Below are 257,557 nucleotides of genomic sequence, written 5' to 3'. Positions count from 1 at the left end.
CACCTGTCGGGATGCCCAGCTCCTTAGACCCGCGGCCGAAGCCTCTGACAACCTCCCCGCTGCAGTAGTAGGGCAGCGCGCTCATGATGCCGGGCCGCGCCGTCCTCTTCTTCCCCGCCGGCTCAGCTAAGGGGAGCTCCCGCTTCAGTTCCCCCGGGTGAGCCGTCCGTACACGGAGCCCGTCCGTAGAGGGCAGAGGGAGAACTAGAGCGGCCGTTCCCCCACCTGCCGAGGAGCCTGGACCGGCGCCGAGCCGGCTACTACACGCGAGTCGCTGGGACATCTCAAGGCTCAGCGTAGGACAGGGGTGTTTACAAACAGACGACGTCGTGAAGGAGCGGCTGACGTTCTGAGAAGCTTCCAGATCCCCCTGCGGCTCTCCTGCGGTGCGGTGATCTTGCAGCGCGTACGTCAGTGGATAGAGGCGGCTGCTGGGTTTCGCTCACGTGATCAGCCCTCCCCGCTGAATTCTGGGTCTCGGTGACGTCACGCGGCGTGTTCCGATAGGACGATTTCGCAACCATAGAAATTTCCGCATAATTGTGTCCCTTAAAGGGCCAGCGTGCCGGCAGAGGGGCGGGGAGGGAAAGAAAAACTCCTTGTTGCCCCTAGCAACCATTCACACAACATAGCAGCTTGTATTTGATTAAGAATTTAAACTGGGCTGTGATTGGCTGTGACGAAGAATTGGGCTTTTAGGGTACAAAGCAGAAAATCGTGCAAAAACGTTAAAAAAAAGAAAACGCATCCAAACTCGCACCAATGGCGTGTATATTGTCACACTTTTTACGGTTTTGATGTCACATTGAGGACAATCCGCGTGATTTTCTGCTACGTCAAACTGCGTACTTTTCCACGCGAACTCCACTTTAAAAAAAAACGCATCAAAATAGGTTTTTGCTGTGTTTTTATTGGCGCAGATTCGCACACAGAATTTGCCCTGTCAATAGGCAAAATGTGGAATTCCAATGCGAAAGTGAAGTGAGCGAAACTAATGCTGACCTCAGGATAAGTCACCCACCGCAGACTGGGCACCGGGAGGTCGTCAGATGATGACGTGCTGCTACGGACGTCCGGGAGTGTCACAGCTCCGTCCATAGCGCAGTGGCCCGGCTTGGTATTGCAGCTCTGCCATTAACCTAATGGGATAACGCTGCAGTACCCAGAATGATCGCAACAAATAACACGGGTTTCTGAGTAAGAACAGCCATCGTATTCGCAACACCGAAGAGGCCGCAGTGCGCCCAAGCATTGTAGCCCCCTCATGATCAGCAAGGGTCCCGGACTCCTGGCGATTAGATGATGATGGTCGATCCTAAAGATTGGACATCAGGTTTTTAAAGCTCGGTAACCACTTAAGGGTATGTTGATACGTAGCGGAAATACGTGCTCTCGGCCCTTCATTCACTGGGCACCTGGCGGACTCAAGCGAGCGCAGTGCCACTAGTCAGGTGGAACCACAATGCAGTACTCGGGCGCTGCTCCAAATACTCCGCAGTACTCGGGCGCTGCTCCAAATACTCCGCAGTACTCGGGCGCTGCTCCAAATACTCCGCAGTACTCGGGCGCTGCTCCAAATACTCCGCAGTACTCGGGCGCTGCTCCAAATACTCCGCAGTACTCGGGCGCTGCTCCAAATACTCCGCAGTACTCGGGCGCTGCTCCAAATACTCCGCAGTACTCGGGCGCTGCTCCAAATACTCCGCAGTACTCGGGCGCTGCTCCAAATACTCCGCAGTACTCGGGCGCTGCTCCAAATACTCCGCAGTACTCGGGCGCTGCTCCAAATACTCCGCAGTACTCGGGCGCTGCTCCAAATACTCCGCAGTACTCAGTGTGAACATTGGAGAGGCTGCAGATCTCGCCCTTCAGTCACATGATAGTCGGGGGTCACCGGTCAGAGATTGATGGACTATTTTTTAAAATCTGGATAATCTCTTTAAAAGCATGGATTCTAAAATCAACACTAATTATATTTTTACTAAAAGTAGATATAATAAAAGATGACATGATATAAAGGAGCCCGCGGCCATCAGTCTACTCTGTAACCCGGCATTCTTTATACCAAATACAACACAACGCACTTATTGTTATTACATAACAGTCCTCGTTTTAAAAAAAGTTAATCCCTGACAGTTTTTTTTTTATACTTTAGAATTTCCAGGACCCTTCCAGAACAGAGGGCACATCTCCCGGGTGACACGTCCTTAATTTACCCTTTCCAATCCAATTTTGGATTCAGGGTTTCCTAAAAGGCTTTCTCTTTTTGCTGTTGTACAACGGTGGCATCTGCTGGTTAAAGCCACTGTGTGTGCACCAGAGAGGCTCCATCAGCGGAGTGGCTGGCAATAGATGGTAAGAATACTCTGTCGGACATCTTCTGACAGTGGAGATGTACAAGCTTCAATCAGAATGCAGGAAGACGTCAGACAGTGGGTTGGAAAGGGTTAATATTCATGTTTCCAATTAATGGGAAACAGGCCTTCTGCGCACGGTCGGGTCGAATCCTGCAGCCCCTGTGCTGGCCAGTGACCCTGCGTACATCTCCATATTCTTCCTCCTGCGGTGCAGAGAATGCCGCACCAGCGATGACAGCGATGTGGGTCGGATGGCTTCCATTGACTGCAATGGAAACCGTCCGTGCAAGTCCCGCATGAAAATAAAGCATGCTGCGATTCTTCCTCCGTGAGTGGAAATCGCAAGTGATTTCCGCTTGTGTGCGAGGAAAAATCATTTTACATTGCATGCTGTGTATGGACATTGCCACGGAATCTGCGGCCAGACGCCTGCTGTGGATCCCGCAGCAAAAACCTGCCTGAGTGTATTGGGCCTTAATGATGCGTTTGGCCGGTGTCACATGGGCGTATTTGCGCAGCTAATACGCAGAGAATAAAACCCATTGATTTAATTGGATCTGTTCACATATATGTATTTTTTCAGTGCATTTCAGTTGCGCAACCCCCCCCCCCCCCACCATGCTCTATTTTCCTGCACATTTGCGCACCAAAATATCTCTCAGCAGTCAATGGGGGTGCGCACAATATCTGATAGATACATGAAACACTGCGGAATTGTGCAGGAAAAAGAACACATCTGGAGCTCAAACTAATTAGCCATTTTAATCGTTGCATACTTTTTTGCCGAGTGGAAACGCACATGGCAAAAAGAACAAAATCCGCCAATGCGAGCGCGAAAAAGCATCATTCATTCTGCAAAAACGCTCCACTCATACTTGCACAAATACGCAGGGTCCCGTGTTTTCGCAGAGAAAAAGCAGTCAAAATCTACACTGTCTATTTTGAGACAGCCCTGCCCATTTTCGCCACATGTAAACATACCCCAGCGATAATAGTGACACCCCCCTGATCGGCCCCTGAAGTAATAATGACATCCCACAGCGGCCCCCTGTAAAATAGTGACATCGCACAGCGGCCCCCTGTAAAATAGTGACATCGCACAGCGGCCCCCTGTAAAATAGTGACATCCCACAGCGGCCCCCAGTAAAATAGTGACATCCCACAGCGGCCCTCAGTATAATAATGACATCCCACAGCGGCCCCCAGTATAATAATGACATCCCACAGCGGCCCCCAGTATAATAATGACATCCCACAGCGGCCCCCAGTATAATAATGACATCCCACAGCGGCCCCCAGTATAATAATGACATCCCACAGCGGCCCCCAGTATAATAATGACATCCCACAGCGGCCCCCAGTATAATAATGACATCCCACAGCGGCCCCCAGTATAATAATGACATCCCACAGCGGCCCCCAGTATAATAATGACATCCCACAGCGGCCCCCAGTATAATAATGACATCCCACAGCGGCCCCCAGTATAATAATGACATCCCACAGCGGCCCCCAGTATAATAATGACATCCCACAGCGGCCCCCAGTATAATAATGACATCCCACAGCGGCCCCCAGTATAATAGTGGCATCCCACAGCGGCCCCCAGTTATTGTGCCCCCCTACAGCGCCCCCCAGCAGTGACAGTGCCCCTCTGAGACCCATATACTCAACTACTCTACCTCGTGGAAGCGCCGCTTCTCCCCTGCGTGGCACGCTGCTAGAAGCGATGATCCCAGGTGCACACTGACGTCAGTGTGCTGCCGGAAGCCTCCTTCCTCTGCTCTCGCGGAACCTAAGTGGAGACGTCAAGGGAGGGAGTAGGAGGATCCCGGCTGCACACTGACGTTACAGTGTGCGCTGAGATCAGCGCTGCTAGCAGCGCAGTGAGTGAATACCAGCAGGGGAGCCGCAGCCCTTGCCAGTATTCACTAATGTGGTGAGTGGCTGATGGCGGCACGTGCCAGTAGAGAGGGCTCTGCATGCTGCCTCTGGCACGCGTGCCACAGGTTCACCACCACTGCCATAGATAAACTGTTTGTACAATGTCAACGGCCAAGTTTGTTGCCTGTGTCTACAGAGATGTAACCTGCTAGGTATCTGGACCAGTTGTACTCGCTGGGCTTGGGAAGAGTTGTAACTGCAGGCAATTTGCCTCTTTAGCAGAAGACCTGCTGGTTGGGAATTGTCGGTCTTCCAGCTTCCTCTTTGTGCCATTCCAAGGAGTGAGAACTTGTGGCCTGATACCGCTCAAGCTCCTGAGGGCCCCATGACTGAGTTACTACATTTTTGCTATTGCCATTGTAGTGCACTTTTTTTAGTCTTTTTTTTTTTTTCAAAAATGGAGGGAACACTCTTTGGTTTTCAGGGCACAACTGAATAAATTCCAGGCCCCATTGCACACTTGTGCAGAAAAAAAAAATTGACTCCCCAAAATGAATTACCCACATCCTTTTTTGGCGTTCCCTAAATCTTAGATAAAAGTAATAATGTAAAGCTGTGTGGTAGGTCTCAAAACAGGGTTAACTACAGAGGCCTGATTGGGATGGACACATGGGGCAAGAAAACCGGGTATCCCTCCTCCCATGCTTGCTGCAAACCCAACACGTTTTTTTCTGGGGGGGAGGGGGGGCCGGAGTATTTCTTGACCTCTGTGGCAGGGATGGGGTTAAAAAGTGTCGCTCTGTGTGCCTTTGCACCTCCTTAGACTTGTAAGCTTGTTGAGGAGTGGCGGACTAACACAGAAGGTCCGTGAAGGATGATCGCGTCAGAGGACAAATCCGGAGGCCTCTGTTAGGGCTTATTCAGACAGGCGTATATTGGCCAGGTTTTCATGCCCAACCGATACACGCTGTTCCTCTCTGTAAGGGGAGGAGGCGGGCCTGGCCAGGAGCAGTGCACTGAGCTCCCGCCCCCTCTCCGCCACTCACTACAGCAAACCTTCCCAGCAGCGTGGTGCAGTGTCTCCAGCTCAGCACTCCCTGTGAGCCTCTGCTGCTCACACAAAACACACCCCTCCTTCACACTGCAACCTGCACCCATTTATGCACCTCACCTGTCTGGGCCAGGTGGAACTGAGTACTGGAGTGAGAGATGGACCGGGTTTACCTCACAGATGCTAGTAGTCTCTGCGATATGTACCGTCCGTCCCACACTTAACCTCTCACTCTACTACAGGGGTTAAGTCTATACCTGCCTGAGGCTGCATTCACATGAACATATATCGGCTCGGTTTTCACGCCGAGCCGATATACGTCGTCCTCATGTGCAGGGGGGGAGGATGGAAGAGCCAGGAGCAGGAACTGAGTTCCTGCCCCCTCTCTGCCTCCTCTCCGCCCCTCTGCACTATTTGCAATGGGGCGGGGCTAATTCTCGAAACTTAGCCCCACCCCCAGACCGCCTCTCACCATTGCAAATAGTGCAGAGGGGCGGAGAGGAGGCAGAGAGGGGGGCGGGAGCTCAGTTCCTGCTCCTGGCTCTTCCATCCTCCCCCCTGCACATGAGGACAACGTATATCGGCTCGGCGTGCAAACCCAGCCGATATACGTTCGTCTGAATGCAGTCTGAAATACAGTAAACACTGCAGATTTTCTACATGCCATTCCACTGCCTAAAATCTGCAGCATTTACATCCTGCGTGGCCGTACCCTAAAACTGTTTTTTTGCAACTCCGTAAGGAGAATATGAGTCATTTATAGCAGAGATTACACAGGCCAGATGACCCTCTAAAACCAATTTGGAGACCATAAAACGTTCACATCAGTGAACTAATTCAATATTTACTCCTCTGCTCATTCTGTTCCAGTATGTTTAAGTGCAAAATAATCACACCACTTCTGTGCCTTTTCATATGTACCGGTATGTGTGTGTATATCTAATCTATCTACCTATCTATCTATGTATCTATGCAATATTCTTCGGATCTATTCCATTAAGCCTGAGGAAGAACCCTGAGTAGGTTGGAAAGCTCACTATAACATCATGTCTACAAGATTAATTTCTTTCTTTCACAGAGAACAGTCACATTTTGCAACTCCCTGTCATATAATGTTTTTCCACTAGGTGGCAGCAAAAATAGCAAAATGAAGCAGCAACTGAGCTGCTTTCCCCAAAACCCTTCATACCATCATGTGGATTAACATGAAGTTTGCAGCAGATTTCATTACAGTTGGTGCACCTTGGGGGATTTCTGTTTGGACTTCAGGATAGATCGGGCATGCTGTGGATGTTATTTATGGCAGCATGCCCTCATATCCATGCCACATTTTTTAAGACCTCTTTCAAACGGGCATCAGCGATATCGCCACTACAAAATTGCTGCGTTTTCGCAGCTTTGTACGCATGATTTCGTAGCGTCAGTGATGCAATTTTCTTATGCGATAAAATTCCAAAATGTTTCTGTGAGAAAATTAATAGGAGTGTCTAATGTTAAAAATGTATCGCATCTCACGAAAATCGCAAGTTCCTGCTATGCAATGCGAAAACAAGGAGGCTCCATCGGGAAACATGGACTCCAAAAAATCATGGCAGAAAGATAGGGAAAGCCGCGATTTTTTTCTAGCGACATAGATAATGTGAAGGAATCCATTGGAAAGCAAGGGCTTCACATACATGCGTTTTGTAGCGCTGTCACATTGCTGAAAACTCGCACGATTTTGTAGCCCATGTGAAAGCAGCCTAAGGCCTTAGTCAGACGGGCGTTTTTTTCGCGCGATTTGCGCATGCGTCCGGCGATTTTATAAAACCATTGCTTTGCAATGGTATCGGACACCTGACCGCTTTTTATGCGCTTGTCCGATAAATTATAGAACAGAAATCGCAGATCGCACCTATCTGCGATCTGCGATTCCTGTTCTCTTCTCTATATGTTCTCAATGGGGCCGGCGGCAGCAGCGCCGACCCCATTGAGAACATATAGTGGACAAATCATTCTTCTCTGCCACAGCTGTAACAGCTGTGACAGAGAAGAACGATGTTTGCCCATTGAATTCAATGGAGCTGGCAATACAGCAGGTTCCATTGAAAGCAATGGGCTGCCGGCGTGCGCAGGATGAATTGTCGGGAATGGCTTAAATATATAAGCCCTTCCCTGCAATTCATCCAGAAATGTGTAAAAATAAAAAATATATATATATACTCACCTTGTCCTGGCAGACAGAGTCCAGCCGCAGCCGGCGGCAGTTCTCCTGAACTGCTCTCTGTAGTATTCAGCAGCCGGGGATTTAAAATCCCTGCCTGCTGAGTGAACTGCCTCTGATTGGTCACAGCCTGTGTGAGTGAGAGGCAGCTCTCACTCACACCCATTCATGAATTCATTTATATATATTTAAGCCCTTCCCGACAATTCATCGTGAGATCGCCGGCAGCCCATTGCTTTCAATGGAGCCGGCTGTATTGCCGACTCCATTGAATTCAATGCGCTGGACAGCTCCGGCCCGTTTCTATTGAAACGCGGCTAGGAGCAGTTTTTTCGGGCGATTTTTCGGCCCCGGTCATGCGATCCGCAAATCGCGGCAAAAAACGCCCGTGTGAATAAGGCCTAAAACACACTTTAGTGCTACCCACAGCTGCTGGCACATGTTCATTGTCAAAGAACCCTAAATCCGTCTTCACATGGGCATAAACGTATTTATGCGCACATTTGCGCTGCGTATTTGCACTAAGGGTAATGCGTTTTTACTCTACTTTTTGCTTGAGCATACCCTGCGTATTTGCGCAAAAAAAAAAAAAACAAGCACGCATGCTCCCATTAATTTCAATGGATACCTAAATTTAATTTAATGTTTGCTAGTTTCATGCACAATACGCACGGAAACTAAACAGGCTGCATATTTTTTTGCGCAGACGAAATGCACACACAAAATACTCTAATGGGTTCTATTCACTACACATTGCACACGCAAATTTTGTATAACATACGAGGTTATTCAGATGCCTGATTTTTCACATGCAGCATGTCCCATTTTCACGGACGAGAGTTGGACATACAGTGTATTAGGTGGGGGAGCACAACACGGGATACAATGAGTTGCCATGGCAACTGGAGACCTAATCAGAATCTCCAAGTGCGCCACGGAAGCTAGCCTACTAGATCCTGCATCCAGCAGGATCTGGCAGGAGAACTGTCAAAGGCATACTACACTGCACTAATCGAGTAGTGCACTGTAGTATACCAGAGATCAAATGATCCTATCTTAAAGTCTCCTTGAGGAACAAAAAACTGTGCAAAACAAGCAAAAGAAAAAAAGTTAAATAAAGTCCGAAGCGGTTTTACCTCCAAAAATAATAAATGGTACTATACTCACCCAAGCCGGGCCCCCACGACTCTAGTGCTACTCCTCCATTCACCCCGACAGTTCTGTTTATGAGCTGCAGAGTCACAGGCTGCTGAAGCTAATCCTAGACCTCAGTGGTCAGCCGCTGTAGCCTGTAAGCACAGCGCCAGTAGGAAGAACGGAGAGGCAGCAGGACAGTCTCTCTTAAAAACACAAAACCTGTTTTTTTATGAAAAAAATCTATATGTACATTGCCACATTCGTAATGACTCAGACTACAAAGAGAGCGCCAAGCAAGTCCCGCCATGTGTGCGCCGCTGGGAAATAAGCCTATACTGCGACACATTTACTACTGATAACTCACAAGAAGGCTGTCGAGAATGCTTTACGCCACATTTACTATGTGTTTAAGACACTGTAGGACACTTTTGATACCACATGATACGTGAATCACGGCCCGATATCGCACTCGCTCATGTGCGGGTAGCCTTAGGCTGTCTTCACACTTATAAGAAAATCGTGTGATTTTTGGGCAACGCGAGAGTGTGTGAAAACGCAGAATTATGAAACCCATGCTTTTCTATGACTTCATCCCCATTTGCGTTGTTTTCTCTCATACGATGTTGCGAGATTCGAAAATCGCCGCCTGCCCTATCTGTTTGCGATTTTAGTTCCCTAGTTTCCCTATGGGGCCTCCATTTTGTTGCATCACAACAACAATTTGCGCTGTTCTTGCGATGCGATTTTAACATTGGAAACTCAGATTGTCTATCACATAAGAAAACTGCAAGCGGCAGCGATGCGCAATGTTTTGCAGGAAAAAGCATCACTGACGCTCAGACATCGCATGGGCACATATTGCCGCGATTTTCTCATGGTGATATCGCGCTTGCCAGTGTGAAGGAGCCCTCTCTAAGGCTCTATAAGGCCAAATTCACATGTGCATATGCGTATTTGCGCACACATGAGCGTAGCATTTTTACGGAAAAATTCCTTTCTGCGTGTGCATTGGCATATTTTACTTTTGTGCGCCCGGAAAACATTTTCTTCTGTGCGGCAGATGCACCAATTGGCCAATTCATTCATTTACGCAGTGTATGACTCGTCTCCTAGCATTTGCGCACTCCCTATTGACTTCTATGGGAACCTTGGCACAAAAAAGTAGAGCATGCTGCATTTTTTTTCCATGACCGAAATGCACGCGCAAAATACGTACATTTGAACAAACCCATTGAAATCAATGAGTTCTATTCTCTGCATTGTGCCCTTTAATTTTGCGCCTGCCGATATGTCCGTGTGAATCTGGCCTTAGACAGAATTAATAAATCTGCCCAGTGTTTACTGACTACACAAGAGAATGTCTACAAGCAACATGAGGTTAGTCAGGCAGAGGGTTATTGTGCTCTCCATATCAGACCTCCTAGACTAAATAGGACTAGATTAGGGGAGTTCTACGGAGCGGCCGTCCTTTATGCGTATTGACTCCCAGGAATGCAGACCTACACCAGGGCTATGTCCCTTCACGGGAATGCATCCCAAGCATCTCAGGTAGGCAAGGAGGACGACAAACTGGTTTCTAACAGCCAAGTATTAAATAACCTTCTTGACGTCTGCAGGTAGATTGGGTATCCTAAGGAATTCCTGAAGATTTTGTCTGCGGAGCTGCATGAATGAGGATTTTTGTGCACAGGAGGAATTTTTGACCAATTTCTTATACTAGTCAAGAGATTGAGATAGGAACATTAGCCTCTGTTATTTGTGCGCTGTCGCCCTGATAGCTCTAGGAATGTCAGTCATATAGGAGGAGTGACAAAGAAATAAAATAGACTCTCTGCTGTGCACAAAAACCCATAGACTAGCAATATGTTTGTGAGGAAGAATCAAAGTCATACAAATATAGAAATATACAAATTTATAACTCTTTTTTTTTTAATTGTCAAGTTTTAGAGTTTTTTTGAACTTTTAAGATGGCACTCCAACATAAAACACTTTTCCATTACTGCACCCATCGACTGCTTGTCTGCCCCACACTGGACATCTCTTATGTATATTGGTCTCACTTCCATGCATAGCAGCCACCTTTTCGATACTTATCAGGCACCATCTTGATTTTTATATTTCCTCCTGCTCTTTCTTCCCCTATGCTGTGGTAGCAGACCATTGGAGCATCAGCACAGTATGATATGAACAGCTATATAGAGCCAGTACCATCTCTGCCTGCTGGGAGGGCAGTGTAATTATCATTACTTTCTGCAGTCACCTAAATAAGCTAAAGACCATAATTATACACTCAGGGGAGATAAACTGTGATCTTCATGAAAACTGTGAGAAGGGCCTCCAATCATCAGCAGTAACTATGGTAGGAGTGCAGTCCATGTAGGAGGTTCTGATGGCTGAAAAAGTGACTTCTTGAAAGAGCACAAAGCCAAGTAAATCAGAGGTGATAACAATGAGATCACATGACCCGCCTGAAGAGAACTCAAGGAATTTTCAGACAGAAAAGAATAACTAAACAAGATGACACACAGTGATTTAGATATATTAAAGCATTATGTATTTCGCATTGAATGAAATACAAAATCAGCAGAGTGGCCCTTTATTATTTATAAAAATAATATTTTTAGAAATCTTTTAAAACTTTTTTTTAACTTTCTTTTTAGTCTACTAGGGGTCTTGAACTTGTGATCATTTGATTGCTTATACCATATAGTTCAACATTTCTGTACTGGAATATATATAGTACGAACAGGGCTTAATAGGCATCCATACATGGCAACCCTAGGAATTTTCACTTGGCGTGGGCTCCCTTGACAACCCATTGGCACCGCACGTTTGCATTGTGAAGGGATTGAACATTAATTAATATTCTGCTTTTACTGTGCTCCTCATTTTCTTCCACATGCCCATATTGTATATTCATTTTAAAACTGAGAGCTTTACTAGGCAAAATGCACCAGAATTCCATCACAGATTGTGCAAAAAAGTATAACATGTACAGGACCATAGTTTATGGCTAATGGTTCCGGGTGCAGAAGTTCAACCACCCTTCATGGCTGCCAGCCATAGTTCACAAAGGATTTACTGTTGCATCATTGGGTCTCTTAAGTAACCCATTGATACAGCACTTTCAGCCAGGGTTCATTGGGGGACATATACCTAACCCTCTTTCCTCCCAAAAAGAAAAAAAAAAATTGTATATATGTAATTGGGACACTGTGTAAAATGAAAATAAGAGAATACGATGATTTGGAAGTCTCATATTAGCCTATTTTATTTATGAGTGCAGCTTTTTCTATGCAATCCTGTACACAGGTAAACAAATACAACAAGATTTGGTTGTGTAGTGAAATTAGGAAGTCGTGATGCCAGTGCCCGAGTTAAAGGAACTTCGGTAAAAAATAAAACTTACACATGTAAGTAAACTGCAGGCACATGATTTACTATTGAACATGGCAGTCTGAAAGAATCTTGAACAGTGGAACATGTGTATACATAATTTAACACTTGATATATGGACAAATAAGCCCTAGGGAGGCAGCACCTGAAATAAGGGAAAGCTATGGAGAGACTAACTGGGAACGAAACGGTAAAATGCCAGCCTGAAACACGAGCTAAAATTCTCCAGGACTCACTCAGCTGGACCGTAGGAAGGTTCTCTGGACTCCACAGTGTGTGATACTGTGTCTTTTCGGGCTGTTGGAGGAAAGGCACGTCTTGGAAGGATTTCTGGCTTTGAAGACCAATGCAGGCTTCTCTCAGAGTAGTGGGTGAATAATCAACTGTACAAGGGGCTCTTTGAAGATATCAGCAGGCTTCTCCAGTGACAAGACAGGAAAATGCCAGCTGGAATGATAGCTTCACTTGCACTTCTCTGGCTGCGGACCTCTTCCTCCCCTTCCTACTAACTCTCTCTGTAGCACTTTCCCGCCTTCAACACTTTTATATTTCTATGCTGCGACACAGATGAGGGCAAGGGGCATTTCCCTAGTCTCCTCCAACCAGGATTGTCATTTGAACTCAGCTGCAGTTAGCGCCACCCCTCAACCAATCCGAGTGCTCCTTTCTTGTGCTGGGTCAGGTGTACCAATGGCAGTGGAAGATCCTGTTTGATGCATACTAACAGTTTTCACAGGTCCTCAAATGATTGTATTACAGTGAATTGAAGGCTCAATTAATCCATGAAGAAATTCCTGTCGATTGCCATCTTCTGACCTTAGTAACGTTTTCTTTTTCTCCGATGGCCCAGTATGAGGACTTATTTTTGTGGGACAACCCGAAGTTTCTGTTACTCGCTAAGGCACTACTCGTTCGAGTAATGTGCTTTAGATGAGCATCTCCCTGCTTGTCCCTGAAGATTCGGGGGCCGCCGCGAAGCGGGGAGCTGCGGGGGAGAGCGGGGAGGAACGGAGGGGAGATCTCTCTGTCCCTCTCTCCCGCCCGCTCTCCCCTGCTCCTCGCCGCAACTCACCTCTCAGCTGCAGCGGCTCCCGAATCTTCAGGGACTAGCAGGGAGATACTCGTCTAAAGCACATTACTAGAGATGAGCGAACGTACTCGTTTCGAGTACTTACGCACCCGAGTACCGCCATTTTCGAGTACTTCAGTACTCGCGCGCAAAGATTCGGGGGGCGCCGGGGGGCGGGGAGAGGCGTGGCGGTGCGGGGGGGTAGCAGCGGGGAACAGGGGGGAGCCCTCTCTCTCTCCCTCTCCCTCCCACTGCTACCCCCCGTGCCGCCACGGCGCCCCCCGAATCTTTTCACCCGAGTACTGATGTACTCGAAAATGGCGGTACTCGGGTGCGTAAGTACTCGATACGAGTACGTTCGCTCATCTCTACACATTACTCGAGCGAGTAGTGCCTTAGCGAGTATACTCGCTCATCCCTAGTTACTACCATTTAGGGCTACGTATGACTTTTTGATCACTTTTTGTTCAATTTTTCTTGTGGGTAGGAGGACCAAAAAAAATGCAGTTCTGGCATTGTATATTTTTTTCCAACGGCTTTCACAATGCAGCATAAACAATGTAATATTTTAATACATTTGGCTTTTGCACACAGCAATATTAACTATGTCAAATTTGTTTTGAAGCTAAAACTGAAAAGAGGTTTTTAATATTTTTTTAAGTTTCTTAAATTTTGTAATAATTAAAGGGGTTTTCCTAGAGTCCAATATTGATGATAGGTCATCAATATCTGATCGGTGAAGGTCAGTCGCTTGGGATCTCCGGTGGAATTTTGGCACTAAATCAGTGGTACGTTAGGTGTTATAAAGTTAGAAATTGATCTAATTTGTGCCAAAATTTTGCCGCAAAATCTGGTGCACACTTCCCTAACGAATAGGTGGTATAAAGTTAGACTAGACAGCAGGGGCGTAGCTAAAGGCTCGTGGGCCTGGGTGCAAAAGTTTATCTTGGAGCCCCCTAACTTCTCTTAACCCCTTAATGCAGAGGTGTAACCTAAAGCTCCTGGGTCCCAATTCCAAACCTGTAATGGGACCCCCAACTCTAATGCTTTATTCATAGTACTGGGCTCCCTATATGGAGAAGAGAGGCCTTATGGGCCCCCTAAGGCTCCTGGGCCCGGGTGCAAACGCATCCCCTATAGTTAAGCCAGTGCTAGACAGTCTAAAGATGCACCAGATTTACCATCCAGCAGAGTTACTGTCATAAATCTTGAGTATTTTAAAACAGTTTAGCGTTTGCACCATCCTTCAGCACTCAGTACTTACAGAGAGAGAAATAACCGACTATTAAAATAGTTGTCTTTTATTTACCCAAAAATATTGAATAAAATAAAAATGTAAAGAAACCAGCTTGGTGAGTTCAGTATAAACTAAGGAAGGGTCCTGAAGCCGTTACTGAAAATGTGCCCTTTGTTAATAAGTAACAGACGGACAATATGTTGTTTATTCAGTGGAGCTACGCCTAGCATCTGTGTTCCTTCAGACAACAGCGCTCAGTCACTTAGATGGATATCACCGTGCTTCAAAAAATTAAAGTAGCCTTTAAAATTTTAAGGGTTCGTTCACCCGGCTGGGTCTGGTACAGAAAATCCATCCAGCAGCAAATCTACAGATCATGCAGATTTCCAGTTGCGGAAGAGTTAAAGAACAAAGTTTATTGACCTTCTCCATCTGCTCCCCACTCCTGTGCAGAGGCTTACCTGTAATAAGAGACCATTGCCGGCCTCTCCTGCCCTCTAGTGATGACGTCTCAAAGCGTTGGAGCGTGATTAGCTACATGACACATCATTACTGAAGGGGACATAGACCCGTATCCATGTGCTGTTTGATGTAGGTTACGCCAAAGGTTTCTCGGGCGCAGCTTGCACACAGCCATGTGAATCCGGGCTAAGTCATAACGTGCTACCATCCTGTGCTGAACGCATCAGACTTCATGGGCATAGTCACATACATTCTTTCCTATATGATAGCCCATCAGCGTTACGGTAAGGCCGTATTCACACTACCATGTGTACGCAGTTGTTTAGCTGCGTCCAAAAATCGGGCAAAAATCTGGACCATCTGAAGCATTGGATTCTAATGTATTCAGTCAGATGAGTGGTTTTTAATCACGTAAAAAAATCGCGCCGCCAAAATTAGAACATCGACGGACGTTTTCAGTCTCCGATTTTATACCCTGTGTCCAAAGATAGCTCTTGCCCTATCACACGAGCACATAAACGGCACTTTACGGCCGACCGATATACATGACCATCTGAGGCATTGTTTTCCAATGCATTCGTTAACATGGGCGAATATACGGCGCGTAAAAACGCCGGACTGTAAAAAATAGAACATACGTGACCAAAATACGGCGGTGGCGAATATACTGTGGGTAAAAACATAGTTCTGGAACTCTCTTTTGCATGATATACGCAGCGACTCCCATAGACTTCTATGGGAGCAGGAGAAAAAAAAAAGAGGGGGGGGGGGGGAGGGGCATTTTAGTAGCGTCCAACGCTGCGAAAAGCTTACAGGTGCCTCTATATAGGCATTAGAAGGTATCCCGAGGGTTTTCTGGGGTGCAACGTTTTTTTTGTGTGCTAAAAACGACACTCCTGGTCGTGTGAATGGGTGAGAAAACGCTGGCTGTGATTGCGGGAAAAAAATCCTTTCAGGCGAATATACGGTGCGGAAGAGAAAACGTAAAACCGCATCCGCTTGTGTGAAAGAGCCCTAAGGGTGTGCTTGATGGCAGAACCTCATGGCAGAGTCCCATAAATTAGTGTGTTTATGCAACAAGCACTGCCTTTTTTGCACGCGTCTATTACTGTATTTTTTGCACACACATGCCTTGTGTATTTGCGCGCGCCATAAAAAACACACACATGATCCCATTGATTTCAATGGGCAATTAAGTTTAATTAGTTTAATATGTGCGGTTTTTGTTTGCAATACGCAAAAGATGCAGGTGACCAAACCCGCTGACATCGATGGGTTCTATTCGCTGCGTACTGTGTGCGCAGAATTTGGCATGCGTAATAGACAGTGCCAATGCGTTTGTGTGAATAAGCCCTTATTTGCATTCGCACTCTTTTTCAGTACCTGCGTGCATACATGAACTTATACACTTGTTTTCTAATGTGGTTTACAAAGTGTGATGCAGTGATACTGATAGCAGCCCACAGGACGTAGCTCTGCTTCCAGTGAACAGTATGGCGGTCACATCATTTCCTTGCTCACATAGTACTAATCACATTAAAATCACTGGGGAATGTACTATATCATCAGACCACGCGGTTGATGTGGGGCCCTGGCGATACTGAGCGATAGCCTAGACTGGCTGCATCCTTTATTTAACCCCTTAATGAGTGCCCATACGCCATTTGACAGCTGCCATTAAGGTGCTTTATTCTGATGCCCTGTTTTTTTATGGCACTGCATCAGAAGCCTGGCATGGGCCCCCCGAGCCAGAGAGAGCAGGTGCACGGCTGTCAGATGACAGATTGGCACCTGCTCTAACAGCATGGACTGAAGAAACCTTCCATCCTCGCTGTTTAATACCATGTATATCCTGTGGTCAGTGTCACCATGGCATGCAAAACACTGACAGAGGGAGGGGGCTCCCTCTTACCCATTGGACCCATGCAATGTGATTGTGGAGTCCCGGGTCTGCCAGCTACGATGGCCTATGAAGCCCAGCCTCTGGGCTCTTTCACATGAGCATAGGCATTTTTATGTTTTATCATCCACACTGTTTATTGGCATGATTGGACGTTCTTCCGCGATCGCTGCCAGCATTTTCTCACCCGTTCGCACGACCATGAGCATCATCTTTAGCGAACAAATACGTTGCACCCCGGAAAACCCTCACTCTGCAGAAATCCTCGGGATGCCTTCTAACGCCCATATAGAGGCACCTGCGTTGGACGCTGTTAAAATACCTTCTCCTACCTATCTTTGTCCAGCTCCCATAGGAGTCTATAGGATCTGCCGGCGTATATCGGGCAAAAGATAGTTCCAGAACTATCTTTATGAGCAGCGTATATGCGTCGGCACGTATTTCGGTTGCATAGGTTCCTTTTTCTCCGTTCAACGTTTTTTTCGTGCCGTATATTCGCCCGTGTGAATTGATGCATTGTAAACTAACGGCTCAGATGGTCGCGTATATCAGCCGGGCGTAAAAACGTTGTGTAACTGAAGCCTTAGGTTAAGCTTTACAGGCTTTCTAGTGCACTACTATACTGAAGTGATAAAAGATGCTGATATTCAAGTCCCCCAGTGGGACAAAAGTAAAAAGTGGACAAAAGGTGTAGTAAAAAAAATTGTAATAAAAATAATAAAAACTAATAATAGAAACCTTAAAAACCCGATCTTTCCCCCTTTACTATGTAAAAAAAAAAAAAAAAAAAATTAAATTAAACATGTGCTATTTAGAGATGAGCGAACACCAAAATGTTCGGGTGTTCGTTATTCGGAACGAACTTCCCGTGATGCTCGAGGGTTCGTTTCGAACAACGAACCCCATTGAAGTCAATGGGCGACCAGAACATTTTTGTATTTCGCCGATGCTCGCTAAGGTTTTCATGTGTGAAAATCTGGGCAATTCAAGAAAGTGATGGGAATGACACAGTGACGGATAGGGCAGGCGAGGGGCTACATGTTGGGCTGCATCTCAAGTTCACAGGTCCCACTATTAAGCCACAATACCGGCAAGAGTGGGCCCCCCCCCCTCCCAACAACTTTTACTTCTGAAAAGCCCTCATTAGCATGGCATACCTTTGCTAAGCACCACACTACCTCCAACAAAGCACAATCACTGCCTGCATGACACTCCACTGACACTTCTCCTGGGTTACATGCTGACCAACCGCCCCCCCTCCCCCCCACAGCGCACACCAAAGTGTCCCTGGGCAGCCTTCAGCTGCCCTCATGCCACACCACGCTCATGTCTATTTAGAATTGCGTCTGCCATGACGAGGGACCGCAGGCACACACTGCAGAGGTTGGCACTGCTAGGCAGCGACCCTCTTTAAAAGTGGCGGAGCGATAGCCCACAATGCTGTACAGAAGCAATGAGAAATAGAATCCTGTGCCACCGCCATCAGGAGCTGCACACGTGGGCATAGCAATGGGGAACCTATGTGCCACACACTATTCATTCTGTCAAGGTGTCTGCATGCCCCAGTCAGACCGGGCTTTTTAATTCATAGACACAGGCAGGTACAACTCCCTATTGTGAAGTCCCTGTCGACCCACAGCATGGGTGGCTCCCTGGAACCCACCGGTGGTACACAGAAATATCCCATTGCATTGCCCAACACAGCTGAGGTAGTAATGTCGTGCTTAATGCAGGTGGGCTTCGGCCCACACTGCATGCCCCAGTCAGACTGGGGTTCTTTACAAGTGGACAGATGTAGTAAAAACTCCGTGTGCACCTACAGCATGGGTGGGTGCCAGGAAGCCACCGGCGGTACATAGAAATATCCCATTGCATTGCCCAACACAGCTGAGGTAGTAATGTTGTGCTTAACCCTTTCCAATCCAATTTGTATATGGTTTTCCTAGGGGGCTTACTCTTTTTCTGCCGTTATACAACGGCGCTATATGCTGGCTAAAGCCAGTACTGCATGAGCTGACACGTAGGATAGGCTCCGACAGCAGAGAGGCTGGCAATATACAGTAAGAGAACCCCGACGGACGTCTACCAACAACGGAGCTGTACAGCCTTAAACCCTAATGTCTTCACAGGTCACACAGTGGACTGGAAAGGGTTAATGCAGGTGGGTTTCGGCCCACACTGCATGCCCCAGTCAGACTGGGTTTCTTTATAAGTGGAAACAGATGCATTTATAATTCCCTGTGGACCCACTGCCTGGGTGGGTGCCAGGAAGCCACCGGCGGTACATAGAAATATCCCATTGCATTGCCCAACACAGCTGAGGTAGTAATGTCGTGCGTAATACAGGTGGGCTTCGGCCCACACTGCATGCCCCAGTCAGACTGGGGTTCTTTAGAAGTGTACAGATGTATTAAAAACTCCGTGTGCACCTACAGCATGGGTGGCTCCCTGGAACCCACCGGCGGTACACAAAAATATCCCATTGCATTGCCCAACACAGCTGAGGTAGTAATGTCGTGCTTAATGCAGGTGGGCTTCGGCCCACACTGCATGCCCCAGTCAGACTGGGGTTCTTTACAAGTGGACACATGTAGGTTAAACTCCCTGTGGACCCACTGCCTGGGTGGGTGCCAGGAAGCCACCGGCGGTACATAGAAATATCCCATTGCATTGCCCAACACAGCTGAGGTAGTAATGTCGTGCGTAATACAGGTGGGCTTCGGCCCACACTGCATGCCCCAGTCAGACTGGGGTTCTTTAGAAGTGTACAGATGTATTAAAAACTCCGTGTGCACCTACAGCATGGGTGGCTCCCTGGAACCCACCGGCGGTACATAAAAATATCCCATTGCATTGCCCAACACAGCTGAGGTAACGTCAGCTGTAATGCAGGTGGGCTAAAAATTAATTTGATTACACTGTAGGCGAGGGCCCACAAAAATTGCTGTATCAACAGTACTAATGTACATCCCAAAAATTGGCCATGGCCAGCCAAGAGGGCAGGTGAAACACATTAATCGCTTTGGTTAATGTGGCTTAAGTGGTAACTAGGCCTGGAGGCAGCCCAGTGTAACGAAAAATTGGTTCAAGTTAAAGTTCCAATGCTTTTAAGCGCATTGAAACTTTTAAAAATTGTTCTGAAAAATTATTTGACTGAGCCTTGTGGCCCTAAGAAAAATTGCCCGTTCAGCGTGATTACGTGAGGTTTCAGGAGGAGGAGCAGGAGGAGGAGGAGGAATATTAGACACAGATTGATGAAGCAGAAATGTCCCCGTTTTGGATGGTGAGAGAGAACGTAGCTTCCATCCGCGGGTGCAGCCTACGTATTGCTTACGTATCGCTGCTGTCCGCTGGTGGAGAACTGAAGTCTGGGGAAATCCAGCCTTTGTTCATCTTGATGAGTGTTAGCCTGTCGGCACTGTCGGTTGACAAGCGGCTACGCTTATCTGTGATGATTCCCCCAGCCGCACTAAACACCCTTTCCGACAAGACGCTAGCCGCAGGACAAGCAAGCACCTCCAGGGCATACAGCGCGAGTTCAGGCCACGTGTCCAGCTTCGACACCCAGTAGTTGTAGGGGGCAGAGGCGTCACCAAGGATGGTCGTGCGATCCGCTACGTACTCCCTCACCATCCTTTTACAGTGCTCCCGCCGACTCAGCCGTGACTGGGGAGCGGTGACAGTCTTGGTGGGGAGCCATAAAGCTGGCCAGGCCCTTAAAGACTGTTGCACTGCCTGGGATGTACATGCTGCTCGATCTACGCACATCCCCTGCTACCTTGCCCTCGGTACTGCGCCTTCTGCCACTAGCGCTGTCGGCTGGGAATTTTACCATCAGCTTGTCCGCAAGGGTCCTGTGGTATAGCAACACTCTCGAACCCCTTTCCTCTTCGGGAATCAGAGTGGGCAGGTTCTCCTTATACCGTGGATCGAGCAGTGTGTACACCCAGTAATCCGTCGTGGCCAGAATGCGTGCAACGCGAGGGTCACGAGAAAGGCATCCTAACATGAAGTCAGCCATGTGTGCCAGGGTACCAGTACGCAACACATGGCTGTCCTCACTAGGAAGATCACTTTCAGGATCCTCCTCCTCCTCCTCCTCCTCCTCAGGCCATACACGCTGAAAGGATGACAGGCAATCAGCCGGTGTACCGTCAGCAGCGGCCCAAGCTGTCTCTTCCCCCTCCTCCTCATCCTCCTCATGCTCCTCCTCCTCCTCCTGTACGCGCTGAGAAATAGACAGGAGGGTGCCCTGACTATCCAGCGGCATACTGTCTTCCCCCGCCCCCGTTTCCGAGCGCAAAGCAGCTGCCTTTATGGTTTGCAGGGAATTTCTCAAGATGCATAGCAGAGGAATGGTGACGCTAATGATTGCAGCATCGCCGCTCACCACCTGGGTAGACTCCTCAAAATTACCAAGGACATGGCAGATGTCTGCCAACCAGGCCCACTCTTCTGAAAGGAATTGAGGAGGCTGACTCCCACTGCGCCGCCCATGTTGGAGTTGGTATTCGACTATAGCTCTCCGTTGTTCATAGAGCCTGGCCAACATGTGGAGCGTAGAGTTCCACCGTGTGGGCACGTCGCACAGCAGTCGGTGCACTGGCAGCTTAAAGTGATGTTGCAGGGTGCGCAGGGTGGCAGCGTCCGTGTGGGACTTGCGGAAATGTGCGCAGAGCCGGCGCGCCTTTACGAGCAGGTCTGACAAGCGTGGGTAGCTTTTCAGAAAGCGCTGAACCACCAAATTAAAGACGTGGGCCAGGCATGGCACGTGCGTGAGGCTGCCGAGCTGCAGAGCCGCCACCAGGTTACGGCCGTTGTCACACACGACCATGCCCGGTTGGAGGCTCAGCGGCGCAAGCCAGCGGTCGGTCTGCTGTGTCAGACCCTGCAGCAGTTCGTGGGCCGTGTGCCTCTTATCGCCTAAGCTGAGTAGTTTCAGCACGGCCTGCTGACGCTTGCCCACCGCTGTGCTGCCACACCGCGCGACACCGACTGCTGGCGACATGCTGCTGCTAACACATCTTGATTGCGAGACAGAGGAGGAGGAGGAGGAGGAGGAGGGTGCTTTAGTGGAGGAAGCATACACCTCCGCAGATACCAGCACCGAGCTGGGGCCCGCAATTCTGGGGGTGGGTAGGACGTGAGCGGTCCCAGGCTCTGACTCGGTCCCAGCCTCCACTAAATTCACCCAATGTGCCGTCAGGGAGATGTAGTGGCCCTGCCCGCCTGTGCTTGTCCACGTGTCCGTAGTTAAGTGGACCGTGGCAGTAACCGCGTTGGTGAGGGCGCGTACAATGTTGCGGGAGACGTGGTCGTGCAGGGCTGGGACGGCACATCGGGAAAAGTAGTGGCGACTGGGAACTGAGTAGCGCGGGGCCGCCGCCTCCATGATACTTTTGAAGGACTCCGTTTCCACAACCCTATACGGCAGCATCTCAAGGCTGATGAATTTTGCGATGCGGACGGTTAACGTTTGAGCATGCGGGTGCGTGGCGGCGTACTTGCGCTTGCGCTCGAACACTTGCGCAAGCGACGGCTGGACGGTGCGCTGAACTACACTGCTGGATGGGGCCGAGGACAGCGGAGATGAGGGTGTGGGTGCAGGCCATGAGGCGGTAGTGCCTGTGTCCTGAGAGGGGGGTTGCATCTCAGTGGCAGGTTGGGGCACAGGGGGAGAGGCAGGGGTGCAAACCGGAGGCGCTGAACGGCCTTCGTCCCACCTTGTGGGGTGCTTGGCCATCATATGCCTGCGCATGGTGGTGGTGGTGAGGCTGTTGGTGTTGGCTCCCCGGCTGAGCTTTGCGCAACAAAGGTTGCACACCACTGTTCGTCGGTCGTCAGGCGTCTCGGTGAAAAACTGCCAGACCTTAGAGCACCTCGGCCTCTGCAGGGTGGCATGGCGCGAGGGGGCGCTTTGGGAAACACTTGGTGGATTATTCGGTCTGGCCCTGCCTCTACCCCTGGCCCTGGCCACCGCACTGCCTCTTGCAACCTGCCCTGCTGATGCCCTTGACTCCCCCTCTGAAGACCTGTCCTCCTGAGTAAGCGTTGCACACCAGGTGGGGTCAGTCACCTCATCGTCCTGCTGCTCTTCCTCCGAATCCTCTGTGCGCTGCTCCCTCGGACTTACTGCCCTTACTACTACCTCACTGCAAGACAACTGTGTCTGATCGTCATCGTCCTCCTCACCCACAGAAAGTTGTTGAGACAGTTGGCGGAAGTCCCCAGCCTCATCCCCCGGACCCCGGGAACTTTCGAATGGTTGGGCATCAGTGACTATAAACTCCTCTGGTGGGAGAGGAACCGCTGCTGCCCAATCTGAGCAGGGGCCCGAGAACAGTTCCTGGGAGTGTTCCCGCTCCTGAGCAGGTGTCATTGTAGTGGAGTGAGGAGGCTGGGAGGAAGGAGGAGCAGCAGACAGAGGATTCGGATTTGCAGCAGTGGACGGCGCAGAACTGCGTGTTGACGATAGGTTGCTCGAAGCACTTTCTGCCATCCAGGACAGGACCTGCTCACACTGCTCATTTTCTAATAACCGTCTCCCGCGTGGACCCATTAATTGGGCGATGAATGTGGGGACGCCAGAAACGTGCCTCTCTCCTAATCGCGCAGCAGTCGGCTGCGACACACCGGGATCAGGAGCTCGGCCTGTGCCCACACCCTGACTTGGCCCTCCGCGTCCTCGGCCGCGTCCACGTCCTCTAGGCCTACCCCTACCCCTCAGCATGCTGTATTACCAGTGATTTGATTTCACAGGCAGGAAATAAATTGGCGCAAGACTGCAGGCCAAATATAATTTTTGCACTTTTTGGAAAACGAACGGCCCCACTGCCTTTAGTGAATGAATAATCGAAGTTTAATAACTGTGCTGTGTCCCTGCTAATGTGTCACAGAACGTGAGGGTAGCAGAGTTATTATAACTCTGGCAGAGCAGGTATTTTTTTTCCCAATTAAGGAAAGCAAATGGCGAAGCCAGCAGTAAAGCGTAGCTGGGTGCGTATGATTTAGCAATGTTTTTCACGCAGCTCACACGTGTCCACAGGCGTTAGGACGGACAGAGGCTGGACAAATAGATTTGTTTTCAGTTTTTTCCCACCAAAAGGCAGCACTGCGTATATTCAATGAACATGAGAAGTTTAATAACTGCGCTGTGTCCCTGCTTATGTGTCACAGAACGTGAGGGTAGCAGAGTTATTATAACTCTGGCAGAGCAGGTATTTTTTTTCCCAATTAAGGAAAGCAAATGGCGAAGCCAGCAGTAAAGCGTAGCTGGGTGCGTATGATTTAGCAATGTTTTTCACGCAGCTCACACGTGTCCACAGGCGTTAGGACGGACAGAGGCTGGACAAATAGATTTGTTTTCAGTTTTTTCCCACCAAAAGGCAGCACTGCGTATATTCAATGAACATGAGAAGTTTAATAACTGTGCTGTGTCCCTGCTTATGTGTCACAGAACGTGAGGGTAGCAGAGTTATTATAACTCTGGCAGAGCAGGTATTTTTTTTCCCAATTAAGGAAAGCAAATGGCGAAGCCAGCAGTAAAGCGTAGCTGGGTGCGTATGATTTAGCAATGTTTTTCACGCAGCTCACACGTGTCCACAGGCGTTAGGACGGACAGAGGCAGGACAAATAGAATTATTTTCACTTGTTTTACAAGCAAAAGGCAGCACTGCGTATATTCAATGAATAATAACTGTGTTGTGGCCCTGCCTATACAATTCTTTCCCTGCAGTATCAATGGAGGGTGGAATGCTCTGCAGAGGCGATTTTGAGAAGCCCAAAAAAAATGCAGCACAGCTAACAGCAGCCTGAACAGAACTGCACACGGATAAATATGGCCCTAGAAAGGACCGTTGAGGTTCTTGAAGGCTACACTCACTCCTAACACTCTCCCTGCCTATGCAGCACTTCTGTCCCTAATGCCAGGTGCAACGCTCTGCAAGGCCGATTTTGAGGAAAAAAAAAAATGCCACTGCTAACAGCAGCCAACACACAGCTATCAGTGGCCCTAATAAGGACCTTTGGGGGGTCTTGAAGCCTACACTAACTACCAATTCTTTCCCTACAGCAGCTCCGGTACAAACAGCACTGTCCCTCATCTAACTCACCAGGCATCTGAAGCGAGCCGCGGGAGGGGCCGACTTTTATATTAGGCGAACACCTGATCTTCCCAGCCACTCACAGCAGGGGGGTGGTATAGGGCTTGAACGTCACAGGGGGAAGTTGTAATGCCTTCCCTGTCTTTCAATTGGCCAGAAAAGCGCGCAAACGTCTCAGGGAAGTAAGTGAAAGTAACCAGAACACCGCATGGTGTTCGTTACGAATAACGAACATCCCGAACACCCTAATATTCGCACGAATATCAAGCTCGGACGAACGCGTTCGCTCATCTCTAGTGCTATTGCTTCGTTCATAATGATCCAGAGTGCACGTCATGAAAAAAAAAAATACAAAAGACATGGTGAAAGTAGCTCATTTTGCCTATATCGTGTTACAAAAAAATGGAACAGAAAGTGATCAAAACGTTGTGTGGATGAACAAATGGTACCATTCAAAAGTACAACTCTTCCTATAAAAAAAAACTAAATAAATTTGGTATTGAGATATTAGTACTGGCCTACAGAATTAATTTAACATTATTTAGTGCACGGTGAACACCATTAAAAATACAAAAACATGCCAGAATTGCAAATTTTGGTAGTCTTGCCTGTAGAAAAAGACACGGATTACTTACCGGTAGTCCCATTTCCAGGAGTCATCACGACGGCCCCATTTACATATGGAGGTTGACTTCTGACCTCAGTAGGGACAGGAAGAGAGTTTAAAAGCACCTCCCTTTCCACCATGCTTCAGTGACTTACAAATTATTACGGTGGACAAAGTTTACCTTTATTCGGTCATATTTACATTGAAAGAACATAAATTATTCTAGAAGAGAGGGAACTATGGGCCGTCGTGATGACTCTTGGAAATGGGACTACCGGTAAGTAATCCGTATCTTTCCAGGTCGTCATCCCGACGGCCCCATTTACATATGGAGTATACCAAATTATACGTGGCTTTAGGGCGGGACTACTGCCTGAAGGACTTTTCGTCCATAGCCCAGGTCTGTGTCCGACTGGACGTTAACCCTATAGTGTCTGATAAACGTGTGTATGCTAGACCAGGTGGCTGCTTTGCAAATCTGCTCGGCAGACGCCTGGCCTTTTTCTGCCCAAGAGGAGGAGAGTGAGGGTGTGGAGTGGGCTCTAATTTTTTCCGGGGGATCGAGGCCCCTGGCTTTATATGCCTCTTGGATGGCAGTCTTGATCCACCTCGCAATGGTGCCCTTAGATGCCGTCTTTCCTTTTGCTGGCCTCTGAAATTGGATAAAGAGGTTATTGTTTTTACGGAAAGAGCGGGTAGCCTCTAAATACGCTAGAACAGCTCTTCTAACATCTAGGCTATGAAATTCTCATTCTTTTTTATTGCGGGGATTTTGACAGAAGGAGGGCAGAGTGATCGTCTGTTCCCTATGGAATTTTGACACTACCTTCGGTAGGAAGGCAGGGTCCAGTTTGAAGGTAATTCTGTCATCTTGTATTACCATGTATGGTTCAATACAGTATAAGGCTTGTAATTCCCCTATTCTCCGAGCCGAAGTTATGGCGACTAAAAGGGTAACTTTTAGCCTGAGTAGTCTCAGGGAAAGTTGGGAGAGGGGTTCAAAGGGGGGTTGGCAAAAACTATTTAGGACTATATTTAGGTCCCAGGTAGGGAAGGTTTCTCTAATAAAGGGTCGAAGTCTTTCTGCCCCTTTGAGAAATCTACACACCCAGCGGTGCTCCGCCAAAGGGAAGTCTAGGTAAGACCCTAGTGCTGCTGTCTGAACCTTAGGGGTTCTAGGGCTAAGGCCTTTCTCTAGGCTTGCCTGTAAAAATTCCAGGATTGCGGGTATGTCAATCCCTGGGATTTTCCCTGGATCTATTTTGCAGAAGTCTGTGAACTTCCTCCATATCCTATCATAGATGGCTGTAGTGATAGGTTTACGGCTTTTTGTCAGGGTGGTAATTACATTATGCGAGAGTCCCTTCCCACGCAGTATCATGCTTTCAGCATCCATGCTGCTAGATTCAATTTTCCGACCCCCGGGTATGTTAGCGGGTCCTGTAGCAGATCATCTTCCACGGCTGGTAGTAGAAGTGGACCCCGAATAGTCAAGGCTTTTAGCAGGGGATACCAGGGTCTTTTGTCCCACATAGGGGCAACTAGGATGACTGACACCCGGCTGGTTTGGATTTTCCTGAGGGTGTGGGGGATCAGTGGGAAAGGGGGAAAGGCGTAGGCTAGGTCCATGTCCCAGCTTTGGGACAGGGCATCTACCCCGCACGGATTGTCTCTTGGATTCAGCGAGTAAAAGTCTTGGCACTTTGAATTTTTCCTTGTGGCGAACAGGTCTATCTGCGGTTCTCCCCACTGGCAGCTTAGTTGGTCGAAGACGCGCTGGTTCAGCCCCCATTCTCCTGGAAGGATGCTCTGTCTGCTCAGGAAGTCGGCAACGACGTTTGTGGACCCTTTTAGATGGATCGCTCAGAGAGACAGCACGTTGGATTCCGCCCAGTGGAGTATCTTTATCGCCAGTTGTTGCAGGTGTGGGTGTCGCGTTCCCCCCTGGTGACGAACAAACGACAGAGCTGTCATATTAATCGGTCAGAATTTTAATATGCCTTCCTCTTACAAGGGGTTCTGCTGCCTGTAGGGCCTCCCAGATTGCCCTTAATTCTTTGTAATTTGATGAACGCTTAGCTACTTGGGAGTCCCAGATTCCCTGTAGATTTAGGTTGGCTACTTGCGCTCCCCATCCTGTTTTGCTGGCATCTGTTGTGATGGGTACAGTAGGTTCTTGCGACCAGGAGGTACCTTTGCTTAGTTTCCTCTGCAAGGTCCACCAGCGTAGGGACTCTTTGACTCGGACGGACAGGCTCACCTTCTTATCCAGGGAGGTCTGCCGTTTGTCCCACTTGGCAAGGATGAACCCTTGTAGTTGTCGAGTATGGGCTTGTGCCCATGGTACTATCTGTATGCAGGCTGTTAGAATGCCCAGCACCTTCATTGTTTCTCTGACAGAAACCGTCGTAGCCTGACAGAGGGAGGTTACTCTTTGGATGAGGTCTTCCTTCCTAGATGATGGAAGCCGAGATTCCTGGATGTGGGAGTCTAGTAATACACCCAGGTATACCTTCTGTGTACCTGGGTTCAGGTCGGATTTCTGTTCGTTGACTATCCACCCCAAACTGTTTAGGGTAGACAAGACCATAGTTAGGTCTATACGTATAGTCTTTTCTGTCCTCGACACTAACAAGAAATCATCCAGATATGGGAATATACGGATTTGGTTCCATCTGAAATAGGCTACCATCTCTATTATTATCTTTGTGAAAACCCGAGGAGCGATGGAGATTCCGAATGGAAGGGCCGTAAACTGATAATGCCGGATCCTGTCACCCTCCCGCAGAGCGAATCTCAAGTACTTGTGATGGACTGCAGCTATTGGGACGTAGTAGTATGCATCTTTGAGATCTATAATGCACATTACACTATCCCGGTCTATTAGTGAGACGATAGACCTCACTGTTTCCATCTTGAATTTTTTATATGAAATAAATTTATTTAGGGCCCTAAGATTAAAGATAGTCCTAATGGAACAGTTTGATTTTTGATTAGAAATAGTCCCCTTTCATGATCAGGGACTTGTGCAATGACCCCTAAGTCTTTGAGTTCCTGTACACCTTTTATGAGATTCCCTTGTTCTTGTAGGGACCCAGGGGAGGTTATGAGGAATCTCCTAGGGGGTAGAGAGTGGAACTCAATTCGGTACCCTGTCTCAATTATTTGGAGTACCCAGGGATTAGATGTTATCCCCTGCCACTGACTTAGATAGCCTGCTAATCTACCCCCTGTTCATTCAGGAGAGGGTTGAGTTTCCTTACCCCGACCTCCCTTGGGGTACGACCATCTTCCAGTCTTCCCTTTCCCTTTAATTTCAGGAGGTGGTTGGCGTGTCCTCCTCGGAAAGGATGGTTTCCTGTAAGGCTGTCTGTCGGGAAGGGTCTTGCTCTTGTCGCCGACTTTCTCCAGGATCTTGTCCAGGAGGGGCCCAAACATGTATTCCCCTTGGAAGGGGATGGCGCAGAGCTTGTTTTTTGATGTCACATCTGCGTCCCATGTCTTCAGCCATAATGCCCTTCTTGCTGAATTGCTAAGGACTCTGGTTTTTGCACCATATCTCACTGTCTCCGCTGATGCATCGGCCAGAAAAGCGGTAGCCATTTTTAGGAGGGGAAGACAACCGGCTAACTCCTCTCTAGGGGCCCGATCTTTGATGGAGGCTTCCAGCCTGTTTAGCCATAGGACCATTGATCTGGCCATGGAAGTCGAGGCTATGTTGGTCTCGATGGTAAAGGATGTTGCCTCCCAGGCCTTCCTCATTAACCCGTCAATTTTCTTATCCATCGGATTAGACAATTGTGAGGTATCTTCAAATGGCAAGAGGGTTTTCTTGGCCACCTTTGCGATTTGTATGTCGACCTTTGGGGTCTCCCTGTATAGGCGGACGTCCTCAGTAGCGAACGCAAGCCGGCTTCAGGTTTCCCTCGATACCGCTATTCTTTTTTCTGGCTCCTACCATTCATCGGCAAATACCTGTTGCAGGGTCTGGTTGACTGGGAACATGGTCTTTCTCCTTGACCGGAGGCCGCCGAACATTTCATCTTGGATTGTCCTAGGCGGGTGATCCTCTTCTATCTGCATTGTCTCCCTCACCGCCTTGATGAGGTGCGCAATGTCGTTTGAGGAAAAATAATACTTTTTCTCATCCTCTATAAGTACTGGCGGTTCCTCTAGCTCTCCTTCAGACAGGAGCTCCAGGGATTCACCGGAAATTGAGCTCGCCGATTCGGTTTGTCTTGGCCTTTTAGGGACCCGTGACGGACCCGGCTGAGCCTGGGGAAGGGACGCCATAGAGGCCTGTAATTCTTCCCTCATCATGCAGCGGATGTCAGATTTAAAGGCTGCTTTTTCCTCTGCTAATATTTTTCCCGCGCATTCCTCGCATAGGGGTTTTTTGTAATTCTCCTCAAGCTTTTTGCTGCAGAGGACACATTTTTTTGATTTTTTTCTGGGGTCCCCCTTACTCTTCGGACCTTCCTTATCCATCTAACCCATACAACAATGGGGGAGAGGGGAGAGTAAAAGGGGAACATATATGCATCCAATCCAGTACAAGCGGTAATTTGCGCATTCCATTTTTTGGCATATAGCCTACTCACGGCTTGTAGGGTATCTGTTTCTCCCTCTCGTGCTGAGCTGTCGCGGGTAGACATGCTGTTTGGCACTTCTAGTGAGTCAGCAGGATACCTCCATGGAGTAGAGCCTGCTTTATATGGGAGAAATTTTTTAATTTGGCGCCATTTACGGGTTCTCGCCGGTAGCCACGCCCCCTATGTCGAGCGCGTGACGTCACCGCTATGCGCACCGAGGATCCAGGAGGCCACCGCTGCTGTTCCTCTGCCAGGAGGACGAACATGCGGACCGCGCGAGGGAGACCTGCGCTGCTGAGGCGACTTACGGCTCCGTCGGCGGCGCAGGTCGGGGATGCAGGGACTCAGCAGTATGCGGCCCTGACCTCTACCCCTCCAGGGGGATCGCACAGCGTGCGGTGAGTATTTCTCTTTTCCTCCACAGATCTTGCTTGGAGTTCTTGCTCATCTGTCCCACCGTAGGGACAGGAAGACACTGAAGCATGGTGGAAAGGGAGGTGCTTTTAAACTCTCTTCCTGTCCCTACTGAGGTCAGAGGGCAACCTCCATATGTAAATGGGGCCGTCGGGATGACGCCCTGGAAAAATGACATAAAAAGCAATCAAAATGTTATATGTGCCCAAAAATTTAGATAAATGAAGACTTTAATTCACACGAGCGTATATCGGACACCGTTTTCACGGCCGGCATACACTGCCATCTGATGCATTGTATTCGAATGCATCAGATCAGACGGGCGTATTCCCGTGGCGTAAAAGCGCCCAGCTGGCCGATGTAGCGCCGGGCGCTTTTACGCCAGGCAGGAAAGATAGTCTTAGAACTATCTTTATGGTCGAAATACGGTGGCTGCATAGACTTCCCATGGGAGTCAGTGACAGTGGCCGGAGCAGAGAGGTGGGAAAGAGTTTAGCAGCGTGACTGCTAAACTCCTTCCCCCTTCTTTCCTCCTCTTCTCCCCTTGCCGGCTGTTTGCAATGGGAGGGAGCGGGATAGAGCTAGTTGCTAAGCTCCAACCACATCCCATTGCTGACAAGGGGCGGAGAGGGGCAGGAACTTAGCACACTAGCTCCTGCCCATTCCGCCTCCTCACCCATGTGAAAGAGTCCTAAAAATTATGCCATTAAAATATATAACTTGTCCTGCCAAAAACAAGCCCTCATATGGCTTCTGTCACGTCCGTGCAGCACACGAGCACCCCGCTCAGCACGGACGCAGGGTGACATTCACAACTACTGCAGCTGATAACACTATGCACTTTAGAACAGTGCACACCACAACAGGAGTACGTAAACCAGTATGTAAAGCCCATGCGGCACAAGACTATTACGCTCAGCACGGTGTCAGATAATGTACACACTGCTGGAAAAAGAAGCACACCACTCCAGGGAAAAAGAAGAAGCCTGGCCCTAACCTAGCAGGGAGGTGAAGGGTCCCTGCCTAAAAGCGGAGTCATCGCCTCGATAAAGGCGGCCCCATGGTCTTCCTCCTGGGTGCCCTGAGTGTCCCTATAGGAGCCCCTGGAGAGATGAGCAGACACAGCAACACAATACAAAAATTAAAACAGAAATACAACTGAAAAGGAAACCGCGGCACTTATCTGGCCATGTGCGCAAACACTGGAAAAGATACTGTTCACACACAACACATATACAGGTATGCAGGACCAACAGACCCTAGAGTTAAGGGATACTAGCTTCCTCTTGCAGAGGGGCTGGTGTATATATATATATGCATCAGACCTGCAGGGATTGGCTCGCAGGTGGAACTCCACACCCAGCCAGCCCAATTATCCCTCACCTGTGAAGGTGTGCTCCTGGAACTCTGTAGAACAACAGATCCCAGCAGTACAACATGACAGCTATGTTGATGGAAAAATGTAAAAGTTTAGGCTCCTGGAATACGACGATGGAAAAAATTTAAAAATTAGTTGGTCGTTAAGGAGCAAACAGGCTTCATCACCAAGGGGTTAAAAGTGTGCACGGACCCCTCTCTTTAACAGACCTACAGTAACAGTAAATGTAGCACGTTGGAGATTCTCAAGGAGGTTGGCGCATGAGAGGAGTATTGGAGAGGCTCCAGCTAGACTGTGCTGCTCTAATTAGTACTCGCTGCACCAGGACTATGAGCAGCATATAGAGTATATTCACTGTTCTGGGAAAAGTCTTCATGAACTTAACTATTTCTTCTTGTGATTACTAGAATTTTTGAGAAAATCAAGTTTCCAAAAAAATTAGTTTCCTTCATTTTCTTCTGCACATTTTTGAGATCTTGACTCTTTTAATGTGCTGAACTTCGAAAGCCGCGTAACAAACTTCATTTTACAACATGATGAATTTACTGCAGTGGAAAAGTTACATCACATATAAAGAACAATTTTGTACCAGGGACTAAATCCTTCTTTCCTTAACCCCTTCAAGACCAGCCATTTTCGTTTTCATTTTTTTCATCTCTGCATTGTAAGAGCCATAAACGTTTTAATTTTTCCATCGACCAAGCCAATCGAGGACCGGCTTATTGGGGGACAAGCTGTATTTTATAAAAGCCACCAGATAATGTATCATATAATGTATTGAAGAAACTCACTACTTTGAAGAAAAACTTTTTGAAAAAAAAAATTTGCTTTTTGTCACCATATTCGGAGACCTAGAATTTTTTTTGTTTTTTGATGGATTGCGCTGTGGGAGAGTTCGTTGTTTATAGCGCAAGCTGACATTTTCACTGGCACCATTTTGGGGTGCAGACAACTTTTTAACCACTTTTTATTCAATTTTTGGGAGACGGAGGGAAGCTCTGGCATTGTGTGTTTTTTATGGCATTCATTGTGTTGAATAAATGATGTCCACAGGCAGATTTGATTTGCGGAATCCGTTCGGGTCACCCAGTTGGGAGATTCGCAAATCAAGACGCCCATAGGGAAGCATGGGCGTTAGCAAATTAATTAAAGCATGCTGATGTGGTTTGCGGACCTTTTGGTCCGGAAAATAAGTCGCAGCATGCTCCATTTCAGTGCGGTTCCCGCACAGCTGACACTCGGACGGGCCGCGGATCCTGCGGGAAAGCAGGAGTTTTTACAAAACAAATCTGTAATGCGCATGTCCGACGGCGAGCCGTGTGGACCATCCGCGTACAGACAACCTGGAAGTACAGAGGTCCGCCTGCCCCCACAGGTACGCAGGGTCCTCGGCCACAGGCAGGGTCAGATTTCGCCCGTGGACATACGTCTATACTATGCTGTGTAACTGAGAAGATATCTCCCTTGTTGAGGCACAGCTACGCTCCGTACTGCCGAGTATAGGTGTGCCTATGGCATTGTAAATAAGCCCTCAATCTGTCCGATCCCTCCCTAGTAAGGCCGCCTGCGCATAAGCAGATTTGCATTGCAGAATCCGCGTTCGGCGTTTACACCATGGCTCCGCAAAAAATTCTGTTTGCTACATGCTATGGAAAATCGCTTCTTCGTGCACACTCGCGGAATCGCATTGTGATTTCTGCAAGCGGAGGAAAAATCACAGCATGTTCTACTGTAGTGTGGATTAAAGTCAATGGAAGCCATCCAACCTGCGGCCTGTTCGCGATTGAAATTGCAGAAAGGCCGCTGATTCAACATCATCGCCTAACAGCGGCACGGGAAAAAAAAAACATTTAGAAAAAAAATCAGTACTGCGCATGTCCAATGGCGGCTCGCTGCAGCCATCCGCAGTTTAGATACGGGTACAGAAAATACAGGTACACGTGGGAGCCGGCTGCTGTCAGGGTCGGATTCCTCTGCGGGCTCCTGCATGCACCGCGGAATCCGAGCTGTTCGCGTGCAGCCGGCCTTATACTCTACAACTCCTAACACCAAACACATAGTGTAAGAACATGAAGGAGCAACTGTGTATAACTTGTCAGCCCCTTACAGAAGATTCCTGTCTAACGAGTCCAGCTTGTCACACGTGTCACATACTGTGTCATACATGTCACCGCCCTGTGTGCCCCATAACCTTTTGTGTAGAACAAGTTTCTGTCCCACTCCTCCCCCCTAGGGAACAACTGATGTCGAGGGAAATTCCAGATCAGCCATTGGCAGAAGAAGAAGTTTAAGAAATTCCTTTTATTATAAAAATATTACAAATATGGAACATGAGGGCAATGACCAACGTCAGTTTTGCTGACACTTTCCGATGCGAACAGCACCCTTAGGCTAGGTTCACACGGGGCAGATTCGCTGCGGGCTTTCAGTGCGGACCCTCTGCACCGCATTTACAGTAGCAGCAAAGTGGATAAGATTTTAAAAATCTCACCCACAAGTGGCCACGGGTTTTTCCACACAAAACCCGTGCAGAACTTGACATCCGGTGCGGAATTCAATTTCACAGCATGTCAATTTTATCGCCGTTTCCGGAATTCAACTATCCTCAATGAGGGGGAGAATTCTGCACAGGAATACGCGATAAAACCGGCACCATTTGGTTTGGAGGCTGATCTGCTGCAGAATGCCTGCTGTGGACATTCTGCTGAACATCTGCCCTGGGTGAACGAAGCCTTAAAGGGGTTGTCCCGCGAAAGCAAGTGGGGTTATACACTTCTGTATGGCTATATTAATGCACTTTGTAATGTACATCATGCATTAATTATGAGCCATACAGAAGTTATTCACTTACCTGTTCCGTTGCTAGCGTCCTCGTCTCCATGGTGCCGTCTAATTTCAGCGTCTAATCGCCCGATTAGACGCGCTTGCGCAGTCCGGTCTTCTCCCTTCCGAATGGGGCCGCTCGTGCCAGAGAGCTGCTCCTTGTAGCTCCGCCCCGTCACGTGTGCCGATTCCAGCCAATCAGGAGGCTGGAATCGGCAATGGAGCTCACAGAGCCCACGGTGCACCATGGGAGAAGACCAGCGGTGCATCGTGGGTGAAGATCCCAGCGGCCATCTTACTAAGGTAAGTAAGAAGTCGCCGGAGCGCGGGGATTCGGGTAAGTACTGGACTTTTTTTTTTTTTAATAACATGCATCGGGTTTGTCTCGCGCCGAATGGGGGGGCTATTGAAAAAAAAAAAAACCGTTTCGGCGCGGGACAACCCCTTTAAGACGGATTCACACAATTTTGGGCGTTTTTCTGCATGCTGCTACAGTTTTTACTGTACTGTTTGTGAGTGCAGTCAAAAACCCGCTACTTAGTTTCATACGTTCTCTTTCCCTGTGCTGCCCTTTTTTTTCCATTTTAGTTTTTTTCTCCCGCCTTTAAAAAAATCATAGCTCTTTTATTTATCCATCGACATCGCTGTATGAGGGCTTGTTTTTTATGGGACGAGTTGTATTTTTCAACTGTACTATTTAATATACTGTATAAAGTACTAAAAAAACTTTAAATAAAATACCAAAGGGGAGTGAAATGGAAAAAAAACTAAATTCCGCCAAATTTGGCTGTTTTTTGTTTCTACAGCATACACAGTGCAACAAAAATGACCTAATAACTTTATTCTATGGGTCAGTCTGATTACTACAATACCAAATTTATATTATTTATTTATTTTGCTGTACCACTTTTATTATTTTTTCAAAGATATTATTTTTTTTATATTATTTTCTGCCGCCGTCTTCTGACAGCCATATCTTTTATTATTTTTCCATCAGCATACTTTTGCGAGGGTTTTTTTTTTTTGGGGGGGGGGCCGTCCTGCAGTTTCTTTTGGAGTACATGCGATCTTTTGATTGCTTTTATAAGACTTTTTCTTGGAGACGGAGTGACCAAAAAAGCGCAATTCTGGCGTTTTTTTTTTTTCTGACGACGCTCACCTTGTAAGGTAAATAATGCATTACTTTGATAGATCGGACTTTTTCGGACGCAGTGATACCAAATATGTTTTTCTGTTTTATTATTTAGATTCTTTTATTATAAATAAGGCAAAACATTGTTTTTTTTTAAACTTCTGTTACCTGTTATTTTTTTTTAAGAATTAGTAAAACATTTATAAACTTATTTTAACTTTTTTTTATTCCCCGCAGGGGAGAAGAACTTGCGATGCTTTGATCGCTCCTGCAGTATGATGTAACGCCATAGCATTACATTATACCACTATCTGACAGGCAATCTATCAAGCCACAACACAGGCATGCCTTGGTAGCATTTCAAAGGGCCCCAGCTGCCCAACCCGTAATCTTTACGCTTGCGGCAGTGCGGGACCCCCAAACATTGGTCGGGGCATTTAAATGCCGCTGTTAGAAATAACAGCGGCATTTAAAGGGATAACAGCTCCGATAAGTGGTGCTGCTTATCGGAGCTGTTGGGGGCGGGTATCACCTGTAAACACAGCCGAGTACCCGCAGTGTATGGAGCGAGATCGACCCACGATCCCCATCCATACACACCCCGAACCTGCAGGATGTAACTGTCCGCCCTGTAGTGTTAAGGGGTTAAAGACAACATGCTGGAGCAGAATTCACTGTAAAGGAGAGCAGTGATGAAGTTCATGTTTCTGACAGGGATGTCGGCCAAAGACATTCATAGTCACATGGTGCAAACATTAGGCAACAAGTGCCCTTTGTACTCCACAGTGGAAAAATTGGGTTGCCAAATTTAAAACTGGCCACTTCATTACCACCAATGAAGATCGTTCCAGGAGAGACCTCCAGGGGTGAGCGTTCCAGAAACCAGAGACGCCATTCATGACATGATTCTGGAAAAATCTCTGCTAAGACAATTGGCGAGACTCTGAGCTCTTCCAAAGTATGAGTTAGTGTCATAATTCATGCTCATCTGGACATGAGGACGTTGTCTGCCAGGTGGGTCCTGAAATGTTTGTCAGCAGATGAAAAATGTGCCCGAGCGCAAGCATCCCGGGGAATTCTGCAATTTCGGCAGGATGCTGACGCTTTCCTGTCTCGACTGGTGAGGACTGATGAGACGTGGATTTTTATGCATGTTCCTGAGTTAAAAGAGCAGTCAAAAAATTGAGACACAAATGGATTTTAAAAGTGAGGGCTCCTTCACACGGGCTTGGTTTTAGCGCAGTATAGGCACAAAAAACAATCGTGGCTATACTGCGCTAAAAATCATGTGAACGGGCAATTTTTCATGCGCAGAAGGCCGAGCTTCATGCGTGTGAAAATCGGCCATTCACTGGAGCAGTGTGTTGCTTAAAAAAGTGCAGGTGCTTCAGGAGGCGAGAGAGATGAAGCCCCGCAAGGCTTCTGGATTTCCCCATAAAAGGGAGAGAGAAAGCGGGTCTATGGGAGATCAACCCATAGCCCCACTCTCTCTCTCTCTCTGCTATGGGTTAATCCCCCATAGTCCCACTCTCTCTCCCTGCTATGGGGATCCCCGGGGGATATCCCCATAGTGCAAAGAGAGGGGGTGGGGCTACAGGGGATCCCAGAGGAATATCCCCATAGCAAAGAGAGGTAGCAGGGCTAGAGCAGTGTTTCCCAATTCCAGTCCTCAGGGACCACTAATAGGTCATGTTTTCTGGATTTCCTCAGTATTGCACAGGTGATGTAATTATTGTCGGCACCTCAGACATTGCCACAGGTGTTCTTACTATAGGATATCCTGAAAACATGACCTATTGGTGGTTCCTGAGGACTGGAGTTGGGGACCTTTGGGCTAGAGGGATTCTCCCAGAGATTCCCCCATATCAAGTTGAGAGGGGGTGGGGCTAGAGAGTGATTCCCTCTAGCCTCGCCCCCACTCTTGGAGCAGCCCTCTAATCCTGCCCCCTCTCTCTTCCCACTATGGGGAAATCCCTTGGGGAAGCCAATGCTAGGGAGAGAGGTGGAGGGAGCCTCCCACGGCTGGGGAATTGCCCAGCAATGGGGTTGGAGGATTTCCCTGCTGCTTTTGGTCGAAGATAAGAACTTAACGACAGTAGAATGTAGACCTTTTTTAGAACGCTGTGAGCAGTTGTTTTTGCAAGGCCTAATTATTGAGCACATTTATGCACTGTTTTATTTGGGTTGCGGATGTAACTTCTAATGTCTACATCTGACTCCTCACTAAAGGATGGTCCTCCTGAACGCTGTTTGTTCAGTAGGTTTCCCATATCTTTCAACTGTCTTCCAACAACAAATGTTTGTTAAACACGTTGGTACATCGCACAAGTCATAAATTCAGATTTGACTAGCCACAATGCACTTTTCTTTAAACCACTACCATCTTGTGTACTCTCGTTGCCATGGAAACACACTTATAGTAACACACTGCGGGTTATTTACTTAGACTGCCGTTTTAAGTAAAGACAGGGCAGTCTACAAGGAATAAATGCATTAAGAGATGGAGGCCTCTTAAGAGATTTATCTTGTCAGTCGGCACATCATACACCCGACAAACACCTACTCAAGCTAGGAGCTGGAATATTTTATAGCAATAATCTACGCCATTTCCTGATGTAGATTATAGTAAACATGACGGACCACACACGGCCACGTTGGAAAATGTCTTGTACGATACCTCCCAGTTATATGCTCTACATGTCTCACTACTCCAGAAAATTAGGAGACAAGGACTAAGGATGGGGTAATATCCAAGATGTAACAACAGTGGTGAGGACATGATTCATGTGTTTTGGAGGTGCCCCAGGTCAGATATTGGGAGGATAAAAGGCAAAAATATGTTTAAGTAGTATTAAGTTTTTGAAGTAAATTCCTTTGTATATAAGTAGAAGTCTGAGTCATGACTGACTCCTAGGGTGATGTCAAATCGTGACATTTTCTTGTTTTTGTGGGGTGGTTTGCCATTGCGTTCCCCAGTCATCTTTACCGCCCAGCAAAGGAAGGATGGAAGGCTGAGTCAACCTTGAGCCAAGTGGGGATTGAACACACAACCTTCAGGTCATGAGCGAGAGCTTAGGACTGCATTTCTGCCTCCTTAACATTCTGCGCGACACGTGGCTCTAAGTAGTAGGTAGGGATCTTGTTATTCCAGATTTCTGAGCAGTTAAGAATATTTTACTTATGGCATAATATTTTAGCTAGAAGTACTGCTTCAAATTAGAAGAAGAGGTGACCCACACCATCTATACCAGCTAGGGTCCAGAATAGCGAAATATATACTGCGATTCAATATGGAAAGAATTGCACGTATATCACAAAGGTGACTGGAAAAATGTAATAAGTACCATTTTTTTATACTACTCTGCAAAACAATGGCAATGGGAGGGAGAGGGAGTTTATGAAATAATGCCAGAGGGAGGGGGAGTGAGTTAAGCAGTGGGTAGTGCTAATAAAGAATGTCAGATGGGAGTCAAAAGATAGGTCAAGACTAGAGATGAGCGAGCGTACTCGGCCACGCCCCTTTTTCGCCCGAGCACCGCGATTTTCGAGTACTTCTGTACTCGGGCGAAAAGATTCGGGGGGCGCCGTGGGTGAGTGGGGGGTTGCAGCGGGGAATGGGGGGGAAAGGGAGAGAGAGAGGGCTCCCCCCTGTTCCCCGCTGCTACCCCCCGCGCCGCCACACCTCCCCCCGCCCCCCGGCGCCCCCCAAATCTTTTCACCCGAGTACTGAAGTACTCGAAAATCGCGGTGCTCGATCGAGTAAATACTTGAAACGAGTATACTCGCTCATCTCTAGTCAAGACCTATCTTTATGTGCAGCAGCAAATTTTAGTCGCTGTCTTCAATAGGAACAGAGTGAGCTGGGATGGGGTGTAATTGGATTAAATATACAGGTTGTTTCCCTATCTATACTACAATAATTTTGTAATTTCTGCTTAAAATTAGAAATAAAATATTTGGGGTACATATAATTAAAGGATGTCTGTTACTCATTTATCTTCCTTCAATGAATCCTATCCATAAATAAGGTATCTTCTCAGCATGGCCCCCACGTCACATGCGCAGTGACTTGTCTTCCTATGTGCATCCGGTTTGATGACAGAACACGCATGCGGGTATCGCAAAAGGGCGATGCATGCGCAGCATATTGTACGCACGGTGTCTCCAGTTCAAGATTTCTGGAGACATCAATCAATTGATAATGGGCGGAATCAGCGCAAGCGGAGGGCTGTAAGCCAGGACTAGTGCAGGTAACTGAACCAGCCATTGGATAGTTTAGTCCTAATTTGCATATTATGCGGACTGAAAAAAAGGTGATATTTGGAGCTGCTGAGAATTAGAGGAAAGGTATAGTTAGAGTGGTCTACATTGCTCCATTTTGTTAAGAATGTGTAGATGTTGGTAAAACAGGTCCCAGACTGTTTAGAAAGTTAGGCCAGTTTCACATCTGTGTTGGAAAATATGGTCGGAGGTTGCATAACAGATCAGGCTCAAATCCGGGCAGCTGGGTGGAAAGCGGACGGACCCGATTATAGTCAATGGGGTTCTACCGGCGCTTTTCGGTTCCATCCAGAGATAGAACCATTCGACTGAGCGGAGCAGGACAGTGGAAGATGTGAAACCACCTTTAGGGCTCGTTCACATGGGTGTCAAAATCGCAAAAAATTGCAAAGACGATTTTCCATGAACTAGTCCTGAGCCTCATTGGTGTGAAAGTTGCCCGGTCACATGATTGGGAGCGGAGTGTTGCTGAAAAAAGGCACTGCTGAGAGAGACAGATTTTTATTTCGTCCCAGCACAAAATCTTCAACTCACTACATACACCCATCTGACATTCTTTATCAGCACTACTCGCCGCTTAACTCACTCCCCCTCCCTTCGGCATTGTTTCACTAACTCCCTCTCCCTCCCATTGCCATTGTTTAGCAGCAGTACCCGCCACTTAACTCACTCCCCCTCCCTCTGGCATTGTTTCACAAACTCCCTCCCATTGCCATTGTTTAGCAGCAGTACCCACTGCTTAACTCACTCCCCCTCCCTCTGGCATTGTTTTTACAAGCTCTCACTCCCTCCCATTGCTATTGTTTAGCAGCAGTACCCGCCACTTAACTCACTCCCCCTCCCTCTGGCATTGTTTTTACAAGCTCTCACTCCCTCCCATTGCTATTGTTTAGCAGCAGTACCCGCCACTTAACTCACTCCCCCTCCCTCTGGCATTGTTTCACAAACTCCCACTCCCTCCCATTGCCATTGTTTATCAGTTAGCTAAATAATGACAATGTTTACCTAATACCACTAATCTCACTCCCCCTCCCCCTTCACATACACTTCTATAGCACTCTTTGTCAGCTAGTTACATTTTTCAGTCAAAAGATAGGTCAAGACTAGAGATGAGCGAATATACTCGTTTCGAGTAATTACTCGATCGAGCACTGCGATTTTCGAGTACTTCCATACTCGGGTGAAAAGATTCGGGGGGCGCCGGGGGGCGGCAGGAGGCGTGGCGGAGCGGGGGGTAGCAGCGGGGAACAGGGGGGAGCCCTCTCTCTCTCCCTCCCCCCCCCCACACTCCCCGCTGCAACCCCCCACTCACCCACGGCACCCCCTGAATCTTTTCACCCGAGTACGGAAGTACTCGAAAATTGCGGCACTCGGGCAAAAAAGGGGCGTGGCCGAGTAGGTTCGCTCATCTTTAGTCAAGACCTATCTTTTTGCGCAGCAGGAAATTTCAGTCCCTGAGTTCAGCCGCCGATGTCCTATATTTTTAGGTACGATTTTTTTTGTTTGGCTTAAAATCGTTCAGCCGAAAGTTTTCATAGAAAACCATTGGCTTTATTAGTCACAATTTATTTTTGCACGTGTAACTTAGCTGCGCAAAATTGTCCGTATGTAAAACTATTAGCCCTGGCAATCACTAGGCTAGGGCTAGGGGCAAGGCGATAAAGTGAACCCCGGCCTTTGTCAGCATTACAATCCTCTGTACATTGATCGTGGCGCAGAAGGAGTTATGAGATTGGAGTTTTCTCTGATTCCATCCACCAGTGCTGGAGGGCAGCAGCCCTCCGGCGGGTAATCTCAATGGAAACCGCTTCCGTGCCCCACAAATCACTGCCACGTATATGTATGTCGGAATGCGGGATGGGGTTATTGTGTCACTCCAGCACAATCCTATTCCGGGGCATAGGATGAGCTTCAGTGCCAGCCAGAAAAGCTGAGAGCAGCGCTGCAGCCCCCTTGCTGTGATGATGGGTAGGGATCTCCGGGATCTAAAGGTTCCCAGACACTTTAAAGTTGAAAAAAATGGATGATCTCAATAAAAATGATCACTTATTGGGTAAAATTTATCAACAATTGTTAGTTTGAACCAACCAGCGAAAAACTGCCATCTTCGTCCAATAGTCGAGCGAAAAAAATCTGTCACTGTCATTGGTCGATGTCAATGAACATGTATGGCCAATGTAACTCCTTAACGATGCAGCTTTTTTTTTTTCACTTTCGTTTTTTTCCCCCCAGTTTTAAAAAATCTTTTAAAAAAACTCTTATTTACCCAGCAACATCACTGTCTGAGGGCTTATTCACACTGGCGTATGTCGGTCGGGTTTTCACGCCCGGCCGATATACGCTGCCCCTCTCTGCAAGTGGAGGAAGCAGGACGGGCTGGGAGCAGTGCACTGAGCTCCTGCCCCCTCTCCGCCCCTCACCACTGTTTGCAATGGGAGGGCCGGGATGGGGGCGGAGCTAAGTCCAGCACCCTCCCTTTGCAAACAGTGACAAGGGGCAGAGAGATGGCTGAGAGGGGGCAGGAGCTCAGTACACTACTCCTGGCCTGTCCTGCCTCCTCCACTTGCAGAGAGAGGCAGCGTATATCGTCCGGGCGTGAAAACCCAACCGATACAGGCCCGTCTGAATACGCGCTGAGGGCATGTTCTGCAGGACAAATTGTATTTTTCAATTGCACTATTTATTGTATCATATAGAATCCTAGAACGGTAGAGTTAGAAGGGACCTCCAGGGTCATTGGGTCCAACCCCCTGCTCAGTGCAGGATCACTAAATCATCCCAGAGAGATATTTGTCCAGCCTTTGTTTGAACACTTCCATTGAAGGAGATCTCACCACCTCCTGTGGTAAGCTGTTCCACTCATTGATCGCCCTCACTGTCTGAAATATTTTTCTAATATCTAATTTGTGTCTCCTGCCTTTCAGTTTCATCCCATTGCTGCTAGTCTTTCCTTGTACAAATGAGAATAGCGCTGACCCCCCTGCACTGTGACAGCCCTTCAGATATTTGTAGACCGCTATTAAATCTCCTCTCAGCCTTCTTTTTTGCCAGATCCTTTAACTATTCCTCATAGGACATGATTTGCAGACCGCTCACCATCTTGGTAGCTCTTCTCTGAACTTGCTCCAGTTTGTCTATGTCTTTTTTAAAGTGGTGTACCCAGAACTGGACACAGAATTCCAGATGAGGTCTGACTAAGGAGGAGTAGAGGGGGATAATTACCTCATGTGATCTAGACTCTATGCTTCTCTTAATACATCCCAGAATTGTGTTTGCCTTTTTGGCTGCTGCATCACATTGTTGACTCATGTTCAGTCTATGATCTATTAGTATACCCAAGTCTTTTTCACATGTGCTGCTGCTTAGCCCAGTTCCTCCCATTCTGTATGTGCTTTTTTCATTTTTCTTGCCCAGATGTAGTACTTTGCATTGCTCCTTGTTAAATACCATTCTGTTAGTCGCCACCCACTCTTAACCCTGTCCAATCCAATTTGTATCCTGGTTTTCCTAGGGGGCTTAGTCTTTTTCTGCCATTATGCAACAGCGCTATATGTTGGCTAAGGCCAGTACTGCATGAGGGGGGCAGAACCTTTTCATTTTTTCATCGACATAGTTGTGCGAGGGCTACATTTTTGGCGGGCTGTCCTGTAGTTCCATTGTTCCCATACTGGAGTACGTAGGACTTTTTGACCACTTTTTATTACATTTTTCGTAATTCTGACAACGTTCACTGTTAAATGATGCACTACTTTGATAGATCCGACTTTTATGGACACAGCGATGCCAAATGTGTTTTAGGATTTTTTAAATTTAGATTTCCAAAGGCTCCCGGCTGCCATGGCAACCAAACGCCACCCCGTGATCTCATCGCGGGGGGGCTGTTTGCATCTCCTTAGTTCTCATGGGGCATTTAAATGCCGCTATCAGAATTGACTGACCAGCGGCGCTGCGCTCACTAGAGGGCGCCGGGTGAAGCCGTGCGCTGATAGCACATAGAGCTGCCAGGTGAGGGGGAGCGCTGCCGCTGCTGAAATCAGCTTCGGTTATGCGGCGTATTTTGACTTTTTTGCGGAATGGCTGCAGATTTAGTTGCAACATTTTGCACTGTAAACGTGTGCTTTGGGTATTTTTACAACAGCCCAAAAAATTGCGCAAATAATTAAAAGGCTAATTAGCCTAATGCAATTCAGATGTCTACCCCCCCCCCCACCCCCGTGTCTTGCGCAGCGTTTCACCTTTACCTTTGCAGATTTGCGCACCTGCCATAACTTCTACGGGGGAACCCTTAGTGCGCAACTACGCAGGAAAATAGAGCAATTCTAACGTTTTTTTGCGCTCATGAGAAAGAACCAATTAAAATCAATTCTATTCACTGTGTTTTGCGTGTGCAGATTTTGCGCGCACGGACATGTTCGCGTGGACAATCTTAATAACCCTGCGGCGATACCGGTCCTGTATAAAAGGGTCCTTAGAGAAGCGGTGCGGCCATCTTTGTTTGTGCAGGACCACCAGAGGGTCCCACACTGCCTGAATACAACATATTACATCATGGCTCATTGTAAGGACACTTGCTTACAAGACAATTCCTTGCACAGAGTAGCGCTACCAGTATCGTCCACGTGGGGCGCTGTGCATCTTGCGTTCCTTACAGCTACACAATAAAGTGTAGAATGGCAAACACCCCGGGAGGACGCCGCAGTGATCCCACCCTGGCAGCGCGCTGCATCCCCCCACAGTGCGTGGCTCTTGTCCCGGGCTGCAGGCAAGGTGAGCTGCTGCCAGGAGGTGGCGCCCGTGGGGCGGCGCCAGCAGGAGGGGAGGAGGGCGGCGGCGGGTGGGGAACGCGTCTTCTCATGTGTTGTCCGTGGAGCCCAGCAGTAACAGCCCGCGGCCGGCGATGTCCTGGACGTGTGTGGCGGCGCCGACAGGTAAGCCGGGCGGGCATGGCGGGGGTGAGGGTGCCGGCAGAGGAGGATGGCTGCCACCTCTGTATGGGGGCATTGTGGTAACTGGTCCTAGTATGGGTGGCTGCTGGGAGAAGCTCGGCTGCCGCGGAGCACCAGTAGGGCAGCCTGCAGGGCTCTAGGGGGTCTGTGGGGGGCAGTAGGACTTATGGCCAACATGGAAGCACGAAAATACGGAGCGCCAAACCTCGCAGGCGCCCAAGGGAAACCATCGAATTTAACGGGTTCCATCAGTTATACCAGGAAGAAATGGCGCCGCGCACTGCAGGGTCACAGATGGAAGCAACGACGGAAACCTACGTGTGAACGGAGCCGTGCTGGCGCGGTAATGCGGCTTCCGTGTAAGTTGCGCAGTCACACGTTCAAGGCGATGGGTGCATGCAAAAAAAGTGCAGTCGGGACGTACATTTGCGCTTCCTTCAGTGGTTTTTTTTTCTTACGTGCAAGGAAAAAAAAAGGATGAATATAAAATCACGTAGATGCGCGGCTCGTAATGACGCCACAGACGTACCTTTAAACCACAGACGTACCTTTAAACCGGCCTGTTTTCCATTCCCTGAAATCATCCGTGTTCGTGTGGCGAAGGACTTGTAGTCGCGGCACGGGCAGCTGGTGTGTCGGATTACACGTTACACGCGTGCCGCTGTATGACGCTCAAACCGTCCACTTTTGCGTGTGCTATTGTAAGCGTGTTCAAGCGCTATTCTGTTGCTATGACTACGGCCAGCTTCACATCGGCGTTGGAGGTTCTGCCACGGATCCAGCTCAAATACCGGAAGAGAAAGCGCTGCGTGCGGCAGATGGATGGACCCCCTTATGGTCGGTGGGGTCCGTCCGGCGCTGTTTGGTCCGTCCAGAGAGGGGACCTTTCGCCAAGGGATCCCCAAGTAGAGCATGAAAGCGGAGCCCCCCGCGCAGGTATGATGGCACCCTAAGGCCGGGCTCACACGGCTGACTGCCAGCGGAATGTGGGCAGCGGGTGCTTAGCCGCGGAATGCCAACCAGCCCTGACTGGTACATTCACCACCATGTACTAACCTAATAGCCGGGAGGCGGATGGAGACCTTCACCTGTAGTCCTCTGTGGTGGTCTACCCCAAGGAGTTAGAAAAGCAACATATAGGGGCAGCCCGATGAGCCCCCTAGTTTCAGAGAGGTGCCCTCAACTTTGGAGGGGGCTTTCAGCAGTGCAGGTGAGTGATCCGCTCTTGGCTCTGCGTTCTACCTGCCTTTAATGGAAGGAAGCGTATCCCCCCCCCCCCCTGCTGTAAAGGAGCCCTCTGCAGCCCCCCTTCCACAACGCAGGAAGCACAACCGCCGGCCTGAAGTACCTCCAGCTCTGAAAGTGTTAGTTTCCTTATCGCTGCTGAGCAGGATGTGTCCGGCAGGAAACCTCAGGGTGATGTTAGTAAATAAGACCAGCTACAATGTATCAGTGGGACCCCAACACAAGGAATAGTTCAAGGGGCGGAGCGCCGGTCCCTCCACCCGCCCGCCTCTGGTCAGGCTTTGACTCCTGTTGACAGTTGCTTGGTTTCTAGTTCTTCTTAAGACGAAGTGACTCTGACAAGTAAGCAGTTTATTTCCCTGTTGGCGGCCGCTTCTACATGGGACTGTTCGCTGTCTTCAGCGATGATCGCCCCGTGCAGCGGTACCTTTTTCCTTTTCTTAGAACATCTTACAGATTTTCTCATCTTAAGGCACTGGAAGTGTTGGCAGACGGCTGCTGAGGAAGCAGCGCTGTCTGGAGGTGTGAGCCCTTCATCACTCACAAGATAGCTGTAAGACAAATATTGGAAGTAGTCGCTGTTTGCACACTTCAAGGAGAGCAGGAAACTGGGAGGTGATTGACAATTGTAATGTATGGAGGGAACAAGTGAGGAGCCCTCCTGACTGCTCTGATGGCTGCATGTGAAGGAGATGAGCAGAGCAAGAGGTGCAGTTCATTGCATAAGACCAGGTGAAGGTTACCTTCCTAAGTTCGTATAGGAAAATGTTTCTGAAGCCACATCCTTTTGGCTTTCACAAGAATGCTGATCATTAGGATCAGTTTTTGCTACTTGGACTTCACTTGGGAGTCGTTGCATAGCAACTAGCTACACAACTTTTCCTTCGGCTCGTCTTAAGGTTGTATCATGTGTAATATTGTTTCGTTTTTTATATCCTCCTTCCCTAACGAGCTGCCGTAGATTTCTGTAGGGTTAGAATGAGGCTGTGGAGTCAGTAGAAATGGCTTACAAGAAAATGTGTCATTCAATGCAGAATCTGTTGCATATTTTATTTCATAGGAGTTGTAGGCTGGGTTCATACGGGGCCGAAATCCGCCGAATGACCGCACGGAAATACAGCGAGATGTCCGCGGCAGAAATGCAACTTCAAAAACCCACGCTGTTCGTCACGGGTTTTGAAGCGACTTCACCGCCTGCATTCTGCTGCAGCCATCTCTCTCCATAGAAGGGAGATAAGCTGTAGCAGGAATGGTGATACAATTGACATGCTGCGGCTTTGAGTTCCATGCGGCAGGTCCGTTTCAGTGCGGCTTCACCGCAGCATGTGGACCAGATTTTTGCATATTTTGTCCACTTTTGCTGCTTTATCCCGGGATAAAAAGTACCGTCAGTATTTCCGTGTCTGCACAGAAATTTCCCAGCAATTCCGCCCCTTGTGAACTCAGCCAGCGCAGGGAAGTTCGGAAGTGTCCTATAAATATGTTGTATTCATCTAACCCGTATTTGTTAACTAGCATGTGGAGTGTGGGATGTAGCCGGATTGTTTCATCAGAATGCTGATGGAAAGCCCGATGTATCTCCTAAAAACATGAGTCGTATATGAAGGAGGCGGGGAACATTGAGGAGTCTGAGGCTTAGCTTCCCGACTCCATGGCCCCTATTTAAGGCTAGCAACCTCCCCCATAGTAATTCTCTAGTTTAACCCCTTGAGTGGCAGGTTTCCTATCACCCTGTCGTGCCCACCAGGGCAGGTTTTTTAAAATGGTCTAATCATTGAATTTCAACTAATTTTGCAGTTGCGTCTCAAGAGCCATAACTTTTTCATTTTTCCATTGACATGGCCATATGAGGGCTTGTTTTTTGCGGGACAAGTTGTGATTTTTTAAACAGGGGGAAGGAAAAAAAGAAATGGGGAAAAAAGAAAAAAAGGGGCCATGTCATTAAGGGGTTAAATAATGTATTAACTTCCTTCTCTGGGTCATTACGACGCATGGATACCACATGTGTGATTGTATTTTTGATTTTTTACAAAGTAAAGGGAGACAAGTGTTTTTTTTATTTTTTTAATAATTTTTTTACTTTTTTTTTTAATTTTTTTAATTTTTTTTAAATTTTTTTTTGTCCCTATAGGGGACTTCCACAGGGACCCATCAGGACCCCTGATCACATTCCGGGGGTCCGATGGTGACAGCCCTTTACATGCTGCAGTGACAGCCCTTTACATGCTGCAGTCACATAGACTGCAGCATGTAAGGGGTTAACACAGCAGAGATCGGAGGTTTTCTCTGATCTCTGCTGTTAGAGCTAGTACCTAGCTGTCCTCTGACAGCTAACAACCAGCTCTGCCTGCCACAGAGACCATCGGCTTGCTTCTGACAAGCCGATGGTCTCTATGGCAACCTGTAAACAAAGCAGGAGATATTGCCGGCATATCGGCATGTCGGCAATATCTTCTGCTGGTTTTTCAAAGCCCTTGCTTTGTTTTCTGTGGGTCTGTGCAGGCAGAGCACACTGTCACAGCTTGTGGCATTGTGCTCTGCAGCTCCCATAGTGATACATAGCCCGGAAATCTTCCGGGCAGTATCGCTATGAGCAGTGGAGCTCGGCCCCGGAAATTTTCCGGGCGTGCCACTCAAGGGGTTAAAAGAGAGTGTAACAGTTGTGTGTGTGTGTGTGTAAGTGTGTGTGTGTGTAAGTGTAAGTGTAACAGTTGGGCTGGGTTCCCACGGGGCAGATTCCCGACAGAAATCCCGTGGTTTGGCCGCAGCGAAAAACCGGGACAACCACTGCTTCAAAACTCGCGGCGGTTTTGAAGCGGCCCGGCTGCTCACTCTTCCGCTGCGGCCGGCGCTCCCATAGAGGAGAACGCGGCCGCAACGGGGGAAAATAAATGTACATGCTGTGGTCGGCAAATCCGCGCCGCAACAGTGGCTTCTGTCGGCTTAGCCGCAGCGGATTTGCCGTCCCGTGTGGACGAGATTTCTGAGAAATCTCGTCCACATGGCTAACTAATCCCGGGATTAGCGGCCGCATGCGGATTTGCCGCGGCGAAATTCCGCACAAAATTTCCACAGCAAATCCGCCCCGTGTGAACCCAGCCTTAGTGTGTGTAACAGTGAGCGTGTGTAACAGTGAGTGCGTGTGACAGTTTTTTAACCTGCAAATAGACCTGAGAGATCTGCTATGAGCACATGCATGTTCTTGAGGTGGCTGTTATCTTGTATCTAAGGCCACCTTAAAGGTGCAGTGACACGGAGCGCCAACTTGTAGCAATACTCCTAGCGGTTGACTTCAGTGTTTCCCTATTTTGACAACGTCCTCCGCAGCTTCTCCCCGCGGGGCTCGTGAGTCATAATGTTGCGATTTTACAATGATACCTGGCGTGACTTGATGTTCCCATGGAGCTTTATGTAACACATGGCGGTTCCATTTCTGAAGAGTGGAGAGCGAAAAGAACAATCATATCCTGAAGCAATGATGACTGATAGCAGGGCAAAGTATAAGCTGAGCAGTAGAGGTGGATGAGATAACCGTGAGGTTCAGTGAGGTCGCGATCCCTGATCAGTGGGAAACATCGTATCATTTCTGCGTGCACACCGTGCGCTGTTTTCCTGTCCCATTGACATTGGGTGTTCTGTACTGAGGGACCCGCAAAGATAGAGCATGTCGCGATTTTACTTCCCGCACTGCGTTGCGGGGAAAAAAAAGCTCGCATATATGACTCCATTCGCAACGCATAAATCTCTCGCAGGATTTTTCTCAGCCGTGTGAAAGCGACCTTAGGCTAATTTTTCTACAGGCGAGTGCGATATCAAGCCGTGAAACTCCTGATATCGCGCTCACTAACATGCGATTTCTCTGCGAATGCGAGGCGTTATTCTATCAAAACCACTTTGCATCACTTTGGGGAGGTAGCGATCCGCCGCAGCTGATCTACCAATGTTTCCAATGGGGAAACCTCGCGTCCCACGCCCAAAAATGGAACATGCCGCGTTTTTCTGTTCCCGCATCACTCATATGGAAGACCCCATTCAAAGGAAGCCCCCCACTCACACAGCAGCGCTGCAAAGCATCACTTGTTTTTGGCCGCAGCTCCCTGTGTCTCACAGCGGGGTTCAGCATATTTCATCATTGATATCGCTGAACAGCGCCACGATCGAGCGCATGTCTGCTAGGCTCCATTGAAAACGATGGGAGCATTATACTGCAATTAGTGTGGCTGCAACGGCCGGGTCGGATCCGGCTGCGAGAATTCTAGCCGCGGGACCCAACCCGAGCGCCTGCAGAGAGCAGCACGTACTCACCCGCGCCCCGCACCTCCGTCTCTTTCATGTGCCGGCGCATGCGCAGAGCGGAGTCGGGGGCCGGGGAGTGATGTTTCTGTGCGGGGCTCCGCACAGAAATAGAACATGCTGCGGTTTGTTTGCCGTGCGAGATTTCATGCGGACAAACCGCGGCCGTCTGCATAGGATTGCGTTTGCTAACGCAATCCTATGGCAGCTTCCAAGGGCGTAAATTCCCGTTGCAGAATTTCCACCCGTCTGCAGGCGACCTAAGGCATATTGTCCACAGGCGAGTCGGATTCTGTGCATGGGGAAATCCCGCACGGTATCCAGCCCTGCCCGCAGCGAGTGACCCCTGCGTACCTGTATTTTCCCGGCAGCGACGTCCGCGCGGACCTCTCCACTTCCGGGCTCGCTGTACTGTGCGTGGTCCTCACGGTCTGATATGTGCAGTGCAGTTTTTTGTTTTTCTTTAAACCCCCTGCTTTCCCGTGGATCCGCGGCACTTCTGCAGTGTCAGCTGCGGGTGTGCCGCGTATCGGATGGCTTCCATTGACTTCAATGTAATCGTTTCTGCGGAAACTGCACAAAAATGGAGCATACCGCGATTTCTTTTCCGGACGCTTTAATTAATTTGCGGACGCCCCTGTTTCCCTTTGGGTGGCTTGATTTGCCAATCTCCTATGGGGATTCTGCAAATCAAACCCACCGGTGGTCATTGGGTCTAATACTTCTACACAATCGTGTCTGTTGCCGATCGCTGTGACCTGGTTCCCCTTTGACATCGCACAGAATGAAGTACTCGCTGGTATCTGCCACTTTTTCCCAACATGCTGCCGTACGGAATATTCTGCTTTGTACATGGCGAGCGCTGTGCAGCATCAGATATAGAGGCGTGTAGTAATAAAGATCACCTCTTATAATGCGATTAGGTAATCTGACCTCCAGGTGTCTGTATTGCCTGCCGTCTGTTTAGTACGAGCCTCCTCCTATCTGCCATGTTTAGCTGCTTCTCGCCGCTGCGCTGTCTTTATTTTTCCTCTGATTTCCTCCAGCCGCCCGTCCTTGCATCCTCTTTGTAATGAAGGAAATTCGGTCATCCCTGTCAGTTCTCTGCCCCATTGTTATGAAGGAAATGACCGCCAGTAACTTGTCTGAAATGCTTGTGCAGCAAGACCTACCCCAGTCCTGTGCTGCAGCGCCCCCTGAGGCGGTGTTCAGACGGTGCGGCCTATACATCACTGGGAAAGCTGCACTTGTTTCTACCGGGATTTTCAAAGTAGCTGCTGTGAAAACTGCATCGAAAACCACATGCTTTTTTTTTTCCTGTGGTACAGTCTTGAGCGCACCATCCACATCCACCCTAACACAAGCCGGTCCGATGTATGATGTGAATGAATGGGACCTGGGTAGGTGAAGCCCATGGCGATTTCCAGTAAAACCGTATGCGCCTATATTATACATTGGGTTAGGCCTCAAGGCAGGTCTAAAGTTGTATCTCTAACACGAGCCTTTTAAAGGCCCATTTACACGTAACACTTATAACACACACTCGTTTGAGCTACAATCGTTACATCTAAACGCGAGCCATTGCGCACTTTTCGTTCAGTTTTTGTTGTTCGCTCAGTTTCAGCCTGGATCGCCGGCCCGTTCACTTCTCCTTATATTTGAATGCTCCCCATTCCGTGTTTAGTGTAGAATGTGAAGATCTGAACGAGAAGTGAACAGTTCTCGGCGATGATCTCTGCAAACGAATTAGCGGTGACGTCACGCGCTCGTTCAGATGAGAATTGTCCCGTATTGTAAAGGGGCTATAAACGTATCGCACATGCGATTTTACTGCTAACAGCCATTGTTTTCAGAAGCACATCAAAACAATGGGCTGCACGAGCAGTGTGGTCGAAAGCTGCACTGCAAAACCCTGGCAGAGACTGAGAGGGCAACTGCACACAAGTCAATCATTGCCCGATTTCGCGCTCACCAACATGCATTTTTCCTGCTTGTGCGAGGCGTTTTTGTTTCAAAGCGTCCCCACATCACTTCGGGGATGCAGGGGTCGTGTAATCTGTCCCATCGTTTTTAATAGGAGACATCACATCGTGGTCAATCGGGCCTGCAGCAGCATCGCATGCCGAGTGCCAACAATGGGCGATGCAACAGAACGTACAAAGACATGCTGCGATTTGTTTAGCAACGCGCAAATCCTGCGCAATTTTCCTGCCCGTGTGAAGCCGGCCTCGCTCTTTAGAAAAAAAAAAAACTTTACAAGTTGTTGTTTTTTTTTTTTTGTTTGTTTTTTTTTACCCTTCTAATAAACTGAAAACGCATTAACCGAACTGTAGTCCTATCATGTAGTAAATCGTGTCGCAATCAAGTCTTGGAATCGCTTACATAAGTGAGAACATGAAATGACACATCTGCGATACGAAGGCCAAAACTAACAGTGCCAGTAAGAGGCTAACTAAGGAGAGCGGGGTTCCGCAGGGCCACCCATGAATCACCGTGTGGCCGGCAGTCGCTCCATAAGAACATGACTCAGATTGTGTAAAGTGGGATTGCCAAGAGTTGTGAAATGAGACAAATTATAACTTGTAGCATTTTGCTGTATTATTATGCCACCTGAGTTGTCACTTAGACGTGTCTAACACGCCACCGTTGTGCCATTGCTGGGGTGCGGGACAGTACTTTTAGGCTGGGTTCACACGGGGCGGATTTGCTGTGGAAATTCCGTCCGGAATTTCACCGCAGCAATTCCGCCTGCGGCCGCTGATCTCAGGATTGGCCAGCCATGTGGATGAGATTTCTCAGAAATCTCGTCCACACGGTACGGACAATCCACTGCGGTTAACCCGGCCGAAACCGCGGCTGCGGCGCGGCTTTGCCGACCGCAGCATGTCCATTCTTTTTCCTTTCCGCTGTGGCCATGCTCCACTCTATGGGAGCGCCGGCTGCAACGGAAGAGCGAGCGGCCGGGCCTCTTCAAAGCCGCCACGGGTTTTTCCGCGGCACTTCTCCCGGCGGAAATCTTGCGGTTTTTGCTGCGGCCAAACCGCGAGATTTCCGGCGGGAATCCACCCCGTGGGAACCCAGCCTTACACTTTCTTTGCAGAAGTCCTTGTAGCTGGTCCCATCTGTTCGCCCTACTCCTCTAATCGGCATCGGCAGAATAATTCTGATGCTTTTTTGGGCGTCCCGTCTTCGGACCACGATGTTGTAAAGGATTTTTGCAGACGGTATGATCTATAAACTGGCAGGTTCGGTCTCCCATAGGGACATAATACTACACCCATAGAAGTTCACGGACCCTTGCTGTACCTCTGATTCTCCACTCTCTTGTGGCGGCACCGACAGGTTGCGCTCCATTAGGCTGTACTATGCAGGAGAGTATGTCACATACTGCCCGCCGGAGCACCAAGGTCTCTCTATTACAATCCTCCTACAGTGCTGACTGTATATAGTATATAGTGTGCTGCGACTGCTGCTGCTTCTTCACATTGCAGGCTTTCTCCACCTCTCGGAGTGGCTCTCACGTGGAGTGCGGACAGCCTGACAACAGGACTGCTTAGTCCACAGCTGAGAATGGCTTTTCCTGCTGTGCCGCCTGGCGCTGGAGCCGTACGGCGTTCTCCCTTCTTCTGCGTCTCTTATTCTCCTGGAACAAGTTGGGGGTGTTTGACTGAATTTCTGCTCCACCTACAAGATACAATTACAGCAAACTCCTCTCTCTTGTATAGCGAGCGCCTCTGGCAATGTTTCCTCTCCAGCCGGCTACATGGCTTTATGAGCCGCTTCTGTTCAGCAAACATGGCAGGGGAAAGAAAAGAGAACTTCAGCCTCCCCATCTAGGAGGGCTTCCCCAATATCTAATGTAGGGCGACACATTGACCCCGGTGTAGTACTGTGGAGTCCATACAAGATAGCCGTCCAGTCACTAATATCTCCCACCACACGAAGACCACCCTCATATATTCGTTTCTTCCAGCGTTTAGTGCTGCGTTCTCAACGCTAAGGTTGGGTTCACACAGTACCAATCCGTCGCAGCAAACCCAGGCGGAACCTGCAATGCCGCACGGAATTGACAGCTGCAGCATGTCAATTTTTTTGTTTTTTTTCTGTTGTGGCCTCACTCCTCTCTATGGAGAGAGAAAGTCGCAACGGAATGCCAGCCTCCGAATGCTGCGGATTTTGAAGCTGCGTCTCTCTTGTGGAAATCTCGCAGCTTTTCCGTGCAGCCAAGCCGCAGGATTTCTGTCCCATGGGAGCCCCAGCCTCAGCGCTCTCAGACGCTGCCACTGATTTTAATGGGGCTTTTGAGATAATTAACTAAAAAAACAGCATTTTTCAAGCGCTGTTTGCTCTATTTTCATGCTTTTCTGCGTTTTAACCCTTTGCAAGCCAATTTTGGATTTAGGGTTTCCTAGGGGGCTTTCTCTTTCTGCCATTATTCAATGGCGCCACCTGCTGGCTAGAGCCAGTACTGCGGTATGTGACATGCTGAAGAGACCCCCGACAACAGAGCGGCTAGTAATCTACAGTAAGAATACCCTGCCGGACGTCTTCCGACATCAGAGCTGTACAGCCTTCAATCAGAATGTCTTTAGACGTCAGACAGTGGATTGGAAAGTGTTAAAATGCAATGCCCATTGAAATGATTGGGGTGCGTTTTCAGCAGCATAGAGGAATGTGATTACCGCGTTTTCGACTGCGTTTTTTTTCAGCTCTGGCACCATCAGCTTGCTTGGCTTTGTTGTGAAGATGCAGTCAAACCCGCATGTCAGCGCAGCTGAAAAAGCAGTAAACGCTGTGTATTTACACGCACATATGTGAGAGTGGCCTTATAGTACTTCTATACGGGACGATTATCGCTCAGAGCCCCTCGCTCCCGCAGGGATTTGATCAGTAATCGCTCCATGTAAACACATGCAGAAAACTGAGCAATCCACCGCCGAGTGTAAACAGCAGTCGTTCAGAAGAGCTGTCTGCTTACCGTACGTGGAGGCGGGAGGGGGGAGAACGTTTGCCGGCCCGCTCCTCCTCCATTCCGGATGGCTACTAGTACAACTGACCAAGACCTTAGCACAGGGCCATGAGTGTATGTAGACGGCACCGCAGCCTATCTGCATGGGTCTTACGGCACGCTCCAGAAGCTAAAACCCATTGCAGTCTTTATGCCACATACCCCACTACAGCACAATCTGCACGCTGGCGTGTATAGGGACTCCAGCCCCAGTATCAAGCGCCTATAGTACCACTTTAGGGAGCGGATGCAGTCCTCAGCCTGCAGTCCAGTCCATGGCACCAAATGGCCTTAGCCCAACCCTGGAGTAAGCAGTGCTTTCCTCTTGAAGTTATTATTCCTAGTTTGTCATGTTTTTATTATTTTTGACTTGGACCTGTATTGTAAGATTTGTTCTTTTTAGAATTAAGACTGTTTTTTCCCCCTACATTTTGAGGAATCTGCAAACCTGTTGAAAAGCAGCGCCGCTGGTCAATGTAAAGCCTTGAGGAGCACAGACGTTTGCATCTGGATAAATATTAAGTTTCTCGGTAACCTTACACTCTACAGAAAGCACATATTCAGCGAGTGCTAAAACAACTTTTCCTTGCCGACATAAAGTCCTGCTTTCATAGCCGGAGCTGCTGGCTGGCGGCGTGTCCTCCAACACATAATGGTCGACTTCTGTGCAGCTGTTCGGGGCTGGGAACGCATCACACACATTTACGCTTCCACTGAATGTATTTTTGGAGTTATTAATCGTTCATATAGAAATGTTCACATTTATTTGCAGCTACATTGTAGTTGTGTGCAGAGGGAAAACACTTTCTAGACGTACTCGATGAGAGAATTTTTTGACCCTGCAATTTACTAAGGCCTGCTACTCTATTCTCTGTGATTTACTCATAGAGTTTGACAACTAATTTACTATCTTTTTTTTCTTTTTTTTTCTGGGACGTTTGGTCTGACCTACTTCAGTCGGAGTGCATGCCTACATTCCTTATTGCACCAATGGAGCGAGGTTTCCTTATTGAAAACTGTAGGAGCAACTCCGCACTCTGCCGTAGTGGCGGTCAGCCAGGGTGGAGGTTCGCTTACTCCCCGAAGTGCTACGAGGCTTTTTTGAAATGCAAACGCCTCGCATCCACGACGAAATCACATGTTGGCAAGCGCAAAATATTACACTAGCCTGTGTGAAGTTGGCCTGAGGTATAATTAAAGAGCTGTCAAAAAGAGGCTGAAACGGTGATGTTTGGGCCTTTTGGGGTACTTCTACACAGGACGGCTGTCGGGGGCTTCAGCGACGATCTCTCCTCTACTTTCACACAGGAATGGTGATTGCTCGGTGAATGGAGGCGGAGGCGGCTGGAGATTGCTCCGGCCATGCCTCCATTCACAGTAAACAGGCTGTGCATAGATGAACTGCCTGTTTACATGGGCTGACCGTTGTTTGATATTATAATTTTTTTTGTTTTAATGCCTACAGAAGCTGAACGATGAATAAATTATTCAGATTTCCACGATCCAGTAAGAAGCTGAACGATTAGTGTTCAGTGTAAAAGGGCCCTTCTGTAACCTGCATTCTGTAAATAGCAGTAAAGATGGCCATCTCCACGGGCCCTCATGTTTGTCCGTTCAACGTATAAAGGCCACCTGTGGACAGCCCTGGCAATGTCATTGTGGAAGGGCCGCGGATCGGACGGCTTCCATTGACTTCAATGGAAGCCATCCCTGCTGCGATTTATTTAATTTTTTTTGCTGCTCTGTGAGCAGAAAATCGCATTTTATTTCTGCTTGTGTGGAGGAAAAGAGGTTTCCAATAGCATGTTATGGGCGGTATTGGAATCTGGAGGTGGACGCCTGCTCTGGATCCCACAATGCACATCTGCCCGCGTGCAGTTGGCCAAAGACTGTGAAGGGTGGTTGATTTCTTTTGACATTACCAGCAGTGCAGCTCTGTTAAACTAACCCTACTCCTTAAAACCAGGACATCATTGATCGTTTAATTAGCATATTTAGGGTATAAATTCGGTCTTTGTAGTCTCATTAAATGGGGATCTTTTATCCTATTTACAGGACAAGATCTTCACAGTCTCCATACTTGCACTGTACTGTATTACTATTAGAATCTTGTTGCCATTTGTGGCCCGATCTGTCGCCACTGCATTCTATCAGTGTCGTACACGAAGCATCCACTGAACATCTAGCAGCTGTTCTTATCGCCCCGCTCCCGACGCACACGCTGCATGCATCTCCTGACGAACCATCCCTCTCGGCCTACAAGCGTGGCTCATGTCTTGTGGAGAGGTGACCTGAGCAGCTTGTCTACGGTTACTGCTGGGTGTGGGAAAACCTCTGCGTATGTTTGCCGGTACTAGGAGGGTAGGGGCGCCTGTGGAGATTGTTGTACCTGGAGGGGATTTTGCAGATATGGGGAGAGGGGGTGGGAGTCTGTAGATGGGATTGTAATAAATGATCCTATCCTCGCCTCTGCCAGGTCCCTGCATGTCCAAAACTAACCAAAAAACTGTAGAAAGCTAGAACTGCGCGAGATTTAAAAAAAAATCCAATACTACAAAAAATTTTTTTTTTTTCACAATTGTCTAATTTCTTTTTTTCTCTTTTAGGATGCATAGGGTTCACATTGCCAATCCCCACAAAACCACACTTGGCCTCTGACAAATTGGTATTCTGAACGACACCTTCCACTTGACAGGAAGTGTTGTTGGTTTTTTTTTTTTTTCTTGCATTTTTGAATTTATCAAGATAGTCTGAAATGCTGAGAAGAAAATTGCGCCATTGTAAATTCGGCCGAATAGGCTTGTTGCTGTTTATCGCACTGGCTGCAGCCACCCTCAGCGTGGTGAAGAACCACAACAAAACTCCCGATTTTGCTAGCAGAAACTTAGAAATTGTGGGGGAGAACCCCGGTAGCAATGTGAACTGTACGAAGATCCTCCGAGGGGACATCGAGGCGATCCTGGGTGCCAAATTAGATACCATCACTGTGAAAAACAAAAGGAAGCAGCAACACCTGACTGAAAATGACATCATCAATATGACCAAAGACTGCAACTCTTTTACCAGAGACCGCAAGTATGTTTTATATCCACTTAGCCATGAAGAGCACGAATTCCCCATTGCCTATTCAATCGTAGTTCACCATAAAATCGATATGCTGGAAAGACTTCTGCGTACAATATACATGCCTCAGAATTATTACTGCATCCATGTGGACAAGAAATCTTCCGACTCTTTTATGGCTGCGGTAAAAGGAATCGCCGCTTGTTTCGAGAATGTCTTCCTAGCCTCCCAACTGGAGAATGTAGTTTATGCATCGTGGAGCCGCGTGCAGGCCGACCTCAACTGCATGAAAGATCTTTATCGTGCGACTGCCCCTTGGAAATATTTAATTAACCTATGTGGCATGGATTTCCCCATAAAAACCAACCAAGAAATGGTACAGATGTTAAAAGCCTTGAAAGGGGAAAACAGCCTAGAGACGGAGAAGATGCCACCACAGAAGGAAGTCCGGTGGAAAAAGCACTATGAGATAGTTGGAAATGGCATCCAGAAAACGGACATTGACAAGGAGCCGGTACCATTTCAAGTCCCGGTGTTTTCCGGCAGCGCCTATTTTGTTCTCAGCAGGTCATTTGTTGGCCACGTCTTGGAAGATGCCAAAATCAGAACGTTTCTCGAGTGGTCCAAGGACGCTTTTAGTCCAGACGAATTTGTATGGGCCACTCTACAAAGACTTCCCGAAATACCGGGATCTGTCCCCGCCAATAGTAAATATGATGTGTCTGACATGAACTCCATAGCTAGGTTTGTGAAGTGGCAGTACTTGGAGGGAGATGTTGCTAAAGGAGCGCCATATCCACCGTGTAGTGGAACTCATGTCCGCTCAGTGTGTGTGTTTGGTGCCGGTGACTTGAAGTTCATGTTGGGGAAGCATCACTTGTTCGCTAATAAATTCGATGTCAATGTAGACTCTACTGCCATTCAGTGCCTCGAGGAACATCTTCGGCACAAAGCCTTGCATCCGGAAATACATCAATGATTTTTGTTTCCACTCGCACAGTATTTGTATCACCGATGTGGCAAATTTTTGTATATGGAGCCTCTTTAGAGGAACTGTACAGCATAATGTTCTACGTGAGCTACAGCTGGGAAGCTACGTAAAGTTATTTTAACTCCGTAGGAGTTGTGCAATAAGTACCCGGCTGCTTTATCACTTGTGTGTCAACATTAAAAGTGCCTACTTTTGGAAATACATCATAACTTTTATTGTGCTGCCATGCAGCTGGCTTGGCACCGCTGTCAGGTGGCATTGTGAAACGGAGTATTCATGCCATGCATATTTTTGTTATTGGCCTAAGAAACAATTTCCTGGTGTTTTTTCTTTTTTGTTTTTTGTTAATAATGGTAAAAACCCTTTAAAGTAGTTCAAATCCGAGTAAGACTGTCTCCATGGAGAGGGGAGATTATTCCTCAGTGCCATGACCTACGTAGTATCACTTCCCTGGGGGTACTCTTGCACTCTTCTGGTCATTTACAGCCTAAGGAGTTTAAGTTTCGACTGGTGACGACTATCAGAAGTCAAGAAGTTTTTTTGGTAACTTTTTACTATTTCAGACAAAATATTGAGAAGGACCATGGTGACGAGTTGTTGCACTTTTTTTGAATGTGATGGGTTATAAGTAGAGATGAGCGAGCACGCTCGTTTAAGGCTGATGCTCGAATGAGCATCGGTCTTCTCGAGTAACTGATTACTTGTCCGAGCAAATGCGGGGAGGGGGTGGCGGGGGGGAGAGAGCTCTCTCTCTTTCTCTCTCTCTCTCTCTCTCCCTGCTGCCCCCCCCCCCCCCTTCATTTGCTCTGACCAGTAATCAGTTACTCGAGAAGACCGATGCTCACTCCAGCATCAGCCTTAAACGAGCGTGCTCGCTCATCTCTACTTATAATATACTATTTAATGTATTTTTCCATAAAATCGCAATTCTTCATTTTTACTCGAAGCAGATCATGAAAATATTAGACTTTGAGAACTTCTATGTAAAAAAAAAAAAATGTAAATTTACCATTTGTTTAACTTATTTTAAAAATAAAAATGGTTTTTAAGATCGATCCTTTTTTTTTTTTTTCAGCTACAGTTCATGTTATAGATTAGCATGACGAGTTTCTTTCCTTGGGCCTTCTGTATGCCTGTCCATTGTTTGTATGAATTAGAGCATTTATTTTTTTACATTGATGATAAAATTAGATTTTTATTTTTTTTCTGAAGTGCCTCAAATGGAAGCACACTGTAGATGTTGTATACAGATTATATTGATTTGGATAATAAAGCAATGAGCTGCTGTGTAAATTGACAGGGTTGTCCTGGTTTTATTCCTTACCAGTGCTGTATTGCGCTAGGCTCATATGAGCGGATTTGAATTCCGTATTATGTGCGCATATGATTTATGGAAATTTAGTATCGAATGTGAATATATATTCATGCTGGGTTCACACCGGGCAGATTTGCCGCGGAAGTTTGCTGGGATTTGCCAGCCATGTGGACGAGACTTGTCAAAAATCCCAACCGCAAGATTTCCACCAAGACTACGACCCGTGTGAGCTCGGCCCTAAAAGAGTCTGACAGATGGATTAAAAACTTGAAAAAATACAAAAAAAAAACTATGACCCAGGTTTGAGAAACAGACAAAACAACTCCAAGGCCCTTGCAGTAAACTTAGAAGGGTACTCCCATCTCAGAAAACCAATTCCAGTACGTTTGAATCCCAAAACGATACTCGCCCATGTTTATTCCTAGAATGCTCCGTTCTCCAGGTACTGCAGATATTGATTCCTCTGCCCTCTGGTTGGTTGTTGCTCCTTACCAGACAAACAGACCAGCTCTTCTATGGAAAGAAATGGAGCACAACGGTAGCTGGTGGCCGGGCCGAAAACTAGTGCGCATCGTTTCTAAAATCCCGGCCATCAGATTTAAATGAGTGTGCAAGCACCGGCCTCTTCTACATTCCTTTTCCATAGAAGAAGTGGTCTGTTTCCCTGACAACAGCTCATATACATATAATAAGCAGAGTTCTATTCCAGGCGGGCCAGTAGAAAATACATGACGTATGAACTGCATACTAATGACGACCATGGTGCTCCTGAAGACACATGGCAAACAAAACCTATATATCATAGTCCTTGAATCAATAAGGCCTGATTCCAGTATACCAATATATAAAGGTGATTTATTTTTTATTTTTTTCCTTTTGGGCTGAGATCGAAAAACCGCGGCATGTCCTATTTTGGGGTTCAAAAATTGCCCACTATTTCCTATGGCAGCAAATTAAAAAATGCTTTGTACCCGCGTGCTTTACACTTTCAATGACCTGCCTTGCACTCGTTTGTGTAAATACAGCCTAAGTGTTGCGGTGAGCTTCAACAATGTGCACTATGGTAACTGTGTACAACACTTTCCAATGCCAGAAATACATTTGTCCATTCATTGGCTTGTTCTGCTTCAGAGTTAGGGGTATTTCCATCCATAGTATATGGATTCTGCCTCAAAAGACTCACACCTACCTATAGGACTGAAGTCCTCCACCCTTGCCCTACTTGATGAAGCACCCCCCCCCCCCCCCCACGTGTCCGTAAAATTGGTGAATGTATAGGTGGCAGCACATGTGCACAGCTTTCTACATCCGGTTGTCTTTGTAGCAGTTTCTGCCTAGCCGTTTCTCAATTCGCTGTCCGCTTACAGGATCCACAGGATTTGAAGATTGGTGTGGGACTTGCGTCCAACCTTTATTTAGGGCATGTTCACACGGGACGGGTTTGCTGTGGCATTTCTGCAACGGATCCACAAATGAAAGTGCACATCAACAGCCTCACCGGATGGTGCAGTTTTTGATGTGGAAGTGGATTTCGCAGCCTATCCGCTGCTAAACTTGGCAAGCTGCCGATTTAATCCTGCACTGCGTGCCCAGCTGTTATTTGAACTTATTTTGCAGGGAGTGGGAAAGATTTTGAAAATCTAATCCACTTTGCTGCTGTAATTGCCATGCACTTTCTATGTGGAGGGTCCGCTTAGAAAATCCGTGACAAATCCACCCCCTGCGAACATGCCCTTATTGAAAATCCATGCACTATACCATAAGCCTAAGATGGGTTACGACAACAGACACAATATTTATAATTCTAAAGTTTACTAATAAAAATCAGTTGTCTCCGAAAATTTTAATTTGTAAGCCCAATTTTTTATTTATTTTTTTTGTGTCAAGAGTAGAGATGAGCGAACCTACCCGTTAAGGGCGATTTCGCAATCGAGCGTCGCTATTTTCGAGTACCTGGCTACTCGGGTGAAAAGATTCGGGGGGTGGCGTGGTGGAGCGGGGGGTAGCAGTGGGGAACAGCGGGAGATCTCTCTCCCCCACACTCCCCTCTGCAACCCCCCGCTCACCCCCGGCGCCCTCCGAATCTCTTAACCCGAGTAGTCAGGTACTCGAAAATAGCGATCCTTGATTGCGAAATCGCCCTTAACGAGTATGTTCAGTCATCTCTGCTCTAGAGTTCTGCTGCATCAACATAGACTTAAAAAGCAATGTTCTCCCATGCGAGCTTACTGCAGTCTGTTATTCAATGGTCACTGGACTTGCAACATACGTTGTATACATCAATAATGCAGACTGATAAAATACATTTTGTAATGTATTTAATCCTAGAATGTGGTTTTCTCCACTGACCATGTTCCATTCCTCTTTCCTTCTTCCCTGCTTCTGAATTGTTCACATATTAACATATAATGAAATGCTGCTAAGATCTGTCCTGAGGGTCAACGGCTCACTGACAGATCAGATTACATGCTTCCCATAGAAGTTTATGGAGAGAAGAAACTGAAGGGCAGACACAGACATGCAGCTGTAATCAATCCTGTTTTACTGCCTCAGCTACTGGAGTCACATCTTCACTGCTGAGTATGCTCTGTATGGGAGCCTTCATAGCAGCTAGTCTTCACCCACCAGCTCAAGGAAGGCTGATAATTAGAGATGTAGCCTGCAGGATAGTAAATTGGTTAAAAAAAAAAAAAAACATGCGGTATACATGCCATATGCTGATCAGAGATGCTCACAACAGCCTATTCTAAAAAGCTCACCTTCAAGGTATGCAAGTAAGTGATGGGCAAGTATCAGTAAGTAGCACTGTGGAGGCATTATTCCATCAGTTGTTTGCATGGCGCTCTCCATTGGGGGTGGGGAACCCCCTTCCTCAGGACTTAAGTTCCAAGAGCCAGGTCCTAAATTTTATGTGCTCAAGAGCGGTGGGAATCCTAGTAGTAGAAGCCCCACTGATCAGATAGTTATCCTCTTCTTGTGGATAGAGGATAAAAGGGGTTGTTACACAAAATGAGTACAACTCTTAGGCTGGGTTCACACGTGGCGGATTTACCACGTTTATACTGCTGTTTTTCAGCACAGACCTGCCGCATGTACAATCGGCTGCGTTTGCCGTGCAAGCCAAAGTTAATGAGTTCTCACAAAGCAGTATTTTGCTGCAGATGCAGCATGTCTTTTTTTTTTTTTGACGTTTCTGCGGCAGTTTTTGGTCCATAGGCCTCAATGGAAGTAGCATTAACCGTGGCTGATTCCACATGTGCTTGACGCGGAAAGTACTGTGGCTCCGCTGCAGATTTTGTGTGACGGAAGGCAATAAAGGTGATTGTGAAGCAGGAAATGGTAGCATGGCCATTTTAGTTCATAAGAAGTAGGCGCTGAGCGCCATTTGCGGTGGATACAGCGTCGGAGCAGTCAGTCAGCATCCAAACTTGCTTCTTTGTGGCACAAGGTAGTAGCCACATCAGAGCAATTACATATTATGCGCTCTGCATAGCGGTGTACTGCTTTATGCTGGCTGTCCACGGGCGATTTGTCATAGTGTGATCCGCAGCGATAAATCGCATGGCACTCTTTCTATGGAATAAATATGGAAAGCACAGCCCAATGTACACGAGCGAAAAATCGCTCTCTATTTTCCACTCACGTCTAAAACTCGTGGCATGCCGCGATTCTCTGCAATAAACCTATCCTTAAGATAGAACCATCGCAGAAAATCGCTTGTGATATTCCGTCCCGTCCATGGACACTCAGCCTTATACTTCCCTTTTGGTTAATGTTGCCTTAAATAATGCCTAAATACACACCACTGTTTTGATGGACTTGTGATGTGCAAGCTTTGCTTGACTTTCGTGCGCGCCCCATGGGCTGGGCCCCCGTCCAGGCATGCACGCATGCCCCCCGTGGGCTCATCTCTACTGCTGACTACACTGGACAACAAAAATGCACAAAATATTAAACTACTCTAATTTTGGGTTGAGAAACTCAAATATGACATTTGATTTTGTTTATTAGCTCTGGTTTTTAAGATATACTAATCTCAAATCAAAATACTAAAGATATGCTTGAAGTTCTTTCTTTCTCAAAATAACTTAACTACCCTAATTTTGGGTCGAGGAAGATGAACATGACCTCATATTTTGTTTCGTAGGCCTAACTTTTTGGTTTTATACAGTAGATACACTAACTACAAATAAAAGGGCTTAATCACGGGAACGGATTCTCTTTGCTAGTCGCTTGCACTCCTTTTTTAGGTATCTCTTGCCACTGTCCAACAGTAGTCTGCGAGCAGAGAAGCTTCCATTGTTCCTGATATATTCCTTCCATTTTTGATACATCCTGATGGAATCACTCTCCATGTTTGTCACCCATGCCACCGCGGTTGGCAGGGCTACATCTCAGAGCCAAGAGCTAACTCAATGTTTTTAATGTCCTTTTTGAGTCCTCCATAAAGAAATAATCAAGAAATACCTATTTTCAAGTCAGAAAGATTTTCACTGTTGACCAGTGCTATCAATGTTGGAGCACCGCTCGTCTGACCTCCAGGATGCTACACACATAAGCACAGTGAAGATTATCTTTAGGCCTCATGGATGCGTATTCGAGATGTCATGAATATGGTAATGGATTTCATACACAGTCTGTAAAACTAGAGTGGCTATGCCATTCTGTATATGGGTGAGTCCTCAATGTTTTCAGTGCTACTATGAGAAAACTCAGTCTGTGATACAGTACCACCCCCAGAACATGAGCATAAGAGGATTCAAAGGGAGACGAGCTGTGCCGAATGGGAATATAAGAACACCTTTATTGGGCTACGCGTTAGAGCTAAACCGGTTCCTTCATTACGCCAATTACGGAGGCAGGTAAATGAAGTGTCTAATGTCATGGTGACCTCCACCAAGCACCTGTGTCAACTGATACAGAAAGAGCTCCTAAGCATTAACATGTGATGATATAATAAATAATGTTAATTACTGCTTGATAAGAAATGCAATGTTGAAAACTTTCAAGCGTCCTGACAAAGGAGCTGGTTCGGCTATATAAGGCATACCCAATAAAGGTGACCTAATTATATAGCTTTCCTCCTTCTGCACGGCAGCGCCATTTGTCTCCCTTTGAACTCTCTTGTCCTGAAGTTCCCGGCCCTAATTCCAGTGTTCTGCTGGGAGCAGAGCTGCAACTGTCAAAGTGACCAATCTTGTTTCACTTTCACATCAGCCCTCCGAGGTGAGTGCATTAACTGCTATCAATATCACCGGATATGCATAGATATCTGCACTGTTTTTGTTCCTGTAGCATCCACACGGAACAAGGCCCAATTTAATTTTCCAAACTTCACATCTCTTGCCCAGTCGGGTTTTCAGGCTCTCCATAGTATTACACAGGTGATATAATTATTGTCCGTGTCTCACCCATTGCCACAACTGTTCTCTCTGTAGCGGGGGTGTCCAAACTTTTAGCGTCAGGCCCACACTGAAAGAAGAAGAGTTGGCCTGGGCCACACAATAAATGCACAAGCACCAATGAAACGCGTCGGAATTCCGCATATAGATTTTGCCCATTGGCAGGGCTAAATCCACATGTGCCTCCAACAGCAGAAACCTCGGCAGAAGGCCACGGATTGTGCTGCAGTTTTTAGAGGCCGAGTTCATACAGCTGAAAATTCTGCCGTGTGAACATACCTTTAAGGTTCAAATAATCAATTAATAACCACCTGAGACACGGCGGCAGGCCGCAGTGGACTGATGACTTCTCAAATAATGCATCTGAGGTGGTTGACCCATCATCTGCACTGCGCCGCCTGTCATTAACTCACAGACTTACAGTACTGCTACTGAGCACTGACCTAGCTATAGCCCGAGAGAGAATTGGAGAGGGGGCAAGAAGAAGCTGAGCTAACAATGGCGCTGGGGTGCTCACCGCTGCTTCGATGAGTATGCCCCAACGCCTGCAGGCCGGCAGTATGTCACGTGATCACCAAAAGAGGCAGGACTACTAAGTGCTTGACCAATTAGGGAGTTTGGTGGCTTAGACTCAGCCAGCATGGCTCTCTATTGGCTTTCCTTTCCACATTGACTCTTCTACAACGCGGAGCAGCACCAGCAGTGGCTGAACTTTATGTGCCCCCTGAGCTTCTCTCCATTACGTGCAAGTGTATCCGTACTCTGCTACTTTACAGTCACAAGTAGTAGTATTTGAGCACGGGGAGCTGGTTAGCTTTGCCCCGGAGAGGGGATGGCCAAGACAGGTGAGTATACATTATTTCTTTATTTTAACTGATGCCCAGTCCATAAGTTTTTATATTGAAGCCACACACCATACCTTTAAGCCCAGGGGGCTACACAGCAACTGTGGCCACAACACAGGTTATACGGCCAAACATTAGTGTATCCCTGTGACCTTGCATTCTAATAGAACTCTGTTTGGATTTTCTGCAATCTGCTTGTCACAGCCGAAATCACCATGTCGCCTTAGGCCTCATGTCCACGGGTACGCACAGTTTCCAAGTGTGGAATCCCACAGCAGTTTCCACCGATGCCCGCAGCCATGAGGCCTAAAAAGACATTTTCTTACCTGTCCGGCTGCTGTGCGGATCTTCTCCGTCAGGGACGCATCTTTTTTCTTCTGCACGGTGCGTCTGGGGGTCCTGCGCTTTTTAAAAAACTTCTGCTTTCCCGCAGATCCACGGCGCGGACACAGTGTCAGCTGTGTCTGTGCCACGGATCAGACGGCTTCCATTGACTTCAATGGAAGCTGTCCGTTCAGGAATCTGCAGAAAATGGAGCATGCTGTCTTTTTTTTCCTGTGAGTGCGGTCCACACGCCGGGAAAAAATGACATCTGCAGGTATTTAATTACGTGCGGATGCCCAATATTTCCCTATGGGCAAATTGATCTTCCTATGGCATGAGCGGAAGACAAGTGCAGATCTGCAAAATGAATAATGCCCGTGGACATGAGGCCTTATAGTTTTAAAACCACGCTCTATGACAATACGACTCTCGCCCTGGCTGTAGGTGAGGTATAGTCTCATTAGAGCTCCACCATATCGTCCTCCTTATTAATGGGAATATACCATTTTGAAGTGCAGTTTGCAGTGTCCACATTCATTGCACACTATGTGATCGGCATCTTAGACCGTCTCAGTACTCAGCCTCAGTAAAATGTTAAAAGGTACCTTTGACAAGCAAGCAAAGCTTTAGAACAAGTGATCCATGTAATGAGGTGCATAGCAGTGCGTCCATTGTGGAAACCAGATACTTACATTAGACTGAAAGAGCAATACAAAACACTAAAGGCTTGGAGGAGGGGGCCAGTCTAATTCCAAAAGTTTGCTGAAGTTGAGGAGTTTATTTATTGGCACCTGTTATTACCGGAGAACTGGCTCTGCTCCCAGATTGCCTAATGAAGAAAAACAACATGCAAAAAAAAATAATGGGCAGTTTTACACTCAGGCTTTTGTAACAGTTTTTGATTACCTTTTCTTTTTTAAGCCAAAGCAGCAAAGAATTCAAAAAAAGTGGGAAATATAAAGGAAGAACTTGTACTTACCTACCTGTAAGAACCTACCTGCTGGATCCACTTCTGGCTTTGGCTCAAGAAACCGAATCCAAAGCCGTGTTTTTTTATTTTTAATTAAAACCCCCCCGCATGTAATTACCCTAAGGCCTCATGTCCATGGGCACGCACAGATCCTGAGTGCAGAATCCTGCAGCGGTTTCCTACCATGGCCACAGACATGAGGCAAAAAATACATTTAACCCTTTCCAATCCACTGTCTGACGTCTAAAGACATTCTGATTGAATGCCGTACAGCTCCGATGTCGGAAGACATCCGGCAGGGTATTCTTACTGTATATTACTGGCTGCTCTGTTGTCGTGGGCCTCTCCGGCATGTCCTACACTGCAGTACTGGCTCTAGCCAGCAGATTGCACCATTGTATAATGGCAGAAAGAGAAAGCCCGCTAGGAAACCCTGAATCCAAAATTGGATTGCAAAGGGTTAATCGCCTGTCCAGATGCGACGTGGGTCACTGCTGGATCTTCTTTCTTCTGCATGGCGAATACGCCATGCCTTTTTTCTTTTTTTAAATCTTCTGCTTTCCCGCGGATCCGCGGCAGGTCCACAGTGTCTGTGCCGCGGACTGGACGGCTTTATTGACTGCAACTGAAGTTGTCCCTGCGGGATCCACAGAAAAATGTAGCATGCTGTAAATAAAAATGAGATCCGCAGGTATTTAAATACCTGCGGATGCCCAGTGATAGTCTATGGGCATATTGAACTGCGGATCATCCGGATTTAATGTCTGCACCGCAGGCCGCTTTCATGCAGATTTCTGGAAATCTCATCCACATGGCATATACTCTTTACACTGGAAAATCAGCAGCATACATGTGCCATGTGGCCGCATGCTAACAGTTCACAGCCCCTGTGTCAAGCTTATTAACCCCTTGAGTGGCATGCCCGGAAATTTTCCGGGACGAGCTCCACTGCCGATAGTGATATAGCCCGGAAGATTTCCGGGCTATGTATCACTATGGGAGCTGCAGAGCACAATGCCACAAGCTGTGGCATTGTGCTCTGCCTGCACTGTCCCACAGAGAACAAAACAAGGACATTGAAAAACAAGCAGAAGATATTGTCGATATGCCGGCAATCTCCTGCTTCTCAGTCCTGCTTTGTTTACAGGTTGCTATAGAGACCATCAGCTTGTCAGAAGCAAGCCGAGGGTCTTTGTGGCAGGGAGAGCTGGTGCTTGGCTGTCAGAGGACAGCCAGGCACCAGCTCTTACAGCAGAGATCAGAGAAAACCTCTGATCTCTGCTGTGTTAACCCTTTACATGCTGCAGTCTATGTGACTGCAGCATGTAAAGGGCTGTCACCATCGGACTCCCGGAATGTGATCAGGGGGTCCTGATGGGTCCCTGTGGAATTCCCCTAAAGAGACAAAAATAAAATAAAAAAAAAAGGTTAAAAAACAAAAGTTAAACAATTATAAAAAAATAAAAACACTTGTCTCTCTTTACTTTGTAAAAAAATTAAAAATAAAATTACACATGTGGTATCCGTGCGTCGTAATGACCCAGAGAAGGAAGTTAATACATTATTTAACCCCTTAATGACATTTCTTTTTTTCCTCCCCCCGTTTAAAAAATCATAACTCCTTTATTTATTCATCGACGCCGCTGTATGAGGGCTTGTTTTTTGCGGGACAAGTTGTATTTTTGAATGACGCTATTTAGTATACCGTATAATGTACTGAAAAACTTTTACAAAATTCTAAGTGGAGTAAAATGAAAGAAAAACGACATTCCGCCATCTTTCAGTGCGTTTTGTTTCTACGGCACACAAACTGCAACAAAAATGACCTGATAACTTTATTCTATGGGTCAGTGCGATTACTACGATACCAAACTTGTATAGTTTTTTTTGTTTGCTATAGTACTTGCATTTTTCTCAAAGACATTTAATTTTTTAAAATTATTTTCTGCTGCATCTTCTGCGCGCAATAACTTTTTTATTTTTCTGTCAACATAGTTGAGCAAGGGCTCATTTTTTGCGGGACGTCCTGTCGTTTACGTTGGTACTAATCCGGAATACAAACAACTTTTTGTTCGCTTTTTATTGCATTTTTGTCTGGGAAACAGGGTGACTAAATAAGTGCATTTGTGGCGTTCTTTATTTTTTTTCAGACTACATTCACCGTGCGGGGTAAATAATGCACTACTTTGATAGATCGGACATTTATGGACGCGACAATACCAAATGTGTATTTTTCTTTTAGGATTTAGATTTTTTTATTATAGATATGGCAAAAGGAGGGTGATTAAAAAAAAAAGGAATAAAAGTTTAAAAGTGGGAAAAAGTCATGAAAAAGAAAAATAACTATTATAATTGGGTATTGGCATAATCGTCCTGGTCCGTAGAATTACTGTAATACATTATTTGTACTGCTCAGAGAATGCAGTGAAAAATAAAAATAAAAAACATGCCAGAATTACAGATTTTGTTAATTTTGCCACTAGAAAAAATGGAATAAAAAGTGATCAAAATTTTAGATGTTCCAAATAAATAGATAAATGAAGACTGGAGTTCATCCCGCGAAAAACAAGGTCTTCTAGGGCTCTGGCAATGGAAAAAAAAATTAATACGGCTTTTGGAATGTGGCGACACAAAAGCAAACCTTTAAAAAAAAATGCTTAAAATGTACAAAAATAGCGAAACATAAAACTGTATAAACTTGGTATCGCCAGAATCGTGCTGACTCGGAGAATAACGTTATCACACTATTTATTCTGCACGCTGAACGCCATAAAAATGAAATCCAAAAAACAAATGACAGAATTTCTTTTTTTCCCCCAATCTGCCTACAAACGTTTTTACAAAAGTTATGCAATACATTATATATACCCAAAAATGATGCCATCAAAAAGTACAACTTGCCCCGCAAAAAACAAGCCCTCATATGGCCTGGTCAATAGGAAAAGGAAAAAGGTATGGCTCTTGGAACGCAACCTCAAAATTAGTTGAAATTTAATGATTAGACCATTTAAAAAACCTGCCCTGGTGGGCACGACAGGGTGGTAGGAAACCCGCCACTTAAGGGGTTAATGGTCCATTTGACCTTCCAGGGTCTTAATATGGGTTGGAAAATGTACTAAATCAGCACTAATGGTTTGTTATAAGCTTAAAGGAATTGTCCAGGTTTTGAAAAACATTTTTGCTTTCTTCTAAAAATAAAACAGGGTCACACCTGTCCATAGGTATTGCGGCTCAGCATTATTCTACTTCAATGGTGTTGGGTTGCAATACCCGGCACAACTCCTGGACCAGGTGTGCTGCTGGAAGAAATGGTTTTGTAATCCTTGAAACCCCCCAGAGACTGATCTACATGACATTGTCTAACAGCTGGGTGAAGATAGTTTGCCTTTATACGGTTAAATATCCTTAATGATACATACTTTCTGCAAGTCACATAGCCTCGTGATTTCCCATAAAACCCTTCAGCAGTTCCACTTCATTTCTGCCTTGAGATTTTTTGGCTGCCTGTTTGAAGGTTGATGTCTGTTATGAATCAGTCCATTTATTATTTCGTTCACTTAGTGCCAACATATTGTGCATTGAATGTCATCACTCGCATCCTCCCTGTTACATTCCCGTTGCCTCTATCACTGTTGCTGAGGTGTGTGAGGAAACCTGCACCAACATAGGGAGAACATATCAACTCAATGGTGATGTTCCTTCGGTCATAGTTCGCTCTGGAGCCTAGTGTTGCAAGGCAATAGTGCTAACTAGAGATGAGCGAGCGTACTCGTCCGAGCTTGATACTCGTTCGAGTATTAGGGTGTTCGAGATGCTCGTTACTCGAGACGAGTACCACGCGATGTTCGGGTTACTTTCACTTTCATCTCTGAGACGTTAGCGCGCTTTTCTGGCCAATAGAAAGACAGGGAAGGCATTACAACTTCCCCCTGCGACGTTCAAGCCCTATACCACCCCCCTGTAGTGAGTGGCTGGGAAGATCAGGTGTCACCCGAGTATAAAAATCGGCCCCTCCCGCGGCTCGCCACAGATGCATTCTGACATAGTTCAGGGAAAGTGCTGTTGATGCCGGAGCTGCTATAGGGAGAGCGTTAGGAGTGATTTTAGGCTTCAAGAACCCCAACGGTCCTTCTTAGGCCATAGTTCTCTTCTCTATATGCGCTCAATGGGGCCGGCGGCAGCAGCGCCGACCCCATTGAGAACATATAGAAGACAAATCATTCTTCTCTGCCACAGCTGTAACAGCTGTGGCAGAGAAGAACGATGTTTGCCCATTGAATTCAATGGAGCCGGCAATACAGCAGGTTCCACTGAAAGCAATGGGCTGCCGGCGTGCGCGGGATGAATTGTCGGGAAGGGCTTAAATATATAAGCCCTTCCCTGCAATTCATCCAGAAATGTGTTAAAATAAAAAAAAAAATATATATATACTTACCTTGTCCCGGCAGACGGAGTTCAGCCGCGGCGGCCGGCAGTGGGTGTGAAGGGGGTGTGAGTCAGACTCAGCGCTGAGCCAATCAGGGGGCAGGTCTGACTCACAACCCCTTCACACCCACTGTAGGCCGGCCGCGCTGAACTCCGTCTGCCGGGACAAAGTAAGTATATACCGGCGTATAAGGCGACGGGGCGTATAAGACGACCCCCCAACTGTCACCTTATACGCCGGGAATACAGCGGAGCAAAAAATAAAAATCATTACTCACTTCCCCCGGCGTTCTGCGGCGCTGCTGCAGGCTGTCGCTCCCTCCTGGTCCCTGGCAGAGCATTGCTTTCTGGACGCAGGGCTTGAAATCCCCTCCTGCAGGAGGCAGGAGAAGATCAGCAGGGAGAAGACGCGGTAAGAAGACTGATGGGGAGGAATACGTAAGTATGGAATTTTTTGTTTTCTAATGAAAGAACCCCTTTAATGCAGGCATATTCCCAGGATAAGTACATTGTAATCCAGTGTTAAGATGCGTTTAGATGGAACAATAATTATCGTTCCAGAAAATTGTTCAAGCCAACAATAGTCAGCCAACAACCGTTCGGTTTAAATCCGAGCCACTGACTGACTGACAAACGGGAATCGTGAACTTATCATTCAGCTTCAGCCAGCATAAAAAAATTTGTTGGCTCCTCGTTGCGTTTAAACACTCCCTGTCCAGTATTTCACATATGCAAATAAGGAAGATGGAACAATACCTCTGCAGCGCCTCTCATCAGCCAAGCCAGAAACCTACTGTACACTGATGAGGGGCAATCGCCCCGAAACAGCTGTCTGGGTATGGCTATCTGGCTTGGTTTCCTATTCCTAATCATTGTTAAAGAGTCGTATATTGATTTGATTTGATTGCTCCATCTTCCTTATTTGCATAAATTACCCACAGAAGCATGCAATGCCTCATAAGTCTCCTCACTCACCTCTCAAGTGTCTTCTCATACCCCTTTTGGATGCTCTCCTAGGGGAGAGACGATGGCCTTCCATCCCTGTCCTCGTCCCCAACACACTCACCCCTAGGGGTCTCTACACACTTTTTGGGTGCTCTCCTTAAGAAGAGACGACACCCCTGTTTCACAACAAGATGATGTCACCAGCTTATTTGCTTGGGCAAACGAGTATCATGAGGTTCTCGTTTGGTGTAAAAGTTCATTAGAGCCAAAGGGAGGAACGAGTCCACAAGGACAAAAAGCAGAAGCTCTTTGTTTATATTTTCCATCCCTTTTGAACTCACTCATAGCTTAGGTTTACAGGCAATGTGTCATCAGAAAATGACTTATTGTAAAAATCGTTTATATGTTAAACATAATTTTAAGAGTTTTTGGCGATTTTTATTTTTTTTCCAAAAATGTTATTATGATCTATATTGCAGTTTTCACACTGACCAACAAACCTAAAAAAGTCTAACACTTCCAGTTCTGCAGAGAAAGCTTTGCCATAGTTCTCTGATTATCATCACAGTCAGGATTACCATGAAAGGTGACATCTGTATATAAAGTAGATCAGAGGCGTATCTTGAAGTTTCTGGGCCCCAATGCAAAACCTGTAAAAGGGCCCCCAACTATAATGCTTTATTCATAGCACTGGGCTCCATATATGGATTAGAGATGTCTTATGGGCCGCCTAAGGTTCTTGGGCCCTGGTGCAACCGCATCCCCTGCACCCTCTATAGTTACACCCCTAAAGTAGATAACACAGGATTCATCATTCACAATCGGTGATGGTCACAGCTGGTCTATGTCTCTTCCATGCACACTGACCTCTGTACAAGTCACAGAACATGCCTAGATCAGTCGCCCATAGAAGCTGAGTTGGGAATGCATCCTTAGAGAAAAATAGGGCTCCTACAAGCGTAATATATGGAAAAATAGAACATGCTGCGATCTTTTTTTCACAAGCGTAACATACACATTAAATATATGCAAGTGTGAGAGGAACAATGAAAAGCAATGCACTTTCGTTGGTGCCATTTCATGCGTATTATACACATTTCACACGTCGTATGCAACGAAAACTAATATATCCACCCAGTACCCCTAAAAGAACCCAGCGGGGGTCTCCATGCTAAAATAATATATACCAGCGCTAAGTAACTGAGTAATGAAATGTAAGTAAAGTGAAATGTTGTCTACAAAGTGACGTTGTTTTCCTTAGATCGACCCTTGATATTGGAAACGGGCCTGAAAAGTGCTGCCAAGGGTTCGATGACTGAGATCAGAATGATCAGGGAAACAGGGCAGGCAGCAGGAAGATGCAAAAGTAAAATAAAAAAAAAACGTTATTCCTCCATAAAAAATCCCAAGTAGCCACGTTTCGATTGAATGTCGGTTTTTCTCAGAAAGACTTTCTTGACAAAGACCGACATTCGGTCGAAACGTGGCTGCGTGGGATTTTTTTATGCGGGACTAAAGTTTTTTATTTTACTTTTGCATCTTCTTGCTGCTATACTTTGTGCTACTTGGAGAAGTGACTTGTGGGTTTGCAGTCCGAACCCAATTACTGTATAGCGTGCATACGATGTGGATTCTAATCTCCTCACCTGTGGTTATTCGTAACATATGCTGCTGAACATCTTTTGTTTATTGAGGAACCAGGATCGGCTTGATGATGATCGACCAGTCTTTATTCTTCACAAACTGAAGCATATGGCCAATTTTAGTTGCACAGTTTGGAGATGAGAAGTTCGGGTCTGCACTAATGAGAACTCCACCCACTCTCAAAAGTTTCAGTCTAGGTTTTCGAGTTTTTCTGAAAAATGCTAGCAGATGACTGTTAAGACTAATTTCATACTGGCCACTGACGTCTTACATCCTGCGCTGGTAGAGCTGCTTAGAAAACCGTGGTGGCGTTACAAAGGAAGCTGAGTGAGCAAAGAGGAACTGCAACTGCTTTCTTCTGCGAAATGACTCCCCTGTGCTGCTGGAGAAGCTTGCAGTCAGTGAACTCCTTCATTTCTACTTGGAGCACCTTCTCTTTCATTTTAGTATATCTATCTATCTATCTATCTATCTATCTATCTATCTATATATATATACACACACACACATTTTTTTTCTTCCACCTCAATTGTTTGTCAGGTCGAAATTGAAAAGTACAATGCCATAAAACTACCAATGAGTCACAGAAATAATAACTGGTCTGGAACTGCTTTCCATAGAAGTAGTCAAACTTCTAAGAAGTTGACGTAAGCCACTTCAACTGTCTGTAATAAATCAGATAAGGTGTGTTTCTGCCAACTCACCACCCCGAAATCCAAGTGAAAGTGTTTTAAATTGTGCACGATGCTACTCACAGGCTGATGCCTGCAGCTCACAGGGGTGAGTCCCTCACATTCCTTGCTTACCGGAGGATAAGATATATGACTTAGCATTAATAGTGCAAGCCAATCTAATGACGAATTGTACTCACACCTGTAAAAGAACAAGAAGGGTATACATGATATCATAAGCAGCTCAGATATATGTCCTAACCCTGCGTTTTGCACTTTTTGTGTCTTGAGGGACCTTTCACATGGAACGGAATAGACCGAAAGCTGCCATAAATTCCACGCCAGAATCTGCCGATTTGGTTGCAAATGAAAATGGCTTAAAACCTGCCTGCAATTCCACATCACGATCTGCGGTTAGACCTGTGGATTTGGTGGGCGATTGTGAAGGTGTGGATTTGGCTGCATCCTACGGTGTAATTCTGTCCCATCTGAGAGGTCCCTTGGTGTTATTATGGAAATACCTGTATTACAGAATGGAATGTACAGAAATGTTTAACGTTTAAAGGGGCTTCACATGAACGGATTCCAATTGCAGAATCGGCTGCAAAATGCGGGCATTGAAAAGCATGAGCTTTCAATTTTTCCTCAACACTCACGGATACAAATTGCGCTCCTGATAGAAATAATCACAGCATGCTCTATTTTGCCGCAGACGGCCTCTTTTGACTTCAATGGAGGCCGTCAAACCCGCAGCCTATATGGAATTAACATTGCGTATAGACTGCCGGTCCCTGCATCATCACCTAGCAACAGCGGGAAATATAAACCTTGGGGAAAAAACTGTACTGAACATGACCGACGGCGAGCCATCATGGTAATCCGCAATACTGAAAAATCAGGTACTCATGGTCACTGGCCGGGCTCACAGCTGGCATCCGCTTCTAGCCTCCTACATGGGGAATCCAACCTGTTCGTGTGAGCCCAGCCTTAAGTAAAAAAAATGCAATAAATATAATTAAGTACAAATCACATTTACAAGCCTGGCAGCTGAGCGGAGAGCGGGCGGACCCCATTCTAGTCAATGGGGTCCGTCCAGTGCTGTTCGGTTCCATCCAGAGATGGGGATTCCACTTTCTTGTTCCTCAAAGGGAGAAGGAAAGCAGAGTCCCCAACACAGCTGTGAAACCCCCCTTATTTGCTTATTTCATGATAAAGAATAGAGTTCTACAGTATTGTATTCATTCTACAGGACATTTAAAAAAAAATGTGGGAGGTAGGTTCAATTCAAAAATGTTTTCACTGCATGCTATAAAAACGTTGATGCATACCGCTAGAACAGGAGGCAATATGATATACCTCCACTGCAAAATTATATATTATGGAGGTAGAGTTGTAGAAAAGTGCATTGTAACTGTCGTTCTGTCCCATCATTTACTATATGTTTTTTGGTGTGTGAATGGCAAGAGAATACAAGTCTACTGGTGGGTGTCCTGTTGTAGCAGCGTAGTCTTGTTTTTAAGGGTGGGGGGGATAGCAATAAGAAATCTATGCCTCAACAGTATGGCATAAACCTGGTGTGAACCCAATGTAAAAGAGTATGATTCATGCAGTTCTATAGTCGGGGGAGGGAGCCTATTTCTGTGCAGTGGTCTGTGGTTTGCTGGAGCCTTTTTAATTATGTGCTACTATGAGGAGGAGTAATTACAGAGAGGCCTAGAAAGACGTGAAGTTACATTATTTTTAGCTATAGCTAATTACAATAATATGAGGAATGATTAATGTGTGCAATGTAACAACGTCTTGTGTGTCTTTCCATCATAGAAGGAAGGATATATGTTATGGGTAAAGCTTCACATCATTAGGACTTAGACTCATGTCATGGCTTAATGCCATTAGGTTTCCATTGGCCAACAAGCAAAATCACGTAGTCTGCTACACTAGTCTACTAGGTCAATGCAAGCAAATTAGGACTTGGCAGTGACTATAAGGTACAATCTTTATATGACTTTGTGCTCATACAATAATTAATCACCTGTAAATATAGATTATCAAGTTGTTAATAATATTAGTTATCTGCTAATTTGGCATATCTGTTTCTGCTAAAGATGTCTTACATCCAATTACCACTGTGGGGGTTGTTAAGATCTTCTACATTCCTGAATAGCACTTCTCAGTGATGTCTTCTCTTCTGCCATACTGTTGAGTGCAGTGGCCCAGCGGGTCCTACAGAACACTCACAGCAACACCTGTCCTGTCACACCTGTAAATATGCCGTCCTGGGACATAGAAGGTGCCGTCCATAGGAGAGACCCTGTTTCTCCCCTAAGCCTAGAGCTTAGTCCTGATGTCAGCTGGTACCCTATTGGCTGATAGCCAGCTTCAAACTCACTTGGAGTCCAAGGGCGGGAAAGCAGCAACACTAGTCCCTATGCAAAGTGGGAGGAGTAGAGAAGGTGTTGGAAGGAGAAGAGGAGATAAAAGGAGGAGTCAGTGAGCAGTTAGGCAGACGCAGCCAGGAGTGAAAGAGGAGAGGTTGTAGTCGGGCGTTGGAGGAGAGAGGAGGTACTCGGGCCAGAGAGAAAGCAGTTATCAACACGTTCTTCCCAAGGCTGAGCCAAGTCTCATTCCGCTCTCTTGGTGATCCACAGCAGAGAGGATGAGGATCTTTCCGAGGTCGGTCTTCCACTTAACCCGTTTAGGACCAGCCACAGTAAATTTACGGCGGCTGGTCCTGGGCTTAGAGCACCGCCGATAGTAAAATTACGGCGGTGCTCTAAGTCTCCTGCCTCTGCAATCAGTCAGAGGCAGGAACGGGTTATCAGCTGTTAGTGACAGCTGATAACCCGGAGCAGAAGGCAGGAGGGGCTGTTAACCCTTCCTGCCTTCTGCTTCCCCGATTTACAGTGCTCAATGAGCACTGTATGGGGAAAGTGAAAGTAAGATGTTCTTTCACTACAGGAGCCCCGGGGGTTATGTGACCTCCCGGGATTCTCTGCTACTGCAGAGCTGGAGGGTCAGACTTAGACCCTGGCAGTTCTGCAGGTGACTAATGTCACCACAGGGGTTGCTTTCACCTGTAACTAGGGCTCCTATGGACGCCCTAGCTACAGTGGGAAAGTGTCAAATAAAGGAAAAAAAAAATGTGAATGTTCCCCAGAGGTCTTATATGACGTCATGGGGGACATATATAGTTAAAAAAAAAAAAAACACAATTACATACATAAGTAAAACAAAACAACAGAATAAAACAACAATACATACAAAAGAAAGAGAATAACATAAAGCAGACGCCAACAAAAACCGTCGCCGTATGCGCCTATAAACCAAAACCATACATACTATATATCAAAACGTCCGAAACAAATAGAGGAACCAATTTCCATACTTTATTTTAATGTAAATATGAAAATAATTTTTTTTTAAATTATAAATGTTAAAAAAACGATTTTTTTTTTAGCTTTTTACCCCCAATAAAACTAAAAAACGGGAAAAAAGTCAGTGAAAAAGATATAAAAAAATAGGCCTATGTATCACGGAAAAAAAAACGCAGCAAAAATAATTTTAGTAGCTAAAGGAAAAAAAATGGAGCAGTAAAACCGCCACATGGGTAAAATCCCTAAAAAGTGTCTGGTCCTTAAGGTACAAAACAGCTTGGTCCTTAAGGGGTTAAACAGTGAGGCTAAAACTACCCGGTGAACTCAAAGCCAGGATTAGCCTAGTGACCACCTTACACTCTGCTTCATCTATACGTTGTTAAACCTTAATCATTCCTTCAGCTAGAGCAACTAGTGGGGAAATTGTCCTACAAATCAGTTTCAGAGAATGGAAAGGAGAGAGCGTTGAAGTCAGTTCTTATTCAAGTCAATATTGCTGTATTCTTGATCGTGTTCAATTCACTGCATACTGCTGTATCTACCTGTACTATTACCAAGTGCTGCATTAGAGATTCTGTATTGTTAACTGTTACAAACATCAGCTTAGTAAATCTGAGTACTCCCATATTACTACCATAAGCTAGTGGACTCATCTTAATTATTTAATCGGCATTTCATTCTGAGGGTCCTGCTTGGAGTACTGGCGTCACGCGTGACAAAACAGGCCCTCATGTTAAGCGTACCACGGTACTTTCTTTGGGCCACTGCACAACCCCCGAGCAGGGCACCCTTAGCGCCACTGTCGGGAGGGACCACATAGCCACCCATGACAACCCTTCTGCAAACCCTGTGGTCTCCCTCACTTTGGCGTACTCGGCTCTGCCGTTGCATTGAGTAATTTGACAAGGACTCTTATAAAGCATAAAAATACATTTTCTTGTACCCCATGGGTGCTAGCAACTTTTTGGACTGTGAATTTAGGTGCAGCGGATTCATTAATTTGGGTGAATTTTGCACCCGTTACATGATTTGACTGTATTCTGCATGTGCTGTTCAGAATTTTCTTCTTCTACTAAATTCGGACTTAGCTGAAAAAAAAAGAGATGTTAGGGGTGTAAGGCCTCACTCACACAGGTGTTTTTACCTGACTATTTTGCTACGATAAAACGTCGGCTGAAAATCATGACCATGTTAAGCATTGGAGAAAATAATGTATGGAAAACAGCACAACCAGTGACCACATAGACACAACCTGGCCTCAGGTGCATGATCCTGTGGGGGATCCGGACCCAGGGATCCACAGAAGTAGTTCGACAAGTAGTGAAGAGATGGATCAGCACTCCAGGGTTGTCTTCATAATAAAAATATCTTTATTCCTCAGTATATCTTAAAAACTGCGACGTTTCGATCCATCCTGCTTGAAAAAGATCCAGGACAGATCGAAACATCGTAGTTGTTAAGATATACTGAGGAATAAAGATATTTTCATTATGAAGACAACCCTGGAGTTCTGATCCATCTCTTCACTACATGTGAAGCATTGGATTCCAATGCATTCATTCATATGGGTGCTTTTTGGCCGCGTGAAAAAAAAATCGCATCGTCAAAACGATTTCATAGAATCATAGAATCCTAGAATGGTAGAGTAGGAAGGGACCTCCAGGGTCATCGGGTCCAACCCCCTGTTCAGTGCAGGATTCCCTAAATCATCCCAGACAGATGTCTGTCCAGCCTTTGTTTGAAGACTTTCATTGAAGTAGAACTCACCACCTCCTGTGGCAACCAGTTTCACTCATTGATCACCCTCACAGTCTAATATCTATTTTGTGTCTCCTCCCTTTCAGTTTCATCCCATTGCTTCTAGTCTTTCCTTGTGCAAATAAGAATAGGGCTGATCCCTCCGCACTGTGACAGCCCTTCAGATATTTGTAGACAGCTATTAAGTCTCCTCTCTGCCTTCTTTTTTGCAAGCTAAACATTCCCAGATCCTTTACCCATTCATCATAGGACATGATTTTCAGACCGCTTACCATCTTGGTCTTGACCTATCTTTTGACGAAAAATGCTGAAGGCTCCAATAGACTCCAATGGGAGCTGAAAAAAGGGGAAGGGAGCTTACCTGTGTCCGGCGCTCGGGAAAGAAGACAGCTGGCTCCATTTAAGCATTGGAAGTCATTCCGAGGATTTCTGCCGACCAACGAAATTCCGCGATGCAGCGTATTTTTCACGCGATACGCCAATTTGAATGAATGAGAAAATGCTAATTAATCTCAGGACTCAATCATGGCTATTCTTCCATGATGCGATTTTCTGCCACAATGCGGCCGGCGTAAAAATGCATCACCCGTGTGATTGAGGCCTAAGAGATGCTTGGTTATGGGACTAGAAACCTAATGAGTCTGGCATTTTGGCACACAATGCTCACTAATCACTATGTACACTGCAAAAAGAAGGTAGAAACAATTGAAAGCAATTCCTACTGGAAGATGCAGCAGAACTGCAGCCCCACCCCCACCCCCCAGTCGTATGTGAGACCTCAATTAAATGCCCCAGACTGTGGCATAATATATGTCACATTGATATACTATATGCTGCTCTGCAACCAGCAAGCGTTGTGCACTTGTCCTTTTCTAATCAATAGGGCTCATACATTCATGGCCCCCACATTTTTTCAGGGGCCCCTTTACCAGAATACCAACCGGGCCTACCCGTCACACCCTGCCAAAATGTTGTTATGGGCTGTTATCATTCAGCTTGTAATTTTCTCTTCTGTGCACCAGATTTGTGTATATATTGGTCTGACATGTTAATAGCCTCAATAGAAAATAAAATGTAATTATTTACAAATCTGAAAAAAAAATGAATTTTGTTTCGCAATTAATTTGATAATATTATTAGTTAACTATTTTATACGCCGGTTCTTGCTGAAAATTCTGACAACTAAACACACAAGAATAGATAGAACCCATTGTCACCAATGGGTGGGACCCCTAAAACGTAACCTTTATTGATTTATTTAATGATTAAAATGCCCTATATTTGGGACCAACACGAAAAGACCGCAAACAAATATACGTCTCCAATTTAGGCTACAAGCCAGTATTAAAGAAATGTCCAGAAATACACAATGGAACCGCCCAGGGCCAAGCGGTCCTGTGTATTTGGATTAGTATTTAAGTGATAAACGTGTCAATTTAAGTCACTATAGAGCGTGACCGGACTAATACCCATCAGTGATAGTTCTCTATCTATGATGCTGCGATAGAAGTATGCCGGTTGTCACATAGATAGAGATTAGAGATGAGCGAGCGTACTCGGAAAAGCACTACTCGCTCGAGTAATTTGCTTTATCCGAGTATCGCTGTGCTCGTCCCTGAAGATTCGGGTGCCAGCACGGAGCGGGGAGCTGCAGGGGAGAGCGGGGAGGAACGGAGGGGAGATCTTTCTCTCCCTCTCTCCCGCCCGCTCTCCCCTGCTCCCCGCTGCGACTCACCTGTCAGCCGCAGCGGCACCCGAATCTTCAGGGACGAGCACAGCGATACTCGGATAAAGCACATTACTCGAGCGAGTAGTGCTTTTCCAAGTACGCTCGCTCATCTCTAATAGAGAACTGATATACTGGTAAAGATGTGTATACTCTTAGCACAACGGCTGTTGTACACGTAGCTCTGTTCTGTGAATATATTGTTTTATATAACAAGTTCTACGCGTTTCGTCATGTATGACTCATCAGGAACCAAAATTGGTTTCAGAAACAGGACATGAGAAATGGACACCAAAAATGGTTCAATATAGCCTATGAGATGCCCACACGGGGCGAACCTCTACTGCTCTGTACTATGGCTAGCTATCTAGGTATAGGTGGGGTTAATCTCTGATAGAATAGCGTATTTGTTGGTGGAATCTCCAGCACGCAAAATATAGGCACTGACCTATCTTTTGGGCGTATTACGCTGGCAAACATGGCAAATCACATGAAAATGGCCATGTTTCCAGCATACAAAATTGCCTGTTATGTCCCCATAGCGCCCTAGGGTGCCGTGAAGATAAGGAGCAGCCTGAGTTTCCTAAAGCTTTTTGAGGGACATTAGATAGGTCAGTGGATTCAGGGGCATATTGGATTTAAATGGGTTACAGCTGGGCCAGACTGGCCCACTGGAGTGACGGTGACTCCCAGGTGGGCCCCAGAGCTACCAAGTGGGTCCTCTTAGCCTCCCACCCTCAGCAGCGCAGTGAGTGATATTGACTGAAAGTTTTGTTTTTAACTTCATGAGTGCTGGAAGAAATCTTCTGTTTTGGACCTGCAGTCCTTACCAGTGTGGTGTCTGAGACCCGAATCACACGCTGAGGCAATGGTGGGGATGGTTGGCACTTGTCACGGTGCCTCTACCAAACTCCTCCTCAGAGGTGCGCATGCAACCTCAGCCAAGACACCACTAAGCCTCTTCCAGGCAATGCTGTGACAGCGGTTACCTGAATAAATGCTGTGGTGGGCTTGAATAAAGATGTCACAGGTGACGCCATCGTTCCTTACTCCGCAGGATATCCAATGGGAAAAGTAAGAAAGTCCACACACAGATAGTTGATAACTTCAGTCACTGGGAATGGTCAGAGACTGGAATTTTACTTTAGGAGGTTATAACCTCACATACCAGTGCAGGAGGAACAGGTTAAAGATGTCAGGGAGGAGAACACAAGATGAAACCGGGGCTACAGTCTAAGTTATCTGTATGACTCCACTCCTGGAAAACACACACTCCGGGACACAGGATTACAGCGGGCCTACAGTCTAGATTATCCATATGACCCAGCTCCTGGACATGCATACCGGAGGAGGGCAAATCACTCCACTGACACTCACTTGCAGACAGGTGTCTGAACACTACACGGAGGGCTCCTTCTCTCTCTCTCTCTCCTAGGATAGGGGTCCTAGGGTTAAGTCATCCGGAAACCTCTCTTCCTCTTCCATTCTTCAGCACATGAGGGTTGAAGGTACCCCCTTGCAGCCGGCACTCTCGCTCCACATACTACCATTGAAGAAAATGGAACTCTCTACAACTACATCAAACACTCCTATTCATACCTTCCATACCCACATGACAGGACAATTGGTTACAATTTCCAGACAAATCCCCGACATTCACAGACATTAACTTCTTGCATGCTGCAGTTCTGCAATACAGACAACTAAAGACAAGACAATCTGCACAGAGCATATGCATTAAAGACATGACATGTATGACAGTTATGCAGGGGCCAGTTATGTGTACTTCAGGCCACTATACCAGCGCAACAGCAGGCCTGTCTTCTTCTTCCATGGGCCCCAACTCCTAAATGTATCCTTGGCTAATTCCCTCTTCTCGCTGCACGCTTCCTCCTGCTGTCGCTGCTTCAATGTGCAGGTACAACATATCATAGTTGCCAATAAGTTGGCACTATACGAATTTTTTTTTAACGTAAATTACATTTTTTCTTAACAATTGCTTTCATTCGTCCTATTCTGAGACCTGAAACTTTTTAATTTTTTCATAATTCGTTTTTTATGGGATGAGCTGCAGTTTCTATTAGCACTATTTTGGGAAATGTACATCATTTTGAACACTTCTGTTCAAATTTTTTGAAAACCAGGATACCAATAAAAAATTGCAATTCTTGAATTCTGTCCTTTTTGTTTTTACAGCTTTCACCATGCGCGATTAAAATTGTGATATTTTAATAGTTCATGTACACGGTGATACCAAATATGTGGAGGTTTTTAATTGTTTAGATTTTTAATGGGAAAGGTTTCTTTTCAACTTTTGATATTTTGTAAACACTTTTTAAAATCCTTCATTACACTTGTTTTTGTTGTTTTAGTTTAGGGAACCTAAACTTGTGATAATTTGATTGCTTTCTATATATACTGCCATACTTCAGTATGGCAGTATATAATGATTTTTGATGTTGCCTATCAAACCCTTTGGTAGGTTTTGGGCTGCTAGGCTAGCCAATTGACAATCCCCAATCACATTGCAAGGGTGTCGATGGGGCTCCAGAGGAGTTCCTCCCCCCCACCTGCTGACTGTTTTGATGTGCATTCAGCTTTGACCTTGGCATCTAAGCAGTTAATTGCAGAGCTCAGCACTAACTCTGATCTTAGCAGTTACAGCAGCTGTCAGAAACAGCTGAAAGCCTTCAGGTATGGACAAAACGTGACTCCCGAGCTCGCTCCATACATCCTTCACCCTTCAGGACCGCAAGACATAAAATTACATTTGGCTGCCGTAAAGTAGTTAAACAATTAATATGTACCTCAAAACTGTCTATTCTGTATGTAAATAAAATCAACAGTAACGCCACACGTCAATTTCACAATTCCACTGGTGGGCCATAGACATGCAAGTCCAACTCCGCGTCACGGAGTAGAGAATGGATGATGAAGCAATAGGAAGAGATTAGAGGGTATTGTACAGGGGGGTCTTTTTGGAGTTACTGCACCAGCATGTATAAATATACAGTATAGACAATGATGTAGACAGATGAGTTGTATGAAATTCATGAAATAAAGAAGTGTTGATACTTGGTTAACGTCTCCATAGATGGTTCCTCTATCAACCAGATGTCTCATAGCATGGCTGAGCTTTAGAAATGCATCAGCAATATACACTGATGTAGATATTAGCAGAACTGAACAAAAGGTTACTTTTAACCACAATTACGGTAAAGATCTCACTTTTACAGCACTGCAAGCTGATTCTTCAAATAGTCTTTCCTGGTATTAGTATTAGAAGCAGAAGTCAATTAACAAGGTTAGTTAAGTCAAGGATTTCTCTGTCAGATTGAGAATTTGGATAAAAAGCTGACTAAGACCCAATTCTTCTCTTTCTGACTCGCAGGAGCCATCGAGACTTCTTTACGGTAGTTGGCAGAATTCATGTGGCTTCTGCTATTCTTGAGTGTTAGATGATATCTGCTTCTTCCAGTCTTGGAAATGGAGAAACAATACTGGTAGTCCGGTGCCGCTCTCCAATGAATTTCAACAGGCAGCGCTGTAGTGTCCCAGCAGGTACTACAAAACACACACAGCACACTGTCCTGTCTTACCTGTCTGTATGCCATCCTTGGATACAGAAGGTGCCATCTGTGGGAGAGACTCTGTATCTCCCCCTTCTGCTCTAAGCATTGAGCCCATCCCTGATGTCATCTGGCTCATCATTGGCTGGCAGTCAGGTTTAATCTTACCAGTGCAGAGCACAAGGGCAAGGAAGCAGCTCTATTAGTCCCTATGCAGGAGAAAGTGCGGGAAGGAAAGAGAGAGGTAATAAATAGTAAAAGAGAGAGCAGTTAGAGAGTCGTCGTCAGAGTCAGGAAGGAGAAGGACGTCAGACAGTGATATAGAGGAGTGCAGCAAGTTTTGCCCCAAGGTCGAACGCGGTTAACACTCATTCCCTTGGCATCCCACAGCAGAGGAAGAGAAGCATCTCTCCGAGATCCACTTCTACAAAAATAGTGAGTCATAACTTTCCGGTAAAGTCAAACCGTGATCAGTCTTCTAGTTACTTATTCTTCTGCTTCAGTTATTCTTCAGTTTATGTAAATCAATTCTTCAGTCAAATTTACTAGTGGGGAAATTGTCTAGTCCATTAATCTACAGTAAATATAAGAGAGAGAGCGTTGACGTTCAAGTGTCATGATTACAATTGTACTTTGCTTGCTTACTACACCTGTATTCATGCTCAACTGCATTTTCATCAAGTACTGTAATCCACTGTGTTCATTGCAAATAACTCCAGTTAGTAAATCTTCTCACTCTCGGATTACTAGATTACTGGACCTGTCTCCGTTATTTCTGTGGCATATCATTCATAGAGACTATTAGAGTGTGGCGTCACCGTGACAAGGACTAGGCCTCCAGCTATACGGACAGTATACACTGGGGACTAACAGGAGCTTACAGCAGGACATTTAGAGGGACTTTGGTGCTGCTGTTGTGATCTCTCTCTCTTGTTTCCGAACTCACGAAAAGCAGCGCATTTTTTCCGTCATTCATTAGCGTTGTTTCAAGGCTGTTACAGCTTGGGACTTCAGAGCGAAAAAGTCATCCACTCACATGATTTTCGTGCAATTTTTTTTTGCACAGCTACCTTCTGTGTGATTTTGACATCCGTGTAAATGAGCCCTAATGTAGTTCAAATATGGACCCCAAGAGGCAGTAATAGCAGAAATTCTGTCAGCATTTGATAAAGTGCTACATGCTTATCTAATAACATTGAGGGATACAATTGGGAAATATCTAGCAAATAATTATACATAATTGATTTTTAAAAAGGCTGAACTTGTATGACTTGTGTCTGTTTTCAACCAATGTAGTTTAAATAGAAGCTATTTAAAAAAAAACAACAAAACATTAGAAGTAAAACAATAGAGTTATAAGCTAAATGTCAGTACATGCCTGGGGACACAGTGGTAGCCAGTGGGGTAGGTTGCACAGCAATAAATGATGCTCTAATCATTACCTTGGCTAAACAAAGTATTTGACTCTAGAATTAAGTTGAGGTAAAAGGATGTCTACACAGCAAGGAAGAAGAATTGAAAATGGACCAGGGAAAAAAGAAAGATCTATTTATCACGTTTCTTAAAGGAGATGTCTCGAGGAAGCAGTTAAATTTTTTTTTTGCCCAGTCCCCCCCATTAAGTACACATTACTAAGCCCCCCTGTAAATGACATTTCTAGCTGGTTTGTACTTACCGTTCCAGCGTTTCAGCAACTTATAAAGTTTTCTCAAGATGGCCGCCGCCTCTTTCCCCGTCGCTCGCTGCAGCCCGACGTGCGCGCTCCCGAGACGCCGCCAGCTGTGTCTCCATGGCAACCGGACGCATCGCAGCCGCCGACCAGACGCCCCGCAGCCGCCGACCAGACGCCCACCGCCAGGCAGCAGGTAAGGCGCTAGCCCCCGGCTCCCCAGCGCTAGACCCTCAGCCCAGGTGAAGGCCCCGGAGCCCAGCGCTAGGTTCCGGAGCCCAGCGCTAGGTTCCGGAGCCCAGCGCTAGTTCCCCCGGCCTAGCGGCAGCCCCCCCCGGCCTAGCGGCAGCCCCCCCGGCCTAGCGGCAGCCCCCCCCGGCCTAGCGGCAGCCCCCCCGGCCTAGCGGCAGCCCCCCCCGGCCTAGCGGCAGCCCCCCCGGCCTAGCGGCAGCCCCCCCGGCCTAGCGGCAGCCCCCCCCGGCCTAGCGACAGCCCCCCCATCGCAGCGGCAGCCCCCCCGGCCTAGCGACAGCCCCCCCGGCGCAGCGGCAGCCCCCCCATCGCAGCGACAGCCCCCCCCCCCCGGCGCAGCGCTAGTTCCCCCGGCGCAGCGCTAGTTCCCCCCCGACCCATCACTTACCTGGGACGCTTCTCGGGGCGGCTGGGCTTCTCCGCTGGGCAGCTCCAGTTTCTGCACCTTCCTCTAACAGAGGAAGGTGCAGAATGGCCGCTGCAGCGCGCTCCCGAGCAGTGACAGCTCGTCTGCGCATGCGCAGAAGAGCTGTAGCGGGGAGCACACTGAAGCGGCTCGTGCTGAATAGAGAAGACCGGACTGCGCAAGCGCGTCTAAAAAAGCAAGCTGCCAGCGAATTTAGACGGAACCATGGAGACGAGGACGCTAGCAACGGAGCAGGTAAGTGGAATAACTTCTGTATGGCTCATATTTAATGCACAATGTACATTACAAAGTGCATTAATATGGCCATACGGAAGTGTATAACCCCACTTGGTTTCGCGAGACCACCCCTTTAAGGTGAATTTACACTGCAAAGATGATCTTTCAAAAGATGGCTTTTGAGCGATCAGTTTGCATAAACTACTACTTGGTACTAATGCCAATTAGTAGCATGTGAGCTGCTGGGAGCTGTATTTAGGGAACAGACCACACGCTGTTCCCTGATTACATTGCCTTTGATCTGCCAGGGGGCTGACAGCTGAGAACAGCTGATACAATGCAATCAGCTGTAATCGGCTCTCCCCGGGCAGAACACAGCATGCGGTCCTGCTTATCAGATGTTCTACCGAACTATGGTTTTCAAGCAGAATTGAAATTCATCGTTCGACAGAAAACTGGAACATGGGCACATTTACACAGAACGATTATCGCTCAAAAGCTGGCTTTTGAGAGATAATCTGTGTCTAAATGGACCTTTACTCATTATACAATATGTGTACAAGTGTATATCCATCTTTGAATACCCTTTTGTTTTAAAATATAAAAAAGGTAAAAACTTTGTGCCTCGCATCCTCTGCTACTACTAGTCATGTGAGGGGAAAACTAACGGCTTACAGCCTACTGTTTATACAGCAAGTTCAATACTAAACTGTATGTATTAAGGAAGATCTGTCAGTTTAAGGCTACATTTACACAGGTGAGTGCGAGAAACTCGGGCAATATCACACTATTAAAGCCGCGATTTTCACTGTGAGTGCAATGCTTTTTACGAGAAAATTGCATCATGGTACACACACGTGAAAATCACACGTTTCAATAAGAAAAATGCAAAAAGTGCATCACACTCACATGAAGCTCACATACCAAATAATAGGTGAGCATTCTGCAGAATCGCAGAAAGTTAGAACATTCTGTGACTTTTCTATCTCACAGCTTGCTGCGAGAGACAAATCACGTATGTAAATAGACCCATTGCAAATAATGGGTTGTATGTCCATGTGAGTTGTGTGTCTCACAACACACAAAACTCGTATGGGAAAATAGTCTGTGTAAATACGGCCTAAAGAGGACCTGTCTTGTCCTCTGGCAAGTGGAAAATGCAGAATACCTTTATAGCTGCCTTACTGTTGATTCCTTCAGCGTCTTTATATTGATTTTATACAACTTCTTCCAATTCATCCGCAATAGTTCTGGTTCATTTTGGAGTCTACTGTTAAGTGGACAGTCTCTACCACCCCATTGTCAATCAGTGTCAAGTCAGCCATTGACACTAGGCATTCAAAAGCACCCACTTGATAGTGGATCAGTGTAATAAGGCTGGTGGGATGCTAAATGGCAGCACTTGGCTTCACCTTTTAGCAGGTTAATTAACATTGTGAAATCACAGATGCAACTAGGCACTCACCATTAGATGATAGGGCAAAGGGTGATGATAAGCCGATAAGTAGAATGAGGATGATTAATACAGTAAAACTGACATGAGACTGGAAGAGATGCTATTGAACTGAAATAACCAGAGAAATGCTGGCCCTATCACTGTCTCTCTCTAAATCCCTCCTTATTCCTTCCTAACACTGTCCCTCAACACCAGGTACTGCTGTCCCTAAACAGACCCAATTTTCCTTACAGATGACCCTGTCTAAAACACTATCTCCGAGAACAGAACAATAAGGTCCACATAAGAGGCTAAAAAAGCAACTGATGAAATGGCCCTAAGCGGACAGAAACAAACAATGAAGATTAGAGAAACCAGAAACTAGGAAACACAGGTTGAATTAAAAACCCAAGGAACAAACCTGCGGAGACTGGCCAAACCTGAATTAAAATTAGGTACTCGAAACTAGAACAAGGAATACTAGATAGAACACATGTCATCACCAAAATAAGCTGCAGTACACTGGACAGACCAAAAGGATTCAGACTCTCCTCTCTGTAATGAGCCTGAGCAGTGTAGTCAGCTGACCCCCTCCAACAGATACGGTATGAGAATTGTAAAATAACTGCCCCAACAAGAAGTCAGGAGATAACAATGCAGTAGGATTTCTCATACTAATCATAAAATTACCCCCTTCAGGGAGGGCATGATAGGCTCTTATTAATCTGTCAGCATGGATATTTCTGATTCACAAGATTTCTTCTCTCATCTCTTTCTTTATGCACCTTGCACAGTCAGTAAGACTGCGCGTGCAAAAAAATAAGACCTGCTCTATTTTCCTGCTTACTTGCACACCAAAGGGTCCCATAGACGTCTATGGGAGGTACACTAATGCGCATACACAATGCAAGAACATGGGCAAAATGCTGAGCCAAACTGCGGGGAAATGAACACATCTGGACCTCATTAGGCTAAATGGCCTTTTAAATCAGGATGGGCGGCGTCATGCGTATAAGAACAAGATCTGCATGCGCGAAAAAAGGACAATTCTATGCGCTAAGCAACCTTGTTCACTACGCAAATACACTGAGGCGAGCGTATTTGTGCATACAAAGCATTCTGTCACACAGCAGATGCATCTCGGTCATGCAGAGAATGCTTTGTGGAATTGTACCATTACACTATCATTTAGTCTTCCGTGAGTTTAATCTGACTGTTGGTGGGCTGAAATGGTTAAAGTAGATGTTTGGAAAATGAAGAAAATCTAGCTTTGGAAGAAGAAGTCCACAACTCTGAGGAAGTCTTTTTCAAAAAGTTATTATGAAGTCAGAACTAATCTTTTCTGATAACCCCCGAAGGGAAAAAATGATGCTTGCGCACTACAGCGGGCCGCCAGATATATTTCTTTCCAAGTATGTTCTTAGATTGTAGGCAGCAAACCGTGCAAAATGGGGAGAACATAAAAAGTCCACTAGTGCTGCAACACAATAATGCTAACCCCAAACCACTGTGCTGAGGTCCCGTCTAGGTCTCATTCAAGGCAAGTGGCCCTAAAAATAAAATGCTCTGTAAGGTTACACTCTTTTCGACCATGACTCCACCTAGTATCTGAAATCTATTCGCATGTACTTCTTCCTGTTCCTTTGCACTTTTCTATTCTAAACATTAGAACAGATTGAAAGCCCGGCTGCCTTTTTTTATTTGTCCTGACTGTAATCACCGGTACACATTGTAATTTGTTATATGGCTATTTTTACTGTCACATTGTTTTTCACGAGGTCATTGTACCCTGTTCGTTTTACAGTGAAGTATTGACTATTCCATTTATTACTCTCTATCTTCATAATATAATCCTATGCAGTATATATGCACACTTTACAGCTGTGTAAGTTCTGGCATACAATTTAGTCTTATGCCAGTTCCTTTGAACCACCCTTATGTTAGAATAAAAGTGAATTCAATCTATTAACTTGCAATGCCACCCTACTGTATATCTATTGAAATGGAACCTGTCAGGTACTCTATGCTACCCTTGCTGAGGGCATTGTAAGGTAGTGACAGGTATGCTGATTCCTGCGGTCTGTCACTTGTGGAGCAATGTTATATAGTTTCCTTACATTGTCTAGCAGCAGCTTGACAGGGGTCCTGCTTGCACAGCGCCCCGCTTGAGGTCCGGCATATGCATGAGGAGTGGCTATTACCCTGCATACTGACGGCATGTGTCTGCTACTACCTTGTGCTGCCCTCAGTGGCGACAGCGTAAAGTACCTGACAGGTTCCCTTTAATAGGTTTATCTCACAGGCACATACCCTTGTTGGTAATAGATCATAATGGAACTGTTTTCACTTTTTACAGAACATAAGGGTGCAAATCCACAGCAGTATCTGGAATAAAATATGTGGCATCTAATGTGAAACCAAGCTTAACCTATTTTCGTAGTGTAATTGTTACGTTCATCCTGACTGCGAATGGAAACCTGGGGTCCCTTAGTACGAAGGCAGCCAGAACAGATATGTAAGTTTGCTATACTGGTGCCTAGATGCAGGACATACAGAAATTAGAGGGAATGAACAGAGCGGGGCACTCTGAACCCTTCAGACTGAATCTACCTCATAGCGGATCACTTGTCTCGAAAGGGATGACCCCACTTCTTCTACAAGGACAGGTCGGGAGTCCGAGGGGAACGAGAGTACTGACAACCAAGGAACAAACAAAGACTGACAATTACTGAAAGACAAGAACAGAATACCAGAAAAACAGAGAACAAACCCAAACACAGGAGCACTGAGCAGGATAACTGCACAGGGAACACTGAAATAACCAGCAACTCCCAGCCAGGAAGAGCTGGATTATATAGGGAAGAAGAAGAAGCTGACTGGTTGACAGAATTGTCAATCACCGGCCACACCTCACTAACAGCTGCAGGACTAATTAACCTGAACTAGTAAGCACAGGAGATGTCAACCCTCACTAGTCAGGATAGAACCCACAGAAACAAAGGTGTGCTGGCGAAGACTTGACCATATGCTGGCTGTAACGTGACAGCAATAATATGCCATATGGAACAGGTAGGTCGAGAAGCTAAGTTAGTACCATTCCTGTACTAGCCGTGCTATTATGGTATGCGCATGGTGTGGGCACAAGAGCTGTGACTGTGCCACTAGCAGTGAGTATGAGCTGTAACATACATAACTCTTATCCTGAGGGAGGGTGATCCCTCTATAAGCCTAACAATATCCCTATGACACAACCATGATGAGTTGCCATGGTAGCTAGGATTCTAACAAAGGCCCTATGGTTCACCAGGTATGTGCACTTATTAGGGCCTAATAGGCTGCCTGTTAGTGAAATACTGAAGGACACAATATACTGCAATGCAAACGTATCGCAGAGTATTCACTAAGCAATTAAAAATATCATAGGGTCAACTCCAATAGTAGAACTTAAAAAATAATAATACAATAAAGTTTACAGAAAAATGAAAAAAATCATAAGTTAAAAACAAACCCTTTATTCCATACAAAAATTTAAAAAAGGGAAAAATGCTAATGCATTTTTTGACCCACATTGTGAACACAAAAAAAATACCTATACACAAATTCCAGATCCCCCCTCCTAAAAAGGAATGTAACTTAATCAATAAAGACTAGAGATGAGCGAACGTGTTCTTCCGAGCTTGATATTCGTGCGAATATTAGGGTGTTCGGGATGTTCGTTATTCGTAACGAACACCATGCGGTGTTCTGGTTATTTTCACTTCCTTCCCTGAGACGTTAGCGCGCTTTTCTGGCCAATTGAAAGACAGGGAAGGCATTACAACTTCCCCCTGTGACGTTCAAGCCCTATACCACCCCCCTGCTGTGAGTGGTTGGGAAGATCAGGTGTCACCCGAACATAAAAGTCGGCCCCTCCCGCGGTTCGCCTCAGATGCGGTGTGAGTTAGATGAGGGACAGTGCTGTTTGTACCGGAGCTGCTGTAGGGAAAGAATTGGTAGTTAGTGTAGGCTTCAAGACCCCCCAAAGGTCCTTATTAGGGCCACTGATAGCTGTGTGTTGGCTGCTGTTAGCAGTGGCAAATTTTTTTTTCTCAAAATCGCCTCTGCAGACCGTTGCACCTGGCATTAGGGACAGAAGTGCTGCATAGGCAGGGAGAGTGTTAGGAGTGAGTGTAGCCTTCAAGAACCTCAACGGTCCTTTCTAGGGCCATATTTATCCGTGTGCAGTACTGTCCAGGCTGCTGTTAGCTGTGCTGCATTTTTTTTTCCTTCTCAAAATCGCCTCTGCAGACCATTGCACCCTCCATTGATACTGCAGGGAAAGAATTGTGTAGGCAGGGCCACAACACAGTTATTATTCATTGAATATACGCAGTGCTGCCTTTTGGTGCCAAAAAACTGAAAACAAATCTATTTGTCCAGCCTCTGTCCGTCCTAAGGGCTGTGGACACGTGTGAGCTGCGTGAACAACATTGCTAAATCAGACGCACCCAGCTACGCTTTACTGCTGGCTTCGCCATTTGCTTTCCTTAATTGGGAAAAAAATACCTGCTCTCCAAGAGTTATAATAACTCTGCTACCCTCACGTTCTGTGACACATAAGCAGGGACACAGCACAGTTATTAAACTTCTCATGTTCATTGAATATACGCAGTGCTGCCTTTTGGTGGAAAAAAACTGAAAACAAATCTATTTGTCCAGCCTCTGTCCGTCCTAAGGGCGGTGGAGACGTGTGAGCTGCGTGAACAACATTGCTAAATCAGACGCACCCAGCTACGCTTTACTGCTGGCTTCGCCATTTGCTTTCCTTAATTGGGAAAAAAATACCTGCTCTGCCAGAGTTAATAACTCTGCTACCCTCACGTTCTGTGACACATTAGCAGGGACACAGCACAGTTATTAAACTTAGATAATTCATTCACTAGAGGCAGTGGGGCCTTTCGTTTTCCAAAAAGGGCAAAAATTATATTTGGCCTGCAGTCTTGCGCCAATTTATTTCCTGCCTGTGAAATCAAATCACTGGTAATACAGCATGCTGAGGGGTAGGGGTAGGCCTAGAGGACGTGGACGCGGCCGAGGACGCGGAGGGCCAAGTCAGGGTGTGGGCACAGCCCGAGCTCCTGATCCTGGTGTGTCGCAGCCGACTGCTGCGCGATTAGGAGAGAGGCACGTTTCTGGCGTCCCCACATTCATCGCCCAATTAATGGGTCCACGCGGGAGACGGTTATTAGAAAATGAGCAGTGTGAGCAGGTCCTGTCCTGGATGGCAGAAAGTGCTTCGAGCAACCTATCGTCTACCCGCAGTTCTGCGCCGTCCACTGCTGCCAATCCGAATCCTCTGTCTGCTGCTCCTCCTTCCTCCCAGCCTCCTCACTCCACTACAATAACACCTGCTCAGGAGCGGGAACACTCCCAGGAACTGTTCTCGGGCCCCTGCTTAGATTGGGCAGCAGCGGTTCCTCTCCCACCAGAGGAGTTTATCGTCACTGATGCCCAACCATTCGAAAGTTCCCGGGGTCCGGGGGAAGAGGCTGGGGACTTCCGCCAACTGTCTCAACAACTTTCTGTGGGTGAGGAGGACGATGACGATCAGACACAGTTGTTTTGCAGTGAGGTAGTAGTAAGGGCAGTAAGTCCGAGGGAGCAGCGCACAGAGGATTCGGAGGAAGAGCAGCAGGACGATGAGGTGACTGACCCCACCTGGTGTGCAACGCTTACTCAGGAGGACAGGTCTTCAGAGGGGGAGTCAAGGGCATCAGCAGGGCAGGTTGCAAGAGGCAGTGCGGTGGCCAGGGGTAGAGGCAGGGCCAGACCGAATAATCCACCAAGTGTTTCCCAAAGCGCCCCCTCGCGCCATGCCACCCTGCAGAGGCCGAGGTGCTCTAAGGTCTGGCAGTTTTTCACAGAGACGCCTGACGACCGACGAACAGTGGTGTGCAACCTTTGTTGCGCAAAGCTCAGCCGGGGAGCCAACACCAACAGCCTCACCACCACCACCATGCGCAGACATATGATGGCCAAGCACCCCACAAGGTGGGACGAAGGCCGTTCACCGCCTCCGGTTTGCACCCCTGCCTCTCCCCCTGTGCCCCAACCTGCCACTGAGATGCAACCCCCCTCTCAGGACACAGGCACTACCGCCTCATGGCCTGCACCCACACCCTCATCTCCGCTGTCCTCGGCCCCATCCAGCAATGTAGTTCAGCGCACCGTTCAGCCGTCGCTTGCGCAAGTGTTCGAGTACGCCGCCACGCACCCGCCACGCACCCGCACGCTCAAACGTTAACCGTCCGCATAGCAAAATTCATCAGCCTTGAGATGCTGCCGTATAGGGTTGTGGAAACTGAGTCCTTCAAAAGTATCATGGAGGCGGCGGCCCCGCGCTACTCAGTTCCCAGTCGCCACTACTTTTCCCGATGTGCCGTCCCAGCCCTGCACGACCACGTCTCCCGCAACATTGTGCGCGCCCTCACCAACGCGGTTACTGCCACGGTCCACTTAACTACGGACACGTGGACAAGCACAGGCGGGCAGGGCCACTACATCTCCCTGACGGCACATTGGGTGAATTTAGTGGAGGCTGGGACAGAGTCAGAGCCTGGGACCGCTCACGTCCTACCCACCCCCAGAATTGCGGGCCCCAGCTCGGTGCTGGTATCTGCGGAGGTGTATGCTTCCTCCACTAAAGCACCCTCCTCCTCCTCCTCCTCCTCCTCTGTCTCGCAATCAAGATGTGTTAGCAGCAGCATGTCGCCAGCAGTCGGTGTCGCGCGGTGTGGCAGCACAGCGGTGGGCAAGCGTCAGCAGGCCGTGCTGAAACTACTCAGCTTAGGCGATAAGAGGCACACGGCCCACGAACTGCTGCAGGGTCTGACAGAGCAGACCGACCGCTGGCTTGCGCCGCTGAGCCTCCAACCGGGCATGGTCGTGTGTGACAACGGCCGTAACCTGGTGGCGGCTCTGCAGCTCGGCAGCCTCACGCACGTGCCATGCCTGGCCCACGTCTTTAATTTGGTGGTTCAGCGGTTTCTGAAAAGCTACCCACGCTTGTCAGACCTGCTCGTAAAGGCGCGCCGGCTCTGCGCACATTTCCGCAAGTCCCACACGGACGCTGCCACCCTGCGCACCCTGCAACATCACTTTAAGCTGCCAGTGCACCGACTGCTGTGCGACGTGCCCACACGGTGGAACTCTACGCTCCACATGTTGGCCAGGCTCTATGAACAACGTAGAGCTATAGTCGAATACCAACTCCAACATGGGCGGCGCAGTGGGAGTCAGCCTCCTCAATTCCTTTCAGAAGAGTGGGCCTGGTTGGCAGACATCTGCCATGTCCTTGGTAATTTTGAGGAGTCTACCCAGGTGGTGAGCGGCGATGCTACAATCATTAGCGTCACCATTCCTCTGCTATGCATCTTGAGAAATTCCCTGCAAACCATAAAGGCAGCTGCTTTGCGCTCGGAAACGGGGGCGGGGGAAGACAGTATGCCGCTGGATAGTCAGGGCACCCTCCTGTCTATTTCTCAGCGCGTACAGGAGGAGGAGGAGGAGCATGAGGAGGATGAGGAGGAGGGGGAAGAGACAGCTTGGCCCGCTGCTGACGGTACACCGGCTGATTGCCTGTCATCCTTTCAGCGTGTATGGCCTGAGGAGGAGGAGGAGGAGGAGGAGGAGGATCCTGATAGTGATCTTCCTAGTGAAGACAGCCATGTGTTGCGTACAGGTAACCTGGCACACATGGCTGACTTCATGTTAGGATGCCTTTCTCGTGACCCTCGCGTTGCACGCATTCTGGCCACGACGGATTACTGGGTGTACACACTGCTCGATCCACGGTATAAGGAGAACCTGCCCACTCTGATTCCCGAAGAGGAAAGGGGTTCGAGAGTGTTGCTATACCACAGGACCCTTGCGGACAAGCTGATGGTAAAATTCCCAGCCGACAGCGCTAGTGGCAGAAGGCGCAGTACCGAGGGCAAGGTAGCAGGGGATGTGCGTAGATCGAGCAGCATGTACATCCCAGGCAGTGCAACAGTCTTTAAGGGCCTGGACAGCTTTATGGCTCCCCACCAAGACTGTGTCACCGCTCCCCAGTCACGGCTGAGTCGGCGGGAGCACTGTAAAAGGATGGTGAGGGAGTACGTAGCGGATCGCACGACCATCCTTGGTGACGCCTCTGCCCCCTACAACTACTGGGTGTCAAAGCTGGACACGTGGCCTGAACTAGCGCTGTATGCCCTGGAGGTGCTTGCTTGTCCTGCGGCTAGCGTCTTGTCGGAGAGGGTGTTTAGTGCGGCTGGGGGAATCATCACAGATAAGCGTAGCCGCTTGTCAACCGACAGTGCCGACAGGCTAACACTCATCAAGATGAACAAAGGCTGGATTTCCCCAGACTTCTGTTCTCCACCAGCGGACAGCAGCGATACGTAAGCAATACGTAGGCTGCACCCGCGGATGGAAGCTACGTTCTCTCTCACCATCCAAAACGGGGACATTTCTGCTTCATCAATCTGTGTCTAATATTCCTCCTCCTCCTCCTCCTGCTCCTCCTCCTGAAACCTCACGTAATCACGCTGAACGGGCAATTTTTCTTAGGGCCACAAGGCTCACTCAAATAATTTTTTAGAACAATTTTTATAAGTTTCAATGCGCTTAAAAGCATTGGAACTTTAACTTGAACCAATTTTTCGTTACACTGGGCTGCCTCCAGGCCTAGTTACCACTTAAGCCACATTAACCAAAGCGATTAATGGGTTTCACCTGCCCTCTTGGCTGGCCATGGCCAATTTTTGGGATGTACATTAGTACTGTTGATACAGCAATTTTTGTGGGCCCTCGCCTACAGTGTAATCAAATTAATTTTTAGCCCACCTGCATTACAGCTGACGTTACCTCAGCTGTGTTGGGCAATGCAATGGGATATTTTTATGTACCGCCGGTGGGTTCCAGGGAGCCACCCATGCTGTAGGTGCACACTGAGTTTTTAATACATCTGTACACTTCTAAAGAACCCGTCTGACTGGGCCATGCAGTGTGGGCCGAAGCCCACCTGTATTACGCACGACATTACTACCTCAGCTGTGTTGGGCAATGCAATGGGATATTTCTATGTACCGCCGGTGGCTTCCTGGCACCCACCCAGGCAGTGGGTCCACAGGGAGTTTAACCTACATGTGTCCACTTGTAAAGAACCCCAGTCTGACTGGGGCATGCAGTGTGGGCCGAAACCCACCTGCATTAACCCTTTCCAGTCCACTGTGTGACCTGTGAAGACATTAGGGTTTAAGGCTGTACAGCTCCGTTGTTGGTAGACGTCCGTCGGGGTTCTCTTACTGTATATTGCCAGCCTCTCTGCTGTCGGAGCCTATCCTACGTGTCAGCTCATGCAGTACTGGCTTTAGCCAGCATATAGCGCCGTTGTATAACAGCAGAAAAAGAGTAAGCCCCCTAGGAAAACCATATACAAATTGGATTGGAAAGGGTTAAGCACAGCATTACTACCTCAGCTGTGTTGGGCAATGCAATGGGATATTTCTATGTACCGCCGGTGGCTTCCTGGCACCCACCCATGCTGTAGGTGCACACGGAGTTTTTACTACATCTGTACACTTATAAAGAACCCCAGTCAGACTGGGGCATGCAGTGTGGGCCGAAGCCCACCTGCATTAAGCACGACATTACTACCTCAGCTGTGTTGGGCAATGCAATGGGATATTTCTGTGTACCGCCGGTGGGTTCCAGGGAGCCACCCATGCTGTGGGTCGACAGGGACTTCACAATAGGGAGTTGTACCTGCCTGTGTCTATGAATTAAAAAGCCCGGTCTGACTGGGGCATGCAGACACCTTGACAGAATGAATAGTGTGTGGCACATAGGTTCCCCATTGCTATGCCCACGTGTGCAGCTCCTGATGGCGGTGGCACAGGATTCTATTTCTCATTGCTTCTGTACAGCATTGTGGGCTATCGCTCCGCCACTTTTAAAGAGGGTCGCTGCCTAGCCGTGCCAACCTCTGCAGTGTGTGCCTGCGGTCCCTCGTCATGGCAGACGCAATTCTAAATAGACATGAGCGTGGTGTGGCATGAGGGCAGCTGAAGGCTGCCCAGGGACACTTTGGTGTGCGCTGTGGGGGGGGGGGAGGGGGGGCGGTTGGGCAGCATGTAACCCAGGAGAAGTGGCAGTGGAGTGTCATCCAGGCAGTGATTGTGCTTTGTTGTAGCTAGTGTGGTGCTTAGCAAAGGTATGCCATGCTAATGAGGGCTTTTCAGAAGTAAAAGTTGTTGGGAGGGGGGGGGGGCCCACTCTTGCCGGTATTGTGGCTTAATAGTGGGACCTGTGAACTTGAGATGCAGCCCAACATGTAGCCCCTCGCCTGCCCTATCCGTTGCTGTGTCGTTCCCATCACTTTCTTGAATTGCCCAGATTTTCACACATGAAAACCTTAGCGAGCATCGGCGAAATACAAAAATGCTCTGGTCGCCCATTGACTTCAATGGGGTTCGTTGTTCGAAACGAACCCTCGAGCATCACGGGAAGTTCGTTCCGAATAACGAACACCCGAACATTTTGGTGTTCGCTCATCTCTAATAAAGACTGATGAATACTACAATTTGTCATCCAAAATAATATGCATCAAACAGTTACCGTATATACTTGAGTATTAGCCGACCCGAGTATAAGCCGAGTCAATAAGTTTTACCACAAAAAACTGGTAAAACTTATTGACTCGAGTATAAGCCGAGCTATACTCAAGTATATAATAGGTAAAAAAAACAACACAATACTCACCTCTCAGCCGGTGTCTGTGTCCTCGGCGCGATGTTCTCAGGCTCGGTTTTAAATTCCACCTGTCAGCGTTGTGTAACTAAGCGCTGTGATTGGATTGAGCGCCAGCCAATTACAGCCAGGGCTCGATGTCATTCACTGAATGGCTGTGAATGATCGAACACCAGCTGTGATTGGCTGGTGCTCGATCCAATCACAGCGCTTAGTTACACAGTGCTGACAACGGGGGGAAATTCAAAACCGAGCCAGGGAGATGACAGCGGGGAGAAGTGTAAAGCAGTTTGCCGCACTGCCGGGAACACAGACGCCGGCTGAGAGGTGAGTATTGCGTTTTTTGTTTTTATTTACCTCACTCGAGTATAAGCTGAGGGGGGCTTTTTCAGCAATTTTTTGTGTGGAAAAACTCGGCTTATACTCTAGTATATACGGTATGTCAAAAATGAAAAAAGGGAATATAAAATTAAATTATGTCTTTCAGAACCCTGGCTGTGGAGCCATCTATCAAGTAGGAATTGTCCAGAGCAGAGAACCCCTTTTAAGAGTCTTCGTGTTAATTACTATCAAATACCAAATCATACTGGTAAATATAATATATAGAGAAGAGTTACATTTCTTTTTCGGAATCTGTAAATAAAGATTCTTGGTAACAAGATCTTGTAAGTAGAGAATATTAGATCTGAAGAAATAATATCTACTTGATCAAACCCAAAGCCTAGTTGTTTGTAATAATTATGGCGTTGAGGAAATCTTTCATTGTACTGCACAGTATTGTATTACTGGAAATGTTCATTAACAATATATTTTTGAACTTGTTTTTGAAAAGCATTACAGAGTCTCGTCCCCACACCTCTTGAATTTCCCTTATAGACATAATGAAAGGAAAAAGGTCTTTGTCATACGACATTGCATGTTACCGTGCTTTTATTGGCATGGCGGTGGATCCTCTCCACCATAGATTAGCACAAGCCAAAATGTTGGGTGGAATCTAAGGGAATCTTCTTAGTGCCAAGAAAGGCCTATGCTACGGTTCTTACAGTAGTCTCGGATTGGTAGGGAAATTCTAGAAATAATCTGAGATAAAATAGGAGTTGGTTTAAAAGTAATGCCGGCAAAGCAACCATAGTTTGAAAACTTTGCCATGGTTGTAACCGAAGAAAACTCCAACCAGAGACTTAAAGGGGTTGTCTGGGGAAATAGTGTTACACAAAAGCTTCCAGCAGTAAAATCACAGCATGCATCACCCTTCCGCGCTCCCCCACCTCTGCCATTTCACAAATTCTCTGGTCCCAGCTGAACTTCACTTCCGTGATGACGGCCCTGCACTGGGTCATATAAGTGCTACAGCTATTCAACAGCTGAAGGAAGTTGCTGATTGGCTGCAGGAGCCATGTGGCCCTTTTGTCATGGACATCATCGCTGGCTCCCTACACCCTGAAGTGAAGACTAGCGAGGACCAGAGAGCTAGTGAGATGGTAGCTACAGATCTACGTTCCATCAATGGGTGTCCAAACCAAACCACAGACCAACCGTGAACAACATATGGCATCCCAACTGAAATCCCTAATGTGTGGCCACCATATAGGCCATCACAGATGGTTGTGAGAATTAAAATATGATGCTATATTATATATATCACTCTGGCTACATAACAGGTCCTTCAGCACCATGTTTTAGAGTATGTCTTGGGGTTAGGTTCGAATCCCGAAAAACAGAATGGAACTTTGTGATGGAAGCAGAAACTTTCATTTCCTCAACGGAGGCATATAAGGTCTCTATTTAAGCAGCTTTACGTTGGTTTTTGAAATTTGTGCCGGACGAATGACATAGGTTGGGGATTCAGATGGAACATCGGTACATAGCTAAAAATGTGGTGTGAATGCGCCCTAACCAAGCAAACAGTATTAGATACCATACTAGTTCTCACATGGCCCCATGTGTACAGTGTAATGTTTTAATTACTTTTGCTTTGACTCCTATCATTTATTTATAGCTTTGAGGGTGTCCCAATATATGATACTCAAAGTTTCACAGATTGTTACCATCAGTTATACATTTCTTAGTTAAACCTCTGATACTTTCGGCATTCACTTTATTAGACCTAAATGTATTTCAGCAGACATAGGAGTCAACCAATTTACCAAAACATGAAAAAAACACACAAAACTTTTTTTTTCATTTTTTTCAAGGACATCTCTTTAATAAAACATTGACAATGAATTACGCAGTGATGATACCATAGGATACATACAACCATAACATGACCCCTAATGTGATAAATATATGTGGCATGTCATGAACACTGGTTAAACCCATATACCGAGGATTGGGAACAGTATTTTGTATTCTACTATGTAGCCAGCTTTTATTTTCTTATATGGTGTTAAAAAACATATAATTCATAGGAGGAAAACAAATCTGCAACATGGACTGAAAGGACTACATGAAAACACAAATACTCTTTAAAAAAGAGGTTTTTTTTTAGCCTCATTGACACTCATTTTGATCAGTATTTTTCATCATTATTTGTAAGCCAGAACCAGTAGTCAAGCATAGACAGAACTAAACACAATACAAATATTTGTATGTACAGTACTGCATTCTTTTGGACCCAGTCCTGGTTTTGGCTTATGAACACTGAAGCTAAATATTGACCAAAATACCCTAGTATGATATGCACAGACCCTGCACGGAGGCACGCTATGTTCTTGTGGTTCTCTATTACAGACTCATTGGTGCTTGGGGTGTAGCCGTATGGTGCCTATATGTAGTGCTCTGTTATGGAGATATTCTCCTTTAGAAGTAACTCCTCTAAAGTATTTATATGCAGTCTAACCCAAAAAATTTCTACATGAATTCAGGGGTATATGGAGACTCAATAGGGGCCCCTAGAGTTCTATGGATGCTATATGAGGCTATGTACAACTAAAAGAGCAGAAGGAACTACAGTAACTTACATGAGTCTGGAATGTAACTTTAAAGAGTAGCTACACTTTTAGAAAACTTTTGACATGTCATATAGATATGTCAAAAATATTGATCAATGGGGATCCCACTGCTGAGATCCTGCTGATCGATACAATGCGGGGGCTGCAGTGCTCACTTGAGAGCATTGCCACTTTGGCTGTCTTTTGGCTCCTTTCCGGAAGCTGAAGATGGCCTCATAGAGTTGTATAGTGCTTTTCATAAACATCTATGTGGGCTGTCTTCAATTGCCAGAAGCAACCTAAATGAGTGAAGATAGCCATAGGGTCACAGATCCCCTCATTGTAGCCATCAGCAGGGGTCTCAGTAATAGGGTCCCCACTGATCAATACTGTTGACATGTGAGTTATCTGAAAGTGTAGCTACTCTTTAAAATGACTTGTATATTAACTTTAAAATATAGTTATGTTACTGAGTACCTGCACTATAATCCTAGAGAAATAGGTCAATGGCAATTTCCTAATAGACTCATATTTTTGGAATCTCGGTCCTGGCAACTTGGAATAATTGCATTAACACAGCAGGGAAGTCAGAATGTACAAACAATTCCAATGATGTATTTAAAAGGTCATTTTCAGAACTTCATTCTTTTTTGCATTATATTAGCTACCCATTACCATCTATTGTAAACAACTGAAACATCCTACTTTGTGAGTTGAGGAATATTTAAACAGCGTACATATGGTCTGACAGCTCTACTGACACATGAAACCAATGGCGATATTATTTACAGAAAAAGTGGTTATTTCAGGCCTCTTGTTAGTTTTGGTTAGCGACGGTTACATCTTAATAAAGTAAATTGCGATATGTCACATTTGATAATCTTAGATGTTACATGGTAATCGCACATAGTTATTTTGTATGCGGTACCGTTGTTCTGACCACTAAATCTTTAATCAAGGACAAAACTTTGCATTGCTTCTTTTGATGATGATTATTGAAAACTGGATGAAGAACTGATAAGCATTGTGCTACATACTGTAGAGTCTTTATTCAATTAAGACCATTAAATGTTGATGGATTACGATCTCAAATAACTTTACTGCACTTGTATCTGTTTGTTTCCAGACTAATCTTCCATGGAATTTTAATAAAAGTTGACTCTAGTAGATTTTGCTGGATGCCGCCCAGTAGACTTTAAAGGGAATGTATGAGATTAGAAGAAAATGGCTGTCTACAACCAGAAACAGTGACCCCCAAATGTATTTTACTGAGCTGCAATACCACAAACAGCCCATGGTCAAGAGTGGTGCTGTTTCTGAATGGAAATATATATATATATATTATTTTTTTTTCATACAAACCCTTGAAGACATAAATGTAGATGGATGTATGGAAAACAAATATCTGCGAGATCCCACCACATACATAAAGATTTAACCCTTTCCAATCCAATTTGTATCCTGGTTTTCCTAGGGGGCTTACTCTTTTTCTACCGTTATACAACAGCTTATCTGCTGGCAAAAGCCAGTACTGCATGAGGTGACACGTTGGATAGGCTCCGACAGCAGACAGGCTGGCAATATACAGTAAGAGAACCCCGACGGACGTCTTCCAACATCGGAGCTCTACAGCCTTAAATCGTAATGTCTTCAGACGTCAGACAGTGGATTGGAAAGGGTTAAAGCCCCCATAATTATTAGATTTTAGTTGTCAGGACTTGATGATTTTGGTGGCTGTTGAATGTGCATTGGGGGGGTCAACTTTTCCCTGGCAGATGGAGAATGGAGGATGGGGCGCATTGAGTTTCAACATCTGATCCTTTTGGTTCCCCTTTGAGCAACACTATTGAAGGTGTAGGGGGGGCAGATTCTCAAGAATGCTTGCTCATCTATCTTTAAGAAACCTCCATTACTGAGGCATATGTACACAGGGCTCTCCCTATCATATCTTAGGGCGCCTACCCACTTGTGTTGCCGATTTTCGCGCGTGAAAAACGCGGCGTTTACGCGCGTTTTTTTGCGCGTTTTTTGCAGCCCTCCATTGACAATCATGGGTGCATTAAGAGAAAAATAAGGAGACATATGCAACTGACAGTTCCTATGTGAAAAAACCCCACAAAACGGAAAAAAAACCCCAGATGGACAAGAACACATTCTATACTAATTGCTCTTGAGAAAAAACGCAAAACATCACAGGAAAAAAAATCGCAAGTGGGTAGGCACCCTTATGTAGACAATTTTCTCTTTCAGCTGTTGCTACTGTGAATAGCACTGAATTAGGCACTACATTTGACTATGAGAGCCCTATAATACAGTCTGATAGGGTGCTTTACACAGGAGGACTGTCAGCACCCAATAGTCATAGAGTGATTGCCGGTGGAGCTCATCAGAGATCTATTATAGCCATCCCCCTCCATTCACAGTGAACAGGCAGTTATTGAAAAGTGAATGTAGACTGCCTGTTTACACTTACTCTCTACTAGAGTTGAGCGAACGCACACTGCCGAGCTTGATGCTTGTTAGAGTATTAGCGTACTCGATGGTGCTTGGTACTCGAACGAGCATCACGCCATGTTCGACCCTGCCCTAATTTTTGGCCCCTCCCCGCCGCAATGCAGCGCGCGCGTCAATGGCACATTTTTTGGCTGGCAGAGAGAGAGAGAGAGAGACAGAGAGCGAACCAAGAAAAAAAAAAAAAAAAAATCAGGACCCGGCATCCCACATACAAAAATGCTCGAGTCTCCCATTGTAGTCAATGGGGTTCGTTACTCCAGTAGAGCTCTCGAATTTTACGAAAAGCTCGACTTGAATAATGCGGACCCGAGCATTTGGGTGCTCGCTCATCTCTACTCTCTAGTTATGAAACAAGGTGACTAATGATAATGAGCGATTTCTTGATCCTATTGGATCCTGCATTTACACAGAACGACTATTTCTGAAAATCTCTTGTTTGAGCTATTTTTTGGCCAATAGTTAGCCCATGTGAGGACACCCTTGTTTAGTCCAAGAAAACCTCTGCAATAGCTGGTAATGTCATTTTTCAGTGCCAACTATGCATAATCTCAAGGGTTTGTATAAATATGACATTTTGCAGAGCTAATAAAAGGGTCATTCAACTCTTTATGTAAACCATTACGGCACGGAGGTCTATAAATACTTGATGTATTGCAAGCATATAGATACATGATGTTCATAGGATCATTTGGTGTCGTAACATACTGAAAACTCAGACTAGCCTATGTATTACGAATGAACTTGCTGGCACGGGACCTCATGTTTTATTTATACAGCTGGATAAAATTGGTACTCTGAAAGGCAGAAAACAGCGATTCGTCTGAGGTCATGGATTAAAGGGTTGGTCCATTGGTCATGGATCTATCATCAGCTCTTGCCCAATGTCTCAACTAATTTAACCACACATGTAAATATAATATAGCTTGTTATTGGAGAATATTACTTACATTAAAAAATATAAGTATTCACCGAGACAAATATTTTTCTCTAACGAAGACTTCCACAGTTGTTTTTCTGTCAATTCATGCGAATGCCAACAGAAAAATGTCAATATGAATGCAGAAGCGTACGGAGTGGAGCGAGTGCATAACTGATTGAATGGAATTTGCTGTACATATCTAGTTGGTAACTGTAGATCTGACGGTTCATAGTATGGAAATAAGTAGGCACTCCATGAGCTGCCATATTGTACGTCTATGGGACAATGCATTCTCTTCTAGAAGCAACATGTCTAGTGGAGAATCATGTTGTACAATGGAATGCAGAAAAATAGGTCCCCGAGTCAAGAGGCCTGTCCAGCACTCCTCTCTTCCTCCTAAATATTTCTCCCAAAAATGTAGGTTTTGTCAAATTTTTGTCAAAATGGATATGGGTAAAGAATGTTTTGGATGCTTTGTCAACATGACACAGAAAGAAGAAGATGCTGGTTACTATTTCAAAATGTACATTTCATGAGTATACTGCTCTCTTCCTTAGAAGTAAAACATCAATTTCACTGTATACAAATACCAGAGAAGCGGGAATGGCAGAGAACCATCTTATTCTAAAGTAAAGTGCCAATGGTTAGATAGGAATACTGCTCCGTTATATCATTTTTCATAGGATTCGGCAGGTGATATAGGATATCCTGAAAACATGACCTGTTGGGGGGCCCTGAGGACTGTTGATCTAGGTGATCTGTAACTAAGCGAGCGAGTAAGTCTCAAACATTTACATAAAATGGGATGAGTGCATCACTTATAACTAGGTGATCCTTAGCTACAGAGACTAATGGGTTCTGGGAATAATTGTCTGCTGTATAACAAACCACCAAAGTTCCATGGTTTTAGATCTCTTCGAAGGAAGCAAAATGTGATTGTTCGCAGCAAGAGAAACCAAGTAACCTAGTAGATATGATACCTTTTACATGATATTATTGCGAGCTTTCGAACCTCTCTGGGTCCTTTCTCAGGCATATTGTAGTAGATCTGATGAAGTATATATATATATATATATATATATATATATATATATATATATACATACTAATGACAAGGTGCAGACATGGATGTGATTAATTTGCACTTGAAAAGGATACTACAACAGGATGAGTAGAGAAATAAAAACATACTTAAATAGTCCACTGATAAAGATTTGAAGGTTTTATGGTCCATGAATTAGTGTTAGGGGGTCACCAGGCCTGCAGTGTTATCTGTGCTGTAGATGTCTCATACTTCCCAAGTAAAATGGACACTAGTAAATGATGTTTGTGTATTCTCTCCTGGAGTGTTTGTTCCATATGATCAATCTGAGTACACATCAGCAGACCAAACTTAGCTCATTAGTTTCAGCAACAGAAGTTCTGAACTGAACCTTTGTCACTGAATTCTCTTAAGAAAAACCTGGAAGAAATAGCTCAGCATGCAGTGCTATTTCGTCGTGTAAAATTCTGACCAGCTGGAAGCTGAATGGACCCCATTATGGTCAGTGGGTCCATTCGGTTTCGTTCAGCCGGAGGGTGCCATTTCCTGCTCCAATAATGGAACAGGAAAACATGACCCTTAAGGTAATTTTTAAAACTGCATAGTGCAAGCAGTATTAGTCTCCTGTCGGAATGTAGCCCATCTGCAACTAACACATAGAGATCGCAGCATTTGTCCTATACAAAGAATTCAAAAAGTTTCGTCACAAAACTATGCAACATTTCAGCTCACATTGAGCCTTTTACAAGCTGAAACATCGCATGGATTGTTGAATAAACTTTTTGAATTCTTTGCATATAATAATTGTTGCAGTTTCTATCTTATGGTTTTGCGTCATCAATATAGAGAAGACAACTTTGGCAATCCAACAGATACATCACAAGCACCCAAAGCCATTCAGTGAACAGGGGTGTAGCGCATCGGAGATCTATTATAGCCACCCACCTCCATTCTCAGTGAACAGGCAGTCATTCAAAAATGAATGACTGCCTGCTTATACTCAGCAAGAACTCGCTCTCTAGTCATGAAACAAGGCGACTGGTGATAATGAGCGATTTCTTGTTCAGTACCCTGTAGGGTCCATTTACCCGGAACAACTATGGCTGAAAATCTCTTGTTTGAGCGTTTTTTTTTTTGTTTTTGTTTTTGGTTCGTTAAGAACAGCCTTACAGAAACTTGATTTACTCACATGATTTTGAAATTGCCTTGCTACCTTCTGCGTGCCACTAACAAAGCTTTCCAAGCATGTTTTACCCATATCAATTTTGAACATTGAAAAGTAGAAGAATGAGATTAGCGCTCCAATGTGAGGTGGAGAAAATGGCAGGGTGAAGAGAAGTAGAAAGAGAAGGAAAGGGAAATCCAATTGGACTCACCCCAGACGTACCGGACCCTGTGTAAGGTCACGGTGCGTCTAATGATCCTGGAAGGCAGTAATATCCACGGTCAGAGCTATGATGTCATCAAGGGATCCTGATCGCTCGTCAAAATGACATCCCAATGGGGGAGAGCATCGCAGGGTGACTCTAGGTAAAATGTATACCAGAGGCAGCAAAGGCAGTAGACAACAAATTAGAAAAAAAAACCCGTGCTCCAGTAATTGGATAGGTGAAATGGGAAGGCAGAAGGAACTTACTTAGCAGGGGTGTCAGTGCAAATGACACCCCTGAAAATCCAGGTCAGCTCGTAGAAATGAATCTTGTCCAAGTTATGACATTATAAATGTTCTTTATTCACAGGGTGCAACGCGTTTTGGCTGAAACATCAGCCTATATCAAGCACTGACACCCCTGCTAAGTAAGTTCCTTCTGCCTTCCCATTTCACCTATCCGATTACTGGAGCACGGGGTTTTTTTCTAATTTGTTGTCTACTAATTTTGAACATTGAGAAGGACTAGAATCCACCTGGTTCTGGATAAAGAGCTGCTCTTGGATCTGTTGTAAAAGCTTACACTGTATCATTAATAGCATGATATATTGTGAGCCTCTCTCCATATACCAAATTCATAAGAGGAAAACGTGGGATTTGACCTGTTGCATAACATACTGCATTACCGATTGTGCTGCTTTTCCTCTTTTCCTTGTAGAATATATTCAAAAACACCCATTAATGAGGATATTAATTCAAGAAAAAAATAATGTAGGCTGCTGTGAGTAAGAGTGCTTTCACACCTGCAATGGGGATTCCGCTTTTCTGCTCCATTGGGGAGCAGGAAAGGGGAATCTCCGCGGCCGAATGGTTCAGTCTCTGGATGGAACTGAACAGCACTGGGCTGACCCCATTGACTATAATGGAGTTCGCCCAGTTTCTGCCCTGTTTTGGGACGTTAGAAAGTGCTTTTTCTTCCAGTATTTGCAGCCAGATCTGCAACGGAACCTCCGACCGGTGATGTGAAACCACCCCAAATGATCAACAAGAAAAACAGTACATTGACAATGTTTATCTTTTAACCTTTTCCTTAAGCACCTATCTTATGTACAGTATTGCGTTTCTCCCAGTGAATGAAATAATTGTTGAGTAATTCGGAACAAAGCAATACAATGTATACATTTATTCTTTATGCATATATGATATTGTGACTTCTCAGCATGCAGACTGTGTTCATGGCTTTGTGTGTGCACAAACATATACCATTACGGGTAAAGTGTCGCTAGCGTCTTACAAAATACGGAGCTATATGTATGCACTGCTTACAGATCCCTTCAATATACTGGAAGTATAGGATTCACTAGTTACTATGGTGCCCAGGGCTGGATGTAGGGATGTACGAGCTATGAGTTCGCACACAACGCATCTGCTGCTTCCGCGGCGTCATTGATAGCCTGACATCCGAAGCCGGCGACAATCGGGGATCTTGAAATTAATTTTAATGTAGGATTATTTACACATTGCATAGCATTACCATTAGTTGATGTGGACTGTTGACTGTATGTTGGTATTATGTGAGTACTGTATGGTAGTATTGTCAGGTAGGGCTACTTAAGCACAGTTGGGTATATTATGTTTGCAGCATATGCTGTTGGCAGTACTGTTAGCTATTACGTTAGTAACTGTATATTGTTTTGACCAGCATATGGTACTATTAATTGGGCGTATAGTCTGCCCGCATGATTATCTAGTATGGCTCTTGTAGGGCACATTGGTATTGCTGGTTAGAGGTCAATTTTATATCTTGACTATTTGTGCATGCTGGGATCTTGCCATTGCTTAGTAAACTTTCTTAACTGTAACTTTTCACACTGCTAGTCCTAAATAGATGCCACATAAGTTGAAAGTTGCATCAAGATCCCACAACCCTGAAAGCAAAACATGACTTTTACCACCAAAAATTAAATGTTTCACCATAGCAAATACTGAATCAGACACTTTGTTTTCTTCTAGGCTGCCAGTCTCATGAAATACTACACTTTCAATCCAAGCAGAATGACTCAACTTGTTCTGATCCGGATGCCATTTTAGATTAAAGAGATTTCCTTATTGCGTTCTATTATTAAATTACACTTTTAAAAAATAAAGTACATAAGATATCTTGGCCTATACACCCACAAAATAACACAAGAATTATCCATCGAGATGCTCAGCTCCTTTGTTCCATAGTGTTATACGTTGTCTCCATTTTTCTTCTCGAATCTTAAGAAAGACACAAAAAGTCATGGTTAGTGCACCGTCTCATGTGTATATCCTATACAGGTAACACAATACAGCAGTGCATGCAAGATAATAGAGGTCAAGCTGGCAACAAAATGTGTACAGGCACAGAAGAGCTGAGCTTGCCATTTAACACAACTCATACAATATCTCATATGTGGTTGTCTGGGAGTGAAGGGTACTTTATGGACTATGCACACAGGAAATGGTTAAACAGGTTTTCCCATTACTTAAAATTGCTTCACAACCTCTCTGTACTTCCTGGTTGCTCCTGACCAGAACATGTGACTGCTGCAGCCAATCACTGGCTATAGTAGGTCACTACTGTGGCCAGTGATTGGCTGCTGTAGTCACATGTTCTGGTCAGGAGCAACCAGGAAGTACAGAGAGGTTGTGAAGCAATTTTAAGTCATGGAAACCCCTTTTAAGTTGCAATTTTAGCTGTGCTATATCAGTACTTGAAATGTGAATATGTCTCCATTATTTTAGCTGCTGTTTGGTGCTGCTGTTAAGTCATGTTATTGCTTCGGTATATAGGTATTAGCATATGGTATTTATTGAACATAATGTATGTGTAGCTTCGGTGGTCACATTTTAGTGTTTCCTGGAAATGGAATCTATAAAAATAATGTCGGTACATTTTTATTCGGCCAGGTTAAGTAATGTGTGGCCTGAATCATTGGCTGACAAGGCTGAATTAAGTATTTTCACTTTACTTAAGAACCCCTACAACTATCCTATGCCTTGGATAAAACAGAATGATCTTACTGTTCAGGCCCATGTACATGCAAAGACAATCTTTTAAACAATTGAAAGGTTGACAGTTTTAGCTATCATTTTGCATAAAGTGTTAATGGACACTAATGTCCATTAACACTTTATCATCTTCATTTGCATGAGCTGTTTGCAGAACTCAGAAGTGGTCTGAGCTCTGCACACAACTCCTTTGTTCTCACACGGGCTGTTGGCTGAATACAATGTAATTATAGAATCATAGAATGGTAGAGTTGAAAAGGACCTCCAGGGTCATCTGGTCCAACCCCCTGCTCAGTGCTAATCTCCGACTCCCGTGGAGAACACAGCATGCGGTCCCTGTTATCTCTCTCCAGCTGAATGATGGAATTTAAGCTCACCTTAAAATCATTGTTCAGCCGAAGAGTGAACAATGGCATGGTTTACACGCAGCGATTATCACTCATATGCCATTTGAACAAATTTTGAGCGATAATCGTTGTAAATGGGCCTTTAGTCTGCTAGAGAGTAGAGATGAGCGAGCATACTCGCTAAGGCACATTACTCGAGCGCGTAGTGTCTTAGCCGAGTATCTCCCCGCTCGTCTCTAAAGATTCGGGGGCTGACGGGGGGCGGGGAGCGTCGGGGGAGAGCGGGGAGGAACCGGGGGGAGATCTCTCTCTCCCTCTCTCCCCCCTGCTCCCCCGCAGCAACTCACCTCTCACCGGCACCGGCCCCCGAATCTTTAGATACGAGCGGGGAGATACTCGGCTAAGGCACTACGCGCTCGAGTAATGTGCCTTAGCGAGTATACTCGCTCAGCTCTACTAGAGAGCCCTTAACTGGGTACCATGGAACCTGAGTTGGGAAACATTGCCCCAGATACTATTAGCAGCCTACCAAACCTATAGGACTCTAGGACATGGCCAGCAGCCCTTTGTTCCATTGTTTGGGCTATATCACATGATTTCCCTATTTATACTGATTTGGAGGGCACTAGAGAAGCTGGGTAGGACAATTACTGCTTGTAAAAGGCCTGTCTGATGCTAGTCTATTCATAATGACCACACTCATTGTATATTTGAAACATCTGTAGAGATTTATTAAAGTAAGAAAATTGTATTTTAACTATTAGGCCACTGTAAGCAAGATGTAAAATTAAAAACGACAGGTTTTCTGTGTATCAATTCCTAAAACGACAGTATAGTTTTTACTGCTCATCCAGTCATCTACAAGTTTGGGTCTCTCTTATACGCAGCTTTGACACCAGGGGTGCACAAGCAATTCAGTTCTGATGCCTGCATTGTCATACTGAACCACTCCCAAAGGGGGCAAAAATACTTAAAGGGATATTTTCATTTCAGACTTTTATGGCATATTAACAGACTGTTGTAACTGTCTGATATTAAATCTTGTTAGTTGTATAGCGCCAACTTATTCCACAGCACTTTCAAGTAATGTATTTATTATCCCCCACCAAGCTGGGTACTCATTTTACCGACCTCGGAAGGATGGAAGGCTGAGTCTACCTTGAGCCGGCTACATGAACCATGCAGGGATTGAACTCCCAACCTTCAGGTCATGAGTGGGAGCTTAGGACTGCATTTCTGCTGCCTTAGCACTCTGCACTACACGTTTAGCAAGTTCGACTTCCAAAATTCCCACCTGCTCCTAATTAGGAAGGGGCACAGCAAATAGCCCATGGGCTGTAGGGCATGCTTTACACCCTTTCACAAATACTGAAATACCTTCATGTTATTGTTTATGCCTTATCTTTTATGTTGTAGCGTTCTGCAAAGCGGGGGTCTGTTATGTAATAGGGGATTGTGTAGGTGTCTGTAGTAGAATGTTTCTCTGCATGGCAAGACATATGACCATATCTAAGAAGACTCTTACTCCTGATCCAGAGAAGACATTTCCGGCTCCATGTGCAAACATCCAGCTCTGGTTGCGGTAAAAAAAAATTGGCAAGGCATATGATTCACTTACAGTAATATTTAGGGAATGATTGCTCATGCACTCTTTAATGTGAACATGAAAACTAAACATTAAGTTTGCTTTACACAGTCACAATAGTATGCAAGAAGAAGCAGGCAAACCAAGGTAGTGCTTCTTAAAACCAAAGTGGGGAATGATATAGTACATGTCAATCACTATGATACATTGTGTCAGGACAAGCATGTAGAACGAGTAGGAAACTGTACAGTGATGAGATACACTTGTTTATAGATGTGGTTGTGACTCACATATACTGGATATGATATGTGGTTTGATGAGCTTAAGTTCCGTTAGTCTTATGAGATGATAATGGTTTAATATGCTTAATATATACAGAATTGTAAAAAAGTCCCTCATTAGAAGGACTGTGACCTTTAAACCATGACAAATAAGACAAAAGAACCCGTGCAAAAACACATCAGAAATCTTTTAAATAAATGCTACATTTATTTAAGGAACCAATTAAGACTGTTTAGCATCAGTATCACCCAAAATGAACTGCTCAGATAAAATACATGTTCAGTCACAATCTCAAAAATTGCTTTACACCTTAAGAAAATACCTATAGGTGCCATTAACTCACTTGTAAGGGGGGGGGGGGGGGGGCAGTCCTTATGGGTTCAACCCTTTGCAATCCAATTTTGGATTCAGGGTTTCCTAGGGGGTTTTCTCTTTCTGACATTCTACAATGGCACCATCTGCTGGCTAGAGCCAGTACTGTGGTATTGGACATGCTGGAGAGGCCCCCAACAACAGAGCTGCCAGTAATATACAGTAAGAATACCCAACATCGGAAGCTGTACAGCCTTTAATCAGAATGTCTTTAGATGTCAGACAGTGGATTGGAAAGGGTTAAAGCCTGAGTGCGTGACCTGGACCCCATTCGAACATGGCAGAGGCGATGACACAGACACAGCAGGGTTTGCCAGAACGAATATTTGCTAAAGCTACCCATACACATCAGATAGATGTCAGTTGAACTAGTCAACTAAGGCCCAATATTTACGGGTGGAGCGGATTCCGCATGCTGGAGCACGCAGCGGAATATAACCCTGCCTGCGGCCGAGGACACAGCGCTACGTGTCCGGGTCTTCTGTGGAACTGTCTGGGCCTTCTATTTTCTGGTCTGCGGATGCGCTGCATGCGCAGTACATTTTTTGATGAACTCCTGCTTTCCGAAGGAATCCACGGCCCGTCCGCAATTCAACTGCGGATGGGCCGCAGATCGGACTGCTTCCATCGACTTCAATGGAAGCCATCCGTGCAGGATTCCCACTGAAATGGAGCATGCTGTGATTTGTTTTCCAGACCAAAAGGTACGCAAAACAAATCTGCATGCTTTAATTCATGTGCAGACGACCCATGCTTCCCTATGGGCGGCTTGATTTGTGGATCCACAAATCAGATCCGCCCATGGCCTAAGTGAACTAGCCAACTTTCTTTCCCAATCCCTCGCCATATTCATGCACATTTGGCCCAGATACCGAGGAGAGAAGACTGCTGTCAGACACTTCTGGCAGTGGCTTTGCTCCTGAGAACATTGGGGTCACTCGGTTTAAAGTCAGATACCTGATCCTTATCTTTCGCAGCTTGCCTAATTCTCCCATAGTCTCAGTAGCTCACGGTGGCCTAACTAGAGTAGTGGATCACTTGTATGTGCCCTACTTGTTTCTGGGTTGTGTGCTTAAAGGGGTTGTCCCGCGCCGAAACGGTTTTGTTTTTTTTCAATAGCCCCCCCCCCCCCGTTCGGCGCGAGACAAACCCGATGCAGGGATCAAAAAAAAAAAACAGATAGTACTTACCCGAATCCCCGCGGTCCGGCGTCTTCATACTTACCTTGTGAAGATGGCCGCCGGGATCTTCACCCTTGGTGGACCGCAGGGCTTCTGTGCGGTCCATTGCCGATTCCAGCCTCCTGATTGGCTGGAATCAGCACACGTGACAGGGCGGAGCTACAAGGAGCCGCTCTCCGGCACGAGCGGCCCCATTCAGCAAAGGAGAAGACCGGACTGCGCAAGCGCGTCTAATCGGGCGATTAGACGCTGAAGATTAGACGGCACCATGGAGACGGGGACGCCAGCAACGGAACAGGTAAGTGAATAACTTCTGTATGGCTCATAATTAATGCACGATGTATATTACAAAGTGCATTAATATGGCCATACAGAAGTGCTTACCCCCACTTTGTTTCGCGGGACAACCCCTTTAATAGTGAGGGCTACTCTCCCCTTTTACTCTACATGCAAGATCCTCTAAGCAAACTCCTCATATAACACGCCCCTAGTTACATCAATCTTTCTGTGTCCATAAGTGTGACCAAATACCCAGCCAGGATAATCACTCAACACCTTAATGGTATGGCACATAATTATCATTGTCAGTAGTGTATATAGAAATATACATTCTCCGGCTGACATTCTCTGAATAAAGTGCATATGAGAGCAGCAAAGACAACCTCAGCACTGCAATGTTGTACCTGTGCAATACATAACATAATAGAACTTGCGAACCATAACTCTACACAATTCAAGGATTTAGTGATTGGTGGTTGGACATGTTGACTGTGCACATCAGATTCCAACCCCTTTCATAAAGAATTGCTGTTAGGTTGCTTTTTAGCACTGCTCCATTACGTCAGAGTTGGCATTTGTGACTACAGCTTAGTTACATTGACAACAGGGAGTCTGAGGTAGTCTTAGACACACCCCCTGTTGCATCATAGCTTCAGGCTGCTGCTCTCTCCACCCCCTGCAGCTCTGCCTCTTTTGATTGGCTGTTGTGCTATAATACAAGTATATCACAAGGTCACCAAGACATAAAGGGGAGGTTGGAGAGTCATTTTAATATTAATGTACCAGCAATAATTGCGACCAAATGTTTCCTTTAATTGAATGTTAGTCTTGAACATGTCATTGTTCAAGAATGTTACGTCTCTTTTCAATCATTTCTATGATACTCTTAATAGTATCATTAAGTATCAAAAGCAAACTAATTAGTGTAAAATTCTATACTTACTTTACATATAATGAAATCCAAGTAGTCAGAAGACTCATTTCCATAGAAAGCTTGGCGATCAGCCATTTTTTTTATGTTAGAGATACTTTTTGCTAGCAATGGTTTCTGTGTAACGACCTTCCCATAAATCATGTTATTATTCAGCTCCTGTATGAATATGAAATAATGAGCTCTTATTTTAGTTGAGACTAGATAGGTTTGGAAGCCGATTTGGGATATTTTGACTCCCTGAATGTTTTTCTTAGACATAGGCATTTTGGCAGGCCAGTCATTCATGGAAAGATTTATCGCTCTTTCAATTATCTCCATTGGGATGTAATGACTCTGACTGTTTGGTGGAATCCCAAAACCTTCTGAATGGATCTGTTCTGTACCTCTTTCTAGGCTGGCATATTTCAATAAGTTTGTTTTCTCATCTCATTTCCTAATTATGATTTAATATGCCTGTAGATAATGAGTGACTATCGCAGGACATTAAATATACAGCAAAGTTCAGACTGAAACGGAATGTGACTGACTGAAATTATTGGAGAGCTTTTTAATGAGTGATTAAATTTATTGGGGCAGTTACTTTTTCACATACAGGTTCTGAAGAACTGTGTTCCTGAGGGATTACTCACACGAGAGTATATTGGCCGCCATTTTCACGGACGGTCAATATACGCTGCGACCTGATGCATTGGATTCCAATGCAACCGATCACCCAGACGTATTTCTGCGTTGTAAAAGTGCCCTGTCGGCAAATATAGCGCGGGCCAGCAAAGAAAGCCCTGGAACTATATTTGTGCCTGAAATATGTCGGCCTCTCTATAGGCTCTTATGGGAGCCAATGACAATGGCCCGGAGAAGAGAGGTGGGAGGGAGTTTAGCAGCATGACTGCTAAACTCCCTCCCCCTTCTCTCCTACTCTCTCCTCCCCTTCGGCTGTTTGCAATAGGACAGGACAGCTAAGCTCAACCCCACCCATTGCCGGCTGCGGGCAAGGGGCAGGTGCTTAGCTCCGCCGCCATCCCACCCACTTCCATTGCAAACAGCCAGAGGGAAGGAGAGAGGAGGTAAACTGGCGAGGGGGAGGGAAGAGGAGGCAACGGCATTGCCGCCTCGGTGTATATGCATTGGGACCAGTGCCATCTGAACACAGCAGGCGCATGTGAAAACGTCAACAGCTGTGTGAAAGAGTCCTAAGGCAGTAACTTTTTCACATACAGGTTCCTTGAACATATGTAGCAATAATTAGCTGTTGTTATGGTGGTTATTTGAGATGAGCGAACGTACTCGGTAAGGGCGATTTCGCAATCGAGCACCGCGATTTTCGAGTACTTCACTACTCGGGTGAAAAGTACTCGGGGGCGCTGTGGGGCGGGGGGTTGCAGAGGGGAGTGGGGGTAGCAGCGGGGAACAGGGGGGAGCCCTCTCTCTCTCTCTCTCTCCCTCCCACTCCTCGCTACAACCCCCCGCTCACCCACAGCGCCCCCGAGTACTTTTCACCCGAGTAGTGAAGTACTCAAAAATCGCGGTGCTCGATTGCGAAATCGCCCTTACCGAGTACGTTTGCTCATCTCTAGTGGTTATGCATTCATAAGTATTAAGAGTGAACTTATGATTTATTATGATCTAACTTGTAGCTAACCTTCCAGGAAACATAATTCATTCTGCGTGCAATAATTACCTTTAATTGACTGGTGTTACTATATAATCATATACAGCTGTAGCAAGTTTAATTTGACACTTTACATAGTAAATAAACTGTGGCACTGAACTTTTTCTTGCCACAGCTTTTGGCTTTGTCAATGGCTTTTGTGTTTAGATAACTTTTTGCAGCAAGTCATCAGTTTTGGGTTACATTTTGCTACCTCTGGACATGCACAGTCATTGTGTAACTGATAAAAAGAGGCCTGGCTGGTTAACAAATAATAAAGATCATATACTAAAGGGCTCTTTACCACGAGCAGATATACTGCGTTGGTGTTTTAACGTTTTCACGCTTGCTCCGTATAAGCACCTAAATGGGCGTTTTTCTGCGATCACGGCCAGCGTTTTCTCGTCCATGCACACGACCGCGAGCCTCATTTTTAGCGAAAAAATACGCTGCACCCCGGAAAACCTTCGCTCTGCCAGAATCCTCGGGATGCCTTCCAGTGCCTATATAGAGGCACCTGTAAGCTTTTCACAACATTGGATGCTGCAAAAATGCCTCCCCTCCCTTCTCTTTCCCTGCTCCCATAGGAGTCTATGGGACCCGCTGGCGTATATTGGCCAAAACATAGTTACAGAACCATGTTTTGGCTGAGCGTATATGCGCCGGCTGCGTAAATGTTCTTTTTTTTTACGCTGCCGGTGTATTTACGCACCGTATAATCACCCATGTGAATGAATGCATTGTGAACCAATGTTTCACATGGGTAGTGTATGTACGCCCAGGCGTGAAAGCGTGCCGTATATGTACCCGCGGGAATAAAGCCTAAGGCTGCATTCACACGAACGTATATCGGCTTGGTTTTCTCGCCGAGCTGATAAACATTGTCCTTATCTGCAGGGGGGAAAGATGGAAGAGCAAGGAGCAGGAACTGAGCTCCCGCCCCCTCTCTGTCTCCTCTCCACCCCCTCTCTGCCCCTCTGCACTATTTGCAATGAAAGGAGGCGGGGTGGGGGCAGGGCTAAATGTCACAGATTAGCCCTGCCCCATCCCGCCTCTCCCCATTGCAAATAGTGCAGAGGGGCGGAGAGGAGGCAGAGGGGGCAGGAACTCAGAGCACTGCTCCTGGCTCTTCCAGCTTCCTTCCCCTGCAGAGAGAGACGACGTATATCGGCTGGGCGTGAAAAACCCAGCCGATATACGTTCGTCTGAATCCAGCCTAAGGCTTTATAAAAAAAAACTACACTACATGCTCTATTTTCCTGCAAATCTGTATAGGAATAGAGCACATATTGAACTAATTCCACTAATTGGCCATTTCAATGAATAGGAGCATGGTTGTGTGGTTTTTTTTTCTGCGCATGCAAAAACACACGATTTGCACACGCAAAAAGTACAGTAAAATACGCCACATCCATTGCACAAATATACGGCGAAAATGCGCAAGTAAATATGCTTACTCCCATGTGACCCTGGCTGAAGTCTACTTTGGGTGTCAGTAAAACAATATCATGGGCCCTGACTATTATCCTTCCATATCTAGTGATTTATATCTTATACAGCATGTCCATGTCTTGTTGATATGCTGTTTGTAGATCATGTGGAATTTATAACAGCTTTGGATTTTGTCTACTATGTATCTTTTGATGATATATTGTATGTTTTCGTATATTTTTTCAGATGCTTTTATCTGTATTACGTTAAATGAACTACATATGAGCCGATATATACGTTCGTGTGAATCCAGCCTAAAAGGGTGAAAATCAGAGGTCACTCTGATATCCACCTTTAAGGGCTCTTTCCCACGAGCGTATACCAGCCCGCTGTTTTCACGGCCGGCCAATAAACGCTCCGATCTGATGCATTGGATTCTAAGCAAACAAACGATCAGATCTTCAAGTCCCTCTGTGGACCGAATAATTGTGGTAAAAAAAGTAATGTTTTCATGTAAAAATAAAAAATATGGAGAAAAGAAAAAAAAACACAAAATATCGGTTTTCCCACATTTTTAATGACTCATACTATAAGTCCATCATATATCAGTCCTGCATGGTGCACACCATAAGAAAACTAAAACAAAGTATAACTGTGCAAGAAATGATGATTTTGATCATCCCGTCTCTTCAAAAGCAGAATAAAAAGAGATCAAAAGGTCTTCTGCACCCGGGAATAAAACCTATGAAAATATCAACTCATCCTGCAAAAAACAAGATTCGGAGATGAACAAATAAAAAAGTTCTATCTCTCTGAATATGGCAATGCAAAAAGAAACCAACATTTTTCTATAAAAAAGTGCAAAAGTAATAAAATTTAAAATTAAGTTATAAATTTGGCATTGCCATAATTGTACTGCCCTGAAGAATAATATTAAAAGTGTTTTCCAGTGAATATACTATTGCTGACCTATCATCAACATTTTGTGCTATAAAACTGTCGTCACACCACATTTACTACGTGTTTTTACTTTTTAGACATTTTCAGACATTTTTTTGACTTGTTAGAAAAAGGGGTGTGGCTTCATTAAAAATGGGCGTTGACTGAATTTTACCAGAGGTTGTGCCAAATTGCATCAAACTTTTGGCATAAACTAAGCCAACTAATAGGTGGTATAAAGCCCTAAAATTCTACAGATTAAGGGTGCATTCACACGAACGTATATCGGCTCGGTTTTCACGCCGAGCCGATATACGTTGTCTCTCTTTGCAGAGGGGGGAGGATGGAAGAGCCATGAGCATTGCTCTGAGCTCCCGCCCCCTCTTTGCCTCCTCTCCGCCCCTCTGCACTATTTGCAATGAGAGGAGGTGGGACGGGGGCGTGGCTAAGGGGCAAGAATTTGCGCCGCCCCGCCCCACCTCTCCCCATTGCAAATAGTGCAGAGGGGCGGAGAGGAGGCAGAGAGGGGGCGGGAGCTCAGTTCCTGCTCCTGGCTATTCCCCCCCCCCCCTGCACACGAGGACGACGTATATCGGCTCGGCATGAAAACCGAGCCGATATACATTCGTGGGAATGCAGCCTTTCCATGGAGATGTGATTTAGCAGTCGCTGCGATGAATCTGGCACATTTCAAGACTGTCCACCTTAGTTTACACTAATATTCCATTTAGCTGGGGTGAGACCGACTGTACGAGTGCGGACGTCACCGCTAAGGTCGTTAGCGCTCGTGCAGAGCATTTACACAGGCAGAGTTCACCGTTGGATCGCTGGCTTCTCATTTAACACTTCACCTTGTTTGTGAAGCGCTGAGCGTGGAGCGTTTACACAGAATGAGAAGCCCGCGATCCAGCCATGTTTTATATGTGGACTGAAAGTCAGCGATATCGAATAGTAAACGATTTTTTTTGCATTTACACCAGATGATTATCGCTCTAATTCGTTAGTTTGAACGCATTTTGAGTGCTAATCGTCTGGTGTAAGTGTCACTTAATGCTGGCATCACATGAGCGTAAGTGTGTTTGCACGTGGTAAGCATGTTTGCGTAGTGAACTATGCTTTTCTGCGCGCTCATCGGAGTATTTTACTGTACTGTTTGCATGTGGCAAACAAAGGCGCACCGAGTAAAATGGCTAATTAGATTTAATGAGTTCCAGATGTGTTCTTCCAGCAGAATAATGCAGCATATTGCACACACCCCATCCACTTCTATGGGGACATTTGGTGTGAAAACATCCAGAAAAATAGCATGTTCTATTTTTTCTTTTTGCGGTACCAAAATGCGCACGCAAAATATGGAAATGTGAACAAACCTATTGAAATTAATGGTTTTATTGTGTATTGAGGGCGCAAATCCGCATGTCAATACAACCATGTGAAGCCAGCTTATGGGTACTTTTATAGGGGCTGATAGTCACCCAATTGATTTCGTAAAAGAGTGATTATTGGCAACTGTTATCCAGGGTAAACACGGGACCCGATGGGGCAAGCGAGTGAGAATCACTCACTTGTAGGATCTACTTGCTTTTTAGCTCACCTAAAAACCATGCGACTATCGGCCCATGTAAACAGGCAGCCGTTCATCAATGCATGACTGCCTGTTTATTCTGAATGGTGGCGGACTGCCGGAGATCTCCTTGACCCTTCGCCTCCATTCAGTGACTGATTATCACTCCTGTGTAAGAGAACGGCAGCAATTATCATTGGGACAGCGGTCGAGTGGTGAAGTGCCCAGTAGTTGCACCGTGTACAAGTACGGTAACTTTTAGACCATATTATCGTTTAAAAGCCCAGTCTGACGTCTGAAGACATTCTGATTGAACGCTGTACAGCTCCGATGTCAGAAGACATCCGGCAGGGTATTCTTACTGTATATTACTGGCCACTCTGTCGTCGGGGGCCTCTCCAGCATGTTCCATACCGCAGTACTGGATCAAGCCAGCAGATGGCACCATTGTATAATGGCAGAAAGAGAAAGCTCCCTAGGAAACCTTAAATCCAAAATTGGATTGCAAATGGTTAAAGCTATTGCTATACATATACATTGGGGATTAGACATGTTCTGGATCCATAGCATGTTAATGCTGAAGCATGTGCTCCCCTCAATATATGATCATCACTGTGGGAATCAAAGTATTTACATTTTAACCCTTTCCTTCATTTCTGTCTATATTAACGTTTAGGTTGAGAACAATTGGTAGGTTTATTTCATTGCATCACCATGAGAAGTGTTTTTTTTCTTGCTGTTCATGTCTCCAAGACATAAGAAGCTATCATTAAGTTCGGTCAAAACTTCCATAGCAAGAGAAAGTGTTCCAGCAAACTACTCAGTGCCCTAATCAGAAGAGGAATGGTATAAGATGCAGTGACCCTGGAGGCATAATAAATGGGGTGAGAGCAAAGCGCAATGTATATTATATCTTATGCTTTAATGAAATCACTGCACAGAACAATGAAGCTATTGTTACTGGCAGCGGGGAGGATTTTTTGTTTCCTTTTTAACACACATATGACATAATTCTGGAAAAAGAGCGCACATTACAGAGCCTGTGTATAGTGTCTGAATACACTGTATGGATCACTGACAATTAAATGACTTGGAACAGGCAAGAGCAGGGTGGAGAAGGCACTAGTCATCCACTAGACAGGGAGTGTTACTGTACAATGTGTTAGTGGCTTCGCTTTTATATGCCAAGTGAATTGCCAATGCTGGTTAGGAGGTTAGTTACTGGCATTGAGAACTGTTAGGAAAGCCAAGGAGTTTCTCATGCAGTTGTAAAATAAGTTATTTTACCTTTTTCTTCAGAATATATTTCTAAATACATAAGCTTTTTGGAGGAAAAATAAAATATTTCTAATTAGCAGCGCAGTACTCAAAATACCTAAAAGAGGTAGTCACACAATTTTAGATGTATTTATATTGAATCGGGCGTTTAATATGTTTATAATTACGATATGCTGTATATTGTATAGAAACAAATCAGCTGCATGCTAGTTATGCTTGATGAGTTACTATAACTCGAATGCGCAGGTGTGTAAAATAAGGCCGGATTCACACGGGGGTATTTGCATGTGCAATACGCAGAAAAGAGAACCATTGATTTCAATGGGTTTGTTCACATGCACGTATTTGGTGTGCGCAATTCTGTTGCAGAAACAAAATATGCAGCCTGATCATTTGATCAAGGAGAGAATACATCTTGAACTCATTAAACTAATTGGCCATTTTAATGGCTTAGGGCTCTTTCCCACGAGCGTACATCGGACCGCTGTTTTCATGGTCGGCTGATATACGCTGTGATCTCATACATTGGATTCCAAACATCAGATCACATGGCCGTATTCCTGCGACGTAAAAGCACCCGGGCAGCCAATCTAGCACCGGGCGTTTTTACGTCGGGCCCAAAAGATAGTCCTAGAATTATCTTTTGGGCCAGAATACATCGGCCACTGCATGGGCTCCTATGGGAGCCAATGACAGCGGACGGAGAAGGGAGGTCGGAGGGAGTTTAGCAGCGTGACTGCTAAACTCCCTCCCTCTTCTTTCCTTCCCTCTGGCTAATTCCAATGGGAGGGGGGGCAGAGCTAAGTGTCGCCCCGTTCCGCCTCCTCCCATTGCTGGCTGCGGACAAGGGGAGGTACGGGGTGGAGCTACGCTTCCGCACCCTTCCTGCTCCTTGTCTGCAGCCAACAATGGGAGGAGGTGGGACTGGCAGCGCTTAGCTCCGCCCCATCCCACCCCCTCTGATTGCAGTAAGCCAGAAGGGAGGAGAGAATAGGTGAGCTGGCGAGGGGGTGGGAAAGGGAAGGCTCAACGGCATGGCAGCCTCAGTGTATAAGCTCATGCTGTGTGAACGGGCACACAAACATTATGCTCTTATGCCCCAGATGGTAGCATATATCAGCCAGCCGTAAAAACGTTGGCCGATATAGGCTCATGTGAAAGAGCCCTTAGAGTGTCGGTGCGCGTTTTTTTTGTTCACTCAATTGCGTACGACTTGCATGCGCAAAAAAAGTATAGTAAAAAAAGCTGTTGTGCATACAAAAACACAATGCAGCGTAAATACATATATGCTCGTGTGAATCCAGCCTAAGTGTTTGGTTCCCTCAAGTCTGATCTTAGAGACCATTCTGCTCTATGTTAGAGGGGGTCCCTGTAATAACATCTGATTACTACAGATAGGTGGCCTCCAGGAACATGGAACGTTCCTGGACAGCATAAAATATTTCCAGACCAATGTTAGTGTAATGTTCAATAAAGTTATTGTTTTACTCCGAAACTCTCTTTAATTCCCATCCATGGCTCACACTGTATTGCTTCATTTCAGAATGGAGAACTTTGTTGTCATCAATAGGTGGCGCCACTATAGCATGAGCTCTACTAAGACATTTACACAATAGCGTGGGGTCTACCAGAACATTAAATCGTTAAACTCAGTCAGCCAATCAGAGACTCCTCCCTATCTCAGCCAATCAGAAGGTGGGAGGGATATTATCAGCAACCAATGGACGTTAGACTCTGACTCCCATATCATATCAGATATGAACGCTGTGAAAATGTAACATGGCTTGTGATAAATAGTTAAGAATATATAGAAATCCATCTAAAACAGGTGACAAACTCAAACAATGAACCGTAATATTGCACAGTTACACCGGTAGCAGTTATTTACTCAGCGATAGATCCGATGATGTAGCTTTACACACAGAAGGTCATGTACAAGTCCACAAAAATGTGCTTTATGATGGATCCACATACAATGTTTTTAGAAAAATGCAAAGTTTTTCATAGTGTTTTTCATGCATTTTTCTTTAACAAAATCACAACAGACAAATGTTTTATTAAAGTCTATAGCATAATATGAAACGCACTACTATGTGTTTTTGTGGCGTTTTAGTAGTTTTTTTTGCATTGCTTGGGGTCTGTGGCATTTTTTAAAAATGTTGCATGCTATAGGAGTGGCGTACATTTCTGTAGGACCTACAAAAAGGAATTTAAATAAAATGCCACCAAAACAGAATGAAAAATGCATCAAATTAGCAACAAAATGCTGAAAAAAGTGTGTGTGAAAAAGACCTTATGAAGATCTTCACAAATATTTATGAAAAGCTATACCTTCAAGGATATGCTGGTGATACCAATAAAAACACATCTGGCTTGAGAATTTAATTAACCCTTTCTAATCCACTGTCTGACCTCTGAAGACATTATGATTTAAGGCTGTACAGCTTTGATGTTGGAAGACGTCCGTCGGGGTTCTCTTACTGTATATTACCAGCCTCTCTGCTGTCGGAGCCTATCCAACGTGTCACCTCATGCAGTACTGGCTTTAGCCAGCGTATAGCGCTGTTGTATAACAGCAAAAAAAGAGTAAGCCCCCTAGGAAAACAGAATACAAATTGGATTGGAAAGGGTTAAGAGTGATTTTGTTTAAAGCAGTGCAGACTATATTTGAAGAGCATCTGTCCTCAACTTGTTGTTTTTGGACCAATCCTTTTTGAATGATACAATCAATAAACTATCTGTTTTTGTATGGTGTTGCTACACAAAGCAGCCAAACACAGCAGTTTTAATTTCTCATAGTGCTCTTGAAAAAAATGAAAGCTGCGCCAACAGGCAGTGATGTTCATTAGGACTGTAGAACCTATGAGGCCAGACCTGCATTCTGGAAATCAGTGATGGTTGAGGTCAGAGGCGTAACTTGAAGCTCCTGGGCCCTGATACAAAACTCGTAACAGGGCCCCCAACTATAATGCTATACTTATAGTACTGGGTTGCTTATATGAAGAAGAGAGGCCTTATGCGCCCCCTAAGGCTCCTGGGCCCGGGTGCAACCACATCCCCTGCATCCCCTATAGTTGCGCCCCTGGTTGAGGTTAACAGACTTCTTTTATCTTTTTGACACCCATCTATACATGTAGACTGTTGCTGCCATCTATCCTCTACAAGATGACCATTGACTGACCCGTCAGAGCAGCACAGTAAAAGTGATAGGTCAATGAGCAGGTCTACAAGCTTCATCCTCAGAAACAGGTCCATTCATTAGGCTGCAATTACATCTGCACTGGAACGTCCGTTCCGAGGTTCCGTCGCCAATCCGGCAGAAAATATTGGAAGAAAAGGCACTGCATGCCTCACTCTTTCTTCCAGTAAAACGCTGGGCAGCTGAGCAAAAACCCAACGGATCCCATTATAGTCATTGGGGTCCGTTCAGCGCTGTTCGATTCAGCCTTAAGATGGCCCCGTTTGCCCAGGAGATTACCCTTACCTGCTTCCCGAAAGTAGCAGGAAAACGGAATTCCCCCCGCAGATATGAAAGCAGCCTTAAACTTGTTCACATCTGTAAAACTGCCCTACAGTATGTGACACGAAGGCCCTTTTTTAACTTCTACTACAATGAGAATATGTTTAACAATGATAAATGCTCTTTAGCCCTTTGCAATCCAATTTTGGATTCAGGGTTTCCTGGGGGGGGGTTTCTCTTTCTGGAATTATACAATGGTGCCATCTGCTGGCTAGAGCCAGTATTGTGGTATGTGACATGCTGGAGAGGCCCCCGACAACAGAGCGGCCAGTAATTTTCAGTAAGAATACCCTGTCGGACATCTTCTGACGTCGGAGCTGTACAGCCTTCAATCACAATGTCTGAAGGCGTCAGACAGTGGATTGGAAAGGGTTAAATATGGTTCCTAAAGCTAAACAAATTCTGTGTATACGTGACGGCAATTCTGTAAATTTTTACATATATGTATGCGTTATAATTCACATTTTTGCATATTATAAACGACCTTCATTGTATTCTAGCACCAAAGAAAACACAAACACATGCAGTACCATACGTGAAATAACCCCATTGTCATGTAGGCAATTTCTTACTTTGCAGCTTCAGTTTCTGTCAATTCTTCATCCAGTCTGCATCAGTAATCATTTATTGAAGGTAATGAAAAGGCAAACAAAAGAAAAAGGGAAAGAAGCAGGCATAACATAAGCAAAGCAAAGCCAGATTTGAGGGCAGACAGAAATATTTTTAAGGTTGCGTTATTCACTTGAAGTTCGGCTTGTGCTGTGCTGTGCTGTAGGGAATGAAGATGTATAATCTAGGCAACTATTACACTTAGTACAGTTTCCACTTGCAGCGCCAGCTTTTCTCATTTCTCAACTTATCTACGTAGTTAAAAAGCCCCATCACTTTAAGTATTTCTAAACTTTTTCTCGAGAGCCGATTGGACATCTTTAATTGGGAGCCCGGTCCAAGAGAGGTTCCAGGAATAATGGTACCTTGACCAAGGCCGTTTGGACAGTGAAATATAAAGTATTTTAATGAGAAAGTTTCTAATGTTTTTGTTATATGCTTTGTGTCACGGGGAAGCAGATCTTGGGATCTCTGCCTGCACATATGTATGTAACAGCCATGTTTTGTATTGTATGATAATAAAGCAAAGTTACAGTCTGGGAAGCAGGATTCTAACACTCTATTCTAAAGAATGCTAAAACTTCTAAAATTGTGCTATTTCTAAAATTGTCCACTATTATAAAAATAGATTACCCAATCTCTGTTACATTGAGACTCCAGTCATAACATAAGAAAAAATAGATGACTTTAAACTCACAAACATCCCAATTTTGAGTCATACTACTATATTGAGATTTCAAAATGACTGATGCTACTGGAAACACCACCAATTGCATGGGGCGAACCACAAACCTATACCAAAGAAAATGGAAACGCTAGCCACTGATAATGTAATTATAGAACAACTTGGCTTTCCCAGAAGAAGCATTTATTATATTCACAAGCTTTTCACAGATAGGACAAGCTTCAAACACACTGCCATGCAGCCCAACTCCAGTTTGACGACTTCTTCCGAGACATGATACTTCTTCTGAGAAAGCCAAGTTGTTTGCTTATTACTCGTTAGTTAATTGTTCTTTGGTATAATGAGTTTGGTGCTATAGACTGGTGCAATGAGGATTATACCCAATAGCATCAGTAATTTTGAAAGTACAACATGTTCTCATAAACCAACGTTTGGAGACTCTTGAGTACATAAGCCATGCTAATATCATTTTTATACTTGTTGTTTTTGCCTGACACCATCCTCTCCAAAATAATTGGATTAAGTTGGAAACGTGTTACAAAAGCAGAGTGCTAAAGGCGTACTCCGATAAACGACAGGACACTATTAATATTATTTAGACTCCAAATACGTAAATACAAAAGAACTCACTACCATTAATTAATGAAAAGAAAGACTAACTAATCCCATTAAATGGTTTTTTTAAAAGAGAAAATGGAAATTTTGAAAATGCTGAGATCTAGGGTGTATAGCTAGGAAGTGGCAACCTGTACCTTTCATCTGTGACTCCAGACCCTCTTCTTCATCCCGTAGAGCCGCTGATCTGCCACTGTGTTTACATGCATCACTTCTGCAGTAAACACAGCAACAGGCTGTTAAAGGGAATCGGTCACCTACTTTTAGCCCTATAAGCTAAGCATATGTGCTAAAAGTAGGTGACCCACTAAGTCTGGGTATATAAGTGTTATACTTACCTCCCCCATCCTTCCCACAGTGTCAGCGCTGGAAGCGGATGCTCAGTGCATTGAGTGGTGATGCTAAGTCGTCCACTCATTCTAATTTTATAACGGGCGGACTACTTAGCAGCAACACTCAATGCACTTAGCGGCGGTCCCTCTCACTCGGTGCCAGAGAAAGCTGCTGAAGCAGATAGACAGGAGCTTCTAGCACTCTGAACGGCACATGAGCAATACAGCGCAGTACTTCCACTCCTGTCCTCCCATCATGCACTGCTCACAGGATACTGGAGGCTACGTACAAGGGAGGAAGTAGCAAATAACCTCTGTTACTGCGGTCCTGACAGCATGCACCCACACAGCTGATCGGTCGGGGACCCGAGCAGCGGACCCCGAGCCGATCAACTATTGATGACCTATCCTGATGATAGGTCATCAATAGTATTTTTGACTGGAAAACCCCTTTAAACATTGAGATTTGCAGGATTTATTGAGAGCCTTGGGGCTGCAACGCTGGACATGGTGCCCTGGGATAGGTGAGTATTCAATTTATATTTATTTTAACCCTTTATAAGTTTTTTCAATGTCCCAGAACACCCCTTTAAAGAACTTAATTTGCTTAGACCAGAGGTAAAGGGGGTCATGATCGGAACCAGTAAATATGCTAAAGGTATAAACTGGGTCCAGGAAACTGAAGAGAAGAACAAAGGAGGCACAATCAGAAAATATGATATTTCTAAAAAAAATTGTAGATGATTAGAGATGAGTGAGCATACGCGCTAAGGGCAATTACTCGAGCGAGCATTGTCCTTAGCGAGTACCTGCCCGCTCGGAAGAAAAGATTCAGGTGCCGGCGCGGGTGAGCGGTGAGTTGAGGGAGTGAGCAGGGGGGAGCGTGGGGAGAGAGGGAGAGAGAGATCTCCCCTCCGTCCCCCCCCCCCCTCCTCGCCGCTCCCCGCCCCCCGAATCTTTTCTTACGAGCGGGCAGGTACTCACTAAGGACAATGCTTGCTCGAGTAATTGCCCTTAGCGAGTATGCTCGCTCATCTCTATAGATGATGCTTGGAACAAACTTCCTACTGATGTTGTTGGAAAATCAACAGCAAAGTATCCATACACATCAGACTAAAGTTGATGAAAATGCTTATCGGGTGAAATATAACAGCGAATGATCATTGTAGCCAACCGGTAACATACAGTCAGCATCTAGAAAGATCTTTTGTCCATTGTTGTCATTAAACAGGCCAGTTTGAACAACTGTGACACCAATATGGACTAAAATGTGTATGGCTGCATCTGAGAAATAAATGTCAATTCAATGATTCGTTCAATTGACAACCTACTTCTCCTTAATGTGTATGGCCACCTTAAGTGAATATAAGCATGCCTGAGCTAGAGGTATATCTAATGAAAAAGCAAATAAAGGAAGGCGATGGAGCCAATATGACAATAGCCTATGCGTGACGTGGAGATAACCCTTTAATGACCTGTCATTTATGTAATGTAGTATGGAACTGCAGAAACAACAACTTCATTGTCCACTTTTAAAACCACAAACTCTACTTCTTTAGAATCGAGGCAGGAAATCGGCTGGGAATTCACATTTCTATATGCGTTCCTGCTTAGTATCAAATATACAGTGTTACACAACAGTCTGTGTTGGCATTCATCTGTATTTACAAATGCCTCCATATGAAATGTGCAACAAGATCTTTAGTCCCCAAACCTGGTTAAGCAGGAGGGACCGAGCTCAAAGCAGCAAGGGGGTTAGAAAACATGCTAACTGCATAGAAAGCAACATATTTTGTTACCATGAAGCAAGCTGCAGCCAGAAGGGAGAATGTTACATTTTGCAACTTTGTTGAAGTAATTTGAGTTATTTCTGAAAGCAGATCTGGTATTCTGTACCGTGCAGTCAGGGCCTACTCACACATGCAGGTATAGATAGGCATTCTTTCTGCAGAGAGCAAGCCATACATGATGCACTGGTTAGAGTTAGGAGTATGGGCTGTTAGATACATTTACCTCACATTCCTTGGAAAACATCTTGCTTCTTCATACCTTCCAAAAGAAAAGTGATTGAGTGGGGAGTATTAAGGAGTAGGGATTGGAGCCAGTGGGTAATAAATACTGGGGTGCACACTCATATAATCATATATATATATATATATATATATATATATATATATATATATATATAGTATGTCTGTGGGCTTCACAGTTTGACAAAACACACTAAAACTGCACACTGCCTATCATTAAAGATCACCTCCACTTGCAAAATACCTTTCCTGTAATGTAACTAACATTGCTTTCATGTTCCCTATTCTGCATATTCTGATACTTCCTTTCATCTAAACTCTTTGACTTCTACTAACCACACTGCCTGTACATGTAATAGATATGAAGCGTGTGGTCACTGGTAGTCATTCTTAGCATCACAAACAGGATCCACCCATGATACAGGATGTTGCCTGACTAATTAATAAGCTAGATAGGTTATGGCAAAGGAGGGCTAGTTGAAATAATTGGTGCTCATACACCTTCAAATCGCTTCCACTGACAGCTATTCCTCCCAACTCCCTCATGCACACTCATAGAGTCAGCTGCTGCCAGATTCAACATGCCCAATCCTCCCTTCTCCCGACATCATGTGACAAGGAAACGTTGGGTTCTCTTCTCTCGTGTATATGGAGGTCTTCTCTTATGGAGTGTAATTGTGTCTAATTCAACCATATGGAACAGTAACACTGTTTCTGGAAAAAAAAAAGTTTTTTTCCCTATTGTCATACAATCACTTTATGCTTTGTGATAAGCCACTTAAACAACGCAGCTAATTCCAAATTTCACAGTGCATATGCATATTAAAGGGGTTGTCCATTTGTAAACCATTGAAGGTTTGATGACCTCAGGATAGGTCATCAATAGAAGATTGCTGGGGGTTCATTGCCTAGGGACCTTCACTCATTGTCTGCTCGCTAGGTCAGTGTGCTTGTGCACTGACCTGATTTTTGCAAGAAGCAGACAGCTCCGTTCGTATTGCAGTGGTCAGGCATGATATTGCAGGCAAAGTTCCTACTCATTTCAATGAGAAGTCAACCTGCAATACCAAGCCTGGCCACTGCAGAAAAAACAGGGCTTTCTACTTTCGGGAAAGAAATCAGCTCAGTACACAGGTGCACCAGCCGGGTGAACAGCTAATCAGCTCAGGTCCCAAGCTACATAAGTCTGCCAATCTACTATCGATGACCTATCCTGACGATAGGTTATCAATACTTTACAACCGGATAACCCCTTTAAGCAACAAGTTTGTATGGAAAAATGTATATGTTATTTTTATATATTGTGATAGATAGATAGATAGATAGATAGATAGATAGATAGATAGATAGATAGATAGATAGATAGATAGATAGATAGATAGATAGATAGATAGATAGATAGATAGAATAAGCCCGTTTACGATCGGCTGGTGCCATTTTTAGACATTAAATCATTATACTTAATAGCATTACTCTGCACATTGACCTTAAAAATAAACTTAGTAACAAGTTCAAGCATGAATGACATAACTGTAATGTCATCAGATAATTAAGTAGTAGACTAAACTGAGAAGGCTCCAAGAAGTTTCGCTCTGTAACTTGCTTACTGCAGTTAGTAAAAGTCTGTAAGGCTCCATTCACACCTGCGCTCAGAGTTTCCATCTTCCTGCTCCATCCTGAGAGCACAAAAATGGAATCACTGCAGTGACCGGATTCCTCTATAGCAGAACCACACTGCCCCAGACGGCATATATTTATATTAGTCTCAAGTTCGTCCTTAACAACCAATCAGGTTGAATCAGGGAACCCAAACAACCAATCAGGTTGCTGGAATTGTGAATCAGAACCAATGAGGTTGCTGGAATTGCTCCATAGTACTGAGCTTGAGAGTAAGAGGCTACTATGCCCCCAGACGGAGCCCAATGACTATAACAACGTTCGTCTGGGTTTTGCCCTAGCATAGCAGAGTAGAGCAAAGCCATTGTATGTTTCTAAGAGCAGCTATGTATATCAATTAGTGAAACATCTTCTAAAAGTGGTTATTATCATGTAAATGAGTGAGTTCCATGATCTTTTCCTTCTGGTCAGAAGATTTCTAACCAACTTAATCTGACTAAAGGCCATTTTGATCATAAGCGCTCTATTATGTAAAATTTAAAGACGACAGACCACTACGACCGTGGTTTCCTTTTTATTTGAAAATGTATTAGATCCCCAAAAATAAGCACTTCTCTATAACCCCTTAAGGACCTGGTTGTTTTGTACCTTAAAGGGGTTGTCCCGCGCCGAAACGGGTTTTTTTTTTTTCAACCCCCCCCCCCCGTTCGGCGCGAGACAACCCCGATGCAGGGACGTACAGAAAGCTTACCGGAGCGCTTACCTTAATCCCCGCGCTCCGGTGACTTCTATACTTACCTGTGAAGATGGCCGCCGGAATCCTCTTCCTCCGTGGACCGCAGCTCTTCTGTGCGGTCCATTGCCGATTCCAGCCTCCTGATTGGCTGGAATCGGCACGTGACGGGGCGGAGCTACACGGAGCCGGCATCTTGCACGAAAGGCTCCATAGAAGAAAGCAGAAGACCCGGACTGCGCAAGCGCGGCTAATTTGGCCATCGGAGGGCGAAAATTAGTCGGCACCATGGAGACGAGGACGCTAGCAACGGAGCAGGTAAGTAAAAAACTTTTTATAACTTCTGTATGGCTCATAATTAATGCACAATGTATATTACAAAGTGCATTAATATGGCCATACAGAAGTGTATAGACCCACTTGCTGCCGCGGGACAACCCCTTTAAGGACCAGACACTTTTTAGGAATTTTACCCATGTGGTGGTTTTACTGCCCTATTTTGTTTCCTTTAGCTATCAAAATTATTTTTGCTGTGTATTTTTTTTTCCGTTACATATAGGGCGATTTTTAAAATATCTTTTTCACTGACTTTCTTTTCCTGCTTTTTAGTTTTATTGGGTGCAAAATGCTAAAAAAAATGATTTTTTTAACATTCATAGTTATTTTTTTTAAATTTAGTATATTTATGCTAAAATAAAGTATGGAAATGGGTTCCTCTATTTGTTTTGGACGTTTTGATATATAGTATGTATGGTTTTGGTTTACAGGGCGCATAAGGCGACGGTTTTGGTTGGCGTCGGCTTTATGTTATTCTCTTTCTTATGTATATATTGTTGTTTTATTCTGGAATTTTGTTTTACTTATGTATGTAATTATGTTTTTTACTATTTATGTCCCCCATGACGTCATATAAGACCTCTGGGGGACATTCATTTATTTATTTTTTTTAATTTGACACTTTTCCACTCTAGCTGGGGCATTCATAGGAGCCCTAGTCACAGGGGAAAACAACCCCTGCAGTGACATTAGTCACTGGCAAAACTGACAAGGGTCTAGTATGACCCTCCAGCTCTGCTGTAGCAGGAAACCCCGGGGGTCACACTTTTACTTTCACTTTTGAGTACACAGTGCTCATTGAGCACTGTGTACTTGGGGAAGCAGAAGGCAGAAAGGGTTAAAAACCCCTCCTACCTACTCCTCTGGGTTATCAGCTGTCACTAACAGCTGATTACCTGTTCCTGCCTCTGATTGATTGCAGAGACAGGAGGCTTAAAGCCCCGCTGTAATTTTACTATCGGCCGGGTTTTAAGCCCAGGACCAGGTGCCGTATATTTACTGTGCCTAGACTTAATGGGTTAAAAATTATTTTTAAAAACACCTTATTCCTTAAAGTAAATTGGCAGACTTCCCACAGGAGTCAGGGATGTACTTCGGGGTTGGGAGTTCTACAGGGTTTCCCATGGCCCACCACAGCACTAGACTGCCATTACACAAGATCTCACTAGTTCTTGCAAGATTTTGTGGCCTGACTAAACCAGTGCTGTCAGCTACATTAATTCACCAGTTGCTGATCGGTAAGTGCTCCTTTAATGTGGCTGATAGGATTTAAATATTATTTACAGACTCTTCTTTAGCCTGTATGCCAAGATCAATACAATATAAATAAAGCAATGTATTAATCAACTCTTAATGCAGAGTTATTCTATATGTGAACTGTAAACAAGTGTCCAAAGGAGAATATATATTACTTAGATGTGCAGAACTGTTTGCATACATTAGTGGAATGAAAATGTAATTCTAGTTGTAAGGTGCTACCTGAACTTTTTAGAGACTCTTTTACTCAATATCGAGTAACCATTTTGCTGAAAAAGAGGTACTGGCATCACGTGACAACACCGTAAGTACTATTGTGTACATCTGCCTGTTCTGTTTGCATTGCGAGCAACCGAGCTGGGCCACGTTGCGCCATTGTTGGGGAGAGATCATATAGCCACCCTTGAAAACCATCCTTGAGAACCTTGTGCTCTCACCCGCACCGGCTCACACGCTTTCATAACCATGGGATTATTACTGGGATCCAATGTTTAATGTCGTCTTGTTGTGTATAATAACTGTCAATTTTACATTTAATTACATGTACAAAAAGCAATCATTGGTCCTCATTTATCAAAACTGTCTGACACAAAACAACTGGCCAAGTTGCTAATGAAGGAGCAGTAAGATATGAAACTTGAACTTTGAGTGGGAGGCATTATCAATGTTTTGCTGTGACATTTGTAATCGATCATTGTGACTTTGCATGCATAAGAAAATTAGGGACTGACGGGGAAAGGTGCAACAAGGAACAATTACATGAATGATTGGCTCCAACAGATCTTGTTCTTCCCTGCTGCTGTGGGTAACAAGGATAGTTCTTCTATTAGGTTTGATACATTTCCTCCAATAACATATCGTTACATTCATTTTCAGATGGGACTCAATGAACTATAACTGGAAAATTGCTTCCTCAGTTGTCGATTTCTTAAACAATTATTCTGACACAATGACTCACTTGATAATACTTTCTGGAATTTGCACATATTCCATTGGAATCAGCTCTCTGAGCTCAGCTAGACTGGAGACGTACTTTATCTTGCTGCTGAACTTGGAGCTGAGAAAAAAACTTATTTGTTTAAGTATCACAATAGTAATCTGAGTTATTCCTAATTGACTCATTATTTTTAGCCTGAGGATACGTGTTTACAACTCTGATCTATATATAATCCTCTATGACAATGCAACAACACGAAGTAGAAATGCAGGCCATTTAAAGTTTTGTACTTTACAATCTACAAAGGTTTTATCCTTCATTCAGCATTATCAGCTTGTTAAGGCATCACAATGTATTATGAAGGGATTCAGACTTGTACAGAACAACTTCTCAAATAAAAGACCAAGCAGTTTTTAAAAAAAAGCAAGATGGCGCTCAGCAGGGGAAAGGGCAACACAAGAAGGAAAGGAGGGAAGAAGGGAGAGGGAAAGGAAAGGATGAGGAGAGGGAAGGGAGAGGAGAGGAAGGAAGAAAGGAGAGCAGAGAGGAAGAGAGAGGGAAATGAAAGGATGATGAGAGGGGAAGGAAAGGGTGAGGAGAATGAAGGGAGAGGAGGGAAGAAAGGAGAGCAGAGAGGAAGAGAGAGGGAAATGAAAGGATGAGGAGATGAAAAGGAAAGGGTGAGGACATGGAAGGGAGAGGAGACGAGAGAGGAAGGAGGAGGAGAGAGGAAGGGAGAGAGAAATGAAAGGGTAAGGAAAGGATGAGTAGAGGGCAAGGAGAGGAGAGAGGAAGGGGGAGGTAAAGGAGAGGGAAGGGAAAGTAGAGCGGAAGGCAGAGGGAAATCAAAGGGTAAGGAGAGGAGAGAGGAAGGGAGAGGGAAATCAAAGGGTAAGGAGAGGAGAGAGGAAGGGAGAGGGAAAGGAAAGGATGACGAGAGGGAAGGGAGAGAGAAATGAAAGAGAAAGGAGAGAAGGAAAAAGAGAGGAAAGGAAAATGAAAGGTAAGGGGAAAGAGAAAATTAAGGAAAGTAAAAATAAAGGAAAGAAGAAAAAATAAGTGAACAGGGTTAAGACTTATTTAAAAAGAGAATTTAAAATAACCTTACGCATTCTATATGCATTTATATTTCTTGTTATCATACCAAAATGGTGTGAAAGTTCAAGTCTGAAGTCATCATAGATAGATAGATATGAGAGAGATAGATATAAGATAGATAGATAGATATGAGATAGATAGGAGATAGATAGATAGATATGAGAGATAGATATAAGATAGATAGATAGATAGATATGAGATAGATAGATAGATATGAGATAGATAGGAGATAGATAGATAGATATGAGAGATAGATATAAGATAGATAGATATGAGATAGATAGATAGATAGATATAAGATAGATAGATAGATATGAGATAGATAAATAGATAGATATGAGATAGATAGATATGAGATAGATAGATAGATAGATAGATAGATAGATAGATAGATAGATAGATAGATAGATAGATATGAGACGGATAGATAGATATTTTTGTATCTTTCATAGAATTTAGTAAAGACTGACAGGACATGTGTGGCCACTGTACCTCACTTAATAGGACATCAGACAGACTTATAGTCAATGCAGTGAGTTATAATATCCATAACCGATTCATATGTACCTTATGAAAGGACGTGTCACGGCTAATATAGTTCTGATAAACCAAGATGGATGAACGATTATGAATGACTTCAGGTTCTTCCTAAGACTGTGATAAGGCAGAAAGTAATTAATACATGCAGTTAATACAGCCATCTACAGAAACAAATAGCTATAGCAGCTTGGACAATTGCTGTGTGACCTGGAGAAAAGCTCATTAGTAACGCCTTGGCCAGAGAATATCCATAACAAACAAGACGGAATGTTCACAAAATCATTTACTATCTCACCGTCTATCTATCATTTGGTAACACTTCTTCATCCACCCAAGTCCTGGCATTCTTCTTCTTGGTGTGGCTCCATTTAAATAGACAATCATATAGTCCTCCGCTACCATAAGTTCCAAAGTACTTATTACATATCTAGAAAAAAAAGAGGAAAATCAGTGTTTCCATTTACACTGTGGCTTTTTATCTCAGAGTTCGATCTGAATTGCTGAAAACCGTATTCAGACCATGGCTTGTATGGAACAATGGACTTTAATCAGTCAAACAGAGACCAAACGTGTCTCTGATTTACATGGTTCTCACTTATTTCTGTCATTTTTGATGCAAATAACAAAGATGGAACAATACCTCTGCAGCGCCACCTATTGGTTGGCAGCATTCCTGCAAATCAGTGGCAGACCCTTCATACAGGTCTCGATGGTTGATACTTCCCTGAAATGAGTTTTTGACACAAAACTGCCTCACATCCGCAGAAAAATAACATGTTCCCGAATGCGCTGTCAGACAGAGTTTCATGGTCCGATATCGCGCTTGCCCGTGTGAAATTAGCGTAATATGCTCGCCACGAATGAACCAGTCAAAATTCTTTATTTTTTTCTTATAGTTCAAATTTTGCGCTACTGTGCAAGGATGAAAAAAAAGGATAGAAAAACTACGTGCAAGAAAGATAGGGCAAGTCCTATCTTTTCTCGCATGTAGTATCAACACGTGAGAATCCCACCAGTGAAGATGAAACCATTGAAATCAATGGTTTCGTTTTGTCACGTTTTGTGGCCGGGATTTTTACACCTGCAAAGCTTGGCAAGGCCCCCCCCCCCCCCCCCCCCGACTTCTATGGGGACTTTGGTGCGCAAATTGTCCGCTTCCACAGACAAGTGTGTGCGCAAATCCGCTCACCACAACGGAGTGTATTTGCACATGAGCAATGTTTGGATTTGGCACTAAATAGGCTGATAGGCGCGTGCGCTGTAATTTTTATGCTCACAATGCCAGTTCACACATATGCGTGTTACTCCCTTTCCATGGAATAGAAAGGTTATTTGAAGCCAAATTAGGGCCAGTTCTTTTACCTGGGTAGTCCGCAGGGTCACACCCTTCATCTTGATTTTTTTTAACCTGCCATAGACTTCTATGGCAGCTTCCTGCGTAAAACGCACAAAGATAGGGCAAGTCCTATCTTTTCTCGCGTGAAGGATTTTCACGCTCATGAGAATGAATCCATTGATATCAATGGCTTTGCTTCATCACATTTTACAGGTGTGAGTTTCACGCACGTAAAACCTGCGCAAACACGTTCATCTGTTTAAGCCCTTAGTTCTAATATGCCCTGCGTCCCGACTCTAGAAGTAGGCAACGTTGTAACACACAAAAAGTAAATGGATACGGCAGCCGACTGCACTCTGCGCTCTATAGCAGCTGAACCTTACTATCTGCTCATTTCTCATCTATTCCCCCAAACATGTGGCTCTGGCCTTTCATGTCATCTGAGTATGGCAGAAGAGAAAGGGCAGCTTTGTCTTTCTCTAAATCCTAACAATGGGTTTTTCATAGTGTTTTTCCAGGTGACTGAACAATTCTGGAAACAGCTTTGTGAGTTTTGTCTTATATTAGAAAACAGATATGCAGGTGTATGGAAGGCTATCCGTACCTAGAGTCACATGGGTATATGCGGTGTGTAAGGGGGATGGATTGCACGCACTTCTGTCTTCCCTAGTTAATTCTTCTAGAACATAAGCAGATATATACACCTTGTAGTCAAAAAGACGGAAATAACAATAGTCTACTTGAATAGGAAGGCATGGATGCGCTACACAATGGTATGGCACACGGGCCCCTGGGGTCCTCAGAACATGGATTTCAATTTTCTGTAGTGGATCCTACAAGTATACTATTGTTATTTTAATACAGGACACCAGTACTGAGATATAGCGCTGGATCAGGCTTCTTGACTAGAGTTGAGCGAACGTACTCTGCCGAGCTTGATCCCCGTTTGAGTATTAGCGTACTCGATGGTACTCGGTACTCGAACGAGCATCAAGCCGTGTTCGCCCCGCCCCAGTTTTTGGCTCCTCCCCACTGTGATGTGCCTGTTTTGGCCCCTCCCTGCCGCGACGAGCCTCAATGGCAAATTTTTTGTCTGGCAGGTGGGGGGGGGGGGGGGAGAGAGAGAGAGACAGAACACGAACCAGGGAAAAAAAAAAAAAGCTCGTGACCCGGCGTCCCACATACAAAAATGCTCGAGTCTCCCATTCTAGTCAATGGGGTTCGTTACTCGAGTAGAGCTCTCAAATTTTCCGAAAAGCTCGACTCGAATAACGCGGACCCGTGCATTTAGGTGCTCGCTCATCTCTATTCTTGACTACACCCTGTAAAACATAATAGGGGCATACATAAACCGCTTAAGGACCAGGTTGTTTTGGTCATAAAGGACCTGACACTTTTTAGGGATTTTACCCATGTGGTGGTTTTACTGCCCTATTTTTTTTTCTTCAGCTACCGAAATTTTTTGGCTGCGTTTTTTTCCCGTTACCTGTAGGGCTATTTTTTATATCTCTTTTCACTGAATTTCTTCCATGTTTTAGTTTTATTATTAGGGATAAAAAGCTAAAAAAAAATTTTTTTAGATTTATACTTGTTTACTTTTACAGGGTTTACAGTGCGCATAGGGCGACAGTTTTGGTTTGTGTAAGCAGTGGGTCATTATCTTTTTTATGTATATATTTTATTCTGTATTTTTTAACTTATTTTTGTAACTATGTTTCCTAACATCTATGTCCTCCATGACATCAAATAAGACCTTTGGGGGTCGTTCACATTGCCTTTTTTTTTTACATTTCACACTTTTCCAATGCAGCTGGGACATCCATAGGAACCCTAGTTGCAGGGGAGAACATCCCCCTGTATTGACAATAGCCTCTAACAGAGCTGATGTGCCATAGCAGGGGGCACTTGGCGGTCTCATGGTTGCCGAGTTGAATAGTGGAAGTAACACCTAGGCTTCCTCTGTTTAGTATATAATGCTCATCGAGTGGTATGCAGCCTGTAAAGGTGAAGGCTTCTCCCTTCTCCTCCGGGTCCTCAGCTGTGTCTGACAACCAAAGACCCAATCTGCTCCTGCTTGATTGCAAGAACAGAAGCTTTAATCCCATGGTGCATTTTTGTTATTGCCCAGGATTAAAGCCCAGGACCAAGTGTCAGGAATTTTCCACACTTGGTCCTTAAAGGGTTGAGGCAAAATGCAAAAATTAAATAAATTCTTCCAAAAATGTAATTAACAGTAAGTAGGCCATATTTACTAACAGATTTTATCCAGAAGCAATCCTTCAACAATTTTAAAGCAGGCTAAACATTATGCCAACATGTTCCTGATCCAGGGGCGTAGCTATAGAGGATGCAGGTGATGCGGTTGCACCCGGGCCCAGGACCCTTAGAGGCCCATAAGGCCTATCTTCTCCATATAGGGAGCCTAGTAGTATGAATAAAGCATTATAGTTGGGGGCCCTATTATAGATTTTGCATTGGGGCCCCCCGAATCTTCAAGTTACTCTTCTGGGTATAAGTACAGATGGAGGGGGGGAAGCCCCAGCTGAACTTTTGCACCCAGGCCCCTGAGTCTTTAGTTACGCCCCTGTCATGAACTAAAGTATGGCACTTTGACAAAATGATGGTCGTAGAAGAAAATGTAGCAGAAAGCTCAAACCTGCCGTACTGACTTCCCTCCAGGTTTGGGTTACACATCTGTATTTATACAAGTGCGTTGTACAAACAGAACTATTGATATATGAGTCCTAGTGATGTCACGAAACAAAGGAATCACATTGTCTTCGCTTTGTCAACAGGTTAGTTAGCTATTCCAGCAAGACCTTAGGGCTATTCACAAATGTGTCTTAGACCAGTTTTACACAGAATGATTATCATTCGAAAAAATTGCTGGATCATGAAAATTTGAACTATAATCATCATTCGGAGTAAACATGGCCAACGATTGACCGTTGACCACCACCACTTCCTACTCGGTCATCCATGCTTGTTTTTTTCAAGAAAAATGAATAGGAGTGACATTACATAGAAAAATTACATAAGATACATTTTCACAACGCCTACAGCTATAACTGCTTCCTTTAAACCTACATGCCCCGTAGCAATGAATAACTGCCCAATCCCCGGCCAATAATGATCTTGGCAATCCTTTGACATGTCATAAACTAACACCACATAAAATGTTTGCGTGTTCTTCATATTTGCCTAGTATGTTTTTGTAGAAGGAATGTCATGTGCATAAAGTTCTACAAAGTTTTTATGATTTTTTTCTCCATGAACACGTGACTATTCTCCCTATTATCTATCCTGTTTGTTTTTTACCCTTTGTATTCTTTGTTCACATAAACTGAACCAAATGTTTTAGAAGGGTTGTGCCAAAATGTTACAGACTGCATTCACAATAAAGAGTGTGACAGCGTTTATGGGAAGTACTCACAGGAAAAGATTTTCCATGACATAGTTGTAGTCAGCGCGGCTGCTGTCAGGCAGAAAACAGGCAGCAAACACAATGATAGCATTTACACCCTCGCCATAGTAACCTGCCAAGAAAACACAGGTTTTTTTACTGAAGAAAAATAAGCATTATGTAAAAAAAATCACCTACAGACTATGAATCACAGCGCGGAAATAATGTATTCATGCAATGATAAAATGTGCAAAAACAACTCTAAACTACCTCATATTATAATGTACCTAGGCAGTGCTATTATGTATGTAGTACATATCCCACAAATATGTGCAGACAGTGTAGATTATAGTATGATTTCCCTAATAGCCCTTATACACAGAATGATTATCGTTCAAAAAATAGTTCAAACGAGCAAAAGTGAACGATAATTGTTAAGTGCAAACACAGCCAATGATCAAACGATAAATAGTTCACTGTTTGTCCGTCTTTCATTGCATGCAGGCATAAAAATCATCGTTGACTCATTCACTTATCATTTGGTTTAAATACCAATTGGTTAGTTGTTCTTATTTACGGATACAGTGAAGGTGAATGACTGAAAGATTTCTCGCTTGAACGAGCCAACAATGTATCTGCCTGTATAAACAGGCTGTCCGAGCTAAGGGCATCTTCACAAGATCGTGGTCTGCGTATGCTAAACACAGAGAATAGAGCTCATTGAATTCAATGAATGGCAAAGCGCTGCCTGTGATTGGCTGAGCACTGTGACAAATCACAGGCAGCGCTCAGCTGTCATTCAATGAATGGCTGAGCGCTGCCTGTGATTGGCTGAGCGCTCAGCCAATCACACACAGCCCTATCAGCAGGTGAGGATTTTAAATCCCAGCCTGCTGAAGAGCTTCAGAGCAGTGCAGGGAGAACAGGCGGCGTCTAGACACCCCTGAGCCCCAGCAGCGGCAGACAGGTGAGTATATATTTTTTTTATTTTTTACTACAGCTAGAGATGATTTTCAGGGAAGGGCTTATATTTAAAGCCCTTCTCGAAAATCACTGCAGGGGTTGCCGGCAGCCTAGTGCATTCAATGAGACAGCGGCATCCCCACTGAAATCAATTGGAGAACTTGCGATTCAGAACAGATTAACCCTTTGCAATCCAATTTTGGATTCAGGGTTTCCTAGGGGGCTTTCTCTTTCTGCCATTATACTATCACGCCATCTGCTGGCTAGAGCCAGTAGTGCGGTATGGGACATGCTGGAGAGGCCCCTGACAGCAGAGCGGCCAGTAATATACAGTAAGAATACTTTGCCAGACGTCTTCCAACATCTGAGCTGCACAGCCTTCAATCAGAACGTCTTCAGACGTCGGACAGTGGATTGGAAAGAGTTAATGGCTTTTCCATTCATTTCAATGGGGAAAATTGATTTGCCTTACGAGTGTTTTGGATTAAGAGCTCCATCACGGAATGAATTAAAGGGGTTGTCTCGCGGCAAACCTCAAAATTTAACATTACCCCATTCCCCCTGTCACCCCCCTAGCCTAAAATAGCAATTTAAAGCGGTTTTTAAACCGCTTGCTACTCACCGATCCGACGAAATATGGAGTTATAAAATTCTTCTCCAAAGATGGCCGCCGGTCCTTTCCCAGGGATGCACTGCGGTTTTCTCCCCTGGTGCACCGCGGGTCTTCTCCCATGGTGCACCATGGGCTCTGTGCGTTCCATTGCCGATTCCAGCCTCCTGATTGGCTGGAATCGGCACACGCGACGGGGCGGAGCTACGCGGTGCCGCGTAGAAGGGAGCGGAGCCAGAACACCGCTCATGCCCGGGCCAAACAAGAAGCAGAAGACCGCACAGCGCAAGCGTGTCTAAAAACGCCATAAGGCCTTAGTCAGACGGGCGTTTTTTCGCGCGATTTGCGGATCGCATGACGGATGCGCTTCCGCAAATCGCGTGACCGGTGCGCGCAAGTCGCCCGCAAATCGCCCGAAAATCTGCTCCTAGCTGCGTTTCCTTAGAAACGGGCCGGAGCTGTCCAGCGCATTGCATTCAATGGAGACGGCAATAGAGCCGGCTCCATTTAAAGCAATGCGCTGCGGGCGAGCCCGGGATGAATTGTCGGCAAGGGCTTAAATATATAAGCCCTTCCCTGCAATTCATCCTAAAATGTGTAAAAATAAAAAATATATGTATACTCACCTTCTCCCGGCAGCCGGAGCTCCACGCGGCTGTCCTGCAGTGCGTGTGAAGGGGGTGTGAGTCAGACCTGCCCCCTGATTGACTCAGCGCTGAGCCAATCAGAGGCATGTCTCACTCACACCCATTCATGAATTCATGAATGGATGTGAGTCAGACCTGCCCCTGATTGGCTCAGCGCTGAGAGGCAGCAGTCACTCACCCATTCATGAATTCATGAATGGGTGTGTGAGTGAAAGCGGCCTCTGATTGGTCAGGGCTGTGACCAATCAGAGGCAGATCATTCAGCAGGCGGGGATTTTAAAGCCCCGCCGGCTAAATAGTGCCGAGAAGCAGTTCAGGAGAACTGACAGCGGCCGCGGCTGGACTCCGGCTGCAGCGGAAAGGTGAGTATACAATTTTTTTTTTATTTTAACACATTTTAGGATGAATTGCAGGGAAGGGCTTATATATTTAAGCCCTTCCCGACAATTAACCCCGCGCACGCCGGCAGCCCATTGCTTTCAATGGAGCGGCTGTATTGCCGGCTCCATTGAATTCAATGGGCAAACATCGTTCTTCTCTGTCACAGCTGTTACAGCTGTGGCAGAGAAGAATGATTTGTCTTCTATATGTTCTCAATGGGGTTGGCGCTGCTGCCGCCGGCCCCATTGAGCGCATATAGAGAAGAGAAGAGGAATCGCAGATCGCAGATAGGTGCGATCTGCGATTTTTTGTTCTATAATTTATCGGACGAGCGCATAAAAAGCGCTCATGTGTCCGATACCATTGCAAAGCAATGGTTTTATAAAATCGCCGGACGCATGCGCATGCGCAAATCGCGGCTAAAAACGCCCGTCTGACTGAGGCCTCAGATATCAGAATTAGACGGATCCATGGCGACGGGGACGCTAGCAACAGAGCAGGTAAGTGTATAACTTCTGTATGGCTCATATTTAATGCACGATGTATATTACAAAGTGCATTAATATGGCCATACAGAAGTGTATAACCCCACTTGCTGCCGCGAGACAACCCCTTTAAGCTCTTAACGCAAGGCACCACTGTATGTTTTAAGGTAAAGTTGCAATCAAAATGATTCAACCCAAACTGGAAATTAGATTTATTTGCCAAATTTATAAACTGTCAGCTGTTTGCAAATAAATTGAACAAGAACAATATGAATAGATCAACACGACTGATATAACAAGTGAGTTATCCAAATTTAACACAAAATACCACTTTTGACAGCGACTGTCATCTCAGAATTATTCAACACCCTCTTAACAAGCTTCTTTAGTACTTAGTAAAGTACCATTTTATGACTTTCTGCAAACATGAAGGGGTCATATTTGACTCTGATCTCTCTTTTGCCCCCTACATCCAATCTCTGGCCCGAACATGTCAGCTGCACCTCAAGAACATCGCAAGAATCCGCTCTTTTCTCACTGTGGAGACGTTAAAAACGCTTATTGTCGCCCTCATCCACTCCCGGCTCGATTACTGCAACTCGTTGCTGATCGGCCTCCCCTGCACCAGACTCTACCCTCTCCAGTCCATCCTGAATGCGGCAGCCAGGCTCATCTTCCTGTCCAGCCGCTACTCAGACACCTCTGTCCTGTGCCGGTCACTGCACTGGCTGCCCGTTAAATACAGAATTCAATTCAAACTCGCTACCTTCATCCACAAAGCCCTCCACAGTGCAGCGCCACCCTATATCGCCTCCCTCATCTCAATCCATCAACCAGCCCGGGCTCTCCGCTCTGCTAATGAAACCAGACTGAGTGCCCCTTTTATTCGAACTTCTCATTCCCGCCTCCAAGACTTCTCCAGAGCAGCACCGGTCCTCTGGAACGCACTACCAAAGGCTACCCGAGCAATCCAGGACTCGCAGAACTTCAGGCGTGCTCTAAAAACGCACCTCTTCAGGGAGGCATACCGCATTCCCTAAACAAACCTCTCTGTACTCCGCCTGATAACATGCTCCCTGACCTACTGACTGCAATCCCTGCTAGCCATCATAAACCGCTCCTGCAGTCACACCGTTTCTGCCGTCACACGGCTAAATGTCTGACCATTGTCTATGTGTATAGCATCGCTCACTCTCCACCTCGCCATACCGTGCACATCTCCAGCCCCTTTACCCTCTGTATCACCCCATTACTTGTAGTATGTAAGCTCGTTGGAGCAGGACCCTCACCCCTATTGTTTCCATCAACTGATTACTATATGTAACCGTGGTTCTGTAATGTTTGTATTTTGTCTTTCTGTATCCCCCCTGTCTATGTAAGCGCTGCGGAATATGTTGGCGCTATACAAATAAAGTTTATTATTATTATTATTATTATTACATGATGCATAGCCAGCTTCTTATTGCGTTCCTAAGAGATTTTAGCCCATTTCTCATGGGCAGTGCTCTCCAGTTCACTAATATTCTTAGGGGCTGCAACCATCTTCTTCAAATTCCACCAAAGATTTTTTTATGGAGTTCAAGTCAGGTAACTGCAATAGCCACTCCCGAATCTTCCAGGACTACTTCTGAACCCAAATGTTGGTGGATTTTGATGCCCAGAGCATCACCAAGGCCCCACCATGCTTCACTGTAGACACAGTGTTCTTTTCAGCATATACTTCATTCTTCCTGCTCCAGACATACCACTGATCCATAAACTCAAAAAGTTCCAGTTTTGTTTCATCGCTCCACAGAACAGAACCCCCAAACCTCTGTGGCTTATTTATATAGCTTTTAGTATATTGGTGCCGACTTTTTTTTGTGTTTTTGGGTTAGTAGAGGTGTGTGTCTTGAGTCCGGGCATGTAGACCTTAAGCATTTAGTATGTGCCTTTTGCGCAAGGGGAAAACTAATGCTAGCAAATCCTGCTGCAGGTCTTTTGCAGTCACTTGAGAGTTTTTGACAATAGGTCTCCTCAGGAATCTGGTGGCAGCCAGCGATAGCTTCCTCTTTCTGCCATGTCCAGGTAGTGTGACCAGTGTTACTTTAACTTCCAGCTTTCTCTCTAGGAACATTCAATGCCTTAGCTATCTTTTCTTAACTTTTTGGGCTGTTGTCTTGACAGCCATATTTTTAACATGCAATTAAACATCTCAATCAACAAAGCCCTAGCCAGTTCAGTCATTAAATGCATTTTATCTCAAGCACACCTGAAACAACTAATGAAGTCTTTGATTAGTTGCATCACATGGGCTGGACACAACACCTGATTTGCCAAAATGGGCTCTTATTGAGTTTCTGAATTTGGCAAATGAACCTAATTTGTAATGGGAGTTGAATAGAGATGAGCGAGCGTACTCGTCCGAGCTTGATACTCGTTCGAGTACTAGGGTACTTGAGATGCTCGTTACTCGAGATGAGCACCACGCGGTGTTCGAGTCACTTTCATTTTCTTCCCAGAAAATTTTGCGCCGTTTTATGGCCAATAGTAACACAGGGAAGGCATTACAACTTCCTCCTGTGAAGTTCTAGCCCTATACCACCCCCCTGCAGTGAGTGGCTGGGGAGATCAGGTGCCACCCGAGTATCTAAACTGGGACCGGCCGCGGCTCGCCACAGATGCACGCTGAGAGACATTAGGGAAAGTGCCGTCTTGCTGTAGCTGCTATAGAGAGAGTGTTAGGCTGTTATATTCGTCTTCAAGAACCCCAACAGTCCTTCTTAGGGCCACATCTGACCGTGTGCAGTACTGTTGAGGCTGGTTTTAGCAGTGTTGCAAATTTTTTTTTTTTTGTATATCGGGCATGCAGACCATAGCGTCCTCAGTCTGCAGTCATTGTACATAGTATAGGGCCAGTACTGGTGAGGCAGGGACAGTGGTACAGGGAAAGAGGTATACTGGCTATATAGGCAGTGGGCTTTTTCAAAAAAATTGGAAAAAAAAATCTTTGGGCTGCCTGTGACCGTGTTCAGTTTACTGCGTGTCTGCTGGGGGTAGTAGTTGCTAACTATTACCCAGCTAAGCGTTACAGCGGGCTTGCACATAATTGTTTCCTGGCTCTGCTGTGTCCGTTACATGATCGCCGTCATAGCGCCAGAGGGAAACAGTATACATATATATGCTGCATACGGTATCTGTCTGGTTTCTCACCTCACCATTTAAAACAATTGAAGCAAAATACTTAAGGCCTACCACTGGCCTTTGGCCACTTGACTGGTTCTTCGCTGTGAATTCCAGTAGCTCAGTCATACGCACCTAGGTCTCACTACAGGCTTGCGCATAATTGTTTCCTGGCTCTGCTGTGTCCGTTACATGATCGCCGTCATCCCGCCAGAGGGAAACAGTATACATATACACGCTGCATACGGTGTCTGTCTGGTTTTTCACCTCACCATTTTAAACAATTGAAGCAAAATACTTAAGGCCTACCATTGGTCTTTGGTCACTTGACTGGTTCTGCGCTGTGAATTCCAGTAGCTCAGTCATTCGCACCTAGGTCTCACTACAGGCTTGCGCATAATTGTTTCCTGGCTCTGCTGTGCGCTCCGTAAGCGAAGTCAGCCTCCAACCACAGGCCAATAAGCAGCACATTTAATTACAGCGTTCTGTTTCTGCTCTACTCGTAATACACCATGCTGAGGGGTAGGCCTAGAGGACATGCTCCCCCTATCTGCTGCTAGTGATATGTTACTGGGGCCTGTCTAGACTGCAACTACTACTGAAATGAAACTAATACTGTGCTCCCCCTATACTGCTGCTAGTGATATGTTACTGGGGCCTGTCTAGACTGCAACTACTACTGAAATGGAACTAATACTGTGCTCCCCCTATTCTGCTGCTAGTGATATGTTACTGGGGCCTGTCCAGACTGCTACTACTACTGAAATGGAACTAATACTGTGCTCCCCCTATACTGCTGCTAGTGATATGTTACTGGGGCCTGTCCCTAATGCTACCGCTGAAATGTTACGAATTCTGGGCTCTGCCTATACCGCTGCTAATGCTATGTCACTGGGGTGTGGAAACAGAGGCTTCCTAAAGACATGATGGCGGCGAGGCCATTTCCCACCAACGCGGTTACTGTTAAGGTGCATATAACCACGGACACGTGGAGAGGACACGTAGTGCCTCAAAAACATCCCCCTCCTCCTCCAACAATGAAAACATTCTTGGCAAATACCTTTGCATTGGTCCGTCTGGTGGCAGTCCAAGAATTTCACCTTTAACGACACAACAAGAGAGCCCCCCCACCATCCACCCGCCACGGCCCACTTAATCCTGGCCACATTCCGAAAACCAACTAAATAAAACCGCGCTAGTAGGTCCGCAGTCACGACCACATTCCCACCAACGCAGTTACTGTTAAGGTACATATTACCAGTCTGACTGGGGCATGCACTGTGGGCTGAAGCCCACCTGTATTGTATCTGACATTAGCTCTGCTGAGCAGGGCACTGCAATGGGATACATTTATGTACCGCCGGTGGGTTCCAGGGAGCCACCCATGCTGTGGCTCCACAGGGACTTCACATTACGGATTTGTACCTGCCAGTGTCTATGTATTAAAAACCCTGGTCAGACTGGGGCATGCAGTGTAGGCCGAAGCCCACCTGCATTTAATCTGACGTTACCTCAGCTGTGCTGGGCACTGCAATGGGATTTGTTTATGTACCGCCGGTGGGTTCCAGGGAGCCACCCATGCTTTGGGTCCACATGGACTTCACATTAGGGAGTTGTACCTGCCTGTGTCTACTTATAAAAAAAACCCAGTCTGACTGGGGCATGCAGTGTGGGCCGAAGCCCACCTGCGTTTAATCTGACATTACCTCAGCTGTGCAATGGGATTTATTTATGTAACGTCTGTGGCTTCCTGGGACCCACCCATGCTGTCGGTCCACACGGAGTTGTACCTGCCTGTGTCTACTTAAAAAGAACCCCAGTCTGATGGGGCATGCAGTGTGGGCCGAAGCCCACCTGTATTTAATCTGACGTTAGCTCTACTATCCGGGGCACTGCATTGGGACAAACTACAGGAGCAATACAGCGCTAATGAGGCGTGCACAGCTACGCTAGCATTGGAGTCTGCTGTAGGCACGCGATTGCTGAGGGTTTGTGCAGAGGCCTATGTCCTGGGTGCAGTGAAAGTCCGCTTCCAGCCTAGGATTGCTGAATCTGTGGGCCGAGGCCTATGCCGTGGGCGCGGTGCAAGTCTGCCATGTTTGGCCGCTCAGATCAATTTTTGGTTCATGTCTTGGGTTTCCTAGGACCCACCTATGCTGTTGGTACAAACTTAGTTCTCATTGCGGTGTTTGACCTGTCTGGCACAAAGGCACTGACTGACTTGGGTAGGGGGCAGAGCGCAGACAGCTTTCCCCTTGCAGTGTGGATTGAGCTATGCGACACCTTGACAGAATGAATACTGTGTGGCACATGGATTCCCCATTGCTATGCCCACATTTGCAGCTCCTGACGGAGGTGGCACAGGATTGGAGTTCTCATTACTTCTGTACAGCATTGTGAGCTATCGCCCCGCCCCTTTTAAAGAGGGTCGCTGCCTGGCCCTGCCAACCCTCTGCAGTGTGTGCCTCTGGTTCCTCCTCATGGCAGACGCACTTATAAATAGACATGAGGGTGGTATGGCTATGAGGCCAGCGTGTGGCATGAGGGCAGCTGAAGGCTGCGCAGGGACACTTTGGTGTGCGCTGTGGACACTGGGTCGTGCGGGGGGGTTGGGCAGCATGTAACCCAGGAGAAGTAGCAGCGGAGTGTCATGCAGGCAGTGATTGTGCTTTGTTGGAGGTAGTGTGGTGCTTAGCTAAGTTATGCATTGCTAATGAGGGCTTTTCAGAAGTAAAAGTTGTTGGGGGGGGGCCACTCTTGCCGCTATTGCGGCTTAATAGTGGGACCTGGGAACTTGAGATGCAGCCCAACATGTAGCCCCTCGCCTGCCCTATCTGTTGCTGTGTCGTTCCCATCACTTTCTTGAATTGCCCAGATTTTCACAAATGGAAACCTTAGCGAGCATCGGCAATATACAAAAATGCTCGAGTCGCCCATTGACTTCAATGGGGTTCGTTACTCGAAACGAACCCTCGAGCATCGCGAAAAGTTCGACTCGAGTAACGAGCACCCAAGCATTTTGGTGCTCGCTCATCTCTAGAGTTGAATAATGTTGATTACAACTGTATATGCATAGTTTATTCTTAGAATCATTAGAACAGCTTCAAAAATTCAGAAACTGTTGCCAACTGGCATCACATACAGGGTTTCAGTATTTGCAACCTTTGTTACAGCGACAACTCATACTCAAAGAAAGAACATTGCCTGGAGGGTTAATATTCAGAATATAAACTGCTGTTCTTACTATACCACTCTACCATCTGAAAGCAGGATCGCAAGCCGTCCATAAATTCACAGACAGTCTTCTACCAGCGTTAAAAAAAATCTATATATGCAAGGTTATCATATAATAGTGTTGCCACTATATCAGGAGCAAATATTACAAGCATTCAGTGATAAGATATTATCTATATACTGCTACTGCGCAAAATGAAGTATGATCAATATTATCAAGCATAGTACTGGATGATACTCCAAAATACTGCCACACCATGGCCACTACTGATACCACTAAGTATTGACTTAATAAGTACTCTATACTGAAAAAAAACACTATGCAAAGGCAAATATTACTAATAATACCAGTATCAACCATGCTGCTATATAAAAATCACTGTGCAAAGAGTAACATTACCAATGAAACCACTGTACAAGGCCCAGATTATACCTTCATGCCAGTACCACTACATAGGACAATAGTGTTCATCTTAGTGCTCCAGTAATAGTATCCCCGTTCCGAACCACATAGTATTAATAGCTAACCTTGTGCCCCCATATAATAATAGTACCCACTGCTTGTGCCCCCAGAAAGTAATAATGCCTCATATATGCCCTCAGTAATATACTTACTGTGTGCCTCCTGGAAAGAAAGCTTGCCCTTCAGTGCCCCCTTAAACAGTAATAATGCCCCCTGAGTCTCTTATTAAAAAAGTAATAATGCCCTGATAATTGCCCCCTTAAAAACTAATAATGCCCTCTGAGTTCACCCTTAGAAAGTAATAATACACCCCACACGATAAAAAGGTCACCTTTGTGCCCCAGAAAGAAAAATAAGAGATTCCCAACCCCGATTTCCCCAACAAGTGCCGTGACCTTGTCTGACATGCACAGTTAACAACATGGCATTTGCTGCGATGCATCATTCTGCCTGTAACAGGATGCAGATGTCATGTGTGTAGTCTCAGCGTTCTGTAGACCCCAGGTCTAGAGAGGTCTGCGACCGACTAAACAGAGCCGGGTATGGCAAGAATGCCTATATCTCCATGCTCTACTTCAGCTTTCAAATGTATCGACGTCCTGTGGATACTGATGCAGTTGAGAGTGGCACTGACCTGGGAATGCTGGGCACCAGGCCAGAAGTCTAGGCAATGTGCCCCAGATGCCTGGTGATAGTGACATCTCTGGTGTTCACTTTATTGTCATGTTGCCTCAAACTTTTACAAGAATGCCAGCACTGCCTCTAATACCCCATATATCTTATTTCCAGAGTACTTTGTAGGTATGTATGGCGTGCAACTACAGTAGTTCTCACTATTTGCAGAAATTCTAAAACCTAGCTCATCGTATCAGTGTCTACCCAATGACACGTCTACTTTAGCACAAAAACAGAGCTTCTTCTCTACTTGGATAAAGCATATTACAAATATTCATAAATTACTGCAATGGAAAAATCATTAGGAATAAGAAACACTTTAATTATGGTTAGCAACATTGAGTAATCAGAAGAATATAAATTGCATATTTCTTGGCTGCAGTCTATGAAATTAGTGGAAGTAAAAATGACTTGGCCAGACATCCATATTTACCATGGGGCTAACATGTACTTTGAATGTACTTGTAGAAATAATAGTTTGTGCCAAGATGTGAAATGCTGAAGGGTGTCCTGATGGTAGTGTTACATACTGTACATATACATCGTGTTTGGGCCCCTCTTCAGACATATATGTTTTAATAAAAGTAAATTAAAAAGTGTATATGGAAAACATGGGATCCAGTATTACCAGGGGGGCACTTCTTTAAAGTACCCCTAGACTGGACACGCCTAACAGCTGTCCCAGCAAATATCACTCCCTGAGAAGGTTGGAAAGCTCGCTCTAACATCATGTATTTTTGTTAGCCATTAAAAGGTATCATATCTACAAGATTACTTGGTTTCTCTTACTGAGAACAATCATATTTTGCTCTACTGGCTAACTTGGTACTAAACGTTTTTCAGTACTCCTTAAGGCTCTTTCACACCCGGTGATTATCGCTCAAAAACCATCTTTTGAGTGATAATCGTTGTGTGTAAATGAGCGCCCATTGTGTACTTACCGTGCACTTTTCGTCCATCGCTGACTTCAGGTCCGCATGAAATCCTTGTCCCTCAGATAAAGCCGGGCTGCACGCTGAGTTTTCTTTGGACGGTGCTGATAACAGCTGATAACATTCCTTAACAGCTGCTGTCCTGCTGGAGAATAATAGCAATGCATTTACAGAACAGACCACCCGCTGTTCTCTAAATACATGCAAATGAAGTACTGCTTTAGCCCATTAGTACCTATGTAAAATGATTGCTCAGAACTGTCAGTTTCAGACGAATGTTGAGCAATCATCTGTGTGTGTAAATGCACCTTACCTTTCACACAGGAGCAATATTCTGTCAATACATGGAGGCAAAGCACGCAGGAGATTTCTTCTGTCTGCCCGCCTCCATTCACTGCAAACAGGCAGTCGCTCAAAGATTCAGTGACTCCTGTTTACACTGAGTAAAAAGTCGCTCAGTAGTCGTTCCATTTCAGTGAGCTGAAACGGAACGACTAGTGACTACTGAGCAACTTCTCCCTCAGGGGGTCATGTGTACATGGGCTGACAGATACCCATAATCGCTTGTTTGAATGATTATTCGGGTACGATAAATGTACCTTTGGTCCGATCCTTCAAATATATCCATATATTGCATGTAACTGTAAACTTTTAACATTAATCTGATCACCTCGTTTTTGAAAGGAAACTTTTAGTTTGTTTTTTGCTGTCTTTCTCTTCAGATTAATTGAGAGCATACTTCAGAAATGTATCCATGGGTCTGGATCTGTCTGCCACTGCCATACCCATTTAAAAACTCTGCTTTAAAAAGATGTTTCACCTGAAAACTCCATATTATTTACTGAGGTATTTAATGTTAACATTTTTTGTTTAATTGTTAGTGAATGCAAAAAACAAAAGAGCGGTGCGGTAAGCATTGCCCAATAATAGCAGGGAGTGGTGTTTACCTCCATATAGTACATGCAAGTATCTTTATGGGATTGACTACATATTTTGTGGTAGAGCATACAGGGAAACAATGATTCCTTATATACAATTAAAGAGGAAGTAATCAAGGGCGAGTCAAAAAAAAAAAACAAGCTGATAAATACTCTATTGTTTGCTAGGCGCCAAGATAAACATGTCAGTACACCAACACATGAATGCTAGGAGAAGGAGGTAAGCCTCAGCCAGACAGCTCTGATGACTTTGTAAAGGGACTGTGGTGTTACGCAAGGGTTCAGGATACAAAGGAGAACACAAAAGCACAATGACACAATTTGTAGTATTTACTTAAAGGGGTTGTCCCGCGCCGAAACGTTTTTTGTTTTTTTTCTCAATAGCCCCCCCGTTCGTCGCGAGACAAACCCGATGCAGGGGTTTAAAAAAAAAACGGATAGTACTTACCCGAATCCCCGCACTCCGGTGACTTCTTACTTACCTTGCGAAGATGGCAGCTGGGATCTTCACCCACGGTGGACCGCAGGTCTTCTCCCATGGTGCACCGTGGGCTCTGTGCGTTCCATTGCCGATTCCAGCCTCCTGATTGGCTGGAATCGGCACACGTGACGGGGCGGAGCTACGAGGAGCAGCTCTCCGGCACGAGCGGCCCCATTCGGAAGGGAGAAGACCGGACTGCGCAAGCGCGTCTAATCGGGCGATTAGACGCTGAAATTAGACGGCACCATGGAGACGAGGACGCCAGCAACGGAACAGGTAAGTGAATAACTTCTGTATGGCTCATAATTAATGCACGATGTATATTACAAAGTGCATTAATATGGCCATACAGAAGTGTATAACCCCACTTGCTTTCGCGGGACAACCCCTTTAAATACTAGATTTAAAACAGATGGGTTTGATAGAGAAAGAATTGACAGGAAATACAATTGGGCAGATTTACTATGGCGTGTTCTGGCACAAATTGTTACAAAAAACCTTTCTAACACACTTCGTACCACATTTATACTTTGTACCACTTTATATTACATTTTAGGCACTTTGACACTTTTGTTTGTACACTTTTGACAAAGTGGAGTGGCTTTGTGAAAAGAGTGTGTGGCCTTAATGTCCCAAATTGTGCCCAAAACTGCACCAAAATTTTGGCACAATTTTTGTCATAAACTGAGCTAACTAATAGGCGGTATAAAGTTAGACTAGAGGCTCTAAAAATGTATCATTCCAGCCCTTCTTCCCCCCAAATATAACAAAATTGTGTTTTTTCCCCATTTCACACCAATTTGAATTTTTTTAAAGGTTTTCAGTACATTATATGGTACATTGCCCCCAAACAGCTATGCTGATAAGAAAAAGAGTTATGAATTTATGAAAGTGGGGAAGAAAAACTGAAAAAGGGAAAAAAATGGCTTGCATCCTTAAGGAGTTAAAGGGTGAACATATACATTCTTGTTGTGGTTCTTCTACACATTGTAGCCTGCACTTTTTCCTTGTATCCACTCATGGCTTTTGTCTTAAATTTACATTAAGCAACTGCACAAAGAAGGGAAGTTAATAAAGCTAAAGTTAATATAAAATAGCTACATTTTATTTAGTTGATACATATGTAATAAACAGAAATATACAGTTAGGGCCAGAAATATTTGGACAGTAACACAATTTTCGCGAGTTGGGCTCTGCATGCCACCGCATTGGATTTGAAATGAAGCCTCTACAACAGAATTCAAGTGCAGATTGTAACGTTTAATTTAAAGGGTTGAACAAAAATATCTGATAGAAAGTGTAGGAATTGTACACATTTCTTTACAAACACTCCACATTTTAGGAGCTCAAAAGTAATTGGACAAATAAACATAACCCAAACAAAATATTTTTTTTTCAATATTTTGTTGCGAATCCTTTGGAGGCAATCACTGCCTTAAGTCTGGAACCCATGGACATCACCAAACGCTGGGTTTCCTCCTTCTTAATGCTTTGCCAGGCCTTTACAGCCGCAGCCTTCAGGTCTTGCTTGTTTGTGGGTCTTTCCGTCTGAAGTCTGGATTTGAGCAAGTGAAATGCATGCTCAATTGGGTTAAGATCTGGTGATTGACTTGGCCATTGCAGAATGTTCCACTTTTTTGCACTCATGAACTCCTGGGTAGCTTTGGCTGTATGCTTGGGGTCATTGTCCATCTGTACTGTGAAGCGCCGTCCGATCAACTTTGCAGCATTTGGCTGAATCTGGGCTGAAAGTATATCCCGGTACACTTCAGAATTCATCCGGCTACTCTTGTCTGCTGTTATGTCATCATCAATAAACACAAGTGACCCAATGCCATTGAAAGCCATGCATGCCCATGCTATCACGTTGCCTCCACCATGTTTTACAGAGGATGTGGTGTGCCTTGGATCATGTGCCGTTCCCTTTCTTCTCCAAACTTTTTTCTTCCCATCATTCTGGTACAGGTTGATCTTTGTCTCATCTGTCCATAGAATACTTTTCCAGAACCGGAGCTGGCTTCTTGAGGTGTTTTTCGGCAAATTTAACTCTGGCCTGTCTATTTTTGGAATTGATGAATGGTTTGCATCTAGATGTGAACCCTTTGTATTTACTTTCATGGAGTCTTCTCTTTACTGTTGACTTAGAGACAGATACACTTACTTTCCTGAGAGTGTTCTGGACTTCAGTTGATGTTGTGAACGGGTTCTTCTTCACCAAAGAAAGTATGCGGCGATCATCCACCACCGTTGTCTTCCGTGGACGCCCAGGCCTTTTTGAGTTCCCAAGCTCACCAGTGAATTCCTTTTTTCTCAGAATGTACCCGACTGTTGATTTTGCTACTCCAAGCATGTCTGCTATCTCTCTGATGGATTTTTTCTTTTTTTTCAGCCTCAGGATGTTCTGCTTCACCTCCTTTGACCGCATGTTGTCTGGTCACAGCAACAGCTTCCAAATCCAAAACCACACACCTGGAATCAACCCCAGACCTTTTAACTACTTAATTGATTACAGGTTAACGAGGGAGACGCCTTCTGAGTTAATTGCAGCCCTTAGAGTCCATTGTCCAATTACTTTTGGTCCCTTGAAAAAGAGGAGGCTATGCATTACAGAGCTATGATTCCTAAACCCTTTCTCCGATTTGGATGTGGAAACTCTCATATTGCAGCTGGGAGTGTGCACTTTCAGCCCATATTATATATAAAATTGTATTTCTGAACATGTTTTTGTAAACAGCTAAAATAACAAAACTTGTGTCACTGTCCAAATATTTCTGGCCCTAACTGTATATAATATGCTTCAGACTGATAACAGAGAAACAATAGCTTATAAATCCTCATACCACACTAGTAGGTGAATTCCTGCTCAATATGTGGATGACAATCGTAAATACTAGGTATGTTTCTAACACACGGTTTCGTTCATAAGAAACTAATCAAACGTTAGGCTTTGTAGTACAATGGGTTTTTTATTTCTATCTAATCTACAGGATTATGTGTGAGCAAAACAAGCTTATAGTTTTGGCGATGACTATATATGATGTAATGACACTCCGATACATCCAGAAGAAGCCAACGATATGTAAAATGACGGGCTGAAAGTCTATCTAACCAGCGATAGACTTGGAGTTTAGAAGGAGACCTTGACTATTTGATGCCCAATTATTGTCATGTTTCACACATGAACTAGCTGACATGTGGCATCAGACATCGCCAAGTCCTACCCATATGTAATATATTGACCAAACAGTATTTATGAGATCAATATAACCACAAGGCCTACTGAAATGATGTGGATGCTCTAGGTTGACATGGGCTAAATCAAGGTGTGGAGTCTAAGGATTAGACCTTGGTCAGTCTCCTTTTTCATACTTAAACCTTTGTATGTTGATATGGTCTTTTCCGTAGGGAACCTCCAAGCTGCTGGCCACAGACTAGTCTTCATTAGTCATTCTATACGTAATGTATAGCTGTATAATAGACTACAAGACATGGTACCGAAGCGGAAAATGCATACAGACAGACACATTGGAGTCAGGGCAGACAGAAGACAGTTAGAACCGAAGACAGTTAGAATCCCAATGGATCCTGATGGCTCAGACCCACCACTAAAAATGTTCCTCATAAAGCCCAGGGTAGCAGGTGATCGGTGACTGATAGTGGATATTGGCACTATTAGCCCTTCAAGTGTCCAAAAGCTGCACAAGAACGTGGCTATCAGAGGAAAGCAGCAGCAGTCCGAACAGGCTCATTGCACATAAAAAAGGGGTCAGCAGTGACCAATTGAGCAAGGTTGTCACTTTAAAAATGTTTAAATGCGTTATGAAGACAACTCGTTTCTATATGACATATTAGATTGTATAGATATCATGGAGTAGGGGCCCCTGCTTGGGACTCTGTCTATGTGCCAGAGCAGAAAGCAGTTCATAAAGAGGGTGCGCCAAGACTGTCATTCTATTCCATGGTCAGTCATTCATTTGAATGGCTATACTTCCATATATATATATATATATATATATATATATATATATATATATATACAACTACCTGTCCTACTCTGCACCTGTACATCTGGACATAGGCCAGTAAAAACACGAAGATGGAATGGTCATCATTCCTTTCATCAGTTCTTCTGCCTAGTTATCACATCATTAATCTGTGGCTATCTGAGGTTGTCTTATCTCCGGCTATGTACCTTGCTCCTAACGCCTGATTAGACTCCTCTGAGTTCTATTTCTGTACTTAGTTCTGACATTTGTGGTTCAGGAAATATGTTGCAGACAGAAAGCTCATTCATTGGGAAATCTTCCGGGCTATATCGCTATGGGCAGTGGAGCTCGTCCCGGAAAATTTCCGGGCGTACCACTCAAGGGGTTAAAGGGATTTTCCCAATAAAAGCCAGTGGAAGCAGTAGGAGGACAGACCCAAGATGAAAAAAACAAAAACACATATCCTCACCCCCTGCTGCACACTGCTCCCTCATTGCTACTTGCTGTCGCTCCAGTCTTCTGCGCACATTGGTGCAATCAGTCGCATGGGCTGTTTACCACTTAGGAGGCTGGACAGGGAAATACATAATTAATGTCCCGTAAACCTGCCTCGGGGCTTCTACATTAGGAGTAGAGATGAGCGAACGTACTCGGTAAGGCCGATTTCGCAATCGAGCACCGCGATTTTCGAGTACTTTACTACTCGGGTGAAAAGTACTCGGGGACGCTGTGGGTGAGCGGGGGGTTGCAGAGGGAAGTGGGGGTGAGAGGGAGAGAGAGAGAGCTCCCACCTGTTCCGCGCTGCTACCCCCCGCTCCACCATGCCACGCCCGCCCCACAGCGCCCCCGAGTACTTTTCACGCGAGTAGTGAAGTACTCGAAAATCGTGGTGCTCGATTGCGAAATCGGCCTTACTGAGTACGTTCGCTCATCTCTAATTAGGAGCCCACCCTACAGGTCTATAGGACATAACCAGTTCTCCTGGGCGGGTGATGTTATCTGTCAGATGCTATGGCGCCAGTCTGGCACCATGGGGAGTATATCAGTTTTATATAGTTTGGGGCATGGGGTGCCCAAAACTACATAAAAGCAATAACTACTTTATAGGGTTACATAAAGTATAATTCTATTTTACTGAGTTGCCACTTTCCATTCAAAATCTCCGTCACATGCTGCAGGAAAAATGGTGACAATCTTACATCAACAGCATGGCAATCGTTTGTTGTGGATTGTCACCGTGGAATTTATCCCTTTGAAATGAACAGAGTGAATCCAGCGGTAAATTTGCAGCCAAATCTCTGCCAAATCCGAGGGTAACTCATCTGGACTTTGTCATGGATTCATTGTGGATTTTGCTGTGATTCGGCTGTGGAAATTTCACCCAATAGGGCAGTGACGGTAAACCTTTTAGAGACCGAGTGCCCAAACTGCAACCCAAAACCCACTTATTTATCGCAAAGTGCGACCACGTCAGGGGGCGGGGCTTATCACGACGTATGATTTTACCCCCGTCGTTCTAAAAAGAACAGGGCCGCTTCAAAATAGACATCATGCAGATTTTGACTGCTTTTTGGATGTGGAAATGTTGCAAGATGTCCTCAGCGGAAATTTCTGTGGAAAATTCTTCAGCATTTCCACATCCAAAATCTAAGCTCTGTCTATTTTGAAGCGGCCCTGTTGATTTCAACCATGTGTAAACATACCCCAGCGGCCCCGGCGATAATAGTGACCCCCCCAGCGGCCCCAGCGATAATAGTGACCCCCCCCCAGTGGCCCCTGCGATAATAGTGACCACCCCAGTGATAATAGTGCTACCCGCCTCCCAGTGGCCCCAGCGATAATAGTGACCCCCCCTCCAGCGGCCCTAGTGGTAATAGTGCCCCCCAGCGGTAATAGGGACCCCCCCACAGCGGCCCCAGTAGTAATGGTCAGGCCCCCAGTATAATAGTGACACCCCATAGTGGCCCCCAATGTAATAGTGACAACCCACAGCAGGCCCCCAGTATAATAGTGACACCTCACAGCAGGTCCCCAGTATAATAGTGACATCCCACAGCGGCCTCCAATATAGTAGTGACACCCCCCAGTGGCCCCCAGTGTAATAGTGACACCCCACAGCGGCCCCTAGTGTAACAGTGACACCCCACAGCACTCCCAGTACTAATAGTGACAACACAAAGCGGCCACCAGTACTAATAGTGACACCCCACAGCAGCTCCCAGTACTAATAGTGACACCCCACAGCGGCCCCCGGTACTAATAGTGTTGCCCCACAGCGGCCCCCGGTACTAATAGTGACGCCCCAAGGTGGCACCCAGTACTAATAGTGACGCACCACAGCAGCCCCCAGTACTAATAGTAACACTCCACAGCAGCCCCCAGTACTAATAGTAACAACCCCCAGAGCCCCCCCGCCATTCCCCCGAGACCCACATACTTACCCCCCTCCTCTGCGTGGAAGCTCCTTTGCTCTGCGATGATCCCGACACACACTATGACGTCAGTGTGCTGCTGGACACCTCCTCCCCCTGCTCTCGCGGAACCAAGTAGGAGATGTCAGGGGAGGGGAGAGGAAGATCCCAGCTGCACACTGATGTGGCCGGGATCAGGGCCGCTAGCAGAGTAGTGAGTGAATACTGGCAGGGGAGCCACAGCCCCTGCCGGTATTCACTAATGTGGTGAGCGGCTGATGGCGACACGTGCGAGCGGGGAGGGCTCTGCGTGCCACCTCTGGCACGCGTGCAATAGGTTCACCACCACTGCAATAGGGCCATAACCCTAAGGCATGTTCATGCGTCAAAATATACATCGGACATGGATCTGCCACAAAGTCTGCTGCAGAAATCCAAGGCCGGGCCTTGGATTTCTGCCACAGATTTGCATTTACAGATGCCGAGATGCTCCATTCAGTGGGACGCATCTATGTCCAGGTATCACGATGCAGAAATCATGTCAAGAAGTGACATCAATTCTGTTTTTCAGAGATTCAGATTTCAAATCAGGTTAACTAGAATTAGTAAAGCCCCTCCCCTTTATTTCTATCTAAAGTTTTATTCCTCTTGATATTTTATAGTTGTTTTCGGCTTAATTTCTTCCTCTAAATGAATATAAATCCTAATAGAAAAGAGTTGGAATTGCTGGCTAATAGGGGAAGCTACTTCAGTGTGCAAGTGCATTCCACTTAATTACTGATCTACAGGGCTAACATACACAGGTTGGGCAGTCATGGAGAAGGGGATGGAGGAAAGAAGGAGGAAGAGGCAGGAAGAGTTTGTATATATTTGTAAACAGCGATTTCAGAATTGCTGACTATGATTTCAGCATTCTTTTCCCAGTTAAAGAGGCACAAACTTTTCAGACAACTTCTGCTTATCTACTAGCTTGTTTTAGTCTCATCATTTTTGTAATATACTTGCATTCAGAATGTTGTTGCTTTACCACTCTAAATCATGTTTGAAGTGACCGCTACTAGGCGTTTTCCCCCCAGCTTCCCACAATCCACTCTCTGTCATTTGGTACAAAGCTTCTGTATAAACAAGCACACAGAGACGTTTCTTTGGCAATGGGCTATCTTCACAGGTGTGCTGCCGTGCACTTACAGGCTGCAGATTGACAGATCTGCAGTCATTGTGGTAACAATCTCCACAATCTCTGCCTCTCGGGGGGGGGGGGGGGGCGCATCTGTGTCTTCATGTACACACATTATATTGGGTTTACTCAACATTTAGCCAGAATGCCTAAAATGCTAAGGGTTTCCCTTCCAGCCCCTCTGTAATCCACTGTTTGTTGCTAGATATTGAGCTTCTGTAGTTACTAGGGCACTAGGATGTGGGAAGGGGCTGTGGGGGAAGAGATATCTTCATAGTCTACTGCCCTGCACTCACATAAACTGACAGATTTGCAGACTTAGTGTCTGTATTCTCCACAATTTCTGCCTCTACCTGAACGATCGATTTTAAGTGGACTGAAAGACAACAATGAGCGAATCGTTAACCAAAACTGAATGACGGGCACAAGATAGGCACAACAATTATTGCTAAGATGATGGCTTTTAAACAAATATTTACTGGGTATATCCCTTAAAATATAAATTTTAATAACAAATATATATAAAATGTTTAGGCCTCACAGAAAACAGACAAAACAAGACAGACAAAAACAGAGCAAGAGGTTCAACACTAGAAAAGAACCGAATGAGAATATGTGAAGCTAGCCCCTCTATGGTAGTACAAGGATGTGCTTCAAAATGAGACACTGGTGCCTATCCTATATAAACCACTATTGAAGATGGATATAACTAAATTCGAATGTGATTAGAGGACCGTGTTGAAGTCTATCCTCTTAAAAGAGGTGGAAGGAGGCTGATAGTTCCACCGAGGTAAGTGGTTTGCAGTTAGCTTCTAATAGTGACGAGCACTTGGGTTCGTATTGTGTCTCATCGAATAGACTAGGAGCATAATGTGTAAGTGACACAAAACACCGATCTTTTTGATGTAATAACGTCTCGATAAGAGACAGGTTCGGTTCTATCCAGAACAATGCCCTGTTTAAATAATAATAACGGGCAAAAGATGATCAAATATCAGGAAACCAGTAGAAGCTTATGATTGGTTCTTATCCATGATAGAGTACAGAACTAGTTAGAATTTAGTTCTGAATGAGGGGACACCAATCAGTGCTTCTGCTGGGTTCTTCCGAAAAATATACAAAAGTGGCTGACGGATTTTAAGCCACAGGTTACCAATCGAGAAACACGATAGATTCTGATAGAACAACAGGAGGACCACAATCAGGAATATGATGGGTTCTCATGCATAATGTGGTTCAAAAACCAATTCAAAACTGGTTCTTGAATACAGAACGCCAGTGGATGATCAGACTGGGTTCTCTTATAAGGAAAAATTTTTTTTTAAAAATTGTTTCAAAGCTGGTTCAGACTGGTTCAACGCGTTTCTGTCTCATACAGACTCATCAGGAACCTTGATGCACGATAGTGTCATCCGACACAGAAAAAATAGTTGGCCTTGATATCTATCTTATCTATGGTTAGATTAACCCGTGATAGTAGAAATGCCCTAAACTGTAAGTAATGCTGTTACATATTACAATAAGGGGTGCCTGTCCGTACGGGCAGATAAACCGATAATAGATTGCCCATAACAGAAAAAAATATATGCCAACCTAAGCTTCCCTAATAATGGAACAAACCTAGATAAATAGGGAATCTGCTCTCAAGAATGGAACTAACCAGAATAGACAAAGCACCTATAGAACATTAAGCGTCAGAATTGGCGCAACAATTTTGCACTAAAGGTGCCAAGATAAAGTTATATGCTGGAAACAATGTCCAATTCAGAACAGGGTCCCCACGATACGTGGAGAATGCTCCTAAATTAAAAAAGGAGTAAACCCTAATCCGGTTAGAGAAAGAGCAAAGTGGGAAGAGGAGAGTAAGAACAGCAACTCCGGTCTTGATGGTAGACAGGAGGGAAAATCATGATGGCTTTTAAGAGCATTTTGAGCGATAATCGGTGTGTCTAAATCAGCCGTTACACACCTGTGTATACATTACTCTGGCCAGAATGTCTCTGAATGCCTGAATTGTCCTGAGAGAGCAGAGGGGTGGGCGTTTAGATACTGTCCCCCTGCTGATTGGACCAAAGACTGTGCAATGCAGCATGGGAAGTCAGGATAAGAAAGTGCAGGACAGTGAACTACTGGCAGACTGTTATGCTTGCAACACAGCCCATGCATGAATGTTGATTGTAAACAGCAGGAAAATGGGGAAGACCACCTGAAAATCAGAACTTACAGAAATGAAACGGTGCCAACAGCAGCAAATGTGCAAGTATGGTGAACCCATTTTTAGACAACTTGTTGAAAACTCAGGTACACTTTAATAGTCAAAGGACTGCTCTGGAGTACATACAGATTTAATACGCTAACAGGATCTTGTATGAGCATAAAGGCAGGGATATCATCTATGGAATCATATGATAATTTTATTAAGTAATGATGTGTACCTACAATGACTGTATGAAACCTTCACTGCTTACAGTTAGTGCATATGTAAAAAGAGCATAAAGTAAAAAAAAAGCATAGGTGTCTGTATTTATAGCATACCTCCGTGTGATATCACTTTCTTGTATGGCTCAATGACCCTCATATCAATTCGTTGTTCCTGATCACCAATGATGACAGTCCTCCATAACTTATTATCAGCTCTCTCTTCTTCTGCCGTGTACTCTTGGATAGATTCAAAATCTCCTTGCAGCGAGTGGCCGAGTGCAGGACGATCATCTAAGATAAATGTAATTGTTCAATCAGTCAATGAGATTTATCATGTAAACAAGTAGCGATTCAGAAAATTATGAGGAATTGAAAACACAGAAGGGAAGAGTTACTAATCATGCCTAATAAAAAAATTTTAATTAAAACCAGGCCGTCTAAAAATGCGCCAAACTTATAACAGTGGCTTATGCTAAATTTGGTGCATTACTGTTGTCTAACTTTATACCACCTATTAGTTGGCTTAGTTTATGCCAAAATTTTGTTACAAAATTTTGGCACAAACTAAGCCAACTAATAGGTGGTATAAAGTTAGACAACAGTAATGCACCAAATATTGCACTTAAGCCTTATCCGTCTTCCATCTAAACCATACTCCATGTCTGATCAGCCATGCACCTTGTATAGCAACATGCAGTGAATTACTCTGGATTATCTTTAGTGCGTTTGCTTCATAAACATGTCTAAAACTTGATGTAACAATGTGTGCCAGAAATGCAGCAAATTTTGGCATATTTTACAATAAGATCTAGAAGCAATCTCATAATTAAATCTGACCCAGAGTATATTGGACAGTAGTATAAAATCGATCACTAGTAATTGGTTAACTATGTCTGGTCCGGTCCGACGCGTTTCGCTCCACACTGGAGCTTCACACTGGACCTAGATATGAAACTTCAGTGTGCCTCTCTGTAGATCTATTACCTTATTATATTTTTTGTATATTTTCTTTCATCCCAATTAATGCTTTCCTTATATTGGAATAGCAACTAAAGCAACATGTATTCAAAGTTAAATATCAGTACAGAGTAGTTAGCTCACACCACAATAGGTGAGGTATATGCTATACAATGGGTGTCAGCTGTAAGGTGACATCTCATACTTGATGTACAAGTGCAGCAGACGGGATTAGACTACTCTGTAATCACTTGTACATCACTTGTACATCAAGTATCAGATGTCACCTTACAGCTAGCATATACCTCACCTATTGTGGTGTGAGCTAACTACTCTGTATTGATATTTAACATTGAATACATGTTGCTTTAGTTGCTATTCCAATATAAGGAAAGCATTAACTGGGATGAAAGAAAATATACAAAAAATATAATAAGGAAATAGATCTACAGAGAGGCACACTGAGGATTCATATCGAGGTCCCTGAGAAGCTCCAGTGTGGAGCGAAACGCGTCGGACCAGACCAGACCTAGTTAACCAATTACTAGTGATCGATTTTATATTGAGGCAGATATACCTTCCTGATTCTGGGACTATTAAGCTCTGTATGTGATTAAAACTTCATAGAAGGAAATTATTTCCTCCTTCTGAAGGTAACAGAAGACTCCTTTTTGTCCCCAGGAGTTATCACAATTAATTGACACCAGGATAACCTACAGTGGCATCTGGATAGGAGTAAAGATTGTGTGATTGAGTAACAACCTAGAATTAAACGGTTAAAGTAACTCATGCAATCACGGGAGAAACATCCCACACCTCTATACCTCATTGGTCATTTTTTGTTTTGTCCTATGTACTATGTGTGTTAGTGAGTAGAAGAATTTTGTTTTTAACTAATTTATTAAGAGTTATGTTTTAGAGTCCAAACAGTGACGAGGTTCTATTAAAGATTTGGACTATACTTGCCCCAGTGAGATGTAATAAACGAACACCTTCATTTTACGGACCAAACTTCTGCAATTCGGATCTTTAGAAAAACTTTTGCATATTGATTTATTTATATGCAGAACCTGCTTCCATTATTGCTATACTAGCCCTTTGATGATCAACCATTCAGTCGTGGCTGACACTGGATCCCCCTATGGATCAACTCTCACCATTTCTGTCTATCAAGTAAAGCTTTTTTTAATTGACAAGTAATCATGCCAGTGTCTGCCATGATTGTGTCCAACCAGCGAGTTCTTTGATGACCTCTTCTTCGTGAACCACTGACAAATCCCCAAATAATATCCTTCTCCAGTCCCATTGCTTGCATGATGTGTCCAAAGTAAGATAGCTTTTGTTCTGAATCTTTGCCTCTAGGGATGTCTTTGGCTTCACGCGATCTAGTACTTTCATGTTAGTGATTCTCGCTGTCCATGGTATCTGAACAGTTCGTCTCCAGCACCATAATTCAAAAGTGTTTAACTTCCTCCTGTCATCCTTTTTCAGTATCCAGCTTTCACAAGTATAAGTTGCAGTGGGAAAAATTATTGCATTTCCTAGGCAACACTTGGTTCTAAAACTGATGTCTTTACTCTTCCCGATCTTACCATTCCTAGCCAAGCCACACGACCCAGTGATATTCTTCGTTACATCTCTAAACTGCATTCTCCATTATGATTCATCTTAGACCCGAGGAATATGTAATCTGGTACAGCATCAATCTCTTCATTGCTAATTGTGATGGTGGTTCCACCGGTTCCAGCTGTTGTCATGATCTTTGTCTTTTTGATGTTTAAGAAGAGACTTCTAGCTCACTTCTTTCTTTGACTGCCTTTATTAACTGTTCTAGATCATCTTGACTTTCTGCAAGAAGGGTGCTATGATCAGCGTGTCCAAGAATGTTGTTTACAAGCCCTTTAGATCCCTCAATATCCTGCAAAGGCATTAGCTTTCTAGTTACCATGAATTTCTTCCCTGTTCTTAATGTTATCTGCCAGGATACCACAAAATCTATGAATACATATGAGATTGAACTATGGGAGTCAACTAAATCATGTACTCCTGTATCTGCATCCATTCACACTGCTGAGTATGAACAAATGCAACAAAGTTTCTGTTGACTGCATTAGAGTGGTTTCACATCTGCGCTGGGGATTCTGCTTTCCTGCTACGTCCGGGAAGCAGGATAGGGAAATCCCCGCAGACAAACGGTTCCATGTCTGGATAGAATTGAACAGCGCCAGATAGACCCCATTGACCGTAATGGGGTTTGCTTGCTTTCTGGCCAATTGCCCTTTTTTTGGGTGGAAGAGAAAGTGCTGCATGCACTGCTTTTTCTTCTGGTATTTTCAGCCGGTTTTGCGACTGAACCTCCATCTGGAAGTCCCAACGAAGATGTGAAACCAGTCTTACCCTACTGAAGCTGCAATGCTACAATAACATCATATACTGTAGTTATTTGTAGGATTAGCAATCCTTTCCTAGCTACCATACATTTCATCAAGTCAATATGCTCTACTGCGGCTGAGGAAAATGTCAAGTACTAGCAAACAAAGGAGCAATTGTGAGCGCGGAAATAGCACTGGCCAATTAAAAGGCCTTCTTATTTATCTGCTCTTCAAAGATATTGCTCCAAACAAATATTAAAATAGGCTTTTGTTCTCAAATTCAGCATTCCTTGGCAAGTTCCATGGACTAGCTGACAAGTGCTAGCAGGCTGTAATGTTATGTCTTATGCAAAAGTTCCAAGATACAGACGGGATTACAAACTTTTCTATCATCCCATTCCAAAATGAACTTTTAACCCATGCGTGCCCCATGTATCCTGCAGATGTCTAAGCTTTACCAACACATTATACTTACCACATTTGTGATAAAGTGACTGATTATGTAATTGAACTTCCATTGTAATCCTCATCATTGTGATTCAGTGTAATGGTCTCATAGCTCTGCATGCTGTTAATTAAAATGTGTGCTATTGCTCTCAGTAACGCTACATTTACACGTAACAATTATCTTTCAGAATATCGTCGATACGAGCGAAACGAAACAATAACCCTTCAGTTTAAATGAAAGTCAATGACTGAACGACGAGCAAGAATTGTGCGCTCCTCATTCCTGGTTCAGTTTTAGCCGGCATAAAAAATCGTCGCCGGCTCGTGTACTTCTTGTGCAGTTTAAACACTGATTGTTCAGCGTTTCACATAGGAATGTGAAACACTGAACGATTAGTGAGCGGGAACTGCACGATTCTCATTGAGAATTGTGCAGTCTACACATGCTGCCCGAGCGCGGACGAGCTAGTGGTGACATCACCCGCTCGTTTGCTAGGGCAGGTGAGAATCGTTTGATTCTCATTCAGTGCAAAAGGGGCTTAAGAGAAACAAATAGTCTTGTAGAAATTAAAATTATTACTTTTTGAGACTACTTAGGCCTCTTCATCAGGCATTCATTAGCCATTAGAAGGTATCAAATGTACACGATTACTTGGTTTCTCTGAGAACAATAATAAGAATAATCTTTATTTGCATAGTGCCAACTTATTTCGCAGCACTTTCAAGCATGGGTGAACACAGACAGTACAACAATCACATGTGGTATACAATCAGTTTGAAACAAACGGGGTGGGGGTGATACAAGAGGTACGAGGGGGGGGGGAGATAAGGATGGGGGAACACAAGCAGTACGGGAATTACATGTGGAAATCAGTTATTAGGAAGTAAACTGGGTGGGGCAGTAAGGAGGTGCAGGGGTAGAGGTCGTATGCGATAGGCAGGGTGGAAGGTGTGGGGAGCCATAGGAAGGGGCAGGGGGGCTAGGTCAGGAGATTTGGTATGCCACCCTGAAGAGGTGCGTTTTTAAGGCACATCTGAAATTTCATGCATTGGTGATTGTCCGGATGCCTTGGGGTAGAGTGTTCCAGAGAATCTGTGATGCTCTCCACAGAAGTCCTGGAGGAGAGTATATGAGGTTCATATTAGAGGGGTGTTTAGTCTCAGTGTATTAGTGGATTGGAGTGAACGGGCTGGGTGGTGTATGGACAGGAGGGAAGCAATGTATGATGGTGCAGTGCCATGGAGAGCTTTGTGAGTGGGGAGTTAAAATTTAGTTCTTTAGTCTATGGGTAGCCAATGCAGTGACTGGCATAATGCAGAGGCATCTGAGAAATAGCTGGATAGAAAAATGAGCCTAGCTGGCATGTTTAATATGGATTGGAGAGGGGAAAGTCTGGTGCGGGGAAGGCCAATGAACAGCGAGTTGCAGTAGTTGAGTCGGGAGTAGATGAGGGTGATAACAAGTGTATTTAGCATGTCCGTGGTGAGGAACAGCCTGGTTTTTAGCAATATTTCTGAGGTGCAGGTGGCATGTTCAGGCCAGAGATTGGATGGGGGGGGGGGTAAAGGAGAAGTCGGAGTCCAGTGTGACCCCCAAGGCAGCCGGAGTGCTGTCTGGGGTTTATGGTGGTGCCAGACACTGATATGGAGATGTTGGGAGGAGGTCGGCTGGTTGAGGGCAAAAAGATGAGGAAGTCAGTTTTTGAGAGGTTAAGATTGAGAAAGAGGGAGGAAATGGTGTTAGAGACAGCAGACAGACAGTCGGTGAGATTTTCGAGTAATGGACCTGAGATGTCAGGTAGGGGAGGTTTGGGATGGGTTTAGCAGAGGGGATATGATGGAGTGTTTGAATGAGGAGGGGAAGGTGCCAGTGGTTAGGGAGAGGTTGCAGATGGTGGTGAGGTGGGTAATGAAAGCTGGGGAAAGGTACCGGAGGAGGTGAGAGGGAAGACGGTCACTAGCGCAGGTGGTGGGGGAGCAGCGGAAAGCAGTCTGGAGACTTTTTCCTCTGTCATTGGTTCTAACCTAGAAAGTAAGTGGGTGATGGATGCAATGCTGAGAAGACTGGGATCGTGGCTAGCCGTGCATTTTGTCTTACTAGATAACATGATACATTTTAATAAAAAGAAAAAGTTGGGTGTTTGATGTATCCCAGACAACAGTCCTTGATTTGTTCTCTTCTAAAATTTTTCTATCACAGCTCCCACAGCAGTTGTAACTGAGTTTTCCTAGGGCCCTCAATAGAGACCGTCTCAAAGTACAGCTATCATGTTATTGCACAGTTAGGGCGCCCACCCACTGGCGATTTTTTTTTCTTTGCGTTTTGCGTTTTTTCTCAAGAGCAATTAGAATTTAATGTACTCCTGTCCACTGGCGTTTTTTTTTGCGTTGCGTTGCGTTTTTTAACATAGGAACTGTCAGTTGCATATGTGTCCTTATTTTTCTCCTAATGCACCCATGAAAGTCAATGGAAATGAACGGAAAAGCCGCGAAAACGCAGCAAAAAACGCTGCGTTTTTCACGCACGAAAATGGCAAACGCCAGTGGGTGGGCGCCCTTAAGCTGATTCAACATTCTCAAGAATGTGTGAGTCCTGGAAAATTAAATCGGAGGCCACTTTCACAGTGCCATAATATAGCTACAGATTTGGGCCATATTGTATCTGACCCCATGGTAGGTCTACTGATCTCTCTCCTATTCCAAGAACTGATTGGGAAAGGTATATAAGCAGCAAACATCCTTTAGTCTAAAAGGCCTTATAGGAAAACGGAGAACAAATCTTCTCAATGTGATGTACAAAGGGTCTAAAACAATTGAAATATTGATTGGCAGTAACATGATCGACTGTTCATCTGTGGGATCGTTCATGCAAGCACCAGCAACACTAAAGATACGTTCAGACAGGGGAATTGCAACGAATTCCACCTAAAATGTGATTGTTCTCAGTGAGAGAAACCAAGTAATCTTGTAGATATAAATGAAATAAAAGAGAAAAAAACCTCAGCGCTCGCACCGTAGAATAGATGAAAATGGAATGTACTGAAGTTATGTCACTTACTTCCAGGAGGCGCCTTTGGGGTAGGCGCCTCCTAATCCAAATAGGCGTATCAGAAATGGCACCGATCAACAATGATGAACAGGTTCCACGATTTTAATAAAATAAAATAATATATAATACACAACGCGTTTCGGCCGCACGGCCTTTTTCAAGTGTACATAATATGAATAAAACTGAACATATATAATGGTAAAAGTACCTTGTATAATGGTGAACATATGATACCTTTTAATGGCTATCAAAAATACATGATGTTATAGCGAGCTGTCCATGGGCAATGTCTGCATGACAAATTCCGATGCAGAAAATTGAATTTCCATGAGTTTCTGCATGAAAAAATGACATGTCACTTCTTCATGTGGAAACTTTTGCTTCACCTTGGGAATTCCACATGACAATTCTGCCCACTTAAAGGGCAAAATCCACATGCAGATCCACACAAAAACAGCGTCAGAAAGCTGTAGATTTTGACACAGTTTTTATTTAGGTGGAAATCAACATGGAAAATTCCACTGTGATTCCACCATTTGAACATACCCTAAAGGTTAAAGTTAAAGATAATGGAGTATGTTTTTCTTTTAAACGCACTCCCTGGGGATACACAAAATGGCAAATGATTCGCCAAATTCGACTAATCATGCCATGCACAGTGCATCTGTTGAGATTTTCCAATGTGGCCGATCACATTTTTGGCAGACATAAATCTGCCATTGGCCCTTGCGAACAATTGTTCTAGTCAATTTTGCAACCAATGGTAGCCAGATATGGCCCAAAACAGCCATTTTGAGTGACTTTTCTCTGATGTGTGTGGCAACCTTAGCATTGGTGATCATCTGGGGCTGGAGTCCTGAATGCTAAGCTCTTCTCGACCAATAATTTTCTGCAACAGTGACAATGCAAATGCATGTGTGCTGCATACTCAGATTCAGGACCATTTCTACTACTGGCCAGGAGATGTTGCCTTCTTTTAACTACTCGGAGGCTGACCTTCCAGTGGTTCCTACTCGCCTAGGAGTGGTGGAGACAGGAGAGCAGGGCTGAAAAATTTCTGCTTCTTGGTTCTCTAGTTAATGATCAGAATTGCTGAATGGGAAAGAACTTGTCAGTCTTTTTGACTGAAAGGTGAAGGACCAATGAGAAGTTGCACTCATCATCATGATCCTTCTTCCCTACCTCATGATCACTACTAGCCCTATTCTCTTGCATGTAACTAATAAAAATACATTGGGGGGAGGGCAATAGGGTGAACATTGGGGGGGGGAGGGGGGTAATAGGCTGAACTGTATAGGCATATCTCTTTTTTCGGCCTTACATACTAAGTTACTATGTAATGTTTATACATTCTATATAATATTGATACACTGAATGGCCACACTATAGGAGACCCCGTTCCTTTCATGATTGGAGCTTCCCTTTATGGAAATAAGACACATGACCCCTGTGTGTAGCATAATATCAAGTGAGCAAGCTTCATGTGGATCAGTTTCAGTGTGAACCTACATCATAATCTGATAATTGAGTGATTTGAGCAACTTTGAACAAGACATGTTCATCAACGCACAACTTGCTGGGCCAGTATTTCAAAACTTCCAACATTGTGGGGTTTTCTCATGCAACGATATCGATTGAGGAAAGACATCCAGTGAAAGGAGATGCTGTGGATGTAAACTTCAAAGACATCAGAGGAGGATGTTAATCATTCTGACAAACAGGCGATGCACAGTCAAACAAACTACAGCTGAATACAACACTGGTGCTTCAACTAATGTGAGAATGCCCAACTCGTTGTTCCTTAGTACCGATGTGCTATAACTAGAGATGAGCGAGCATACTCGATAAGGCAAACTACTCGAGCGAGTAGTGCCTTATTCGAGTACCTGCCCGCTCGTCTCTAAAGATTCGGGGGCCGGCAGGGGGCGGGGAGCGGCGGGGGAGAGCGGGGAGGAACGGAGGGGAGATCTTTCTCTCCTTCTCTCCCCCCCGCTCACCTCCGCAACTCACCTGTCACCCGCACCGGCACCCGAATCTTTAGAGACGAGCAGGCAGGTACTCGAATAAGACACTACTCGCTCGAGTAGTTTGCCTTAGCGAGTACGCTCGCTCATCTCTAGCTATAACACCAGTTCAAGTGCTATTGCAATCTAAGAAAAACAAAAGAAGGCTTCAGTCGGCAACAGAGTGCAAAAATTCACAAAGCCGTGGAAAAACATTGCTTGGTGAAATGAATCCAGATTTCTATTGCACAATGCTGATGGGAGGGTCAGAATTTGGCACAAGCAGCATAAATTGAAGAACCTTTTCTGTTAAATGTCAACAGATCAGGCTGGTGGAGATGGAGTAATGGTGTGAGGAATGTTCCCTTGGCATGTCATGGGTCCACTTATATCTGTGGATGGATGCCATGATGAATTACTGAGGTCCTGAAGTAGATCCAGCGTATTAGTAGATGTGCCTCTAATAAGATTCAGTGTGTAGGTCAGAGGTAGGTAGGTAGATATAGAACTTTAACTACTTAACATTGGATAAAGCTTGTATTTTTTGTCCGCACGTAATCTAAATGTAGATGTGTACACCGATAACAGAACATTACATTGCAAAACAGAACATGCTGAAGAGATTAAATCAGCAAGATCTTTTCTTGGCAGATCTATAAGACTGGCACCATTTATGATATTATTTCTTCTACGCCAGCTTGTAAATAGATAGAATCAGAGACTGTAACGGAAACCAATAGACTTTAATCATCTATACACCAGCTGTCAAACTATATACAACATTATATGGTTATACCTTAATTATTTTCATTGCCAGAATTCTATTACGTAACCCACAAACTGTACAATATATAATTAATTGCATGTGTGGCTTTAAATAGTACACATTACATGCTGCATCTCTTAGGCAGGTAACGAATGAATAATCTCATAATGCAATCCCATGTACATTCTAGAGTACAAGCCCCATCAGAATATGACAGATGTGCAGCAAAGATAAGTAAATAAAATCATAAGGGAAGAAAGACCAGTTATATACTGGAAGAAACGCTGAAGACGGAATTCATATGTTGTGTTGTGCCCAGTCCAGGGCCTGAGGGGCAGAGCATTAGATTTAAAGAACACCACAAAAATAAAGCATGTATCATGCTCCATCTCCTCGGGCTCTGCACTGGGAATGCCACAGTGTATGAGTGTTGTCTTCAGTGTTCCTTTAAGTACTTCACATGAATTGTTTCTTATTAGTAGATTAATTCTTATGTTAGTTGTGTTGGTCACGCATGTACATTACTGCTCCATGCATTACAGTAGGACTGCTAGCAGCCCCACTGAAATGAGTGGAGCACTGCTCGATTCTTTTGGAGACCTCAGGACCCCATTGTCATGGTCAGTGGGAGGTCCTATAAGTGCCCCCTTCCCCACCAAAACCCAGAATGCTCCAGTAGGGAATATAGGTGTCTATTTAGACAGTGTTTTACACCAAGTCCATGATTGCACCCCATGGTTCCAACTGAGTCCCTCAAAATGAGATACAGACAGAACCCTGGTATGGAGTCACAGACTTTCATTAGTTAAACTAGCACCGATATATAATTCAGCCCTCAGTTTGCAGCTGGATCCATCGCTCTTCCTCAAAAGGTAGTTTTGGACTCACTCCTGGCAAATATGAAGCGCAGGTCTCCCATGTGTTGGTACTGGTCACATTTTGTTGAGCAAAGCAGGCATAGAAAGTAGGCATTTTAACATCTTCCCAGAGGTCTTCCTCTGGTGAGGGATCTATTACAGTTGGCAAGTGGGACAAGGCATCTGCATTTTCAATGGCCTTACCAGCACAATATTTGACTACAAAGTAATAGTTGGCAAGTCTTGAGGCCCACCTTTGTTCTAGAGCTTCCAGGTGAGGTGTACTGAGATTAGCAAGAGAGTTATTGTTGATGTACACAACAAATATGGTGGCAGTCAGATAGTCCTTTAATTTCTCCAGTATAAACCAAACAAGACTAAGAAACTCTAGTGTAAAGGAGCTGTAGTTTTGATCACTTTCTTTTCCCTTAGTAAATCATCTGGCAAAAAGGATGACCTAGTCTCTTCTGGCTGGTATGCTTTGGCATAGAGACCAGAGGGCTTGCTATAGTCAGGGTAGCCCAATATGGGTTGCGCAGGCAGTTTCTCCTTGGGTTTCCAGGAAGGTAGGGTCTTGAAGTGGCTCAGCTATCAGGGCAAAGTTAAGTATAAATCAAATGTAGTAGCTGGCAAATCCCAAGAAACTTCTGACCTCTTTTAAAGTGGTGAGTTTAGGTCAATTCTTGACTACGGCGATCTTTTTCGGGTCAAGTGTCACTCCAGCACTCATGATATGTCTCAAGTAGCACATCTTTGCTTGCAGCGTGTCACACTTACAAAGCTTCACTTTGAGGTCATATTGGATCAGGATCTGGAAGACTTCAGCCAAGTTTTGTAGGCTGTCTTTGTAGAACTTCAAGTAGACAACCACATCATCCAGGTATAGTAAGATGGTAAGATTGTAGCTTAGGCATCTCCGCTTCAGCCAATAGAAGTTTCTAGGGATGTTATAAAGTCCAAAAGACGCCCATTAGGGTGGTAAACGCTGTCTTCGCCTGGTCTACTTTGGACATGGACAATTGCCAGTACCCACTAGTTAAATCCAAGATGGAAAAGTAAGTAGCTGAACCTAGAACTGTCAGATTCCCCAATGTGTGGCATCGGATAGGTTCGCCTCTGGTGGACGTGTCGACGTCGGGTGACGCGTTGACGTCATCGCGCTGCATGGACGTTGTGACACAAATCGCGTAATGACGTCATCGCGCTACCTAGCAACCTGTATACACGACAATACAGGGACTTTGTGTGAGCAGCCCCTCAACTCGTCGGAGTGTTCTGCGAAGCGTTTGGATGTAAATAGGTGGTACACATGCTTTTTCAAATAGGAATTGTATATACTCTGCAGGTTTTTTTTATGTCCACATTACTGGTTCCATGATGTAAATTATTTTGATGATATGGTGCCACCCAGTAGGTGGGGCTTTACCTTAGGAAATATCACCCGATTGGTTGATTGAAATTTGCATATGTGATGAATGGGAGGAGTTGAGGGCCACATAAGAATTGACCAGACATCCAGTCCACTATTCGTCTCCAGGCTACCACTAAGGCTGGAGACACTGCCACTCGAGCTATTTATTATTTTGATGTATCTCTGGTGGGGAAATCTTTTTGAATGGGTGGTTTCTGATAGAGTTTATCCAGCAACCCCCATGTCATGAGTTATCTAACTCATTTCCCTTACACCACTCTTTAATATGTAGAGTATACGACATTTGAAAAATTCTTTTGGAGGTGAATTCCCCTGCTGTCATCTAAAGCTAGTCTAAAAATTACCATCATATTTTCCTATAGAATTGACACGTTCCTGATAAGGCTGCCTTATTATGGCGGAAACACGTTGAACCTCAGTAATTTCAAATCTCAGAAGTCATCTCTAGATGTTGTTGATACAATTTGTGAGCAACTTTTAGTCTGACAGTGTACCCCAGAAGTAATTTCGAACCTCAAAAGTCATTTCCAGATGGTGTCGATAAGTCTGGGATAAACCTGTCAGTAGCCTTGGGTCGGACAGTTGTTAGTGAGACCGAATAGGTCTATTTTCCTGTACCACTCCTGTCACACCAAAAAGGAACACAGCATCAACTCACCTAATTTAGTAAAGTACGTTTACAGGGAGTGTAGTGCAACACGCAGTATTATTCCTATGATTGTACTAAAAAGTCATTGGATTCATCTTAAGTGATGTGAATTCCTCGCTTGCACATCATTTATCAAGTTTTGGGTACTGCGGTCTTCTGCAACTGTATGTAACCAAGTATGCAGGGATGTAACTATAGAGGGTGCAGGGGATGCCGTTGCACCCGGGCCCAGGAGCCTTAGGGGGCCCATAAGGCCTCTCTTCTCCATATAGGGAACCCAGTACTATAAGTAAAGCATTATAGTTGGGGGCCCTGTTACGAGTTTTGCATCGGGGCCCGGGAGCTTCAAGTTACGCCTCTGCATGTATGCAAACAGTGGAATAGGAGCAACCACTTGTCCCCAGTGAAGACAATACCATGTCCACTTCCCCAAAAACTGCATGCATGAATGTAGCCTTTAGTTGTTCTTCATCATACCTTAATTGCTTAGGATTCCTACTTTCAAAACTGAGGCTTCCATTCACACTATTCATCTTCATACATAGCAATCTTGGAAAGATTCTAGTGATATTGTCCAGTCTGATTTTGAATTCTAATGAATATTCATGCTAATAGTATAGGAAGTTCTTTGTACAATGTATATAGAGGCTGTAATCACTGTTTAAATGTAAATTGTGAATGTTCTTAGTAAGAGAAACCAAGTAGTCTTGTAGCTATGATACCTTTTAATGACTAACAAAAAGGCATAATGTTATAGCGAGCTTTCGAACCAACGCAGCGTTCTTCCTCAGGCTTAATGGAATAGCTCGGAAGAACCATATAAAACAATGCAAGAACAGAATGAGTAGAGGGGTAAGCACCTAATTAGTCCACTGATAAATGTAAAAACCATAGAGCTTTTGAAGAACTGTCAGCCCAAGGCATGTGTGGCAAACCTATGTCTGATAGTAACAGGTTCCACCTCTGGTACCCTAACAGTTGTTATGCAATATAAGTTGGCGAGTGGTTGGTAAGAAGAGTAGAGGTTGGGCAGACCCAACAATTAATGTGCACTGCTGTCTCCATTGTACTGTATAGGAGTACTGGCTTACTCCATAACTTCCATAGAGTATACTACCCCTTTAACATGCATGGTAACAGACTGTGGTCTTACCATTTCCAGTATAGTCAAAGGAATCTGCTTCATCCGGAGTATCAAGATCGTCTACATTAATGTCAAGTTCATCTGGAGTATCAAGATTGTCATCAGAAAGAACAGAACCTTCACTGTGATCCAGGGAAAGGTTAATGTTTGGAGCTGTAAGCTTTATTTTCCTGGCATGGGAACCATTCAGATCCAATGAATTTGGAGGTTCTAGAAAAAAATGTACGAAAAAAAGTTTACTTCTTATTACAAATGCTTGATGCGATATTACATGTCACAAGTGTAGCACACACTGTCACAAGTATAACAAATGTCAAATGTTTCTGAAATGCTTTCATCTTGTGATGGATACTGTAGCTTTTAAGTGTTAATATGCTGTTCTTATTGGTTTATATTAGAGCATAGTGCTTGAAAGCTAGCATGTATCCGACATATCTCTTGTTATATGCAGTTGATTTGTACATCTATTAAAATAAATCTTACTGATAATACATATTTAAAGAAAACTTCTTCATTGAAGGGTGTAGCTATAGGGGGTGCAGGTGCAGCAATCGCTATCAGACCCAAGTGCCTAAGAGTGCCCAAAGGCCCCTCAGCCACATTAACAGACGCCAATATTATCACTGGCACATGGTAGGTGGGGGCCCCTATATATATTTTATCAGTGCCAAGGAGCTTCAAGTTATGCCTCTGCCTACTTTTGACCTTTATGTAAATTTAGACTGCGAAATACATAAAGTACACTAATGAACTTTGCAAATAATTAGCTTCTCTTGTACTCCTCCTCAGTTACAACATGTACTCTTCTTCTAAGTATTATGAATTTCGCTGATTTCCTGTTAGTGGTGAGCAGTGCGCTGTGGAAACTCAGATGATAATCACAAAGGTTGTCATGTCTGTTTGCATGTGGCTGGTACACCTTACAATAAACAACTTTTACCAATTGCAGAACTCCCCATTTTCTTTAGATTGCAAGCTTGTGGACAGGGCTCTCTCCAGGGGCATACTGAGCTGGAGGGTAGAGGGGCATTTGTTCCTGGGCCATTCCCCCCTAGTCCCCCCCCCCCCCCTCCCCCACAATTAAACTCCAGCCTGCAGCAATGAAGAACCTCTATTAGGGTAGTTTCACACATAGTTTGTTTTTTTTTGTGGCGGATATTCTTTCAGTTTTATGAGCCAAAGCCAAAAGTGGATCCAGCAGCAAGTGGGAATAGAAGTCCTTCCTTTATATTTTCAGATGTTCTGAATTGACTTCAGGCTTTGGCCCAAAAGCCACATGTAAAAACGTTCCAAAATCTACCACAAAAATCTGGATGTGAAACCACCCTTACTCACTCTGCTGTCTGACATAATACAACTACATGCATGGCCGGACTCCTACACCTGTCTCCTGCTATCAGAGCACTGTATACAAAGTATCAGAGAGTCAGCCTGAGGAAGTAGTGTTCTTCCAAACTTCTGGCCAGAGTTTCGAAGACGGGGGCTGTGGATTACAGTGGAAACAGAGGTACATTAGTACTTTGAGAGATACAGAGGGGTAATATTAATTGAGGGGGCACAGAGAGGTACTATTAAATTGAAGCATACAAAAGGGCATTATTACTTTCAGAGGCATAGAAAGTTATTATTATTTTGTGGGGACTTAGAAGGGCACTATTACTTGGAGCTGACTGTATTACTGTGAGAGGGGCATTATTACTATGAGGAGGCATCAGGAGGGGCATTGAGGGTAGCAAAAGGCTGGAGAAAGTGTGAGGAGGGGGAATTGTGTCTGAAATATGTTTTCATGGCAGTCTGGGCCCAGATACAGAAGAAAATAGAAAGTGGACAACTGAAATCGGTAACATGTCGCTTACAGTAAGTCATACATACATACATGTATATATTACTAGATGGAATCTTCTAGACAAGGGGAAATATTCTAGTTCCTTGTTACTGTGTACTTTGCTACAATACGTACTTAGGCAAGGTAGTAAAACAAGATAAATAATTAAGGCCACGTGCACACGGCCGGGTCGGATTCCGCATGCAGGATCCCGCAGCGGAAACCTACCCTGTGCCCGGCTGGTGACCCCCTTGTACCTGTACCTGTACCTGATCGTGCAACCTTTCCACAATGATGATTGCGGCAGGGCCGCGGGTCAGATGGTTTCCAATTACTGTATATACTCGAGTATAAGCCTAGTTTTTCAGCACACTTTTTTGTGCTGAAAAAGGTCCCCTCGGCTTATACTCGAGTCAGGGAAGGCTTAAAAAAAACCCTCCATACTCAGCTCCCAGCTGGCATCTGTGTCCCCGACGACGGTGCGGCAAGCTGCTTGAATTCTCTCCGCTGTCATCCCCCACCGTCCTCTTTGCTCGGCTCTGTCATCCCCCGCCGTCAGCGCTGTGTAAGTAAGAGCTGTGATTGGATCGAGCATCAGCCAATCACAGCCATTGCTCGATGGGCTGGGAGGTAAGTATGGAGGGTTTTTTTACCTAGTATATACTCGAGCATAGCTAGGCTTATACTCGAGTCAATAAGTTTTACTAGTTTTTTGTGGTGAAACTTATTGTCTCGGCATATACTTGGGTCGGCTAATACTCGAGTATATACGGTACTTCAATAGAAGCTGTCGCAGCATGCTGTGATTTCTCATCTGCGAGCGGAAAATCGCAGTCGATTCCTGCTCGTGAAGGAAATCGCATTTTGCCATAACATGCTATGGGCAGTATTTGCTGTGGAATCCGCAGGTGGATGCCTGCTCCGGATTCTGCAATGCAAATCCACTGGTGTGGAGGCGGCCGAATTCTTTAAAGGCTTTTTTACACTGAACAATTATCGGTCAAAAAATCGTTCAAATGAGCGAAAGTGAATGATAATCGTTCTGTGTATACGCCCCTAGAACAAATTATAGCTCACCTAGTTGTTGGCAATATTTCCACTGAACGATTATCCTTCAGATTCCGGTGATCCAGCTAGAATTTGAACAATAATTATCATTCCTTGTTAAAAGGCCCTAACAGGTTCCCTTTATGTTCAAGGATGAATGATGCATGGAAAAATCCTGAGTCTTCATTGATATCTACCAAATATTTCTGTAATAGGGAACTGTCAGGGACCACAAATGGAAATTACCTAAATATATATAAACAGCTTCTGTATCCCGAAACTTTATATTTCACTCCAGCAGCAGCTGGAAAATGTAGCATTTTATGGTGACCACTCAAATTAATACTGTCCATATAAGTATGGATGCCAGAGCAGGAGTTGCTGTTACATATGCAAATAAGGAAGATGGGACAATACCTCTGCAGCGCCACCTATTGGAAGGCAGGGAATTATAAAGACTTGTATGAAGAGTCTGACATTGACTTGTAGCAATGCTGATTTCCAATAAGTGGCACTGGTTAGGTAGTGATTAGAGATGAGCGAACGTACTCGTCGGAGCTTGATACTCGTTCGAGTATTAGCGTGTTCGAGATGCTCGTTACTCGTGACGAGTACCACGCGATGTTCGGGTTACTTTCACTTTCATCTCTGAGATGTTAGCGCGCTTTTCTGGCCAATTGAAAGACAGGGAAGGCATTACAACTTCCCCCTGCGACGTTCAAGCCCTATACCACCCCCCTGCAGTGAGTGGCTGGCGAGATCAGGTGTCACCCGAGTATTAAAATCTGCCCTCCCGCGGCTCGCCACAGATGCATTCTGACATAGAGGAGGGAAAGTGCTGTCTTGGTGGAGCTGCTATACGGAGAGTGTTAGGAGTATTTTAGGCTTCAAGAACCCCAACGGTCCTTCTTAGGGCCACATCTAACCGTGTGCAGTACTGTGGAGGCTGCTTTTTGCAGTGTTGCACTTTTTTTTTTTTTTTATATCGGCCATGCAGAGCATTGCGCCCTGCAGTAATTAGACATAGTGCAGGGCCAGTACTGGTGAGGCAGGGACAGAAGACATATATTGTGAGGCAGGGACAGAACACATATATTGTGAGGCAGGGACAGAAGACATATTGATTGAATATAGGCAGTAGGCCTTTGCAAAAACATTTGGGGAAAAAAATCTATTTGGGCTGCCTGTGACTGTCCTCAGTGTTCTGGGTCTCTGCTGGGTGTAGTAGTCCTCCTAATTCATACGCAGCCAGCTAAGTGTTACAGCAGGCTTGCACAAAATTATTTCCTGGCGTTCCGTAAGCGAAGTCAGCCTCCAACCACAGGCCAATAAGCGTCACATTTAATTACAGCGTTCTGTATCTGCACTACTGGTAATACACCATGCTGAGGGGTAGGGGTAGGCCTAGAGGACGTGGACGCGGGCGAGGACGCGGAGGCCCAGTCAGGGTGTGGGCACAGGCTGAGCCAGTGCGGTGGCCAGGGGTAGAGGCAGGGCCAGACCGAATAATCCACCAAAGCGCCCCCTCGCGCCATGTGACCATGCAGAGGTCAAGGTGCTCAACGGTGTGGCAGTTTTTCACAGAGACGCCTGACGACCGACGAACAGTGGTGTGCAACCTTTGTCGCACCAAGATCAGCTGGGGAGCCACCACCACCACCATGCGCAGGCATATGATGGCCAAGCACCCCACAAGGTGGGGCGAAGGCCGTTCACCGCCTCCGGTTTGCACCACTGCCTCTCCCCCTGTGCCCCAACCTGCCACTGAGATCCAACCCCCCTCTGAGGACACAGGCACTACCGTCTCCTGGCCTGCACCCACACCCTCACCTCCGCTGTCCTCGGCCCCATCCAGCAATGTCTCTCAGCGCAGCGTCCAGACGTCGCTAGCGCGACTGTTTGAGCGCGAGCGCAAGTACACCGCCACGCACCCGCACGCTCAAGCGTTAAACGTGCACATTGCCAAATTTATCAGCCTGGAGATGCTGCCGTATAGGGTTGTGGAAACGGAGGCTTTCAAAAGCATGATGGCGGCGGCGGCCCCGCGCTACTCGGTTCCCAGTCGCCACTACTTTTCCCGATGTGCTGTCCCAGCCCTGCACGACCACGTCTCCCGCAACATTGTACGCGCCCTCACCAATGTGGTTACTGCCTAGGTCCACTTAACAACAGACACGTGGACAAGCACAGGCGGGCAGGGCCACTATATCTCCCTGACGGCACATTGGGTGAATTTAGTGGAGTCTGGGACAGAGTCAGAGCCTGGGACCGCTCACGTCCTACCCACCCCCCGAATTCCGTGCCCCAGCTCGGTGGTGGTATCTGCCGCGGTGTATGCTTCCTCCACTAAACCACCCTCCTCCTCCTACGCAACCTCTGTCTCGCAATCAAGATGTGTCAGCAGCAGCACGTTGCCAGCAGTCGGTGTCGCGCGGCATGGCAGCACAGCGGTGGGCAAGCGTCAGCAGGCCGTGCTGAAACTACTCAGCTTAGGAGAGAAGAGGCAGACGGCCCACGAACTGCTGCAGGGTCTGACAGAGCAGACCGACCGCTGGCTTGCGCCGCTGAGCCTCCAACCGGGCATGGTCGTGTGTGACAACGGCCGTAACCTGGTGGTGGCTCTGCAGCTCGGCAGCCTCACGCACGTGCCATGCCTGGCCCATGTCTTTAATTTGGTGGTTCAGTGCTTTCTGAAAAGCTACCCACACTTGTCATACCTGCTCGGAAAGGCGCGCCGGGTCAGCGCACATTTCCGCAACTCCAAGACGGACGCTGCCACCCTGCGGACCCTGCAACATCGGTTTCATCTGCCAGTGCACCGATTGCTGTGCGACGTGCCCACACAGTGGAACTCTACGCTCCACATGTTGGCCATGCCCTATGAGCAGTGTAGAGCTATTGCGGAATACCAACTCCAACATGGGCAGCGCAGTGGGAGTCAGCCTCCTCAATTATTTACAGAAGAGTGGGCCTGGTTGGCAGACATCTGCCAGGTCCTTGGAAACTTTGAGGAGTCTACCCAGATGCTGAGCGGGGATGCTGCAATCATTAGTGTCACCATTCCTCTGCTATGCCTCTTGAGAAGTTCCCTGCAAAGCATAAAGGCAGACGCTTTGCACTCGGAAACGGAGGCGGGGGAAGACAGTATGTCGCTGGATAGTCAGAGCACCCTCATGTCTATATCTCAGCGCGTTGAGGAGCAGGAGGAGGGGGAGGAGCATGAGGAGGAGGGAGAAGAGACAGCTTGGCCCACTGCTGAGGGTACACATGCTGCTTGCCTGTCATCCTTTCAGCGTGTATGGCCAGAGGAGGAGGAGGAGGAAGAGGATCCTGAAAGTGATCTTCCTAGTGAGGACAGCCATGTGTTGCGTACAGGTACCCTGGCACACATGGCTGACTTCATGTTAGGATGCCTTTCTCGTGACCCTCGCGTTACACGCATTCTGGCCACTACGGATTACTGGGTGTACACACTGCTCGACCCACGGTATAAGGAGAACCTTTCCACTCTCATTCCCGAAGAGGAAAGGGGTTCGAGAATGATGCTATACCACAGGGCGCTGGTGGACAAACTGATGGTAAACTTCCCATCCGACAGCGCTAGTGGCCGAAGGTGCAGTTCCGAGGGCCAGGTAGCAGGGGAGGCGCAGAAATCAGGCAGCATGTACAGCGCAGGCAGGGGAACATTCTCCAAGGCCTTTGCCAGCTTTCTGGCTCCCGAGCAAGACTGTGTCACCGGTCCCCAGTCAAGGCTGAGTTGGCGGGAGCACTGTAAAAGGATGGCGAGGGAGTACGTAGCCGATCGCACGACCGTCCTCGGTGACGCCTCTGCCCACTACAACTACTGGGTGTCGAAGCTGGACACGTGGCCTGAACTCGCGCTGTATGCCCTGGAGGTGCTTGCTTGTCCTGCGGCTAGCGTCTTGTCAGAGAGGGTGTTTAGTGCGGCTGGGGGAATCATCACGGATAAGCGTACCCGCCTGTCAACCGACAGTGCCGACAGGCTTACACTCATCAAGATGAACAAAGCCTGGATTTCCCCAGACTTCTCTTCTCCACCAGCGGACAGCAGCGATACCTAAACAATACGTAGGCTGCACCCGCGGATGGAAGCATCGTTCTCTATCACCATCAAAAACGGGGACCTTTTTGCTTCATCAATCTGTGTATAATATTCCTCCTCCTGCTCCTCCTCCTGAAACCTGACGTAATCACGCCGAACGGGCAAGTTTTCTTAGGCCCACAAGGCTCAGTCATATAATTTTTGTAAACAATTTTTATACGTTTCAATGCTCATTAAAGCGTTGAAACTTGCACCTGAACCAATTTTTATTTTAACTGGGCTGCCTCCAGGCCTAGTTACCAATTAAGCCACATTAACCAAAGCGATTAATGGGTTTCACCTGCCCTTTTGGTTGGGCATGGGCAATTTTTCTGAGGTACATTAGTACTGTTGGTACACCAATTTTTTGGGGCCCTCGCCTACAGTGTAATCCAATTAATTTTTTGCCCACCTGCATTAAAGCTGACGTTACATCAGCTGTGCTGGGCACTGCAATGGGATATATTTATGTACCGCCAGTGGCTTCCTGGGACCCACCCATGCTGTCGGTCCACATGGACTTCCCATTAGGGAGATGTACGTGCCTGTGTATACTTATAAAAAACTCGAGCCTGACTGGGGCATGCAGTTTGGGCCGAAGCCCACCTGCATTTAATCTGACGTTAGCTCTGCTGTCCAGGGCACTGCAATGGGATACATTTATGTACAGCGGGTGGGTTCCAGGGAGCTACCCATGCTGTGGGTGCACATGGAATTCCCATTGCGGAGTTGTACCTGCCTGTGACTATTTATAAAAAAACGCAGTCTGACTGGGGCATGCAGACACCTTGACAGAATGAATAGTGTGTGGCACATAGGTTCCCCATTGCTATGCCCACGTGTGCAGCTCCTGATGGCGGTGGCACAGGATTATATTTCTCATTGCTTCTGTACAGCATTGTGGGCTATCGTCCTGCCCCTTTTAAAGAGGGTCGCTGCCTAGCCGTTCCAACCCTCTGCAGTGTGTACCTGCGGTTCCTCCTCATGGCAGACGCACTTATAAATAGACATGAGTGTGGCGTGGCATGAGGGCAGCTGAAGGCTGCGCAGGGACACTTTGGTGTGTGCTGTGGACACTGCGTCGTGCGGGGGGGGGGGGGGTTGGGCAGCATGTAACCCAGGAGAAGTGGCAGCGGAGTGTCATCCAGGCAGTGATTGTGCTTTGTTGGAGGTAGTGTGGTGCTTAGGTAAGGTATGCATTGCTAATGAGGGCTTTTCAGAAGTAAAAGTTGTTGGGGGGGGGGCCCACTCTTGCCGCTATTGTGGCTTAATAGTGGGACCTGGGAACTTGAGATGCAGCCCAACATGTAGCCCCTCGCCTGCCCTATCCGTTGCTGTGTCGTTCCCATCACTTTCTTGAATTGCCACGATTTTCACAAATGAAAACCTTAGCCAGCATCGGCGATATACAAAAATGCTCGGGTCGCCCATTGACTTCAATGGGGTTCGTTACTCGAAACGAACCCTCGAGCATTGCGAAAATTTCGTTTCGAGTAACGAGCACCCGAGCATTTTGGTGCTCGCTAGAGATGAGCGAACGTGCTCGGCCACGCCCCTTTTTCGCGCGAATACCGCGATTTCCGAGTACTTCCGTACTCGGGCGAACAAATTCGGGGGTCGCCGTGGCGGCGCAGGGGGTTGCAGCGGGGAGTGGGGGGGAGAGGGAGAGGGCTCCCCCCTGTTCCCCGCTGCTACCCCCCACGCCGCCACGCCTCTCCCCCCCCTCCGGCGCACCCGAGTACTTTTCACCCGAGTAGTGAAGTACTCGGAAATCGCGGTATTCGGGCGAAAAAGGGGCGTGGCCGAGCACATTCGCTCATCTCTAGTGCTCGCTCATCTCTAATTTTAACCTAAGTGCTGATCAGACTTTATCAGTATATCATTAGCTTACCTTTTAATACTGTTTTCTTATCTGACACTGCCTTCTATCTACTATTTATAGCATACTTAAGTTCTCAATAAGTTTTCTAAAGTGTAACAGGTTTTCCTTACCCGTTCATTTGCTGCTGTTTGCACCTTTTTTTATGCTTTTAAGTTTTGATTTTCAGGTGATCTGGCCCATTTTTCTGTTGTCCTGCTGTTTGAAATCCACCATAAGGTAGGGGTGTGTAGTAAGCCTACCATTCTGCAAGTAGTTCACTGTCCTGCATTTTCTTTCCCTCACTTTCTATGCTGCATTGCACTGTTTCTGATCCAATCACTAGGGTGGCAGTATCTGAATGCCCACTCCTCTGCTTTCCGAGGACAATTCAGGCATTCAGAGACATTGTAGCCAAATAGTCAGTAAACCCAAAGTAATGTACACACACATGTGCTGTAATAGGTAGAGGCATAAATTGTGGAGATTACAGACACTATGTCTACAGATCTGTTAGCCTGTGTGAATGTAAAGGGCAGTGAACCTGTCAAGATAGCCCCTCCCACACAGTACCTTCTCCACATCCTAGCATCCCAGTAACTACAGAAACACAATACCTAGCAACAGGCAGTGGATTGCAGAGGGGCTAGAAGGAAAACCCTTAGCGGCAGCCACTTCAAACTTTATTTACAGTGGTAAAACAGCAACATTTTTAATGAAAGTATATTACCGGATTGATGAGACACTCACAGGCTATTAAAGATAAGTGCACACTTCTTACCATGTTTCATCCTACTTTATCTAGATAAGATTTGATTTAAAGTCAGACTGAATAACTGTATTCTCCATCCTAATGTTTCTGAGTATGTAAGACTAAAAGAGAAAACTTTGTCTTCAGACTTCTGTCCTGGTTTGTCTCATTGTAGGTTTCCTGATAAGACGGCACATTTGGCATTTCTCAATATCAGTATCACATTGGATGAAAGCAGCTCAGTTCAGAGTCTGAATAGGAATAATTGTTCTCTATGAAAAGATATTTTATGCCACACTGCGATTGATGTTGGCAACAGGAAAGTAATATTTGGCATCATTTCTTGAGTTGATTAGCACTAGTGTTTCTTGAAAATGTGCTCATAGAGGGTAAGTAAGCTAAGGGGTTGAGAGAGAATGTATGGAGGCTAGCCTCCTGTAAACATCATATAAGCACAAAGGCTTGGACAGAAGTTGCATTATTATTTACATAGTTATTGAGGATGTAACCTAGAACTTTTTCAGAAGGTTTCAGTCTTACAGCATTGTTTAATTAGACAGTATATAAAATCTCTCATAAGTCTCTACTCTGCAGTCTAATTCACATGGGCGAGTTTATCGTGCATGTTTTGGGTTTTGTGAGTTGCGACACAAAACTTGCACCGAAATAGACCCCATTGTTATCATTGGGTATATTTACATGAACAATTTTTATCTTGCAGATTGAAAGGTCACAAAATGTCCTGTTTTTCTACAAGTTTGCCGAAATCTCGCTCATTGTTTCCAATGGGTGAAAAAAAAAATTAAAAATTGCATAGTACTTGTATCATATTCACATGTACATGTGAGTTACATGTGAATACGTTGGGATTTTTTTTTTTTCATATTGATTAGAGATGAGCGAGCATACTTGCTAAGGGCAATTGCTCGATCGAGCATTGCCCTTAGCGAGTACCTGCCCGCTCGGGAGCAAAGATTCGGCTGCCGGCGACGGGCGGGGAGCGGCGGGGGAGAGCGGGGAGGAACAGAGGGGAGATCTTTCTCCCCCCCCCCCCCCGCTACCCCCTGCTCATGGCCGCAACTCACCTGTCACCCGTGCCAGCAGCCGAACCTTTTCATCCGAGCGGGGAGATACTTGCTAAGGACAATGCTCGATCGAGTAATTGTCCTTAGCAAGTATGCTCGCTCATCTCTATTGATAATACATGCAATTTTCACCTTCATCAAAAAGCGATGTGATGTGATACAATTTTCTCGCCAATAGCAACCCTCGCAATATCACGAGCGCGATATCGGTCCTAGTTTCTCAGGCCAATATCACACTCATCTGTGTAAATGTACCCTCAAAATCATGCCGGCTTTCTCTTTGCAAGTGAAGTTAGAATTGACTATATTGCTAAGCCTGGAAATAACTTTGTAACACTTTGTAGCAATGTAGGTGTGACTTCACAGGCGACTTGCTGAATAATTTACCACCAGGATAGATAATACAATATAAACAAAAGCTGTATGATTTTCCTACCTGGTCTAATTTCTGCGGCATCAAATGGGATGTCCATGCCCACATCGTCCAATACAATTGATCTGAAGAAGAGAATTGCATAAGTTAGTCTATCTTGGCCTTATGAACATGTACAATTAGAATGGTGAAAAGATGTAAAAAATACTGCAAAAAACTGCAACAATGTAGCATTATCATTACCAAGCAAACCCCAAAGACCTCAAATTATAATTTTTTGTTTATATTCATTTAAACCATGTTGGGTTAGTGCCATGTCCATATCTGCCCGGTACCTGATGTGTTGTAAGATATGATAATTGTTCCACTTAGAGGTCACTATTGAAGTTCTCATAGTAGAAACCTTGTAGGGTCAAATAGTAATGGTTAGATAGATCTAACATCACTCATACTACAAATAGTATGTTAATTCCTGATGTTTAATCCAGTCTATTAGTTTCAGGCTCCAGAATTAATAGGATAATGCTAATACTAATTTCATAGTTAATAAGTAAAGTAGTTACAATTCAATCCTTCTTTCCCTCAGGGTGCGGGCAGACGAGCGTAGGCGTATTTACGTTCGCACGAGCGCAACGTATGATCGCCCGAGCGATCGTTTTTCACCGATCACGACCAGAGCTAGAAAGCGTATTTTCGTTTGTTCCTACTTTGCAAACGGTCTTTTCGGCGATCGAATATGCGTTGGCGCGTATTTCGGTCGCATATGTTCTGTTTTTTTTTTCGAATTGCCGTTTTTACGCGCCGTAAAATCGCCCATGTGAACGAATACATTCGAAACCATTGCCTCAGATGGTCACGTATATACGTTTGGTCGCAAAAACGCGCCGTTTATGTGCTCGTCTGCCCGCACCCTTAGGGTGAAGTCACATGAACGTATATCGGCTCGGTTTTTACGCCGAGCCGATATACGTTGTCCTCCTGTGCAGGGGGGGGGAGGATGGAAGAGCCAGGAGCAGGAACTGAGCTCCCGCCCCCCTCTCTGCCTCCTCTCCGCCCCTGTGCACTATTTGCAATAGGGAGAGGTGGGCCAGGGGTGGGGCTAATTTGTGAAACTTAGCCCCGCCCACGGCCCACCTCTCCCCATTGCAAATAGTGCAGGGGGCGGAGAGGAGGCAGAGAGGGGGCGGGAGCTCAGTTCCTGCTCCTGGCTCTTCCATCCTCCCCCCCTGCACACGAGGACAACGTATATCGGCACGGCGTGAAAACCGAGCCGATATATGTTCGTGAGAATGCAGCCTCACTGTAAGGTGTATGTGATCAAATGGATCCATGTTAATAGTATTGATATCCAGTACTTAGGAAAAGCTAATCAAAATCTGAAGATTGTTTTATGGTGCTGTTGCAAGGAGAACTAACAGGAATATAATAGACATTGCACAAATGTAATTTAGAGATAGACATCTTGCCTTTTCCCTATAATGGCTCTCAGCTCCTGGCGGTTATGGCCGGACTGTATTTAATTCAAAGACTGATTCCATAAATATCCACACTCACACTGCCACTACTACTCAGGCCTCTTTTACACTGGCATTGCGGTATTTGGCCGCCCACACCATGGCTGAAAATGAACGAGAGAAAGCCGCAACCAAGTTGTGGCTAAATCTTGTGTTTCTCGCCCATTCAGATGGCCGTGTGTGGCAGATATACACCGCAGCCTGGAATTCCGTCGGCCATGGGTTGGGGGGGAGAGAGTTTAGCGATGCTAAATTCTCTCCCCCTCCCTTTGCCGGCTGATTGATAGAAGCTCACATAGAAATCTATGGGATCTGCTAGTAAAGGAAGAGGGAGGTGTGAGGGGGAGTCCCTCCACGTCCCCTAGCCAGTAGCTTCCATAGGCTTCTATGGGAGCTGCCAGCTGATCAAGGCCAAAAGATAGGGCAAGGACTATTTTTTCCAGACACACATAAAAGCGGCCAGCCAGAATCCGCAGCGTATGTGCTATCTTTTCCAGTGGCCGATTTTACGCTCTATGAAAAACTGTCCATCTGAACAAATACATTGAAATCCAATGCTTTGGCATGCAAGTCATGCACAATTTCATCGTCAAAAAATATGCACCGATGCTCCTAGCCATAATTAGTCTGATGAGTTCCAGATGTGTTCTTTTTCCTGCACAATACTGCAGTGTTTCATGCATCTCCTTGTGTTTTGCGTATGCATTTGCACATCCCCATTGACGTCTATGGGGCTTTTGGTGCGCAAATGCACTGGAAAACAGAGCAAGCTGTGTTTTTTGTTGTGCGACCGAAATGAGCAGGAAATACAGGCATATGAACTAACCAAATGAAATCAATGGGTTCTATTCTCTATGTATTGCGGATGCAAATTTTAAATGTGCAAATATGCCCGTGTGAAGCTGGCCTTAAACATTCACCTCTGAAGCAAAGTTATTACTAGTATTGCTCCTGACAAGTAGAACCATCTCTGAAGGAGCAGCCAGGGAAACTGCAGGTCCTCAGGAGATAGCACATGCAGACGATATGCTGCTTTTTATGGCAGCCTTTGGTTTGTGAACAGGACAAGGAAGCCGCAGGGATTTAAATGGATAATAACTAGAGATGAGCGAACCTACTCGGCCACGCCCCTTTTTCGCCCGAGCGCCGCAATTTTCGAATACTTCCGTACTCAGGCGAAAAGATTCGGGGGGCGCCGTGGGTGAGTGGGGGGTTGCAGTGGGGAGTGGGGGGGAGAGGGAGAGAGGGCTCCCCCCATTCCCCGCTGCTACCCCCCGCCACGCCTCCCCCCGCCCCCCGGCGCCCCCCCGAATCTTTTCACCCGAGTACGGAAGTACTCGAAAATCGCGGTGCTCGATCGAGTAATTACTTGAAACGAGTAGGTTCGCTCATCTCTAATAATAACCAATCTTAATATTGATACGAACACCATCAAAGCGGGGGAACTCTTTGAGCATTGAGAAAATCCTAAAGTAAAGATAAACAATAAGTGGCAAAAGGATCCACAGCAATTTGGTCATGGATGAGCATTGGGGAAAGGGGTATCTGGGTAACTTGACAACATCTTCAAATCACTAGATTTAGAAAGTTAGAGTTGGTCTAGCTTTGTTTACATATACTATACATTATGTGTCCAAATGGATGTGGACACCAGACCATTACACCTACTTAGCAATTGAGCTTGGGCGTTAATGGGGGTTAATAATGGGGTAGGGCACTCTTCTGGAAAGACTGGTCAGTCTTGCAGTCAATGTTCCAATTCATTCCAAGGGTGTTCCATGGGGTTTAGGTCATAGCTCTGTGCAGGCCACTAGAGTTTCTCCACACCAAACAAGTCCTTATTGTTTGTGCTACCCAGAATGCCTTCTATGGAAAGAAAAAGCAGAGTGTGGCGGTAGCTGATGGCTGGACTGGAAGGTAGTGTGCATGCACTTCAGAGGTTCTGGTCACCCAGCACAGCATAGGGAGTTAGAGCGCCAGCCAACTCTGCTCCATAGTGGAGGTGGTCAGTTCCCCTACAACAAGCAGTAATTACCTTGAAACAGCATGACAGCTTTTTAAGAGAAGGGGACATTTTTGAAACAGGCATATAATGGGTGAGTGTTTTACTTTTTGTTCTACTCATTTGTAGCACAATGGAAGGGGGTTCCCAAGATGGGAATACTCATTTAACATTACCCTTCACTAAAATAATGGGTCTAGCCCAAACCTTGGAAAAGACACCCTGACCTTAAAATTTTTGTCATGTAGCATTCTCTGTGCATCCACTAAACTCAGATTCATCAGTCAGACTGCCAAATAGTGCAACGTTATTCATCCCTCTAAAGAATATGTTTCCATTGCTCCAGAGTGGAGTGACAAAGTGCTCCAGTTAATGTTTGGCACTACACATGGTGAGTCTAGACTTCTGCACAACTCTTGTGTTGGTGCCACTTCCAAGGATAGTTTGGGGTACTTTGTAGTGAGCGATTCAACACATGATAAGTGAATTTTATGCTCCAAGAGCTTAAGCACTCCTTGGTCATCGCCTGTTTATGTGGTTTGCCGCTTTGTGGCTCATTTGTTCTTACTCCTAGAACTTCCAATTCACAATAATTGCACTTACAATCGATTAAGGCAGATCTAGGGCATAACAAAGTTTCATAAGCTGACTTGTGCCACATAAAACGATAATAAGTTCTTTAGGAGGACCCATACCTTTATCAATGTCTGTCTATAGAGGTAGCATTGTTTTATGCTTGATTTTATGCAGCACATTGCAATGGCTGTGGCTGTAAAACCCCAAATCAATAATTAGGAGCTTTCTCCAAATACTTTTAACCATATACCATATACCATATACCTGCTTAGTGGAAATTTCATGGGAAAATCTGCAGCATTAACACAGAATAAAAACTGTGACAAGTTGGGAGTCACTTGCCTATTAGGATAGCCATCTTTCACTCAGGATGGGTGGGCACCACATTCATAAAGGCTCCTGGAGATTTGCAGTTTCTTTTAACTCTGGTCGCCTGCCAGCATTTATTTAATGTACAGCCCACAACTTGTGAAATATGCAACAGTCTAGGGTTCACAACCCACAGGGACTGCATCTCTATCCCCCATCCAGGGCGTCTAGAATGCGTCCTCCTCTGTAAAACTGGTGTGACGGGCCCAGACTAGTGAACACAGACCTCAGGCTTCAAGCACCTGATGGCTGCTTCTATAGCCTCTCAATCTGGCTGGCAGCCAGCTTCTCCCTGAGTGTGGCAGGAATTGATACTTTTTTTTATCTTACTTCCTGCCATACCAAGAGGTGTTTTCTCTCCTTTCACATATCAAAATATCTGTCTACAGCCCCCTACAGACCATCCTGTGTACTACCCTTCTACAAAACACGCTTCCACATCACCTGACCAGTGGCGCTGCGCTCACTAAAGGCGCTGGGTGCCAGATGAAGGGTTGCGCTGACAGCACGAAAAACTGTGAGGTGAGGGGGTGTAACTGGTTATGGGTGTTGGTGTGACACAGGTTCAAAATGGTGCGGCAATGACAGACAAAGGGGCCAAACATTATGCACCAGAAATGTGGAAATGTTGGTGCTTTTTAAAACTAGGTGCAATTTCATTAGTAAATCTGCCCTATAATGCTTAGGCCTCACTCACACGGGCGACACGGCATTGCTGCGAGAAAATCACAGCAATAAAGCATCGCTGGTCTGTGCGATATTGTTGCAGTTTCTTGCGGTGATACCGTGACTTTGTAGCACCACATGCGAGACTTTCGGGGGGGTGGGGGGGTGGGCTTGAAATACAAGCTCCACCCTGAAAAGAAGCGCTGTCCGGGGCTCCACTGCAGCTTCCTCCCATGTAGGGCACTGGTCTTCTACATCTCTTCTGGCCCAGGCTTGAAAAAACCCCGCCTCCTGGAAGTGCTGGCTGTGATTGACTAAGCATCAGCCAATCAGAGCCAGTGCTCAATGAATGACTGTGAGTGGTTCATCAAGCGCTGGCTATGATTAGCTAAGAGTCACCCAATCACAGCCAGTGCTTCCAGAAGGTGGAGATTTTTCAATCTCCAGGCAGAAGAGATGAAGGTGAATAGTGTTGGGGACCGGGGGAGAAGACGCGCCGGAGATGACAGGGCTTCTAAGGTGCTGTATACTTTTTTTTTTTTTAAATGTGGGCAGTTAGGGCTTAGGTTATGGTTTTGACAGTAGGATTTCCTACTGTCAAAGTTGCATCGCACAGCACGAAAATCATGTTTTCGTGCAATGCAACAGAGAGGAAGGCTCCATAGGAAAACATGGGCTACAAAACATCACGAGTCACATCCATATAACAGGACCCGCAAGGTTTTTGTGTCAGGATGTCACATGCTACAAAACATTTCACATGTGAATTAACCCATAGGACAGCATGGGCTTCACATTCATGCGATTTGTAGCACTGTAGCAACGCAAAAAAATCGTGTGACTGTCGCCCGTTAATCTGGACGGAATACTAGTTAATACCTTACTAAGTTTTGACGGTGCCTTCTCTAGTTTGTGTACTACTATGCAAAAAATCTGTATTCTCTTTTCTATTATGCTAGTGATATTCTTGACACAATCTGATACTATTCGTACTCCTGGAAAAAAACAACTACAGAGCAGAAAAATTATCTAGAAGGCAAAAAGTCACATGAAGGAATTCTGCTGAATGCAAATAATGCTTGAAGGAACCTAGCTTGCATTTTCCCATGAATAGAGCCTCAGCAATATAATTAGTCCCTCTTAGCAAATGAATAGGCCTAATACTTGATGCCAGCAATGTATAGTTAAGAGAGGTCAACTCTGAAATTGGACCTGCATTTGTAACATGAGCCATTTTCATTTGCTGAAAGTAACAAAACATTTATGAGTGGTTGCATTCATTCAGTCACATAACATTACTTATAGACAGGTGTGCCCCTACCATGAGGCAACTTAAGCCTTTTGCCTCAGGTGGTGTCCTCTGGTGGGAAGGAGGGGCGGCAGTGGCCATATGAGAAGCCTGAAACTTTTGCAAGGCTGCAAGCAACCAGGATGAGCCGCCCGCTACACCAACCGTGGCACATCCTGGTTTGCTTGTGCAATATATTCAATGGTCTGGCAGCCAGCAGGTAGCCACACATGATCTACCTAGCGGTTTCATCATTTCAGGAGTGCTGACGCTGTCTGTGCCGCTCTGCGTTGTGGCTTGCTGAGGCTCTGAGGGAGACAATTTATATATATAGCAGTTGGTCAAAACCAGTGATTAAGGCCGACTGCACACAGGCGGGTTGGATTCCGCATGCAGAATCTGGCCCTGGCAGGAGCGGCATCTGCGCATACATGCTTTTCGACGTCTTTTCTGCAATGCAGATGGACCCGGCGGCTCACTGTCACACATGCGCAGCATCAATTTTTTTTTTGTCCCGCGCCAGTGCTAGGCGTTAATGCGGGATGGGCCGCAGGTTGGCATTTGCTGCAGATTTGCGGTGTGAATGCCGACCACGGATTCTGCAGCAAATATCCGCCAATGTGCAGGCGGCCAAAGAGTGTCGTACATTGTCCCTTTATAATTAAAGACCCACCTCCCCCACTACTGATGCATCTACTGTGGGACTCAAAGCCTTCTTTGTACAAATCCTTTAGGAGTACTGCTCTATATTATACATGACTGAGGACCCCCTAACCCCCACAGCTCACACATATAGATGGGAATAAGTCATACCCATCAGTCAGGGTAAATGCACATGGGCGGAAATTCCGTGTCAGGATTTCCCGTAGAATCTCCGCCTGTGCCCGTTGCCATAGGATTGCATTAGATAATGCAATCCTATGCAGACAGCCGTGATTTGACCGCGTGAAAACTCGGGTGGTAAACAAATCGCGGCATGTCCTATTGGGCTCGCACAGAAACATCACTAGTGACGCGCCGGCTCTGCACTGCGCATGCGCGGCTGTGCGACAGCCGGCACGGACCAAAACGAGGTGGCGGGAGGAGGTGAGCACCGGGTCGCTGCAGTTGCATTGACTTTCGCAGCGGGATCCGACCCGGGCCGTATGCAGGAGGCCTAAGTGTGTGAGGTGATGGAAGAGGGGTCCTCAAACAATTATGGGTAACAGAGGCGAAACTTGAAGCTCCTTGGCCCCAATGCAAAACCTGTAACAGGCTCCACAACTATAATGCTCTATTCATAGTACTGGGCTCCCTATATGGAGAGGAGAGGCCTTATGGGCCCTCTAAGGCTCCTGGGCCCGGGTGCAACCGCATCCCCTGCATCCCTTATAGTTTTGCCCCTGATGGATAATATGGACAAAGTGCATCACCCTTAAAGGCATTGTACAAACATGGATGTTTATCACCTATCCATAGGATAGATGATAAAAGCCTGATTAGTGGGGGCTTCACTGCTGAGACTCCCACCAATTCTGAGAACGGAGATGCCGTCTCCCTCTCTTCTGTCACTGCGGGGTTGCTGCACCCATTCTCAGCATTGGAGGGGCTGTAGTGCAGAGTACACTCAGATTTAATTCCACCGATTTTGATAAGCATAAGGGGGTTGCAGCTCATACCTCCAGGCTGCACCCAACCTCTCAGCAGGCTCAGGGCTCCCTGGTGGCTCGTGACTACAGACCGCACCCAACCTCTACCACAGATCTCTTGTACCTGCTTGCGTAGTCCATCACAGCGCCGATAACAATCCTGCTCACATAGTGGCAATATATTATATGGAGCTGTACACAGATTGTTATCAGTCACCTAACTTCTCAGCTACAGCAATGTTTATAATATGTCATCTCCCTAGTTTTAGCTGGTTATCCTCTAGATTGCTCTACATTTTTGAATGCTGAGACTGAGGGCGGCCTCACATGGGCGCATTGACGGCTGCAAAATCTGCGACCATAAGGTGCAGTAAATATAACCCATTCACTTCAATGGGTTCCTTCACACGTCTTTTTTTTTTTACGCGCATTTCAAGCGCGGGGGGAAAAAACGCATCAGGCTCTATTTCCCGTAAGATTGCGCACCAAAAGCCCAAGTCTGCCCGAAATTGCGCACAGAACTGCATAATTTGATGGGGTCAAAAAATGATACCACCTGGGCCTGCTAGGTCAACTGACCCGCCCACCGAGTCTGCTGACCCACCGGCCAAGTCAGCTGACCCACCTACTGAGTAGGCTTCCCCTCACCTACTCAAACATGGCACTGCTAGGACCGTGCCACTGTAAGCGATCCGGGCGGCGCAATGAAGTACAGTAAAATATGCCAATACGGATGCAAAAGCCTGCGATCCTGCTCTCTGCATAGTCCATAAATGTCTCACGAGAGCCAGCATATATGCGCCTACGCCTATGTGAGGACGCCCTTAGGAAAAAAGTGACATTTAACTGGGATCACAAATATAAATGTGATATGGGTCAGTTTGGGTCCCTTACATCATATCTGAAAAACAGCACTCACATTTGCTGTCATTTTCGATGTGGTTGCGGTTTTTACAAACCCTGACCTGATTGGTTGCAGTGGTCATGTGCTGTCTAGCATATGATTGTGCAATGTGGATGGAGCAGCAGGGAGAGCGGAAGAGGTGAGAATAGTGTAGTTTTATTTTATAATACAAAAGGGGGGATTATTACTAATGGGAGCTTAATGGGTCATTATTTCTTATGGGTAGTAAGGTGGTATAATTACAGAAAGGGGCATTATTCCTGATGGGGCATAAGGGGGCAAAATTATTGTGTAAGGGAATAAAAGTGAGTACCTTTGCTCTATGAAGAGAACTAAAAGTGTCACTTAGGCCCAATGTCCACGCGCGGATTTGATTTGTGGAGATCCGCAGATCAAACTGCCCATAGGGATGCATTAGCATCCGCAAAACAATTTAAAGCATGCGGATCGCACGCCCAGGAAGAAATCTCTGCATGCACCATTTTTCTGCGGATCCCGCAGAAGTCAATGCAAGCCATCCGATCCATGGCACAGCCTCAGCTGTCACTGTGGACATGCTGCGAATCTGCGAGAAAGCAGGAGATTTAAAAAAATAATAAAATTGCACTGCGCATGCGTCTGGCACGTCGGCTGGTGCGTCAGGACTAGGGATGAGCGAGTATACTCGCTAAGGCACTACTCGCTCGAGTAATGTGCCTTAGCCGAGTATCTCCGCGCTCGTCCCGAAAGATTCGGGTGCCGCGGCGAGGCGGGAAGCTGCGGGGGAGAGCAGGGAGGAACGGAGGGAAGATCTCTCTCTCCCTCTCTCCCGCCCGCTCTGCCCCGCTCCCCGCCGCAACTCACCTGTCAGCTGCAGCGGCCCCCGAATCTTTAGGGACGAGCAGGGAGATACTCGGCTAAGGCACATTACTCGAGCGAGTAGGGCCTTAGCGAGTATACTCGCTCATTCCTAGTCAGGACGCATCCGCCAAGCTGAAGAAAGATGATCTGGACAGCATGGAGGAGACCCGTGCTGGATCTGGACAGGTAAGAAAATGTATTTTTCTGTCCATATATGCGGGCACGGCTGGATTCTGCTGCAGGATTCTGTCGATGGAATCTGTGCGTGCAAGTGGACATTGGACCTTACTGTGTAGAGTGTGATTACTATGCTGGGCACTATGAATGGGGAGATTGTGCAGAGGTGTAGACATTGTAGTACTGGAAAATCAAGGAGCCAAAGATATATGTATGTCAAATTCTGCAGAGAAGTTTTGCCTGGGAGAAGTTGCCATGGTGGTCTGGGCTAGATAGAGAGAGAAAAAAAAGGAACACGAATGACTCCAATCAGAGTGGATGTCACCTGTGAACATGTGTTCACTGAACATAACAATACTATAATTACTAACATGGTCTGCAGAGTGCCTGCATAGAGCTGGTACGCATCCACTACTATATGGCTACTACATGGTAATGATAGTGTGAACTTTTTTTCAGTAATATTATGACGGTATTATTTTATCACTATGTGATCATGGTTTGATGGTATTATTTGAACCTTATATACTGTTATAATAGGTAATGTTGGTCTTGGAATAGTGGGTTATGTTTACTGCCAGTATGGAGGTAATAAAAATGGTGATATATATGGTATGCAATATTACCTTAAGTTCTGGTCTGAGTAAACATCCGTGCTTAGCTGTTTATTACATTATTCCTAAAATTGTAAGGGCACACGTAGCTGCCAATGTTCTTAAGTGTGACCCTGCAGGAAAACATGTCCATAAATGAATTTTATATACCTTTTACATGAGACTGATAAATGTTGATGCTTGAGGTGTGGCCCATTCAAAATCTAGCTGTGTGGCCCAGCCTTTTCCAGTTATGCCCTTGAATATCACTGCCATTTTTTGAGCCATAGCTAAAAGGGAGCCCTGCTAGGAGGACAAGTCCTTCCTTTATATTTCCCATCCCTTTAGAATTCACATCTAGCTTTGGCTCAAAAAACGTCATCAAAGCCTGACACACAAGTTACGGCGCTTTTGCCAAAAAATGCTGACTGTGAGAACACCCTTGTCGTGAATCAAGGCTATACAAGTTACAACAAGCATGCCTAAAGTACATCACACCCTTCACATGTAACATTCCATGCACCAAGGCACCACACCTACCCAATAAAAAAAGAAATCCCTGTCCATCTTAAATCAATACATACGAATTACTATTCTCATAGAAACTCCACCACCCTCCATAGCCATTTCGTGCAGGCAAAGGTATATTGCCACACTGCAGTTACACAACAACACAACGTCCCCAAACAATACCTATATAAAGGATTTGAATGCATCTTTTATTAAGGGTGTCTCCCAAAGATATTCAGACAGACACATACTAAAATTCCACAGTAAGTATACCTATAAAGCGATACGGAAAGGAGCCAACCCGGCCTCACAGTGAAAAGTTTAAGAAAGGTTATTTAGAATAAGTGCAAATTGTTATAAAGAGTGAAATAGGAAATAAAAGAATACCCTGTTTCCCCGAAAATAAGACATACCCTGAAAATAAGACATGGCATGATTTTCCAGAATTTTTGAGGATGCAAAATGATTTTTCAGGCTTTTTGAGGATGCTTGAAATATAAGCCCTACTCCTAAATTAAGCCCTGCTAACAGTTAATTAAAAAAGTCAATTTAAGTAGTGTCCAGGCAGCTATACATGTAAAAAAGTTAAACCTTTTTGAACAAAAATTAAGATAAGACACTGTCTTATTTTCGGGGAAACACGGTAAGAATACATGACCACAGTGCTTCTTGCTGAGAGGTAGAGAGAAAATCTGTCCCTTAGCGCTTTCTCACACGGCTTATTTGTACATGCTTTTTGCATGCGCAAAATGAGAGAATAGAACCTATTGATTTTAATGGGTTTGTTCTCATTGCCTTATTTTGTGCGCACATTCCTCAAATGCACAAAAAAATAGAACATGCTCTATTGTGTGCACATTTGCGCACTAAAGGGCCTGATAGAAATCTATGAGGCGTGAGCAAATGTGCACACAATATGCAACAGCGCAAAACCCGGGAAAAGAATACATATGGACCTCATTAGGCTAAACAGCCTTTTAAGTCATTGTGGGGGGTGTTCCCTGTCCATGTGAACTTGCCCTATGTGTGCAAAAACTAGAGTAAAATTCACATTCATGGCGCAAATGTGTTGGGCTCAGGCGTGCACAATATCGCATACACCCGTCTGAAGGAGCCTTTATGCCGCATTGAGGGCTTAAAAGAAGGGATTCTGGCTAATTACTTACCAAGACCACCTTACATATTACATATTGATTGGCCAATTATTGATCCTTCATTGATAAGTTAAGGTCGATTTCACATCGGCATCAGAACCTCCAGCTAGAGGGTCCGTCGCAGGTCCGGCTGCAAATACTGGAACAAAAAGCAGTGCATGCAGACTAGAGATGAGCGAGTATACTCGCTAAGGCACATTACTCGAGCGAGTAGTGCCTTAACCGAGTATCTCCCCGCTCATCTCTAAAGATTCGGGGGCCGGCGCGGGTGACAGGTGAGTTGCGGCGGGGAGCGGGGGGGAGTGGGCGGGAGAAAGGGAGAGGGAGATCTCCCCTCCGTTCCTCCCCACTCTTCCCTGCCGCTTCCCGCCCCCCCCCCCCCCCCCCCCCCCCCCCCCGCGCTAGCCCCCGAATCTTTAGAGGCGAGCAGGGAGATACTCGGCTAAGGCACTACTCGCTCGAGTAATGTGCCTTAGCGAGTATACTCGCTCATCTCTAATGCAGACCCTTTTTTTCCCATCCAAAAGCCGGGCGGAAAGCGAGCCAATCCCTTTATAGTCAATGGGATCTGTCTTACGCTGTTCGTTTCCATCCAGAAACGGAACTGCCCGCTCGCGGGGATTCCCCTTTACTACTTCCCAGAGTAGGAAAGCGGAATCCCCATTGCATATGTGAAGCCACCCTCATATAATAACGAACACATTCTGAGTTACATTGGATTGAGTTTTGCGGATCAGACAAAACCTGGATTATATAAGAACACTTTTCCAAGGTCCAATAGAATTGTTTCCATCAGATCAGCAAACAGAATACGTACAGAAATATGTAAACTCACAATCTAGAAAAAGCTTCCTTATATTATTTATCAGAAGCTTTTGTCATATATTATCCCAATGCAAATAAAATCTATACTTAATTAATGAATAAAATAAAACGCAAGAGGCATTCAAAGCATCCAATGCAACATCGGGCAGCTTGTCAGGACTCCTCAGGCAGGTAGGTTAAGAGATGGCAGTTAACAGTGGCAGCAGGGTTAGCGGTACACTCTTTCTAACTTGGCACACAGTTTCAGAATTTGGCAACATTGTCACAGCCTTTCAGTGCTTATGTAATCAGGTACCAGACTGTTTAAATACACAGCAGACCTGGTATGTCTCCAGGGACACACTCAGAAGATGTTCACATGGGAAGGCAGGAACGCTATCTTTCCTCCTTAGGGAGAGCACTTAGAAGGTAAGTGAGTGAGGAGAGTTATAAGGCCATTCATGCTCCTCTGGGTAATATGCAAATAAGGGAGATGGGACAATACCCCTGCAGCGCCACCTATTGGAAGGCAGCATTCCTGTAAGTCAATATTAGACCCTTTATACAAGCCTTGTAACAATGACTGGAAATTGAAAGCCAAGCCATTGTTTTCAATGGGGCCAGCAAAAACATTGCACGGCGTGAGAGGAACATGTGAGGTTGCCCATTGAAAATAATGGCAAACACTTGCCAATCCTCCGGTGTGAGGATCACTACTTACCTGGAGTGATGCGATCTATTTTTAACACAAATATGCCTTGCATCTGCAGAGACATTGCACGTTCCTGAGTGCAATATCAAAGTTTTACGGCCCGATATCGCGCTCGGCCATTCGGTGCGATGCAGATAACTAACTGTGGCATTTCCTATCTTTTTGCATGCTCTCACATCACATCTCCCATTGTCTACAATGGGGCCTACGGCAGCATCGCACCACATGCTAAGTGCACACGATGCGAGGTTTCACAATGGAAAAAAGTCCTCCGCCGCGGCTGTCATCGATGGCAGAGGATCGTGACTTCCCCAAAGTGATGCAAGTTTTGAGAGAAGAACGCCTCGCATCCGCAGGGAAAATACGTGTTGAGTGAATCACGGCCCAATATCGTACTCACCCAGATATACGACAAACACATGTGCCTGTTCCATATTTAGCTAATTGTCTTTATTCTTATTCAATGCTTTACAAATCACATATATATTGAATCTATTATTCTAGCACCTGCGAGGCAGTTCAGGAATGTGCGTAAAGTCAACTTGACCCGAAGTACAATGACAGGTGACCGAAATGCTCTGACAGTCTCCATGAGTCAGCCAAAGGCAAGTCTATAGAAGAGTAATTGCTCCATACATGACTTGCCTATGTTAACCCTTTAACGCTGCATGACGTACAGTTACATCATCGAGGTTCGAGGTTTGTGTTTACTGTTGACACCCACCTGCAAAAGCCACGATCATGATCGCCGCTGTTACCCCTTTAAAGGCTGGTCAATTCTGACAGCCTTATTTAAATGTCCTCATCGGAGTTTTGGGTCCTGAAAGGTTCCCCCGTGATGAGATTATGGGGCGCCATTCAGTTGCCATTGCAGCCAAGGGCCTTCTGAAGGCTCTTGGGCTGCCATTGCAGATTGCCTATGAAGGTATGCCTGTGGCATGGCGCTCCCTCTGTGACGTCATTGGGCTGTCACGATGTAATCACAGAGAGCCTGGCTGGTTGCCATGGTAACAGGATGCCACCTGCAGGCGTCCTGTATTACCACTGCCTATGATCGCTATAATAAGTGATAAGGCATTGTAGGACAGAAGTCCTGCAATGCCTTCTCATAGTGATCATTGGTGCTACGATGTAAGTCCCACAGAGGAACACAAACTGTGTAAAAAAAAATAAATAAATAAAAAAATAATGTACAAAAAATAAAAATGTAAAAAAAAGTTAAACTCCTTTTTTGGGCTTTTATTAATATTAGCATAAAAAAACCACATATTTGGTATCGTCGTCTCCGTAACGACACATGCAATAAGTTGAATACCGTGCAGGACAAAAAGCGTTTAAAAAACGCTAGAAAACTAAGGCAAAATGCAAATTTTTAGCGTTTTGCTTCCCAAAATACGTAATAAAAATTGTAAAAAAAAAAGCTGTATGTACCCCAATATGATACCAGTAAAAACTACAGCTCATCTTGCAAAAAATAAGCCCTCACAGAGCTCTATCCATGGAAAAATAAAAAAGTTACAGGACTTTGAATGCAGCGATATAGGAAAAAAAAAAGATTTCCAAAAAAAGGGGTTTTATTGCGAAAAAGTGCAAGAACCTAATAAAATGTAAGAATTTTGGTATCATTGTAATCGTACCGACCCAAATAAAAAATGTATGGTGTCATTTATGCCGTATAATTAACGTTTAAAAAAAACCAAAAAATCTATGGCGGAAATGATGAGTTTTCTCTCCCTGCGATCATAAAAAAAATAATAAAAGTTTTACAATATAGTCAATGTACCCAAAAATGGCACCAATACAAACTACAGTTTTCCATGCAAAAAAAACATTGTTGTGTCCTTAAGCCCAAAATGTCCTTAAGGGGTTAAAAAAAAACTTTTTCCATATCTATGATAAAAAAATCAAAACAAAAAAGCCAAAAACATATTTGACATTGCTGTGTCCATAAAAGTGGGATCTATGAAAGTGGTGTATTATTTATCCCACACAGGGAAGACTGTGAGAACAAAAATACTAAATGTAAGAATTGCGCATTTTTGTTCACCCTATCTCCAAGAAAAAGTGTAATAAAAAGCGGTAAAAACTACACAGCGTCCCCCCCAAAATGGGCCCTTACCAGAGATGAGCGAGCACGCTTGGATAAGGCAGTTACTCGAGCGAGTGTTGCTCTTCTCAAATAACTGCATTCTTGTCTGAGCGTGCTCGGAGGGGCCCCCCCCCCGCTACCACCCGGCAACCCCTGCCGCCTCCCCCCCCCCCCCGAGCCTGCTCGGACAAGAATGCAGTTACTCGAGAAGAGCGACACTCGCACAAGTAACTGCCTTATCCTATCGTGCTCGCTCACCTCTAGCCCTTACACAACTATGTCGACTGAGAAATAGAAACTTTATGGCTGTCAGAAGATGGCGGAAGAAAAAAATATAATTTATTTGCAAAGATATTTTATTTTTTTAAAGTAGTGCAGCAAAAGAAGCCCTATGTAAATTTTGCATCATCACAATTGTACTGAGCCATAGAATAAAGTTAGCATTTCATTTTTCATGCAGGTGTATGTCACTGGAACAACACCACCCTTCCCCCAAACAAGAGAATTTCATTTTTTTCACTTCAGGCCACCTTTTCAGAACATTATGTTGTAAATTAAACATTATTATTGAAAAACACAACTTGTCCCGAAAAACAGCTACATTGATGGATAAATAAAAGAGTTGTCATTTTTTGAAAATGGTGGGGAAAAACCAATAACGCAAAAAAAAAGTCATTTGTCCTTCAAGGGTTAAAGACTAAATAGAAGTAAGAATGTGAGCACATTAGGTAGAAAATGTATATAAAATGAGAATGCTTGGTCTGGGCAAGAATGCGTGTAATTGGGTAAGTAACTGGTCAGTGATGGAAAGCAGAGGGTGGTTATCTATATATATAAAGGCAAAAGCCCTCACTGACTGATTTGCCACTAATTCTCTAACTTCATGTTGTCCTACCAATGTAAAACTTGACGCAATCATTCTTCAGGTCCTACATAGGACAAGTAAAGATGTCGTAGCTTGATTATTCAATGCTAAGTGCAAAAGTAAGTGATCCCCTATGTAATGTGCCTAATCTCATTCTCTAACTTCCCGGTGTCATACAAACATGACATTTGGCAAGACCATTCTTTAGGTCATAAATAGGAATAGTAAAGGGGTTGCAACTTGGTTATTCAATTCTAAGTACAAAAGTAAGTGACCCGCTATGTAATGTAACTAATAACACACATCTGTACAGCACAAACGTGAAATTTGGCATGACCATTCTTCAGGTCTACACAGGAAAAGTTAAGGGGTTACAACTTCAATATTCAATTCTAAGTGGTAAAAAAGTTTGTGAAAATCTGCGATACATGAGGTTATTAATTCTTTTCTCAGAAACCATAAAGCTTAGGGAAATGATTTGCATACTGAGGAGAATTTACCTCACCTCTATTTGTATATACTGAGAAGAATCTGCCTCACCACTATGTGTATATACTGAGGAGAATATACCTAACCTCTATATGTGTATATACTAAGGAGAATCTACCTCACCTGTATGTGTATATACTGAGGAGAATATAACTGACCTCTATGTGCATAGGCGTACCGTCCATGGTCGCAGGGGTCACAATGGTGACCCGACCCCTGCGGTGAGGGAGCTCAGAGGCTGCCCTCTGCCATATACATATGCACATTCAGTGCATTACTGGCTGGTTGCGCTGTCAGCAGCACCTCAGCGATCATGCTGCAGACATTACAGCAGGAGAGGAAGCAGACACAGTGCAGAGAAGGAGGGATGAGCCACACGACCCGGCAGGGAGTTGAGTACAGTGATGATGATGTCATCATTGTGCTGCCGCTGCCTCCTGCTGTACAGCGGCTGCAACTACTTGTCCTGCTGCTCTGCTCACACAGAAAAGTGGTCCAGACACCGGGGTACGTGTGCGTGCATATGTGCATGTATGTGTATGTGTGTGTATGTATGTGTGTGCATATGTGTTTATGTATGTGTGTATATAAGTGTGTATATCTATCTATCTGTCTATCAATCTCTCTCTCTTATATCCATCCGTCCGTCTATCTGTCTATGATCTATCCATCTGTCTATGATCTATCTATCTATCTATCTATCTATCTATCTATCTATCTATCTATCTATCTATCTGTTTAAGTCATTTCTATGACCGAAAATTAGCGATAATCGTTTGATGTAAACACAGCCATTGTTCACTTTTCGTTTAAATGATGTTTTTAAGGTAAACCTAAAATCCATCGTTCAGCTACTGGAGATAAAGCAAACACATTTATCTTTCAGTAGACAGCAGGCTGTTATCTCAGCAGGGAGACGGCAAATAACATTGTAACCTGCAGCCAAAACGAGAACAATGCAGCTTTGTGCATAGCTGAGCATGTGATTAATTACAAGCTGGGTTTTGCAAACAGCCCCTGGAGGCCCTTTTACATGCAAATGAAGATTATAAAGTGTTAATGGCCATAAACACTATATACAATCTTTCAGTCCTTTGAAAGATTATCTTTGCATGTAAAAGGGCCTTGATTTTAATATCTATCTCATATCTATCTGTCTAATTTTAGCATCTTTATCATATCTATGTATTTTTCTAATTCTAAAATCAATCTATCTATCTATTATCTATCTCATATATCTATTTATCTATATATCTTTCTCATACCTATATATGATCTATCTATCTATCTATCTATGGCGGGTATTAGTTATATATCTCCTTGCATATAATTGCACACTTTACACACATTTAAAAATCGCATCAAAAACACACGCAGTTTTTAATAATGTTTGTGTTTGAATACCGCATGCAGTTTTTTAAATGTGTTTTTCTTATTTGTGGTTCAAAAGTACAACAAAAATATGAGCACACCTTAAGGCCTCGTTCACACAAGCGTGGTTTACACGCTGCTGACATGCAGGAATTCTGCAGGTCCGTGCTGTGAGCCGAGTTCCACTGTGGCTCCCATAGAAGCCTGTGGTCAGCACAATGGACAGCGCCACAGCACGGAGCTTACAGACGAGTTGGCACTCACTGCCCTATCTTTTTTACCAGCGCAGATTCTGCGCTGGTAAAAAAGCTCTGTGTGAGCGCTTTCATAGCAACCTATTGGTTGCTATAGAAGCATGGTTTATACACTCCTGTAGCAGCATGTAAACCACGCTCGTCTGAACGAGGCCTTAGGTCACTCTCACAACTGCATTCTCAAAAAGCAGCTTGAAATCGTGGCATTTTTACCGCAATTTCGAGCAGTGTTTTTGAAAGCATGGTACAGCGCTTTTTAATGCACCCCATCATTTTGTTGGGTGGGGAGGTGCGTTATAAAACACAGAAACGCAAAATAGAACAGACAGCTCTCAAAAATTGCAGTGTTAGGAACACCGTGTTTAAGCTCAATTTTTGAAATATACTATTAAAATCAATGGGAGCATTGTACCGCGCTTAGTAAACCACTCAGGATGCCGCGCTAATAGCTGTAAAAAGCGGTGTGTGTGTGAGAGAGTGGCCTAAGGAGCTACAAATTTTCATGTAGTGCAGGAAATGAGTCATGTTTGGAAAGATTTGGAAAGGGGCAGATCATGTATGGAAATTCCTTTTGCAGCTGTATGCAGCATGATCTAGATATGGGTACTAAGGGGGTAGGGGGCCCGAGCGGAACTTCTGCACCCGGGCCCCTGAGCCTTTGGGTATGCCCCTGTCTATGTGTATATACTGAGGAGAATCTAATGCTCCTCTATGTGCATACACTGAGGAGAATCTACCTCAACTCCATGCAGAAAGTGGCAAATGAGGTGTAACACTGATAAATGTAAGGTTATGCACCTGAGCAGCGAAAATACATGTCACCATTACCATTAAAGACCCATTTAGACACAGCGATTTTCGCTCAAAAATCTCTCAAAGCCATCTTTTGAGTGATAATCGTTGTGTCTAACTGCGCTGACATTGTACATTTTTCCGTTAAGCAGTTGTGATCACTGATCTTTCAGCGTGCTGAAAGATCAGCGGTCAGTTATCAGGAATTCACAGCGGGATACAGCTGATACTATTGTTTCAGCTGTATTCCGCTCCCTGATGACAGGCAAGGTGTGAAGAACAGAGCGGTCCAGCTCTGTTCTCCATACCCCGCTCGGAGCGCTCGGCTGTACAACAGCCGGGCACTACGGAAAGAGAATGGCTGGATGCAGAAGACAAGCAGGGACACCCCACTTGTCTTCTGCATCCTCTGCTCAAAGAACACGGCTGTACAACAGCCAGGCGCTCCTGGAAGAGAATAGCTGGATGCAGAAGACAAGTGGGAACAACTCACTTGTCTTTTGCATCCTCCACTCGGAGCGCTCAGCTGTATAACAGCTGGGCACTCCGAGCAGGGAACAGCTGGATGCAGAAGGCAAGTGGGAACACCCCGCTTTTCTTCTGCATCCTCCCCTTGAAGCAGAAGATGATCGCTCAACGTTTGAGCGATCACCTTGCTCTGTAAGCAGAACACAATGATTATCGTTCAAAAATCGCTCAAAAGATTTTTGAGCGATAATCGTTGTGTCTAAACCAGGCTTAACTGGAGCAGCCAGTGTCAGGCAGCTGCTGATAAAGCAGATAGGACCCTGAGGTGCAACAAAAGAGGTCTAGACTAGAGGCACATGACAAGAACATTGTTCTTCCTCTTTATAAGTCACTGGTCAGACCACACATGGAATATTGTGGACAGTAATCTGCTATACAACAACATTCTTCTGTCGACAACTAACACTTGCTACTAATTTACCAACTTCCTGTCATATAGTTAGACTTTGTTCCTTAGTGATGTCACTGACCATCACATTTCTTGGTTTCATGCTACGCCCTAATCTGTAATATAGTCAGATAATTAGGGCACATCCATCAAAATGACAAGAACAGATGAACAAAATCTATCTAAACACAAATGGAAATGTCTGAGCCAAATGTATTCCGTCATCTACCCCCAATAAAGTCATTATGAAGATAGCAAAGGAATGTGAAGATTTTCATCCGGCCGTGTCACAGATATACGTCGCAACCTCAGAGAAGGGGAGGAGGCGGGAGCTTAGCAGACCTAGTCCCTTCCCCTGTCTGCTCCAGCCTATGGGAGCTGCCGGCAGGCAGGGGTTTGGGGGGGCGCGGGACTCCAGCACACTAGCTCCCCCCCCCCCCCGTCCCGTCCCGTCCCATTGCAGACAGCCGGCAAATGGCGGAGAGGGGGAGGGAAGAGGGATTGAGTTTAGCAGTCACTCTGCTAAACTCCCTCCTAGCTCTCTTATCCGGCAGCTATCATAGACCCCCATAGCAGTCTATGGCAGCGGCCGTATTCCACACGGAAAACATAGTTCCAGAACTATCTTTTCTGGCGGGCACCCGACCGTAATGTGCACTATGCTCTATCTTGGCTGGCTGGGCATTTTTACGCAGCGGAAAACCTCCCATCTGAATTAAGGCATTGGAAACCAATGACTTAGATGGGTAGCGTAAATCGGACGGCCGTGAAAATGGGGCTGATATACATTCGTGTGAATGAAGCCTCAGGCAGAGAGTTCCATAGTCTCACTGCTCTTACAGTAAAGAACCCCCTTCTATGTCGGTGCAGAAACCTTCTTTCCTCTAGACGTAGAGGACGCCCCCTTGATATAGTCACAATCCTGGGTATAAATAGATGATGGGAGAGATCTCTGTATTGTCCCCTGATGTATTTATACATAGTTATTAGGTTGCCCCTCTTTTTTCTAAACTAAATTACCCTAATTTTGATAACCTCTCTGGGAATTGTGGTCCGCCCATTCCCTTTATTATTTTAGTTGCCCCCCTTTGAACTCACCCAAGCTCTGATATGTCCATGTTGGGTACTGGTGCCCAAAACTGTCTACAATATTCTTGTTGGCATTTGCTACTTCCTTCCTGGTCCATAGCCTCCAATATCTTGTGAGCAGTCATGATGGGAGGATGAGGAGGAAGTGCTGCGCTGTATTGCTTATATACAAAGTGTCGGGAGGTCCTGTCTGTTTCAGCAGCTTTCTCTTGCACTCTGAGTAGGAGGTTGGTGCTGGTAAGTTGTAGGACCCGTGAGCTGTGGGCGGAGCTACAGCGTTGGCCAGTAAAGAAGTTTTATGCACGCTGGAAGTTGTAGGTATCCCACTCTCACACACACTGTCAGAAAAATGTCGCATTTCAAACATGGCGTTTTACCGCGATTTTGAGTGGCCTTTCTGAACGCTTTGTACAGCACTCGACAGCCTTTGTTAACACACCCCATCATTGTAATGGGTGACGAGGTGTGTTAAAAAGCGCTTAAATGCACGAAAATAGAGCAGACCACACTCGAAAATCGCAGTGTTAGAAATACTGAGTTGGAGCGCTAGTCTGCAAAGCCCCATTGAAATCAATCGAGGTGTTGTACGGCATTTCAAACACTGTAAAACGCGTTGTGTGTGAAGGTGGCCTAACAGTCCGCTGCTGCGCTTACTACGGGAGTGATGCATATAAAATCACAGTGGCAGATCGGCGGCTTCATGGGGCGAACAAGAGGGTCCAGAGCAGCACATAAAAGGTACAGGTTGCTGCCACTTAGCTGTACCTCCTAGATTTCAGCATTTTCAGACTTTCCATTTTGTGCCTGGACAACCCCTTTAAATATCCCATGACCGGCCACCGTACCGCCAGGGGTGCTGGAACTGATCATCTTATAATAACATCAGCGCCGGACTAAGCAGAACCGTGTTAATAAAGTAACCAACTCCTCTTCCTGCTCTATGGAAAGAAATACAAAGCAATATATTGTTTGTACATGCAGGGGTTAATAGTTTCAGGAGAGCAACCCATATCACCCCTCCTTCTGTATATCCACCTGTCTCCATTTTGCAGCTATTTACACATCATATAAAGATCTTGCTACAAGTTCCGGTACTGAGACGGCTGATTTGCACATGCAAATAAAAGGGCCGTGACACACTGCAAAGAGAAAATGTAGGATGCTTGAATGTCCAGGCCAGAGAGAATGCTACGTAGTCAGGGCCTCCAGCCAGTGCAAACAGCAGGTTATGTCAGTATATCATAATATATGGGGGGCATACTGATACTGATGAATGGAAGCTATGTAATACAAAAATAGAATATGCCCAATCATAATCCATCCTATCTTGTAACACCAAAGAAGCATCAGTGACCACTATAGAGAGAGGACTATAGAGAGAGGACTATATAGAGAGGACTATATAGAGAGGACTACATAGATGTGACTACATAGATGTGACTACATAGAGATGATTATATAGAGAGGACTATATAGAGATGACTACATAGATGTGACTACATAGAGATGATTATATAGAGAGGACTATATAGAGATGACTACATAGAGAGGACTACATAGAGATGACTTTATGGAGATGACTATGTAAAGAGGACTATATAGAGATGACTATATAGAGAGGACTACATAGAGATGAATATATAGAGATGACAATATAGAGAGGACTATATAGAAATGACTATATAGATATGACTATATAGAGATGACTATATAGAGAGGACTGTATAGAGATGACTACATAGAAATGACTATATAAAGAGGACTATATAGAGATGACTATATGGAGATGACTATATAGAGAGGACTACATAGAGATGACTACATAAAGATGACTACATAGAGATGACTTTATAGAGATGACTATATAGATATGACTACATAGAGATAACTATATAGAGATGACTATATAGAGAGGACTACATAGAGATGAATATATAGAGATGACAATATAGAGAGGATTATATAGAAATGACTATATAGATACGACTATATAGAGACGACTATATAGAGATGACTATATAGAGAGGACTATATAGAGAGGACTATATAGAGAGGAGTACATAGAGATGAATATATAGAGGACTATATAGAGATGACTATATAGAGATTACTATATAGAGAGGACTACATAGATATGACTATATAGAGGACTATATAGAGATGACTATATAGATATGACTACATAGAAACAACTATATAAAGGGGACTATATAGAGAGGACTACATAGAGATGACAATATAGAGAGGACTACATTGAATATGACTACATAGAGAGGACTATATAGAGATGACTATATAGAGAGGACTACATAGAGATGAATATATAGAGACGACTATATAGAGAGGACTATATAGATATGACTACATAGATATGACTAAACAGAGAGGACTATATAGAGATGACTACATAGAGAGGACTATATAGAGATGACTATATAGAGAGGACTACATAGAGATGAATATATAGAGAGGACTATATAGAGATGAATATATAGAGAGGACTATATAGAGATGACTATATAGAGATTACTATATAGATATGACTATATAGAGAGGACTATATAGAGAGGACTACACAGATATGACTATATAGAGGACTATATAGAGATGACTATATAGGCGATAAATCCGGCATTGGTAGCCAGCTGCCTGGATGCAAGGGGAAGCGGCGCAGCCTTGGAGCATCGTAGGCAGCCGGCTCGTCCCATCCTCCTGGCTGCTTTTGTCAGAAGGAAACAAAGGCTTGTTTAACCCTTGCAGTCATTCTTGGTCCAAAGGCATTTACCTTGCAGAGGCTTGGGATGCGTCCCTTCCTGCTGAGGCTTTGTCACCAGGATTACTGTATTTTCAGCATCCCTCTTTGTTTTGCATGAAATACAGCGTTCCACCATGTTCTGATCACATGATCATTGGTACAGCGCAAGAGACGCGATCACCTGCTTTCTGGCAGCCTGCTAGATGCAGAGGGAAGCAGATGCAGAGGTTTGAAGGGCAGCTTGAGGAGGACTCAATAACTGACATTGCAGAGTCATGGAGGCTGTCAATGATGCTAGCCCATTCAATAATGTATGCATTATTTACCCAGTGAGGGTTTAGCGCTGTCCTTCATCTCACTCTCCTCTAGTGGTAGTATATACACCAGCGGGCCGCATTAAATATGTCTCTGCTCAATAAATCATACAGTCTAAATCCCAACGTATTTAAATGAGATTAATGTAATTAATTTGGACAATTAGGAAAAGTTTACTTACTAGAGAATATTAATGATTACATTTATGGAAATTTCGGGCTACTTCATACGGGCGCTGCGATTTCTGGTCGGCTGCAGCGTGGCCGAAAATTGCATGAATGAGAGGCAGCCGTGACCAAGTCATGGCTGCATCTTTCATTTATATGCCCGTTAAGACGGCCCGGATGCTCTGCTAAACTCTCTCCCCCTTTTTGCTCCTTGCTGACTTGTGGCAAAGGGAGGGGACGGGACTGGGCAGGAGCTAGTGTGCCAATCTCCCGCCCTGACCCGCCGCCTCCCTTTGCTACCAACGGCCGACCGGAGTGCACACCATATGCGCTATCTTTACCAGCAGACCGTTTTTACGCACCCAAAAATCCCCCATCTGAACTGATGCATTGGGTGGTCACGTATATCAGCCGGCTGTGAAAACAAGGCCCTTTTTCGGCAAGCAATGCACAACCGAATGCAATTGTTATAATGTAAAAGATAGGATACAATAAAACCCCCTTAATGGGATTGTTTGAGTTGAATTTTAAAAAAAATTGTGCAAAAGTTTTAACAAATGCTACAAAGTAGGAATGCTTTCAAAAATAGAAGTGTTAATAGTTTATTTTTGTCAATTAACAAAATACAATGTGGATAAACGAAAAAGAAATCTAAATCAAAGCAATATTTGGTGTGACCGCCCTTTAGCTTCAAAACATCGTCAATTCTTCTAGGATCACTTGTACACAGTCAGGGACTTTGAGGGTTATAGTCAGGTGTATGATTAACCCCTTAGTGACCAAGCCTGTTTGCGCCTTAATGACCAGGCCAAATTTTGCTAATCTGACACGTGTCACTTTAGCATGGAAAAAGACCAGAAAGGTTTTGCATATCCAAGCAATTCTGACATTGTTTTTTCGCCACATATTGTACTTCATTTAGGTGGAAAAAAAAGACCGATAGAATTTGTGTTTATTTAATAAAAGCGCCAAAATTGGGAAAATTTTGAAAAAATCGTCATTTTTTCACATTTCCAACTGCAATATCTCAAATATGTGCAAACATAATATAGAAATTTTTGCTAAGATTTATATTTCCATCCGTTTACTTTATTTTGGGCGCACATTGGAAAAACTTTCGTTTTTTTTTTAACCATTTAGGAGACGTACAAATGTAACATTACTTTTCAGCATTTTGAGGAACACTTTGTTTTCCTACACCAATCCAAGATTGGAAAGGCTCATAGGAGTCAAAATGATAGATACCCCCACAAGTGACCCCATTTTAAAAACTACACCCTTTAACGTATTCACTGAGGGGTGTCATGAGTATTTTAACCCCACAGTTTTTTTTCAGGAGTCAATGCAATTTAGAAGAGAAAAACAAAAATTTCATATTTTTGCAAATATGTCATATTAAAGACAGGACTTTTTTCTATAGTACACATGAAAATTAGGATTTGCACCCCAGAATGGATACTCCTGTTTGTCCCGTGCTCAGAAACATACCCATTGTGGCCCTAATCTTACGTTTGGATGCACAATGGGGCCCAAAATAAAAGGAGCAACCGGTGGCTTTCGGAACAGAAATTTTGCTTGAAGGAGATTTAGGCCCCATTGCCCACTTGTAGAGCCATTGAGTGACCAAAACGATGGAGAACGCCCACAAGTGACCCCATTTTGAAAAGTAGACCCCTTAACGAATTTATCTAGGGGTATGATGACTTTTTTGACTTCACAGTTTTTGAATGAATCTAAACCAAGCCGAAGGAAAAAAATTACGATTTTCATTTTTTTTGGTAATTCTGTCATTTTAAAAGCAGTTTTTTTGTACAGCACATATATGAATGAAGACTTGCACCCCAAAATGGATACCCCTGTTTCTCCCGTGCTCAGAAACATACCCATTGTGGCCCTAATCATATGTCTGGATGCACAATGGGGCCCAAAATGAAAGGAGCAACCGGTAGCTTTCGGAACAGAAATTTTGCTTGAAGGAGATTTAGTCCCCATTGCCCACTAGTAGAGCCCTTGAGTGACCAAAACGATGGAGAACACCCACAAGTTACCCCATTTTGAAAAGTAGACCCCTTAACGAATTTATTTAGGGGTACGATGACTTTTTTGACTTCACAGTTTTTGAATGAATCTAAGCCAAGCCGAAGGAAAAAAAATACGATTTTCATTTTTTTGGTAATTCTGTCATTTCAAAAGCAGTTTTTTTTGTACCGCACATATATGAATGAAGACTTGCACCCCAAAATGGATACCCCTGTTTGTCCTGTGCTCAGAAACATACCCATTGTGGCCCTAGTATTACGTCTATATGCACAATGGGGCCCAAAATGAAAGGAGCAACCGGTGGCTTTCGGAACAGAAATTTTGCTTGAAGAAGATTTAGTCCCCATTGCCCACTTGTAGAGCCATTGAGTGACCAAAACGATGGAGAACCCCCACAAGTGACCCTATTTTGAAAAGTAAACCCCCTACCGAATTTATCTAGGGGTATGATGACTTTTTTGACTTCACAGTTTTTGAATGAATCTAAGCCAAGCTGAAGGAAAAAATTATGATTTTCATTTTTTTGGCAATTGTGTCAATTTAAAAACTGTTTTTTTTGGAAAGTGTACATAGGAATGAAGACGTATACCCCAAAATGGATACCCCCGTTTGTCCCGTGTTCAGAAACATACCCATTGTGGCCCTAATCTACTTAAAGGAAACATAGCTAGGCCTATAATGGAAGGAGCACCCGTTGGATTTCAGGGTACAATGGAATAAATTCCAGTCCCCATTGCCCACTTGTAGAGCCATTGAGCATCCAAAACGATAGAGAACCCCCACAAATGACCCCATTTTAAAAACTAGACCCCTTAACAAATTCATCTAGGGGTGTACTGCATATTTTGACCCCAAAGTATTTGAATGAATCTAAGCAAAGCAAAAGGAAAAAATTACGATTTTCATTTGTTTGGCAATTTTGTCAATTTAAAAACTGTTTTTTTTGTACAGTGTACATAGGCATGAAGACTTTCACCCCAAAATGGATCCCCCCGTTTGTCCCGTGTTCAGAAACATACCCATTGTGGCCCTAATCTACTTACAGGACACATGGCTAGGCCCATAATGGAGGGAATGCCCGCTGGATTTCAGGGCAGAACTGAATAAATTCCAGGCCCCATTGCCCACTTATACGGAAAAAAATTTGACTTCCTAAAAATAATCCCCCCCCCCCGCGCCATCCCCATTTTTTTGGCATTCCCTAAATATTAGATAAAGGTAATAATATAAACTGCGTTTTATGTCCGAAGACAGAGGTAATTACGGAGGCTGGTTGGGTTGGGCACATGGGGCAAGAAAACCGGGTATCCCACCCCCTCCTCTCATGTATTTTGGGGGGTATTTAGTAACCTCAGCGGCAGGTATGGGGTGTAAAAAGTGGCGCTGTGAGGCTTTGTAATCTGGCTGCGGTGCAGCGGTCCCACAGAGAAGGCGCTCAACAAGCTGCTCCTGGAACTGCAGGAAGACGAACGTTCCCGGGGCTTCTTGTAAATTACGGATTACTGGTAGCAGTCTGAATAACGCCAGGCTCACGTAGCCGTAGGCGGAATCCGCTTGTGGAGGCCTGCAGAGGATTCCAGCTGTGAGCCCGGCTGTGACCCTGCGTACAGCCGCGTAATGTACTGCACATAACTGCCTACTCACACAGGCGGTCATGCGCAGTACTTTTTTTTTTGTTTGCATTTCCCGCGCCGTCGCTTAGAGATGACTCGGGTATCCGCAGCCCGTACACAATGTGTTTGCATATGGGCTGCGAGTATATCCACCGTCATAGAGCACAATGGGCTCTAGGTCGCGGATATCCGCGGTAAAATATAGCATGCTGTGTTCTGTTTCTGCGAGTGGATTACGTAATTCCGACCCGCTAATTGGGGGGAATTGTGTAATCCAATGCATGCGATTAATCCGTGGATTACCGCTGATCAAGCGCAAGCAGAAGCTGTAATTCCTCTCCGGTCACGCGTGACCGGCCTAATGTTAGATCGCTACTTTATCACGTGAACGGGGACCGCTCAGCGAGGCCACCGGTCACTGCTCCAAGCACTCAGCGACTGTTGGTCGCTGGGAGCAAGTAGATTTAAAATTTCCTGGGCTTCCCGGCTCCTGTGAATGTGTCCGGCATTTTGCCGGCGGGCGCATACCCAGGAGCTGGCAGGATCCATGGAGGATAATCGCATCTGGATTAAAAATGCGGAAGCCTCCGAGAAGATGCTTCATCTCCCCCAACCGATCGCATCGGTGAGGGGAAATGAAACTGCCACTTTTTAAAGAACTTTTACGTGATCGCCATTATGCATTGGATAACGGCGATCACGTGACCAGTAACCGCATACCGCGGCTCTCTGTGACATCTCCAGGCTCTTGGCTACCTTTTGTAGCCAGCAGCAGGGAGATTTTACATTTCTTGGGCAATATTTCACTTTTGCGCATGCGTCCACCATCATGCTGACGGGCGCATGCGCCGAAGCTGGGGTAAGATCCGCGGATCAGCATCCCAACAGGGAACAAATCCGGGACCTTGGGTACGTAATTTCATCCCCCCTTACCGATATGATCCATAAGGGGAGATGAAACTTTAACTTTTTAAACTTTTTTTTACTTTTAACTTTTTTTTTACTTTTTAACTTTATATGATCACCGTTATCTGATGGATAACGGTGATCATATGACTGGAAACCGCATACAGCGGTCCCCAGTCATATCTCCCTGCACTCGGCTATCTGTGACAGCCGGGTGCAGGGAGATTTTGAATTTGCCGGGCTCGCCGGCTTCTGCGCATCCGCGCCGCATCGGCACATCGCAGAAGCCAGCGGGGGGTCCCGACACCGGCCGGAGGACATCGGCGGACCTGAGGTGAGTATTTTCACCTCCCCTCATGAATCCGATCCGATACAGGAGTCGGGAGCCAGGAGATTTTAAGTCTCCGGCGCCGCCGGGCCTTCTGCGCATGTGGCTGACGTAATGCCGCCTGGCGCGCATGCGCAGAAGGACGGCTACGGCGCCCGGAGCATCGGGACCGTGGGGAGTCGTGCGGCGGACCTCAGTGAGTAATTTCAGCTGCTCCGATGGATCCGATCCATCAGAGCAGCTGAATCTTTAACTTTTATTGCACTTTTATTTGCTTTTTTGCGATCGACGCTATCCATTGCATAGCGCCGATCGCAATGCCGGGGGGGGGCTCCGAACAGCCCGGGATGACAGCTCCATGCTGTCAGCTACCTGCGGACCACGACAGCATGGAGCTGTCACGTCCACAGCCCGAGGGGCATTATTCTCTGCAGGACACATGTTTTTACATCCTCAGAGAATAAAGCCCACTTCGGGAGGACGTAAAAACACTATGGGCTGGTCGTTAAGGGGTTAACCAATTATACCAAACTGGTGATCTCAACGTCTCTCCCGGGCAAAGATTTCAAAGTAGACTGGGGTATCAAGATGTGCTGTTTAGGCTCTTTTTAAAGAAGCACAAAGAAATGGGCAATGTTGAGGACCGTAGACACAGTGGTCGGCCAAGGAAACTCAATACAGCAGATGAAAGACACATCATGCTTCGTTTGGAAGATGCCCAGCAGTGCCATCAGCTCAGAAGTGGCAGAAACCAGTGGGACCCAGGTATACCCATCTAGTGTTTGGTACCCTGGACAACCCCTTTAAGGACTTCAGTGTAAAAAGGAGTCGTGGAAGTAATAATATGGCGACCACAGAGCCCGATCTCAATATCATCAGGTCTGTCCAGGATTACATGAAGAGACAGAAGGATTTGAACAAGCTGCCATCCGCAGAATATCTATGTTTAAAGTTCCAAGATGTTTTTTAAGCATTTTAACTTTGCAGTGTTTTTCCACACGTGCCTGAAAAGTTTGCACAGTACTGTATATTATCTCCATACGTAAACATAATAAAGAAGCTTATATTCACCTCTCTCAGTTACTTGCATGCCCCCCACGGGCAATCCTGGTCTCCACTGCAACACTATGTTTAAAGGCTTCAGCAGCCTATGTATGGGACTTCACAGACTGATACAGCCAATCACAGACCTCATAGTGGAAACTCGTTGCTACTGCCGGGTTTCCCCGAAAATAAGCCCTACCCTGATTGACATCATTGAATGGTTGCAATTGGTTCATCGAGCACTTTCTTTGATTGGCTTAGGTGGCGCTCGTGAACCAATCAAAGCAATCGCTTGCTAAAGTCGGGGTATTCAAGCCCCATGACCAGCAAGAGATCCTCAATTTGCGTTGAGCCTGCCGGAGAGCTGGAGACTACCTAGAAGAACCCAGATGGCACCAGCTAGGTGAGTATAAGACATCCTCTGAAAATAGGACCCGGTGCCTCTTTTGGGGCAAAATTAATATAAGACAGGGTCTTATTTTTGGGGAAACACAGTAGCAGGGAAGATATGGGGAGCTGGGAGAGGTGAATGTAAGCTGCTTTATTCTTTTTTTACAAATTGGGATGATGGGGATGATACTTGAGTCATGTGCTGTCTGGTGCGAGTTGCACCCAAGAATGGATAGCGAAACATAAGGTTTGTTTCAATGGCAGTATGCCATATATATGCCAAACTGGAGGAGACAGTCTAAGGTCAATAACTCTTTGACAGATATGAGCATGTGGCCCACCTGGAAGCTCGTATTAGTGATTGAGAAGAGCAACTCTCACAGTGTTTGACAATCTTGAGGGGAGCATGTTGCATGCTGAAGAAGGGGCTAGTAGTGTAGATATGGAGGGTGGAGAAACGAGTCTAAAGGTCCAGGCAAATAGCTGGGTTAATATAGTTAAGGAAATTGAAAAGGGCTCCTGGTTCTGTACCCCAAAGCAAAACTTGGGAGATGATACGAGGCTATGTCTCAAAAATGGTAGCCCTGGTAGATACTTTTGTCCCTAAAGGTTGGGAGTACAACCCATCTAGTAGTCAGAAGGTCGTAAATCCAGTTAGAGAAAGACAGTTAGTGGTCATTGGGGATTCTATAATAGGAATATGCATAGAATAATTTTTCACCAAGATCACCTCAGCCAAATGGTTTTCTGTCTGCTGGTGCCAGGGTTCGGGATGTGGATACATTTTTAGGAGAGGCTAGTGATAAAAATGCTGTCATGGCCCGAGTGGGAACAAATAAAATAATACATGGTAGGTGAAGGATGAAAGGAAGGCTCCAAGGTGAAGGGAAGGACCTCTAAGGTTATATTACTTGAAATATTGCCTATGTCATGCTCAACACAGGAAAGACAGCAGAAGCCTGGATAGGTAAATACATGCCTTAAGTCGTGGTGTAAGGGAGAAGGGTTTGGGCTCCTAGAACACTGGGATGACGTTTTATTGGGGTACAAAATGTATTTGGCAGATGATTTGTACTTAAATGGAAGGTGGTCTGTTTTGGTGGTGGAGTATTTCAAGAAAATGTATCACCTTAACCTGCCTATCATTTATATTTCCAAACTCAACAGCCCCCTACAAAACTAAAGTTTTGCTAAATGGGAATTTTAAAAAAATGTTCTATATTGCTGACTAAACCCGCCGACCTTCCTGAAGAAGTTTGGTGACCACTTCCAGTTTGCATCTTCCTGGTATGCCCTATGTTCTCATAGCCTCCCCTGTGGCACCAGGCACTGTTGGAATGTGATCTCCTACAAGTTATTCGGAGAAATCACACCCTGGCTAAAAGAGTGCTATTTACAGCTTTAATAAAGCACTAGTCATTTGCTAAGCATTAATTAATAGTTCATGTTTAGCAATGAATTACTGCTTTATTAAGGCAGTAAATAGGGCAAAGCTCTGTATATTAAAAGTAAAATTGAAGGGTGTGTGAAAGAGGCAATAGTGGGTGTAAAGTTTTTAGGATACTGAAACCCGTAGGTGGATTACAACAGGGAGGAAACATGAACAAAAAATTATGTAATCTATAGACAACCCTCTCCCTGGAAGATCACTGAGGAGATCCAAGGGGACATAATATCAGCTGCCTGAGCAAAAAGAGCTGGCTGCACTGGTTAGTACAGTGGTAATGAGTGATAACTATTGGGTATAGAGTGGGGTCATGGCTGAGCTTCAACTGCAAAGGCGAGAAAATTCTTGAACTTCAGGATCACTGCATGGCCAGTTTGTGTTAGCTCCTGCTAGAAGTGATGCTCTGTTGGAACTGGTAATGTCTAACAATTCAAAGCTTGTTGGAAATGTCATTACTTGTGAGAACCTTAGTAAGGGTGACTATAATATTTCAAGTTGCCTAAACTGTACAACAGTATTATTCCAATGGTTTCATCTGCGCTTGAGCAGGTCCTGGATCTCCAGGAAGTTAGGCGCAGTATGTGTCAATGGAGCTTGCGGATGGACTTGTCTTGCCTCATGCCCCTCCATCTCCAGGCATTTTTTGGATGAAATTAGTACAGAAGATTGGACTGACAAGTGGACGTGGCTTCAAAAATAGAGAAAATGGCACGGAATTTCTGAAATGTATATATTATTAAGTTGCATACTTTATAGTCATCTTTCCCACAAACATGTTAACATTAGACATAAAGTGACCAACCTCTTCAAGGTCTGTATGTTTAGACAGCATAGTTTGCAATTTGATTGAAAACTGGCTGAAGGACCGGATCCGGAGAGTTGTAGTAAATGAATCCTTCTCTGAATGGTACCCAGTTATAAGTGGTGTACCCCAAGGTGTAGTGTTGGATTTGCTATTTTTCAACTTATTTTTTTAAGGTTATACAAGATGGAATTCATATTTTTCTCCCAAAAATATAGTGTGGTGCAGCATAAGGAAGATGTTCATAAATTACAAGCCAACTTGGACACACTAAGTGCTTGGGCATTCCCTTGGCAAATGAAGGTCAATGTGGATGAATGTAAAGTTATGCATCTTGGTAAGAATAATCTATATATGGTGTACTGAGCGAGAAAAACCAGGAGAGTCACTTACTGTCATGTATTAAAGGAAATACAGTGCTGTGAAAAAGTATTTGCCCCTTGCCTGATTTCTTTTTTTTTTGCTCATTTGTAAGACTGAAAGGTTTCAGATCATCCAACTAATTTTAACATAAGATAAAGACAAGAGTAAACACAAAATACAGCTTTTAAGTGATCATTCCATTTATTGAAGATAAAGACTTCTTCAAAATGTTATTACGCATGTGAAAAAGTAATTACCCACTAAACCTAATAACTAATTACATCACCCTTGGCAGCAACAACTGCAATCAAACATTTGCCGATGAATCTTTTACATCGTTGTTGAGGATTTTTGACCCACTCTTCTTGGCAGCATTGTTTGACTATAGTAACATTGGAAGGTTTTCGAACATGAATTATCCGTTTAGGGTCTAGCCATAGTATCTCAATGGGATTCAAATTAGGACTTTGACCTTTGACTCAGCCACTCAAAGCCATCATTTTGCTTTCTTTGAGACATTCAGAGGTCGATTTGTTTGTGTGCTTCAGATCATTGTTTAACTGCATAACCCTCTTTACTCCTCCTTAGGGTGCATTCACACGAACGTATATCGGCTGGGTTTTCACACCGAGCCGATATACGTCGTCCTCGTGTGCAGGGGTGGGAGGATGGAAGAGCCAGGAGCAGGAACTGAGCTCCCGCCCCCTTTCTGCCTCCTCTCCTCCCCTCTGCACTATTTGCAATGGGGAGAGGCGGGACGGGGGTGGGGGTAATTATCGGACCTTAGCCCCGCCCCCGCCTCGCCTCCTCTCAATTCAAAAAACAGGTACTAGGATGGTAAGCAGTCTGCAAATCATGTCCTATGAGGAACAGTTAAAGGATCTGGGAATGTTTAGCTTGCAAAAAAAGAGTCTGAGAGGAGACTTAATAGCGGTCTACAAATATCTGATGGGCTGTCACAGTGCAGAGGGATCAGCCCTATTCTCATCTGTACAAGGAAAGACTAGAAGCAATGGGATGAAACGAAAGGGAGGAGACACAAATTAGATATTAGAAAAAACCTTCTGACAGTGAGGGTGATCAATGAGTGGAACAGGTTACCACGGGAGGTGGAGAGTTCTCCTTTAATGGAAGTCTTCAAACAGAGGCTGGACAAATATCTGTCTGGGATGATTTAGTGATCCTGCACTGAGCAGGGGGTTGGACCCGATGACCCTGGAGGTCCCTTCCAACTCTACCATTCTATGATTCTAGGGTGATCGAGTGGAACAGGTTACCACGGGGGGTGGCGAGTTCTCCTTCAATGGAAGTCTTCAAACAAAGGCTGGACAGACATCTGTCTGAGATGATTTAGTGATCCTGTACTAAGCAGGGAGTTGGACCTGATGACCCTGGAGGTCCCTTCCAACTCTATGATTCTATAATTCCAACCCAACTGCACTTGAGCTTTAGGAAATGAACTGACGGATGGACGTTCGCATTCAAGATTTTCAGATAGAAAGTACAATTCTATCAGTTATGACAAGTTCTCCAGGTCCTGTAGAATGAAAAGAGCCCCAGACCATCACAGTACCACCACCATGCTTGACTGCTGGCATGATGTTCTTATTGTGGAATGCAGTCTAAGCTTCATGACAAATGTATCAGGACTAGAGATGAGCGAACGTACTCGTCCGAGCTTGATATTCGTGCGAATATTAGGGTGTTCGGGATGCTCGTTACTCGTAACGAGTACCACGCGGTGTTCCGGTTACTTTCAGTTTCCTCTCTGAGACGTTAGCGCGCTTTTCTGGCCAATTGAAAGGCAGGGAAGGCATTACAACTTCCCCCTGTGACGTTCAAGCCCTATACCACCCCCCTGCTGTGAGTGGCTGGAAAGATCAGATGTCACCCGAGTATAAAAATCGGCCCCTCCCGCGGCTCGCCACACATGCCTTGTGACTTAGCTGAGGGAAAGTACTATCGTGCTGGAGCTGTTGTAGGGAGAGCATTAGGAGTTAGTGTAGGCTTCAAGAACCCCAACGGCCCTTCTTAGGGCCACATCTACTAGTGTGCAGTACTGTGTTAGCACAGTATTTTTTTTTTTTTTTTCCAAAATTGGATCTGCAGAGCATTGCGCCCTGCAATAGGGACAGAAGTGGGGGTTAGGCAGGGAGAGTGTTAGGAGTTAGTGTAGGCTTCAAGAACCCCAACGGTCCTTTCTAGGGCCACATCTATCCGTGTGCAGTACTGTCCAGGCTGCTGTTAGCAGTGTTGCATTTTTTTTTTTTTTCTCAAAACCGGCTGTGCAGAGCATTGCACCCGGCATTAATACTACAGGGATAGAATTGTGTAGGCAGGGCCAGAAGACATACATTATTCATTGAATACACGCAGTGTGGGTGTTCCTTGTAAAAAGCAGGGAAAAAATTCTATTTGGCCTGCCTGTGTCAGTCCTAAGGGCTCTGGGTACGTGTGTGCTGCGTGGAGAACGTAAAAAAATCAGACGCAACCAGTTACGGTTGAGTGCAGCCTTGCGCCAATTTCTTTCCTGCCTGGGAAATACTTGCTCTGCCACAGTTAGTAACTCTGCAACAGTAAAGTTCTGTGACAGTTTTGCTGGGCCGCAACACAGTTATTAAAATTATTATTCAGTGAATAGACGCAGTGGGCCTATCCTTTTAAACAAAAGGGAAGAAAGTATGTTTGCCCTGCCTGTGTCAGTCCTAAGGGCTCTGGGTACGTGTGTGCTGCGTGGAGAACATAAAAAAATCAGACGCAACCAGCTACGGTTGAGTGCAGCCTTGCGCCAATTTCTTTCCTGCCTGGGAAATCAAATCACTGGTAATACAGCATGCTGAGGGGTAGGGGTAGGCCTAGAGGATGTGGACGCGGCTGAGGACGCGGAGGGCCAAGTGAGGGTGTGGGCACAGGCCGAGCCAGTGCGGTGGCCAGGGGTAGAGGCAGGGCCAGACCGAATAATCCACCAACTGTTTCCCAAAGTGCCCCCTCGCGCCATGCCACCCTGCACAGGTCAAGGTGCTCTACGGTGTGGCAGTTTTTCACAGAGACGCCTGACGACCGACGAACAGTGGTGTGCAACCTTTGTCGCGCCAAGATCAGCCGGGGAGCCACCACCAACAGCATGCGCAGGCATATGATGGCCAAGCACCCCACAAGGTGGGACGATGCCCGTTCACCGCCTCCGGTTTGCACCACTGCCTCTCCCCCTGTGCCCCAACCTGCCACTGAGATCCAACCCCCCTCTGAGGACACAGGCACTACCGTCTCCTGGCCTGCACCCACACCCTCACCTCCGCTGTCCTCGGCCCCATCCAGCAATGTCTCTCAGCGCAGCGTCCAGACGTCGCTAGTGCCACAGTTTGAGCGCAAGCGCAAGTATGACGCCACGCACCCGCACGCTCAAGCGTTAAACGTGCACATTGCAAAATTGATCAGCCTAGAGATGCTGCCGTATAGGCTTGTGGAAACGGAGGCTTTCAAAAGCATGATGGCGGCGGCTGCCCCGCGCTACTCGGTTCCCAGTCGCCACTACTTTTCCCAATGTGCCGTCCCAGCCCTGCACGACCACGTCTCCCGCAACATTGTACGCGCCCTCACCAATGCGGTTACTGCCAAGGTCCACTTAACAACGGACACGTGGACAAGCACAGGCGGGCAGGGCCACTATATCTCCCTGACGGCACATTGGGTGAATTTAGTGGAGGCTGGGACAGAGTCAGAGCCTGGGACCGCTCACGTCCTACCCACCCCCAGAATTGCGGGCCACAGCTCGGTGGTGGTATCTGCGGCGGTGTATGCTTCCTCCACTAAAGCACCTTCCTCCTCCTCCTCCTCCAACGCAACCTCTGTCTCGCAATCAAGATGTGTCAGCAGCACGTCGCCAGCAGTCGGTGTCACGCGGCGTGGCAGCACAGCGTTGGGCAAGCGTCAGCAGGCCGTGCTGAAACTACTCAGCTTAGGAGAGAAGAGGCACACGGCCCACGAACTGCTGCAGGGTCTGACAGAGCAGACCGACCACTGGCTTGCGCCGCTGAGCCTCCAACCGGGCATGGTCGTGTGTGACAACGGCCGTAAGCTGGTGGCGGCTCTGCAGCTCGGCAGCCTCACGCACGTGCCATGCCTAGCCCATGTCTTTAATTTCGTGGTTCAGCGCTTTCTGAAAAGCTACCCCCACTTGTCATACCTGCTCGGAAAGGTGCGCCAGCTCTGCGCACATTTCCGCAAATCCCACACGCACGCTGCCACCCTGCGGACACTGCAACATAGGTTTAATCTGCCAGTGCACCGACTGCTGTGCGACGTGCCCACACAGTGGAACTCTACGCTCCACATGTTGGCCAGACTCTATGAGCAGCGTAGAGCTATAGTGGAATACCAACTCCAACTTGCGCGGCGCAGTGGGAGTCAGCCTCCTCAATTATTTACAGAAGAGTGGCCCTGGTTGGCAGCCATCTGACAGGTCCTTGGAAAATTTGAGGAGTCTACCCAGGTGGTGAGCGGCGATGCTGCAATCATTAGCGTCACCATTCCTCTGCTATGCATCTTGAGAAGTTCCCTGCAAAGCATAAAGGCAGACGCTTTGCGCTCGGAAACAGAGCCGGGGGAAGACAGTATGTCGCTGGATAGTCAGAGCACCCGCCTGTCTATATCTCAGCGCGTTGAGGAGGAGGAGGAGGAGCATGAGGAGGATGAGGAGGAGGGGGAAGAGACAGCTTGGCCCACTGGTGAGGGTACACATGCTGCTGGGCTGTCATCCTTTCAGCGTGTATGGCCTGAGGAGGAGGAAGAGGAGGAGGAGGAGGATCCTGAAAGTGATCTTCCTAGTGAAGACAGCCATGTGTTGCGTACAGGTACCCTGGCACACATGGCTGACTTCATGTTAGGATGCCTTTCTCGTGACCCTCGCGTTACACGCATTCTGGCCACTACCGATTACTGGGTGTACACACTGCTCGATCCACGGTATAAGGAGAGCCTTTGCACTCTCATTCCCGAAGAGGAAAGGGGTTCGAGAATGATGCTATACCACAGGGCGCTGGTGGACAAACTGATGGTAAACTTCCCATCCGACAGCGCTAGTGGCAGAAGGCGGAGTTCCGAGGGCCAGGTAGCAGGGGAGGCGCAGAGATCAGGCAGCATGTACAGCGCAGGCAGGGGAACATTCTCCAAGGCCTTTGCCAGCTTTATGGCTCCCCAGCAAGACTGTGTCACCGCTCCCCAGTCAAGGCTGAGTTGGCGGGAGCACTGTAAAAGGATGGTGAGAGAGTACGTAGCCGATCGCACGACCGTCCTCCGTGACGCCTCTGCCCCCTACAACTACTGGATGTCGAAGCTGGACACGTGGCCTGAACTCGCGCTGTATGCCCTGGAGGTGCTTGCTTGTCCTGCGGCTAGCGTCTTGTCAGAGAGTGTGTTTAGTGTGGCTAGGGGAATCATCACGGATAAGCGTACCCACCTGTCAACCGACAGTGCCGACAGGCTTACACTCATCAAGATGAACAAAGCCTGGATTTCCTCAGACTTCTCTTCTCCACCAGCGGACAGCAGCGATACGTAAGCAATACGTAGGCTGCACCCGCGGATGGAAGCTACGTTCTCTCTCACCATCCAAAACGGGGACATTTCTGCTTCATCAATCTGTGTCTAATATTCCTCCTCCTCCTCCTGCTCCTCCTCCTGAAACCTCACGTAATCACGCTGAACGGGCAATTTTTCTTAGGGCCACAAGGCTCACTCATATAATTTTTCTAAACAATTTTTATATGTTTCAATGCTCTTAAAAGCGTTGAAACTTTAACTTGAACCAATTTTTCGTTAAACTGGGCTGCCTCCAGGCCTAGTTACCACTTAAGCCACATTAACCAAAGCGATTAATGGGTTTCACCTGCCCTCTTGGCTGGCCATGGCCAATTTTTTGGATGTACATTAGTACTGTTGATACAGCAATTTTTCTGGCCCCTCGCCTACAGTGTAATCAAATGAATTTTTAGTCCACCTGCATTACAGCTGACGTTACATCCGCTGTGTTGGGCAATGCAATGGGATATTTTTGTGTATCGCCGGTGGGTTCCAGGGAGCCACCCATGCTGTAGGTGCACACGGAGTTTAACCTACATCTGTCCACTTGTAAAGAACCCCAGTCTGACTGGGGCATGCAGTGTGGGCCGAAGCCCACCTGTATTAAGCACGACATTACTACCTCAGCTGTGTTGGGCAATGCAATGGGATATTTCTATGTCCTGCCGGTGGCTTCCTGGCACCCACCCATGCTGTGGGTCCACAGGGAATTATAAATGCATCTGTTTCCACTTGTAAAGAACCCCAGTCTGACTGGGGCATGCAGTCTGGGCCGAAGCCCACCTGTATTAAGCACGACATTACTACCTCAGCTGTGTTGGGCAATGCAATGGGATATTTCTATGTACCGCCGGTGGCTTCCTGGCACCCACCCATGCTGTGGGTCCACAGGGAATTATAAATGCATCTGTGTCCACTTGTAAAGAACCCCAGTCTGACTGGGGCATGCAGTGTGGGCCGAAGCCCACCTGCATTAAGCACGACATTACTACCTCAGCTGTGTTGGGCAATGCAATGGGATATTTTTATGTACCGCCGGTGGGTTCCAGGGAGCCACCCATGCTGTCGGTCCACAGGGACTTCACAATAGGGAGTTGTACCTGCCTGTGTCTATGAATTAAAAAGCCCGGTCTGACTGGGGCATGCAGACACCTTGACAGAATGAATAGTGTGTGGCACATAGGTTCCCCATTGCTATGCCCACGTGTGCAGCTCCTGATGGCGGTGGCACAGGATTATATTTCTCATTGCTTCTGTACAGCATTGTGGGCTATCGCCTCGCCCCTTTTAAAGAGGGTCGCTGCCTAGCCGTGCCAACCCTCTGCAGTGTGTGCCTGCGGTTCCTCCTCATGGCAGACGCACTTCTAAATAGACATGAGTGTGGCGTGGCATGAGGGCAGCTGAAGGCTGCGCAGGGACAATTTGGTGTGCGCTGTGGGGGGGAGGGGGGGCGGTTGGGCAGCATGTAAGCCAGGAGAAGTGGCAGTGGAGTGTCATGCAGGCAGTGATTGTGCTTTGTTGGAGGTAGTGTGGTGCTTAGCTAAGGTATGCATTGCTAATGAGGGCTTTTCAGAAGTAAAAGTTTTTGGGAGGGGGGGGGGGGCACTCTTGCCGCTATTGTGGCTTAATAGTGGGACCTGTGAACTTGAGAGGCAGCCCAACATGTAGCCCCTCGCCTGCCCTATCCGTTGCTGTGTCGTTCCCATCACTTTCTTGAATTGCCCAGATTTTCACACATGAAAACCTTAGCGAGCATCGGCGAAATACAAAAATGCTCGGGTCGCCCATTGACTTCAATGGGGTTCGTTACTCGAAACGAACCCTCGAGCATCAAGATGATTTCGTCCCGAGTAACGAGCACCCGAGCATTTTGGTGCTCGCTCATCTCTAATCAGGACCCTTGTCTTCCAAAAATTTCCACATTTGACTCATTAGTCCACAGAATATTATCCCAAGCATCTTGGGGGTTATCTAGGTGTTTCTTGGCAAATGTGAGATAAGTCTTTGCATTCATTTTAGTTAGCAGTGGTTTTCACCTTGCAGCTCTCTCGTGGATGCCATTTTTGTCCAGTGTCTTTCTCGTAGCGGAATTGACCTTAACGGAGGCAAGTGGGGCCTAGAGTTATTTAGATGTTTATCTAGTAAAGATGAGCGAACGTGTTCGGCTCCGCCCCTTTTCGCCCGAACACCGAACTTTGCGAGCAATTCCGTGCTCGGGCGAAAAAAGTTCGGGGGTCGCCGTGGCAGCGCGGGGGGGTGCGGCGGGGAGTGGGGGGGAGAGGGAGAGAGAGAGGGCTCCCCCCTGTTCCCCGCTGCTGCCGCCCGCGCCGCCGCGCCTCTCCCCGCCCCCCGGCGCCCCCCGAATCTTTACGCACGGACACTGAAGTCCTCGGTAAAGCCGGTGTCCGGGTGCGTAAGTGTTCGTTAAGAACACGTTCGCTCATCTCTATTATCTAGGTTCTTTTGTGATGCCTAGATGAATTACCAATTCACTCTTGATAAGATTCACCACTGGGAAGGTTCACCACTGTTCAAAGTTTCCTTAATTTGTAAATAATGGCTCTTACTGTGTTTCATTGGAGTCCCAGAACCCTTGTAATGGCTTTGCAACTCTTTCCAGACTGGTAGATTTTAATTACTTTCTTTCACATCTCTGTTTAAATCTCTTTACAATATGGCATTGTGTGTTGCTTTTTGAAACTTTTTAGCCTGCCCCATATTGCCAGACAGGTTCTATTTAAGTGATATTTAGAGTCAACAGATCTGGTAGTGTGACTAGTGAAACAAAAGTTGTCAGTTAACTTTTGGTTAAAGGGGTTGTCCCGCGGCAGCAAGTGGGTCTATACACTTCTGTATGGCCATAATAATGCACTTTGTAATGTACATTGTGCATTAATTATGAGCCATACAGAAGTTATAAAAAGTTTTATACTTACCTGCTCCGTTGCTGGCGTCCTCGTTCCCATGGAGCCGACTAATTTTCGCCCTCCGATGGCCAAATTAGCCGCGCTTGCGCAGTCCGGGTCTTCTGCAGTCTTCTATGGGGCCGCTCGTGTAGAATGCCGCCTCCGTGTAGCTCCGCCCCGTCACGTGCCGATTCCAGCCAATCAGGAGGCTGGAATCGGCAATGGACCGCACAGAAGCCCTGCGGTCCACGGAGACAGAGGATCCCGGCGGCCATCTTCAGCAGGTAAGTATGAAGACGCCGGACCGCCGGGATTCAGGTAAGCGCTGTGCGGGTTGTTTTTTTAACCCCTGCATCGGGGTTGTCTCGCGCCGAACGGGGGGGGGGGGGTTAAAAAAAAAAACCCCGTTTCGGCGCGGGACAACCCCTTTAACTGGTTGATTTAGTTGCTAAGGTGGCAATCATTTTTTCACATTAGGCTAGGTTGGGTTAAAGGGCATTTTTTTCTTCAATAAGTTAAATCATAATTTATAAACAGCATTTTGTATTTACTTGATGATTATCTTTGTGTAATATTAAAAGTAGTTTGATGATCTGAAGCAGTCAAGTGTGGCAAACGTGCACAAATAGAAGAAATTAGGAAGGGGGCAAATGCTTTTTCATAGCACTGTAGGTACTTGAGGGACATCATATTAGCAGTTTACAAAGTACTAGTGCAACCTCATCTAAGATATGTAGTTCATTCTTTGGCACCAGTTCATTGCAAAGATGCTCTGGTGTTGCATGCCCTTTTATAGAGGATACAGAGAAGAGTAAAAGTATCCTTTTAGATAGACCGAAAATCAGTCCATTGTAAGAGCGCTAATCAACAAAGCATGTCAATCACAATTACTCATTGTTGTTCACACTTGGCTAATGATTACTTACCGTATATACTCGAGTATTAGCTGACCCCAGTATAAGCCGAGTCAATACGTTTTACCACAAAAAACTGGGAAAACTTATTGACTCGAGTATATACTAGGTAAAAAAAACAATGTAATACTCACCTCCCAGCTGGCATCTGTGTCCCCGGCGCGATGGTCTTCTCGGCTGTGCGGCTAGCTACTTAAGACTTCCCCCCACTGTCATCTCCCTGCTGGGCTTTGAATTTCCCCGCTGTCAGCGCTGTGAAAGTAAGCACTGTGATTGGATCGAGCGCAGCTAATCACAGCCGGCGCTCGATAAACCAATCACAGCCATTCAGTGATGTCATTCACTGAATGGCTGTAAATGATCAAGCGCCGGCTGTGATTGGCTGGTGCTCGATCCAATCACAGTGCTTAGTTACACAGCGCTGACGGCAGGGGAATTCAAAGCCGAACAGGGAGATGACAGTGAGGAGAAGTCTCAAGCAGCTTGCCACACAGCCGGGGAGACCATCACACCGGGTACACAGATGAAGTGAGTATTGCGTTTTTGGTTTTTTTTACTACACTCGAGTATAAGCCGAGGGGGGCTTTTTCAGCACCAAAAAATGTGCTGAAAAACTTGGCTTATACTTAAGTATTTACTGTATATGAAAACCAAGGGTCAGATTGGCCATTGACTCCACTAGGAGAAATCCCAGTGAGCCAATCGGGTTCTGGGACCTGTGCAGAGGCAGCCAGTTTGACGGCCCAGGGAGAGTGAGGGGCCTGGGTAGTCGGGCCCCCTTGACTTACATTTTTTTACCTTGCTTAGTTTGGGAAGTCAAGTGAATTTACTAAAATTCATAAAACATTCAAGAAAATAGGAAATAATTCCAGTATGCAATCAGACTGGCGATATTGAAAAGTAATAGATTTTACTGTTCATCTAAAAAATATACCCCCCTCCAAAAAAAACCCATTATGAATAAGGTAAAGTGCATACATGTCATAGAAGCCAGACAGATGGGTAAATATTAATTCATTCTTAATATGCTAATCAAGTAAAATGCGAAAATGAAATGCAACACATATAACAAAGATGTGAAGGCCCCAAATTATTACAAAATATATAAGCATTAGAGATGAGCGAGTATACTCGCTAAGAGCAATTGTCGAGTGAGCATTGCCCTTAGCGAGTACCTGCCCGCTCGAGAGGAAAGGTTCGGGTGCCCCCCCCGCTCCGCCCTACTGACTGCCACTTCTCACCGCTCCCCCATGCCGGGCAGTTACTCGCTAAGGGCAATGTTCTCTCGAGCAATTGCCCTTAGCGAGTATACTCGCTCATCTCTAATAAGCATTATAAATAGAACCTGGTACAACCAGAAAAACAAATGTAGGGAAATGCCATGTAACTAATTCAAGGCGTTTCACATTTCATTTACATCAAATGAGGCTCCAAATAAGCGCCGGCATGTATAATTATTATAGAAATGTCATGGAAATGCCAGACATTTCCGAGTTCACCATATGCCCAGCAGATACTTCAGGCTCCTTTTGCCTACAGCACAGGGTATGCTGCACTACTCAAGGCTATCAGGTATACAATTAGAAAGGTCTTTACAAGTCCTAGAACATGGTGGCAACACTTGCAGGTTCCTGTTGACTGGGTTATCTGGGACTATTTTAATTTTTTTTCCCGTTGATAACCTGTCATAAAGGACAAGCATCAGTAGATGATCAATGGGACAGCTAATTACCAAAACCATTGTCAATATGGAAAGCACAGGAAGCACATTGCCCATAACACAGCAGCCCAAGGTGGCACTGCAGGTGCTAGTCTCACTGAATTCAATGGGAGCCACACCTGCAATACCAACCCGGGCTGTTGCTCTATGGTCAGCAAAATCTGCTTCCTGTGCTTTCCATAGTGACGTCAGCACCACTAATCAGTTAATCAGTGGGTATCCGAGTGGTGGAGTCCCGCCAATCATTTATTGATGACCTGTCCTGAGGACAGGTCAACAGTAGAAAAAAAAAAATTAAAAATGTCCTGGACAACTTCTTCCAGGGGCATAGCTATAGGGGATGCAGAGGTAGCAGCCGCTACCGGGCCATGGAGCCTTAGGAGGCCCAAAGGCTGCGCTATCATATAAGACAACACCAGTATTATAAATGGCACATTTATAGTTGGGGGGGGGCATGTTACAGATTTTGCATAGGGACCCCCTACATTTAGCCTCTGCCTAATCTTTTAAGATTCTATCAATGCCCTTGCCTACTAGTATTGTATCAATGGGCTACTTAAGACACCCAACGACGCAGAGGCAACTTGGGGGAGGGCCTCTGTGCTAAACGTTTGCATTCGGGCCCCTTGATATTTAATTCCACCTCTGGATACCTTTTATATTTTCACCTTACAGGTAAGTGTAAGACTCTACAACATGTCCTATAGGTCAATTCATGGTAAATATAGTATGAATACAGTCCATATGTAATAAAACCTGCATCATTATAAAGGCCTTTTATTCCGTGAATAGGACTTTATAAATCGATGTTTAGTAGAAACTGTTAAAAATTCACTTACTACACATTATGTTGTTTTCCAGAAGTAGCCTACCTTTCATCGGGAACATTAGAAGTACCGCCAACTGCCAACTCCTTGGTAAGCGCACCACTTTCCGGCCAAAGCGTTAACAGCAGTCCTTCTTCTCGTGACGTTAAAAGATGATCTATTTCTGTCTGCGCTTTGGTGCCAGTCTCTTCTACTTTACAGAGTTCAAAGCTTTCTTCGAGGTCTATAGAATCGCGTTCCCTAACCAATGTCTGATATCCATCCTCTCTTTCAGATTCCATATATAGAATCTCCTCCAAGTCTTTTTCACAGTCTGCGGTTCCTGCTCTGCTAAAAATGTCTTCAGGTGAGGTATCAGAGGCCTCCGTCTGGCTCAGTATTATACTCCAGCTGTGCTCATGTTCGGAGATTTCTTCTGATTTCATTTTACTCTCTCTCCTTTGAGGTAGAATAGATGTTTTTTCATCTAATTGAAAGCAGTGGAATCCGGATCCGGGGGACATTTGCTTTTCACTTCCATTTGTCATGGAGATTGACTGAAATGTATCTGGAGACATGAGTGAATAAACTGTATCGGACATTGTTTGTTGAGGCACTACACCAGTGTCTGTGAATGGGAGAATGTTTATTCTACTTTCAGATGTCGTTACAGAAAGAGAGTTGATTTCCAAGCTGCTCCTATCTGTCTCATCCATGGCTGGGTTAATGGGATCTTCATCATCCTGCATGTTGTCATCTCCTGCCAAGTCTACTCTAAAGTCATGTTTCCGCACCTGTATTGGAAGTCCACTGGATTCTAGAAATTAATATAAAATGGTCAAATGCATTGATTAGGCATACTAGATTCTCCAGTCAATATAGTCCATAAATTACAGTTCACCTTGCACTGTCCACTTCTCTACCCATATCATATCTTACGCTTGCCGTGCCGGGAAATCTGTATATTACATTACATCACTTTTTGCCTACACTGTGAGAATGTAGAAGATTGTACTAGAAAGTTAAGCTTTCTCACATCAAAATTTAAGTTTTATAGTCTTGCTCAACTGTCATAGCTTCCAATTTCCCTGGAAGATCTGATGGATTTATTAGGATCTGTATTGCTAGGTGATGCTGATGGATAACTTTGACTTTTAATGGGTCCATCAGGTTCTGGTCAGGTTTCCATTTCTGGTTACAATAGTATGCTAAGCTATTCTGACCACCAAAACCAAAGTATTGTCAATTGTCAATGGCGGATGGGCTGCGGGTCGGACAGCTTCCATTAACTTTAATGGAAGCCATCCATGCGGAGTCCGCACAAAAATAGAATATGCTGCGATTTTAAATCTGCTCACGGAAATCGCTATCCGCTCAAGTGAGCAGACATGCGAATGTTCTGTTATTTCAATGGGTGCGGAATACCACGGATCGTGCGGGTGACGATCGTGGATTCCGCAATTAAAATCCGGTTGTGTGCAGGTGGATTTATCCTGATGTTAAGCCCTCTCTGCCCCTGGAAGTGCTAGAGTGCATGTCCATATTTTACTGGAGGTGATAAGGCTTCTATTGCCCATAGCTTTGTTTGAGTTATAGTATTCAAAGGAAGGTAGATGTAGATTTTTTTGAAAAGAAGAAATCAGGGATGCCTTGACTAAATTCTGACTTGTTCTGAATATAGTTATAATAAATATACAGTAGATCTCATGTGACAGTAATTTACTTCAATGTAACATAGTATGTAAGGCCGAAAAAAAAGACATATGTCCATCCAGTTCAGCCTATTAACCCCCCATTTGTTGATCCAGAGGAAGGTTAAAAAACCCCAATGAGAAAGAAGCCGATTTTCCCCATTTAAGGGAAAATTCCTTCCTGACTCCAATCTGGCAATCGAATAATCCCTGGCTCACCAACCTTTTGAAGCAATCAGTAATTTTGCAATGCTCAAGAAAGGTGGCCAGGCCCTCTTATACTCTTTTAGTGAGTTTGCCATCACCACATCCTCAGGCAGAGTTCCACTCTTACAGTAAAGAACCCCCTTCTATGTTGGTGTAGAAACCTTCTTTATTCTAGATGTAGACGGCGCCCCCTTGTTGCAGTCTAAAAACAAACAAGCTGTAGGACCCCTGACTTAGGCTTTGTTCACATCCGTGTTCGGGCATTCCATTTTCCTTTTCAGTCATAACAAGGGAAAAACAGAATGCTAACCAAGAACCGATCCGTCCAACAATGGACACGAATGGCACCCGATGGACCCTGTCGGCTGTACCGGAGACTCCAAAGAGACCCTCTGATGTAGAAGTGAACAAAGTCTTACAATTACATTTTCTTTTGCCCATATGTATTCGTTTTCTTAACATTATTACTGACTTTTTCTTTCCTAGATGTTCTTACCGTTAGACAGTTGTAATGGACCAGTGGTGCCATCTGCTGGATAGATGTGTTTATACCATCCTCCTTCATCTTTGAACTGTGTTTTCCTTTCTGCTGGTGCCATTCCTCTCACCAGTTCCCCCTCTAGTTGAGTATCAGAACTCTGCTGTGAAATATCTTGCGCAGGTCTTTGTTTATGATCAGTGCCCATCTTGAAAGTTGAACATTTTGGAAGTATGTTAGATGTTTTTGACCTTATAGAATATTCATGATCCTTAGTCAATATGTTTTGGTCCTCATTAATACTATAGATCAAGTCATCATTAAAAGAAGGAGCTGACACAACAGAATCATCAGTATCAAGATCGGGATCAATGGCATCGAACTCATCAATATCTGTAGGGCTGACTACTGGATTTAATTTCCGAGCAGTGTTGAAAGCCTTCAGTGTGTATCCATCACATGCAAGTGAAGGGAGAGAGTGTGATATTTTTGTTTTTTCACCATAAGCTAGATCTTCTCTTTCTTTTGTACTTTCGGACAGAGCTCGTATCCTAGGGCTATTGCTTGTGCCCACGCTTACATGCTGCAGGTATGTTTGACTATATTCATATTCTCGGCACAGATCTGGACTGTCGGAAGCCTGAGAACTGTTTTCACAGCTATATAACACATCAGGACTGTCACTTAGTGATATTTTAGTGCATGCTTTCTCGGTCATGTTCCATAGGTCTGGTTCTATACAAAGGAATGGAGAAGACTGTTGAGCGTAGTCATCTAGGATGTCTGGAATATAGTCTATTTGATTTGGACCTTCTGTGAATAATACTTCACACTGTTCAAAGCTACTTTCCATGTCATTGTGTTGATCTAGAACATCAGAACACAAATTATCCTCATGGGCTAGCTGGGATTGCTCTAAATCATCCATAACATATAATGGTTTTCTTTCAGCATTCACATCCGTGTTACCAGGCACAATGCATTTACTTTCCAGGCTATGGGATTCACCATTTACTGTATTTTCACTGACGGCCTTGCCCTCATAAACATTACCTGGAAACTCGGTTTGGCATGACAATAAATTTATACAACTTTGGCTTTCAATTCCAGCATTTGAACCACTAAACTGATGAGGTTCAATCTGTGAGTGTGTGTTGAGGTTCGACTGGAGGAACATTTGTGAAGATATGTCTTGTTCTTGTTCCAAACACTCTAAAGAGTACAACTGAGGTTTTTGATCTCCCGTTTCTCTTCGGTTCACAAGCTGGTTTTCATCTTCATACCCAATGTCAACTCTGGGCAAATTGTTTAAAGTAGGGCACCTTAGATTGAGAACACTGTTTGGATCCAGTGTGAATTTTCCTTGTTCGTCTGAAAGATTATTGAGAAATTGGCCCTTGGGCTTTATTCTATTATACCCAGCTGAGGAATAATCATTAAAACAATCAAGTTGCTCCTCCAGACTTTCTTCTTCTGTGCCGGGTGTAGTTGAACTGGATTGAGTATCATTAAAGAATGTAGATGCCGTTTCCAGATCCAACACTTTCTCCTGGAAACAATTCTTAACATTCCTGTCCATCGGATTGGAATGGTCTAGAATGTCATTGGACTCAGGACTTGATGAAGATTCAGAATCCTCACAAATCTGAGTGTTCCAAATATCAAGATTCGTGGGAACTTTACTACTGATACTGGATGATGTGTTTGCTGGGATAATACTGTCAGGTTTCTTTCTATCGGCTTGATAGCTGTTATTTTTTGATATTGAGGAATGGTCTATTTTTTTTCCATATGAAATCCTATCATGTAGTGTACCTAAGCTCTCAGCTAATTCTGGGCTTGGTGAACTGGAATTGGAAGAGCCACTTAGGACATTTACATTGTGACAAGAGTCTATTTTCAGATCTTGTAGAACACTTACATTAGATATACGTAAACCTAAATCGGTTGATAAGAAGCTACTGTGGGGAGGATGTAACCCATTTCCATGTACGATAGTATCATCTACATTTGTAGGATCTATGTGAGGCTTGCAATTGATGTCATCATATAATATATTTTCCTTTATTTCAATGCTCCTATTAGGAGACCGCTGTTCAGTACAGAAGCCTTTCTCATATATATGGGGCTTAAATGCGTTATTTGCCTCTGGACTCAATGGACCTGAATTCTGTGATAACCCCCGGTCTTCATTATTGATATGAAATTGGGTGTCATTGACTGGGGACAAGTGGATAACACAGTTCATAGTTTTATCGCAGTCATCACATTTTTCTCTAACATCTAACTCTGGAGATTTAGTTAACAAATTGACATTTTGTAAATGATCTAAATCATCAGGAGTGTTCAACGAGGAGGATTCGGTGTCATACTGAACATCTCTTTCCCAAGTGTCTTCTCCTCCCTTGTAAGAAGTCACATCATCTTGTGGTTTACTTATACCTTCAGACTGATATCCATTGAGAACATTCACTACCTTGTGCAGTATATCAGGGGAAAGAGGTTTTACATTCGGCAAATTAATAGAGCATTCCTCATCAAGATCATTTACACTGACTTTTACATCTGAATTGGCTCTTGCATATGGCTCATTGGTTTTAAGGCGAACATCATTTGGTAATTTACTTGGCGCTGAACTCTGCTGATCACACTGTAAAAAATTACTTAAATCGTTGTTTGCAAAGGAAAACTGAAGTGTATTATCGGCGCATGTTTTGGATAGATTTTCATTACTGTATGAGTCTCTGTTACTTTGTCTTAAATTTTCCCCTTCCATGCATTCGAAACTAAAGTCCTGCCGTGAACAAGGAGTCAGGTTGTTCATATGGTCACTTATTTCTGTCGTGAAGTTTACTCCATCTATTTTGTCAGATGTTCTAGATAGAACTGGTGGATTCATAGTTTCTGGAGAACGATTTATGTTTTCTGTATTTGGAGGGCTACTTTCATTCAGTATCAACTCTCCGTTATTAGCAACCACCGGCTGATCATGAACCAGTTCCGCTTTTGGTTCTTCCCATGTCTTCTCAGGTTCCTTCATATCATCTTCATACAATGGAGAAGATACTGAATCTGATGTTGAGTAATTTGTATCTGGAGGAGAAACAATACAATCTTTGCTTGTTCCATTATTTGAAAAGTCCAGACATCTATAAGACAAAAACGGGTCTTCCCAATCAATTTCGTCATTAAGAACGTTTGATGCTTTATTATTGAGAGAAAAATCCCATACACAAAGATTTCTTTGTATGTGTCTTAAATCATTTGACTCCTCTTCATTAGGATCCAAATATTGAAATTGTCCATTCTGACTGTCACATTTTCGTCTTGTATGCTGTTCCTCTTCCAGTATGCCTTCATCTATTCTGTTGCCTCTATCACTCATTTCAGGAGTATAGTCTGAAGAAAGGTCACTTGCTACTTCAGCTGTTTCATTTCCTTTGGAAAAGTATTTCTTATGGTTAACACCATGCGATGTATCCCATATATCAAATGGTTGGTTTGCACATTGTCCAAAATTATCTGGGGAGCCACACCAAGGATCTGAATTTGATTCAATAGGTTGGTTTGATCTCCATAAATCTGAAAATGTTCTGTTTTCCTGCTTTGCGTTATTATCATGATTGTCTCTGTTAAGTGCTTTCATATGAAATGAACCAGCTAGGTTTCCAGCTTCATGATTGTCTTTTTGCTTTTGGCCTTTCCACGAATCAGGGCTTTTGAACACAGGTTCCTGCTCACTTGAACTCCATGTGTCAGCATTTAGCAGGGCCTCTTGTGTTAAGCTTGGCTCACCTCCATTCCACCAGTAGGAATATTTAACCTGAGGGATGTCAGCAGCTCCAATTTCATTAATTTTCTCGATTACATCTTCTGGAAAAAATGTTGGTGGTCCATTATCCAGTGGAGAACTTTCCACTAAACTGTTCATAGGTGTTGGAGGAACGTTAACCTCGGCATGTCCAGGAACTTCAGAAGATAAAGGAGAACGGAATTCCCCAAGATCACTTATACTGGGATGTTTATCACACAGATCCTCATGGTTTTCAGGACTATGCATGAAATTGTCATCGAATTCTACTAAACTAATATTTCCCACTTCTAACAATGTAGACTTTCCAGATTTGGAATTTAGCAATTTTGTTGAACAGTTAGCTCTATCATTTCTGAAGAAATGAGGTTGGTCATTTTCTTTTTGAGCAGAAGCTTGTTGTCCTCCCGAGGAATCACTCTGGAAAAAGAAATCATCGGCCATCGAGTAATCTGCAGAATGTGATGAAGATTCAGAGCGTATGTTAGGCGCCAGATCAAAGCTGAAGAGGTCAAGATTCTCACTGTTATTCCTAGTTGAGGGGGTTTCTTCTTCAATAATTACACATTCTGGGATAGCACTATAAGAATCAATTCCAGGAGCAAAATTCTGATGAGAACCAGCACCTTCTGCAACCGGACTGTCATCACTGAGAAAAACAGAACTTTCTTTAGAAGATCTGCTACTTCTTATTGTTGCAAGGCCACTATCTGGACTCACAAGATCGACATTGACGTCCACTTGGGCCTGCACTGATCCATTGACATCCTGCTGATTATCTGACAAGTTTGACTGATTTTGTTGTGGGTCTACATCAGAACCATATAACTCCATAATACCAGATGATCCTTGTGAGAGGGGCGCACTACCAGCAACAGCCTCTGTTGAGGAAGTCCGGCTGTTGGGAACTGTACCAATACGTCTTCTGTTAATGGCTTCTTTAATAATTACTGCAACTTGCTCACAAGTTACTAAAGGACTTTCTTGCTGATAAACAAAAAAACTATCACACCCGTAATCTGATGGCTCAAGGTCGAGGAAAGGATTTTGGCATTCTTCAAATTCGCAGCACACCTATGAAATGCAAAGATGTTGTTTAGTGGGGATGGAACATGTAGATTTGCAAATATATAAATATGATATTGTATACACATATAGATGTGTCTAAAAGCCAGATATCTAGAAAATACTGTATAGTGTACCATATTGTACAGGACTTGCATCCAAGCAAGAGGCGGTTCAACAGGGTACTAGAGCCTCCATGCCCACCCGTATCACATCTTGTATCCAAGCTAGAGGCGGTACAACAGGGTATTACAGCCTCCATGCCTGCCTGTATCACATTCTTGTATCCAAGCTAGAGGCGGCAAAACAGGGTACTAGAGCCTCCATGCCCACCGTATCACATTTTGTATCCAAGCTAAATACGGTACAACAGGGTACTAGAGCCTACATGCCTGCCCATATCACATCTTGTATCCAAGCTAGAAGTGGTACAACAGGGTACTAGAGCCTCCATGCTGGCCTGTATCCCATCTTGTATCCAAGCTAGAGGCAGAACAACAGGGTACTAGAGCCTCCATGCCCGCCTGTATCATATCTTGTATCCAAGTTAGAGGCGGTACAACAAGATACTAGAGCCTCTCTTCAAGTGTTCAGTTTTCTGCAATAAACTCCCCTTTTGCTCTGATTCTGTAATCACTTACTTATATCAATGTTACAATCACACAGAGAAAGATTCATTTGATTCTGAGAACTCCTTCTAGGCGTTTGATTTAATTGTCAATAAGTGTACATCTACTAAAATAAATCCAAAACATATAATAGTAGCCTTCAAAATGGAATCAGCTCTTACTTGGTTACACAATTCTGGATTCTCCGAATAGACAGCTATTTGTTGTCTTGGTGCCTGATCCCCTGATGAGTAGCTGGCCAAAAGAATAAGTATGTCAAACTCGTATTTATCAAGAAATATTTTCAGATCACCAATGATGTTCCTGTAGCTCATTAAGTCCTGGTAGCAATGAAAAGAAAATAATAGACTGAGATGTATGTAAGACATGAACTCTAGATTACAATCTATAACCATGGAAGAAGATGAACTTCTAAGCAATGGAACATCTTTTGATACATTGTAAATGGGAAGTAGCGGGGGGGGGGGGGGGGCAATTCTATAACCCATCAGTACTTTAGTTTCCTTGGAGTTTTCGAATGAAAATGAAAAACCCATAAATTTAAAAGCCACAGCTTAAAGAGATGCAAATAATCATAGATTCAATAGGAAAGATCTAAAAAAATTATCATGGGATGTGTGCAATTAGGAATCACAAATGGTGTAAATGGCACCAAACATAACAAAAACGGCACGTGGTATAAGAAATTTGGCACAACTTACTAGACATGTCAGCCATTTTCCTTACACCACCTTATGGCTGATGGACTGTACACTTAACTCAATGTATGCTGTATTACTTTGTAGCTGGTTAGTAATGAGAGGCAGACAGAATATCAATTTCTTAAAGTGTTACCCAATAGGGTCAACCCTTGTCTTTTTGCCCTACTAGGGAATGTGGAGCCATGAACACACTTGTTGGTGACTGCAACAACTTTACTTATTCAGTGCAGAAGTAAAGAATTTGTTATAGCTGGCAGCCAGCTCCGTATCTGAGGGAGGTGTTTGTGGTCTCTCTCTGCAGAGATGGTAAGCTAGCCTGGTCGGCAGACTGCCTTGCCATTGGCTTGGCACCTTTTGTCAGTTCTTTCTGCGCTGCCAGTTATCACCTCCCTTCCACCAAACAGCACTATGCACCAGTGTCCTTCTCCCTCTTCATGCCCCAGTTGAGCAGGATCTTCCCTCATACACAGGGTCTCCCACACAAATTATAAAGGGATACTATCAATACCACCACTTATGCTCATTATAACACAAGTATAACATTACATACAAACATTAACAAATAATAATGCAGTAATATTGATTTATGGGGACGTCTTCTTTATGCATTACGCTGTGATGGATTTTTCAGAGGAAAAAAAATGGCGCCCCCTTAGGGGATGTTCACACAGTGGAATTCACAGCAGAATTTTTCGCATACATTTTGCTTAAAAAAAGTGTTGAAATCCAGAGCTTTCTGCCATGGTTTTTGACATGAATCCACACACAGAATTTAGCCCGTCAATGGGCAAAATCCACCTGTGGGATCCCGAGGCAGAAACAAGCGTTTACGCATCAAGAAGTGACATGTGATTTCTGGACGTGGAAACGTGCATTGGCAGGGCGAATTTCACGTGCAGCTCCACGCCATAAAATGTTCCTTTAAGGGTACATTCACACATTGCACTTTGCCCAGCGGATCCACAGCAGATTTCACCTTTTCAATTGAATGGTTGAATTTTGCTGCAGATCTGCACCTAAATCTGCATCCAAATCCGCACCAATGCTTGGATTTTGATGCGCTTTTTGGCACAAAATTCAACATGGATCTTGGTACGTATTTTCTGCTGCAGAAAGTTTCCACCAATTCCACTATGTCTGAATGGACCCACTGGCGTAACTATAGGGGATGCAGTTGCACCCGGGCCCAGGAGCCTTAGGGGGCCCATAAGGCCTCTCTTCTCCATATAGGGAGCCCAGTACTATGAATAAAGCATTATAGTTGGGGGCCCTGTTACAGGTTTTGCATTGGGGTCCAGAAGCTTCAAGTTACGCCTCTGAATGGACCCTCAAAAGCTTTACATTCTAACCTACTGTGCTGAGTGACACGAGTGGCTACTCTTTATAACGTTTAGATGCCAAAATAGGCCATATGAAAAGGGTGTGTCTTGACCTCAGCCTTATGGGTGGGGAACATTATTTATATATTTAGCAAATATGCTGTATGCATGAGAACATGGAAATAAAAAATAAATGAGGTAAAAAATAACTCCCTTTCTATCATCCAATCCTTTATTGTAACTACTACTTCCTTCTTTCAAATTCCATGTTTGGTACATAAAAGAAAAATCCAACAACAGTAAAGTTTCCTTCAGGTGCATTTTTTCAGGTTTGTAAAAACCACCATGAATTTCATGCAGTTGTGTTAATGCACATTTTTCCGGCATTTTTCTTCCTTTAGAGAAGTCTATGGAAAACACTTACAAAACAAAACACCAAACCGGAAGCATGCTGCATTTGGAAAAGAACACCGTTGGCCCAAACCCAACCAAAATAAGAAAAATGCCACAAAAAAGCATCCTGTTTGTAGAGTAACTGTACTTTTAAGTTACTTTTGACAAGTTGAGGCTACATGTCAAAAGTTTTGATCAGTAGGAAAAATGGTGCTGAGACCCCTGCTGTTTGCTCGAATGAGGAGGCTGCAGTGCCCCTTCGACAGTCATCACTGCTTGTTGGCTTCTCTTGGCAACTGAAGACGGATGCATAGACTTCTATAGAGATCTATGCGTCCATCTTCATCTACCAAGATGAGCCAACAGGCAATGGAGGTGGCTACAGTGGCAAATCATTCTGCGAATTCTGCAGCCCCTTCATTTCAGTGATTAGCAGGGTCTCAGCACCTGAACCCACACTGATGAAGACGTTTGACATGTTGCTCTGATACGTCAAAAGTTTTTATGCTTTTTAAGCTACTTTTTAAGTGCATTAGGACACACTGCCATATACGAAATTGTTTAGCTCCATTTTTTAAGTTTAGCTCCCAACAGAAATACTTGTTGAGCAACATCTCTTGTAACTGTAGTGGGCAGGGTCAGTCCTTTTGCCGAGAAAGATGGCGGGGTAAACTCAAGGAATATGTCATGGGTGGCTCTACCAGCGTAGTCGGCCCAGCTGCACGCAGGACCCGGTAACAGCAACAGTGCTGGATAAACTTTATTACCTGTTTAGTCTTCATGATGCCAGTACCTCTTTGTAGTAATCAGATTAAATAAGTCCACAACAGTTAACGCTAAATCGGAGGCCCACGGTTTTTCTTTACTTTGGTTCCAATTATACAGTCTTGGGCATTGCAATGCAAAAATACACTTTGTCCAAGAATTCTTCCCTCAACAAATTTGTATCCAAGAGTCACTCTTCCCAAATTTAACCTTTGAGCATCCGCAGTCTCCGTTATCTGTCAGATGGTTTTGGAGGTACTCCTGTTACTTGTCAGGTACATGCCACAACCACTCTCATTTTCTCCATTACATTCTTTTTCCTCATCACAATCACTTCCAATCTCCTCTTTACATAGTCCTTGTTCGGGCACTCAATTGCGATAGATGACCGGTGGTTCCGTGCACTCACCACCGCCGACTGCAGGAGAACAGAATCTGATCCTCACACTCCTCGGAGGGGAGGCATCCCATAGCCACAGGGATGGGCCCGAGACACAGCTCGGGGGAACGTCAGAGTTTCTGCCTCTTCTATACATGGTTCCTTTCTCCCGGACACCTCCACATTCTCCTCTTGAGACGCACTCACTCTGCTCTCCACGACACACACCCTCTGTTCTTCACTCCCCGACTACAACTCTCTTCTAAGTCCTCCTACAAGTCTGACTAACTCCTCACATCATACACACTCAGCAAGTTAAAGAGACAATACACACAACTGACATAGGCAGCACAGACATCAGTACACACATAAAGACACACATGAAAGAGACAAACACACAGAAAGACACTCCAACTCTGGGCCACTACATAACTATGTCCACTTCCGTGCATCCCCGTCACATATGTCACATAGACCTCTCAATATCACACTCTCTAATATACTCAGGATCAGGGTAAAAGTTTACTGATTTTGTAGAGCATCAAATATGTTCTCAAGGAACTCAAGATGGTCTCTTACAACAAATCCTGTCCAACCACTGCATGCAACTCCTATATTCCTGCAGCAAGTTGTACAGTCGCCATTTGACTATAAAAGTTACTTTCAGTTCATTTAGTAGATTCATTCCCATTTTGTTCAAAGAAAGACAGAATTAGTATTCATCCTTCCTCGGGGATAACTAAAGGGTGGGCAGAGGTAGCAGTAGAATCCTGGTCCTAGTGCTATTAGGAATCAAACAGCCTCTCTGGCCTCCTCATAGGAGATCACTATGGTTGTACATGACATGATAATTGGAAGTCCTGTTCCAATATTCGCATTGAGGCTGTGTACTTCAGTTTATGCCTTGGTTTCTTCTAATGTGTTTTCATCAGCTTTTTTTTAAACACCATCTATGTGATATGAGGTGACTGAAATTTCCATACATAGGGAATAGATGTTTGAATGACTATGACGTTTATAGAACTTTCTATATATCATATTCCATATGCATGCCAGTATGCCATCAAGCAATGTGGGTTTTCAGATTAGCTGGGTAGGAGGCAAAGTTCCAGGGTCCTGGTTTGCCTGAGGCCCCTTTGTGTATTAGGGCTTTATTTACAATGATATGAACTTTGACTGCTGCTTTGTGGTTGGACTAGAATGATAGCGCCCTCTTCTGTTGTGTAAGGTGTTGAGGGAATCTGCCCAACTCAACTCGACGAGTACTGTTTGAGATGCTCAGATGGCCTTGCAGAAGGTGCTTGCAGAATTCTAGGTGGAATATTTCTGTTGTGCTAACATCGCACCTTGACCAATTTGGGTATATGCAGACCCCAGGAGGATTTGGGTGATGATGCAGTCAAAGATTTTAACCCATCAAAATTCCAACAGCACTCCTTAGTAGATGCCAAACATGGGTGAGGTACCTTACCATGCAGAGCTACAAAAAGAGGATTATGGACCTCCCAATCCCCAAGCGCAGTCCAACAATAAAGGAGGTAGTAGCAGCATCAGAGGTGTAATAAAATCAACTTCTCTTTATTGCTCCATGTTAAAAAGGCAACGTTTCGACACAGATGTCTTTATTAAGCCAGATGGATGTGTTTGTCTAATTCTAGTATTATCTATCTATCTCATATCCATCTATCTATCTATCTCTATCTATCTCATATCTTTCTATATATATCTATCTATCTATCTCATATCTATCTATCTATCTATCTATCTATCTATCTATCTCATATCTATCTATCTATCTATCTTGCGTAGAGAGAGTCTTGCAGCACACCTTAATTATGCACAGCACGTGCAGAGGCTTAAGCAGAGAAGAATGCAAAGCCACCTGTGGGACCACGGACCTCCAGTCCCAAGTGTATTTCGCCAATAGCAATAAAGTGGCAGCATCAATGGTGTAGCAAATTAAAGGATGAATTTATTGCTCCATAAAAATGGCGGTTTCGACTATGAGAGTCTTTATCAAGCCAGATAATCTATCTATCTGTCTTTAGTATCTATATCATATCTGTGTGTTTGTCTTATTCTAGTATTATCTATTTATCTATCTATCTATCTATCTCATCTATCTATCTATCTATCTCTCTATCTATCTCATATCTATCTATCATATCTCATATCTATCTATCTATCTCCTATCTATCTCATATCTATCTCTCTATCTATCTCATATCTATCTATCTATCTATCTATCTCATATTTACCTCTCTATCTATCATATCTATCTATCTCCTATCTATCTCATATCTATCTATCTCCTATCTATCTCATATCTATCTCTCTATCTATCTCATATCTATCTATCTCCCATCTATCTATCTATCTATCTATCTATCTATCTATCTATCTATCTATCTATCTAATATCTATCTATCTTATATCTATCTATCTATCTATCTATCTATCTATCTATCCCATATCTATCTATCTATCTCCCATCTATCTATCTATCTATCTATCTATCTATGTCATATCTATCTATCTATCTATCTATCTCATATCTATCTATGCATCTATCTATCTATCTATCTATCTATCTCATATCTATCTCTCTATCTATCTATCTTTCTCGCTATCTATCTTATATCTATTTTTTTGGTAATATTAAATACTAGAGATGAGCGAGCATGCTCGGTTAAGGCAATTACTTGAGCGAGCATCAGTCTTTTCGAGTAACTGCATACTCGTCTGAAAAAATCTGGGAGGCGGTGGGGGGGTGGGAGCAGGGGGAGAGTGAGAGAGATCTCTTCCTCTCTCCCCCCTCCCGGCCTCCCCCCGATTTTTTTCGGCCAAGTATGCAGTTACTCGAAAAGACCGATGCTCGCTCGAGTAATTGCCTTAACAGAGCATGCTCGCTCATCTCTATTAGATACTCTTGTTGTTTTTTCTCCTAAGAGAAGCAAAGCAGAAACTACAGTTCAGGATGAATTTGCACACAGACTTAATAAAAAAGAAGGTGGATACACCCATGAGGAACAATTTCTCTGGGCCAGATCACAGTTTAAAGGACTTTTTTTTTAAATGACATAGAGAGAAAAATATGGGAATTTAAATAGTTGAGGATGTTGTAGACATTAACACACGGCCCTAACATTGTCCCGGGCCATATGTCTCTTTTTATATGGATATTTCACACCATCAGCCTGTTTGATGACATCCTCAATCATTACCTCTCTCTCCATTTCATGCTTCCCACAAATCTTAGTTGTATAACTCTAGTTTACTTATGCAAATGTTGTACTTTTCCTCCCATTTGTCATGCTGTCTTTTTTAAATGCAAATTTCTCCCACGGTCTCTGATCTGTTGTATATAAATATGTTTCATCAGTTATGATCTCAATTTAGCCCGAAGAGGCATTAAATGGCCTCAAAAAGTTGCATATATAATCTTTTTACTTCGCCAATAAATATATCACCTCTATAATACAAGGGTATTTAATATTACAAGGATTTTCTGGCTGAGGCCGGGCTCACACAAACGGGTTGGATTCCATGTGTGGATATCCGCAGCAAAAGAGCTGTGAGTGATCGCGGAAACTAATTGCGTATTTGTGTATGCGCGCGGTTTTCCGCGTGGAAGTCTGCATATGGACAGCGTATCGTCAGCGAGAAAGAAAGCTCGCAGTGAATTACATCAAAAAGCATCTTTCTCTCTTATCAAAATTTTGATTTTGTATCTGGTATCCTAGCAAGTTCTGAGCAAGTCTATGCCCAAATGCAATATTAATTGGACATGCACTGTAGATGGCACACATCCCTTGAGATCAATGAAGCCCATATGTGCGGAATCCACAGTAAAATAGAACATGCTGCGATTTTTCTTCTGCTCGCGAAATCTGCAATTCCTCCCAGCAAGCATAGGAATCGCACACTATATTTTGGTTTCTATCTATCTATCTATCTCATATCTATCTATCTATCTATCTCATATCTATCTATCTAACATCTATCCATCTCACTATATATGTATCTATCTATCTATCTATCTATCTATCTCATATCTATCTATCTATCTATCTAACATCTATCCATCTCACTATCTATGTATCTATCTATCTATCTCATATCTATCTATCTATCTATCTATCTATCTATCTATCTATCTATCTAACATCTATCCATCTCACTATCTATCTATCTATCTATCTAACATCTATCCATCTCACTATATATGTATCTATCTATCTATCTATCTATCTATCTATCTATCTATCTATCTATCTCATATCTATCTATCTAACATCTATCCATCTCACTATCTATCTATCTATCTATCTATCTATCTATCTCACATCTATCTATCTCATATTTATCTATCTATCTCATATCTATCTATCTATCTATCTATCTAACATCTATCCATCTCACATCCATCTATCTATCTATCTCATATCTATCCATCTTATATCTATCTATCTATCTATCTATCTCATATCTATCTATCTCACATCTATCTATCTATCTATCTCATATCTATCTATCTATCATCTATCTATCTATCTATGTATCTATCTATCTCATATTTATCTATCTATCTCATATCTATCTATCTCATATCTATCTGTATTTATCTATCTCACATCTATCTATCTATCTATCTATCTATCTTTCAATCTATCTCATATCTATCTATCTATCTCACATCTATCTATCTATCATATCTATCATATCTATTTATCTATCTCACATCTATCTATCTATCTCATATCTATTTTATCATCTACATTTTCAGTTGTACATTTGTACTTACTATAAGTATAGAAAGCAGTGACAACAGATTTGGAGAAGTGGGATTCGCCTTAATATCTTGGCTACCCATCATCTTACTAGTAGAAATACTTCGCTTTTGTAACACTTTAAGCACAATTTTCATACTACTCCCCTTTGATTGATATCTAATACCTTCAGAAATGTTTTTCAGTGAATGTAACATCATACACATGCACACACCACAGAGTACTCTGCTACTCATTTTCATTATATTATAGCAAAAAATTAGTAATTTTATATTATGCTCCATCTCCGTCTTGACCTTGGGTCGGACTGATTGGTCCATACATGTTATCCTTTCTAGTTTATAAATCAGCTGTCTTACAAAATTTAAAAAAGAAGCCAACAAAAGAATCAAGTTGCATTATTCATATTGACCACTAGAGGACAGAAAACCATTGCAGTATCTTTGGCTATATATAAGAAGGTACTGAAGCAGTATGTGGATATGCAGATGCCAGGGATTGCCGATAACTACTTGAATAAAATGTAAATTTTCAGTGAACGGACTGGTCAGAAAATAACCCTTTAACTTACTAATGAGGTCCTGTCTTTTGCAAGATGAGTTGTATTTTGGTGCCATTTAATGAACCAAATAATGGGCTGAAAAACGTCTGAGAGGGTGAAATGGGGAAAAAAAGCAGTTGCTTCATTATTGCAGAGTCTAGTTTTTAAGTCATACATGGTGCAGCAAAAATGACATGTTAACTTTATTCTGTGGGTCACTACACTTAAAGGGGTGGTCTCGCGAAACAAAGTGGGGTTATACACTTCCGTATGGCCATATTAATGCACTTTGTAATATACATCGTGCATTAAATATGAGCCATACAGAAGTTATTCCACTTACCTGCTCCGTTGCTAGCGTCCTCGTCTCCATGGTTCCGTCTAAATTCACCGGCAGCTTGCTTTTTTAGACGCGCTTGCGCAGTCCGGTCTTCTCCATTCAGCACGAGCCGCTTCAGTGTGCTCCCCGCTACAGCTCTTCTGCGCATGCGCAGACGAGCTGTCACTGCTCGGGAGCGCGCTGGAGCGGCCATTCTGTACCTTCCTCTGTTAGAGGAAGGTGCAGAGCTGCCGAGCTGTCCGGAGAAGCCGCCCAGCTGTCCCACCGTCCAGCTGTCCTGGTAAGTGATGGGTCGGGGGGGCTGCCACTGCGCCGGGCTGCGCCGGGGGGGGGGGGCTGCCGCTGCGCCGGGGGAACTAGCGCTGGGCCGGGGGGGGGCTGTCGCTAGGCCGGGGGGGCTGTCGCTGCGCCGGGGGAACTAGCGCTGGGCCGGGGGGGGCTGTCGCTAGGCCGGGGGGGCTGTCGCTGCGCCGGGGGAACTAGCGCTGGGCCGGGGGGGGGGCTGTCGCTAGGCCGGGGGGGCTGCCGCTGTGATGGGGGAACTAGCGCTGGGCCGGGGGAACTAGCGCTGGGCCGGGGGGGGCTGTCGCTAGGCCGGGGGGGCTGCCGCTGTGATGGGGGAACTAGCGCTGGGCCGGGGGGGGGGCTGCCGCTGTGATGGGGGGGGGGCTGCGCCGGTTACCTGCTGCCTGGCGGTGGGTGACAGGTCGGCCATGTTCATTCCTGGGGTCCGGTCGGCGGCTGCGGGGCGTCTGGTTGCCATGGAGACACAGCTGGTAGCGTCTCGGGAGCGCGCACGTCGGGCTACAGCAAGCGATGCGAAAAGAGCTGGCGGCCATCTTGGGAAAAAGTTTTATAAGTTGCTGAAATGCTGGAACGGTAAGTAGAAACCAGCTAGGAAAGTAATTTACAGGGGTAATTAGTAATGTATGTTTAATTAGGGGGACTGGGCAAAAAAAAAAATTCACTGCTTCCTCGAGACATCTCCTTTAAAGCAATACTAAATTTATATAGTTTTTGTAAGACTATTTTAACCCTTTCCAATCCACTGTCTGACGTCTAAAGACATTCTGATTGAAGGCTGTACAGCTCCGATGTCGGAAGACGTCCGGCAGGGTATTCTTACTGTATATTACTGTCCGCTCTGTTGTCGGAGGCCTCTCCAGCATGTCACATACCACAGTACTGGTTCTAGCCAGCAGATGGCTCCATTGTATAATAGCATTAAGAGAAAGCCCCCTAGGAAACCCTGAATCCAAAAGTGGATTGCAAAGGGTTAAAAAAGAAAATATCTTGAAGAAAAATACTTTCTATTTTAATATATCAGAGCTTCGCAGATGTGGTGATGTTAAATATGTTTTGCCGTTTTTGTTTTGATGTTTTGTAGGTTAAAAATGGGGAAAGGTTTTTGTTTTTTTTAAACGTTTAATATTTTTCATTTTTTTTGTAATAATTAAAACTACTTTATTTAACTTATCTTTTAGTCTCTGTATTTGACTTGAGCTAGTGATTGTCTGATTGGTTAGACAATATACTGCAATACTTCAGTGTATTGTATTTTTGCAGGCATTCTATTAAGCCCTTCCACTGGCAGGAAAAAATCATAGCAGTCCTGGGTGCCTTCACAAGGCTCCAGGCAGTCATGGCAACCGAACAGCACCATGACATCTCATCACAGCAGGGCCATTCATGAGGCAGAGAGACCCTTCCTCTTTTGGGCCATTTAAATGCCATAGTTAGAACTAGCAGTTGCATTTAAATGGTCAGTGGCCGTATTGGAGTTCAATCCCGACTGCTGCGCCTGGGTGAGCGCTTTATGTGACCCTACGCTTAGGATAGTTTCAGACAGCCATATGCGCAACTACACTCACCAGCATGTAGCGCAGGAGTTTGAAAAAAAAAAGCAGATAGGTCCTGCCCTATTTTTCCCACACGTAGTACTAACTACATGCAGGAAAGAAAGGGAAAGGCCTATCTTTTTTTTGCCTGTACAATTAATGGGTGAGAATTCCAATAGTGAAAACCATATCACTGAAATCAATTGAAATCAGTTATTTCTAGAGATGAGCGAGCACGCTCGGTAAGGTCAGTTACTTGCGCAAGCCTCGCTCATCTCGAGTAACTGCCTTCTTCTCCGAGCGTGCTCGGGGCGCAGTGGCAGTGAGCGGCAGGTGGCTCCCCTCCGCTCTCCCCCCTTGCCCCCCTGAGCATGCATAACGGAGTGAAAACATGTTCCATCAAGCCTTAAACACACGAATGACTTTTTCTCCCATTAGGGAGCCATGATTATCATAGCCACATAATGGGACAAAAATCAACCACTGACTTCAATTGATTTCAGTGGTTTATTTTTCACTATTGGGATTCTCACCAGTTGATTGTATGGGCGAAAAAAAAAAATAGAACTTGCCCTATCTTTTGCCAAAATACACAGGAAACTCACATAGACTTCTATGGAAGCGGAAAAAAGGGAGAGGGAGGGAGTTTACCTGCGTCCAATGCTGGGAAAAGAAAACAGCTGGCCCTATTTAAGCATTAATAGTCATTCTGAGGATTTCTGGCAATCGATGGATTTCCGTGGTGCAGAACAATTTTTTTTACCGATGCGCAGCAGCTGCCCGTGTAAATTGCCGAAAATACGCTAATTAAGATTGGGACTTGATCGCAGCAATTCTTCATTCATTTATGGCACGTATGGGCAAACATAAAAACGCATACAGTCGTGTGAATAAGGCCTAGTAGAAGAGCCGTGGGAGGGATCTCCAAAAGCAGGCTAAGGCCATCTGTACACGGAAGTAAATGTATTTGCACAATAGGTATTGCGTTTTTTGCAAGCACCTGTATGTGTTTTACTGTATTTTTTCGTGTGCATGCTGTGCATATTTGCGCATGCAAAAAAAATGCAAGCAAGCATGTCCCATTGATTTTATTGGGCAATTAACAGTGCTAACACTCATCCACAGTATCATACTGATAATGATGATGATCATGAAAATAATAATAGTCATTATTAAACTAGCTTAGACATTATCATTTTATTCTCATAGCATCCTTT

At 45.0% G+C, this 257,557-nt stretch overlaps 3 protein-coding genes and 2 long non-coding RNA genes across 8 annotated transcripts in view; 3 read left to right on the top strand and 2 right to left on the bottom strand.

Moving 5' to 3' along the window:
- The window catches only part of RFK (riboflavin kinase), a 17,929-nt gene extending 17,491 nt beyond the window's left edge, over positions 1 to 438 (bottom strand). Inside the window, exon 1 of the mRNA XM_066604153.1 lies at positions 4 to 438. Coding sequence (XP_066460250.1) covers positions 4 to 283 — 280 coding nt within the window. The 5' untranslated portion in view covers positions 284 to 438. The remainder of the gene's footprint in view (positions 1 to 3) is intronic.
- Positions 439 to 44,857: 44,419 nt separating this feature from the next.
- GCNT1 (glucosaminyl (N-acetyl) transferase 1) lies at positions 44,858 to 60,868 on the top strand. 2 transcript variants are annotated; one of them, XM_066604151.1, is made up of 2 exons: positions 44,858 to 44,953; positions 58,124 to 60,868. In XM_066604151.1, the coding sequence occupies exon 2, from the start codon at positions 58,273 to 58,275 to the stop codon at positions 59,557 to 59,559; it is 1,287 nt and encodes a 428-aa protein (XP_066460248.1). In that variant the 5' UTR covers positions 44,858 to 44,953; positions 58,124 to 58,272; the 3' UTR covers positions 59,560 to 60,868. The 2 variants fall into 2 exon arrangements, with proteins under 2 accessions (XP_066460248.1, XP_066460249.1); XM_066604152.1 differs by lacking the exon at positions 44,858 to 44,953 and adding an exon at positions 46,568 to 46,639.
- Positions 60,869 to 101,815: 40,947 nt separating this feature from the next.
- Positions 101,816 to 112,197, top strand: LOC136628334 (uncharacterized). The gene is made up of 2 exons (XR_010792873.1): positions 101,816 to 101,900; positions 112,102 to 112,197. It is a non-coding gene; the product is annotated as an uncharacterized lncRNA (long non-coding RNA).
- Positions 110,620 to 240,205, bottom strand: PRUNE2 (prune homolog 2 with BCH domain). 3 transcript variants are annotated; one of them, XM_066604147.1, is made up of 12 exons: positions 239,788 to 240,205; positions 237,460 to 238,210; positions 191,759 to 191,820; positions 180,664 to 180,864; positions 167,093 to 167,269; positions 144,043 to 144,145; positions 139,569 to 139,700; positions 139,301 to 139,387; positions 137,657 to 137,755; positions 129,057 to 129,092; positions 114,997 to 115,044; positions 110,620 to 112,350 (listed from the first exon to the last, which is right to left on the bottom strand). In XM_066604147.1, the coding sequence occupies exons 1-12, from the start codon at positions 239,975 to 239,977 to the stop codon at positions 112,320 to 112,322; spliced, it is 1,917 nt and encodes a 638-aa protein (XP_066460244.1). In that variant the 5' UTR covers positions 239,978 to 240,205; the 3' UTR covers positions 110,620 to 112,319. The 3 variants fall into 3 exon arrangements, with proteins under 3 accessions (XP_066460244.1, XP_066460245.1, XP_066460246.1); XM_066604148.1 differs by lacking the exon at positions 114,997 to 115,044; XM_066604149.1 differs by lacking the exons at positions 237,460 to 238,210; positions 239,788 to 240,205 and adding an exon at positions 216,083 to 216,209.
- LOC136628333 (uncharacterized) lies at positions 224,796 to 238,088 on the top strand. Its single transcript, XR_010792872.1, has 3 exons — positions 224,796 to 225,028; positions 237,449 to 237,504; positions 237,689 to 238,088. It is a non-coding gene; the product is annotated as an uncharacterized lncRNA (long non-coding RNA).
- Positions 240,206 to 257,557: the final 17,352 nt, after the last annotated feature.

Source organism: Eleutherodactylus coqui, chromosome 5, assembly GCF_035609145.1.
Source record: "Eleutherodactylus coqui strain aEleCoq1 chromosome 5, aEleCoq1.hap1, whole genome shotgun sequence".
Taxonomy (NCBI): domain Eukaryota; kingdom Metazoa; phylum Chordata; class Amphibia; order Anura; family Eleutherodactylidae; genus Eleutherodactylus; species Eleutherodactylus coqui.
This window is presented reverse-complemented; position numbering and strand designations above follow the sequence as displayed.

What these genes read in the sequence shown, in the direction of transcription:
- GCNT1 (XM_066604151.1), top strand. Translation starts at nt 58,273, where the DNA reads ATGCTGAGAAGAAAATTGCGCCATTGTAAATTCGGCCGAATAGGCTTG.
- PRUNE2 (XM_066604147.1), bottom strand. Translation starts at nt 239,977, where the DNA reads ATGGGCACTGATCATAAACAAAGACCTGCGCAAGATATTTCACAGCAG. An exon ending in GAAAGTGATATCACACGGAG is followed by an intron (nt 144,146 to 167,092) that starts GTATGCTATAAA and finishes TTTTCTTGGCAG; the next exon opens with GTTACTATGGCGAGGGTGTA. An exon ending in GTCATGGAAAATCTTTTCCT is followed by an intron (nt 139,701 to 144,042) that starts GTGAGTACTTCC and finishes TTTTTTTTCTAG; the next exon opens with ATATGTAATAAGTACTTTGG.